This window comes from Pezoporus wallicus, unplaced genomic scaffold (genome assembly GCF_028554395.1).
Source record: "Pezoporus wallicus isolate ANWC-B61680 ecotype Strahan unplaced genomic scaffold, APGP_CSIRO_Pwel_v1 contig_3952, whole genome shotgun sequence".
Taxonomy (NCBI): domain Eukaryota; kingdom Metazoa; phylum Chordata; class Aves; order Psittaciformes; family Psittacidae; genus Pezoporus; species Pezoporus wallicus.
This window is the reverse complement of record NW_026635034.1, coordinates 3,887,299-4,158,792: the sequence shown is the minus strand read 5'-3', so window position 1 is coordinate 4,158,792 and position 271,494 is coordinate 3,887,299. Positions and strand designations below refer to the sequence as shown.

Here is a 271,494-nt window from a genome sequence, read left to right as displayed (position 1 = left end):
CACCTAAAACACAAATTCCTGCTCTCAGCCTGCATAGGAACAGGCCCTTTTTGAAAAGCCCTTGGCCATTTGCAGCAATCAATCCTAGATCTTGCACCTCAGGTGCTTTTGCTCAGTTCTGTGTGGCCTGCTCCCTCCTCTTTAGCCTGAGAGGGAGAGGGTGGTTTGTAGTTGAGTTTGTATTGATGGTTTGTACTGGGCTGATTATTTTCCTTTGAGAACTTGGTGGCTGCAGGCCAAACCTATACCCATACTCCTTGCAGAAGTCTCATCAGGCAGGCTGGTGGGTTATATTTTGCTGGTAACTGCTGGAAGGGTAGCACCTAGTGTTTTCTTCCCCTGAGTCTGCATGTTGAGGGGGACCTGGAGAGCAGTCAGACTGGGGTGAAGTTTCTGCTCCTCAAAGACTTTCAGCACAGGATACTTCTGTTCAAGTGGGTAATACACAAAAGCCAGATCCTTTTTCCCCTCCAGGGGAGAAGGAGGCATATCAAGATGACCTTTCCCTGATGTGATGCAGTCCAGCAGCTATTCCTAAAAGCCTCCAGGAGCAGAAACAAATTGAAGGTGCAGTTGCAGTGTAAGACACCAGCATCTAAGCCATTGCGTTAAGCCACCATGTTAGAAAAGGGAGATGAAGGTTTTCTTTGTGACAAATTGATGCTAGCACAACCCTCCAGTGAAGGAGAGAAAACAAGTCCTGACAAAACCACTTTCCAGCTTCACTGATACAGCTTTCCTCTACTTGCCCTACAAAATACATTCCCTAGCTGATATCCCTCCCTGTCTGGGAGGGTTGGCAATTGGTGCTCCCTAAGCAGAGCCCTGCTAATGTGTTTTGTGATACACTGTGAACTGCTCAGAACTGCATGCTTTCTCACGTGATAGGAAGCTGCTGTTTGCTGCTCCTCCTGGCTGGCTCCAAACAGCCAAAGGCTTTAACGTTGGGAAGATAAATATATGCAGAGCCAGGAGAGGCCATTGGAGCCACGGGCTATGCTGCTTCCTGCTCTCTGGAAACTGGGAGGAGGAAAGATGCTGTTGTTCCCAAACACAGCCCTGAGCTTTTTAGAGCAGAGAGCTCTCTTCTGGTGCAGGGAGCACCCAGGGAGGGAAGGAGTTCTGCTGCCTGTGGGCTCACTCCCTGTCCTGGAGGATAAGGTGTCTCCAGCAGCATCAGTCACTTTGCTTTTGTTCTGTTCACATTCCCATGCTTGTGTTGGAAGAGATCTGGCTCTTTGGAGGAAGTTTTTCAGGCAGTGACTGGGGTTTCTTGCAAGTGCTGCCTGTTCCTGCTGCTCTCAGCTGCTTGCAGGGGATGCAGCATGGGGAGCATTGCCCATGGCAGCCCAGAGACCCACAGCAAATGGTGTGGTTGAGGTCACCAGTGATAGGAGTGGGTTAAGCCTCTTCCTTTTGTTTTGAGGACATCTTTTTCCTCCCTTTTGTGAAAATGCCCCTGTGTTTTGACATGACCAGCGCGTTGGAAGGACACAGGACAGGCAGAAAGGAGCACTTGAGTGAATCTCTGCAAAGGTAAGATGGATATAAAAGAGGGGGTGCTACTGTGAAACTTGAATTCAGGGTAAAACTGCTCCAGAAGCTTTGCTGATCATACCTGATCCTTAACTCCAAGCCCACAAAAAGCAAAGCCAGGAATTTGTGAGAGCAGTACAAAGTGCTGACAGCAGGAAACCGCTTCAGGTAGTTCTAACTACTGGTTTGCTGTTGAGGCTACTTTTCACAAACAGATCTTTTGGGAGGTATAAAATCCTTTGGCAGAACTTCATAGGCAATGCTGGGAGACCCAGGGGCATTCCTCAATTGAAATGTGAAGGATTATTCAGAAACATTAAAATGAATCTTCTTGAAAACATAGGCAATGCAATAAAAATAAAGCCTTTATGCAGTGTACACAGGGCTTTAAGACTTGCCATCACAGCCTCCTCCAGAAACAGGACAGTGTGCTAGCAGGAGCTGGCCTGTTCCCTGGCTACCATGAACATTCCATCTCATAATGGACTGAGGCAAAAGTTTTGGGAAAGGTTTTACAGCTATCAATGTGCAGCTTAAACTGATCTGTGCTGGAGATGGAGGTGAGAGCTGATGTCTGAGGCAGATCATCTTGTGTCTAAGGGCTGCTGTCCCTCTCAAGCATCAGGGCAGAGGGAAGCTGGGGATGTTGGAGCAAGGCATAGGCCAGTGCTGCTGTTAAGAAGAGGGATGGCAGGGGTGAACGTGTGCTGCTGGTCTGCTCCCACCACGTGCTGCCTGCCTGCTTTGTGCTCTCTTTCAATTATCGAAGTAATTATGCCCATTACATCTCTCCTTTCAGGTTTTACCCTCCCAAATGTTATTCCACAGCATTAAACCTGTGGGGGAAGCAAATTACTGGGGAAAGTAACTAGATATAATCCAGTTTTAATGGGCACATAGAGAAAGCACATGGGGTTGGGAGCATGGCTCAGCCAGCGTCCTCCTTCTGCAGGCAAATAGAAAGTTATCTTGATGTATGTATATATCTAGCTCCGTGATCTGTGAGCTCTTAATAATTGGTTTGGTGACCTGCCGGCAGTGCTCCCTCTCTGTAGAGGTTTCCTCAGTCCCCAGTTAATATAATGGGTCACAAATCCCATTTGCTTTTGAATTCTGAGTTATCCTTTTGTTAATGTCGCCTATTGCTTTTCTGGAAGCACTGGAGGAAGTCAGAGCCATGTGCTAATCGGTAAATCTGGTTGTGTGTTTTTGTAAGCTCCTGCTCTGCTCTGCCTGCCTTTACCAACTGACCAGGGCAGCCCGTTTGTGTCAGACCCAGCACACCCCTCTGCAACACAGCAACTGTTTCCCAAGCAGTGGTACTAGTGAACAGCACAGGATGGATGAGCTTGAGGAAGGCAGTCAAGGGATAAGGGGTTTGTAGAGGGAGGCTGGGTATCGGGGTGTCTGATCCTACCGGTGCCATGTGTGAGGTGCAGTGATCGCTGGAGGTAGCACCCATAGGGACCCAGTTTTCTGCTATGGCTCCTTCAGTGCTCACAGCTAATGTCCAGCCTTGTCCTCTGTGCAGAGGTAGGGGATGTGGTGCAGGATGGATGTTGCCTGTCCCAGACCCTTCTGGATGTCATATCCCTTGATTTTTCTCTGTCTGGAAAACAGGACTGGGGTGAGCTGTAGCTGTCTTGCCTGTTCTCTCCTGCCTTTGTGGATATCAGAGCCCTTTCAGAGGGGCAAGAAGCTGCCAGATGACCAGCTCCTAAGGCAAGCACAGGTATACATACCCCTATTGAAGGGAGGGAGAGCACCAGCCCCCCCAAATTGCCTGAAGACCTGTAAACTGCTCCACATCACCTGCTGTTGGTGCTAACCCAAAGGCTACAAGTGGCTTGCAGGGACCGTGTTCCTGCTGCAATGGTTGCCCATAGGTTGAACTGGGTGGGAAACTCCAGTAGTGTTTCTAAGTGCCAGAATATGAGTCATGAAGCCAGTGTTTCTAGCTTATTTTTATTTCCTGATTATCTGCAGGGTTTCAGGCTCCTGCACAGCTGACAGCCTTACCTTTCGCTCCTTTTCCTCGTGCTTCTATTTGTCTCCCTATTTTTAGCCTGTCTGTGGCATTCTTCACACAATGCCTGTGTGTGCTGCTTTGATCAGAGCTGCTGACAATGATGGCAACACGACCTTGAAGGTAACAGCACGCAGTGAAGCAAGATCTGTTGTATTTTGTCTGTATAGTTTGCTGTGGCTGGGCATCGTGTTTGCAACCCAGGCAGGCACACAGCATCACCTCCCCTCTCTCCTTGGATACTTTCCTTGACAGGTCCCACCAGGATTTGGGCTATTTGACACCAAACCCCTCTCCTTGGCCCACAGTAAGGAGCACCGCGGGGAACTTTCCATCTCTGGGAGCCTGATATGCAGATGTCTCTGGCTCTACGTTAAGAGCTAAATTCCCCTAAGGATGTAAGTGGATGTCACTTGCTGCCCGTGAAACAGCTCGATGCTAGGCACTAGATGGCAGGCAGTGACTGAGAAATCCCATTCATGCAGCTTTCTTTCCCTTTCCCTTTAAAGTCACCTCCTGCTCCATCTCTGGCTTGCTCCAGTGTGGGAGCCTGCAGCATGGAGTCAGGATCACTGATTTTTAACTGCTGTGCCCAAGCTTGGTGCCTTGTGTGTTGAAGGATCCCAGAGGTTGGCAGAGGGTCATCCTTGGTCCATGGAGGCTTGGCAAGTAACAGGAGCCTCAAAGGAGTCTCTAGGACAGAGAAAAGAGGCAGGGGGGCAGGGAGCAGGCAGGCACCATCTGAGGATCGAGGGTGGGTGGTGGAATGATGAGGGATGCTCAGGGTGCTGTGCAGGGTGATGGGGGTGCAGAAGGGGTGCTTTGGGGGGTTATCCCTAAAAAGGGGTCATAACAGTGGATTTACCTAGAAAAGGGTATCTCCCCCCTTATCTCAGTGATGCAGCATGGGCTCCCATGCACTGTTATGGGATAGGAGTGACAAAATTCCTCCTTTATCCTCCCTTATTGACCAGGGGTCTAAAGTTCAAGGTGTCCTTGGGCCCTGCTACGTGTTGCTCCCACCACTATGAAGCTCAGGGCAAGACAGCCCCTGTGGTGCTGGGTACCTGGTTGTCTTCTTCTCAAGCACTAGTGCAGAGCCACAGCCTCTTTGCCACACTCTGGGTGTTGTAGGTCCCCTGTAAGCACCTTTCCAACAAAAAGGGGATTATCTATAGCTTGTTAGAGTCCTTGCAGGGAGGGAGAATAAGGCTCTTTGCTCTGAAACGTTCTCTTCCCTGGGATTACAAGATAATGCATATGAAATGACATTAGCTCAGCCAGGTTTATGGATTATTTGAAAATCAAATTCTTTTAATCTCATCCACCATCTGGCACCAACGTAACAGCCGGCAGCCAGCTCACTGCTGCTTCTACCCCGACTGCGCTGGAGCAACTGAAGCATCAGAGACGATGAGAGGACACCGGCGTCCCTGGCTACCGCTGCGCATCCTGGCACCAGCACTTTATGATTCCCAAGACAGCAAGGAGGTAACATGTCTGAGAGTGTCTCCCTGGTGTGCACTGGGAATGGACAGGCAGGCTGGGAGCATCTCACTGCCTATGCCTGTGTGACCATGAGTCGCAAATCCATCAGCCAGAGGGGTCCCCAGGTCTTGGATAAAGGTGAAGATCCAGGCAGGGGACTTGCCAATCTCACCAGCATGACTTGCAGTGATCTCCTGGCTGGACAGGGAGGGACAAAGGCACAGGAGCTCCTTGCAGGATGCTGATGCAGAGCATTTTCCAAGGAGGTTGTGTTTTCCTTTGAACATTGCCAGGTGTGCATCTGGGCTCTATGATGAGTAGTACCAGGGAGCCAGTGACAAGTCATGTTGTTTGCAGGTGCTGATGTGAGCAGGTACAGTGTCTCCGAGGGGCAGGGCAGAAGAGCATGTCAGGGACACAGCATATGGAGCCTGTGAGCAGGATCACCGTCAGCAGCACCACAGAGGGAAGCCTGGCTCACAGGTCAGGGAGCAGAGAGGGACCACTGTAGGAAGCTGGAGCCACCAGCACTAGGGACATGTGAGTGTGAAAGAAGTATGTGCTGAGCACTGTTGTCCCCGCTCTGTAGGTGCAGTTAGCACCCCCCCTGGGGAAGGGACAAGGTCGAGTGGCATCCCATCCTTCTCCCAAGGAAAAGCCAACCCCTCAGCTGATCTTTCAGGTGTGAAGCCAGCTGTGCTACAGAGCTGCTTGGTTCTTGTGGTTTTGGATTCTTTACTGAGCCTCGCTAGGATCATCCATCACCTGTCTCCTCCAGAACGCTTCTGCACCTACTACCAAGGAGCACTATAATCTCAGTGCCCTTATGACTAAAAAGCCTTATGGGATAATAGGTCATGGTTATACAATTTAATTCAAATAGAGAAAGGCCTTTATAGCTATGAATACATGAATACTTAAAATATATATATAACATTGGTTAACATCAGGACTTATAAGCATAATATGTATATAACGCTGGGTTAACAGCCTGTTCCATGCCTCCCTGTACAGAAGGCTGTAGCTGTTCTGCCTGTCAGCTCTATCCCAGTGGCTCTTCTTGGCTGGAGTCACAAATTGCACCATTTTTGCTGAGCTCTAGGTATGGAGAGCAGCTGTTCCAGGCAGGGGGATGCTGAGGAGGGAGGACTGGGTTTGTTCCTTGGAGCAGATTGGGATGCTAGAGGTGAGGATGTGGCACATCTGCCCGCAGGTAAGGAATTGCAGATGGAGCAAGGTGGGGAGCTGATGCTCCATGATTTGATGTACCTGAAGACAGTCACATGCAAGAGGAAAAGAAAACAAGAAGAGAGATGAATAGCTTTAAAGCAAAGAAAGTGTCATTTTTGAGGTAATTAGTTACTAATTATACACACACAGAATTGTCTGTCATTAACATTACTTGGGATTTCAATATGTTGTGGTTTTAATTAAACAAATCCTTAGATATTTTTTCTCCTTCTTTGTAGAAAAAATTCATTTTCTTTTATTGGTGCCAAAGAATAAATTGTGGAATTAGTGACTATTACTTTGTCGCTTATGGAAAGGTTATTTCCAGGTTTTTTGTATGCAGTGGCTAGAGAATGGTTATGAAAGAACCAGTAATGATTGTGAAAGAACCATTTGAAGGCACTGACACAGGGTGCCCAGAGAAGCTGTGGCTGCCCCAATCCCTTGCAGTGTTCAAGGCCAGGCTGGACACAGGGGCTTGGAGCAACCTGCTCTAGTGGAAGGGGTCCCTGCCTGGGGCAGGGGCTGGAGCTGGATGAGCTTTAAGGCCCCTTCCAACCCAAACCATTCTGTGATTCTGTGAAATGTCTTTTGATGCCAAGAGTCCCTGGAAGTTGCTGTCTGTGGCTGGGTCTGCTGGTTGAGGTGGGAATTTGGCAGTGCTGGGACACAACTAGCAAGAAGGAGGCAAAAAAACTCTGCCAGGGCTGTCTGGAGGAGGCTGTCAAACACCACTGGGTATCCTCTTGCTGACTTGCATGCCTGTGAGTGTAAATGTGCTTCATTTTGATGCAGAAATGCCCGGCAGAAGGCAACTTTTGACCTTCCAGAAAGGAAGCAGTAGCAAAGCTGTGGCTGCTTCCATGTGCTCCCCCTGGCACACGTGAGGGAGAAGCCCCAGGATGGTATTTTCAAGCATGCACCATCACAGTCATCATTACAGGGGCCTAAGGGCTGGCAGGGATGACATATCTCCCCTTGCGCCATCATGTGTAGGGTACCCAGCTGATTCCAGGCAGGAAGAAAGGAATTCATATGCATCTAGTGATAGGGTCTTAATAGAGCTGCACTTATTATTTGGAAAAGAAAGAATCAGGATTACAGGCTTATGAGGGATTAGCAAGCATGAATGCATATTTCTGCATGTACTGCTCCTTTTGTAAACCCATTGTGCCATTAGGCCGATATGGAGTTATACCATTACTAGCATGACATCAGTGTATCAGATAGTCTTGATTATAAACCCCAGCAGCTGTACTAAAGAAAACAGTGCTTTCCCACTGGCCTGCTGATCCTCCCTTGTTTGTAGCTTGCTTGGCTGAGAAACCACCTTGATTTTCAGACAGCATCAATACCACCAGTAGGACAGACACCTTGTGAGCATTGCCCCACCTCCTGGGGCCTGTCAGTGACCAAACTGAGGCTTTAAATGCTTCAGCTGCCTTCTCCTGTGGGGTTTTAAGCATCAGAAGGAAAGCAGATGCATGAGGATGCTCAGGTGTGTGTGCACTCAGTTATAGTGGTGGAGAGAGATCTTTGACTGCTCAGAGGAGCTCGGGTCACTCGTGGATATATGTATAGAGGCATTTCGGTGTGTTTGCATTTCTGGGTTTATCTAAAGTATGAAAAGATCCTCATAATGGTGGGGTATCTGTTGGCTTCAAGTACTGCATGTCCTCAAGGGCAGCATCTGTGAGCTACCTGGAAGTGTTGAATCTATACAAATGTAGGCAGCTTAAAGAGCCTGCTTGCATTTCAAGTCTTGACCCCGTGTGGCTCTCTCCATGGCCAACATGGGTAACCTCAGCAATCCAAAGCCCATGGCTGTAGGCTAAGTGGGAAACTAGGATGGAGGAATTGAGTGCTTGTGAAGCATCAAAGCCTCTGGGTGTGAGTGCAAGTTTTGATTTTTACTAAATATTTTTCACTTTAATTTAAACCACTGTTTGTTTTGTTGGGTTTTGTCTTTTTTTTTTTTCCTAGGGAAATGCAATAAGAAGAGCCCATGTGTTTCTAACTAAATGGCAGCCTGTGCTTCGTAAACAACCCGGGTCCAGTTTGGATGGGATCCCTGCATTGATGTTTCTGGAAATCAAATAACAGTCAAGCTAAAGGCAACTTGTTCCTGGAGGTGCCCAGAGCTCTTTCCTGCCAGAGTCAATGGGAACAAGAGCCCTTGGAGCATGTGGATCTGCAGGCAGGCTGTGTGACAGTTCCTGTGCCGACTCCTTTCCCTGCTCTCTGTCAGTTGACTGTCACTGTATAGGACAGCGTTCCAGGAAGGATCCCAGCTCCACCTTTGGGCTCCCTTTAGCACTGCTGCTCTCCTGCCTCTTCATTTCCCTTTGGGGTGATATCAGGAAGGAAATGTGGCTTTCCCTGTCTCTGTGATCCACAAATGCATTCACCAGGCACATCCCACCTGCACACAGGGATGCAGAGCGTTCCTTCTGTGGCAGGTAGAATGGGCAAACTGTTGCTGTTCTGGTCCCTTGGGCAGCTTCTGTTTTGCCCCCTCTTCTTGCTGCAGGTTCCTTCCCCTCTCATTCTCTGATCTCCTCCAACACCACTTACATTGCTGACACTGGATGCTTTGGACTTGAACTGGACCAGTTCTCTATTTATCCTGGCCTGGTGCTTTTAATGCTTAATCCCTTTTGAGCAAGAGATTGGAATATTTGAAAATGGTGGCTACTTTTTCCCCCCCCCCCCCATCGAAGTGGGTTTTTTCTTTTTCTAACTGATTTTTTTTTTTTTTATCCATGTTTAAGATTTTTGGGCCATAATTTCTTTTTGTGCTGTAAGTGTTCTGACAAACCTGACCCTCTGTTGCAAAGCTGTTCTGCACCAATGAACCAGGCAGGTCAAGCAATCTTCCTCTCTGCTTCCTTCCCCTGAAGTAAAAAAATGACTCTACAACCACAAACCTGGTGCATAAAACCTGATGCACGCAAGAGACCCTACAATAACATACCCAACCTGCACATATCCTGCTGCCGACGAACATTGACATGGTTTCAAATGTACTGATGCTCCTGTGGATGTGTCCTTTCGGAGGGCATCAGCGTCAGCAGTCCTTTAGCTGTGAAACCAGGAGGATGACTCATGAACCACACAGACGCAAGCGGTGTCAGTGCCTCGATGGTCCATCAGGTTTCTGACCTGCGTCAGCAAAACTGGGGGTGAAGAAGGAAATGGGAATGACAACCCAACCTGGGTGTGTGTGGGGGGGAGAGGGCTGTGATATGGAAAATAAAGCTCCCTCTGAGCCTGTGCCCCCACAATTTACCACATGTAGAGGGGAGACCCAGCTCCATGCACCTTCAGGCATGGACTGTTACTGTCATTTACAGGTATTGGAGATGCTGGCTCTTGATGTGCTCTCCAGTGCTCTCCAACTTTCTCCTCTGCCAATAGCCTGAGAGCATCTTCCCTGCCTCTTCCTGCAGAGGCTTTTGGGGGACTGATTCTTGTGGGTTGGCACCTCTGTCCTCCTGAGTTTGCCATGAATGTTGCTTCTGTTGGTGCGAGAAACCCTCCTTAGGTCAAAGCCAGAAGTGCATTAACAGTCCTGAAGCAGAGAAAGCCATTCTCACTATGGGGGGCTGCCCCATGTGTGCTGTGACACCTCTGTGAGCTGCCCGTAGCTGCAGGGACAGGAGATACTGAGATGCCAAGAGGCAACCTCAGCTACCAGCTCTACCAGTGCCCTGCAGGCACCTCTGCTTCCAGTCCAGCCCAGCCCAGCCCACCCTACCCTCTTTGGCAAGCAAAGCAGTCAGCATCAGCAGCCTCAGCTCCCACCTTGGTACCTGCATCCTTCAAGCCTCCCTCCATCCCTTACTCCATCACCCCCCAAAGCAGTGGGAAGCAGCCTGAAAGCCTGTGGGCTGTATCCCCCCTAAACGCTCAGAGATCAACAGTGCTGCCCCAAGAGCAAATCCAATACCACAAGCAAGACCTGTCCCAGCAGGCAAGCAAGTAATGAACTAGAGCTGGGCTGTAATGATCTTTATAAGGATGGTTTTTAAGGCTGGCTATGGAGGCCCCAGCTAGATGATAAAAAGGGTTTCATTGTTCCTAGGGCATGAATACAAGAGAGCACTCTGCATCTATTTACTGTGCAGAAGGGTCAGAAATGGCTCTTCTCCCCCCTGGGTCCCTGCAGCTCCTCTGGCAGAATTAAAAGACACACGTGGAGGGTGAAGAAGAGAGGGAACAGAAGAGAAGAGCCCTTCGTTTCATCCCACCTGCTCTGTGATGGTGACTTGCCCTGAAGAGTCTCAGGAAAATCCTGTGTAAATGGAACATAAATGTTTTATGAATTCAGCCCTGGTGGAGTAAATTAAAGGGTCATTAATGGCCTCATTAAAGAGATTTGCACTTTGTTCTGAATTATGAAAGCTATCATGCAATGTTAAACTAAATAGAGTTTTCGGCGAGGTTTTAAACCTCTCTAACTAGTTCCCTTTCCCCCTTCTGTCTCCATTATTTTCTCCCCTTATTTTTTCCTCTGGTCTCTGAGAAACTGGCTTTCGAGGGAACTGCCTGTAGTGCTGCAAACTCGATTTCAGTTATAAATCTTCTTCTGCTCCACTAATTGCTCGGAGTTTTTCTCGAGAGCTGCCTGAGGTTAATGCTGGGGAAGGAAGAGCCCTTTTGTCTTATCCTGAAATGGTGTCTCCATCCCCCCCATCCCTGATGGGACATCAAGCAGGGAATTACCTATTAACACCCAAATAGGACAAGGAGAGCTGTGCTATGGGAAGAAGGGTGAGTTTGTGGTGTGTTTGCCTTGGCTTGCTGGGGTGAAGCCTTTGGCTCCTCTGGCATCTCCTGGTGTGGACCTCAGCAGCATTCCCTGGCTCTGGGCCCAGCACTGACCCTTTCCTCGCTGGGAAATCAGCCAGTGCTCAATGGGATCAAGGAGGCTTACCTGGGAAGCCCAGCTACCATGGGCTTGGTAAAGCCATGCATTGAATTGATCAGATCTATGTGATGTGATCCAGAGTCCTCAACAAGGCTGCACTGTGGTGCCTTGTGGGGAAGAGGGATGGAGGAGGAGGTGATGAGCTCCTGGTGCAGTCTGCATTCAGCTTTTCCCACCAGACCTTTGTGTTCTAACAGGCTGAAACAGCCTGTGCCAAAAGCTAGATCAGGTCCCTGTCTGTCTCCTCCACCCTGCTCATCTCTAAGAGCTCACCCTTAACAAGGCCCAGCAGAAACCAGGGTTGTAAGGATGTTTATGAGAGCTGTTAACCATTACTGAGCATCCTGGCTGCCATCGCATGTTCTTGTTCCCTGCCCCAGTCTTAGGGATAAGGAGTGCTGGTCTCTTCTGCAGCGTGACTCCACATAAAGACCCATTTTATGCCTTTTAAATGTTGCTATGGATAAACACTCATTTCCAGCTTGTTTTGGATCAGGCAGAAGCTTGCTGACAGAGCTTTGCTGACCAAAGCGACTGGGTGTTGAGGGATCAGGTCCTGCTGTGACAGCCAGGACAGGGGTGCAGAAGATCTGGGTATACAGGCTCAGTGCACTTGGACATAAAGACTTTGAAACCCATAATCAGGAGCAGCATCTTCATACATTGAGTGTATGGGAATAAAAGCTGCGCTGTGGTCACCTCCCTGCCTTATCCCAGTGCTGGGAGGATACTGGGAGCTGCACATCTACAGAAAAGGGGAATTGCCATATCTGGGGCCAGCAGCATCTTCCTGCCCTGTTAAAGTGGGCAAAAATTGTTCATCACAACAAAAAACACTGATTTACCCCATCATTTTACCACCAAGAGAAGCTCCTTAGGCCTGACTAGAAATCCTTATTGAGGCTGGTCTCCCTGTGGGACATGGCCAGTCACGGTGGGGCACCTTCCCCTCGCCAGCCTACCTCTAAGGCTCATTGCTTTGACTTATTGACTTAGCTCGCCCTCTGCAAGTTCTTCACACAGCTCTACAACAAATTAAACCCCTTATTAACTAATTAAGCTATTTCTCCAACCAGGCAGCCAAAGGAGAAGAGGTTGTTGTTATTTCTATTTTTAAACACCCATGAGAGGCAGACGTGCTTGGACAGAGCCTGAGGCACCAGTGGTGGACAGGGCCAGCCAAGAGCCCCACTGCAGCCTGGCAGCTTTAGCAACAAAACCCCCAAGGGGCTGGAACGTGCTGCTTTTAGCTGTTGAGTTTTCCACATCTGGGACTGATTTTGGGCATGAAGATGCCAGCCTCCGGGTGACGCAGGCAGCGATGGGGTTGTGTGGGTTACCCGAGGGAGGGATGCTGAGCACAGTGTGCAGCTCCAGTGGGGAGGACACAGCAGCCCATGGGATCCCACAACCTCCAACAGCGAGTGCAAACAGAGCAGTGGGGTTTACCCCCCCCCGTGTGTGCATCTCAAGGCTGCTGTCCCACACATCCCCCTTAGGCTGTGACTGGAGCCAGATTTCCCCAGTGCACAGCTCCCCTGAGCCAGCATCATTCTCATTGTCTGCAGGGACAACTCCCACAGTTTTTGGGGGGGACACCAAAAGTCACCCCGTTGGAGCCATCAGTGGGGCCGGTCCAGCCCTGGGGCACCCCACAGTGACTCTACTGGCCATCAGCCTCCCTATAGGAACCGCAGCCAAGGGCTTCTCTGCTGCACAGGGCTCCAGCAGCAGATCCAGGTTATTGAGGCTTGCCGGATGCTCTTTAGGAGCATCCCAGCTGGCTCCTGGCAGCCTGTGCTGCAGCACTTCACTGCTGAGAGACTCTGTCTGCCTCGCGGCTCCTTCCCTCTGAGGTGGGAAGGGAACACTGCGGATGCTCCTGCTGCGCATCGTGCGGGAAGGGATGGGGATTCTGCAAGAGCTCTGCTCAGAAACGCTGCTGCTTTCTGGCAGGCTCTGGCCTCCTTCCCTGCACCAAGGCATCAGGCACTGGGACGGGGAGATGGCCAGGGGCTGGGGCCAGATGGTTTCTGCAGGTGAAACTGCTGATGTGAGGGCTTTATGGGTCTGGAGAGACCACAACTGCTTCATATCCAGCTTGATGTGGGCTTGTTAAGTGGGGTGTTTGCCCTGGTGGGTGGGAAACTGGCCATGTCCTGGGTATAAAAGGGTCTGGGGTGGGTGGTTTGGGCTGTGTTTGCTCTGTTTCTTTCTTCTTGGTTGAGCTGTGTAGCTTTTTTTTCCTCTTAGGGCTCTGCTTTTTCTTCTGTTTTTCCTCTTTTCCTAGGTTACTCCTTGCAGGATGTGCTCCAGGGCTGACCTGCTCTCTGTCTGCTGCGGAGGCCTCCTTGCTGGAGGCTGCTCTTGGTGCCTTCAGCAAACCCCATCCCAGCCAGGTAGCTCTTTGCAAGCTTTTCTTTAGCACTGTTTGCTGTTGAGGGGGCTCTCCCAGCACCTCTAACCTCAGCAGGGGGTCAGGTCAGGGGCTTGGTGCTGAAGCAAGGGATGGAGGCTGCTGAACAGGGTCATTTGGGAAGGCTGGTCTACAGCAGTGGCAGTGCTATAAACTGTCTTCATGCTGATATGATTAGTAGAGCCACTGCTGTACTGGAGCATTGGAAGGGGCAAAGTCCCATGGGAGTAGCCAAACCCTGCTGTAGGCAGTGGTTTATAAGCAGAGGATGCAGAGAGGAGATAAAACTGCAGGGCCAGGTAGGAGGATGATGCTAAGGGGTCTATTTAATGCCTTTGCCTTCCTGCTGGCTTCTGTGGATATGGCCTTTGTGTGGCACCAGACCCCTCTGCAGCCCATTGCCTCCATCCCATGGGGTGGCCAGGGCTTGGTGCTGTGCTGCTTGGGATGAGCAGGAGCAGGGTTTGGGGTCGGTGCTGCGGTGTGAGCGCCTGCAGAGTGTGCTGTGGTTTCAGGGATGCTGCAAGGACCCGCAGCCCCTGTCAAGTGCTGGGGACAGGAGGATTTAATGAGTTTTCCATGAGAACTCCCCACATGATGCCATGGGGGAGGGATGCTGGGGAGCCACAGCTGGGCTCTGCTGCCTGCACTGTGCCTGGGGGTTTGGGGGCTCTGCTTTGGGGAAAACTTGGGGTGCTAAACCCTGGTTGAAGTGGTAATGCTGGGATGGGAAGCATAGAAATGTCAGGGCTGGTGGGCAGATCCATGTGTTAATGCTGCATGTGCTGCCATAGTCCCTGTGTGCTGGTGACAGTGCAGCACAACCCTGCTGTGAATAGGGAAGGATGCGGCTGGGATGCAGAGAACACAATGTACCTCTCCTGGCCTGCTCAAAGGGAAGGGTAAAGGCAGTTTGACAGCTCCTTAGGCAGGGAGATGGCTGCAGGAACAGCTGAGGAGCCCCATAAATGCTTTGCACTGATTCCACCACAGTGAGTGATGGGGACTGAGGGAGGGGGAAGGACATGGGAGCAGATTTAGCAAATGATTTCACCACTGGTTAAGTTTCCTTTGCTCTAAAACAGTGCAGAATTTGGGGGAAGAAGCACAAGTCTGACACGGAGCAAATCCCACACCCAGCTGTGGCTGGGCACTGGGGGGAAGGAGCTTGCAAAGTCATTGGTGATGCAAAGCTGTGCCAGGAAAACATGGGACAGGGCATGGTAAATCCCACCTCATACGCCTGAAAGAGAAATCTCTTCCCCCTGTATAATCCATTACCACATGCTTATTCCTATAACAAATAACTGAGTCAGCAGGAGAAAACCAAATTCAATTTATATCTCAATCCAAGCAAATATGAAAAGGCTGCCAAATCTGACAATAAAACTGCAATGATCTCAGATGTTTCCCTCCTATATATTAAGAGAAAGGGGATCAGAGAAGCTTTTGGCCGTGTAGTTGTAGGTGGGGATGCAGGGGGATTATGCTTTGGAGCTGTGTCCTTAGGTGGCAAGCACAGATTTGCTCCAAGTAGTACCAGCCAGATGTGCTGGTACAGATGTGACTTTAGAGCTATAGACTGTGGGCACAGGGGTTGTTCTCTAAAGTTTGTCAAGTTTCAATGAGAGCAGAGCTGTGCAGCACAGAGCCCTGTGTTGGGGATGCTCTTTCCCAGCCGGGGTGGCGGGCAGCACATTGCTCTGTGCCTTGGGGGGGCCCATTTCTGCATTGCCCAATGTGTGATAAATGGGTGCAGCCAGCTCAAAAGTTGTTCTTGCCTCCTGCAGAGACAATGCATTGTCTGTCCCCACGCCAGCACTGCTCAAAGCGGCTGGGATTCCTTTGGAGTGAGGCAAGCCTTTATTCCCATCTGAGCTGTCCCATGGATGCTCGAAGCCCTGTCTGCCCTGCCAGTGGGGTGTTCAGCTCAGCTAACCCGGCTTGGCTGTTCTAGCTCCCTGCTGTGCCCAGCCTGGCTGTAGGCATGTGATGGCACTGAAGGGATGTCCATAAACCCCTGGTGTCAGGGCTCCTTGCTAAGCCAAGGTGACATCCCCAAACGGAGCTGTGCACCGCTGCCCACTGGGGCCCCATCACACTCAGGTGGTGCTAGGCTTCCGCAGCTTCAGTGGGAATGGATGGGTAAGAGAGATTAAACCAAGAGTCAAAATAGACAGTTCGATGAACTATTTTCCTAGAAGAAGGCATTTAGCAAGCTCAGCTGAGCTATAAATATCCCATAATGTTCCTCTAATATGTGAGGGGAATGGGGGGGTGGGTGTCTTCGTGTAAATGCATGCGGAACAAATAGTGGCACAAGGAACAAAAGGTACTAATTAATTTAAGCCAAACACCCCCGTTTGGCTCAAGGATGCAGTGTTTCTTGGGGAACATGTAACCACATCCAGGCAATTCCTTAGTCCCTCTGGAACCTAAACTTGGGGCTTTTTGTTCCCAGATGTTGGGGGTTTGAGGTTTGCCATTGATCTTCCTTTTTTGAAAGGCGTAAAACCTCCAAGTTAAGCAATGTGAGAACAAAATGAGATGTTTCGTGTTGGGCTGGAATGAGGGGTTTTGGTGCTTAGCTTGAGAAGTTCCCACTTTACGGAGTAGAGTACGTGAATAAGGGCTGGATTCAGCCTACAGAGGATGGATGATGGGGAGTCCATGCGGGGAGCAAGTGGGGACACAAATGCCTGGGGAAAGCTCTTTGTCAGGCCTGTACTTTGCTCAGGAGAAGCCTGTGTGTTCCCCGCACTGATTTGCTTTTTACCCACTCAAACCACAGAACAGGAGAAGGGAGGGGAAGGAAATGCTGTTCCTGGGCGATGCTGGGAACAGTTTGCTCTCATTAAAATCTGCTTTCACCTGCTACTAATTTTCCTCTTGTTACAAAGGCCGGGAATGGTTTGTTTGTTTGTTTGCCTGCATGAAGAGGGGGGAAAAGAGCTGTTAGATGCTGTTGACTGCGAGGAGATGACAGCGCGGCTGGTGGGAGCACATGGGGTGATGAGCCAGCAGTGGGGACGGGGAGAGAACTGCAGAGATGAAATCCTTCCTGTGCTGTCACAGCAGCATGAGAGGAGATGGCGAGGTGAGTGCTGCTTTGGTGGTGCAGGCAGCAATGGGGGCAGTGGGTGCTCCATGGGGCATCCATCCCCGGCAGTGTTCAAGGCCAGGTTGGGCAGAGCCTTGGGTGATGTGGTCTAGGGTGAGGCGGCCCTGTTCATGGCCGGGGGTTGGAACGCTGCTTCCATCCCTGCAGCTGGGATAGGGTCCCACTGGCAGTGCAACCTGGGTAAGAGGGGCCTCTTATGAGGTGTTGGTGCTGTTGCTTTGGGGAGCTGTGATGGGGAAATGGGAAACATCAGATGAGTGGGGAAGTAACCTCAAATGCTGGGGCTGACGGGTGGGAATGCACAATGACAAGTCTCCATCTTCCCTACAGACTTGTGCATCCCACTGTCTCTCTGGCTGGCTGTGCCTCCCCTGGCAAGGCCATGGAGCACAGCACACGAGAGCTGTCTCTTGTTATTGTGACAAGTAATTAGGGTGATGCAAGATGCTAAGAAACTACTTTATTAGGCAAAGGCAGCCTATAAACCCCCTGGAACAAACCCAGGCTTTTAAAACAACTCTGAACTGTGTGCTGCTGCTCTTGCCCTGCTCATCCAGACCAAAGGAAGAACTGGGACCCAGAGCCACTCATCCCTTCTTTGTCCGGTGAGAAACAGGAAACTCAAATCGCAGCAGCCACCAGGGATAGGTTCAGCCTCTGTTTCCCCCAATACCCCTTTGTCTGACATCATCCCATCCCTAGACTCTCTTCAAGACTTCCCCTTGGGGCAGATGGAGCATTCCTATGGCATGGATATGGCCAGCAAAGCACCCACTTGTTCCTGCTGCTAGCTCTGGCCAGCAGCAGTCTGGGGATGGGATGAATGTTAATAAATCCGCAGTGCTGGTGCTGCTTTAGTGTTCCTCTAATTGGAGCTGTAAAGTTTAATTCAGCCACTTAGGGTTCTGCTGGGAGCTGGGGCTTCCATTTGCAGGTTCCCCTCTTCCTGCTAAAGGGCACCATGCTGGCTAATAGGTGTTAAATTGGAGCATCACTTTTTAATAAGCCTCTTAATGGCATCGTGTGGATCCTCAGCAGCTTTGGGATGACTCCTGCATTAGGATGCCCATGCATGGGAAAGGTGGTGCTGGGAAATGGAGGGCAGGGATGAGGAACGCATGAGGGGGTCCTGGGTCCAGTTGTGCTGCAGAGATCCAGGTCATTGAAGCAAATCAAGAAGGTGGCTTGGTTGGAAAGCTGGGACACAGGGACAGGCCAGGACATGGCACTGCCCGCAGCCAGTGGTATATCACAGGGTGGTGTGACTGGTTCTACAGGGGTGTTTTGGGGTGACTTGGACGAAGTGACAGTCCTCCCATGAGTGATTTGCCCCTTTGGTCAATGGCACAGCCACCAGCTGTGTTTCTCTCATCAGAACCATCTCCTTTGCGATAATGCGGTGTTGCTGAGGTGTCACCTCCAGGGCGATGGCTTCTCGTGATCTCTGCAGGGCAAGGGATGATGACTGCTGTTTTGGGGCTGCCACAGCAATGTCCCTGCAGCATTTCTCATCTACTGAGAGGGTTTAATAACCACCAAAACCCCCAAGCTCCTCCTTCCCCATGCCCAAGTCAAAGGGGTTTCTCTCCTCCCACTGCTTTGTGTGGTCACCCACTTGCAGTGATGACATGGATGCAGTCGTGAACTGTCCTGCAAAATACGAGCAGTGAAGTGATCCAGGCTGCTTTCACTTGGGTAACGCTCAGAGAAAGGACTGAGCTCCCAAGAAACAAGCGCACTATTTTTATCTAATCCCTTTGCTTTAATAACTGAGAGTTGGAGGGCTTTCATTATTCATAATTCAGATGAGGGTGTTTTGAAAAGTCCCTGGTGGCTTTTGTATTCTGCCTCCAGCTCTGCTCACGCCTGGGTCTCCTCCTGCCAGGTAGGACCGTAAGGAAGCTGTTTGCTGAGCCCATGATCACATCCTAACAGCTCCACGTTGCCCAAGAGCTTATCTATAACCTCACACTTGATCTCTGCATACGGTGAGGTTTAACTAAGAAACACCCATCAACAGAAGGCACTTTGTCAGACTCTGCTCCCCACAGCATCATCCACCTGTGACAGGATGGGATGGGCTCGCTGTGCTCCAGGGAGGGAGATGGGGTGGGATTTATCACCTCCAGAGCAGGCAAGTTTGAGGCCAAAGCAGTGGAAAGGAGTGAATGTGATTTTTGTCAGCTCCATCCGTGCCGGCAAATGCAGATCATGAATTACACACCCGCCAGATGACAGGCTGACATTTTAGCTCCAAACATTCTCCTATAATTAGAGAATCTAATGCAATACAGGGAATGGCTCCATTTTACACACACATTATCGTAATGCCTTTAAATAAGATAATTGATTATGCCTCTGCATAAGAAAGTAAAATATTCGGTGTAATTAAAACCGACATTCAGATTTTGGCATGCTGACAGGTGAGGCCATGTGTCATTTTATAAATCCTTAAAGTGATATTCCCACCCACATCCAAGTTCCTGAAGTTTGGGGAGAAGAAAAGAAGAAACCCTTGTTGCAGAGTTGCTTTTTTATCCCGTGTTCAGATGTGGTTTGAGGAGGGATTTATCTTCTTTTTTCTGCACTCATTTATCTTCATCTCAGCCTCATATCTTCAGCTGACAAAAAGAACGTGCAGCCATAGTGCTGTGAGCAGGGCTATGGGTAGATCCCATCTGATAAGCAGGATTTGACCAGCTTTCTGCTTGCAGCAGGCCCTGCGAGGTGTTCATACACAGCACTGCTGAATTGGCAGGCAGCATCTTCCAGCCAGCATCTACCCAGACGCCGAAGCCGCTGTCGGGTGTTTATGGGCTCTCCTGGAATGGAGATGCTCACGTAGAAGCTGGGAAAATGCTTTGTGATGCAGCAGCTGCCAAAAGCCTTCCGGATGAGGGCTGACTGGGAAATACATCCTCAGTGTGATGGATGGATGCTGTGGGGCAGCTGAGGATGGGATGTACCGAGGGGACAGGTCCTGGTGAGCTTGGTGGTGTGAGGATCTGCGCTGGAGGACTCTAGGGACATAGGGATGTGGGGTTGGAACTGATGATCTTCAGGTCCTTTCCAACCCTACCTATTCTATGACTTGCTGATGCTCTGTCCCTGCCACTTGGGCTGAAAATGTTCTTCTTTTTCCTTTATAGGTGCCAAGAAATGCTCAGGACCCATCATGAAACCTCCTGGGTGGGGCCCCATCCTGCTGCTTATGCACAAGGTTTATCCAACAAATCACTGCCACTGCTAGGAAATGAAACCTGCCTCCGATGGTTGCAGGGTCAGTGATGAGGTTTGATGTCTGGAGGCTTTTGAGGGGATTACGTCTTGAGAAATTCTCTAGGTCAATACTGATGCTGACCTGCTGCATTGACATTTGCTGTCTGTTGTGCCTTGAAACTTTGCAAACAGAGGCTTGAACACCTTCAGCATCCCTAAACATGTCTTATGTCCCATAGCACATCTCTTGTGAGATGTGGGCAGGACCCGGGGGAAGGATCTCCATCTCTGCCCTCTGTGTTCTGGATCCATTTCCTTCCAAGACAAAGCTCTATACAGTGCAGAGCTAATGAAAACCCTCAGTTTATTAGGTGGCTCCCAGTATCCTTGCTGCAGGTCGTATCCTGCTACCCTCCTTGCTGCTCCAGTGCATTGTGTTCCTTAGCATGGCTTGGATGGTGCCAGCAGGGCAAGGGCAGAGGAGCGAGCAGCCACATTGAAACAACTCCCATGGGATGCAAGGGTGGGAGGAGAGGCTTCCCTGGCCCGATCCTGCCTCCCCATCTGGCCCCATCAGGGGATGGGATCTCCTTGAGGGATGGAGAAAACCGGACTCCCCCTGTGAGCAAGGAGGAGGAGACCATGGGCAGTGCTGTCTGCTCTGCTCACATTATCCGGCTGCTCCAGCTTTCTCCGCTGCTCTTTAGCCCATTACCCAGGCTCGCAGGGCTGCGGTTGGCAGCGCGGGCGCCGGAGCCCTCGGGGACACCAGCAGCCGGCAGCTTGCCCCTTCCTCTGCTCTTAAGTGGGCTTGTAAAACGCAAACCACGTGCCTGGGAAGCACAGGCATGGTTAACGGCCTTGTTTAAGTGTGCTGCATGGCCTCTCATGGGATACCCAAAGAGGTGCATCTGGGGTGGCAAGAGGGGATGAGGACAAAGGGTCCCACTCCTGGCTGTCGCAGTGGGTAGCAGGCATGTGGTGGGGTGGTCAAAGGTGGGTGGATGTGCCATGAGCCCCTAATAGCAGTTCGTAGCTGTAATGATGTGATGTAATGGCCTGAGGAGACAGCAGGCTCTGTAGGTGGGATTTTACCATACCTGGTGGACAGGATGCTGGGATTTATCCTGCAGTCAAAGCCTGAGATCACAGCAGCATCCCAGCCATGAGGACTGTGTGTATCCTCTTACAAAGCAAAGGCAGCCCTTCCTGGAGTTCTGCAGCCTTTAGGAGCAATATCCAAGGCATCCATGAGTGCACACGTGCCCAGATAAATTGCAGGTGAACACCCAAGGCTGACCAGGGCACAGCAGGCAAGAAGACCTCAATGCAGTGCGCTTTTACATGATAGGGTTAAGAATTTGCATGAACCTGGCTCCTTGGGGATGCTATCCTGCATCCCTCAGGAGCCACCAAGCGGTGCCCTGTGCACTGGAGGCTAAATGAAGGCTTGTGGGACTGCTGAGAGAGGGAAGGGTCTCTTCAGTGTCTGACCCAGAGCAGCTCCTTTTCTTGAGGCTCTGACACCCCACAGGTGGTGAAGCAGCCCATGAAAGGGACACTGGGCAGTGCGGGGCCGCTCTGTTGTCTCCCAGTTCCCGCACATCCACCTTCATGGTCACTGCTGATGGCTCGGTGCATCATGAGCTGTGTTGTATCAAGTCCTGGAGCTGCATCACCAGTGTGAGAATGGCAGCCTGGGGGGCTGCTGAGAAAGAATGGCTGTGACAATAGTGTTGCCCAGGGGAAACTGAGGCAGGGCTTTGGGGTCTCAGCCATTCTGCCTGGCCTCCTGCTCTGTTTCTCATGTAAGAGAAACCAGTCTTCCCAGTGTACCCGGTGCTGCTTCAAGTCCATTCCCTTGCTCACTCTGGGTTATCAGGACCCTCTGAGCAATGTCCCACCAGCAAGTGCTACATGGATGTCCCTTCGCATCCCCAGCTCTTGCTGCCCTCCTGGTCCCCAGGCTGTCCCCCCCCTCTCACCATCACACGCGGGCTCCCGCAGCCCGTCTCACACTCTCACCAGCTCCCCCTCCGTGTGCTCGCTCTCACCCTCGCACACCCACGTGTGCTGGATGATGCACGACGAGAGGAGCCTGTGCCATCAGCATTAGTCACCAGAGCCTGTAGGAGGAAGGTTGTGAGCAGAGGAGGAGGAGCGGAGCCACCGGCTCGGGCACGGTGTTCCTGCTGACCGTCCCTGCGGTTGGAGCAGGGAGGGACTGTGTTGGGGTCAGGCAGCCTCCTGAGCAGGGTGTTGGGGGGCACCAATGTCAACATGAATCCTATGGAGGAGAAAAACCACCCTGGAAGCATTGCAAATTCCCAGGAAGGAAGGGCTGGGCTGATGTGGGGAAATGTGGCTGGGGTTGGGTCGAGAGAGGGGCAGAGCCATGGGAGCATTTCCCTGTGATGAGCCAAAGCATTTATGAGCATCCCCTTCTGGGGAGGAGGAGCTGGGTGTGAAGGAATGTGAGGGCAGGAGGATAGAGGAGATGGACTGGAGAGGGGAAAGAAAAGCATCCCGGGAGGTTTGTCTTACTGATGTGGGTGATAAACCAGGGCAGGGGCAGAGAAAGGCAGCTGTGGGGGTGCTGAGATCATTTTGCAGCGCTCCAAGGGGAGCAGAGCAAGATTGAGCAAAGAGACATTCCCTTTCAAGCAGTTTGCAAGGGGGTGCAGTGAGAAGACAGCCTGGCTAGCTGTGCCGAAGAGGGGTCCCAACATCATCAGCCTTGGCCACAAAGTGTGGAGCAGCCACCGAGCTGGGAAAGGAGGCCTGCAGCTTCCAAGTCCTGTGGAGTAGCAAATCAGAGGACAGAGCAACCACAATCTCTTACTTGCACTCTCTCCTTCCCTGAGGATTAACCTCAGCCCTGCTGGTAAGTGGAAGCAGGCTGCCTTTGAAATGCAGAGCAGGCAGCTGCCCTCATTTGAGGGCAAACCAGCAGCACATTGCTCTGGGCATGGGGTGCTGGTGATTTCTGCAGTGGTGCTGCAACAAGAGGTGAGAGGAGTCAGAAGTGGCAGTGGCAATAGCATGGTTGTCCTTGGCTGGGCAGGTACAAGCACTCTGGGCTCTGCGGTCCCTCTCTGGTGATGAGTAGGTGACTGAATGGGTGCTGCAAGCTGTCCTGGGCTCCTGGGACCTTCCACAGACCCTCCACATGGCTTTATCTAAAGGTCTCCTTGGCCTTGGGTGTTTGATCCAGCCTCTCTTTTGCACCCTATTTGTCTCTCCTCCCTTCTGTCATACATATACTCCAGCCACTGTCTTCCACCTCTGGCCCCACAGATGTGCTGCTGTGAAATGCCATCCTCCACATCTTCTCCAACCCCAGGGGGGCTTGAAGAAGGTTGGTCCTGCTCAAGTGGGATCTTCTGCCAGCAAGTGTGCTAAGGGTGTACAGTGCAGGGATGCACTCTGCCCAGGGCTGGTCCTGGGACCTTCTGAGCATCCCTCCCCTGTGAGCTGCTGTTTTACAGCTGCCCATGTGCCACATGCCTGGAGTTCCTCTGAAAGCTTATCTCCATATGTGTGTGATGCATGTCTGTGTGTCTGCATCTGAGGCACTTACCTCCTTGCCCAGTATTCACTGGAGTACTGCTTATGTCCTGCTGCATGCCTGGATGTATTTTACCTTGTACATGTGCTGCATTCAGACGACTCCTCCGTTTTGAGGTGTGCTTCTCTTTCAACCTATACGTCATCAGGGCATTGGGATTGCTTTCCCCACAGTGGGGTGGATCATGATGGGATTAAAAAGATCACGTAGAGCTGGGAAAAGCAACTGTGTTTTGAGCATTAGCTCTTGCACTAAGGAGGTCTCTTCCTTCCTGTGCATCTCTACCTTGCCAGCAGAAGATGAGCACAGGGGAGCACCAGCTGCTGATTTACCTGTGGGCCCTGGGACACCAGTGCATCAATAGACAGCTAAAGAATCACAACATCACTTATGCATTAACTTCTTTGAAATGCAAAGCTCTCCCTTGATAGTTCAGTGTTTTCCACCTAGTCCAAAGCACAACCCAAGAGGCAGAGAAAAGACAAGAGGGAAGCTAAGCAAGGTAACGTTTCCACCTTGTGTCTGTTACAACGATTGCACCAGCCTTAATTACAGTGGGACTTTCTGCCCTTTAAAGCAGTTCGGCACACGTCGTATTCTCAGCTTCCCTGCCTCCGGCAGGCTCTGGCTCTGAAACTGCTTCCTTCATGCATTCAGAGCAGTTTGTAATTAACAATCACATTGTTTTCCTTTGAATATCGACAGAGATACAGAAAACAGAGAGATTGGGAGCTCCATGCCGATACAACTGAGTATTATTTTTCTTCCATGAAATTAGTTTTATCACTTTACAGCAAATTTTGCATTGATGAAAGCTTCGGGGCAGTGAAGAGACTTTGCTCACTGCTTGGTCACGAAGCTTGCGAACCTGAAAAATGCTCTCCCATATCTATGGGGAAGAAGGAAATTTTGGCCCTGCTGCCCTGTTATCTTTGGCCCAGGTTTTGACCCCAATGGGTGTTCATGCAGAAGACATCCCTGAAACCACTGTTGCATTCATAAAATAGCCCTCAATGGGAAACCAGCAGAAAAGAGACTAAGTAAAACCAGGAGGATCTCATCTCTCTGCCACGGGCTCCTGAGCTACCCAGTGATTCAGACCAGAGGGGGCTTAATTTGAAGCCTGGGCTCTGTAAACAAGAACCAGATTACAAACTTCTTCAGTTCTGGTGCAGAGCTTGGATGGGAGTATTGTTCTCTCCATCTGTTCTTCTCATTGACAATCTGCCTTCGAAAGCCATGGCTGCATAAATCTGGAGGAAGCATAAATACAGGAGCACCTGAATATTGTTCAACAGATGGGGACACAAATTTTCAAGCAGAGATTTCCCTTACGTTGCCCTATCTATTTTAGAGGGTGTTTTTCAGGACCATCCCTTCAATGCCATGGCTGCCTGGGAATAGGACAGCATCCCGGTCTGAGATGTGTGGCTAGCCAAGTTGATTTCCAGCAGCGAACTTTACTGCATGAATGCTTTTTGGCATCTCTGGTTTGCTTTCTCCCCTTTCAGTGCTAGTTCCCCTCCAACCAAACTCTCACTTCTCATCCAAGCCTTTCAGGAAGACCATTAGCTGTGAGCACTCGATGTCACCCTCAGAACAAAGTGGCTCAAGGAGTTCATCCACGCACCTCACTTGAAAATCATTCCATCATAAACAAACAAAAGCATGCAGGAATAAGCACAAAGTGGGGGCTTGAACCCTGGCTATCCTTCTCCTCCTTCCCCGACAGGCAGTCTGGCAGCTGCCTTCCTATTGACAAGAGCGCACTCTTGCTCTTCCACCTTTCATCCTGCAGGATCTTTACTGCATTTAGCACAGAGGCTTTCAGCTTCATCAACTTAAGGGCCACTACAAATTCTCCAGCAGTAGCACAGCCGTGGACTGTTGAATGGCAGGAAGGAAATTGCTTTTCTTTACAACCTTTTCATGACTCCATGCAAGTAGTGGCTGGACCCCAAGGCCTCAAGGACTGCAGATTGAAAGCCAATGACATGTCAAGCTGCATATGCAGATCACTTCATGTAGTGTCTATAGGTGGGGATGGGTTAGCCATCAAATTTAACATGCGGATACAGGAGGGAATAAGAAGCTACTGAAGTTGCAATGGGAGTGTGGCTATTCCTGATGGAGATGAGGAGTTTTCCCTGCCGCAGTGTCCCTGCCTTGTGGTGAGCAGAGCGCTGGCTGTGGAGCCACAGAGATGTGCCTGAGGAGAGGAGCCTGGCTCCTTCGCCTCCACTCCAGCACAGAGGCACAGCAGATGCCAGACCGCTGACCCCAGACGCTCAGAGTTCACCAGTCTGGTCTCCAAATTCAAACAAAGATATTAAATGTTGTTTTCTCTCCAGTTGCCTTCTGGCTCTGGAACCAGTGGGTTGCACTCAAATGGCACTCACAGCTTTTATTTATTTTGCACCCAGCCACAAGAACAGAACTTTTCCTTTTTTTTTTTCCCCTCTTTTTTCTTTTTTTTTTTTTTTCTTTCAGTCTTGCTGAATCATTTGTCTCCAGGAACTGAGGCTTTAAGGGAAATATCGCATGTTAGGAGCAGAGATAGTGACAGGGGAGACCAGGCTCGCTGCCTGCCTGTCATCACCATTTACGCAGCATCCCACAGCATTGCCTATCATGAGCCACAGGACACAGTCCCAGAGTTCTGCCCTTTGACCAAGGTTGCCTTCACCCCTGAACACAATCTTCATGTTATCCTTCAGAGGTGCAGAGGATGGACCCCAGCTCTCTCCATGTTCATATCGCTTACTTTTCCCCCTTCTTCTCCATTCTTCAGTCATCATATTCTTTCTGGGAGAAAGTGGCTGCTGGAAAACTGAGAGAGAAGACGACAAACACTGCTGTGGAATTATTTAACGAGCCAGAATGAATTGCATTTGAAATCATTTAAATGGGATCTGGGAGTATTTAACTGCAGCACAGGAACTTAACAAGAGTGGGAAAGGATTTTGTGCTAATTGCTGGCAATGATATACCTAAGGAGAGAGAACATGCAGCAATTAGTAAGCAAGGCTGTAATTTCAGCCTAAGGTCCCTGCCTGCCCTAGAATATGGCATGGATTATATGCTGGAAAGGAGTCTGGGGCTTTGATCCATAGGTGACCAGAGAAGGGAGCAGATGAGCTTCTCATCAAGAAGTCATTAACCAAGTCTTTCAAACAGTGGGATGCAGGAGGTGGGTTTAGTTGGACCCAACTGTCCCTTTGCATCACAGAATCATAGAATTCTGTGGGCATCAGCCCATGTCTGACTCCTGACTGCCCATTCCTTGACCTGGTATGACTCAGATTGGTAAAATCCAAATGAAACACAAGACTCCATCCCAACCTGCACACTGGGTTGTTTTACTCCATCCTTGCCAGCCCAGACGTGGCAGGGACTGATCCTGCAGCCAGCCTCTGCTCTATACCTGTGTGGTGGACTAAAGCGCCCGGGTTGGAGGGCCTGGGGACCAGTTTGATCATTTCTTACCGACAACTCAGCAGCTTCAAGGCACCCTCAATGCTGCTGGATTTGGGGAACCAGCAGGACAAAACCAAGGCAGGATATAACCTTGTTCATAGCCTGCATGAGGGCAGAGCCTGGGGTGAAGATCTTCGGGATGGAGCCACACAGTGACAATGGGACACTTCTGCAGGTGCAATGACAAACAGACAGGAGTCTCCATCCATCAGCGAGCTTGCACAGATGGCTCTGAGCTTGAGAACAGGATCTCCCTTCGTACAGCAGTGCCCACAAAGGCCAGACCCTGTGGTCCCACTCTTCTGAGCCTGCAAAGCTGGGGTACAAACGATTCTCAGCACCGTGTCTCAAGCCCAAACAGAGATGATCGGTGATGGCTCTAGATGGGACAATCCCTGCTAGCAGCAGCCCTGGGAGGGGAAAGCAGAAAGCCACCAGCTCCAGCTGTGCCACTGATGCTGGGCAGCTGCAGGCAGCCTCTGCTCATTGTTCCCTGGTCCTGCCGCTCCCCATCTCCATTCTCTCCCTGTGATGCCTCTGTCTTTGTTTCTTTTGTCTTTCAGTCAGTCTTCATCTCAGTAATTCCCATTCAATGGTTAGTCCCTGATCTTTCTAATTGAGATCAGAGCCTCATATAATGGGGAGGGGGGAAGGAGACTATTTTTAATTTGCTACATTCTCATTAATAACAAGTTCTAATTAAAAAACCTCCATCTTCCATCCTCCCAAGTTCAGAGGAAAACTCTCTGTGACTTCTGTTGGAATCTTCTCCTGATAAATTGGTACCACAGCCTCCTAGAACAGCTGGTCCTCTTTAGCAGGCATAGTAATTAATGGGAATAATAAATGCATTCAAAGCAGGTTCGTAACCCTCCTTTCTATGCACTCAGACATCTCTTTGCATTGCAAGAGGCACACATCAACATTTCCAGTTACAAAACAGATCCAAAAGAGCTGCTTCTAACAAGCCTTTGTTTCATTAGCATTCTCCATCCCGTAATACACTTTGTGGTACAAAGGGGGACGGGTAGGTTCCCCCTTGGCTGGGGTTAAGGCGGATGCACAGAGCAGGAAACATGCGCTGGAGCATCCCTGTGGCTGTTGAGGACGCAATCCCGAGTTTCATATCACAGCTCCCTTGCCTTTGTGGGGACGAAAACCGTGTTCTGCCCTTTCCCCTTCTCTCCAGCTCCTGTTCTTCTCTGCTGTGTCTATCTTTCTGCCTAGCATGTATTATTGCTGCCTTGAAACATCCACTCAGTGAGACTGAGAGACAGAGGAAGGTGGAATAATGCAAAGCAAGGCTCAGGTCACACCATGAGAAAGGAATGAGGTCCATCTGTCCTGATTCTCCTTCCTGGGCACACACGACCAGCACATGGGGACAACCCTGCCCAAACAATGAGGTAGCAGGGGCTATATCCAGCCTGGGTCAGCAGATACGCGAAGCAAAAGAGTAAGGTCCCACAAGCTGCACACCCTCTCCTCCCTTTGCACAGGTCTCCATTTACAGCTGGTTTAGGCTTCCTTAGATGTGCAGATGAACTCTGCTGGGGATGAGCGACCCCTCCTCGTCCCGATCACTTGCTTTTGTTCACCACTGCTGACTTAATGGGCTCGTCTCAGGAGTGGCCAAACCGGGAGCCATCAGTGCAGATACCCCCGAGCTGAGCAATCTGTCCCGAGCAGTGATTTCAATTAAAGGGTCATTAGCGTGAAATCTTATCCAGCCCAGCTCCCATTTGCCAGCGGGAGGTCCTTCTCCTCCCCATCCCAAGCCCTGCTCTGCGGTTAGAGCACGCTGCTCCTACCGGAGCCTTCCAGTTTTGCTGAAACGCAGCAGCTGCTGCTAATAAACAAACATATTGATCATAGAGATATGGGCTGTCAGGGACTTAATTCACGAATGAAATGTGCTTAAGAGAGCCCGGTAGGCAACGGCTCTGCTTAAAGAGCTCGCAGCCAAGATGGTGCGTGGAGCTGGGAACCAAAGAAACCTGGTGGCTGCTCAGCGCTTGGATGTCAAAGGCTGGGACTGGTGTAAGGCTCTGGGGAAGATATTCACCTGTGGGACAGAAAGCAAAGCGAATTTCGCCTTTATCAGCATAGGCCATCGCTGCTAACAGGGATGTGGTGCAATGAAGGGCTCTGTGCCTCCCTACTACTGTGGCATTTAGCAAGGGGATCCCAGTTCTGCTCCATCATGCGGGGACCATTTGGGCAACCCAAAAATTCAGGGCTGATTTAACTAGAATACTATCAAATACCCCCAAAACCCAGTCCCTCAATTCTTTCAGGTATCTGAGGCTTGCAGAGAAGCTGGAGCAGCACCCGTGACTGCTGGCTGGAGTCTGTGATAACCATTGCAGGGGTCAGGGATGAGCTGGTGTAGCATCGCTCAGAAACTACACCGGCACCACAGAGGGGAGAGCATCACAGCTCTAAGTCTGCATCATTTCTATTCTTCTGACAGCAAGCAGGTTTTCCTGGGTTTGGATCAAATTTTCCCTCCTGGACAGACAGTAAAACTCTCCCTGCATGTAAGACCAAGGCTGCTTATATTGCTGTGATACTAATACCTGCTATTGTTTCTAAATTGTTGTCATTGTGTGGAGTCATGTCTAAACAAGGTACAATCGGTTCACAAATAGATCCTGCACAGTCAGGGACTGTAATTACAATAGAGGTATATTTGAATATAGCTTTTATAGGTGCAATAAATTACACCATGATATGCAAGGATATAGGCTGATCTGTAACAGGTTTCTATACTTTTAGTATTGGCCACGCTGAAAGCAGTTGTTAAAATAGGTCTTAGTATTTATGGTCCTGGGAAGTGAAGGCCTTGCTGAGAGTTTGATGAATGAACTTTCAAGGACAGGAATAGTTGTCAGTCTGAAATATTTATCAGTCTGAAATCTCCCTGTGATTCACGACACACTTTTGATACCTCCATTTCTGCTCCCCATCTTCTGGGTTTGCAGATGAGGTTCCCAGGGCAGAAAGAGGGTCTCTGCTGTGGGGCTGCAGTGGGCAAGGCTTCATCTCTGCCTCCTCTCCCCCTGCCTTGTCTCATCTAGCAAGGCTGGGATGATCCCAGAGAGATCAGCTCCCTGCAGCTTGAGGATCGGATCAGTCCTTGGGGAGGTTGAGCAGCCTGGGGAGGGCAGAGAAGGGAGAGCTGCCTGCTTGCAGTGCTACCAGAGCAGAAAAACACCCCAGGCTTCCTGCCTTTGTGTGAAACACCTCTGTTTTGCACAAAGGAAGATGCTTTGCGGGTCCTTCATCTAAAATCACTGATATTTGCAGAGGAAAAGAAAGATGGTGCAAGTGTTTTGGGGCACTCAGCAGCTGTAGCAGCCCCCTGGCAGGAGGCTGCAGGGGCCATGAGGGCAGCATTTGACCTCTGTTCACTGCCTGGCAGGCAGCGAGCCCTGCCTAAGTGATGTTGTCTCTTCTCCCCATGTCAGCAGTGACTGCTGTTTGAACCTCCGTGGTACCCTGCACTAGCCAGCCCACTGCTTCTGCTGCCCTCTGCCCCAGGGGCCACGTTTTAGGGCTTGCCAAAGAGATTCCTGCCCTGCACACAGCAGGAGATGGAGGCCCATGTCTGGATGGACTGCATGCCTCTCCCAGCGTGTGTCCGGATGCTGCTCCTGTAATACCTTTGCTGTGTGCCTCTTGCATCCCTCTGGACAAGGAGAGGCTAAAGGAACTCAAGGGCAGATAGGTAAGATGCTTTCTCCATCATTTTGAATCTCATTTCATCCTGATCAACAGCACAACCCCCTTGGCTGCCCTGTCTCCATTCCCTTTCTCAGGTCCTGGCATCAGCAGCATACTGACCAGCCCTTTCCAGTGAGGAAGGCAGCCTGGACACTTGGCTTCTCATTGCTATGGGAGAGGAGGGGCTGTATGGATTTATGTCAGCACAGATGAACTTTCCTCTTTCGCAAACACAAACCCAAACCCAGTGGAATGTGTTTAATTTCTGGCCCATCTTCCCATGCTGCTTTTATGAGTCTGTTGTGTTTTGTGACTAAAGTGTGGTTTGAAGACCACAAGCAGTGCATGAGGCCCCTGCAGAACCACGTCCCACTGTAGCCACATTAGCAGGTCCAAGCATGAGGGCAAGAGGGTGAGCTGAGCATGAGAAGCACTGGGTTTCTTAGGGATCCACTGCTTGACAAAAGGCTGAGGGCATCATTTCAGAGCCTGGTCTCACTAGCTGGGAGTTTCTAGACTCCTCAGGTCTCATAGACACCCAGAGCCTCCAAGTTAATAAAAGTCTAGACATTATCTCCTGAGAGGGGGTGAAAACTCCCAATGATTCACCTGCAGCAAATGCAAGCAAAGCACATTTTCTTGAGGGTTCTTGAAGCTACCACAGAAAGGTCAGGTCTCTTAGTGAGACAAAAAGCTCTCTTCTCCCTTCTAGCTGTTCCATCAATACTTGTTTTTCCTCTCCATTTACTTTAACCCTCCGGTTCAGAAAAAAACATATGTAAAGAGGGGAAAAAATGCTGCTTACCATGACAGCAGCTAAGCATCTTCTACTGCCAGAGCTCAGGCCAAAGATCTCAGTACACCCTGGGGGCAATAGCAGTGACCAGGAGTCCCCAGTGATGACCAAGGCAGTGCAAAGACATGTGTGATGTTGAGATGCAAGGGGAACGCCTACTCTTCTCCAGCCATAAGCAAGGCACAGTGTTTGCTCTCCATGTGCTCCCTTCAGCCTGGCTGGCTCCAAGGTCCTTTCCAATACCAAGGACAGGAAGAAAGGCAGATGCTGGGCACAGGGAGAAGGGAAGGTGCGAACAATGGGGAGCCTATGTGAATCTTGCCAACTATAGTTGTATGACAGCCATTGCTTTAGGCCTTGTGGATAGGCAGCAGGTGGGAACAGAGATCCAGTTTCACCCTTGCAAAGATTTCCCTGAAAACAGTGACCACTGTTGTAGCCTCTACCACCTCCTTGGATATACCTTTTGAGGGGATGCTTGTAGCCTCACTGGGAGGAAAGCAAATAGCTCTCCACTCCTTTGGACATCTGCCCTCTGGGTTGGATGGCTTCTTCTTCCAGCTACCCACCCAAAGGGTTTGGGCACAGGCAATTGGTGCTTTTCAAGCCAGGGAAGAGGTCCTCACCATCTGGCATTGGAGCAGAGGACTGGACTCCTTTCTCTTGCTCACCTAGTTAATGGCTCTTCGCTGAGTTAATCACGCAATGCCATTTGGGGATAGTATTCATTAACTCACCGCTGGGCCCTTTGGTGGTGATTGCTCCAGCTGCAGCCCAAATCTCCTCCACTTGCCCCTCCTGTCCCTCCCATCTCCTCGTCTCTGCCTTGTTCTCTCTCTCTTGATCATTATGGCCTTTATCCAACAAAGCACTTAACCAGGTGTTCCACCAAACCAGTAACCTGGCCCTCTCCATGCGGCGAATCTGAAAGCCCAATGCAGGAGGCATGTGGCCACCTTTGCCCTCTGGACCCCCGGGGCTTTCGTGGCATGGAGGAGATCTCTAGTTGTGTGTAGAGGAGCTGGGAACCCCCTGGGATGTCCCTCCTGACCCGCTGGCTGTGATCTGCACTTCTGACATCTGCTGGTGTGCGAGAAGGAAAACGAACCACTGAGGATTTCCAGCCTGGGCTTGGGGAGCAGGAGCAGCGCTGTCCCCAGCTATTGCTGTGCAACAGGCAGAGAAAGGCTGAGCTTTCCAGAGCTATGCATTGGAGATGAGGTGGTGTGGTGGGGGCTGCCCAGCTGGACAGCCCTCAGAAGGAGTCCAGGCAATGGACCCAACAGCATCTTCTCTGCTTTTTTAGCTATTGCGTGTGCTTTTTGTAGGTCCCTTTGTTATTCCGCATGGACTTTCCCACCCAGAATGCACAGCTGCTGCATAACATCCAACTAGGACAAGTGTCCAAGCCCATCATATCAGGAAAGGTAGGATCATATTTTTGCTGCCACGGGAATAAGCATTGTCTCTGGTTGGCTGAGGAGTCTACCAAAGAGGTAAAAATCTTTCCTCTGTGACCAGGACCAGACCCTCTGCCTTTCACCCCAAAAGAGTGAACTCCAAGGTTAGCTTCTCACGCTGATGCGACGTCTCTGCTGCTCAGCGCTGTAACAAGCCATGGATAAGACAGTGGGGCTTACATTTCAGGACTTAAATATTCAATTAATCAATGGAATATTCCATTAGTGTAATAATCACTTGGCATCGCCTGATCTATAGGTACATCTCAGCTGGGCCTCGCAAATTGATTTCTGATGAAGTTCTAATTGACTGCGCAGGGAGAAGAGGACCTGCCTGAGCATGTTGAAGCAGGGCCGGTGAAGGCTCTGGCAGCACCACCTCCCCCCAGGGAAGGGGAAGGAGCAGGGGGAGGTGTGATTTATGCCCCATTTATCACGACAGCCTCTACCCTATCCTGTTTTATTGGTCCCAAGCGAGGCATGAGAGCTTACAGCTTTAATGCGGAAATCTGCAGGCAGCCAGAGACCCCCGTAAGCTGCTGACAGCTGCTTGTCACTTATGCAGTAGGTGCCAAGGGTACCCTAAACCCTGACCCTCCTGCATCCTGGGATGTGGCCATGGTGCAAGTCGCATGGGAAGGGTTCTGGTTTCCTATGGCATGTGTGGATTCACTGGTTGGGCTCTGCCACCCCTATCTGTAGAGCCAGACCAGCAAAGCCATGGGGGTTTCTTCTCTGCTGGTGTAGCTCAGAGCATGTGGGGATGGATGCATGCGGAGGGAGGCAGTAGGTGACCCCTGTGTGCCCTTGCTTGGCCATCCTTCAGCCCTGTATCCTGAGTGTTGTCCCAGCTGGTGGGCCCTGAAGAAGGATGGAACTGTGCAAAAGGGTTGGGCTTTGATATGCAAGGAGCATCTAAGGCTGCCATGCCAAAGGCCTCCAAAGGCTCTAACATGGCCCTGCCATAAGGATTTAGGCAAACCTTGCCAATGTTAGGAGCCTGGCTGCAAACTTACCTTGCTGGACTGGTTGTAGTGGGAGAGTTGGTGCTCTTGGCAAGCCCTAGGAGAAGTGTGTGATGTGTCTGACACAGAGATACTAATCTCTTGTTGGGATGGGATTGCCTGCCTGGTGGCATGTGTTGCACCAGGGGATGGTTTGTCACCCTGAGGCCAATCCTAGCTGCTGCAGTCATGCCCAGGGATGTGCAGAGACTGCACATAAGACACAAACTGCTATGATGGTGAGGACCAAGGGCTTGGGGTGTTACACCAGCCTTTCCCCTTCTAACAGCCCCTCATTTGTTGCTCAGACCCTTGCTTGGGATCTGCTGGCTCCTCTGCATTCTCCTGAAGGGGCTGCTAAAAGAGAAGGTTTAGGGGTTTCCTGCTCTGAGCATCAGTGGTGGGACAGGGACATGTTGCTGGTCCCCAAAGAGAGGGCTGATGTTGCTTCCCTTCTCCTGCTTGTGTAGGGATTTGGGTGGCTGAGCTGGGCAAGGGGAAGGTGAAGAATAGTGATTCCAGGAAAACTGAAAGCAACAACATCAATGGAACCAATCAAAGTGTGTGTGGATGGCTGCTGAATTTTAAGAGAAATAGCTGCATTTTTTAAACGCCCAGAAGTGACTGTAACTTCCTCTTCATCCTCTACCTGCATTAACTTAAGGGACAGCCAGGTACTTAAAGGTTACTTTGCAGGCAATGACTGTTCTGTAAGGGACTGTTCATCTCTAACAGAGATAGGTTTTCTTTTATTGAACATCAGGCAGAATGGCTGAAACCTGATAAAAAATACACAGTGATAGCTTTTTTCCCCCTTTTCCAATGAGAAATAATAACCAGCAAAATAAAAAGGTAATTGTCTTGCAGTATGCACTGCTTTAAGCAATGCCTTCGTGCAGCAGGGAATGCAGCTTAGGTAAATGCCTAATTAGAAAGATTTTGTAGGAAGACCTTTGAATCACCACGTCCCAATCTCTCTCCCCATCACTACCATTTCCATCACAGTTATTTCTTGCCTATTTATGGCATATGAAGGAGATTTAAGAGGGTGAGATCCCCTATGTAGCGTTTAGGTGGCAAAATTCTCCCTGGGACCAATAAGGCTGGGTGGACAATGGCAGAGTGATTTGGAGGGGTGGCCTTCCTGCTGACCCTGGGAGTCACCTAAGGTTGTGTTTCCTTCCTCACAGCAAGGAAAGGTGCTCTGGGATTTATGCAGCTCTCCCCAGGAGAGGTTGTAATAGCAGCCTCTTCTACATAGGGAAGGTGATTTTCCATCGCAGCAAACCTAGGCTGATGGGCAGGGAATCAAAGCCTTTCCGTGGCTGTAGCTGCTGGTTTCTTCAGTGCAGTCTTGACTGATGAGGTTTGACTGATTTCTAGCTTGTTTGGTTTTGCTCTTGTTCAAACGAGTGTTTTTAATTACTCAGTGAGCAGAGCCAGGAATCCAACCCATGCTGGAAACCCAGCCAAAAGGAGCGAAGCTGTAAATGGGCAAGAACTCAGAGAAGTGAAGCCCATGTCTCCAACATGAAGGGGTCCTTGCAGCAGCTTCACCCCACATCATTTCCACCTGAAATCTTCTCAGGAGACCCCTTCCTCACTCAGCTTCAGCACATGGCAGAGACATCCCCTCCCAGGAACCTCTTCTTGGGAGACGTTGAGGCCTTCCATCCGTATAGAAAATCCTTTGGGGCTGTCTGTGGACTCCCTTCCCCTCTGCATGATCCTAAACACAGGACGTTATCTGGTGGTTGTTCAGCCTGTGAATGGGCTCATTGGACTCACAAGGTCTGTTAAGGCTGTCTCTTCAGGGGTGTACTTTGGTTTCCCTCACAATTACATTTGTACACACATGGAGCAAACCACAGGTATGGCTTTGTTTGGGCCAAAGCACAGCCCTTGAGAAGTAAGCATCCTCGGGGAACCCTGGCCTGTTCCTGATACTCACAGTGGCTGAGAAATGAGGTTGCAATGCACGCTAAGAGATATCCTCTCAGCCCCTGCAGGGCAGGATTTGGCCATAGCCATGCATGGTGCTTGTATCTACTGTAGAATGAGAAGACCCCGATCTTCAGAGCTGTCAGCCCTGTTTTTATCAGCAACATGAAATTCAATTAAAATCTGCAGTCTTTTTTCCCCAGTGTGCCATTTGTTTGTCCCTCTCCTCTTTTTGCAAGCTGCACAGCATATGGGGCAACCACACTGCATGTGCTGAGAAAGCATGTCCAGTCCTCTGTGTGTCACAGCTTTCCACACAAATATGGTGACTATTAAGCAGAAGTTATTGTCATTATTAATACACTGGAATGTGATGGGTGGGATTTAATTTGATGCCAGAGCCTTGCATGTAGTCCCATCGTGGTGGGGTGGAAGGGGAAAGGGAAAAAGAAGAGAAGAAAAGCTGCTTCAGATAAACCTCTAAACATCTGATTCAGAGAGAAATAAGCAATTGAAACAACTGGTTTGTGTAAGTGCTATAGATCATTTAATCCTTCCCCAGGGCAGGTTTGTCCCTTTCCTGTTGTCACTTGCTGGCTAAGCTGTGCTGAAGGGCTTTCATTCCTCCAGTACCAGAAGCGCTCTGACCCGAGTCCTGCCCTCACCCTGATTCCTGCCTCATTGGGATGCTCTCCCTGCCAGGTCCCAACCCACCTTTGCCCATGGCTGAGGACCAGATCTGGTGATAACGCTTCCAATCAGCCTGATTTTGGCTTTCCTTCCCCTGCGGCTCCCCCAGTGCCTCCAGCAGGCCCAGTTTGCTCCCCAGCCTGGCTGTAAGGCAAGAGCAGGGATGAACTCAGACTGCCCACCTGCAGTGTTCCTCTGCATCCACACAGGGCATCTCTTTCCCTTCCTCCATCCTTCCCTCCTTCCCAGGGGCAGCGTTTCAACCTTTCTAAGAAAAACACTCTTCCAATCCATGTTCTTCACTGTTTTCTGTGCAATTTAATACAGTTTCTCTCCTAAATGAAGCTACAGGCAGTTTATTAGCCTGGCTAATTAACCCATAATCAGCATTTCATTCTCCTCTAATCACAGGCTGCTCACGCCCTCAGTTCACAGAGTGCAGCCGTGCTATAGCACATGTATTTATAAAGAGGGAAAATTCCCCAAACCAAGTGTGCCACATACCATGATCTTTATTTGCAGGGATAACGTCAGTACATTCAGGCATGTGGTGTGATCTACCCAGGGCCAGGGTCTGGAGGGTTTAAGTGACTCCAGGCAGTGACAGTGAGCACTGGAGCCCATCATTTTCAAGGCACAGGTCCGGTGGCAGCTTGGGTCACTGATGGCTGGCTGTCGCTGCTGGTCAGCAGTGATTTAGGAAGCAGGGATGTTGGAGGAGAAGCAGACCCAGTAGGTCTTGTAATCTACATCTCTGCCTAAGCAGAACTATGCCCTGGGGGGTCATTTTTTCCCTAATGTTTCCAGTTGAGTTTTCCTGTCCTTTCCATGAATCCACACCAGACCTGCTGAAAACAAGCTATTACGGATAAATCACTGTGCTTCTCCATGTAGTAATTTCCCCTCTACTTCTACACCAGGTACCACCGTCCCCAGCGCCCGCCTTTTGGCCTTTCCACGTCTTTGTGGGTGGAAGCTCAGTTTTCTGCTCTAGCCAAGCAAAATGGATTCAGCTTTCTTAATGTTTCCTTGCAAACCAGATCTCTGATTATTGCCGCTGCCCTCTGAACTCCCTCCAATCCGTCACTCTATTCCCATTGCTGCGGTACGCCGACCATGAAGAGACAATGTTTGAAAATATCCTCATCCTGGGTGGCGATCTAATGAGACAGCATATAAAAATATCGTTACGTGGCGAGCTGAAGGCATTGTGCAGCTCTGTAATCATTTTCAAGATGGTAAAATCATTCCGCAAGGACAGCCTGTCTCCACTCTGATAAAATCAGGGCCAGGAAGGCAGCCCAGCTTGGAGGAACAAATTGCAGAAGGTTTTTTTCTTCCCTTTTCTTCCCCCCTCCCCCCAAGGATTTCTTTTTAAATAAGGGAGTTTTCATAAAGGGGGCCAGGTGCTGAGATCAGGTACAAGTGAAAGCAAAGTGCCGGTGCTTTTACCAAGTGGAAAGTGGTTAGTCCCCTGCTCTCCAAAGCCCTGCGGCTCGCTGTCCCGCGCTGTCCCCACAGTGCCCCGTTGCACCATGTCCTATTGTCCCCAGTCATTCCAGGCTGGCAGCTCTCCCTCTGAGCCTTTTCAGACCCACAGCTGAAGCCGCCCTCTGCCTCGTCTCCCAGAGCAGCTGGTCTTGGTCCTTCCCACGTCTCTTTTGCTTTGCTGTGAAGCTGCTCTTGTGTTTCTAGTTTGCTCTCCCTTATCTGTGAGACCTGCTATGTGTGGAGGGAGAGGAAGAACATGAATCAGGCCAAGAAGATGCCAAAAGAGCCAGGTGAGAAGGCTATGTTTGTGCTGAAGATGGGTCTGTGTTGATGTTCACCAGTTTGCCCATCTCTAGGGCACCTGGCTGTTAAAGACTCCCCAGAACAACCCCAGTATCCTTCCACCTTCCAACCCTATGAGCACCATGGGCTTTCCTTCTCTTTTGCCCCTGTATCTCCCTTCTCTTTTTAATTGCTATCTCACATGCTGGGGAAAGGTGAATTTAATTGCAGGCTAATGAAATGCATAATGCATTTCTTGAAAACCTGCAATCTGAGTTAAGAGAGGGTACTTCTGTTTACAGAGCCACTTGTTGGGACTGCTTTTTTCTCTCTTTTTCCTTTGTCTGGTAAACATATATTGCATAAGTCCTCAGCGTGTTCATGGGATGCTCAGAACATTGTCCTCACTTGCCATTGTTCGGGTTAATTTATGCTGGGCTAGACCTCACCCTTTGGAAAAGATCCAGAGTCCTGGTGGTGTAAATCCTCCTGATTTATGTATCCCCTCTAAAAAAACCACCAAAATAATTAAATGTAGGGAGTCCCAAAGAGAGGAGAATTCAGGGCAATGAGCACCCATCGCTTGCTCCTGGCAGGGAAGGCTGGGATGATTTGGGGTTGGTGAGCACAGACCTTTCATCTGTTTGTAGAAAGAAGGAAAATTAAATCTTATAGCCTGTTTGTGAGAGGAAATTGCCCAGAATAGCTCTGACAGAATAAGCTATTCCACAATAGCTCCCCATGCGGACACTCGAGCCACTTTGTTCCAGGCTAATTTGTGTGCTTCCAAGCGGAGTAATTATTCTGGAAGGGAAATCTCTCTTCTCCCACAAAGAGTGTCTACATGGAGCTAGCTATTTGGGAATGGCACAAGCGGGCCATCTGAAACCATTGCTGCTTCACCGACCGCTGTCCCCTTGGTGATGCATCCTGGGCTTGGAGAAGTCCCACCATTTGTGGGTGGGATACTCTGAGGGGGTATTTGGAGGAAGGATGGGGAACAGGATAGCAGCGTGGATGTATCTGCCTGGCTACCCAGGTGAGGTGGGCTGGGGTGAACTCCTCCATTACATGCTTATGGTCCCCAGAAGAGGTGGTGATTCAGAAGCTAGAGAAGATTGCACCAGTCCTGTTACTTCATGTCCTTTTCTCATTGCCCTGCTTTATGACCATGCTATTAAAAGTCTGCTCAAAGGGCTTTTTCCCTTCTTTCAGAACATCACTTTTTTTTTTCTTTCTTAAAAGCTCTTTTTTATTTCTCACCCACTTTGCCACTGACTCACTGGGGAGCCCAGGTTTAGTCTAAACGTTTCTCAGGAGACTGCCTCATGTCTCACGTGGCTCATTCCCCCTAATTCACAACGAAGTTGTTTTATGAAAGATGATGGCTTCTGTGAGGAGGGAGCTATAGACAAAGAGGTGACTGTTTAGTTCAAAGCTAAAGCACTGGATTGCCTTTATGTTCCTGAACATGGCTATGTCCTTGCACTAGGCTCTTTGGAGGTTGACTCAGTTTATACCAGGGAACCGGGGGTCAAGTCTCCCAGTAGCAACCAGTGCAAGGACCTGCATATCCTCCACCATGTCTCATGAGACCTCATAGCAGCCTTCCAGTATCTGAAGGGGGCCTATAAGGATGCCCGGGAGGGACTCTTTATTAGGGGCTGTAGTGATAGGACAAGGGGTAATGGGTTAAAACATAAACAAGGGAAGTTTAGATTGGATATAAGGAAGAAGTTCTTTATTGTAAGGGTGGTGAGGCAGTGGAATGGGTTGCCCAAGGCAGTTGTAAATGCTCCATCCCTGGTGGTGTTCAAGGCCAGGTTGGACAGAGCCTTGGGTGACATGGTTTAATGGGAGGTGCCCCTGCTCCTGGCAGGGGGGTTGGAACTAAATGATCTTAAGGTCCTTTCCAACCCTATGATTCTATGGTTCTACGAAGCAAACACGTACTTGCACTTCCCTCATTGCTCTTTGTGTTGGTCCTGGCAAAATATGGGTGATGAGGAGTTAGGATAAATACCAGGAGACCCTACAGTCCATCTCCATCCAATCCATGATCCTGAAGATGTTTTATAATCCTTTTATATTCAGGGCTTGATAGCACAGCCCAGCCCAAAGCAACCTCTCAGCTGCAGTGTTCTCTTAGAGCTGTCAAGAGTCTCAGCCAAATCTCTTGTTCTTTTCACAGTGTTTTGGAGAAGGGAGGCAAAGTTCTGCACTGCTTTTCTGGCATTTATAGCTCTTTACTGCTTGGTTACTCTTCCCTCAAGGCTTAGCCCTGAGCGTGCCATGATTTAGTATTTGGAGGGGCAGGAAGAGGGGATGGGAGGGCTGGATGACCCAGGCTGGATCCCTGCCTTCTGGAAGCAGTTCAAAACAACTGTGTCAGTCAGACAGATTCTCCACGGCCATAAACCCTGGCATGGTCTATAATTACACACGATCTGCCCACTCTGGAAAATTGATACTTACATGGTCTGCTGGGCCCTGTGTCCCTGTCAAAATGCAGATCAGCTGCTCTCTGCAGGACACAGCACCGAAAGAACATGGATGTCATTAATGATGGCTTCTGTCTCCTTGAACTCAGACTCCAGGGGTCCTGGAGTGACCCTGGGGGCATGTGGTGGGAAATAAAGTGGGTTCCTTGAGTGTGTGGCTGGGATGTGCCTCTGTTTGAAAGCCTTTGGGGTGGACTCACAAGCCACTGAGGAGCTCAGATGTACAGGGGGCTCTAAGCCTCTGTGGTGCTGAGTCCTGCAGTTCTGCAGGGTGAAGAAGGCATTGGAAGGGTGATGGAGACAATGTGGATAGACAATGGGAATCACCAGCCCTTGAGATACAAGAAATTATTGCTGCAGAGAACTACTTGCATCCTTACTAAATCTGCTCTTTCTTCTCACTCCTGCAGGCCATCCTGCACCCATCCTGCAGTCACTTCTCCATCTTGTCCCTGCCTCTCTTCAGCCAGAAAAGGAGATAAAACTGGGAAAAGCACTGAAGGTTTTGTGCCTGAATGAATTAAAAGAGGAGGCTAAGGATTAGGGGCTGATTCAGCTCATCAACAGCAGAGGTTCGTGACCCACAAGATCCCTTCCAGGGCCATGTCTCTACAGGAGCTGGGCAGTCAGGGAGCGTGCAGAAGGAAACATGTCCCATGGAAAGCAAGGATAGGGAGCGTGTCCCATGGAAAAGCAGCCCAGCTTTGGCAGGAGGTAGCAAGGGATGCTGGGGAGCACCTCTTGTTCCCATCTGTCACGCTGGCCTCATAGAGGCAGAAGAGGCTGTTAGGGGCAGGGGCTGGCAGCAGTGGAGGAGCCTCAGTTTCCCTCCAGTGAAGGGGAGAGGAAAAGCAATTACCGTCACTGAAGAGCAGGCTGACACCTAGTCAGTGCCTGCAGTGACTGATTATCTCCTTCTTCTGAGAGATTACCTATCTGAAAATGCACCAGGAGCTATGAGATTTTGTCTCTGCAGAGGTGTTCTTTGCCTTCCAGCAACACGTTTGAATGGGAACCCGTCGGTGGGAGACTGGGGGACCCCTTCATGGTGCTCCAACCTCTCCATCATCAGCCTGGTGCTTTCTGTAGGCACCAAACCCAGCCAGACCCTGAAAGCTGTCCCCAGAGGGAACAGCGTGGTCAGGGCAAGGCAGTGGTGACAGCTAAGGGGCAGAAATGCGGGTTAGAGGGGCTTGGCAGCTTTGCAGCCCCTTAAGATGCACCTTCTTATGGTTACATCAGGGTTTATAAGCTCCTCTGTGGCAGGATTGGGGCACCCCATAACTGCATCTCCATCTCCCATCAGAGCCTTGCTGAAACACCAGCTTCTCAGGAAGCCCACATCTAGCAATTAATCTACCAGACGTCTTCCATGTCTCCTTACCTTCCTCCTGAGCTGACCCCTTGCTCCAGCTAAGATTTTGCTGCTCCTGAATTACATTTCCTCGGTCGGATCTGGAGAGATGAGATGTGTGGAAGTTTTGCAGATCCACCCGATTTCTGCTGCTTTATCCCAGCTTCAAAGGATGCAAATGCTAATATTGACAGGTTCAACAGTGACCCATCTAGCAGGTAAATAGCTAAACAGCCTCTCTAATGGGGGCTGCAGGGAAGGTGTTTGAAGAGCAAGTCAGCATTTTTTACCACTTTCTACATGTTGGTCTCTTGTGTAGACTCTAATTAGTCCTGAAATACAGGCATATGGGATTGTTACCCTACCTCAGCCCTTCCCAGCAGCGGATCCCACCCCATGCAGGGAAGGTGGCTTTCTCCTGGATGTTGAAAAGCCAAAAATCCCCTGTGTTTATTGAGCTTGGCACTTTCCATGGAGCCCCAGCAAAGTGATAACATCCCAGGTCACTCAATGTCCCTAGCACTTGGCTACGGCCGTGCCTGCAGCCCCTCCCTGCTCCCTGGTACCCAAGATCCTAATTCAGCCCTTCCTTAATGACATTTGCAAAGATCTCTGCTGTTGGAGCAGGATGCTGGCCGCTGTCTTCACTGCGTTCCAAGCCCGTGGATGCGCTCCCCTCATCCCGGATCGATCTCCGTGTTGGAACTGATGCTGTTTGATCTGCTCATTGTGATGCAGTGGAGGGGAGCTAGTCCAGGGAACAGGCCTCCTTGGAATTAAACCGCCTCTAATGCAATTACAAAAGGCTGTTACCCCTCGTATCAACATGAAGGAATGCTGTCTAGGGGTGGTGGTGGGGAACGAGACATGAAAGTCCCTCTTTACTCTGTGCTAAATGAAAACGAGGGGTGCTCTGGTACTGGGAGTAATTAGGCTTCCCCAGCTCCCTCACAGGGGCTTAGAAGAGTTGTTTTATGTTTGTAAAGTGCTTTTAGAAAGGGAAACATCCTGGAAATGCTGCAGGTTCCAGCACCATTGCTCCCAGTGCTGCTGTCACTCGGGTGAGAGGATCACAGCTATGGAACATCTTCTACCTGAGGATTTCACAGCATGTCACCTCCGTTAGCATGTGCAGAAGGTGCAGATATTATTATCATGCCATTTTAGCAAATGGAGAAACAGGGATACAGAACACAGGGAGCCTTTGAATACCTCTCACAGGGCTGGGATTTGGAGTGAAAAGTCCAATCCTGCATGCTGTTGTGATCCTCACCTAGGGGATATCTGGACTTGGAGACATTGGTGTTTAGGAATCACATATTGACTGACAATGTTGCTGTAGAGGCACAATCAAGGGTTTTCAAAACCATCCATTTGCAGGAGCAGGGCAGCTAAAATATTGTCTGGACCCTTCCCTTTTCAGGCTGAAGGAACTAGGAGAGATCCAAGTGCTCAGCTCTGGCGATGTGTCTCTGCTCCAAATCAGGCCAAGCCTCAAGTTCATCCACTTCCTCCTGCAGCATCCTCCTAATTCATAGGAGGCACTGGAGATATGCTGGGTAACAGGGCTGTTTCACCCTAACTGTGCCCCTGATCTGGAACAGAGGACCCTGGAGCTACAGCCTTGTTAAAGCCACCATCTCTACTCCATGGAGCTACTTGGTGCGAGGAGGGGTGGCTGCATGGATGCCAAGCTTAAGGTTACACAGCAGACTCTTATGAAAACCTTCCCATTTTGTCTTCACAGCAGAAACATCAAGCAGGCTGTGCAGAAAAGGAAGCTGTACCAGAACAAGCTTGGCTTGGTTCCCACCATCAGTTTAGCTCCTTCCGTCAACAATCAACCAGGACAGAAGGGCTCGTAGGCATCATCTGTGCACCCCAACAGAGCAGCCACGAGTCTTTCCCCCCTAAACTGTTATCAGTACATCACATTAATTTCTTAACCCTTGCAAAACCCCGCTGCATCCTTGGCATGGTCAGAGGCAGAGGCAGCCACTGCCTCATGAGTGGGAATACATGTGATGCCCAGGGAGGTCTCCAAGGAGGATGAGCATTGGAAGGCCCCTGCCTGAGATGGGCCAGGGAGGGCAGGGACAGCAGAGGCACAGGATGTTCTTGGAGCACAGACAGTAACAGCCTTGTCCGTGCTTTTCCTTTCTTCCCCCTGACAGCTTGACAACCTAACAGGAAAAATGAAGTCAGTGAAGGGAGAAATGCTATCAGGAGCCCCGTGCTAAGAGGGCAGACAGGCCAGATTGGAGGAAAATGAGAAGCTGTCTGGACTAATGCAATCATTTATCACATAATCTTCCTCAGCACTTGGGTAGGGAGCCTGGCAGTGCCTGGCACTCGAAGGAGACTCTCTTGGCCCCCAGCACCCTGTTCCAGTTGGTGAGGGCTGTTTCTCCTGGCTTCTCCAGGGCTTGAGGTTTCCCTTTCACCATCATGCTTGTCGTACCTGCCTCATCTTGCTCTTGCTGTTGCCTCCTGCATACTTCCCTCCTCCCCAGAACCAGACTGGGTCTTACATGGCTTTGCTGTGGACCCTTTGTCAGAAAAGATGGCACGTTATCAGTTCATTGCTTGTGCTAAGACATTTCATCACCAGGTCATTTTAGCTGTGTTAGCCACTTGCCTGGAACGTGAATTTACTGCTTCCTCATCCCTGGCCATAAAAAGAGGCATTGCAGAAACAGCACTGCAGAAAGGGGTTGGTATGGAAGTGCTACCAAAAGGAAGCAGCAAGGGAATTTCACTCCCTGCTCATGTTGCATCTTAGGGTTTGCTCTGTGTTTGGACCATATGTGACCCACACCCCAGGGGAATGGCCGGACATCAAAGGGGGACTTGTGGCGAGGATGAGCTCATTTGTCCCTCTACTCGACCCTTCCTGCGAGGCAGGGGGGTGGGAGCTTAGTGACCACCCAACAGCTCCTCCCCAGCCATGGCTGTGAGCATATGGGGTAGGAACCCCACCGGCTGCATCTGCACTGCCTCCATCAGGATCCGCTCTTCCTCCTCTTAAGCTCTTCCTTCTCTGTAAATTGGAGAAGACTTATGCTTCTCTTTAGCCCATGAATCCCCTGTGCTTCCCCCATGGCACTCAGCACCATTCATGGAATCATCTCACACTGGGGATGGGTTACCGGTGAAGTTCACATGCAGAGTTCCAGTGCCACGCTGTGGGACCTGGATGCCCACCGAGCCACTGCTCCTGCACCTTCCCTCTGTGTGGGCTTTAGCATTAACGTCATCTTCTGGATCTCCAGGGAAGTGGTGATGTGCCAAACCATGTAACTAATTCCTACAGGCCTGTCACAGATGGGCACTTAGCTGTGTCATTACCAGAGCTGGCCACAGGATGAGAAAGCGACTTTGTCACTGCTCTCAGGCTTTGTTGTTTGTTTCTTTCCCAAGGAAAACCAAACCTTCAAGCTCTGGAGATGAGGGCTGGTGTGCCAGGCACTGGCTCAGGGATGGGAAGCACAGATTCACATCCTCTATCTACTTGAATTATTTTCCCTCCTGGACACTTCAGTGTCCCATATCCCTAATGCTCCATCTGCAGACCCATTCCCTGGTGTCCTCTCACCTTTCCTGGCTGTGGAAACCAGGAACCATTTCAGCTGGGACAAAGCTTTCAGCAATGTTTCAGCCAGGTCCAGCAGTTATTCATCCTTCAGACAGGAAGGACCCCTTTATGTGTTCAGCTCTATCACCATGTCCTCAACATCCCTTTTCAAAGCAGCTTCAGCTTATCCTTTTGATGGGGAGCTGCTCTTCTCTGAAATATCTCTGTGCCCTTTCATCCCCTCAGCACAGCCCAAATCCAGCTGGAATAGGTGCCACAGCCCTCCTGTACATGATGAGATCCACCTCAGTCCGAGCTTAGCCACCTCCAGCCCTTGCACTTCCCATCCACAGAGCCATTTGTCACCCAAACAGCTCCAGACCCTCCTTCCCTCTCTTCCAGAAGAGCCATCAGGAGGAGGATCGACAGTTTCAGGAGAAATATGGATATGAGTGGCACCAATGGAGCATCCCAGGGCTTTCCAGTATTAGTTCAGGTCTGAGGTAAGGAGGAGGTCTTGCCAACAAGCACCCCTTGCTGAGGACCCACTTGGCACATAGCAACAACATCCACTTGTTTCCTGGCTTAGCAATGGAGAAGCAAATTTCTTGGACTGCTGCTTCCTCCAGGAATATGGAATGTTAATTATTATTAATGACTCCCCATGACTTTTATTATTAGCCATTCTAATTAATTGGATTATTACTATTTCCTCTCTTCTAGATGCCTTGGGGCAGCATGTAGAAGTAGCAGACATGGCTTTCAATACAGAAAAGGGACAAGAGTGAACTCGTGATGTTATTTGGATACTACAGAGGTAAGCAGAGATCTGGGAGACTTGTCTTAAAGGGGATGAGATTGGCAATGCCAGCACCAAACCCTCCATAGGCTGGATGCTTCACTTCAATGCAACTTTTCTGCTATTTTCCAGCTGTAAATATATAAGACTAAAACTAGTCCTTAGTCCCAAGACTCCTTAGCTCCATGTATCTGAACCAATGGTGAGTCCTTATAGGTAGCTGACCAAAAAGTGCTCCCAAGGCTAAATCCAAGAGAAAACTGGCAGCAGATAGTCTCTGTGCATGGAGTGAGCGTGCCCTTGTCCCCAAATCTTTGTCCCATCGCTCAATCAGCCATTCCATGGAGCTTCCCAGTCTACCTACCACTCACACCGGTTCCTCCTTGCCCTGAGCTTGGTGAAACCTGTCATTAAATGCATGGCACAGCACTGATTCACCAAAGGCAGCCCTGAAGAAAGGAGAGGCGTGCGTGCAGGCACGTGCTCGCCCGTGTGTCTGTGTCCACCAACCCATTTGCTGTTTAGGTGTCAGAAATAAATTTTACCACTGGAGTCTGCAGCATCTGATTAGTGAATTATTCAGTTTGGAGATTGCCTTCGCCGTGACCTCATTAGTAACCCCGAGGTGAGCGGGACGCATTAGACTAACCACCAGGCTGTCACTGAGGAGCAGAACTGGGGCATTAAAATGGATTAAAGTGCTTTACCAAGAACTGCAGCACAACTCATGGAGGAAGAAAAAAAACGACAAAAGGGAAAAGAGGAATAGAAGGGGGGAGAGAAGAAAGAAAGAGCAATAAAATAAACAAATAAGCCATCCTGTTAAGCTGGCAGCCTGAGCATAAACAAGCAAGCAGGCAGAGAGGTGCAGGGGCCCCAGTGTGCTGGCAAAGCATGAGCCTTCATTCCGAAGCCAGGGCAGGGCTGCGGTTGGGAAGAGGCATCTGCAGGGTGTTCACTCTCTGCTTTGCCAAGGAAGCCCAGTATCTGCTCAGTTAAACCACCCTTAGGATGCCAGCCAAATCCCCCCTGGCAGCCCAGGACAGCCTCCTCTTTTTGACACCCATTAGGCTGACACCCAGCCTCGGACCTCCTCTTCGATGCTGGGCGGAAGGAAGGTCCTTACATGGGTCTGACCTTTTAGTGGCGGGGCTCATGGGGGATCCATGCTGCTGGCTGCAAGCAGGAGTCTGGTGAGGGTATGCATACATCTCCCAAACCTTCCCATGTGTCGGACCTACTCAGCTGACATGGGGAGGAAGATGTTGCCCACAGTGACCATTCAAGGACCCTGGTGAACCCCTCAAAGGGGATGTGATAGAGAGAGGAGCAAGTGAGATACCCCATTTTGTCTCTTCCTGATGAGCCTACAGAAGGGAAAGGGGGATGGGTTTGTACCATGCTCCCTCAGGGTCAGCTATTCTTTCCTGGGGGGAGGCATCGGCTGTTGTGAGCAGCTTTCATCTGGGGATGGGCCTGGTGACTGATGTGGTCACATTTGTTTGCTCAGCAGCAGTTGCAAATAATGGATGCTAAAAGGCTTTGTGGTTCATTGATGGCCATGCTCATAACCACACACTCTTCATCCAGTTCTGGGGAAGAAATGCAGTGCTTTACACCTAACTTCTCAGGTCCTAAGCCCTGCCTTCAACATGATGTGGCCTTGGTCCTTTCACTGCGTGCACAAGAAACGCTGTTGGTGTGAGATACTTACTCCAAAGTGGTAGCTGGACCCTGTGACAAGGTTATCCAAAGGTCTTCCTTCTTCTCACCACTGTGGCTGCCATAAGCCTGGACATGCCCATGTGGCATGGGACCCAGCCCTGTATGGAGTCCCTTTGTGGTAGTGCCTGTTGAGTACATTTGCCTCTCCCACTTCTTTAGTGACAGTACTGGGAGCACTTTATTATCAACTCACATCAGGGCCAGTCTCCAAGGGGACACTATGGGATTCCTCTATGTCAACTGGTCCTCAGGGGCATGGTGAGCTCCCAGGTTTCTTCAGTGGAGCCTAATATTTGCTTTCTATCTAGCTTCATCTGTTCAGCTTGGCCCCATCTGTAACTGGGGAGACCCCTATTTAATACTTTCCCCATGCTTCCTATTATTAGTCCTCCACCTATCCCAAACCATCCATCCCAGACCACCCATGCACCTGGACTGATCTCTGGGCCAGTGTAGAATTAGGACCTTGTTTTCTATCTCTTCTTCTCCACAGGGTGTTGGACATCTGGGACTATCCAGAGCAGGGCTGTGTTAGCTGACCCCACACCCTGCTCATTTTAACCCATCAGGCATGCCCTGGCCTCTCATGGGAAGCTGTAAGGGGACCAAGGCACAGGCAGGGTAGGACACAACTACCTGAGGTTTGTTAGGTTTTATTGTCCTTATTTTATTACACCTGAATGCTTAAAGAATTTTAATTGAATCGATTTCAAACACCTGGGGCAAACAAGCCACTCAATATGAGACAAGCTGAGAAAGGAGCAAACCAGGCTGTTGGTTCCCAGGTCTTTCCTGCATCCTCCCACCAGGCAAGTACGGGAAACTTGTTCCTTTATTGCTGCTTAATAATATATACTTATGCACTGTGTATCCCAAGCTATTTGCATTCTCAAGTCATGTGCATTGACGTGGAAGCTTTGCCTTCCCTTGTGTTGCTGCCGGTGTCATCTTCAAGCATTTGCCTAACAATGACTTGATGAAGCAAAGGGAGAGAGCAAAAATGGATGGAGGAACCCAACCAGGGCTCCCTGTCACCAACCTGGGAATTGCTGGGTTATGTTAACTGAGCATCTAGCAGGGAAATGCCTTCCGCCTTCAATTAAAGTAGCCAGATTGGATTTGTTCTAAAGGCCAACCAAATTCCACTCCACTGATTTCTAGGGCACTTCTCCTAGTGGCATTCTCATCTCCCACTGCCTCAGCTTATCCCCCTACAAAAATTAATCAACTTAAACCAGAAGAAGATGCCATACCAAATAAACAGGACACTCCTTGCGCTTCATCTCCCTTTTTTGCAGCCAGCTGGGCTGCCATGGACACACAGGGATACACAGGACCTTTCCCAAGATTGTCACCATTGTCACAACACCTATCTGTCAGGTTTGTGCCTCTTGACATCTGAATTTGGAGGCCGGGCTTGTAGGGTGAGTTTGAAGAACAGGCTTGCTCCCTTCTCTTATGCATGAGTTAGCTGCTTCTATCTTGTGTTTCCTGTGGGAGCTGTTTGCAACCCACATTTTCAGTGATGAGCAGAGATGCATGTTGTATCTCCTCTCAAGGCTTCTCCCAGCCCTCAATGCTTGCTTAATTACCTGGATAAACCCTTCCGGCTCTCTGGGCAGGGACACCTCTAGTGAATCTCCTCGGCACTGAATTATCCATAAGTAACTTTTCTCATCAGCACAGATGGATTATTCACTGGACTAAAGCTGGGCCTTCTTCACCCACTCAATAGAGATGAGCGCTCTGCAAAGGACCAGTCTGAAAACCACTGCAGGACAAGAGCCTCACCACACGTTACCTACGCCCCAGGCCAGCAGGCATCAGCACTTCCCACAGCTAATGTCCCCTTAGCCTGTGATCTGCACTGCTGGCCCCGGAGCATCCTCTTAGGGTGGCATCAATCCCTGTGTGTTTTGCAGAGCAAGGCTGGAGTTTTCTCTTGGCCATTTGTTAAACAGCTGGAGTGCTCCCTGTATCCAAGGAAACCTGCCTTAACCTGCTGCTTACAGAGAGGCTTCAGCAAGTTTCTCTCGGCTTTCCTTGGTGCTCCTGGGAAGTCCATAAGGGGTGATGTACCTGCCTTGCTCTTGCACTCCCAGTCTCCCACACTCCCCGAGCTTTGGGAATTGAGCCTGCATAGAGCAGAATGGGAAAAGCCCTGATCTCCCCAGTTTTGTTGCCACTTGGTTGCAGTTTCACACAGAGGCAGAGCCCAGAGGCTGGTTTTCTGCTTCTATTTTTTTTTTCCTTTCTTCTTCTTCCCTACTCCCAACATTTCCAGTAGGCGAGGTGCAGTGTAACCACCCACCATGGAGATGCTCTGTGCTGTGTCTTTCACTAGGGTCATGTGTGGGAGCTGAGCACTGCCAGGAGAGATGTGGATGAGGCCTTGGGAGGAGGTGGAAAGGATCAAAATCCAGCTGGGAGAAACCTGTGGATTACGCAGTGCCTGTGCCTGCAGCTGGGACCTTCCTCCTCTCCCCCAAAGCGGGAAAGACTGCAAGCATCAGGGACAGCAGAGAGCAGGCAATGCTCTCAGGTTTCTCTAGACACTTTCTCTTCCACTGGCTCACGTTTACTCTCTGGATGTGCCTGTCAGCAGCTCCTTGCCCTGCCAAGCTGCGGCTGCAGCTTTGACCCTTCCCAGATGCTGTATGTCTCCAGAGGGAGAGCAGCTCTCTATTCTGCTCTGCAGCACCTGAATCCACCCCATCGCATCCCATCCCATCCCATCCCATCGCATCCCATCCCATCCCATCGCATCCCATCCCATCCCATCCCATCCCATCCCATCCCATCACATGTGATGCCATCAGCATTCCCCATCCTGCATCCGTTCCCCCTGCTTTCTGCCTGCTGTCCCATCCCATCCCATCCCATCCCATCCCATCCCATCCCATCCCATGTGATGCCGTCAGCATTCCCCATCCTGCATCCGTTCCCCCTGCTTTGTGCCTGCTGTCCCATCCCATCCCATCCCATCCCATCCCATCCCATCCCATCCCATGTGATGCCGTCAGCATTCCCCATCCTGCATCCGTTCCCCCTGCTTTGTGCCTGCTGTCCCATCCCATCCCATCCCATCCCATCCCATCCCATCCCATCCCATCCCATCCCATGTGATGCCGTCAGCATTCCCCATCCTGCATCCGTTCCCCCTGCTTTGTGCCTGCTGTCCCTTCTCTTCAGCACTCCTCCAGAAAGCTCACAGTTCAAAAAATTCCCCTTTCCTTCCCCAGTTCTGCTGCTTGGGAGCTGGGTGCAAGGCAGGAGGGTAGGAAAAAGCCATAACCCTGTGGAGTGGAACTGGCCACCCTGAGCTCATGCTAGGGATGCAGGGGTGGGAAAAGGGAACAAATCTAGTGAAGCAATTTGGGCAGAGAAGGGCTGGGGGCCATGGCAAGGTTTCCCCAGGCCCAGGAGCAGCATGCCGAGGTGAGCAAGGAGAAAAGAGCCCTCCCTGTCCCCATCCAGCTTGGCCACTGCATCCCCAGCCCACTGGGTTCATCCCTGCTGCTGGGTAGCATCTGGCACTGCCATGCTGCTTGGTTTGGCTCTGGCACTGTTTCTCTCTCTCTGCCAGCGCATCCCCCAGCATCTCCGGGAGGTTAAACAGTGCTCTGGGAGCCAGAGGCTGCTCCTCTCCCTCCAGCAAACCCATCACGCATGGCGCTGTAATGGCTGAGCTCTGCTAAAAGCCTCTGCCTGCCCAAGCTGGAGCAGGGCTGGGCGCTTTCCCAGGGCCGGGTTAATGCTGCGGCAGCTGCAGAGGGCAGCTGTAAGTGGGGTTAGCACTCCCCGAGCTCCCCACGCTGCCGGGGAGGTTAAACTCCTGCCTTGGCCTTGCAGGAGCTGGTCTTCAACTCAAGGCGAGAGTGACATCGCTTGCCGCTCTCAGGTTAAGCATTTCTGTTGCTTTCCCTAAGGTGGCAGTGCGAAACCCGTCACTGCAGCATCCTCCGGCAACCCAGTGTTTAAGCTCTGCATCTTCCCAGGTGTCCCTCTCCTCCCAAAGCACCCAGCACTGTGTTTTGTGGCTCCCTCCCCATCCATGCTGTCCAGCCTGGCCACAGTCAGTGCTGGGGAACCCAGAGCACCGCAACACCAACCACCACCAGTGGCAATAGTGGTACCCAAACAAGCCGGGGCAGGACGATGTGCTAGGGGTTGGCAGTGAGAAGCAGCTTGCAGGCAGAGCTGGGAGGGCTGACAAGCTACCAGGGTCTGGTCAACAGGAGAAGAGATGATGGGGAGGTAGAGAAAGCTCTGGAAAAAAGAAAGAAAAATCTCGATTTTCCACTAATAGAGAGAAATAAAAGTGTTATTGCTTTGTGTTGGTGTGGGGAAGCTTTAAAGGGTGATAAGAGGGTGTCAGAAAGCCTCGGAGGCAAGGAAAGCACACTTTACATGCCAGCCTAGTGTTTTCACTCCTAATTTGCAGGATCTCTCCCCAGCTTTGCCTGTGTAGTGCAGTTTGGCCCGTGGCTATCCAAGGGACTAGTGTCCTGCAAGGGCAGGTCTCTGCGCCCACGGAGCCCCACTGCCACCCTGTACCCCTGATGCTTCTGGATGCCCCAAAGTGTCTCTTCTACCTGCAGAAAGACCCGAACTCTTCGAGAAGAGCTGGAGTGGGTTGCTGACCATGGATCCTCTGGACTTCTAGGGCACACTGACCAAAGGAGGTTAAAAATGATCTGGTTGGCAAGAATACCCTGTAATTTCCTCTCTGTCTGATCACAAAGTACCCCCTTAGGAATGCCAGACAGCCCCGGGCAGCAGTCACAGATTTGGATTTACTTCTGTTGTTCAGACCAAACAGCTGCTAAGGGCGTCAGTTATACAGACGTGATGATGTTGTCACTTTATGTATCATTTTTATTTCATTGCTCTCCAACGTTTGTAATACCCCGGAGCTCAGAAGCTTAAATAACAGCTCTCCCCATATTGATTTTATCCTTTGCCATTTGGCGCTCGTTCTTTCCTTTCCCTTCAAGTTCCTATTTTCCAGGATTTTATCAGAGCAACATCCCTCTCTGTGCTTGGACATGGATGTGGCCAGTGGGAGATAGCAGGGGAGCAGACAGCACCAGGACAGCAGTTCTCTTGTGGTCCTCCAGAGATGGGGCTGGTGCACACATGATATTGCAGTGCCTCTTGGACTCCTCCTTACCAAAGAGAAATGAAATTAGCACCGAGACTATAGCCCAGTTGCCATAACTCTGAAGGAAGTTGTGTTTAGGATCAGGGTGACCCTCTCTGGCAAGCATTGGGATGGAGCGAGCAACCAGATGGTGCCGAGGGAGTTGTTTCATAACAAAATGTGTTTCTTTCTCTCTGGCACCTTTGAAGCGACCACTCAGTCTTCACATGGATCCCCCACAGTAGGTGTGCTGCTGCTCAGCCCAGGGCTCCCATGTCTGGGCCACGGGACTTGGATGTTGGACTGTACGATCCTTTTTGCTCTGCCTCAGCACTGCACCTGCAGCTCCTGCAGCCTGGCTACTCCAGTTGGTATGTGATGGTGTGTTTCATGTGCTCTCCCTGCAGGATCAGAGTCTAAATCTGGGTCCAGAGACGCCAGAGCTGCCAGACCCCCGGAATAGCCTGCTCCATCCTTTCCAACAGATCTTATGAATCACAGAATGGTTAAGGTCGGAAAGGACCTTAAGATCATTCAGTTCCAACCCCCTGCAATGGGCAGGGACACCTCCCACTAGACCATGTCACCCAAGGCTCTGTCCAACCTGGCCTTGAACACTGCCAGGGATGGAGCATTTATCACTTCTTTGGGCAACCCATTGCAGTGCCTCACCACCCTCACAGGAAAGAACTTCTTCCTTATCTCACCCACCAAAACGACAGCAACACTTTGTGTTGTAGGTGGGGAGACAAATAGCACCTCCAGGGGACCTCCAGGAGGACACGGGGAGAAGTGCCCCAAGAGGAATGAACGGGGATGTGATGCTGGAGGCACTGAAATGGTGTGGGCTTGTGTCAGAAGCAGGAGCTCCCCTCCAGCCAGTGTTAATAGGCAGTAGGAGGGAATATTTATCTCAGCTTCGTTAGATGGTTCTAGCATCTAACGAGGGAGCAAGGGGAGCCCTGTAGCATGATGAAGCAACTGCTGCTGAATCTGCGTGCTCAGTGCAGCAGTGTCTGTGCACGCAGACAGGTCAGACTGGCACAGCGTGGTCTGGAGGCTCAGCTTATCTGTCTTGGTTGTACAAGCTTCCTTTGGATAATCTGTCCATAAGCAGCCGATGATGATGGCCGACGGACCCACCTCTGTCTTCCTGAGAAACTGAACTTTGTGCCCAGACGCTCCTCATTGCAGCACAAGGAAGAGCCTGGTGTCATTTTAGCTCTCCTTGGTCATTTCAGCTGTAGGGGCCATCTCCACACTTCAGCTGTGTGCAGTGTTCTGTGCATTTGCAAAAATAAAGCGGTCCTTTAATATTTAATCACCTATTAGTCACTTTTATTTATTTTACTCAGCTGAACTGCATCACAAGTGTTTCAGTGATCGCTCTTCACACTGGAAGCTCTTTGCTGGAGGAAAACTCCCCAGTGTTTGAGATTTTGGACCAACTCAGGCTCCCCTGGAAGCACTGCAGTGGTCTGTCTCCATCCCGCCCCAGGCTATCCCAGGAGGAGCAGGGCTGGCAGGGCTCTGGTTAGTGCTGCTGCACCGTCAGCGGTTGCTGTGTTTGGCTATCACAAACCCCAGCCTTGCCTGGCAGGGAGAGCGGGTGTGGAGCCAGAAGAGGGGGGAACGGGAAGATGGGCCCTGGGGACCCCGTCCCGCTGAGAAGGTGGGTTATGTTTCACATTAGCTGATGCTCCTGTGTGGTTTCCAGCACTAGCCCAAATGCAGAGGCTTGTGGCAAGCCAGCTCGGATATGCAGTAGGCATAAATCACATCATCCAGATCTTTCTCTGTAAGGATGAGGAAAGCTTCTTATCAGACGGTGTGGGGAGACGGGGGGGATTGCTCAGTGCTGAGAAATGCCAAGCAATGTGCTAAAAATGTGGGAAACTGACCTCTTTTAGTAAAACAAAGATTTTTCTGCATTGCAAGATGGCTCTTGGGCTTTGGCTTCTCTCTCTTGGTATTAGAGCAGGGATGATACGAGTGCCAGTGCAGAGGACAAGATGGCACTGCTGCCCGGACATCTTCAGGGCTTGCTGGTGTCCTTCTCTGCCTTCCAACCCTGGCAGTGTGTCCCAGAGCTTGACTTGCTGGTGCCTGTCACAAGCCAAAATGACCGGAGGGATCACTTCCCGCTGTAGGATGCTCTGTTGTATCTGGAATTGGCTGGGCAGAAGTTTGGCAAGTTATTTGGCATCTTGAGCTTACACAGGTGAGCGTGAGATAGGTAAGGCTGCTTTGGGGAAGGAAAAGGACATGGTTGAAAAAGGAGCCAGGCAGGAGTAGGCAAGCAAAACTGCTGCATGTTCAAGGAGACTTTGTGCCCATCACACTGCAGGCATGCTCATGCACATCACCTCCAGCCCCTGTCTGCATCCCTCTTTTCCTTAGCCCCCCAGGTGCCTGCTTCCCACATACATCCCTAATCCTGCAATTTGCCTGCCTGTTAAATCACACTCTCCTCCTCCTGATCCTCCATTTTCATCCCTAACCTGCACCTCATCCTCCTGTAGCCCCTCATCCCTTTGCAGCCCCCTCTTTGCTCACCCCACACGCTTTCCCTGGAAGGGCTAAAATAAGCTCTACCTGGAGTGTGTTCAAAGGCTAATGTACATCCTGCCTTAATTATTGATTTGCTTATTGCAGACACTTTGGCAGGACAGTCGCCACAGCTCACACACCAGGCTCCTGCCTTCCCTTCGCCTTGCAGCTCACAGGGGCTGAGAACAGTGTTACAGCGGTGACCTGAGGACCACATGCCCAGCTTGAGGGCAGCATCCCTCCATCACCACCAGCACACCCAGGGTCTCTCAGGTTAACGCCTGTCAAGCCCAGCCCTGTGGGAATGGTGAAAGGATGTTCCAAATCCAGAGCCCCCCATCCAAACCTTCTCCTTCCCCAGGTAAGCAGAGCTCGTGGAAGCTGTTTCCCATAGCAAGACCCCCTCCTGTAAGGTGGTATCAACCTCCAGCGTGTGTCTAGGAAGTCTGGCACAAGGGATCAAAACACGATTATGCCATTGAGCCCCAGCTGCTGTCATTCCCGGGTGGGAGCGATTGGATGCTGTGCATTAGTGGGATTGTTAACGGCTCTGCAAAGCCCTTGTTGAGAAACAAGCATGGCAGCACCCGGAGAGAAGGGCTCAGAGGCACGGTCCTGCTACTGGGGCTGCAGTCACTTGTCACCCTGTGCTCCAGGAGCTCTGGCTTTAGGTGATGCTGGAGAGGCATCAAAGCAAGAAAACACGGCTGCCACCAGGAGCATCCTGCTTTTCTCCAGAGCGGGCTGGGGTGCCTGGGACACAGCATTTTGGGGTCCTGTTTGCTCAGCCCAGGGCTCCTGGCTAAGCCAGGCTTTGTGGGTCATGGTCCCTTTGGGTTCAGCATGGCCACTTCTTCCTGCATGGTGGGTTGAGGGTGGGACCAGCTGGCTCGCACCCATCATGGGATGGGGACATGTCTTGAGTAATTTGGGATTTCGTGATTCCCTTGGTGGAGCAAGAAACTATTTCAAGCAGCTGTTGACTCCACTCATCCTTGGGATTTATTTGGGAGAGCAGCACCCTGCAAAACGATTTTGGTGAATCAACAAAGAGTTGGTTGTATCAGTTCTTCCCTGCTTAATCCTATGCAGCAACTATCCCCAAAGTCAACAGAGTCTCCCAGGAATGAAGATCTGTGAAATATCTGGAGGCATAAACAGGCCAGGGAGCTTTCTCTAAAGTGATTCCATTTCCTCACAAGAATGGATGGGGTTTGCAGACCACGTGTGTAGAGAAGAGATGAGGGTGAGGAGGAATTGATTCTCCAGTGAGCTGTGATTCAACCTGGAGGCTTGGTAGGGGCCCAAGACGAGCATTGTTACCTCTCTGATGAGGCGTGTGTCATGGCCACTCTTCCCTTCACACTGTTTCCCCCCCAACATCCCAGCAGCAGCCTGAGTTTCTGTGAAGCACAGAGCAGTGAGGAGGGATGCTGCTGCGGGTACCTGCCCAGAGGGCATGGACATGCGGATGGTGCGCTGCAACGCAAGAGAACAGGGTTTGGCATGGATGCAGCTCTTCCTTTTGTTCTTAAAAGCATAGAATCATAGGATCATGCTTGACAATAAGCTAGAGGGTTGGAGGTTTTATTTTTTTTAATTAATTTTGATTGGTTTTTAAATCTAAAGCAATATTTCTTACACTGATGTCCTGCGTTACAGGATGTTCCAGGCGCTCTCTCACCCCCCTGCAGTCCCACATACTCCACTTGCACATTCAAAGACTGAATTAGGAACAAGGGGTTTTTGAAAACACAGGGCTGGTTTGGGGGAAATCATAGGGGAAAACATGAAGGAGACCTCTGTTCCTTTGTCCTGGCAAGGGCTGTGCCTGTGACTGCACAGCCTGACCGCTCACATCATACATTTTCTGACTGGTGCCCACAGCCGAGTGTCTCTGTCAAACACCCCGGGAGACGTGCAGATGGCAGGGCATCAGAGGAACAATGCCGGGACTATAATTCCCCTTATCTGCCTGCAGCATGGCCATCTCGGGTGCCTCCCGGGACCCCTTTGCAGCCCCCTCCCCAGCTCCTTACCCAGCACTGCCCTCAGGCTTTGCAGCCTCAGTCCTCATAGAGCTTCCCCACCCCATTATGAGAACTGCTTCTCTTTGCTCTCCATAAGGATGGACCAGCTCTGCGCAGAGCATCGCTGGCAGATCAAAGCCCTGCCTTGATGGTGGCTATAATCTGCTCCCCCTCCTGTTCGTTGGGCTTTCCAAGACCTTCATTTCAGTCTCTTTTTTTTTCTGACCACTGCAGACACCCTCCCTGGGCCATCTCTTGAACATTACAGCCATGACCAGACCTTTTTCCTGGCTAGACACATTAATTCAGGAGCTGCCGAGGTGGGAGATCAGTTCAGGTCCTAGCAACGAATGCAAGCACAACAACATTTGCTACCTTTGTGACGGCTATTTCTAGACCTCACTTCAATGTTTTCTCCTCAATCTTTTGTTCCTGTTTACCTGAGCTAAGGGCTCCTGGTTAGATGCTTTTCCCCTTTAATGGCCTCAGAGAGTTTACAGACAGGACATCTGCTGGAATGGCTTCAGTCCTGACCTTGTTCCCACATTCCCATAGCATGGGCAAGGACAAGCCAAGGTTGGAGTTTCTTATCACCAGCTGCTCTCCATCCACCACCCCAGCTGAGACCTTCACCTTTCATCACACAGCTGTCGCTGCCCAAATATGATTGCACCATATCTCCTGCCTCTTTCCATGCAGGTTCCCTGGGGCCAGGCTGTGCCATGTGCAGGATGTGACCTTCTGCATCTGAGAAGTGATATGGGCATCAAATCAAAAGCTGCTTCCAAGCTCTTCCCAGGGCAGTGGGCATGAAAAGCTTTGCTTTGGGAGCAACACTTTTGATGCTCATGCGCCTGCATGGCCCAAACAAGAGGTAAATGCCCCTTGGCCCTGCTGGGGCTGATGTTTTCCTCCTGCAGCCCACACCAGTGATGCCATAGGGGATGCTGTGCCCCAAACCAGCCCTGATGCCCTCCCTGAGAGCTGACAGCAGCTCCTGGGTATTTACCCTGCAAACTGGACCCTCTCCAAAACTGCACTTCTTGGGGTGTCTCTGCCAAGGGGCACATGAACCTGCAGCCAGATCCCCAATGCAGGGGATGAAACCCTTCTCCCTGCCTTTCCCATCAGAGCTCACATCCTTTGTGTGATGCCAAGCAGCAGCTCTGCCTGCCCAGGGGCTGGCTGCCTTTCAGAGGTGTACAAAGTGGTCCTGCTATAGACAGATCCTTCTGGATGAGAGGGGGGCTGGAGAAATGTCAGCTCATCACTTTCAGTGCTCAGCAAGTGCTGTTCTGGTAACAGGGAGCGGGCGGTGCAAGCCTCAGTGCAGGCCTGCGGATCGATACAGAGATCAGAGGCAGGAGCGGACGTTGGAGCTTATGATGACTGAGCAGATATTGGACCACGGATCTCTTTCTGGTCATGCCCCAAAGGGCTGTTTTACTGGGCCTGAGGGGAAAAGTGATGTACTTGGGAGCCTTTCCTTGGGAAGTGGGGTGACAGGAATAAAGACTGTCCCCAGGGGATGGCCAGCACTAGAGTGTGATGCTAAAAGCAGCTGTGTAGGTGGGAAGAGCAGAAATGCAAACAAAGCAGCTGCCTTCACCTCTGTCCGTGGCCAGGAGTGCCCTGGGCACTTCACAGCCCTGCTCCTTCTTCTGGGCTGGCGTTTTGGTAGCAACTTGTGTCACCATGCAAAGAGGAGATGGGGACCTCTAAGCAGAAGAACTGGTGTTCAGTCTCAGCCAAGTGCATCCCATGGAATTTCTGGAGGGTCTCGAAGGCCAGAGGGAACTCAGCCCCAAGCCCCTGTGGGGCAGAGTTCTCACAGGAGGCACTGATTTCATCCTTCATGGAGATGCTTCTTGAAAGAGCAATTTGCCAGCATCCCTCAGAGCAATAACAGCAAGGCCTTTGCTTGAGATACTATCTCTGCGCTCTGACAGCCCCATCACTCATGCCCTGCTCCTGCCTCCCTCTTCCACAGGAACAAGAGTGAGGGATGGAGGCAGGGATGGCATATTCCTGCCACCAACAGGTCCCAAATACTCCAGTCCCCTTTTGGGTGTGGAAGAGGCAGCACTGCCCTCACTGAGCATCATCTTCTGTCTGTCCATGGACCAGTGAGGGTTCAAGCAGGGGAAGCAGGACCACGGGCCACCCAGCCCTGGTGCTGGGTGAAGGCTGGTGGCCCCTCTGCTCTCTGTGGCAGGGACTTTGCTGTCTCTGCAGTCTCTTCTGCCAAAGAGCTCTCTATCCCCCCTGACAGGCTGCAATGGGGAGGATGAACAGCCCCCTGGTTTCTTCCTTTCCTTGCCTACCTTCCGCCTGCCCTCCCAGCGCCCAGCTGGATGCTCCGGCTCCTCCCATTCCCCTGCTTTGCCCGGCCACGTTTCCTCTGCAAGCAGTGGCTTTATCTATTAGCGGCAGAGGAAGCTGTGGCTTGGCACTAAACCTCCTCCTCATCTGCTGAAGTGGGGCTGCCTGGCACCGGGTGGCAGAGTGGGGTGTGCATGTCATGGGGATGAGTGGGTTCCTGCATCTCCTCACCCAGGACAGCCCACATGGGACCTCCCCAGCTTGCTGTGGGTTAAACCTCATCTTTGCAAGGAGAATTCAACCCCCAGACCTCTCTGGGTGAATCTGTGCTTTGTTAATTGTGCTCTGCTCCACACCAGGGAAGGACCCCACATCCTGGGGGATGGAAGGACATAGGGTAGGCTGCCACTGAGTGGGCACCAAGCAATGCCACCCTAGCACCAACAGATTCTGGCACTGATCTGCTGACAGGAGAGCCCTGCTGTACCGTGGGACTGAAGTGGGTCCTTGCAGTGGATGTGTGCCCCCAAACATGTCCCCACACTGTAGCCATGTGGTGATATACCAGGGTAGGCTGATGGCCTCACACTCATATCACACGTGTTTGATGTCAAGTGCCATGAGGAGGCTGTGACCTTGCACCAGCTCCAGTGTAAAGGAAGCTCTGGTCTTGCCCCAGGCGCTGGTTCTGTGGGTAGTGTGACATCCCTGTCCCCTGTACTACTGAGGGATGAACCCACATGCTGGCTGAGCTTTTTGGGGTGCCCAGCGTTCAGCAGGGACATATGACGTAGTGTCTTCATCAGTGTCTTCTCCAGTCTGGTTGCAGCGCTTAGCCACAAGAATGGCATCTGATGTATGTGGGGAAACTGAGGCAGGGAATAAAAATACACCTGGGTGTTTTCCTTTGGTGCCTTCCCAGCCACAGTCTCCATACAGATGCCTGATAATGGGAGCTGCTTCTTGTGGGATTCAGGACCCACCAACTCCTCTGTGCTCCACTTCAGTGACCTCTTTGGATCCAGGTGTTTTGTTTCTGTCATTTACAAGCAGGTGGTGCTCAGCAAGAAACCAATCCTCGCACCTTGGTATATATCCTTTAATTGAATGCACTAACTTCCTTTGGGGATTCCTGGCAGGAGAAGCTGTGATGAAGCTACCTGACACCCTGCAAGCTCCTGTGGGAGCAGGACTGATGCCCAGGTATGCACAGTCTCTTGCACATTGTGGGCTGGCAGCAATAGGGGAGGTGTTCCCCCAGCATAAACCCTGTTGGGATGGGCCCCCATGAAGAGGGATGGGCACATAAAGTGTGGTTGCAAATCCTCCCTGTGGCTGCTTTTAAATTTTCCCTCCTTTTATCCCCCCCAAATCCCATTGCCCCTCCTAGATTAGGATGACTTGAGGTGCTTTTCAGAGCCTGGATGTGCTGCTTCACTCTCTGCCTCTCCTTCCTGTGCAAAGCCCAGTGTGCTTGGTAGAAACAGACCCTTGAAATACTTGAAGTCCTACACCTGTAATTCCTCCCTTCACCCATGCTGTGCCTGCAGCACCATCCCTTTATCGCTGTGGCTCTGTGCGGAGGAGCAGAGACATGGAACTATTGGTGTTGGGGGGCTAAGGCATGCAGAAAAGCGCTGGAGAAAAGCAGAGCAAATTAAGCAGAGCTCTGATCTGCTTGGGTTTGTGCTTGCCAAAAATGCACCATGCATCTTAATTCGCTCTGCTGTTCAGCTCGCACTCACTGCTCTCCTGATGCCATTTCGGTGCTCTGAGCTCAGCCTTTTCAACACTTCAGTCTTCCTCTTTCAGGGCTCTGGTGGTTTTTTTTTGCATGTCTGATTGCAGAATCTGCTGCAGGAGGGAAGGGGGAAGCTAAGGAGGGGAAGGGAGAACAGGAGCGCCGGCCCTGGGTGCTCCTGCCTGCGCTTCCCGGCAGCCGGCGGAGCCCCCGTTGCATTTTGGAAGGGGGGGATTTGCTTGTGTCTTTTCTAGAAAGTCCCTCCTGGGTGCTCTCCAGCTGCTTTTTTTTTTTCCCACCCAGCCTCTCGCTGGGATCCGCTAAAGAACAGAATACACGCTGTAATCCACACTGGGGTTTATTCTCTTCCAGCTCAGTTTAATCCTTCTTTCCCCTCCACCCTTGTGTCCGGATTGCGGAGGGGGATGAGTGTGTGTGTGAAACCCACCCAACAGCCCCACGAAACGCAGCATCGTCCTTCTCCAAATCGCCGAAAGAGCCTGAGGAAGCCGGAGCCGAGCCAGAGCCCCTCCGCTCTGCCCCCAGCGCAAATTTAACCCCCGATGCAACTTTTCCTGTGCCGGAGGGGCTCCAGCAGCGCTGGGGTGCGTTATTCCCCTTTCTCCCCTCCCTCCCCTCCATTGATTTTAGCGGAGGGGGGTGGGGAATCCTTTTTATCGCAGAGCCCGGCTCGCTTTGCAAGCCTTCCTCCTCCTCCTTCTCTTCCTCCTCCTCCTCCTCTCTTGCTTTTTGTGCCCGCCGCAGCAGGGCTGGCCAGCCCGGGGGAGGGAAGCGATGGGAAGGGGAGGTCACCCCCTCCTCTTTCGCTCTGTGTGTTTTTTTTGCAGGTGTGTCAATTTTAATTCTGCCCAGTAGGTGGGACTTGGTGACTTTCGCACCGGTTTTGTTATTTATTTATTTCTTTATTCCCCCCCCTTCCCCCCCCCCCCCCCTTTCCCCATTCGCCTCCCGTTGCAATCCTCCGGAGCGGCTGGCGGGGAGCGGCGGCCGGGCCAGCATGCATCCCCGCCCGCGGCCGCTGCCCTAGCCGGGATTACAGCCGCTCCGAGCCAGCTGCCAGCATGATTTCATCTGCTGGAGGATTTTTGCATCTGATCGCTTGAGGTTTTGTTGTTTTTCTTCTTTTTCTTTTTTTTTTCCTCCCCCCTGTCTTTGTTTCCTTCCCCCTTTTCCCCCCCTTCCCCTCCCTCCATCCCCCCTTTCCTCCTCCTCCTCTTTTTTAGAAGCAGCAATCGGAGATGGATGTCTCTCTTTGCCCTACCAAGTGCACTTTCTGGAGGGTATTTTTGCTCTGGAGCATTTGGGGAGACTATCTGCTTTCGGTGCTGGCTTGCCCTGCTAATTGTCTTTGCAGCAAGACAGACATCAATTGCAAGAAGCCGGATGATGGGAACCTTTTCCCTCTCTTGGAAGGGCAGGATTCAGGCAGCAGCAATGGCAACACGAGCATCAATATCACGGACATCTCAAGGAACATCACTTCCATGTAAGTGGGGGTCCCCCCGGGCTCTCCCGGGGCTCAGGTACCCGCGGCATCGCTCGCTGCCCCCCGAGCTTCCCGGCTTCCCGGGCGGAGGAATCCGGCTTCCCTCTTCCCCCCGCTCCCCCTTTTCCCCCAAAATAAAAAGCCCAGCAACAGTTTGGCCAAGGCTTAAGAGGAATAAAGTAAATGAGATCCGATTCCTTAGCAGGGGAGAGAGCAGCAGGCAAAGATGCTAAAGCTGCTGCTGCCTTTAACTGTTTGCTCCTGCAAGGGGAGGGGGGGACGCCACAGCCGCACACATATTTACCCAAATTGGGAAAGAAAAGCAAGTTCTGAGCTGCTTGTTCTTTTTCGAGACTTTGGATCCGGTTAGAATGTCTTGTCTTTTTATACCCGCACAATAGAAAATGCTCCTTCCCTGCCCTGGCTGAGCGGATCTGGGGTTCTGCGGTTTCCCCTTCGGAATGGAAGGGAAGGGAGTGGGGTGTGAAAAGGAAAATAGGACAGTGCGATGTCCCTTAAGTAGCTTATTTAACTCGTATTGTTACGATTGTGCAGCTCGCCGGTGGTGCTGCGACCGGGTTCGTAGCGGGGTGGTGGCGGTGGGGAGAGAGGCATCGGAGCAGGGGGATATTTTTAGTTGAGCACTTTGCGTTTGTTTGCATGCTTGTTTATCTGGAAAATCAACTCCAAGTTGCGTTATCCTTGTTTGGAGAGGCAGTTAGCAAAGCCCATGGTAATCTCATCAGCGTGGAGTCGAGAAAGGAATATATTTTTCTCCTGAATCCATCATAGTGTGTGTGTGCAGGAGGCGGGGGGGGGGAAGAAAAGATCCTCATAGCTTCCAATCTCTGCTCTTTATTTTTCCAGTACATTTTTGGGTGTGATGAACTCTGAGCCATTTCATTATTCTAATGCTAATTGAAATGTGAGCATTTAGGGATATGTAGCCCCCAGAGCAAGTTGCCAGTGGGAGTTGAGCTGAGAAGAGGGTGGAATCCTTTATATTCTGGCAGTTAAATGCAGCAGGGTTTGAAATGAATAATGGAGGGTTATTTCTCCCCCCCCCCCATCGATGGCACAGTTGTATGGAGGGAGAGGGCTGTGCTGGGGCTCTTCCGGAGGCTGTTTCATTTGGTCACAGTGCAGTTGCAGCAGAGCCATAGAGTAATTGCAGTGCCTCTTTCGCAGCTCTGCTTGTCACCTTTGCTGGCTAAAGATGAAGGGAGCTGCTTTCCCCACTTGCTTACAGGTTCGTGTGATGCCCAAGCAGGTTTTCAGCAGGTACCTGACCCTAAGCCCCCAGCCCTACCTTCACCTTGCCACCAAACCTCTGCAAACCTAGCAGGAATGGGCAAAGTAAACGGGAAAACTCGTACAAGGCTCCCCTTCCAATAGCCCCATATTTATCCTGCATCGCGGTGCTGGAGTGTGCTCTCTCTGCGATGCTGGAGGGATGTGGGTGATGCTGGGGAAGTCAGAAACTCGTGTTGTTTTTATCTCTGCTCCCCCCCCCCCCCCCTTGTGTTTGCTGTTTGTTGTGGTTTGGTTTTAACCCTTTGAGGGCTAGGGAGCCGCAGGAAGAAAGGGTTTGGAAAGCACCAGCGTGAGCGAGTGTGCGTTGTCAGATGCATGCATACATCTGAACTGTTGCGGGAGGTAGCATTACATGTGTCCTTTGTGCCCAAAAAATGTCTTTACTGCTTTGAAATTGAAATATGCTGATAAGAGGACTGTAAAAAGGAAGGGAGGGGGAACCCAGTGGACAACTCCAGAAAGGGAGGTGCTGGGTGATTTTGGGAGAGGAGCTGCTCTAAGTTGTGGAAGGAGGAGAAGGTGCCAGTTTTTGCTGGAATTTGTATGCATCTCTGCTCCACACTGAGCAAAGCACGTTCCCTCACCCCCTGCATCACTGCTGGCCCTAAGCTTCCTTCCTCAGGCACTGGGGGGCTGAGGAACAGGACTGGGGCGAATCCCAAAATGCCACAAGGGTCTGAGACTGAGCATGAGTAGAAACTTTCCCCAGGGGTCTGTGCTTACTGGGAAGACAGCAGTGGTTCCTGGGGGATGTTTATGGGAACAGAGGGATGGTTTGGATAGGGGAGCAGCTTCCTAGTGAAAGAGTCACTGCTGGGAGCTGGGGTTCATGCTCTTCTGTGGGAGACATCAGGTCCTACACCCTTCCAGGTTGATGTCAGGCCTCTCTCCTTGCCAGCCCCCATATCATGTGTTCTGGGTGAGGGGTGCAACAGACCCAGTCTGGTCATCACTGAATCACCCCCAGCATGTGGGTCTGATTTGGCTGGGCACTGAATGGTGCTTCCCCCAATTGCCAGGCTCACTGGGGCTTGGCTTCAGTAGGCAGCTTGCTCCATTTCTGGGCAGCAAGCAGGCAAAAGCACCTTCTCCCACTGGGCTGGGGGGCAAATAGGGATGGCTCAGCCCTGTCCCTGTGGCCAGGGGATGTGGTGCTCCAGCGGGATCCTTCCCTCAGGCCCTGGGGAAGGTGATGTTCCCTACTCCATCCCGCTGCTGGTGAAAAAGCAGATGGAATGTGGGGTGGTGAAACCACCCTGGGGCCCAACAGGGCTTTATTCGTGTGTGAAAAGACGAGCTCAGCTCAGCTTTGCTGTTAGAGGTTGGGTAGAACTGATGAAGGGCTGCCAGGGCCCATTTCAAGGGCTGGAGAAAGAAGGCAGTGTGAGCTGGCTTGGAGGACTTGTCCATCTTACCCTCTTGAGCCAGGGCAGAGACCCCTCCATGCTAGCCCACCCCACCCATACACGTCCCCCCAGCACTGGGGCCCAAGCCATCAGGATCTTTGTGTTGTTTCACATCTTGGTGGCTGATGAGACCCCTGAGGCAAGGATGATGGAAGGACAGGAGACACTCAGCCTATAGCAGTTCCCATAGCAGGGCAGGTCAGACCTATGTGTGCCTGTAGTGTGGTGCCCATCATTGAGCCTTCTGTTGCACTCCTTAAATGAATGGGTTTTGCTCCAATTGCTGCTGCTTATGGTTTCCCATCCTCTGAGTGGAGCAGCCGTGGTCAGGTCTGTGTAGCTCCTGCCCTGGCTGAGCTATGGGAGATGGTGGCACACAACCCTCATGCAAATCCAGGCAGTGCCAGGTTAATGGTGAAGCAGGGGAAGGGCAGGAGGTTCCTGCCCTGAGATGGAGAAGTTTGTGTTGGCTGATGTCCCTCTGCCCTTTCTTAGCCTACCCGAAACATGTCCAATTTTGGATCGCATCCCTGGGGATGTGGCTCTGTACACAGAGATCCCTGAGAGCTGCCAAGGGTCCTGTCTTAGCTGTGGGGCCAGCTGGACTTCCCCCATCCTGATTTAGGTGGAGGATGATCATGGGGCTGTATATATTCATGCCATTGCTTCTGTGCAGCTGTGTGGCCTTTGCTGTGTCCCTAGCCAGGTGTGACTGCTAGGGTAGCTCCCCTAGGTAGCTCCAGCTCCCCCTAACCAGTCCTCACTCTATGGGGCTCCATCCATTGCAAGACCTCCCTAAAAAGACCGCATGCACAGGGAGAACTTTGGTCCTGGATACCCCATGGCACAAACCCTCTTCTGCACATACCCACGTGTACCGAGCAATACCCAGAGGCCGTTCACCACTGGATCCCCAACCATGGCACCATGGGGTGCCCGGGCTTGCCTTGTGCTGCCGTGTGTCGGGGTGCCACGTGCCGGGGGCAGGACGGGAGTTACCCTTCTGGCAGCGTGGGCAGTGCCTGCGTGCGCCGGCACGGCGCGTGGGGAAGGACAGACGGAGGAGTTTGCCATCTGGGCCTCCCTACTTCTCAGCTGTTGCTATGGCACTGCAGAGATGCTGCCAGGCAGGCGGCAGCGGCCTGTGTTTGTCACCCCTGGGGTCCTCCAAGATAGGAAGATATCCCCGGTGTGAAAAGCCTTGGTTCTTTACCCAGCCTTACCAGGGGAGAATGGGATTTCTTATGGTAAAACACCCTTGACGGGTGAATTTGCAAGGGTTTATCTGTGCAGCTTGTAGCTGCCTTCGACGAGATGAGATGAATTCAGAGCAACCCAAGAGGAGGGTCGTCACGGAGCACTGTGGGATGCAGGATTTCATGGTCTTGCTTGTGCAGCCTAGGGGGGAAGCATCTTGTTCCCTCCATAGACAAGGAGAGCAGCCCTATCCGCTCCTGCTTTGTCCCAGCAGCTGACGGCAGCATCCGCTCCACCGTGGGCCCAGCTGGGGGTGGGAGAGCCACGTCAGAGCCGGGTGCTGTGGGTGAGCACAGTGCAGCCCCCACTCGCTGCGGGAGCTGGGAGCATGTGGTGTGGGGGAGAGGGGGGGGGGGTGGCAGTGGCAGCACCCCTTCAGTGCTGGTGCTGGGAAACTGAGGCACCAGTGATGCCCATGTCTGGGAAGGAGGGGAGAAAGGGCTGGTGTCTTCCTGAGTGCAGCAGAACTTGCTTTGGCGGTCCATAAACAGCCAGGAAAGGGGCTGCTGTGATGTTCGAGTTGGTGATCGCTTCAGACAACAGGGAACAAACTTTTCCTCTCTCTGTGAGCCAGCCAGAGTGTGCCTTGTGTGCTGCTGCTCTCCAGAGATGAAGGGCTTTGTAATCCCAAAGCCTCCCATTCCATTTCCCTGTCCCAGAGCCTTTGCTGGGGCAGGAAAATGATCCGCAGGGATCATTCAAAAGGCCCTTAATTCAGCCCACCTTTATTTTGCAGGGCTGTTGAAGAGGGTGGCTGTCCTGAAGGATGTTAGGATGAGGAAGGTGGGTGCGGCATGAGGCTGTGGGGGCAGAAGAGGATGCTGAGATGTTTGGGACAAGGAGGTGGGCTGAGACATGGTCTTGATACTCTAGAGGTGCTGTAAGCCAGGAGCACTGATCCTGACTGTCCCACATCATTCCCCTTGCATCAGGAATTGGGTCTATGGTGTGTGCTGCCCTGTGCACCAAAGCAGCTAAATTGCACTGTCACAGCCCAAGGCTGGGGGCATCCTCTGGGCTGGCTGATGGCTCCTTGTCCTGTTCTTATGTCCTTTTTCAGTGCTGACCAGCTCTGGTAGAGGCAGTTCCCTGGTACAGGTGATGTCTTGGACTTCCAGTAGTTTAATGACCACCCAGGCTATGTGCAGGGGCAGAGCAGAAGGGTCTGGGGTAGATGGGCTGTAAAAGGTGGAGAGAGCTGGCTGTTAGGGCCAGGTCTCAGCCTGGCTTCCCAGCAGTGGCCAAGCTAATGGTGAGCAGAGGACATCAGGCACCCACCCAGCCCTGCTCTGGGACACAGGATTGAGTCACCTGCCTTTGAGTCTGTTGGTGTCTGCCCTCCTTGTCCCTGATCCCACCTGGTCCCCATGTACTCCCCAGCCACATCTGCATGGTTTGGCTCTGCTGAGGGACCACACCAGATATTTTCCAGGGAGGAGACAATTTTAGTGTCTGCCAGGACTTGCCAGGCTCTTTCTGAGCCCAGCAAGGGGCCTGAGCTGGCGATCTTCAGGGTGCATGTAGCATCTCCCCAGCCCGCATCTCCTGCAGGGTCTGGGAGATCTAAGTCAGCTCTGCCTGTTGGCTTGTCTCCCTGGGCTTGGAGAGGTGAGGTGGGGATGCTTTGAGTCTAGGGCATGTGTTTCATGGGGGGAAGAAGCAGAGATGGAGGGGAATAGACTGAGGAAGGTCTTGCCTTTCTGCCCTTGGAAGCTTGGAGATGTGCTGCCTCTGGCCTAAGAGCTTTTGCAGAGCTCTGTTATGGGAAAGCTTTCTGGTTCAGCTCTACCCCATCAGTTCACCCCTGTAGGGGTGACACCTTCATGGGCTTTGGCGTGAGGCTGCTTGCAATATCCCAGAGGCCTGTGACCACCCATTCACCCAGAGATGCTGGGCTCTTTCAGTTAACCCCCAAACAGGCCATGGGATGTCCCATGGGATCACCTTTGAGGAGCCCTCCAGGTAGGTTGTGCTCAGCACTGCTACCCTGGCACACTGGCTTGTCCTGCTTAATGCAGTGCTCTTGATAGGTGTTTCCCATGAGTTTATGGTTGGATTTGGTGCATCCCATTCGAGGTGGGTCTATAGCCAAGGAGGGAGTGAACCAACCCCTCATCCTGCCATGCGGGGCTTCCAAAAGTGAGGGTAGCAATGCTTGTAACTCGCTGTGTTACTTACCAGGCACTGTGCAATAGTAATAACATTGAGCTGTGGGTTTCCTGCAGTGGGGATTTCAGCAAGGTGTGCAGGTGCTTTCTAAGCAGGTATGTTTGACATACCATGGCTCTGGTCTCCCCCAAATCCTCTTGCTCTCCCTTCCACACCAAGGGGTTCATGGTAAAACTGTTGTCAAGGTGGTGCTGTGGGATTTCTTGCTCAGGGGCTGCAGTTTGTGTCCGGTGGTCGGATATCTCAGCCCTTTGTGCCCTGTGTGAAGAGATGAGAACCAGCAGCCCCACTCACCTCATGTGATGCTCCACGTCTGAGAGCCACGCACACAGCACCAGCACCGCGGTGTTCTGCAGCCCCGATCCCATTGTCCATGTCCCAGCGTGGCGAAGCTGCTCCGCACACCGCAGCCCGCAGCCCAGCCTCTGCCCCGTGAGCCCCGGGGCTGCTGCTGCTGCTGCTCAGCCCCGGCTCATCCTTTCCTCTTCTCTCCTCTCACCCATCGTTTGCAGGCGGCTGTGCCGCTAGAGGGCAAGCGGCAGCGGCAGACAAGCGGGCTCCTGGCTGCGCCGGCACCGGCGGGGGGACCCGCACGGTGACATCGGGAGCGGTACCGGGACGGGAGGTCCGGTCGCCGCTGTCGCCCTGATGGATGTTGCGTGGGCAAAGAGCCTTTGGGGTACCCGTGGGGTTGTAATCCTTTTGGGCTCCCTTTTGCTTCCTGTCTCAGCATCCCGATTCCCGGGTGCGCATCAGCCGGTCCTATGGGACGTCGATTTCGCCTACTCGCTGTTGCGGGATGATGTGGTCTGCACACCCCCATGTACTGATAGCTCTTAGACCAGTGCTGCAGGGGATACAGCCCCAGCCTGTCTGTGAATAGAGGTAGTTTGCAGGTTTGTGGAAGGTGGTGACCCACAACAGAGTGGGTGCTTGGGGAGGTGTTTCTGGGCTGTTGGAAGTGTTTGGCGGTGGTGCTGCCATCTGTGACCGGTTTCTGGCTGTGCATGATCTCTAAGGAAGACTGTAACAGCTCTGCCCATGTTGCTGATGGGGAAACTGAGGCACGTAGCAGTGATGCAACTGACCTGCAAGCAGCAGAGTAGGGATGGAGGTCCCTTGGCCTGACCTTAGTTGGGGTTTGGGGAGAGGTCAAGCATGGATGGGGGATAAACAAGGCTGTTAGATCAGTCCTGTTGTATCCAGCATGATGTGTCCCCAGAGCAGTCCTAGAGGTAGAGGCAAGAGTGTGCAGGCTGAAAGCTGTCTCCAGTCCTCCAGAGTAGGTGCAGTGCTCTTTGATCCTCTGACTAAACCTCTGCTACATGGGTTGGATGGAGACTGGGGGGCTTAAGAGGCCACATGGCCTTCCTCAAGGTGGGAAGGCTGGGAAGACACTGGTGTGAGATAGGGCAAGGGTGAGTGGTGGTAGGAAGCTGCCCCTGACCCTATAGCATCCTCCATGTGCAGCTCCTGGGTGTACCTCATCCTTCCTGGCAGCTGGGACAAAGATGGCCTGGTTTTCCATGTGTTGCCAGCGTGATGGAAGGGCTGTGACACCCAGTGGTCCTGCAACGCAACAGCAAATGGGTCCCCAGCATCATGGCAGTGTGAGGTTTTGGTGGATGTGTGTTGAGGTGTGCATGATGGACGTGGGTTAGAGCTCTGACATTGCCCAGTGCCTGGCCTTCATTTGAAGAAAGGGAGTTAAAGCCCCTGTGGACCTTCCTTAGACGGCTGCACTGGAGTCATCGAGGCTCTTTCAGTAGCCCTTCTGCACCTCCATCCTCCGTGTACCACCTTGTTTCCAGACCCCATGGGGCTGTGGGTCCTGCCCTGTCCCCTCTGTCTGAGACCTGGCCCCTGCTTGCCTGGAAGACAAGGCACCAGGAAAACACATGCTGTCTTTTCATGTGACACAGCAGTTGGGGAGCTGGAGGAGAAGCCAGAAACAAGTGTGCTGCCAGCTTTCCTCCAGCACTCCTGGTGTAGGACATAACGGAGCTTGCTAATGACCATCCCCATCCTGTACCCCCTCCAGCCTGTGTCATCATCCCCCCCTTCCCCTCCTCCCAGCTTTGGTCTGCCTAAACAGAAAGGAAAACCGCCTTTTTAAGTCCCAGGAGTGGAGCAGGGAGGTCAGGAAGGATTCCCAAGGGAGTGTCATTGTGTGATAGCACAGATGGGTGGCTTGGGGTGCTTTTCCTTGACCTCAGTGCTTGCAGCAGTGACAACAAAATGGCCTTGGGATCCTGGGGCTCCATGGAAGGAGGCAGGGCGATGCTGAGCCCAGGGGCTATCCCTTATGCCATCCCTTCCCTGCAGCCTTCCTTTGGCTCCATGCTGGGTAGGGCGCATGGCACTGGTGCCTTTGCTGGCTGTCCCTTGGGGACTGAGAAGTGAGTAGGAACAGATGGGAGCTTGGTGAAGTCCCATCCTCCTGGGTTCTGCAAGGCTGTCCCTCAACCAGCTCTCCTCAGGCAGTTCCCCCTAGGAAATGCTACTGTGGAAATGCTCAAGCAGATGCTGGGAATACTGAGGACCCTGCGGGCTCACGGTTTTGCCAGGATAAATTAGGAGCATGAATGCTCAGCTGAGCTGCAGCAATGCCAGGCTCTAACTCCTGACCCTGCTGGGGCATGCAGCCACATGGGGGAGAGCTGGGGTGCCTGCAGCTGCTGACCTTCCCTCTGCTCCTGGAGCAGCTCTGGCCTCATCCCATGCTCTCTGTGGCAATGCTGTGCAGTGACTTGGGCTGGGAACCAGGAATCCTGGCTCTCCAGTCTGATCCAGCTGTGAAAATGCTCCCTTGGGCTGCCTGCCCTTGTCCTGGACCACTGCCCTCCTCAAGCCTGCTTCTAACCCAGCTTGGGCATCCCTTGTGTCCATCCCAGTACAGATGGGATTTTCTCTGGGGACCTCTGTGACTTACATGACTAAAAAGATTTCTCTTGTCCCCCAAATCTCTTGCCTTCAGGATGTAGCTGGATGCTCCTGGTGCAATAATGATGTGGGTACTGGTTTGGACTCTAATGCCTTGCCTGTGCTCTCCCCACAACAATATATCCTAGGAAAACTGTGCTGAAAGCCACTGAGCCCTTGGTGGCTGCTTCTACACAGCCTGAAGAGCAAGCAAAGTTCAGTGGGACACAGTGTTAAGGATCCTGTATGTTCCCAGCTCCCCGGCATGCCAAGAGCATCCCTGTCCTCCTGGGGCTCTCCCTGTGCCAGTTCAGAGTGTTAGTGAGGACTCTTTCTGAGTTTGAGCCTCACATGCGTTCTGGACACATCAGTACTGCCATCCATCTCATGGGCCTTCCCAGGCTCTGCATTTGGAGAGCAGAGCAGCAGCCTGGTGCTCCTTTGAGTGCTGTGCCCCTTATTTCAGGGGTGGAAAGATGCTGGAGGTTGTCCTTTGGGAGCATCAGAGCAAAGCCTGAGCTCGAGGAGTTGCATGCAGGGTGCCAATGCAGTGCAGGGATGCTGGTTGGGCAGGAGGAGGCCTCTACAACAGGAGCTCTGCAGAGCCTGGCACCCTGGGGGTTAATGGCAAGGTGCAGGGCACAGCTGGAGAGCATCTGGGAGAGGCAGAGCCTGATGAGGCTGAAGAGCCATCAGGTGGTCTGTGAGGGATGCAGGCAGTTGCAGTGCTCCTCACAAGATGCTGCAGCGGTGGTTTTGGGAGGGGGCTCTGGAGTGGGAATGCTCTCAGGTACGAAGCTGTGTGTGTTGCCTGCCCTGGCTCTGGGCGGTGGGAGGGATGTGGGTGGCGGTAGCTGGTCACTGGAGCAGTGCTGCCTGCTTGGTGGTGGGCTGTGTGATGTGCATTGGTGCCTGTCTCTGTGTCCCTCAGCACTTTATGGGTTCACCCTCTGGCACTTGGGAGCACAAGCTCTTGGCTCTTTGGTTGTAGCCAAGATCCCACTTTGGGGCTAAAAGGTACCACTTTGGGTAACCCTGCCTGGAAATCCTCCTCTCTGTGCCTTGCCTGTGCTCTCCTCCAGGTCTTCATGGCTGAAGTCCCTGATACCCTCAGCTTGATGTGTGCCTGGTTGCAGATAAACTCTTCTTTCCGGGAGGGATGGTGGTGGCATCCTCAGGCTTTGCCCCATGCTTGTCCTCAGCCCTGGGCAGGCTGCCTAGCACCCGTTGTGCTCTGGGCTGCCCTGGCCCCAGGGGAGGGATCCCTGCCTTCCAAAACGCACAGAGATTTATTTATTCAGAAACTTAATTAACATCTTTAAATATTTAATAGTAGTAAACAAACCACATCCAGTGGGATCAACATTTACAATCAGGGCTTTCTTAATTCATTTTCTTCCCTCTCTCTGGGACAGGCACTTGTGTTTTAGGTGTCTAGGGAGGACTTGGCTGCGTGTGGGCTCTGGGTAAGGGATGGACCCACAGCACTGCTGGTGAAGGAAAGGAAAAGATGGGGATAAAGGGGCATGAACAGGCAGAAGGGTTTAAAACAAAGCAGAGGAGTGTGCTTGGAGCATGGGTGTTGGGGAATTGCAAAGCCAAGTGCTGGATTTCAGTGGATGCAGGTAGAAGGGGACAGGCAGGAGATGGAGGTTCCTGCCATGGCACAGTTGCAGTCAAAAGGTGGTGGTCCCTGCAAGGGGAGGTGGCTTGCAGCTGATTTGCATCCTGTTATCTCTGCAAATGAAGACCTGCCTGGTAGTGGATTACACTGGGGGTTATTTATTGGCAAAGCACTGTACAGTTTTAATTTTTCCTTTTTGCTTATTCAGGCTTTAGCTCCAGAGGAAAATAGCCTGGGGTGGCTTTGAAATGGATTCTCTCTGCCCCATTAACTTATTCAGTGAGTTTAATGGCCCTTTTTTTTTTGTCTCCAAGCCTTGAAGCCATCATTAAAAGGCAGAGATATATAAAGGCAAAGATACTCCTGAGCTTTAGTCAAACTTTGGGGTAGTGGCATGGGGCGTGGGGGGCAGTGGTGTGCTGCTGCCTGTGGTTTGGGTGAAGACGTGCAGGTTTTTGCTCAGTGATGTTCTGAGGTTTGGATGCTGCTCAATGCCTCTGGAAGTTTTTGCATGGAGAAGAGATCCATGTTGCTTGGGATGCTGCACTGGTGATGCTTGTGCTTCTCTGCTGGGGAGGTGTCCCTGAGGAGCTGTGGGATCAGCTGGGCTGTGGTGGGAATAAGGTCCCCTGGGTGATGGGATGTTATGTGGACTCTTCCTTGGGATATTGCCTGGTGTGACTCCTAACCTGTCTGCGCTGCAAAGCTGCCATCTCTTCAGGCTGAAAGATAGAAACTTCTTCCCTTGCTTTGTGTAAGCTGCTCACAACTTTATTTTCAACCTGTTTATGCCAGGCTGGGCAGTGCTTGGTGCTTTCATGGGTGTCTGTGGTCAGTGCTTGGAACCTGTCTGTTAGTGGTACCTGGTCCTACTGCAGCTCTGTGCTGAGCAGCCCAACAGTGAGAAATTGGGTGTCCCTGCAGGGGTTGCACTTGTTAAACTTGTGATCTCCTGGTGTCTGGTACAAAATAGGGTATTTGGGGAGTGTCTGGAGGATGAGATGGAGACAAAACGTCACAGCCAGCTCCTTCCTCCTTTGTCTCTTTTAGGACCAACCTCTTCACCTTTTGTATTGTAAATCAGACCTATTGTCTTTTTGAGGCAATAAAAGTAGGAACATGCAAGACATGGGTTGGCATCTCATCTTTGGACACCTTTCTGCTGGCATGATCAAGTTTCTGGTCCCCAGGCCCTGATGTGTTTGTTGCAAACATCATTTCTGCATAGGCAGCCCTGTACCACTGTTGGGGAGCAGGGGCAGCGAAGGGCTGAGGGCACCGGGATTTCCTAACTTGCTCCTTAACTTGAGCTGGCACCACCTGAGGTGGCAGAGGCCAGTGTGGTGCCTGTTGCACTTCCCCTAGTGCCCCGTACAGCGTGCTCCAGGGGGTGGATGTTGCAATGTGATGGAACAGCAACAAAAGTCTTGGTGCTGGGACAGTTTTTCCCTTGTATTTCTTTACTTTTCCTACTCTTTGCGCAACCCTTTGAGTTTAACCCTTGCAGTGTGAACAGGCCAAGTGTAACCCATGTGTCTGTGTGCCCAGGCTGGTATTTGCCAGCTCAAGGATGCTGCTAGGATGTACTCGGGATGGGAGGTTTGTGGTAGGGGAAGACCCGCATGTGCTGCCACCCCTTGTGTTTGTACCCCTGTGCCAGTCCTACTGCAGTGCAGGAGTGGGAAGATGTGCTGGGAGAGGGAAAGGACTTGCTTACCCACACTCAGGGGTTGCATGTGGGAAGCTGACCCCAGACTCCGGCTCCTACTGAGTGCCAGAAGCAGTGGGAAATGGGACAGGAGCCTGCGTGATGTGACTTGTGCATCTGTGCTGGTGGCCTGTTGCAGGATGGAGGGATGGCGGACCATGACCCCTGCCTGCCTGCTGCCAGCCTGGCAGCCCCATCCTGGAGGCATCGAGGAGCCTTGGCAGTGGGAGAAATGCTGCCTCATTGCCAGCAGATGGGCTGGATCAGACCCTGTCAGGGAGCGACCTTGTGGTGTGCCAGGAGGAAGGACCTTCAGTTCCAGCAGATGTCCCAGGCTTTGCTGTTTGTAGGCACTGATCACGGAGCCTGGTCTTGGAATGTTGCACTGGGACAGTGGCAGGGTAGGGACAGGCTGAAATGCCCCTGAGGGTGCCATGGACAAGCAGAGTGAGCTGCAGTGTGCACCTATGCTGGAACAGGGAGGGTACCTGGAGCCGGCCTGTCTGTGACCTCCAGAGCAAGGGGGAGGCTCCTCACAAATCCATCTGCTCCTGCTCCCCTCCCCAGGTCGCAGAGGTCAGGGGAAGGAGACGTTAATTTCCCAGTAAACACCCATTAAAAGTACTTCTCCCCTTGTAAATCCTTGCCTGCTCCGTGCTACCTGCTGTGTTGAGTTGCTGCTGACCCTGTAAATCACCCTCTGCTCAGCTCTGCCTCCCCTGAAACCAGTCCTTCCCTGTAAATCCTCTGTCCCCATCAGTTTTCTGCTGCCAAACCACTGTAAATCCTGAGCCCTGCTGAGGCTGGGGGGATGTAGGAGGGTGCAGTGATGGGGTGATGCAGGACAACTGCCTTGGGATGGGTTAATCCCTCCAGACAGGTACCCAGGGGCTTGCTTTCCAGCAGGAGCTGTTGGAGGATGTTCTGTCTGGCTGCATGTGGGGAAGGTCATCCTTGTGCTGGAAGCAGGACAAGATTGGAGTCATGCTGTAGCCTGGCTTGGCTGGGCCCCTATGATGGGTCCCTTAAGCAAGCACTGAGCAAGCTGTGGGCAGCAGGGGTCCCTTGTGGTAATAAAGAAGCATCACCTGCTGGATGCTGGTGTCCCATTTCTGAGTGCCGAGTTGCTGCTATGGCCATGCTGTGATTTTTCCCTTATGATGATGTTGGAACAGCATTTAGGAGCTGAGGCAAGGGGTCTGGTGGAGATTTCACCCAAGGGAGGTGTAGGAAGCCAAGCATGGGGGCATCATCTCAGTGTAGTGAGCTGTGCTGTCCATAACCCCAGCCATGCTGTCCTGTGCCAGGGTTTGCAGAGAGGTGTTTGTGTCAGGAAAGGCTGTGGCTAGAGCTGGTGGCTTGGCTGATGCACATAACTCATCCTTGATCCAGGCTGATACTGATGCTGCTTTGTTGTGGCTGGATGGGGTGTCCTGAGGGTGCACAAGCACCTGGCTCCCAGGCAGGGTTTTATTTGGTGTGCAAAGCCCTGAGCCTTTGTGTCCAAGGACTTAGTGGGCAGAGGCCAACTGTGTTCCAACACAGCTGCTTTTCCCTTCTAATGAGCAGAAGTGAGCAGCTCTGCCCCGCTCCCATGGAGGTCAGTGGAGCAGGCTGCAGAAGATGCACAGTCAGGGCCAGGATGGAGTCATTGGAGTGCTTTGGGATGGTGTCTGCAAGCACATAAGGTTTAGAGGCTTCTGGTGGCTCGCTGTAGAGGGAAACGCTGCTGGGGATCCAAGTGCTTTGTGTTGCAGCTTTCCAGGTGCCCCAGATCCACAAGGTAGGGGTGGGAGGCTGGTGCCATCCTAGGGCAGGGAAGCGCAGCCCTTTCTGACCCCTTTCTGCAAACCTCAAGCCTGGAAGAGCTCCTCAACCACTCAAGTGGTTCAGGGTTTGGTTTCTACACTTGCTGGCCTTGTTGCACCAAGGACTGTGCATGTCCTTTGGGAAGGCACTGACTGGTGTCATCTATAGCTCAACTCTGCCTGATCACCCAGAGGGCAGCTGCCAGAAGACGTGATAGGAATGAAGTGATGCTCTAGGATGGCTGATTCAGGCATCAATATCATCCGCTCACACTGCTGGCAGTGCTCTGTGATGGATCTGGGTTTGACCCGGCTGGGTGTTTCCTTTAGACCTTTCTCCTGCTGCCAAACATCCTTTTTTTGGGTTTGGATTAGTTTTTCTCCTGTATCTCGTGTCTGAGGCCAGTTGTGTGTTAACACTGGGCTTATGCTACTGCTGCGCTCTGGCTTCGGGAGGAGGAGATGTGTAGAGTGGCAGTGCAGGGATGCTGACAGCAGTGGGGAAGGCAGGGGGCAGCGGAGGAGAGCAGAGGCAGATCTTCCAAATCCATATAAACAGCAAAAATACATTTCCAGCAAACACTTTCAGTCCTGCAGTGTTAAGAAAGTGAAGCACTAGAGGATAAGGAAAGCATGAGCAATAACAGCAGGGATTTAGGAAGAATAAATCTTGCCAGACAAACCTGATTGCTTTTTCTTTTTGATGGAATCGCAAAATTAGTGGCTGAGCAGAACGTGGAAATCCTAATATATTTGGATTTAGCAAAGCATTTGATATAGTGTCTCGCCAAATCTTACTCTTAAAATTAGTTCAGTTTGCCTTGGATATGATGCTGCCAAATGGACTGAAAACTGGCTTAGGGCCCTTAAGCAAATAATGGTGGGCTGTGTTTGGGGAGAGGGGGAGCTGTGGGAGCAGAGCTATGGACTGGCTTTTCTTATTAACCCCCCCCAAATCAACAGGAACCCCCCCCCCCAAATAATCATAAGAAACTCCTCCAGGAACGTGGCCTCAGTTCTAAGAACCTTATTGCAGGAATACTGACAAACTGGAGAGAGTTCAGAAGCAAACAAGGGGAAAAGAAATCCATTGGAGGGGTCAGATTACCCTCAGAGGCTGGGGGCTGAGCAAGTCCCAGGGCTTGGAGGCATTCTGGGGAGGAGCAGGTGGTGGTCCATGGGGCCAGGATGAATATTTGGGCTGCTGTTGAGACCTGGCAGCAAGCACCTCAGTGCTTTCACCCCAGCTAAGCTGCCCATTTCATGGCCCTTTACAGATATTATCCAGTAAGAGGGGTAGAATATTCACCGTGACTGTCAGAGAGAACATCCCTGACCAGGCAGCCGGGCACGTTTCCTCAGGGAAAGTCTTGGAGCAAGCACAAGGAAATGGCCTGGAGTGATTTGAGTCAGCAGATGGATATTTTCTGGGTTGTGGGCTTGGGTGGGAAGCTGAGAGGTGGTTGTAGCTGCCTTGAGGTGCTGCCTCCTGTGACATCTGCACCCCACAGGCTTTTATTTATCATCAAGGAAACTGCTGGAGTGCAGTTTCCCCAAGGGAGGATGGCTGAGTCCTTGTTTAAAGGCCTATGGAAGGGTGGTCCCTGGTCACCTTGCAGAGGTAGGACAGTGTAGCTTGATGGCCCTCACAGGGTTTTATATGAAGGGTTGAGCCCTGCCCATACAAGTCAGAAAGGATGAGATCTTCCAGCAAGTTCCCCTGTGAAGGGTGAACTGTCTGGTATCTGGCACGCTGAGCTCTTTGGGTCCTTCAGCACTTGTCTGAGGACTGAAAGAGCTGGTGAGCGTGTGGAGGTTCTTGGCATAACTGTAGTGTTCTCACGAGGTGAGAAAACCCATTTCCTTAAGTCATGGCTATTTCCATCAACTGGATGCTACCAGGGCCATTGCCCCCCACTGCCAGTGGGATGGCTTTGGTGAGTCAGGCTTTTCCATCTCCCTTTTAAAGCCTTTTGACACAAATGCAAAGAAACTTTCTGTATGGAAAAGGCAGCTTGCTCTAGGGAACGTTGCTATCTTTGGGGGTCATAACTAGATTATCTTGAGGTCCTTTCCAATCCTAACCATTTTATGATTCTATAATACATCTTGTGCTGGCAAGCCAGTGCAGCAGGGCAGGAATTTGCCGGGCTGAGCCAGAGTTAGGGAGAAAGCTATGGAGCAGAGCTGAGAAGAGTTCCTCAAAGACAGGGTAGCCTTGTGCTGGTATCTCAGTCTCCTTGAGGGAGTACATGGTTTCTTCACCCTATGATGGTCCCCCTCTTTGCACTAATCCCTGCCCAAGGCTGAGCCTGCTGGGTGGTGATGGTGGTGGTGGGATGGGGCTGAACCAGGCAAGATTTGGGAGGTATTTTTAACTGTTCTAATTGTGGCAGATAAATGCCATTCTTACTTGTTGGGCTTGAGCTACGGCTAAATCACAACCAGTTCTAATGATGATAATTACCGGATTTCAATATTTATAGAAACGGGTGCTTCCTTCGCATTGGCGGGTGCCGCTGTGCTCTCACCTTCACAGATCGAAACCTTGGCTCATTATCGCTGCAGCTATTTATTTACTTGCACATTTTTAACCCACAGATGGCAACGTATGAGAGATCTGAAATGATAGGGGCCCACTGGAGGTGTTGTAGTCTTTGGGCAGAAGATGCAGGATGAATAAGGAAGCATCTCCTAAGGACCTCCGGGTTGAATTCCTGCTTGTTGGGAACTGTTGAGAGATGTTCTCAGGTCCTCAAGCCCTGCATTTGCCAGGGCATAGCCCCCAAAGGGTGGAGGTGACTGTGCATATATTTGCATGCGTTAGCACTGTGTATCGCTGCTTCTGATTGCTGTGTGCACCAGAACACATGCTGTAACTAAGGCAGAGCTCAAAGCTTAGGCAACACAAACAGCCTGAGTCCTGTAAGACTGGACTTGGGTGAGCTTGTGGAAAGGGGTCTGGGAAGTTCCGGCCTGCAGCAGCAGCCTCTGTGTATGTTAATGGGGCAGCATCCTTGTGCTGCAGAAGGGAAGGCATGTGCCCATGCACAAGCCTGGAATGGGGATGCAGAACCCCTGGGCTGTATCCAACCAGCCTCCTCAGCTTGATCCCAGCCTGCATCCAGGCCTATGCACCCATTGGGTCTCAGCCTCCTTTCTCGTGCAAGGTGTAGAAAAGATTCACTTATTCAATTTGCTATCTCTCCAGTGCCACATAAGCTGTATTGATAAATTAATCTTATATTGTTGTGACTAAACAGCCCTGCAATTTTTTACACTGTGCAGTCTAATCTGTCTTGACAGCTGTATCATTAGTTTATATTTGTTGTAATCTTATTCGCTGTGTTGGCTGTAGGGAGTTTTGATTTGAGGCTCTGTGCTGCTATTCAAGCAATGGGTGCAGCCGGCAGCTTTCCACTGGGAATCTTGGGATGCTGAGGGGTGCATCCAGGCAACCACCTGCTTCTGAGGCTTGGATGGGGGCCCCTGGGTTGGGGTAAAGATGGTGAAAGGGTGAATGCTGGGAGATGTGCACCTTTAAGTGTCCTAAAAGGTTTGCTGTGCGATGAGGGATAAGCTGTTTTCTTGGTCTGTGTTTTCTGTGGAATGGGATGGTCCCTCCTCTGTTGCTTTTTGGTCACAGGGGATAAAGGGACTGTGGGAGCTCGAACTGCACTGTCTTCAGGCCTTTAGAGATGCTGCATGAGGGATGGTGATGTGTGCTGGCATAGCATGAAATGGAGGTGGCAATGTCATGCGGTGGCTGGCTGCTCCCCCTTCTCCAGCCTGGGTTTGCTGTTCCTGGTCCAAGCAGGGGTGATCTGGGCTTCTCCATTTGCTGTTGTAGAGAGTTCTTTTGCTTTGCAGGCATCTTCTTCCAATAACAGCTCCCCAAAACTGTGGAGCAAGATGTTTTGGGCTGGTGCAATGATATTTCTGCCAGCAGGGAGCAAAAGAGACTGTGTGTTCCCCAGGCATGGGACAGAACGTTGGGGGTGGAAGCATTTTGGCTGCTAATTTATGCTTCAGGTCTTGAACTTGTTAAATCTGGATGGGAAAGGATAATTGATGGTGCACAGGCTCCTGTTTGTAGCTTCTCTGACCAAGCCTGGGTGCTTTAGTAACTGCTCAAACCTGTGTTATTCGCTTGAATGCATCTTTTTGGGAAAGCATTCAGGATCTGGCAAGACTGAAGATATGAATGGCTCCCGAGGTAGGTGTGCCCCTTGCAGTTTGATGGTGCAAATTGTTATTTAGAGCTTTGATTAGGGTTGTACATCTGTAAGGACTGTCAGGGACCAGCAATGCCCTGTGCTGCACTCAGATCCACCCTGGCAACAATAATGTGTCAGCCCAATGGGCATGCCACAGCACCTCATATGCTTACATGCTTCCCCCTTTGCAGGCAGGACTGAGAGCAGAGAGCGCGATGCGCTGTGTGACAGCCCCAGTGGCTTCACGTAGGGCTGGTGGGGGAGGATGGTGAGATCTGCATGGTGGTATCAGCACTGAACGTAGGAAAATCCTCACTCCAGGAGACAAATGCATGAGGAAACATCTGTAGCCTGCTTACTGCCAAGCATGTAATGATGCTGTGAAAGGCATTTTATGTGTGGTGGTCCACAGTGAGTACTGGCAAGGGTTTGGTGACGTGTCTGTCCACCATGCAGCTCAGAAGGTCGTTGCTGTGGCATCAGGTTGCATCATGGTTGAAGTGCCATCCGTGAAATGATCCTGGGTTGGGGATGGTGTGTGAGAGCCCTAGGTAGTGCCATAGACCTTGTTTCAAGCTGTAGTGTTAAAGGATGATCCTTCACCTGCAAAGCCCCTGCCAGTGTTTTCAGCAAGGAATCGGCTCACTATGTAAAACCTGAATGGTCTGTGGCCATGGCTGTAGGATGGGAGGGAGTGACTCTGAGGGAAGCACTGGGACATGTAGCAGTTGCCAACGTGCTCATCTCTTTGCTGGATGGGAAAGATTCTTGCTTCGCTTTCTTAACCTGCTCACAGCACTTGATGGTTGCTGTTCACACCCTGTTTGCTTACCAGCTTGACATCAGAGGTGTGAGTACAGAGAGGGGTGCACTGAACACAGAGCAGGGCTCAGCTCTGCTCCTCCTACCCTTGTTTGTGGTCACCTCCTCCCCATGGCCAGGGTACCAATGGGGCAGATGGCAGCTTTTTGCTGTTTATAACCCTCTTATCCCTTAGCGAGTGTGGAGATGCCCTGATAATCTCTCTTCCTGGTTTATCCCTGAGTGAATTTCAGGTCCCTGCTGCTGATTCCCTGGTGCGTCTTGCTCCCAAAGTGCTGCTTTCAGCTCAGAGTATCCACTGTGCAGCTTGGGATAACATCCACTGCTGCCAATTCCTAAGCACTGGTGTGAACTGGGAACCACAGGGAGTTTTGGCTGGTACTGCTACGCTCCACCCATACTGATGAGACCATTTCCATAGCAACTACAGGATTCTTTAGAGGGGAGATAGGGGAAAGATGTGAAAAACCAAAAACAACCCAGCTGAAAGCAGTCACGGGCAGAAGCCATTGGTCAGTGTGGGGGGTGGGTTTCAGGAGGTGGTGTGCTGCCTCTTGCCCAGGAGAAGTTCCCTGGCTTGGTGTGCTGGTGTGGGACCCCATGGCCAGGGAGCCCTGATGCTCTCACTGCTTAAAATATGGAAACCAGAGCTGGTGCTTGCATTGTGATGCTGGGATGCCCCTGTGGGGCTGGGAAAGGGGCAGGAGCCTGCAGGGCTGTGTTGCATGGAGGTGGTGTGTGCTGTGGCTCTTGGGGGAGCCGTGGAGATGCTGCAGCTGCCAATGCACAGGGTGATTTCCCAAGCTGGTGGCATTGCTGTGCTAGTTGCTGGCAAGGTGATTCCAGCAGTGCTGGGGGCCATGGGAGTCAGGAATGCCTTTCACCTGCCCCTGCTTTCCTGTAGGGCCTGGGGGAGGGAGCTGCAGCTTTTGGCCTTGGAGCATCCCAGTGCCACTTTGGTTTTGCACTCTGCCTTCCCTTCCATCCACACCCTGCTCTATTCTCCTCTGCCTCCTGCCCTGCTGAGAGTCACAGCTAGAAGGGCTATAAGTGATGCTTTTGGGGCTGAAAACTATGGGGTTGGAACTAGGTGATCTCTAAGGTTCCTTCCAACCCAAACCATTCTGTGTTTCTATGAATGCAGTGAAGTGCACAAGCCTGGCACAGTGTCACTGTGTCCTATCCCAGAGGTTGAATCTAAGCCTTGGCATTGCGGCAGAAGAGATCAAAGAGCCTTGACCCAGTGCTGTTGGGGCTTATCTGTGGTTTGGTGGTGGCTTAGGTTTGGAAAGGCTTTTGGGCAGGTCTGCTGGCTTCCTGGTGAGCTCAAAAGTGGCTGAGGGGCTGGTGGGCATCCCACAAGGCTAGGGCAGGGAGGCTATATGTGAGGACATATTGGTGGGTCGCTCTCAGCCACATAGGTTGGTGATGCCTGGTCCCAGCTCTCCTGCTGCAGAGGATGAGGGAAGCCATTCTCCATCCCACTGCGATATCCATCGAGGGAGAAGGAGCCGGTGTGCAGGAGGGCTGTCCCCACCACCTGCCATCCCCAGTAAGCCCCAGCCTGGCACATGGTGCAGGCTCTTGGGCTCCAGCTGCTGTGGGCTGCGAGTGAGCCAGGCTACTCCTTGGAGAGCTGCGTGGCTGGTGGCAGACAATGTCTGTATTCTTTGTGCAGAACCAGCTTCCCTTTGCTGACAGCTCTCTGGGCTCATGTGGTTTGCTCTGAGGTTGGGCTGGGGCTCGGACCCTCCTGGCTCTGCAGCTGCCCAGGAGCAGGAACCAAGTTTAAGGGGAGGAAAATCCAACAGCAACAACAAAATGTCCCTGGAAGGTCTTCATCCGATGATCTGCTTTCTCTGAAATTGCTCCGTGACCCGAAACAGTGCCAAAAAGCCATGTGTGCAGTTAAATACATCTCCAACCCATGCAGTGAAAGGGCAGGCACCGTCAGGAGGTGCAGCCTGGCTTGCAGCCTCTCCACTAAACTGAGCAGGACCTGTGGATGCCTCAAATGCTCCTGTGAGATCTCATTGCTGTCAGTTTAATGCAGCCTCCTGGGAATGCTGCAGAAATAGGAGGCTCATTTTCAGGATCACCAAGCTATTGGGCTTATCATGTCTATACTTGGGTCTTGTACAGGGGGATGTGGCCTTGTGCTATGGAGAGGAGCATGGCCTCTCTAGGACAGTATGTTATTGCTTCTCACTGTTGTGGTCTTAAACCTCCATGCAAATCCTGGTGATGAGCAACATCTTCCAGCCTGCTAGCAAAGGGTGGCAATGTCAGTGCTGGGTTAATGAGTTGCCAAGTGTTGGTCAAGCTGCAGTCGCTCAGGTTGTGTGCTCCTGCCTTGCTCCTGGTGTAAAGGAAAGCATAGTTGCTTAACAGCCAGTGCAGCTCAACAGCAGCGTGTTTGGATAGTGTGAGCTCAAGGCTTCACCTTCCCTTTGGCCCTGGTGAAGAAGGTGCCCATAGGGAGAGAAGGGCAGATGTTTGGTCAGGGAAGCTGGTTTTGGAGTGCTGGGTGAGCAGAGGCTTCTCCATAATTCAGTTATGTCTTTATCTAGAGGAGGGGCAGACCGAGCTGTGACATGAGATGGAAATGGTCCCCAGATTTGCTGTTTCAAATCAGCTCAAACACAACAACCCGGTTAGCAGTGTCTCTGGCTGTCACAGTGTTGTCTTTAGCGTTTCTTCAAGGTGCTTTTTTTCATGTTTATATAAACAAAGTAGAGCACTGGGAGAGGAGCTTTTAAAGTGTCTGTTCCCTCCCTGCTCTCCTTTCTTCCCTTCTCCTGCCTGTGTCATGTTTATAGGTTTGCTGCTGAGCTTTTCCTTTTCAGACCCAGCTGATTTCCCACAAAATGTATGTTATCCCGGGAAGTGTAGAGCTCTTGAGTCACCGTATCTTAATCTGTACATCCCTCTGCTCCTGAGTGATGGTTCTGCTCTTACATGTCCACAATAAGAGAGAGCTGGTGTGTGTCCCTCTTGTAGGAAGAGCTTGGGGGGCTGGAAAGAGGGGAGGTGTTTTTTTCTGGCTGGGAAGTGGACCAAAGCCTCCATCGCTGGGGAGGGATGGGCAGAGCTGCCTGTGATTTATTTGCAATGCAGATACAAGCCTGGGGTGTGGGGGGGCGTGGTATCGTGGTAGCTGGCTCAACATAAACTCTATGGAGGGTCTTCCCAGTCCTTTGGCTTTATGGAGAACCACTGGTGTGCTGGGCAGGCAGATCTTCCATGCCATGGAGGTAACAGGGACCCTGGAAAATCTCCTTGCCGATTGGAGCTGTTCTGCCCATGGCTGCCCTGAGCGGAGCGGCTGGGAGCCTGGCCTGCGGCCAGCCCAGCTGGGCATTGCTGCCCGCTAGCTAGAGCTTCATAAACACCCGAGGAGCCAAAACGCTGGAGGATCAAAGTTCAGGCTCCCTGGGGGCCGTTTGGGAAAACAAACGCTTCATGGGAGCAGGATCCGAGCCCAAGGAACATTGGCTCTCCTCTCCTCTCCTCTCTCCTCGCTTGGGCAGCGGCTTTCCTGGTGTTCGGGTGTGTGGGAAAGCTGGAAATGGGATGAGCCGTGCTATGGGGGTGGTGGAGTTGCGGGGGAGAGGAGGAGGATAAAGTGGGAGGGGGGACTGAAGGAGAGTGCTGGATTTAGCTGCTAAATAGCCATAACCGTGCAGAAGCAGAGGGACCCTTTGGCAGCTCCAAGCTCTCTGTTCTGTGCTGCTTTTGGGAGCAGTGGGAAGGATCTGCCCAGAAATGCGCAGCTACATTGAAACAGACTTGAGATGAAGCTGATGTGGATGTAAAAGGCTCCCAAATAGAGATGCTGTGGAAAAAGGCCTGGGAAGGGCGGTGGGTCCGGATTAAGGACCACAGCCTCCTCTCACTGCAGTGCTTGTGCAGCCCCATCTCTGGCTCTTGTGTCTGCTCTAGCTGGACTCTCCCTTCTGCCTCCTCATTCCCAGCACCATATATCACTGTAACAGCCAGTTTGTAGGAGAATTCTTCTCCTTTTTCTCCTCCACCCATTTTCTGTCTTTAGCACACCATGAAGTGCAATGCATGCATGTGGCTGGCGACGCTCCCCTTTGGGTCCTAGCTAAGCTTATATGTTCTATCAGGACATGGGCTTGACCATCGCAAAGGTCCTGTGTCTTTTTGGGAAGCTTCTTTCCATCACATGCTCTTTGGCACTGCTCTGTGCTGAGAGTTATTCCTGCCAAGCTGAACTCCAGTGATCCTGTACCTTTAGTAGCTCTCCTTGTCTTGCTAATGTGCATAAGCACTGTGCTCTTCAGGAGAGGAACATCTGCATTTGGAGCGGAGCTTGGCAGCTCTGCCTGTATCAATTTATATGTATATATATATTTTAATTTCTGAAAAGCCCCAGACCTGTTTGGAGATGGGAACATGGGGGGATCTGACTTCAGTTTGAAGATGTAGTGAGGGTTTCATAAAGCAGAATGTAATTACTGAAGTTGGTTTGGACCAGGGTGCTGCTTCCTCTGTCAAATGCTCTTTTGATCTCTAAAGACCACAAAATGCTGCACGCTGTTGGCTCTCACTGCATATGAAATCCTATGGATGAAAGCATCTTTCCTTTGGTGTGGCAGGTGCCTGGGGAGCTGCCTAAAAATGGGAGCTCTTTTGGTCTCCTGTGCTGTGTAAAGCAAAGATGCTGCCTCACCTTGGTGTAAAACTCCTATGGGAATTGTTTTTCTCTGCCCTTGGATTGCCCTCTCCATCCCAGCTGGCTGTACAGCTATTCTGGAGATGCAGTGTGATCACACACATGCAGGTCCTAAACAGGAGCCTCTGCTTCATGTACCCCAGATCCATGTGTAACAATGGGAAGCACGTATCTGGGCACAGAGGACCAGCTCTGCAGGCTTTCCTGCTGCAGAGTAACAAAAGAAATGCCCTTTTGGGGAAATATCATGACTTTTTTAGTCTGCCACCTAAAGGAAAAGGGGAGTGAGCTACAGCTGATGCTGCAGGCAGGGGGTGAGCTCTTGCTGTTGCATCACCTCAAGGTGCTTGAATCATGTATTTATGTCCATGTCTGCAAGACTGAAGTGCTCATCCCATCTCCTGCCCTTACTTCAGGTGATGTCTGAGAGCGTGCAGGGGTCAGAGAGTGACAGGCAATGAACAAGAGGAGGTGACGAGGTGGTGGGCAGGCAGCTGGGGCTGAGCCAGGAGCCCAGCCTATACACACAGTGATTCAGGGACAGTGTTCCCCAGCCCCGTTCCCTGTGCAGGAGATGATGGGAGCTTCCTCCTGAAGCTTTTGCACTGTTGCTCATCTCTGATAAATGAGGTTGCTTCAACACTTGGATGATTTTGGATGCTTCAGTTCTTGTTCAGGACTCTAGGGGTGTTTTTTTCCCAATACTAACCAAGTAATAGGGATGGGTTATTAAGGAGGGTATTTGTTGTGATGGCAGTTGCACTGCTGCCCACAGCGCTTCAGTTCTGCTGTCCCACTTACACCTCTTTCTTCCTTTCTGAAAGAGAGTGACTAGGCATAACTTCATGCACTGAAGAATTCTGGACATAGGATGCAGTAATGGAACATCCTCCTTCCCATGTGCCACAGCAATATGTCCCTGCTGGGTCCAGGCAACCTCCTGTCCTCTATTAATACTGGTACATTGTCCCTGGACGGGATGTTCTCTGTTCCATAAGTCACAAGCTGGAGCTAATGCAGGATTTGGAGGTTCTCCTGGGGTGAGCTGAAGGCTTTGGAGGATCTTAGGAGGAAAATGGGTGAATGTACAAACATGGGGCATAGAGCACCCTGTGCCTGAGGGGGTCTCATGTCCTCGAGGACAAAAGCAAAGGGTGAGGTCCTAGTCATGTTGGCACTGTTTTGTGTTTGTTTTTAAACACATGCACTTTCCCTCTCTCCTTTAAGTACATCTCCTATGTGCCTTTACAGGTGCCAGGCAGCATGTCTTAATAGTAGTGCCTGGAAAAAATGTGTTCGGCCAAGCTTAAAGCTGTTTCTCATATCTTCCACAGTAGGGTGCTTTTATATGGCAGTCTTGTTAGATAGTGTGGCTGTAGCAGCTCTTCTGCACTTAGGGGTTGCTCCTGCTGGCCTGGAGCCAGGCAAATGCAGTTGGGGTGAGCATGAAGCTTGCCAGGGCTCATCTGAATGGAGTCCTGAAAGCAAGCCCTCTCCTCTGAATACCTTGTGTTCTGTGAGTTGCTGGTGAGTAGCAGTTGGGTTTTTCTCCAGGAAGACTGTTAAGGCACCACATTGTGGTGGCTTGTGCATGGCTGTATCATTCCCATGCCCTCCCCAGTGGCACAGACTGGGAGCTTTTTCCTTTACCCAGCCTTTCTGGAAGGGCAGGGCCTGATTTAGGTCGTAGGGTTCCATGGGGAATGGGTGCATCCCCCTGGCATCCTCTGAAGCACCAGGGTACACTATATGGCCTTAGCAAGAGGAGCAGATCTGTTGGTGCAGAGGGAGCTGTGTCACAGTGGTGTGTTTTATGACTGTTACCTTGACAAATCGCAATTACACTGTGGGATTATGCTCCTAATTGTTTCTACAAAGCTGGATTTGATTTCTCCCCCTTCTTCCACCCCCTTTCCACTGACCTCAAATTATCCTTAATGATGCAAACTTATCCATTGCTAGGTGACTTTTCCATGTGGTTTTGGGAATGCGAAGCCCACCCTTTAAATGGCGAAAATATTGCCCTCGTAAGTCTTTATTCAGCAGCACTTGCCTTTAATGCTCAGTTACCAATTCACTTTTATATCTTCCATATTGAGGGAATCAAGTCTTCATGCGTCTGGTTATTAAATGTGTGCTATAAGTGCCTTATAATGCTGTGGAAGATTGCTGATTCCTTTATGGCTTCCTTAGCCCTGCATGGGAGATGTGAGGGATGGGTAAAAGGAGCTGGCAGTCCCCACTGTGGCTGTGCTTTGCCCCGGGGTGTGGGAACTGCATCAGTGCCATGGGTTTCCCAGCTTCCAGGTCTTCCCACCAACATCTTGCACACCTCTGCTTGGAGGAGGCAGGTCTTGCTAGTCAAGGGTTTTAAGAGATGTCATCACTCTGTTCCCCCTCTGCAATCAAATTCATATTTGCATGATCTGGAGCTCGCGTGCCAGGAGCTTTGTTTATGATGCTAAACATATTGGGTAATTGAAAGCCAATGCTTCTGTCTGGATTGTGAGGTATCGTGTGCCTGGACGATGAATCAATTTTCCAGTTGCTCTACAAGAGATAGGACTCAAAACTCTGCTTACCTTTCTTATATATACCTATAATGTATATATATCTATAATTTATAGAAATACATATGTAAAACCTGTATGTTGGGAAGCTTCCTGCTTGCTGGTGTCCAACTTATTCACTGCCTGGTACCCAAACACAAGCAGTGGCACTTAGCACAGCGTGGCTCTAACAGGGATGTGTCATCTCCTCTGGCAGTCATTGGAGTTGATGGCATCCTGAGGAAAAGTTGCTCCCTCTGGTCTGGGTTAGATATAGATTTGGTAGCACATGTGTACACAGGCTATATAATACTTGGTGCTTATCAAGAGCAGTTTTTAGCTATTGACTGCAGAGCTTGAGAAGCTGATAGAGATTAGATAAATATTATCCTTGTCTCATGAGGAGGGTGAAGGGAGGCCAGACACATTAAGTGGCCTCAAGCTACTTGGTAAACTGGCAGAAGCTGTTTTCCATCTCTGCCTCATGCACAGGAGCATGTAAGCCTGGCTGTATTTAAATCCCAGGGGATATTCTACTCCCCCTTGCCACGTGGGCATGTAGAAGGGGGGCATGTGGAGCTGTGCAGGTCTGCTGTGTGGTCTCAAGGTGACACCAGCCTGTGTTGTCAAACACCTCATGGCACGGTGTCCTGGGAACAAAAGGACCCACTGCTGCCCTGGGGTTGGTGATAAATGGGGCAAGGTACAGGCATTTCTGGAGACTACCTGAAACCTAAACTGTGTGGCTTGGTGACTGTATGGTCGCCAGGATTGCTAATCTCTCTCTGTGTCTGTGTGATGGGGGGCAAAGGAACCTGCGACCTTCCTGGCCTCACATGGTGCCTTGTGATCTGGGTGAGATGTGATCCTCGTGAGATGTGGAGCTGGCAAAGAGGGCTTCATGCTTCACAAGCTTGCTGTTGACTGGGATGCAGCACACAAGCTGTGGATAGACCATTGTTCTGACTGCAGTGGTCTGCAAGGCCTTAAACAAGTTGTAAAGTCATGGCAGGTAGGTACCTTGAGGCTGAGATACGATGCTGTGTTGGGCTCCTAAAGTTAGCTTTTGTCAGGCTATCCAATATCTTTGGAAAGCTAACTGATTTCCTCAGCAAAGAGACGGCTTCATGGTGAGAGGTTAGTGTTGCATTACGTAAGTGGCTTGTTTTTTTGGAGGAGACAGAGTGCAGCCCAGCTGTTGTAGGTGCAGAGCTGGATAACAGAGAAGTGATGGTGGGAGGTGTTGAAAGAGGAGAAAACCGCTGAGGTTCCTTGGAGATGATGTTGGATCCTGCTTTTATTGAGGACAGTGGCATGAAAGGCAACAGTGTGCTCATGGGCTTCTCTGCTGGCACATTGCTGGAACTGTGGGAGCACAATGTGGGGGGAAGAAGGCAAGGGAAAGAGCTCCAGCAGCAAAGCCAACAGAGAATCTGATGCAAATTGGGATGAATACAAATGTGGGTGCAATGGGGCTTTTGTTGCCAGCCAGGAAATCATGTCAGTTGGAAAGAAATGGTGGCTAGGAATGCTTGGTGCAATGCTCAATTATGGGATGAAAACAAGCCCTTCAGGCTGATGAGGTGGTAAAGGCCAGTGTGATCTCAGGCTGCATGTCATGGTGTTTCCAGTGTAACTGCAGGGTTGTTGTTGCTGTTAACACAAGCGAGACCTCCTGGAGATTGCTCTGTGTTTTCAGTTGCTCTTGTTCAAGAAAAAGGAACTTAAATAGGCTGATGAATGAAATAGCCATTTTCTAACACAGTGTTTATCACAGTGGTCCTTCTTGTATAGGTCACCAAGTGTGAGTGTCAGTTGTGCTGGGTCTGAAGCCAGAAGAAAAATAACCTTGCTATCAGGACTCTGCCTGAGCAATATATCTGCATCACTTCTGGGACTTGTGTTAGGATCTCTTCAAGGCAATTGAGACAATTTGCCTTGCACTTCACTGCTTGGTACAGACGCACTGTCTTAGAAGAGCTGGGCGCATGTAACTTATAAATTATAGCTGGGTGGGTCTGGCTCTTGCTTTTAAAGGAGGAAGGAAGAAATGCCAGGAAGGGAAGACAGCTGCTTAAGCAAAACCAGTTTTGACAAAAGAGAAGATGGATGTAAAATGCTCGTGAGTACATTTGGGTAAGAAATGGAGAGAGCAGAAGAGCTCTGGTGCAGTGTTTCAGTATGAGTTGGAAGGGTAGAGCCGTAGCTACTCCTAAGGTGGACTTCGAGCTGTCTGTAGAAGACATGGTATGATGGCAGCTCTGTTGAGCAAGGAGACCTGGCCCAGCAGGACCCTCCGAATAGATGTGAAGTAAGCAAGTATTTAAAGAAACAACCCCTAGCCTCCATCCCCACCAAGTAAAATGAGCAATCACATCTGTGTTAGTGATGCATCTCATATGGTCTCCATTAGAAGTTGGAAACAAGTTTAGGTGGATATGTACGCAGTGAGCAGTTTGGGATTTGTCAAGTATGGTATTGAAGCTATTGCGTCTTGCAGAAGAGCAGCTTACCTCAGTAATAACTGAGGAATGCCATGGGAATATCTATTTAGAGATGTTTGCAGGGAGGAGGGAGTAACCCACTGACTGCAATTCATACCTCAGTGCCTGATTGCAGAGATCAGCGTAGGGCTGGGAGTTGTCACATCTTTACTTGGCATGAACCCAGCACCCGTGTTCCTGCCAGGTTAATGAACCGAGGCAGAGGACAAGGGAAGGTTGCAGTCTTCAGCAGCAATTGGGAGGATGTAAGATTTCTAGGGCAAGCACAACCCTGGAAAGAAAAGAGGGGGGGAGCTAACTGAGAGAATGAAGGACATGAAGGGGGACTTGCGTTAGGGGTGGAGTTTCTTGGTTGGTTTGTTTTCCTTTGCAGTCACTGCCAATTTTGCAATCACAGCTTGAATCCTTGAGCTTTCAGAATAAGACGTGTTCCTGTTTTGTCTTTAAAGTGGATTCAGGTGAACCCAGCCAGTGCAAAGTGATGTTGTTCTTTCCAAAGCAATAGGGAACCAAAGAAAATGGTTTTTCTGTTCTACCTTTGAGGTGCCTGTGAACCAAGACTAATATGCCGCTTAGGAGCAAGGGTGCAATTCCTGCCAAGTTGAAAAATCAGATAAAAAAGGGGAAGAGCCATTTCTGAAAGTCCCTGCAAAGGGAAGTGTCTGTGTAGCTTAAAGGACTCAGTCCCTTGCTGACCTGTGTACCTAATTCAAGGTGATGCTATTTTCCTGTATTGCACTCTCATGTAAGGCAGCTGCTATTATTCTATATATATGTGTGTGTGTGTATGTATTTATTTCCACTGTTGCTTCTCTTGTCTCTCACTTTATGGGTGTTGTGTATCTGTCAAACTGGCAAAGCATAGATTTAGATTAGATATTCTATATTATGAGGGTGGTTAGGTGCTGGTACAGGTTGCCCAGAGAAGCTGTGGGTGCCTCATCCTTGGCAGTGTTCAAGGCCAGATTGGATAGGGCTTGGAACAACCTTGTCTAGTGGAAAGTGTCTCTGCCTGTGGAAGGGGGATTGGAGCTGGATGAGCTTTAAGGTCCCTTCCAACCCGAACCATTCTGTGATTCTATGTTTAATAACATGCCAAAGCTCAGGAAACTCATGGGTTTTGTTTGGAGGCTGTAACAGAGGTTCTGGAGTTGTATTTACAGACTAGTGTGGTCACTTCTGGAGGGTTTGGCCATGCGGGGGCCCCCTAAGACCCTCATACCGAGTGCTGAGTCATCAGAAAGTCACACCTCTGCGTGTCACTGGGAACAAGCTCAGTTCTCTTTCTGCCACTTCTAGGTTGCTGCCCACATGGTCTGAGTGTCAGGTCAAAAATAACCTTGACTTTTTTTAGCAAACACAATCAATAAAACAAGAGCCAATCTGGCCGCCGCCTCCTCCCCAGCTGTGCTTGTTCCATAGTTCCTGGCTCAGGGCTGCTCCATCCCTCCCCGAAGGTCACTGCTTGGATGCTGTAGATTCAGCATGACTGAGTGGTAAACCCACAGCATCTCATGCCTGCTTCTTCCCATGTTCTTTCTCTCGGAGGACCCTCTCTTTTAATATGTAGGTGTTGGAATGAGAAATGACTTCAACTTGTGTTTCTAGCCTTGCTCAGTCCTGTGGCCCAGGATCTGAACTCGCAGTCCTGCCCTGTCTCAGAAGGGTTTCAATGAGCCTTTGGATCTCTTGACTGGCTCTTTTCAGTGTGTGTTTTGTTCTGCAAGTGTTTGCAGGGGCCTTAGCCCTTGGCAGGGAATGCACAATGGCTGTAATAATGTCCTGCTTCTCATTCTGACTGTGACACAGACGATCCAAGCCAATGAGCAGGTCATTGAGGATGAACCGTAACTTCAGCTGTCATGCAGCAGACAGTTGGGAGCTTACTCTGTGTCCTTACAGTAACCCCTCTGGGTATGCAGGCAATTATGGAACATGTGGAAAGCAGAGGTGGCTCTTGTGGGTCTCTGCTTTTCTTGGAATTGCATTGTGAGAGAAGAGAAACATGTTTAGATTTAGTCCAGGCTAATTTTAGCTGAGTTTTTCTTTCTTGGGCTGGATGGTGTTTGGGATATGGCTCAAACAGGTCCATGTACTTCTGTCACGCTAATTCATCTGGCCTTGTGCAAGCGCAAGGCACCACAAGTGCTGGAGGAAGAATGTGTGGCCCTTGTGACTGCTCTGGAAGTGCTCAAGAAGTCCCTCTTCTGCTTACTCTGGACCACTATGTGAGGTGCTGCAACCTTACTGAATCACAGAATCATGGGATGATTCTCAGTTTTGGCTTATCACTCCAGCCCTACATCACTTTGACATATTTCCTCTTTTCAAGGCCAAAGCTAACTATTGCATCAAGGCAGATGTGAGCTTGGATGAACGTGTTCATGTTCAAAGTTGGGCTTGCTCACGTACTGTCTAAGGGGACCAGCCAGATGTTTTTCCTTCTTTGAGAGAGGTCCACCTCCACCTGCTCCCCAGCAAAGACCTTCTTGAAAATGTTTGTACTTTCTGGTGGGAGGGTGCTCAATTTTAACCTGAGAGAAAGCCTGAACTGGCCAAGCACTGCCTAGGGGAGGAGGACCGAGCTCCTTCCCCATCACAGAGCGTTGCAGCTTGATAGTGGCCGCAGCCAGCCACAGTGCTGCCAGCATCGCTCCTGTGCAGCTGATAACAGGGGACCCCATTCTCAAGGGCTGTTGGTCTGTCACCTTCCCCTGGCTCCAGTATTTCCTGAGTAATCAATCCCATGGTGACAGGTCTATTTCTGGTTTTGTTCTCTATTACATACCTGCCAGAGTGCCCCGGGCAACTGAGCAGTTCATAATAAAGGCACAGTTTCCAAGCTAAGTTGGCTGCTCTCCTGCCAGCAGCACTTCCAGAGAGCAAAGACTAGGACCCTGTTTGTCCACACCTGGAGAGACTGGTTAACATATATATATGTTTTTTTTCCATTTAGGCACTGAGTTGTTGTTGAGAGGTTTTAGCTGCTTTTACTCATTTTGTGTGAGCTCTCAGTTGTGTCTTTGTTTCACTGATGTGTGCAGAGATGGCACTGACTTGTACAGTGGTGTTCAGTGGCTTGATTGCACATTCCAACACTTTAAACTGTGGGTAAATCCATTTAATGTGGCTTTTCCAAAATGTTGGGAGAGCAGAATGGGGTTGGGTTGTAGGGAACACCGTGGTCCCTGTTTGTGTCATCCCCTGCATGTGTAGAACAAGCATATGGCTGTGCCACAGCTGAGCCTTTCCTTCTTCCCCACAGACACATAGAGAACTGGAAGAACTTGCAGACGCTGAACGCTGTTGACATGGAGCTGTATACTGGACTCCAGAGGCTGTGAGTATGTCCTGTGTGTGTTGGGGGGAACAGCACTGGGCAGCCTCTTCCTTCCAGCAAAGAGCTGTGGCTTCCCTCCATCAGCTGTGGTGCTCAGAGCATGTTTAAGCTACCGGCTGTGATGTATTTTGCTATGAGACTGTGGATGGAGATGAAGTGATTTTTAGTCCTTACTGGGTCTGTTGGAAGGGAGATTGCTAGCTCCTGACAGCTCTGTCAGCACACATCAGCCCTGACCTCTCTCCTCCCCTGCTGTTCTGGCTCTGGGCTCGTGCGTTGTTCTGACTCATTTCGGCCCCACAATGCAAAATTCCAGCTGCCTCCACCGATCCTTCACTGCTGGGCTGTTGGTTCTCATTTAGTGCAGTTGCCATCACAGTGCTGCTGCATGATAAGGGAATCGCATCTCCCTGTACAGCGCTCTGAGCACCAGGACAGGTCAACTGTGTGCGTCACGGAGGGGAAGCTCAGGTCCGTGAGGCTGAAGGGACTTGCCAGGTGCTTGAGAAGCCTGGCCAAGTGAGGATACTGCCCAATCTCTTAATTCCTTCTCCTGCATCCTCCTGGAGCCGGGAGTGACCTGGGTGCTGCTTGTGTTACCCAAGGTTAATCAGAGACTCTGCTAGTGTTTTTAACTGGGAGCTTTCCAACAGGCACAGCTTGTGTGTGAGCTGGAGGAGAGGTGCATGTTGCTGAGCACTCAGTAACCCAACCCCAGCAAGCTGAACTTTTAACACACATATACCTTGTAAGCAGGCTGGCTCCTGTTCTTGTCTCGCCTAAGAAAGCAGTAACGGAGTCCAGCATACATTTGTTTGCAGCAGATATTGATAAATCCTGTTCATAGTCCTGAGAGAGCTTCTCCAAAACAGGATGGGAAGAGGATTCCCCCTTCAGCATCCATAGTTCCCTACACAAAATACTTCAACCTCTTTATCAGCGCTGCAAGCAGGAGGGGTTTCTCTTAGGTTTGAGGGAGGGGAGATGGTGGTGTTGGGGTTAGGCTTGCTGCAGGAGCAGGCATTGCTGCTTGTGGACATGGAGGGAGAGGAGCAGGGGATGCTCTGTGCCACCCCAGCAAGACTCTGTGGGTGTGGGGGGACAGTCTCACCCAGCAGCCACTCTGCGCTGAGCCTCTGCTGTCATCATATCAGATGAAGCTGAAAAGCCCAATTTCCTCTTAGCTTGTAACTCAGAGAGGCTGTCTGGGAAGAGATGTGCCTCCCCAGGGGGGTGAAATCGCCGGCTCCCAGTGCAGCTCGAGTGCCTAGTGCAGGGTTTTAGAGCACTTGTCCACCCTGACTCCACTGCTGCCCTTCTGCATCTCTTTGCAGGACAATCAGGAACTCAGGACTACGAAACATCCAGCCACGCGCCTTTGCCAAGAACCCTCACCTACACTACATGTGAGTGCCAGCAGCTTCTGCCCTCTTTTCCTTCTGCTCCCTTTGGGAAGGCAATCCCCAAAGTGCTTGTCGAGATCAGTGGGAGGGAAGGGGTTGTTAGTGGGGAGAGGAAAAGCGAATGTGCAGGAAAAGGCAATAGGCTATGATGCAGGATGAGATGAGGTCCTGCTGGGCAGTTGATGGGTTTAGGTTTCTAATAACTGCCCTGGCTTTGATGGCTGCTCTAAGAAGCTCAGCCTCACAGTGACCAAGTGCACATTTCCCTTTCTGCACTGTTTGGGAGGGAGGCACATGCCCCAGCAGACAGCCACATCCTGCCCTGCTCATCAGCTTTTGTGCTTTCCTTGGGCACAGGGCTGCCAGCTCTGCTCCTAATTACTGACTGCTTAAACTGGTCTAGGGTGGGGGTGTTTTGTGCCAGAGAGGCTGGAGTCCTGTTATCATGGGACATGGCACAGGGGTCCAGCTGCTGGCTCATTGTTAGACAACAACTACAGTGACCCTGCGGATTCCCACATCCATGAGGCCAAGGGCACTGATTTCTTTTCTTAGATGGGTATTTACTTTTTTCAAGGTGATAAAGGGAAGCCTGAATTTCAGGCCGGTGTGCAAGCTGCTCCATGGCATACCTTGTCAAAGCGACTGTGTCCAAACCCCTCTCAGCTCTGGTGTAGATAGAAAAGGTGAAAAGTGTGAGAGGCTCCAGCCTGAGGCACGGGGTGGATGGAGAGTATGTGAATTCCTGCTTCTTGGAAATCGTTGTTAGTGGCTTCTTTGAAATCGGTGCTAGTGGCTTCTTCCATGAAAAATGGTCGTAGCGTGCATCCGTTTAAGCCCATGGATGCATGTGGCCATCAATATGGGCATGTTCCTCAGGCAGGGAGATGGATGCGACCTGCAGAGCAGGATAGATTTGTCTTTTGATGTTTGCTCAGAGATGATGTGAACTGAAAAACCCCAAAAGCTTCCTTTTTGGAAAACCTGCTACAGTTGCTAAGTGACAGTAAAGTACTTGCTAAACAGGAGATCTGCAGTACCAAGGGGCAGGAATAGTTAAGGGCTTTGTGAACAAGCACGGGGTCTTTCAGAGTTTAAAGAAGTGCATATTTTGTCATAATCAACTCTCATTAATGCTGACTGCTGGGACTTTCCTCATTTCTGTGCTCTGTTATTTTGATTTGTAGCATTTGGTTTGTGTTTTCTGTAGTTGTTTGTTATTGGGAACCTTCTCTCTGAATTCCTTTTCCTCTGATGCTTTTTTCGGGGGGATTGTTTGTCAATTGTACAGTTGCTGTTTCTGTATCTAGCAGATAAAATGGATACTATTTGATTACTGACAAAATTACTTTGAATGTTGTAGTTTAAAGGGCCATGTATGCTCATTTTGAGGCTGAATGTGGTGTTAATGTGCACATATGCAGGTGTTGCTGTTTTTTCCAAAACTATTTGGTTTTGTCTTTTGATATTACTTTTGAGACTGGGGGGGGGGGAACCTCTTACATCCATCTTGTGTCAAGAGTTAAGGTTGGTATGTGGTGATGAAATATGTGTTTGTTTACTGCTTGGGCTATATAAGATTGATCATGTTCTTAATGTCTTTCTTTCTTTGTTTTGTGAAGCTTGAGGCAAGTAAGTATATTATTTGGTTAGTGTTGCCAGTGCGTTTTGATGCTCTTCCTGGGACCTTGCAGCATAGATTTTTGCAAGGTGGATATCACCCATGGTGGATGCCAGGCACCTGGTGATGGAGACCCGGTGTTTGCAGGGATGGTGACTCCTTCCTGCTCATGAGAGGCTTTTGGGCCACAGTGCTATTGCTTCCTTGCAGCCAGGCTGCTGCTTCTGGGGTGCCTCCCAAGGCTTTGAACATCCTGGCAGGAAGCCGGTGCCACCCGGGCTTCTCTTCATGGCCACGGCATCATGCAAACACATCGGGTGCCTCCTTGGCTGCTCTGCAGCTGCTGCCTCCTGGGGAGCTCAGCTCACCAAAGGCCTGACATTTTCTGCAGCTGCTGCAGGTAGGAGCCAGGGATAAAAGGATTAATGAAATGTCACCCTGCTGTAAGTTTTAGGCTGCTGTAACCAGGTACAGTAGCTGGCAGGAGCATGGGATCCTGTCCCAGCCCATTGTGGCGGGGCTGGCTGCACCTGGATGGGTGCGAGGTGGGGACTGTGGGATGGTGTACTTAAAGCTTGTTGAGTTATGGCTATGTGTTACTGCTGCTGCTCTGGTTTTCCTTCTTTGCTCACTGTTCGCATGGTCACAGGTGGAGTTGAGTCAGTAAGATAGCAAATGAGCCTAATAAATGACAGAGAGGTTTCACTGCCAGGGAGTGTTACCACAGGGTGGCGGAACCTTGGGCTGCACCTTTCCAGGGTGTTACAGCAGGGTCTGAGAAGCAGCAGGCTTTTTTCCACATGAAGCTTAAGTATGAATTGTGAGGGTTCAAAAGCTGTGTTCTTTCCCCTCTCCCTCCCCATAGAATCCACTAGGTTGGAAAAAAACCATCCTGGTTTAAATCCCAGCTTCCTGCTCATGTGAGCTTTCTCTCAGTGCCTTCCATCAAGGTTTTCCCCTCTCAGATGGGACAGATAACACTGCCTTCTCCCAACAGCTTCTATTTCTGTCCTTTCCTCTGTGCATGCGTTTGTCTTCAGCCCCCAGCTGTGCAATCACAAGCAGATCTTGTAGCCAAGATTTGTGGAAGTTCATGTTAGCAGGTGATGCAGGTGAATGTCGGAAATGTTTGGTGTTGACAGAAAACCTCAGTCTTTGGCTTGAGGCTGTACAAGAAGACTTTAGGATGATATGGTTTCTAAGTTTCAGACACATAAACAATCTGAATACATATTTATTGTGTTGCTGTGTTTAGCACAGCTCACTGAGGAAAAAGTCTTGCATGCTTTCACTCTGTCCTTCTTCTAATAGCACTGAAATGCCTGAGCCAATCTATTTGAATCTGATAAAGGGTTACAAGTTATGACAATATCAAGTTCCTACATGAATCATTACAATAGAGAGACAAATAGTAAAGAGAAGTTGTAGTGCCTTGTGGGGAAGAATGCAGCATTACTGCTTTCCTCTTAAGCACTGGAAAGTCCACAGGAAACTTCAGGTTCACAGCACATCAGGAATCAGTGCACAGGAGGGGATAGGACCTGTTTGCTGCTGGCCAAAGAGTCCACCCTTTGCTGGCTTTGGGACAGTAGAACTGCACATGTAGGAGAGTAGGCTCCCAGCTGCAAGCATGTAGGTGATACTTAGAACCAGACAAGTTGACATTTGCCATGCCTGAGTCCCCCTTTGCTGGGAAGCAGGTACTTAAGAGACTGTGATTCCCTCTAAATGCTTTCCTGGGCAGCTGCCTACTCAGTCAGGAGTCACTGCCTTGTGTTTGCAGAGGGTAATTGTGCACACATTATTTATTGTGTAGTTAAAGAAAACAAATTAAGGTTGTGTAATTATAGAGACAGGCACACTTTTAAATAAGGCTTAAGTAGTCAGATTTCTATTTAGAAAATTAATAATCGCCATTTCTGTCTGCGTTCAGAGGCTCTTCTGAAAGTGTCTTCTGGAGGTTTATACACGTTCTGAATTGGTTTGTGGGCTGGCCAAGACACAGCTCCCATCAAAGAGTGCTTTCAGGGCTGCTTCTCAGAGTAATGATGGGGTTGAGGATCAGGCTTCCTCTTCCAGTCTTCACCCAAGGGTCTTGAAGATGGAGACCCTGGAGTGCTTTGTGCTGAGTGTAACTTTGAGTATGGCATGGTCACATCACCTGCTCCACAGGCAATTTTATCTGTGTGAGCCTGTCAGTCTTTTTCTACCAAAAATGAGGATTGAGGAGGACCTAGATGGTTCTGGCAGGGATGGATGGGAACCTGCTTTGCCTGGTGGAAGACTGAGCTGGCTGATCTGTGGGCTTGTTTACAGAGGTAAACCTGAGTTGTGACTAAACTGCAGCCTCCCAGAAGCTCTCCTGTAGGTTGTGCTGTCTTCTGAGGATAGGGTTAGCTTTGTGTCCTGATTGGGTTCAGGGCAGTTGTGCTGTATTATATGAACCCAGTGCCCTGCTACTGAAGGTAGTATGTAGCTTTGAGATGGGAATTCCCATAGATGCACTATGGTTGTAGGCTGTGGTAGGAAAGAAAGTGGGCTGCATCCCCTGAAAATTGAGGTGACTGGGGCAGCACAAGGTTGGAGAGTTGCTCTCTGCCCTCTACAGTGTTGTTTTAGGACAGTACTTGATGCCCCTCAACAACTGAGGCCTATGAGCTTTTGAAGGGCTGCAGACAACTGTCTTGCAAGGCTGGCAAAGTTCACCTTCTTTGGTCTGTGTGTTTGGGAGCTTGAGATCTCACACTAAATAAAGAAATAAACAAAATATCAGATGTTGAATTATTGGAGGTAAAGCAGTGTTCCCTCTTGGTCACAGCTTGAGGGTCATTTTCCCCTGCTTCATGGTCAATGATCTATTGCCTTGTTCTGAAAGAGCCATTTTTACGTATGAAGCAGGGCTAAACTGTTTTGCTCTCTTCTGTAACCAGCTCCAGGCCCTGTGACTGCCTGCAACTCTGTGCTTGATTCCAGATATCCTATTACCCTTCCTCCCCCTTCCTGGTGTTTTCTCTCTGCTTTGTCCTTTCATCACTGCACTGCTGTCATCCCTATCCTGGCAGTCTCCTAACCCAAACTGGCATGTGTTAATTGCTGTTGATTTCCCATCCACACTCTGGAGTCACTGCAGCCTAACAAGTCTGTGTGTATCAGCCAGGGCACAGTATATGACTATATGTAAGCTCTTAGCTCACTGAAGGGTGAAGTAAAATGCCTTACCCAAACCACATCCTTAATAGTCTAATGCATTTTATTTTGCATTTGGGAAGGACTAAATAAGAACTGGGTTTCGCCACGAATATAGGCAAAATAAGAAGTATGAGATTTAAAGAGCTTTTAATTTCCATTAGGTGAATGTTCCTTTACTATCCCTAATGAGGCAGGCAGCTTGGGTACCCTTTGATTCCCATTTGTACTCTAAGGATATTCCTGCTCCAGCTCCTTCTAGAAGCAAAACTCTGTGCTACAGTTTATACAGGGAGTCATTTCCCCCCTCATGTCTTCAGTTGTTCTATAAAATGCTGGGCATGCTTGTAGTGCAGTCACTAAAATAAACAGTGGGAACATCTCCTTTGCTTCCATAAGCTTTCCTGTTCTACCCCCATCTGCATTGTCCCTTGGATGCCAGTGTCCTTGCTGATATGCTAATCAGCAGCACTGGTTTGGTGTCATGTTTATTCCCAATTGTTACCACAGGTAACAATTAACTGGAATAAGCAGTTAACTGCAGCCATTCTTTTTCTGCAGAAGCAGAGGTAGAACCCATGTTTTACCAGCCATTGTACATGAGGCCAGAGGAGAAAACAGTTCCCTGCAGGACTATGGTTTTCCTTCAGGCTGGGTTGAAATCGTTTGACCTGCATTCAGAGGGCTGGTAACTAATTCCTGGCTGCAGGCTGCTTCACTTGGCCATGGAGAAGGGTTTATTGTATTGTAATAGGAGGTGGAATGATAAATTTGTGACTGATGTACTCTAGTGGGACCCAAGAAAGAAAGTTTCCAACTCAAGCACTGTGCACCTTGAGGCAAGGCTTGTCCTGTCGTGGTTCCTCATCTGAAAGCCTGGAATAATAACCTCTGTTTTCTCTTATTTTATCTGATATATTTGCACTGTAACACCTTGTATGGTTTCTAGTTGAATTGTGGGATGCTGTTGCAATGTAAGATGAGTTATAATAACACTATCACAAATGCCTTCCTTCCTTTGAAATGTCAGTATGTTCTTTCCAGCTGCATATGTGCCTATGAGACTTATTTCCCTTTCTGAAGTTTGATCAGTTGTCTCAACAGACATGTGAAATGGGCAGCTGTGGCTATGCAAAGGTCCTGGGTTTTTCTATCCCCTCTTAAAAAAAGTCTGCAGATGGGATGTTTTGAATGATGCTGTCATGCATGGGTGTGTGTCTTTTTACAAGCCTTGTTTACTTTAGACTAGTGTACTTTAGACTAGTTGGGGTGTTTTGGTGGGCTCACTCTCTATGACATAGTCCTTGTTGTGTGACAACAGCCTGATGGATGTTTGATTGTGAGCTTCCCTTCAAAGAGAGACCTTCCTCTTGAATGTGATCCTGAAGATGATGGGTACTTGTGTCTTGGTTAACCCTTACCACATCTGTGATCACCAGCAGCACAGAATGAGCTTATTTCTGGAGATTCGGGCATGATAAGGACCAGATCTGGTTCCTAGGCTTCTGTGGTCACTTACAGCATCCTCTGGCTGTCCCTTTTGCTTGCTCCCCAAACCCTGTGGCTCAGTTGATTAGATGTTGGTACAAGAGCATGTTTTAACTGCCTGTGCCAGTGTAAGAGGTGCTGTACAGGGAGGAAGGCCCTCTCCAAGAGGGACATGAGGACATGAAAACCAGTTTGAAAGCTTCTGGGGAAAAAAGTGAACAATCACGGCAGAATGAGTGAAAGTTCAGTGACCACACAGGTTACCTCACTTGGGATTTTAATTTCCATGATACTGTTTAACTAACAGTGTGATTGCATGGCTGATTCTCCCTTTTTGATATACAGGCAATAAGCACCAGAGCAGAAAAATAGAAACATTAACATCATATGTTATTTGAGCAATAAGATAGGACAGGGCGTGAATGATGGGACATTAATTCACGATGGTATGTGACTAGGCAAGAATTTAAATGTCATGAGTTAGGCAGTGGTGTGTTTTATTGGAATTATAAAATCTTACTAGAAAACTGGCAGAGGGGGGTGGAGTTTCCCACCACCCCGCTCCCTCATTTGTGAAGGGATGAGCTGCGAATTACGTTGGATGCAAGAGCCTGTGGGATATTTACAAGGCTACCAGTCAGAGACAGAGGTCTCTCGGCCCCTGGAGCGGTGGGTAGCCGTCTCTGAGGTCGTGGTGACCAGCAGCTCTGCAGGAGCCCACGGGTGTCCTGTGGGGTGAGACCCTGCCAGACACCGTGCTCCCCACGGGGCCGCGCTTCAGCACCACGGACAGGGGCGGCAGCCTCCGGTCCTCCCTGCCCGCACCACCAGCCTCCTGCCTTCCAACAGAGATGCTGGGCTTCCCTGCTTGGAATCATAGAATCCACTAGGTTGGAAACGACCTTTAAGATCATCAAGTCCATCCGTTACCACGGCACTGCCAAGTCTGCCCCTAAACCATGTCACTAATGGCCTTATCTGTATGATCTTTGAACACTTCCAGAGACAGTGATTCCACCGCTGCCCTGGGAAGCCTGTTCTTGCTTTCCAGCCTTCAACCCAGGCCTGGCCTTCCTGCTTTTGACTGGGTCTCTCTGCCTTCCACTCTGCAGATTTACAGCCTCTCTGCCTCTAACCCTGCTCTCCACCCTCCTGTCTTCTTTGTCTGAAGCTGGTCTTCCCTGCTGCCAGATCAACTCTGACCTCTTGGTCTGCAGCCTAGAAGCAGCCCCAGCCACCCTGCCTGCAGCATGGGCCCTGGCCTCTAGCCTCATCCAGGCCTCTTGGCCCTCCCTGCCTCTTTGCTTGCAGTCTGGCCTCTGACCCAGCCTCCCTTCCATACCCCTTGTGCAGCCCCAGCCTGCAGCTTGGCCTCCCTGCATGCAGCCCCTTTGTCCTTCTCTTGGAACAAACTCATACCCCTTCCAGCCCCAGCCAAGCACCTCAGGGCAGTGAGTGGAGCAGTAGCTGTGCACAGCTGGCTGCAGCTGTAAGCTGGATCAAGACATTAGATGTGAGCCCACCAGAGGGGTGGCCAGCTTGATTTCACTGCCAGCAGTGCCTTTATTCTTCCATTTCTCCTCCTATGCAGCCAGTCTGCCAAGGTGCCTGTTTGACAGATGCAGCACAAACTTTCTGAACTGCAGTGGCTCCTGGCACTGACTTTGTTCTGCAGCATGAATGGAGTCGTCCTGCAGCACTGCTACCTGGCTGCTGGCTGTGGGTGTCTCACATGAGTAGTTCTGTGGGAGATCTGCCATCCAGCCTCCCTGCAACTGCAACCCGTGGGCTTTGGTTAAATGTTTGTTGTATCCAGTTGTGCGTGTTGATAATTGTGAGTAATTTGCTGTCTCAGAATAAGAAAAGAATGCCTGCTGCAGTCTGAAGTACTCAGTGCTTCATGATGATCAGGCTTTTCAGTTGAAAATATTCTTCACAGTGGCCGATGTTTGAAGATAAATTGTGGGTGAAAGATACTTCTCCTTTTTAAGTACATCATGTGTTGAGAAGAACAGGAAAAATGTAACTACTGTGTCCAGAAATTCTTGTGTTTTCTTCGACAGAGCTAATTGTCAAAACCAAAATATGCTTCTGCTTTTGGGGTGGTAATAAGCAAGGAGTGCAGCAAGCAGGCTCTGCTGGACTCTGCCTATATTAAGCCAACAGTTCTCTGTCTCCCTAAGCCAAGTGTATCTGGGCTGTAATGAGGCACATGTTACCACTGCTCAGGTACAGATGCAGGCAGGTCTCTATTCAGAGCATTATATGTGTGCTCAGTTGCAATCAAGAGCATTTCTGCCCAAAATGCCATGCCCATGCTCAGGTGTGCTCCAGATGCCTGCTGCCTCCCTGCTCTGCATCCCCACCAGCCCCTGGAGGGAAGCAGCAGCCTGGTATAAGGCAGATCCCTGCTTGGTGCTGTCTGTCTCCTACGCTGAGTGTTTCTCTTGCCGTTTGATGAGGCATAGCTGGAGCACATCAGTCTCACCTCCCACTGTGGCCAGGAGCCTCCACACAGCATGGGACATGGCAGCTGCTATCTCTGCTGGCTGACAGTGTCCCTTTGGTCCCCACATGTGCACATCCCCATTCCAGCACACTGCCTCTGTGTGCTCCCTGGCTCTGGTCCCTTGTGGTGTCCATCTGCTTCTCCCTGAAGGGTACAAGTAGCTCTGCTCCCTGCTGAGGTGGGGTGAGTGCTGTGGGCTGATGGCAGGCTTTCTTTTCATTAGCTGGTGTAAACACAGCTCTTTGGCAGAAGCCTGCTTTTCTGAGCCCAGGAAGAGCATTTTTCCTTTTATCTATAATTTAATGAAGTGTCAAGCCACTGAAGTTTTAACGGTAATAAGCAGCAGAGGAAATTTATTTATTCACTGCAAAGGTGGGTTTCATTCCAGGGCTGTGGGGGTTTTTTATGGTTCTCTCACAAGAAACGTTGGCTGCTCATGCAACCTCCCTTCCAGCATGTTCAAGAGACCTTCCCTGTGAAGCTCACCACTGCAGTTCCTGCCTGGCTCGGTGGCTTTCCAGCCCCTCTCCCACACAGCACCTGTGGGCCAAGTGAACTGGGAAAGGAGAAACAAGGAAAATAGAGTGAGGTGGGAGTATTCCCGTGCTTGGTGAGGTGTAATGGGAGAAAAGGAAGTCACGAGTTCGCCGTTTTTCACTTTTTCCTGTTGCTGTGCATCGCTTACATCTGCTTCCCAGACCAGCCTCTATGATGGATTTGACTGCTGAGGAAAACCAGGGAAGGGCTTTTTTTTGGGATTGCGTGTAGCGCTTGCCTTCTGTCAGCCTATGAAGCTGCCAGTGGTGAGTGGGGGCAAAAAGTAGATCCATGTCATATGGAAAGACCGGGACTAAGGTGCAGGAGAGCAGAGAGAGGAGATTGGGGATGGTGAAAGATGAGCAGGTGCGATGATGTGGCTGTGGAGGGACAGAGACCGGTCTGGAGACAGAGGGCTGAAAAAAAGGATTAGAACAAGGAGTCATTGGGAAAGGCGGTTGAGATGGAGCAGAAGGGGAATGGGGCATAGAAAACCTGATGGGGAAAACTGAACTGGAGAGGAGACGGGGAGGTTAACTGGGATAGAGAAGAAGCATGTGTGTGGGGAAGCTCTGCAGGAGGAATCAAATATAAGGGGGAAATAGGTTTACTCGCAAATACTTGGGAACCATGCCTCTGAATTAACCAGAACCTTCCTCTCCTCCTTTGATGTGGCTGTGGAGGCAATATTAGAACCTCCTAATTATTTTTCTTGGACGAGTTTTGCTATGCTGATGATATTAATTATTCTTAAAGGTCAACAGCACTCACTTGAATCCCCTTCTGTTCTATCATGTAATCAGTTAATTAATTGGAAACCATTTAGCAGTGTCTGCCGAGAGCTTAGCCTGCCTTATGCCCTGTTGTTTTGCTATTGCTAGGAGATATATATACATATATATATGTGTGTGTGTGTGTGTGTATTCATATTTGTACTCCTCCTTTCTTCAGAGGCTCTGCAGAGTGCTTAGCACCATCCCAGCCATCACAGCCTGTGGCACCCCTCAGGCAAATTCGGGCTCAGGCCTAGCTGCTACTTTTCTCTTCCCTAACCTCCAGGAAGAGCAGTGGGTTGAGATTATTCAGGGCTTATTGATTTCTGGGCATCTAAGTAGGGGAGTTTATTTCAGTTTAAATTTGATGCAGGAGCCCTCTAACAGCTGAGAGCACAGCCAAAGTTCAAGAGAGAAGAAGGACCAGACCCTATCCCAAACCATCTGTGCTCCATGTGTTGAAGTTGAGGCTCTGCTGTGGACCTTGTCCAGCTCTCCCAGTGTCTGCCTGTGCATTGGGGGTGGGCCTCTTGAGTACCTGTCCTTGCTGCTTCAGTCTATTCAAAGAGGGGAGGTGGTGGGAAACACTCAGAGCCTGGGAGGGCACGTGTGTGGGGTCTAGTTTCAGCACGTACTTGGAGATGCTGGGTAATGTCTCTTAGGTACAGCTCTCCTTCCCACAGAAGCACAGAGCTCTCACACAGCATGATTGGGTTTGCTCTGGGTCCATAGGAAACCTGTGAGTAGGAGGCATTCCCCTGTCATCCTCTCTTCCTAGCTTGAAGAAACATGCAATTTGAAGCAAACAGGCAGGATAAACGCAACCCCTCGCTGGAGCTGGCAGCTGGCAGCCCTTGTTCTCAATCAGCACATATCTCCAGTGCTATTTCTGCGTGCTGAAGCAGGAGAAAAGCCGAGTGCACAGTTCCATTTCAGGACTAATGGATCTAAAATTACTACGTTTTGGGAGAGAAGAGATGGGGTGGGGGCTGAGCAGCCCTGAGGACATCTCAGCTGCAGGAGGGCAGCGGGTAGGAAGGGCTCTTGCCCGCTGCAGGTTGAAGTTTCTTTTCCTTGAGAAGAAGACTGCGTGTTCCATGGATGCGACTGGACTCTGCCCTGCAGGGGAGCTGGCAGGCAAAGGGAAAGCAACTGCAGGGCTGACCCAGCTTTTAACCTTTCCTTGAGTCCTCTGAGAGCCCAGATGTCTTTGGGAAGAGCAGTGGAAACTGCACACAACAAGGGAGAGATGAGTGCAGTCCAGAGGGCCAGATCCCTGTGTCTGATCCGCCTCAAAGCATAGGGGACAACATTACCCACACCTGGTGACTGCCTCCCATCTGTAGTGTGTGCTGAACCAAAACTGTGAGCAGCAATAAGCTCTGAGGCATCATTTGTCTCCAAACAAGGCTTTGTGCAGCTGGGAGCTGTTTCAGAAGAGATGACTTGGAGGGTGTGGAAGCGTCATGGGGTTGGAGATGGCCTTTAAAGTGTTTTGGGATGGGCTGGGATGAAGGCAGCAGCAGGACTGGCTGTCTGCATTGGCAAAGGCAGTGGGAGGAGAGGTGTGGGGTGGATGTGTCACTGGCACCAGCCGTAGGAGCCCTGTGATGGAGGCGTGGTGCCTTTCGTCTTCCTGCTTGCTCTGCAACTTCTGTTTTGTAACGCTGTTGTTTAAAGGACAATGCAGGAGACCAGCCCCTTCCACCTCCTTCAGCCCTGTTTCAGTGACAGTTGGGATATTACACATTGAGGTTGTGCAGCTGGGAAATAGAGGGGTTCGTGGTTCTTCCCCCAGTGTCGCACTTTCAGGGCTAGCTGGTCTAGGCCTTGTGGGTCACTGACGATGATCTCTTGTTCTCCTGTGATGTGGGATGCTTTGAGTTTGGGAAGTTATTGGAAATTCTTACTCTATCAATAGAACAAGGAAAAAATTGAGGGTAATGAGATGATAACGTGATGGGATACACTGTGTGACAACACACAGGGCAGTACCTGTGGGTTTGAGAAAAGAATTACTTACGTTATCCAAACTCAAAAAGGAAGATTGGACCTTGGAGGCTTTCTGATTCTGCTGTATTTGGGATCAGTAAAGACCTCGGTGTTGCTAAGGGGTTGCTTGAAGAGCAGAACTGTAGGTAATGCCAGAACATGGCTGGAGAACCAGTAAGGTGGTATAAACTATCTTACTCATCCATAGCACCAGCACAAATGTCCTGGTGCTGAGTCCTGACGAAGCACAAATGGGAGAGCTGCTGGTAGCTGTGAAACCTCAGGCTGACCAATTCAACACCATGTCCCATTCTATCGCTGCATTCTGGGCACATGAGGCTTGTCTGTGCCTGGCATCACCCAAGGCTTTTGCAGGCTCCATCTCAAGCACGTTGTGCTGGGGCTTTGTGCTGAGCTATCGGAGGTTTCAGTTGAGTCTAACATTTGCAGAGCCTGATTTGGGGAGGGGGGGCTGTAATGCCACAGCTGGGGTAATTTTAGCACATTCATTAAGGGAGGACAGTACATTTTTCCCCTTAATGAGCAAAGCTGCTTACTAAACAGGAAAAGCAGGGAGGGGGAAGGAGAGGGCAGGGCAGGCAATGGGGAGTGTAATATTGCTTTTGGAGGTCACTGGAGTTATCTGGCAGGGACGAGCAAGCCCCAGAGTGACTTTCCAGTGTATCTCTGGTTCAAATCCAAAGCTTTAGCAGCTTTGCTGCAGAAATGAAACCAGGATGGAGCTACCCCTCCAGCAGCATGTGAAGCTGTTGACATTTTCCCCTCCCATGGCCATGAGCGCCCAGCCAGTGTTACAGCGAACTGTTAGGTGATGGGAAGCACCCGTTGTGCCCAGAGCACAGGGAATATCAATGGAGTCCCACATGATACTAGTGGCATATCCAGCACTGGGGACTGCACTTGAAGTTATGCATCTCTCCTTTCTGCCAGGCAGTCTCTTGTGCTCCATCAGCCCCAGCTGCTCTGTGCAGTTAATCCCCCCTAGTCAGGGTTTTCAGTGGCACCGTGTTATTAAAACGTGTGAAAAACTTCTCCCATGCAGAAGTAGACATGTCAAAGTGGAAACATCTACTGGAGTGGAGGATGGTGATGGGTGGAGGAGGGACAGGCACGGAGGATTCCTCCCCAGCAGCCGTGTTTCTGCCATTGCGTTGAGCTGAGCTGCGTAATATAGCTTACAGTTTAATTACAGGGGCTCCTTGTTGGTGTCATTAATGAGGCAACTGGCTTAATTTAGCAGAATAAAAATGGCTTTTGTAGTGGAAACACTTTTGGCTGCTGGGTAATTGAGGGAAAAGAGAATGTGCCATCTTCTCTTGCACTGAAGTCCACTTGTTCTGGGCTGCACTCAAAGTCCTCTTTGTCTTCCACACCTACCTGTCCCTTTTTAAACACAGGAGCTTGTTCAGCAGATGAGCCTCCATGGCCCCATCTACTGCTCATGGACTGGGACAAAATGGCAATGGTCACTTCACCAGCAAGGTCTCCCCAGTGCCTACAGGAGCAGAAGGAGAGTGTGCAGGATGCAGCATGTGCCCTCCTGAAATGGAGGAGGATGGGTAGAGGGAAAGAGGAAGAACTGTGACTTTGCTGTCAGTGATAATGTCCTGACTGAGGCATGTGTGGGGTTGCTGGTGGACAAGGCTGGTGGGGATATGTTGTGATGATGAGGAGCATGGCTGCTGCTGCAGGGGGAGAGTGGAGTGGCGTGGAGTCTGAGTCATGAGTGGGTTGAGAGTCAGCTGCCCTAGACTTGGTCCAGATGAGCTCCATCCAACACCCTTTCCCTACCCAACTCCTTTGAAACCTGTTCCAGAATGGCTTTTCCCATGTGGGTCCCTGGCAACTATTTCTAAAGACTGTCTCCATACAAAACAGCACCTTGTGAGTGATGGGCAAACTGTCCCAGGGCAAGAAGCAATATAAATATGTTCAACAAGCACTGATGGCAGGTCTGTCCTGAGAGAGTCAGGCTCCTGTTTGTTTGCTGCTAAGAAATACACAGGGAAGGCATTTTGCTTCCCTCCCTCTGTGTTTCTTCCATGTGTGATGTGCTATATTTATTACAGGTGGAGCTGATGCATAGGCTGCTATAAAGGTTCTCTGGCATGCTCCACCACAGGGCTGCTTCCAGTTTCCTATAACTCTGCCAGGTTTTCATTGCTCAGGCTGAAGTTTTCTGTGTTGGGTGTCTGCTCCTGGCTGAATTATTTTTCTTTTTCTTATTTCTTTCCAGTCTCTAATAAAAACCTGCTGAAATGTTTGAGGTGGTGGCAGAGTGGGGGGCACCAATCTGTTGTGTTCAAGCTAGAAAACGCTGGTGATGCTCCTGTTATAGAGCCACCTGCACCCTCCTTTTGTGGAGGGTAAGAAACTTTGTCAAAGGATAGATTTTCTTGGAAGACTTGATTTTTGCTCTGGGATGTCTCCTTATGTGGGCAGAATGGCTCTGGATCCAGTTGAAGGGAAGAAGTTTGGCAGAGGATGTTTGGAAGTGAATAAGGTTGATGAGGAGCCGCAGCTCTTGCTGGGAAGCTGGGGATGGGATGTAAAAGTGGGGAAGATCATAGGAAATTTTGGCATGGGTAAGGAAACTGGGGCTGAGAAGTATTTGGGAGTGGCTGGGGAGCAATGGGCAGTGCAGTTCAGCCTGCTGGAGAGAAGTGGATGGGTGGGGAGAAATTAAAGGAGTCAGACACTGCAGGGGGCAGAGATTTGGAGGTGACAACAGGTTTTCAGCCTTTGAAATAGTGATGGGATGGCAGAACAGGCAGTTGGAGCTGGGAGGGGCTTGATTTTCCCCAGTCCCCCCCTGTTCATGCTCTATAGTGGGAAACTCAGTGTATGGAGTAAAGGTTTGAGCACAGGGGGAAGCTCACAAGCACCATCAGGGATTTACAAGGTGCTGAAGCTCAGAGCTTCAACCATGGAGCTATAATTTGATCTCCTCGTGTGCATGTACTGTGATAGCGTCTCTAATTACACAATCACAAGCTATCTTCCCCAGGAAACCTGCCCCATCTAGTGTGTAGGATGGATCTATTCTGGAGAGAAATCAGTGCTGTGCCCTGAGGCTTCTCCATAGCAGCTCTTTATCTTTTGTGACAGAAAAGATAGCCTTTGCACGTGGAAGCCCAATCCTGGCACCTCTGACCTTTGGGGTTTCTGTGACTGAAATGGTGTATTTTCAACGTGTGTTTTCATGCACAATCTCTTTCTGTCTCTGTGCTGACATCAGGGACCTTTGCAATGGTCTGTTGCAAGGACCTTTCTCATTTTAAAGCATTCGAGGTGTCTGTTTCTAATGACAAACACCTTCCTCCCAGTGTGTATGTCCTGGCTGATCAGAAATAGAGCTATTGGTAAGTGTCCCCTGAGCAGAAGTTGATGGTCAGGTCAGATCGGACACTGGCTTTGCCCTTTGAGAGCAGAGTTTCGTGCCAGTTATGTGCAAGGGAAGACCCATCTCCCCTTTGCCTAATATTTGCTGTGGTTTGTTGTTTGAGGGAGGGAGAAGGTGGTAGGAGTTAGTTTCCAGGGATTTCAGACACTGAGCACATCTGCCTGGCAAAGCTCCTTGCATTAGGGAGGCAGTTTCTTTCCTCCACCTCTCTGTGTCCTAAATTGTAATAACACGATCATGCTATTTTTGATTCCCTTATTTGTGTGGAAAGCCTGTTGTTTTTTTTTCTCTTCTCTTTCAGAATCCAATTTTCTCTTGACATTTCTGCCTAATGTAGCAAAACATGACCTTTGAGAAAGGACATTCCAGCAAGATTCACTCCCTCCTCTGCATCTCTGCCTCTCTCCCACATCTTGCTGTCTCTCATGCATCCTCCTTTACGCTTCCTTCTTCTCTCTGGGTTGGGGGAGGGAACTTACTGCCTTGCTTTTCAGTAGCAGTGAGCTGCTCCTTCCCCTCCTACTTTTCATCTGTCTTTTTGCAGAGTTTCCAGGTGCTCAGTGCTCTGGGGTGGATAAAGGGAGTTTTACAGTATATCCCCCCCCCCCCCCCATACACACTCAATTTCACCTGCTATTTTTACCATCTTTCTAAACTTTATTGGAGGCTGGAAGCAGTTTGTCTACAGCCATAGGAATGGTGGGATCTCAGTCATGTGAACCTGTGGTTTGCCATGGTCTCCACAGCAGGGTAGTCTGGTGTGAAGCAGAGCCAGAATTTAATGATGCAGCACTGTGTCATCATGGTGTTTGGGCTCATTCTTCTGCCAGGCTTGTGAGAGCCTTTGGAATGATGGTTTGCTGTGTGGATGCAGACCTAGTTGCATTGTTTTGGGCTTTGCAGCATCACTTAGTGGCCAGTGGGACGGGACCAGAGTGGCTTTTCCCATGTGAGTGCCTGGGCTCTTGCATTTGCCCAACGCATGTCTGGCCTTGCTGCAGCCTTGTCTGTAGCAACAAATGAATCTCCTAGCACAAATCCTTGTGCTTTAGACCTGCATCAGCAGGAGCTGTTCCAGGATTTGCTTTCTTGGTTTTAGCATGTTTCTGCAAACCAAACAGGGATTGTGTGCTGAGCCTGGCACGGCTGGACTGCCACTGTCACCTCTGTGCCACCTTGCTCCATACCTGCTCTCTGGCCAGCTGAGAGTGTAATGAACCTGCAGGTAGTTCATAGCTCTGGTCCTTCATCTCTCTTTCCATCTGCAGTCTCACATCAAGCCGCCCTGGCTGCCTGCAGTCCACCAGGGCAGCTTGTGATGGGGAAGGAGATGGCAGGGACATGGATGGATTCAGCAAAGGATGGGAGGCAGCACCTCCTGTTTCTTCTGGAGGCCAGCATGGATATGGGAGGACTCTAGGTTTCTTCCAGAGCTTGTGACCACGCATCTCTCTGCTCACCCCATGGGCTGGTCCCTCGGTTGGTGACTCTCAGGCTGGCCAGGAGTCCCCAGGAAGGCTGCCAACTACAGAAAGTGTTTCATTACCTTCTTACATCATTAGGAATGCAGGGCTTTTCTCTGCACTACTCTGCCCCAAACACATTCCTTACTCTAGTTTAGTACTTTGGTTGGTTTTATGCTCTTGCATCCTCTGTGGCTTTCAGCTGAAGAGGTAATGTGTGCTGGGTTGCAGAGCTCTCCCAGGTAGATGAGATTGATGTTTTTGCAAGTTTGGGCAGATGGAGAGAGGGATGGGGAACTGTTAGCTGCTGTAGCAGCAGTACCCCTGGGTGCAAACAGCACACAACCGTGTACCGGGATGCTTTGAGAACACGGCTACTGCAGATCATACAGTAACACCTTGGGTAATCATTGTGCTGTCATTTGAACCCGTCTATTGCTATTTTTAGCATGAGGTTTGTTCATAATGTTTTTTGTTCGGGTTGAGATTAGACTTGTTCTTTCTACTTATGGTTGGTTGAGCTCCAGACTCACGGGCAAGAATCGGATATCTCTTAGTCTGTTTGGGTTGGTTTTTAACATTGCTGCCATTTCCCCCTTGGAAAAATAAATAAAATAAGAAACTTCCATTTAGGTTCATCCTCATTAAAATCTCTCATTATGAAAGCTAAACTTGGGTCCTAAGCTGCTTGACAAGCTCCTCGTTGAGGGGGACGATGAGCTCCGTGGAGGCGGTAGGGCCACGTGCAGGAGGAATTACTTACTATGACTTTGTTTTGTTGTTAATTTTCAGAGACCTCTCCGGGAACCGGCTCACCACTCTGTCATGGCAACTCTTCCAGACCCTGCGACTCTTTGAATTGTAAGTCCCACCCTGGAATCATCTCCTGGGAGAAGAGGGGAGGCTGAGAGGAGGAACAGTTTCCAAATAGAGCTATTCTGAAGCCTGTGAATAATAACCTAGAACTCCAGTGGGCAGCACTATCCCTGGGAGGGTTATCTGACTACAGGAGCACCAGAGCAGAACTGCTTCTCTTTCAACTTCACAGCAGCTGGCTAATTAACGTCCGGATGATGAACAAGTCATGCTTGGGGTAGTAAATGGTTGACTAACTCTGGGAACACACTGGAAATACTTACTAGGCCAGATTTTGAGTGAATCTTCTCAAACACTTGATCCTCATCTGTTGCGGGGTAGGGCTAACTGGTTTCTTCCTGCTGATGGACATGCTTTATCTGACACCCCTGGTTTTTAGGCAAATGTCTCCCTTGCTCTGTAGTAATTGAGGCTCCAGTGTGGGAGATGAGATAGTATCTCTCCTGGGGCACTGGTGGCCTTCAGCCGGCTGAATTATTGATGGAGCATTCAGTGCTGCGCTTGAAGAATAAGTGGACATGAAATCAATGGAGCGTTGCCCTGATGACCTATTTTGTTGAATTTTAGAAATAGTTGTTTGTTAGGTATAAAAATATATATATATGTAGGATTTGTCCCAGAGGATCCTGGGAAGCTCCATTCATCCTCACTGATGATCAATAGAGCTGTAAGCTAGAAGTGACTTAAGAAAGAATAAAGACAGTCTTTCAAGTGGGAGTAAGTGTGTTATCACCGGTGTTACTGCAGCGTATTTTATTTCTGTCAAATTGCTAAATGAAAAATACTAATGGTGATATTAGAAAATAGAGAAACGCCCTTCTGATGGGGAGATCTGGCTTGCAGAGTTGAAATGCTGAATTTGGAATTCATCGCCTTACTCATTACAGTTCTAAATATTTTTTCTAGCCTGGCTCAGGTTTCAAGTTTAATAGCATGAGTCATTTGTATTCTTAGACCTTTACTTATTGTCATTGCACTGTCTGGCAAAACTCAGATTGATGGTTGTTACCCAAGAGACACCCAAGAGTGGGAGAGCAAATGGGGCTGCAGTCCTGAGCTAGAGGCACTGGCAGGGCCCGGAGTAATGGCGAGCCTGCAGATTAATGGCAATACTTCCAACAGGGCTTGTTTTTATGTGGCTTTGTTTCATTTGGTCATATTTTGTTTCTTCAGGCGTGTCCCAGGTCTGCCAGCCCAAGTCAGGCTCAAAAGACCAATACCGAGCATAAAAGGAATTGAGATGCTGCTGTTTGGGCAGTAAAGTGTGCTAGTCCCCACCTGATGAAGTATAGATCTGTGTTGTCCCGCTATGGTGATCCTGACAAGGAAGCTGCTGTACTTGGAGCAGCTTTGGTTGGTGTCAGCAGACTCACTTAGGGTGAGTGCTCTGCCGCCTGGCAAATGGGAAGGAACTGTGCTCAAGAGCTGTTTTCTCAGAGATAACAAGCCTTGACTGATGAAAGAAATAATGCAGATAGAAACATGAGAGATCACACGGCTGGTTGGTAGAAATAGGTGATGGGGTGGGAAAGCGGCGTTGATGCGATTTGTGGTGTCCATGGTGTCCTGCGGGGAGGTTTGGCATCACACAGGGCTGGAGCATTGGCCCAACCTCTCCTGCCACCAGGCTGTGAAAGGGACCTTGGCAAACCACCCCCTGGTACCAGCTCCAGTGACAAACTTAGACCTACAAGTGTGAGTGCCTGCAGGGTCTGGGCTGCTGTTGACTGGGCTAGAGTAAGAGCATGGTCAGCGGTGCTCCTTGTCACTAAGGACCCTCCATACGTGTGAGTGCAAGGGGGATGATCCATACCAGAATCAGATGATGGTGCTTTCCCTAAAGTGTGCTGAGAGAGGGATATTTTAGCTGATGGACACTGGGACATAGATGTTAATGGGGCAGGGGGATGGGCCTGCTGTGTCCTCCCTGGGGATGTGAAACTGTCATGCTGAACTTTGGATTTATTTGGGATAAGGCAGCATGGATGTGTAGCTTAAGCTCTGAGTAATCATTCACGTAAAGATGATGGGAATCAAGCTAAAGGCATATGTTATCTACCGTGGGCTAGAAGGATGGGACCTGCTGATGAGGAAAATCAAATACATAAGATGGAGTGAAATTAGTCGTAGATATGCAAAAGTGGGAAATACTGTATTTATTTTTTTAGAAATGCAGAGGATGGGTGAGTAAAAGACAGTTTTTTTGGCACACTGAGCTCCAAGGAGGCTTCCAGAACCTGGGAGGGAGATAGAATACATGGCCCACATAAAGTGAGTGTGAAGCACTGGTGAAAGCTAGAAAGGGAGTTGCAGACTGACATCAGCCAAGGGCTTGAATTCGAGCCAAAACACTCTGGAAAGGAAGAAGGTGGTGAGCAGTAGAGACTGATGCAGAGGCAGCAAGCCATAGGGACGCAGGCTGAGCAGCAGCACTTGTGCACGGCTGTGCAGAGGAAAGAAGAGCCCAGAGACACATAGAAGCTGGAAAGAGTCTGCTCTTCTTGAGAGGGTTAGGTCTACAGGGAGGGTTGGTGGGACAAGTGGATGCAGGTCTGCAGGGGTTCACCAGAGGCACTTTACGTTAAGTATCAGTGCTACCAGGTAACTGTGGATGCAGAGGAGGGATAGTCACTGAAAGCAAAACTGACTTGCAATGAGGCAGCTTGGAGCAGCAGGGAACACAGGAAGGGAAGCAATGGGAGGATCATCCTCCAGGAGAGTGCTGGGAGAAGATTAACTACAAATGATGCAAAGAGGAGATTGCCAGGGAGCACAGGACCTGACAAAGCCACTCACGGTGAACATGGAGGAGGAAAGAGCAGAAGACTAATGGGAAGATCATGCCACACTATGAGAGCAGTCAGGTGGATGGGAATTTGGGACTTGAAACAGCTGCCTGGCTGCATTCGAGGCATATCAAGTGCAGGAAAATGGTATTGCTTTAAAGCGCAGTTTCTTTTATTGTTCAACAGAGCTGAGATTTTTTTCCCCTGCTGACTCAGTGAAGAAAGGATGGCAAAACTGAGGCACACTTCCAAAGAATATTATCTCTTTTTCCTTCTGGCCAGAAGCAAGGCTTGGAATGGTTTCCAGTGACTCCAGCCCTAATTCCCACAGCACCGGCTGACCTTGACCGCAGGGGTTTGGGCTAATGTTGTGCACAGCCCTCCGAAGTCTGAAGCTGAGTGTGCACAGGGAAGCATCTGACACATGCAACAGCTCATAAACATTGACTTAGAGCCTTTCTTATCCAGAAGTCACAGCTGGTTTCCTCTGTCATGTCCTTGGCTTCCTTTGTCATGTCCTCGGAGAGCTTAGGGCTGACATTTCAAGAAATTCCATTCCGAAAAGACCTAAAACTCTGGATCCAATTACATCTTTGGTTGTATAAGACCTTGTAGTCCTGAACATCTCACTGCTCTGCCTGGCCCATGAGCATTTCTAATACCAGCAGTCTCTGCTAGCTTGCTCTGCAGTATGTTTCTGTGATGCTACAGCAAGAGGCTTTAGTAGGGATGGGGCACAGCAGTGTCTCTGTTAATGTTCTGAGTCCAACTTATCATCTGTGCCTTTAGCTTCTAAACTTGTTGCCGCCAACAGTCACACTAATAGAGTTGTAGGTAGACAGTGGGTACTTGCCTGCTCTCTGCGTTAGCTAATCCAGCCATCGTGCATCACTCCCTGTCTGAGTTCTTCCTTTTCTATCCCATTCCCTTTTGGCAGGGGTTTGGAAATAACAGTTCTGGCTGGACTGCCAAGAGAAGTCCTGGTTTTGGGAAATAAATAGAAATGAAAAACAAAAATAGATTTTGTTCTCTCTCTGCCGTGCGCTCTTTGGTTCTCGAGCTTAGGGAAGCGATCTCAGTCCTGAGGTAGGAGAGCGTTATAATTGCAAGTGTATGAAACCTTGGCAGCAATTTTATGTGAATTGAAACAGACAGGAAAAGTGTGGCAAGGATCTCCACTGCCCTCTGAGAGGTTTTAGCTGCAGACAGCTTTGCTTTAGCTGCTGAGTGGGGAGGTGTGGAACAGGGCATGTGAATCATTTAGCTGCCTAGCCTGAAAAAAACCTGCTTTATATGTGTGTGAAGTTCTGTCTGTCCCGGTACATACTGGGATGCTGATGGCATCCCTTCCCGCCCTGGTCCACCCTGATGTAGGCTGCCCAGGAAGTTTTGGGTTGTAGCAGGTACAGCTTTCTGTGGGGAGCAAAGCTGGGGTCAGCAGCATCACTGTCTCTGAAGTGCTGACTTGGTTGCCCACATGCCTTTAGGGTTTCTGCTCTGTCATTGTCCCCTCAACTAACAGGGTAGGACATGGTTGCCACAGTTTTGCTCTGTCCCAAACACAAGCCCTGCCACTGTGCTTCCTTCCCTGCTGCTTTTACCAGGGGCTGGCGCATGGCTCTGGCACATGTGCATGTCTGGTCCTTTTTTGGGCCAGCTCCTTGGTGCAGAACCAGCTTTGCTTGTGCGGAGGGACCCCAGCTCACTCCTAGCTGTGATACTTGCTATTTCTCACAGTAATTTTCAGTTTTAATGGGGCCTGCAGAAGGTGTGGGAGTGTGTGCAGCTCCTGAGCGCCTGTAACCAAATGATGCTTTGGCAGCGTTTCCAGGCTAAGGCTACGTGCAAAAATGCCCTTTGGGTTTACTTGTCCTCTCTGGGAGTTAGCTGTGCCGGATACAGCTCATGAGAAGGAGCCCCTTGCCTTAATTATCACTGTGGTGCTCCTGCGCTCATTAAGCACACAACAGCAATGAAGACCTTTGTCCTTCACACTGTGATGGGAGACATGTCCACAGCACATGGTGATGCCTTCTGGCCTGACAGTGGGTTTTGGCCAAAGGGAGCCTTGTGATGCCTAAGGCACTGCTTCTTGCAGAGAAGGGAAGGTGCATTTATCTTGGCAAGCAGAGGGTTGTTAGTAGTGGAGATGTACAGAAGTTGTGGGAGGAAGAGTTGGAAGGAGCTGCAGCTCATAATGATCCCTGCAAGGGATGAGGAGAGAATTGTAAATAGCTTGGGTTGGAAGTGACCTTCAAATGTCATCTAGGCCAATGCCCTGCAATGAGTAGGGACGTCTTCAGCTGGATCAGGTTGAAATGGAGGTCTAGATTTCTGGGCAATGTGAGTGTGGAAATCCCTATGCACTTCTCTGGAGAGCTGGCTGGCATGGCAGGCAGGCTCCAGACAAGGAGAGATGACATCTCCCATATGTCAAGAGTGCTTTTGCAATGCATGTTAGTGAAAATGGGTGCACACATCTGTGCCCTTTCTACCCATGGTGCCATGCCAGCTGCTGGTGGCACATCCAGCTGGTGATGGGAGTTAATTTGTGCAAAAGCCCCTGTGGGGGTCTCGATTAGAGCTAGTTACATCACTGATGGTGGAGCAGGTCGTGGGTAGGTTCTGTCTTGAAGCCCATTGCTCCTGTATTATTCATGGGCCTTCATAAATTAGCAATGGGCTGGGAAGGCTGCTGTCTATTACTTACAGAGTTGCCTTTAAGTGCTAGGACAGCAGATCTCCCCTGCAGCCTCATTTTGTGAGGATATTTGCAGCAGAACAGAATTTCTCCCCTGTTGTCTGTGAGCTCCCCCAGCTCCCTGTTGGGTCCCAGGGTACAACTCGTGTTACCTGATCTGCTGTTAGCTGCGTCCATGGCTCTTAACAAGTGCCATCCTATGTCCTGCTCGTAGCCCTGACCTTGGGAGAATCCCAGTGAGAAGATGGGATTCATGGCCACACTGAAGAGATTGCAAAGCCTGTGTGAAACACTGTCAGTACCTGTCATAGCATGCAGCTAATGCCTTGTCATTTGAATCCCACCAAATCACTGCGCTAATCTGCTCTGGTCTGTTCAATTTAGTGCTTTGGCCTTTGAGTTGCTTGTCTGAGCTTTGTATCTGCATTGAAAAGGTTTACGTGCTTTTGACAGGAAAGGAATGAACTAATGAAAAACCTCAGAGTGAAGATTAACTGAGTGTTTGCTCTTGGGGGAAAAAAAACCCAAGTCAGATGGCATCTTCTTCTATGAGAAGATTTAAAGTGGCATCGTTAAGGTTCAGGTTGAACACCTGTGGGTGCTACCAGAAGATCCTTTCTCCTCTTCCTCCTTTTGCAGTACTGTATTGACGTAACAGGAGCTGCACATGTTTGGAAGGTTGTTTCCAAATCCTGTTAGTTGGTGGAATTAATTTTGTAAGAGCAAGCATGAATTTTGCAGTAACACATGGGACAGACCAGAAAAACAGCTTCCTCCTATAGGACAGGGGAATCTAGATCCTGCTTGAAGCAATGGCTTGACCTTTGGAGATGCCTGTCTGCTTAGGGTGACAGAACTCATCTTTTGCAGCGCTGGCTCCTGTGCTCCCTATTTTCTTTTTCCCCACAGTTACATGGGGCGATACTTCGGTCAGGCTGTATCTCCTATTTTGCTCAAGTTTACAACCTGTGCTGGTAACTCAGTCTATCCTGGCTGAGCACTGGGCTTTCCTCCCTGCTGTGACTTGCCCTCCTTGCATCTCCACAGAGAGCTGCAGGGCTTTAAAAATGTAAATGAAATGGTTAATAGGTTGGAAAATCAATTATAATAAACATTCCTGGTACATAAACTATGTGTAAGTGTGGTTTAAATGAAGTACATTAAAGGCAGTGCTTTTCTTCATTTCTCCTGGCCAGGTCAGCAGGGTCTCAGTGCAGTGCTGTTTGATTTGATTAAAATGCATGATATCCTGCGCATTAGCTCGTGTCCTGGGTCACCAGGAGGCTGTGTTCGTGCAAGGTACTTGGGAGGATTGCTGCCAGCTTCACTGAGTGCTTGTGGGGACTGGAGGTGTGTTTTGCCCAGCAGGGTTTTGGACCCTACTGAAGTGGGATTTGAAGATGTCAATCTATATTATAGGGTACTGAGGAGCTGCCTGCTCCTTTGCTGATGGATGAATGCTTTGGGTGTCTAGATGGCTGTGGGATCGAGCTGCAGATGTGCAGGTCTTGCAGTGAAAGATGTGTTTATCTATGTGCTGCCCTGGGAGATGTAAAACCTTGTGTGCATGCATGAAGGAGACTGAACACATGGACGTATAACCTCTGTCACTGTGGAGATGGAAAAGAGGTGAATAACAAGTGCCACAAGACCCTGGGCAAATAACACAGAGGAGATTCTCCCTTAGCTCTAAAGGGTCCCCTGCACCTGCATGGTGGCTGTTCTGCTGGGGGAGCCTGAAGCCAGGCGATGGCCCTACTCATCCTTCCCCATTCCACCATCCTTTCTCACATTCTTTCTGCCCATAGGAGACTAGAGAGGAACCTTTTTAACTGCAGTTGCGACATCCGCTGGATCCAGCTCTGGCAGGAGAAGGGTGAGGCGAACCTGCAGTACCAGGACCTCTCCTGCATGAACATGGATGCAGCCATCATCCCTTTGCATGAGATGAACATCACGCAGTGTGGTAAGCACTCCTAGGGCCCGGCACAAGGGAAGCCAAGATGGTGCTGGGGGCGGGGGGAACCCTGTCCTATCTGGCATCTCTGGTTTGACCATTTCCTTGGGTAACCTGGTGCAGGAGAATCCCACCATGTGGTCAAGAACGAGACAATTGAAGCTGATGGGGGGTAGTTTGTGTATTAAAAATAGAGTATTCTGGTTAAATGTGGGGCTGCTGTTTCTTTGTGTGTGGAGGTATTGGGTGATCTGGGGCATTTTCTTCACTGTAATGCTGTTGCTTGACAGAGTGTCTGTGATGAGTCTGTGATGTCTTGAAAAGGCAGTGTGTGTTTCATGTTGCTCTTTAGCTGTCTAACAAATCCTAGAAGCAGCATATCATTCAAAGACACTGCCACTGTATCTTTCATAATTAGTCTTAGGAAATACATGTCTCTATTCATTTTCTTTTGTTTTGTTTTTTCAATTGAAAGCCCGTATCTGTAGGGAAGAGGCAGGAATTACTTTTACATATCTTTTTGTTGCCTGCTGATGTTTAAAAGACTCTAGTGGCCCCAGGAGCATCATGAGGCATGTTCAATAGTTACCGCTTTCTCCTTCACCTTGTTCACACATCAGTTGCCTGTTCGGTGTCAGGTTTTGCTCTGCTGTTGCCATTACTGGAAAGCATCCTTTGCAGAGTGAAGAGAAGGAGGTGTACCTTCAGTACAACAATTAACATGTCTATATGCAAGCAGCTGTCAAACTCAAGGGCTGGAAAAAAGGAGGAAACCCGGAGGTTTTCTTTCCTTTTCTAGGAATTTGGGTTGGCTTCTTGCAGCAGTAGAGGACAGACAACGTGCACGTTCGGATTTGCATGACTTTTAAATTATTTTCAAGTTCATGATGTCCCTTTATTAAGCTCTGGAAATTGGCCAAAGTGTGCTCGCATGTGGATGAACTAATAAGATTTAAGAGAGTGCTGTAATTTCCTCCCTGCATGGGAAGAATAATCTGCAAGGATTAGAGGGGAAAAAAAATCCTTAGGGATCAGGGGCAGGAGGAGAGGTGGCTCCACCGACAGTGGTGTTAAACTCTAGGGGACAGCAGGGTGCTGATTTGGGAACACGAATGTGCTGGTACTCAGGGTAAGAACATTCTGACCTTGTAGTCTTGTGGAAGGACAGGGAGCTGCACTGGTCTGCTTTCCTCTAAAGAGAGTCTGCCTGTTCAAGCACTAGGAGAGCTCAAGGGTTGTTGTCTTTGTCCTTCAGTGCTGAGGGGTGGCGTGTCTTTGTGTGGCCATGTTTGATACCAGCTCAACCTGGAGGGAACATACGTTGTCCTTCCCATCTCACTCTTCACTGATTCCTGACGCCTCTGCAGCTTTGCTAGGCCACTGCCTCCTTTCTTCTGGCATGCCCCCAAATCAGTACAATGTTTTTTCCTTCTTGGTGTCGTTGTTGGATGGCAATGAAAGGATGTGTATCTCCCTCCATGGCTTTGGGATAGTGTGATGGATGCTGCTGCTCTATAATGGGAGGGGATCCTTGGTCAATAACCCAGTTTGCTTCTACGACAGCAAGAAAGCTGTCTGCCTTTCTTGAAACCAGTGGTGTTTTGTTTCATGTTGCAAAGATATTTGGTGCCTGTGGGAGGAAGAATGGAAGTGATGTAAATCAGAGCTACCATAAATCAGTGAATGCTTCTGCCACCACTGGGGAAGAACAAGGGCACCTTTTATTAGGAGAGTTGCAGTTAATATGAGGATACATCCTTGGTCATCTCTTGATTGTTATAAATTAGAGGGACACTTTACTGTGCTGGGTGCTCTGTGCCTTGTCTCTGGAGGTGGGAACGATTTGAATCCTGTCCCAGCACATGCAGCTTTCCCATACGCCCTTGAGAGCAGCTCTTGTGGGAGTTGAGATTGGGATGGGTGTTGAGTGAAGGGAAGGGGCAGCTGGAACTGGACACCAGCATTCAGATTCAAATTTAATGGAAGAATCTGTTCATCTGCACATCTCCTCATTTCCAGTGTCTACATTTTCCCTATCTCCAAGACCCTCAACTTCTCTCAGTAGGGCAAGGCCATGCTGTTGCCTCCCTACTGTTTATCTCAGGATGCTGGAGGCTGATCTGGGGAATAGCTTGGTGAGATATGGATCCACATGTGTCCTGTGGTTAGTGGTAGCAAACACTGCTCCAGACCTGAGTACTTTGTTTTCTGGCTCTTCTAGACCTCCCTGAGATCAGTGTGAGCCATGTGAACCTGACGGTGAGGGAAGGGGAGAATGCTGTCATCACCTGCAATGGCTCAGGCTCGCCGCTGCCCGACGTTGACTGGACAGTGGCTGATCTCCACTCCATCAACACACACCAGGTAGGGGCTGCAGGATCTCAGTGCTGCCTGTGCTTGATGTGGCAAAGGCAAGGTGGCTGCTATGGATTCCCCAGGTCTGTGCATGCAGGGCAGAGGGTCATGTAGATGGTAGAGGCTGCTATGAGAAACATGAAATGGTCATATCCAAAGGCAAATTGAGGTTGTACCCTATCCACATGAGAACCTGGGAGCTACCTGAAGGCAGCAAACCCTTCCCTCTGTATGGCTGGAAAGTGAAGATGAGATAGTTTCATATTTCAGTGCTCCCTAATGGAATTAACTCATGTCTCCTCTAATGAAATTGTTTATGGGGGTGTCTGCTGCAGCTGAAATAAGCTTTTCTAGAGGCAAGCTATGTTTATCAGTGCTACAGCCCTATGGCTCTTCCCCTCCTAGTAGTTCCTCTTATAAGATGTGGGGTATTTAATTAGGCGAGGAAATATCTCACTTCAACCAGTTCCCAGTTGTCCTTGGATTTTGGAGACCTCTTATCTTATGTGGAAATTGATCCTCGTTTCCCAGTGGCAGTAACAGGAAGGAGAGCAGCCACCAAGCACTGATTTCTGTCTGTATTTCTCCGGGATTTTTAGACCAACCTCAACTGGACCAATGTTCATGCCATCAATTTGACCTTGGTGAATGTCACCAGCGAGGACAATGGATTCCTGCTTACCTGCATCGCCGAGAACGTGGTGGGGATGAGCAATGCCAGTGTACTGCTCACAGTCTACTGTAAGTAGCAGTGGAGAGACCTTGATCTTGTAGAGGCTGGAGGGTTGCTCTGGGAACCATTTGAATGCGTGGCTGCTTTCTACCTGTGACATGCTGGTTTTGTGGATGTTTAGGAGCTGAGCACAGTGAGGAGGAGGTGGATCCTCACACAGCTCTTTAAGTGTCAGTATGTTTGCTTTCCTGCTGCCTCTATTAATGCAGAAATGAGCACTACAGCAGGGGAGGAACAGCAGTACCACACTGATGGTAGACATCTCTCCACCCATCTGTTGGAATATCCAGCAGAGTAAGGAAAAGCTGTAGAGGGACTAACACTGTTTACAAACACAGAGTTGCTTGCCCTGATGCTATATGAGAGGTTAAAGGTCACCCTTACTAAAGCCAGTGCAAATCTTGCCTCTTATTTCAGGGATGCTAGTGCTTCCTCTCAGATCTGTTCCTACAAAGTTAAACTGCAAACGCTGTGTAAACATGCACATGTCAAATTTCAACTGTTCACTTTTTAGCTGCAAGTAGCTAAACTTTCTTTGTGCTTTCTAATATAACTTAACACAAACCTGACCTTAAGAGGAAGTTTACACAGCTTTGTGTTCTCAAGCAGCTGAGATTTACTATATGTTGCTGAGTCTGTAATATTTGCCTTTACTCTGTAGTTTGAAAAAAAACCCCAACCTTGACAGGTAGAGCAGAGACCCATGTGGGATTGTGGCTAGTCTGGGTGAACCCATGGGTGTTGTGTGTCCAGTGCAGTGTAGGAGACATAGGGTCCTGTAGACAAGGCAGTCATAAAGGATAGGAAGAAGAGGAGATGCTTTACTGCTTTCATCTTCCTCCCAGTAAGTACTACTGATGGATTGAAGAATGGAGGTGATTAAAGTTCACATCAGCTCAGAGGTGATTGGTCAGCAAGTGTGTGTGTTTTGCATTGTGTTTTAGCATTTTTTCCTCCACACCTTAAACTGCACCATCTCAATGCCTATAGTCACCCGTTTAATCCTCTAAGCTGTAACGGTTTCTGCTCCCCCTGCTCTTGCTGCCCAGACCTATTGCTCAAGCTGTAATTTCATGATGAAAAGATCTGGGATTGTGCATGTTTTGAATCCTCCTTGCCAGGAAGATGTGAACAAGCCACATGCAGATCTAGGCTTGCGAGTGAAAAAGAGGTGGCTGGGATGCAGCTCTGTGGTTTGGGGTAGTTGGGTGCTGGTGGGATAATTTTGCACAGCTCCAATCATCTCATCACCTTCTTCTCTTTTTACACTTTCACTGCTAAAAATGTCTCTGCTTTTTTTCCAAAAGATGGCTGAAGTTGGTACACTGTTTTTATTCATTGTAGATGCCCCATGGATTGTCTTTGCAACTGGATGGTACCAGGAAAAAGGAGAGGTTTAGGGAAGACCTAAATTTTAGTCACATGGTTTAGTGGTGGACTTGACAGTCTTGGGCTAATGGTTGGACTATATAATCTTGGTCTTTTCCAACCTAGTTAATTCTATGGTTCTATCTTGTATCCTCTGTCTTTGCTCAATACTCTGTTATAGTTCAGACCTTGTCAGCCTTGTGGTTTGGGGACTTACATGTAGGCGTTGTAAACGGGGTTTCAAAAGCAATGGCAGAATAACATTTGAATTCTTGGGGTGTCCCAAGGGGAAGACAATGCATATGCAATAAACTGCAGGTGGAGTCTCTGTTTTGCCTTTCCCTCTCCCACTCTAGTCCCTTTAATTAAAATACGCCTGGAGGGTTTTCGGCTGGTGAGAACTCCTTTGGGATATTCAGGCAGTCAAAACCCCTAAGGACAGGCAGTCGCTAAGGGATGTTTGCTTCCACAGCTGTGCAATCCAAAACTGCTTAGTGTGACTGGAGAGCTCCCATGGGCACCTTGCACATGTGTACTGCAACAGCGCTGTGTCACCGTGTTCTCCGTAATGGGGACATGCGACTTCCCCATCATCCCTTGAGGGAAAGAGAGCAGCAGTAGGGCAACTCCAACCTTAAATTCTTTTGGGCTAGTGAAAGGACCATCCCTGTTGTTAATCTGGACTCCTGTTCAGAAGCCAGAGAGATATGGCTGTGGTTCAGATCCTTCTTCTGGGGAGCGTGGAGTGGTTCTTATGATTTAGTGCTGCTTCTTTGCAGACATCCATGGGAGGAGTAGAGAGAACAAGGGATTTCAGAAGCATTTTCAATAATCTTAATCTCCATGGTGCACAGAGGCATGATGTGAGTGGAGATGTGCTGTGAGTCTGCCCTGTTTCTCTCTGTTAGATCCCCCTCGCATCCTAACTCTGGAGGAGCCTGTGCTACACTTGGAGCACTGCATTGCATTTGCAGTGCATGGGAACCCAGCTCCCACCCTTCACTGGCTGCACAACGGCCAGGTCCTGCGGGAGACAGAGATCATCCACATGGAGTTTTACCAACAGGGGGAAGTGTCTGAAGGTTGCCTGCTCTTCAACAAACCCACTCACTACAACAATGGCAACTACACGATTGTGGCTACCAACCAGCTGGGCTCAGCCAACCAAACCATCAAAGGACACTTCCTTGAAAAGCCCTTTCCAGGTAGGATGCTCAGTTTGTCTCATCAGGGCTGCTTGCAAGCCAGCTCTTTTACTATGGTCCCACCAGTAATCCTTGCACCTAGATAAGGCCTTGACAACCCACCTTGGTCTTTGAGCAGCAGGTTGTAAGAGGTGACTCCGAAGGCCTGGTCACCTCCAGGATGTTTCTCCTACTCTTGGTGTCATAACTCTTTAAGTGCAGAGAGAGACATACACTGGTTTAGATATCTTTGTGGTGTAACATATTCTGCAGTGTATTGTTGGGGTTTTTTTTTTCAACATCTTTAGGCATTTCAGCGGGAATAGGATGTAAGCTTGGTCAATTATTTTGGATCTCTTCTGGGGTACCCCAAAGAGGATGCCCAGCTTTTTGGAGAGAAAGTATTCTTCCGTGTGGTTGCTAGTTGTAAGCTAAAGAAATCCCTTTGAAGTGATGCAGCTTTTCCCTTTTTTTTCCTTCTAGCTTGCAGTTGTGAAATGATTAAAGCTGGATGCAGCAGTGTCAGGATTGTTTTCTTTCTGAATATGACATGTGCAATGCCAGGATGACAGGTCTACAAAAGATGTGATGGCTCAGTTAGCTGCTTTGCAGCAGTTTGCTGGGAATTCTTAACTGATTGCTTGGAATTCCCTGTTGTACTCCCTAGTGATTCAGAACTTAACTGCAAAATAACCCCACAACATTTGAGAACATGAAGAACCAGCTCTGGAGAGAGCAATAGGGACTTTTGTGGTGACATGTCCACTCTATAGGAGCATAGAGGGTCTTGGCCTGCCCTCTGGCATTGCAACACCGGCATTTTGCTGGCCATTATGGAGTTAATCTGTGCATGCTGCTGCCTTTAGGAATGATGCCATGAGAAAGTGGCAGCTCTAAATTGGCCCCTGCAGCCCAAGAAAACCCAGCAAAATAGGGCGTTTGCTAAATATAGAAAAATACCGACAGTACTCTCATTTATTATTTATATCACGCCATATATGTACATAGAGTTTTCCCACAGGTCAAATATCATAAATGCAAACCCAAATCTCTGCCTTGAAGATCTGACAATTGAACAAATGAGCTGATATGGATGGGAGTGGAAAATTTGTATTCTGGCTTCCAGGATGATGCCCTGTTTGGCTATCTGACTTATTTATGTTTCCTTCTGTCAGGGCAGAAGAGCAGCTTATCAAATGTAGGTGGGTGAGGAGAGGTGCGCAGGTCTGCAATCTCAGCTCTGTCAGGTCCCACCTTTATGATTCCATTTCCCCATCTGTCAAATGGGGGCAGCTCTTAAGTAGGTGCTGGACCTCCAGAAAAGGGGGCAAATCTCCTGTTCCAGAGAGCTGACTGTGGAAATGGATCTGAGCCGTGCTGTGAAGTGGGAAGGGACATTGATTCTTGAAGAACCTTTTGTGTCGAAGGCTCTGGGAGAATGGGATTGTGTGAACCACATGTAAAACACTGCCCTTGTGAGTGTACCCTCACCCATACCTTGTGTAGGGTGTTGGTATGGAGAACTTACTGACCCTGAACCATCTCTCAGTAGGAACTGACCCATTTATTTGTTCTGATCCAAAGTCCTGACCCATTCCTCACCCTGGCAGATCCTGGCAGCCCAATGCAGGGTGTAATTTACTTTTCCTTGAAGTTGGTTGCTCCTTCCACTGCCACAGCTGACATTAACACTCAGTGCAGCCAATGTTCATAATTTCCCATTTGAAGGTATATTACTCCAGAAAATGCCACAGCTTGAATGAACCACACTGGGGAACCTTAAAGAAGCTTATTGCCTATAGCTATTCACATGTGCTAGGATTTTGCTGTCATGACCCAGGATAAGATTATAGACTTAATTGATGAAAGTGGAATGCCTGGAAGACCTCCTGATAACATAGAAAAGGACCTGTGACCATGGTTTTTAGAACCCCCTGGTCTGCAATCTCTTGGTACTGTACCAGCTTGTACTTCCCAAGTTGAGAAAAGAAATGTGCTGTTAGAAGCTGGGTGGGAGGTGGGAGATATGTCCCATGCCATACCCTGATTCTTTGTGATGACGTGGCTCTAGGAACCAGGGCAGTGGCTCCCAGGATAGATTTGTGTCATACCCTGGGTAAAAATCTCATTGCATGTTGTCACTGGCATCTCTACCACAGGCTACCATCTCCTTGTTTAATACACGAAGGTTAAAGTACCTGCTACGTCCTGTGTGCTAAGTGTTCAGTTATTTGGGAACTCAAGTTGCCAGAGATTTCTTGGCTAAGTTTTATACTTCAAAAAACCAGGATTTAGTGGGAAAAACTTTTTGTGGGTTTCTGTTGAATTTGTTTACTCCAGCAGAGAATAATGGAAAGGGAAAATGTAGAAGCAGTGAGAATTTTACAACTAGACTTTGTCTGCCTTAATAAGGAAAAAAAAAGAGAAAAGTCTCCGAGTGAAATATTTCTTCCTCTTTTTTCTTTTTTCCTTATTTTTTCCCCTTGCTAGAAAAGTCAAGGAAAGTTCTTCTGCGTGACTTGAAACAAAAATATTTTTCCAAGTTTTTCCTCCCCATTTGGAACTCAGTGTTTGTCACCTGGGGGTTGTTTTACACTTCCCTTCCAAACCTCACCCATACCTTAGTGTGAACATTTCAGCGTCCTTCCAGGAGCTCCCTGCCAGCAAAGCTGTGTAAACTCCAGTTAATATTGTGCTCAATTTCTTACATGGGCGAGTGAATTGAAAGCTGACGTTATCCTCATGCTATGTAAACTGAGTGTCACTGAGAGCTTTAGACCTCATTGTCTGGGGCCTCGGCCACCTTCAGAGCTGAAGGAGCTTTATGGAATAGACTCAAGCAGTCAAGATGCTGACAGCAGGGACTGACGTGGCTGTCTCTGGCAAGAGGCCACAGCTTCCATATCCAGTTCAGATGCTAGTAGCTTTTCTGAATGGCTCATGATAAGAGACCTCCCCTAATCCCCTGTCCCAGGTTGGGCTTTCCTCCCTGGGGGTTGGTCCTTATCCTTGTAGGACTTTGTCCTTGGGTGAACACTGCCATGCAAGGCAACATCTCCTTCTCTCCCTTGCAGTTTCCCTTGTGCTTTCCAGCATATCCTGCTGGCACATGCGCTGTAATTTCCAGTTACAGTTTTACAAAGGACAAAACATGAGAAGTTGGTTTCCTGGGCTCTTTGGGGTGATGGAGTGTGTCTGAGGTGCGTTGCAAGTGTGACTCCCTTTGCTGTGCTGCTAACTGTGTTGCTTCTCTCTTTGTCCTTTCCACAGAGAGTACGGACAACTTTGTTTCAAGTAAGTGTCTCCTTGCCCTTTGCATACTGTGGGTGTTTTGGTTTTGTGACTTAAATGCTCCTGGAGTCAAAATAAGGAAGCTGAAAGCAAGTTGGTGGAGGTTGCACAAAGCTCTGGCTTCTCCATGCATAAGCCAAGATAGCTGGGGAGCTTTCAATCAGCTGGGTAATCTCTAGAGCCCTGAAGATGTTAACTTCCCTCTAGTGATGTCCTGAAGAAGGTCCTATAGCGGAAATGACGTTTGTTTGAGGTATAGTGGAAGGGGTCTTGACTAGATGCAGGCTGGCCAGTCTCCAAAGCAGTTCTGCGTCTTGGCCCATTTACAACATGCTTCCTCTATAGGCTCTTCTTCCATCCCACTATACCAGTCAAGCAATTGTTTTTTTTCAGATCAGGAGTCAGTCTTGGGCTTAACCCTACTTAGCCCATTTCTGAGAGCTCTGAGAGATGGCTCAGGGGTGGAGATCACCCACCCAAGGATATCAGGCACCCAAATGTTTCTCATTTGTAAGGTTGGAGTGACATCAGTGTTGTCCTGGCCTGTGTTTTCTCTGCTGCTATGCATAAGGAACTATCTGATGGTTGATTTTGGTGCCTTCTGAAATAGAAAGTTGCAGCCTCTGTTAGGGGTGAACTGGATCTTGTTAGGTCAGGCACTGCCACTGGGGATGTGCTGGTGTTGGAGTTCCATGAGCGTCATGTTAAACCTTCTGCCTTTGGTGTTTTGGTTTCAGTCGGTGACTATGAAGTGAGTCCCACCCCACCCATCACTGTGACCCACAAACCGGAGGAGGACACTTTTGGGGTGAGTCCTGTCCTCCTCTGCCGAACTGTTTGCATGCATTTCTTGTTGTCAATGACTCAGTATTTAGATTCCTGTGTTGTTTTGAGGTATTTGCAAAGAAAATCTCTTCCTTTATGACTCAAGACAACAATCAGAAGGATTTTATGGCTTGTGTCAGGCAAGAAAATACTGACACAAACCGTCTGATCCTCTTGGTCTGCAGTGTGGAACCAGGGAGCTCTTTGAAAATCAGGCATCCTGTGAAGTCGCTGCTGGCAGGGTCAGAAATTCTCACTCTAAAAAAATAGCACCCAGAGAACAAATAAACAGGCAATTGTGTGTTTCAGCCTATTATTGATCTGTTAAGTTTAGCCCTGTGAGGGACTCAGATTTAGCTTGGTTCAATTCTGTCAGTGCCGGTTTGCCCTCTCTCCTGCTCTGCAGGGCATGCCAGGAATGAAAAAGGAAAGAAAGCCTATGGCTTGTCAGATCTCAACATTGTCTTTCTTCTGTCAAATCCAGGTAGATAAAGACAAAACCAGGGCATACAAGTGTTATACAGGGGGGAATTAGCACATTACACAATTGCTCTAATTATGTGTGTGTTCAGATCTTGAAACCCACCATGCGTTAACAGAATAAACAAAACTCAATCCACCTTTGTTTCGGTTCTTGCCCAACTGAAAATCTCCTATAACTGAAGTGAAAGCTTTGAAGAGTGGGACTGGAGTAATAATGTGCACTGATTATTAAATATAAAGCACAGCAAACAAGCTGGGGGATCAAAATAGAGCGTGGTAAAATAAAACACTTTAAAATATTGTAACTAATGTACCAGGGGCAGGGAAAGGGGCTGCAAAATGAAATTACTTTTTCTTGGTTAAATGATGTATTTTCTATTACAGCAGAATACAGCTTTATAAAAGGAAGTGAAGCCTAAATGCATCACAAGACCTAGTACAGGAGAACAATTGGACAGATGCCAAAGAAATTGTTGTTTACATCAATGTAATAAAAGTATCTCGAGCAAAGACTTGAAGGAATAAATATTCATAAATATTAAAATAAGCCTGGGATTGTAAACCCTTTAGGGCAAGGAGATTTTCTTTTCTCTGCTTGTACACTGCCATAGTGGAACCACGGTTCCAGTGAAAGACTTTGGACATTGTTGCATTATAAATATTTACTGCTAAAATGATAATAAATAGGGAACTATTATGGTTTTTTTGAAAACCAAATGTTTTAAGGGGTGAAAAAAAAAGTTCTGCCTAATTTCTTCTAATCTCTTTTTGTGTGTGGTATTTTCTCTCATTCTTCGTCCTGAGGGATGCTTGGATGAAGACTGAATTGCTCTTTCTAATGAATTTTCTGCTGCTCCTGTGTGTTCCCAGCTCAGGTTAATATAGCTTTAGTGTTGCGACATCATGGCACAGTGAGGATGTTGGAAATAGATGCTTATGATGTGTTCAATAAAGGGAGAGCCCCAGGCATTGAAGCAGAGGTCCTCCTTCCCCACAGGTATATGGAATGAGGGAATGGTGCCAGAACAGCATCACAGATAGGGACACCCCAGAGCTCCCTGTCCTGCAAACAGCTTGTGATTCTTCCAAGCTGTGCCAGAGCCCTTTGCTTTAGCTTGTGTTTTCTTCCACAGCTGATATCCACAGGACTGCAGCAGATGGTATGAGCCTGCAGAAAGGTTAACTTGGCAAGGAGGTGCTGTGTTTGCAATCTAGACTCCTAAATTCCTCTGTCTTGATTCTAAGGCTTTTTCCCTTTCAGGTTTCCATAGCGGTTGGGCTGGCAGCTTTTGCTTGTGTCCTCTTGGTCGTCCTCTTTATTATGATCAACAAGTATGGCCGGCGGTCCAAGTTCGGGATGAAAGGTAGGTGCAGTCGCTTTACTTTAGCAGGAGGCACCTTCCAGGATTGCCCGGCTCTTATAGCACACGTGGAAAGGTGTTGTGGTTTTATTCCTACATTGTCAGTATTGGTGCAAAGCCTTCTAAAGAGAATGTTGTCCAACACTCTTCTGTTTGTTGAGAGAGTAATGGAGATATATAGGCTGGTGGTTCTCACGTCTTGTGCTTCTGCTGGGCAAAAGTATGCATGTGTTTTGCTTGTCAGTACATAACTGCATGTACAGGTTGCCCAGAAGAGCTCTGAGTCTGCTCCCTCCAGCCATTTCTAGACGGAGTTGTATTCAGGAGAGCGTGTTCTTGGGTGAAATATTTTTTGTGGACTTGATGATGCATCCTTTCCCAGAAGGACGTGAAATTGGTTTAGGTTCTGTTGGAAAGGCAGGTGGACCCATCCTGTGCCTGTCTGTGAATGGGGACTGAGATGCTGCTGTAAGTTTCTAAGGTCCATGCTGGGAAAGCAATTGCTGACTTGTCTTTCAGTGATGTGGAAAGTCTGTTTCGCTGCCTCTTTGCAGGAAGGTTTTCTCTTCTGTGTGATGAATAACCACCTTAGAAGCTATTTCAGAGACCCTTGGTGTAGCAATTGGAAAATGAGAAGGCATCTGATGTTTTCCAGGCAGAACTGGGGTCTCTGTCCTGCCAACACCAGTGCTGTGATGTGATGTGATAGAGCTAATGCCAGAAGAAAGTAAATGCCTGCATACCATCTGCTTTTTGTGACTGCTGGTATCTCTAGTTGGGCAGGGTTGGTGGTGCCCAGTGAAGGCTGGAGGAAGAGCCTTCAAATGACAAAGCAGTTACCAGCCTAACTGGCATCTCATGCATACACTGTTTGAAGCCAGGCTTTGACAAACATGAACTTTTTCCAAGGCTTCTGAGTTGCAGCCTATTCCCTGGCTTTGCGGGGGTCTGTGTTGCAGGGCAGGTAGATAGATTTGGGAACGTTTGTGCTTGCCTAGGGCTTTGTTTCCTTTAGGGGGACGTTTCCTGAGTGGGTCCAGATGGAGTTCTGGCTGGAGTTTCCCCTGTGCATCCTATGGAGATGGAAGACAGGACACTTAATCAAATAGTGAATCTTCTACACCATCTTAGCAATATTTAGTCCATATGTCCAATGATAAGAACCATCTGGTAGGGTGTGTTGACTGGTGGGTGGAGTAGAGGAATGGAAGACACGGTTCCTGGGATCAATTCCCAGCTCTTCTACTGACTCACTTAATGTCCACAGGCAATTAGCTGTTTTAACCTCTGTCTCTGCTTTAATTTCCCCATCTGTACAATTGTGATGATGTTATGTGCCTTCTGGAGGGATTTGTCAGAACGCTATGGAAGTGCTTGGGCATTTGCCACTGATGGCGCTTAGAGATACAAATGTAAAAAGGAAAAGTAACTTCTGACCCTAGTGGAGGAATCAAAGAGGAATGAGCCTTACGTGAGTAACCAGCCTTGGTGAACAGATGTGTGTATGTGCTCAGAGGTGTTTGGATAAGTGTGTTAGTGGATATTTTTCATTCCCAGAAACCAGAGGAGTGCTGTGATGGGCCTTTGTGTGTGCGGTTTTTTGGGAGGCTAAAGTGCTTAGGCAGAAAAGGCTGCTTTCCTCCTCACCATGCTGTGTTTCTTCCAATTCTGATATGAAACAATAATCCTGCAAAGTTTCTGGAAGCTTTAATGATGACACTGCTTGGAGTGGTGGAGTTGACAGAAGTGAAACACATCTTTAAAACCAGGGAGATTGATGGTTTGGCCTCATGAGCGAAGATTTGGGAAGGGCTTTAACCACACTTACTACAAGCATGATGACCAAAGGGCACGTGGGATATGCAAATCTGGTTGGAAAAGAGGGTGCTTAGGCAATCAGGAAGTGTCCGACCACGACTGTCATCTCCTGAGCAATCTCGAGCGACCCATGCGCTGGTCCGCCCACATGCAAGGTTGGATCTGCAGCTTCCCATGCACCTTGTCGCCTGCCGTTTCGACCCTCGCCTGTCCATACAGACTGAACGCCTCTAAGGCAGAATCCCTCCTAGACGCTTGATGTAGTGTTGTTGCATCATCGGTTACTCGAGATTGACCCAGGAGATGACAGTCTTGTTCAGAATGTGTGGGTTAAAGCCCTTCCTGAATCTTCATTAGTGAAGACAGGCCTTCCTCATAGGAGAAGGAAAACTCCTATCTTCAAACCCGGGCAGATGGAGCTCATCTAGCCTTGTAAACCAGGGAGATAGCTCTTTAATGAGCCACAAGTGTCACAGGCACAACCAGGAGCAGCCTACTCGTAGTGCCTAAGCTCTGCTCCCTGTTGGAGGCTGCAGATCCTTCTGCCCTTTGGACAGGATGGTCCCAGTCTGGCTATGGTACTTTGACGCTTGTGTTTCTACTGTGTGTGCTGGATGTCTTTTCCTCCTCTTTCACTCCACCAGTGGGATACTGTTCCTTTCCTTCTCCCTGAAGACTTCCTATTCATGGGGTGATGTCTTTGTCCAAATCATCAAATCACTTCAGTGAGTGGTCCTGAGCTGCTTTTCCAGGGGCTCACATATAGGTTCTGCCTTATTCTGACACCCTGTCTGGGACAGTGCAGATGGCAACCACCTCCAAATCGCCTTTAGCCAGCATTTCCCTCTGGGTCCCCCATTATCAGCTAATTCTTGGGCAGGAGCCATCCTGTATGGCACAGTGTGTTATCATTTACTAAGAAAAAAACCCCAAGCCCCCTGTGTCTTTTGGGGAAGTGTGTGATTCCCTGAATCAGGAGCTATTTGTCGCCAGTTGATATGTTGCCACTTGTTGTTGAAATCCCATCTTGGCAGGCCTGCAGGAGCAGGTTTTTCCCGTTGTTTTTGTCATGGACACAGAGCATTATGTGCTCATTTTGGACACATTACCCACAGCACCTCATGAGTCTCTGAGCACATCTTTTTCCTTCTGTGTTTCCTAGCTTTAAGCAGATCGTTGATCTCAGAGAGAGAGGTGAACTTGGACTGAGAAAGTTGGATATCACATTGGGCTGAAATGTCCCCCTTGGCCACCGTGCTGGGTTGCCCGCCAGGCTTAAAAGTGGGCTACCAAGTGTCCAGCATCCCAGCTGCCTTTGCTGGGAAGAAAGTCACTGTGTCTTGGGGCACATGTATGCTGGGGGATATGAGACTATGAGTCTATGAGATATGGGACTATGAGAGGATGATGTGTCCACATTTGTCCTCCTCTGGCTGGTAGCACACACACCCTTGGAGCATTGCACGAGTCCTGGCAGAACCACTGCTCTGGTTATGACCCAGCTACTGATACAGCCAACAGCCAAGTGGTGGAAAAGTCTGTGCTGCCAAGTGTGCTGTCAATGGGCTGGAGCGGTGGCATCAACAAAAGCTTCTTGTGAAGGGGGTTGTGACACGCTGTGCTCCTGGCTCCTTGATGTCCTGTGGCTGAGCTCACTGAGGCTGGCTCTCTGCCATCCCTCTTGCCTTTTCCTGCTCCTTCCGAAGAGGAAATTCATTAGCATGGGATGGCAGAGGTCAGATCCCTTTTCTGGCTGCCTGGTGATTTTGACTCCAGTAGCTGGGGGGAATAGAGATGGACTGAAGCATCTGGGGGGTCACTGGAGCTGGGGTGGTGGCTGCAGTAGGGAAATGGCAAACAAAGCGCCTTTTTGTGGTGTTACATGGGCAACATGAAGAGAGTGGAGGGAAACCACAGAGAAAAGTGAATGTAAAAACTGAGACACGTTGAAGCTGCAAATATAGGCTGCAACCACTTGCTGAAGGTTGATGTATCCAGAGGGGAGGCTGAGATGCTTTTTAAAGCCTTGTATTCATGTGGGAAGATGAATAGGATCTTACAGTGCAAAAAACTGGGAGTAAGGGCCCTTGGGTTTACTGCCATGTCCCAGGGGAGCGGGTGGGATAAATCACATGGGAGTAAGGAGGCTGGCATCCTGTGCTCAGTCATTGCCTGCTCTGGGTGCAGTGTCCTGCGTTCCCTGACCATGTGCTAGAGATGGAGGGTTTTACACCTCGCCTTCTGGGCTGTCTTTTGATCAAAGTTTAATCCCAGCAGATGACAGGAAATCAGATTTCATAATGTAATAAAAAAAAAGCCACACACAAGTCCCAGGATTAACAAAATGAAATTTCATAGAAGAATAACAGCACAGAAAAGTCCCGGGACTTACAAAACTTTCACATGGCGCAGTGATGGATGCCATATAAATGCTTAAGTTGATGGACTGAAATAGATGCTCCTTTTGGTTGTTTTCTCTTATATCTGCAAGTGCCTAGGGATAAGGAACGTGTGCTCATGCATATTTGTGTGATGTATTCCTGGTGCTGCACAACTTTAAAAACAAAATACAAACAAATTGAGTTTGCTGGGATATTAGGAGAAAGGTGCTAGAGAAAATGCAGAGACAAAAGCACTTCTTGTTTTGCTGAGATGAACTATTTTCCAAGCTCTGAGATTAAAAACTACTTGAGTTCTCCAAATGAGGTTTTCTTCCTCGGATGGAGGCAGTGCCAGCTAATGGTTCAGACCTGGTTACAGTTGGTGAAGAGTCGATTGCTTTTTAATCTGATTTCCTAAAGAAATAAGGTGTGTGATCGCGCTGCCTCTCTGTGCACATGTGAGTGTGTGTGCACAGCTCTACCTGCCTGGTTCTTCCCTTTCTCTGCTGCAGCTTTTGGACCTGCTAGCCCATTCCACCCAGAGGAGATGGGGAAAAGGCTTAGAGATGCCCTTATAGTCATCATGGAAGTAGTGGGGCTAAATAGAGGATGACAACTCGGGTGGTGCCCCACTGATGGAAATACCTCTCTAGGCATCAGAAAATCCATATGGAAGCTCAGCCTAGGACAGAAACACAAAATACAGGGGCCAGGCTTTTGGGGGTCTGCTGTGGTGGGTGGTGTGTACATCTGCGCACACGCACGTTCATGCTTTCTCTCTGAATAGGCAGAAACAACAAGGAGGTGGGGGAGAAATGAAAGAACAGTAAATAAATACTGCCCACGCTTTGTGTAATGTGTGAGGAATCGCATCGCTCTCAGTGCACTTGCTATTTGTTCTAATAGCCCTGATCAAAGCGCTGGCACCGATGATGCGCATGTGGATGTCAGAAGTACTTGCAGAGCTCTTCCATTGTAATTTAGCATTAGTTAATAGGTACTTAAAGTGGTTGCCTATTTGATTATGATTGGGAGTTATTAACATTCTTTTCCATAAACAGATGGTAACTGTCCGCTGAGTCAGTTGCAGAACAATTCTAGGATTCTGATTCAAGAGGACCAGCTCCTGCAAGGATATCTTGGGTGCCTGGCTCTTTGCTTTTGTTGATTTGGGTTTTTTTTTTGTTTCTCTTTTATTTTTTCTTTCCTTCTTCAATATGCAATTATTGCTGCAGCTTTAAAGGGGAGATAAAAATAATATACAAGATCCATGACCTACCTTTCAGATGAGGCTTAATTCTGACACGTGTTTGGCCTTGGCTAAGCCTGACTATAATCATGGATTGGTTGTTTTTCCTTGATTATTTGTTTGTAGTTGTATAGGCATGAACAAACACTCTGCAGCTTGGAGAGCCTGCACCTTAAGGGTTAGCTGCTGAGGAGAAATCTGTGATCAGGGCCCTTTCATTTCATCCTCTTGGGAGCCTGCCATGTAACAGGAGCAGGAAGAAAGAGTGAGTGAAGTGATATCAGCCAGCCTGGCATGGCTACGGGAGAGAAGCAGCCATACATTAAAAGCCACAGCTAACCACGGGGTCTGAGGGATGCACAGTGAGCAATACTAATGAACTGGAAGTAGGAACAGATTGCTGTTGCTTTCATTGAGCTCGGGTGTGTGATGCATAGAGCCCAGTGGTGCTGAGGGGTTGAGCCCCAGAAACGGTTCTGGGGCTGTTGGAAGCTGGGGCTTTTCCTTGTTGGTATCCTTGTGTTTGCCTGAAAAGCCCCTCGATGTACTGCTTGTGCTCAGTATTACTTGATTTTTTTTTTTGCCTGTGAAGTGCATTGAAAGGACATGCGGTTTCACTGGGGCTTCTTTCTATAAATGCCTGTTTATACTCTGCTCAAGTGCGAGCTGTGCTATATATTTATTTATTTAGTGCCTTCAAGGTGACAAAGCATAAAGCTCTTAGAACTGCCGCTAAGTGCCTTACCCTCTGCTAAGCCATCAGTCCATAACTATAATGGTGGCCGCAATGGAAAGCTGCTACACAGCCCTTGGGCTCCTTGGCAAACCTTTGAGAGATCCCACCTCCCCACTGTGTAGTTGACATATATAAGTATATAGAGAGGTGCTGTGACAAGGCACTTGCTTCTGCCTCCTCTCTCTGTGAAGGCAGATCTGTGCTCACTGCAGCAGTTAATGCTCACACCCCTTGGTCTTTGGTCCCAGATAGTGTTAGTCCAGTGAAGGCTTTGAAAGATGGGGTGCTGCTGTCTCTTGTTGCTGCCTGAAGGAGCAAGGAGCTGCCTTTGGCTGGAGACATGCATCAAATGACCCTGCAGGAGAAACGGTTAGCACAGAAGGTCAGGATTTATTTAGACTTGGAAATAAAGTATTTTCCCTCACTGAGATGTATGAAGAGATTATTTATAAAGGAAATGTAAAGTGCACTGACCAGCCATTATCTATTCCAGCTGCTTTTACAAAACCAAGGTGTCTATTTTAGGCAGCTACTAAAAGCATTTAAAAAAAGTCAGGTCAGTAGCTTTCAGGTGACCAGGAAGCCCCAAGGCTCCTTCACATCACGTTCTGCAGGATCTTCCATCCCATGGTGACCTCCCTTGCTCACAAGGGCACAAAGCCGTTCTGATCATCAATGGATGCTGGACCCCAGATGCAGCACTCACCCCAAAGGAGCCCCATGGCACGACTGGCATTTGCCCAGAGCAGTTCTGCACTAGCAGGAGTCTCACCCCTGACTTTCCCAAGTGGTTGTCACATTGCAGTGTTTGAAGCTGTGCGAGTGACCCTTACCTTACCTGTGATTCAGCACGATGTGAGCACAAAGTGAGGTGGAGGAAAGTTGTTGAAATTTGTTTTTTTTTTTAAGTGATTTTATTGAAGCCATCCTTGTTTCAGGCTCATCTTGCTTCTGCTTTTGTGTATGTGGTGGGCGCAACCTTGAGGAGGGAGAAGATGAGAATGAGCCATGGCTGCTTCCCTTGCACAGCAGGGTCAGGAAGATGCCCTCCATCCACTCACCATTCAGGAGAAACTGAGTTTCCCCAATTCCCCGTCCAACTGCTTGCACACATCTTTTCCACAGCTATGAAATCACCAAGGCTCAGTCACCCCAAGGACCATGCAGAAGGTGCTAATCCTCAGGGGACTCCTTTCTGTGGCAATGATGCTCCTGCTTGCCCGCTCCTTGTCTCCTGTGTTTGCTGCTTGGCCTGATGTTGTCTGTTCTTCTGTCTTCATGTGGCTTTGCTTTAGTGAAAGACGCAGGAATGACAGCACAGAGACAGAGTAATTCTGTTTATCTCCAGAACAGGTATCTACAGCAGCAGGATAAGCTATTTTTTCAACCACTATAACTAACCTGATGAAGAGACATTATCTCCACAAACGTTGTGTCCTCTGCGCTGTCTTGTGTCTCTGAAAGCAGCTAACAACCAGACAACTATGTGTCAACTTTGATGTGGCTTTACTAAGGTGCAGGGCAGTGTGGAAAGTAGAAAAGGGCTTTAATTAGTAATTTAATTGTAGTTTGTCTGTACTGCAGTTGTCCAATTATTCTCTGAAAAAGGTTTTTGCTATTGTTAATGCTGATAAATGGTCCTTTGGGATGATGTCCCTGGTGAGTTTATCACCTCTTCCTCTTGGCTTGCTGTAGAATTGTTACTCATTTATGCTGTGTTTAGCAAGGGATGAGATCTGGCACTCTGTCTTTAAGCCCTGGAGCAGCAGAGCTTTGCTCTTGGTCAGGGGACAGGTGACTGTGATATGAATGGCAGTATTGGCAAGGGAAGGGTTTGGGAGCTGTGAAGGCAAATGTAAAGAAGAAAGAGAACTGTGCTGCTTTGTTTTGGGCTGAATGTGCTTGAAGGAGTGCCTAGAAATTTGGAAGCAGCAGAATAGACTCTCAAGGGAATTGATAGGAGCTGTCACTTGGGCTGTTCAAGCCTCGACTGTCAAAAGCACTGAGGAAGTAAATTGTAGGGAGTACTGGAGCATCTGATGATCCGATGGGCTTGTTCCATCTCCAGCTTCTATTTCTTATAGTGCTATAACAAACCTGCCTGTGTCCTGGGCAGCCCTGAGAAACTGTCATCAGCACCAGTGTATGGTGTGTGTTGATGAAGGTGGGAGCAGTGCAGAACCCTGTTTGACTCTCAGGCATCTCATTTCAATCTACAACTATGCTATTAAAAATCAATGGACCAGAAGATATGCCTGTACACAAAGGCGGCTGGGTAGTATTTTGTGCACAGGAGGAGTAAATCACATTTGGATTTTCTTATTTTGTGCCTGATAGGCAGGGTTATAATGCAGTTTCTGTTTGGGACAGTGGTCTTCAGTTGGTATAATTCCTCAGCCCAGCATCTGCAGGAGTTACCAGTCTTTTCTGGAAGGGGCTGTTTCATTAGGACCCTTACGCTGCAGCCCAGCATCATACACACCCTGGTGTTGGGTTGGGGTGGTTTTGCGGCTCCACTGGCTGCTCTCTGATGTTGCTGAAAGGCCCCATTCTGTGACCAGAGAGGGGTTTTCCCTGCAGAAAAGGAAAAAGCCTTTTTTGATCTGAGCCCCATTGAGAAGCACAGCCTCTGGTGAGGTGGTTCTGCCACATCTGCCTTTGATGCCACTCGAGCCAAAGCAGCACAGCAGCTTCAAATACTGCAGAGGATGAAAACCCATACGGTTACAGCAATGAAAAGGGATGGGTCTGCTTAGATTTCAGATAAAAAAAAAACTTCTTTGGCTTGCTTCTCATTCCACCTGAACCAGCTATAGGAGGAGCTGGTGCCAGTGAACCTGCATTTCCATGTTCTCTCTGTCCCAGGGTGTGCTTCATCCTCCCCAGCAAATAGCAGTTTCTTCCAGCTTAATGCAGTAAAGATTCAGACAAAAGGCTGTGAATTGGTGTTAGAGGAAAAACTTTGTTTTCCTTCATAGAGAGCTTCACACGGCATGGGCTGAGATGCTTGATGCTGTTCTGGGATGGGCAGTGTGATGGCATTGGTGTCCTGATGCAATGCTGGCTGCAGAAGCCTGTGGTGCAGACACAGCTCCTGGGGTTGGGGCAGGGGAGAATTGGCCCTTTTTTTTTGCTGACAAAACAATTCCGTGTTGATGCTCGAAAAGCTCTTGTAACATCCAAGATTTTCCAGATGGATAATGAAAGCCGGTGAGCAGAGGTGTCTCGGCGGCTTTCGAAGCACTTGCCTGTGGAGCTGCATCCATTGGTTTCATATCTGCTGACAGGGCTTAATAATCATTATGCTAAGTGGAGCTGGCACTTGGGGAGGCAGGTAAAGTCGCTGCTGCCCTTGGGCTGAGGTGTGTTGCTCACCGTGCAGTGCAGAGATTTAGATCCCCATCCTGGGGGCTGATTTCTGCCTCTTCTTCTCCCAGGCTACAGAGCTCTGTGGGAGCTGCTGCCTGGGTCTGCTTTCTTGGCACACGGGGATGCTCTTGGGTCAGGCCTGGGGGGGCTGCGGTGCTTCTATTGGGTTCCAGCTTCAGTCCTGCTTTGGGAAGAGGGAAAGAGAGCTGGGGTTTCCCACAGTCAGCAGGTGCATGGCCTGTGTGAATAAGCAAAGCATGTCCTTATCCAAAGTGCTTGTAGCAATGTGTGTTCTTTTTCTGATTGATGCTGGGGTAATAATTAGCATTGTCCTACTTACTAAGCAATGATAAAATCTTTATGAAGGAGAGATGTCTGATATTATAAAAAGTAAAGAAAAACTCCATAATTTTGAGGTAACAATGGTCCAGGATCTATTTTGTGCCTTTGGTGCCACTTAACAAGGTGACTGGTCTTTTCCTAAGTAACAACTGATGGGACAAGAAGAGAAAATGGCCTCAAGTTGCACCAGGGGAGGTTTATACTGGATATTAGGAAAAAAAATCTTCACTGAAAGGGTTGTCAGGTATTGGAACAGGCTGCCCAGGGCACTGCTGGAATCCCTGGAAGTGTTCAGGAGCAGTGTAAGTGATGCCCTTAGTGACACAGTTTAGTGGTGGACTTGGCAGTGCCGTGGTAAAGGTTGGACTTGTTCTTAAAGCTTTTTTTCAACCTGTGATTCTGAGAAGATTGGATGTTAGATAAACCCAGCCTTAACATGGTGAGCCCAGGTTAAAGCTTTGCCAGGCTTGTGCCACCCAGACCAGCACTAACAGGGAAGAGCCACATAAATCAAAGTTACTGTTATTATCAATACTGTTGTATGGCAGTGCTCATATCCAAGTCAGTTTGAATTAATTCTTCAAGGAAGTTTTTTCTGAGACACTATCAAATATTTTACTAAGCCCAAATATATTACAGTTGTCATTGACTAATTTTGTAATTCAATCCGGGGAAAATAAGGCATTGAAGGTAGTTCAGTGTGATTTGTTTTCATAGACCAACTGCTTTATCCTCTCATTTAGGCTCTTAAATAATTTGTTTCTTAGTATTTCTTTGTTTTTTTTTTTTACTATAAATTTAAAGTTAGGCTTATTAATTTCTTCTGCACATCAACCAGGATAACAAATACAAGATGTGTGCATATATGTGTGTAACAGGAAATATCTTGACAGACTTACAGAGCATTTACCGCCTTGACAAGTTTCTCAGCCTGGAATTAAATTGGTAGCAACATCTGGTAATGAAACTTCATGCCTTTTGGGCTGCTGAGTGCTGCTATAGACTGCTGCAGGTCTGTCCCCTTGGTGCATGGGACGAAGAGAGGAAATATTGCTGAATTTTCCAGTAAGACTTAGTTTAGCTGTTTTGACCATTATTTCATTTTCTTTCTCTCTTTTTATTATGATTATTTTCTTTAATTTAAAGATGATTATTTCTTCTATCTCCTGTTTGCTCTCAATCTCCCTTGATGTAAAGTGTTGTGATAGAAATTGAAATTAGATACAGCCTGATTTCACCTCTTGGTGTTTGCAGAAATCCCCTTCCACTCTGATGCTGCAGGGCAGCTGGATTTTAGGTTTTTCTCCCCCATTTTTTATATTGTAATTTAGTTCTTAATAACAAAATATATGATCTTCACTACATTTCTGTCTAAGTTTATTTTACTGCTGGTGTATTTAGGACTGATTTGGGCTTATTCTTGCTGCTTAAAGATTTCAAGTAATGCTTCTTGGCTGTGACTGTCTATTAACATCATACCGGAGTTAATGGGATGTCAGCATGTGCCAAACCCCCTCATCAGCAAAGCACATGTATTCCACCCTGGCATATTAAAACTGAAGTTGCAAGGGTAAAGCAGGGCACCTTCCTACCTCCTGATCTGTATAGGTAAAGGCATTGATTTAAGTGCTGCTGAACGTGCTGTGTTCAGGTCACACCCAAAAAAGTTGCTTCTTCTTGAGCGCATCCCAACAGAGAAGCTAAAATCTGCACTGGGTTTAGGGACGCTTCTGCAAAGGGCATAGTGCTTGGTTTGGTTTTGTTCCTGCCAGAGCTTTGGCAGGGTTTGAGCCAGTGGTTTTGAGACCACCTGTATGGGCAGGCTTTTTATTAATCTGCCAAAAAAGAATGAGGTTCTGCTTTTTTTTGTTAAGAGAGGGGAAATGAAATTCAGTTGATTGAGTCTTTTACTAAATCGAAATATTTTACTAAAAATCCGCACGTTTTCCCTCGATCAGGCTTTGCCCTTAGACTTTATTTTTTCACCCATATGTGGTTCTTGAAGCCATCAAGCTTTTCTGCAAATTACAGGTCCTTTAACATCTTCCATTCTTAGCAGAGAACCTTCAAACCTGAACCCAGCACTTGAGAGCTTTTCCCAGGAGACATTTCCAAGTGTTTTGCTTTCAGATGTCAGTGCTAAGCTGCCAAGTACATACAAAGCTCCGCTTGCTTCAGGACCTCTGAGCTATCTTCCGTGGCATATGAGCCTCCTGAAAACTTGATGGCCCTTGCACTATCACTGTCTACAGCATGCTTTGGATAGCATGGTGCTTTATGACATGCAAAGGCGTTGTGCAGTTTGCTGTTGGAAGATAAGGAATGAGGATGAGGAAGGATGACGGAGAGGCGATGCTGCAGCCAGGTGTTTATTTGACAGCCTAATGCTTCATGTCACCATTACCAAAGCAGGTAGGGAAGGAGGAAACTCCACTCAGTGCTTTGTGCACACAGGAGCATGGGCGTATGTGGAGGTATCTCAGGGAGATAAAGGTAGGGAGATGCTTTATGAAGTTGTTAGTAGCTGGTGGTATGTGCCTGTTTATCTGCACTGAGCTGCAGAGCCTAGGAGGGAGATTTGTCTGTTGGGCAGACTTTATGGATAAATTATCTTGGCTGGAATTTGCACTGACGATTTCCTAAGTGCTGGTGTGCCTTGAGCAGTGGCGAAGGAGGGGAGGCAGTGCTTGCGTCTTTTCTAGGGTGTGAATGGGGAAGGCAGGAGGAGGCTGGAGGGATGAAGGAGCAGCATTTCCCATTTTGGTTAGCGGTGTGGGAGATGGAAAGTTGGTGGTTGAATTGTGATTTCTTTTATTGGCCTAGTGAGCACAGTAGCTATGGGAGATGCGTTACCCATGGATGTGGCTCTGCTGTACGTGTTGCAGTGCTTGAGACTTTCTGCTGAAGGATGTTGTCACAATAAAGAGGTTTGGTTGATACTGAATCCAGCACGGCTCTCTCAGTTTAAATTGTTGAGAAGGTACATACAAGTGTCTTGATCAAGCAATAAAACTAAAGCAGAATGCACAAACCCATCTCTTTGGAGCCAAAGGCTGTCCTATGCTAGTGTAGAACAGGTTAAACTGTGGCAGCCTGCCATTATTGACCTCATGTCTCCATCACGCTCAGATCAGGTTCAACAAAATCATCTTGGTACTTTCCTGATTTACGTACTACAGGACTGAAGATTTGAGTTTAAAATCATCAGTCCAGAGCCTGGAAATAGGTGTGTACCCTCCTGCATGTGTTTTGGGTGAGGAGGAGCACTGTGGGCAGCATTGCATGCTGAGGCTCAGAGGGTCAAACGCTTTGTGGTACCAAAGAAAGCCTTCAGGATATCAAGATGTAATCTCCTAGAAATTGTAGGCTGAGGGAAATGTTCCTAGTAAATTTTGGCTCCTAGGGGATAAATAAATGAGCTTGCTTGAGGCAGTTTATCCCTGTTCCTGGGGTGTATCACAAATGCACAGATCAGGCTTTTGCTGTGGTTGTGCCTTTTCTTCTTCTGCAGACACAGGAAATGTGGGCTGGGAGGCAGGGAGGCACAGTGTGTGCACTTCAGGAGGAGTGAGGACCTGGTGGTCCGCCTCTGCTCCAGCCTTTATCAGTTGTGACAGCAGCTCCAAGGCCTACCAGTGGTGTTTTCTTTAGGGGAAGGTCTTCTCTTACCAGATCAGCTGAGCTTTGCTGGAAAAGCAGCTGGTGGATAACTCTGTTGGTGGCTACCAGTTGAGGACAACTGTGCCAGTGTTTTTCTAAGCATAGCAGTTTAGAAAGTAGCAAGGGGAATTAATAGACAAATCCTGATGAAATTTTCTCTCATGTTTCACCAATCCTGGGTTTAAAGTCTAATGAGTGCTGAGGTATGTATGATGGGAGCAGAGGATGGTACTTAATAAAATGTTTCATTAGAGAGCTTTGCTCACCATGACTCAGAGAGAGTAAGTTTGTATGGTCCTGATGAGCAGACTGGGACAGAGACAGGCTTGGGCATTGAGAAGAGTTGCTCCCTGCTGTGACCAGCAGCCAAATGAGGCATCAGGAACATGCAAGGGTTAAGGGCCATCCAAGCAGAAATGACGCCTTGCAGACTGTTAAAATACCAAGCCTGGATTTTCATTTATCCTCTGCTAACAAGTCTGCCTTGGATAGTTCATCAGTTTGATGCTGGAGTAGCTTTCTCAGAGGCTTAATGAGACTAATCACTGCAGACTCCCTCCACAGCTGTCCAGGAGGGGTAGGCTCCTCATTAGGCAGATGCAGAAGCCTTTGGAACTGTATCTCTCACCACTGACTGCAGAGTGAGCATATGGGACATCCATCAGACCCGGTTAAAGGCTGTGAGACCCAAAGATGAAACATGCTGAGGAGAAAACCATCCTGAAATGCTGTCCTGAGCATCATCGCATCATCTTGAAGACTGGGAGTGCTTGTTGACCACCTTTGTGGCCTTCTTACAGCATGGGCTTGCCGCAAAGTGGTTTTGGGAGAAGTCTAAGTGTATGCTCAGAGTCTTTTGCGATGCATATTCCTGGCAGATCTCTCTGGCATCTGCCAATGAGAAGTGCTTCCCACGCTCTTTCACTGTGCTTTTTGTTGGAGATTGTTACTAAACTTTTTTGTTATAGTGTCAGCTAGAGAAGAGATGAGGTGTGAAGGAGGTTACATTATCGCTGCCTTCTGCAGGGAGTGAAAGGGAAAAAAGGGAGTTTGGAGATGTTTCAGGAGGTGAATTGACAAGTAGCAATGGCCTGAACTTCAGGAAGATTTGTGGAGGGGGCAGAAGAGCTTTGGGAAAATAGAGAAAGCTGATGTACAGCATGGGGGTGGATTTAGGGCTTGGACAGGAGAAGTGGAGCCAGATTTCTAGGACATATTACATGCTCCAGCACTGAGGGCCCAACTGTCTCAAGATTTCTCTGCTCCAAAGGACAAACAACCTGTGTGGACCAGGACTGCTGGCCATAGGGCAGAGTGGCCATGGTGGTCCCTGCCCGCGTTATTCTCCATCCTCCCTCTCGGGAGCTTTCCTTGCTGGCTGCTTCACCCTCCCTGCCTGCTCCCTCCCCAGTATTAACCACTGTCCATCTTTCCTCCTATTGACCCCGTGTCTCACCTGGAGCATGAGCAAATACCCTTTAGCACAAAGCATTAAGCTGCCTCCCCAGTTCCGGTGAGGCTTGTGCGGGGCGTTGTTGGCAGCTGAATTAGGTGCTGCCAATGTGGATGTTTTTCTCTCGACAAGAGCAGCATGTCTGGATTTTCTGCTTCCCACCCCGTGCGCTCCGGTTGTTCCCTGAGCACGAGTTAGTTCCGGCAGCTTTCAGCACGCCCTGCGTCGACCATCGAGCTGGTGGACGTGTGTATTTCACGCAGGGAAAGCTGCTTTTTCCTTTCCTGGCGAAGGAGTGAATTAAGCCATGTGTTTACTACCACTTGAGCAAAGCAGTCCCAGGCCGGGCCATGAAATACGCGGCTGGTGTTTGAAATTAAGAGCGAAAACATCAACATAGAAACTAAGAGAGGGAGAAGGAGTCTGCGTAATGGGATTACATTACTTCCACGCTAATATGACCTTTGAGATGGTCTACTGCTCTGCAGGGATTTGGGTAGTAATGCATTTGATAGCATCATTTGAGGGGGTGTGCGTTTATCTGCTCATATTTATATCCATGCTTATGTATTTTTGTATATGTGCAGTGTTTATTCTTTCGGTTTACCCTAGAGTGTTTTACCAGTACATCTCCCACTCTGTGTGACCCGGGGACGCTGTGGGGGTCCTCCTGCAGTGATTTCAGATGCTGTGCAAGGGGTTAATTCCTTTTCCTTTGAACTGCCACCTGAAAAGCAAGAGTAGAATGCACTGCACCCCTAAAAGTCAGTACACAGCGGCAACCGCCCCAGGGACTAGATCTTCATACCTTAGTCTCTGTTGGAGGTGGGAGGGGAAGGGGATATCAAAAGAAGGAGCTGCTGTCTGTTGAAGTGCCCTCTTTGTGGCATTATTATTATCTATGTGGAGAAGAGCAGCAGCACCTCTTTTATCTCTGCTCTTGGGGTACCAAACCGAGACTCATCGATTGCTGAGGTATCTGAGTCCCTGGCTCTGAATGGAGAGATTTCCAGATCAGAACCAGCATTTTGGATACCTGTTGGTGGTCAGAGCACTGTGGTGCTGGGCAGGCTATAAATTATTAAAATCAATTTTTTATAATCACCAGTCACAGGAGAAGGGAGTTCTAATGAAATGGATCCTGCAGTTTACAGACAGGCAGCATAGGCGGCTGGGAGAAGAGCGTGGTTTTCCCTGTACAAAAACATCCACGAGGAGCTGCTTCTCTGGGTCAGGATATCCATAAATACGTATTTTTCTGGAGGAGCTCTCCGTTCTCTCTGGATCCTGCAGAGTTTAGCTTTTGTTTAGGCAATAACAGCAGTTTTTTGCCTTTTCCCCCTTCTGTTTCAAGGTTACTTTTCTTTCTAGAGGATGTGTGCAAATAACCTTTATGTATCAAAAGGAAAAAGAGACAAGGTAATGGTGATGTGGGGGCCTTGGGTGATCTGGGAGCTTTCTGTGCTGTTCCCCTAATCACCATGGCAGGTACCTGAGGATGCTGGGGGAAGACACTGTTGTTTCCCGAGATAACACGATCTGCCTGAGCTGTGCTGTCTTGGGTTTGAGCTGTGCTGTGAGGTTTGAGCTCACCTTACAGAAGGCAGCAGCCCCTATAAGCACCTTGGTGATCACTGAGTGACCATGAGAAGGGATGGGTACAGTTGGCCTCTGAGGAAGGGGCTTTGAAGGCTCTGATTTGGGGCTGCTGGATAACCCCTTGCACCCTGGGCTTGGCTTCCAACTGGCTGCACCTCTCTGGAGGCAGGTTGTAGGCAGCACATAGAGATGAACCTTTGCTTACGGTCTGTAAAACACACAATAGAAGCTGCTCTCTGCATCGAGGCAATTAAAATGTCTATGCATAAAAAGACTCTAATAATAATAATAATAATGGTGAACTTAATGAGATTTTGGATGTCTTTGCAAACTGGACCAGGTTTGTATGTTCAAAGATGCATTGTGTTACAGTCCCTGTGAACTGGGGAGTTGTCTTTCTCTGAGTGCTTCAGGATGTGATGAAGGCTGAGCATCCCCAATCAGGTAGCCTGTGCAAGGTATGTCTCATCCCAAGGGAAACAGGCATTAGTCAAAATGCAATCTGGAAGGGACAAGAGCAAAGCGTTTTGCCTGATGCCTTTTGGAAGAAATTCAGAGAAGAGCCACTAAAATGATTAAGGTTCTGCAGGGAACGTGATATAAGAAAAGATTAAGAAAAAGAAAAGCTAAATATATAAAATACAGCTAGGCCAGAGTGAAGGGGCAGTGATCCCCAGTGGTGCATATTCAGAACAGTTGAACAGTGGAGAAATAAAAAGACTATTTAGGATGCTGGAAGGAGAATGTGGGGTGTATAGAATCGATTAAGCAATCAAAAAAACTGTGGGTTGCGTATCTAGATCCCATTTCCAAAGGAAAGACATGAGAGAAGCATGGAAGAGTCTCTGAAATGGATACCTCAGCCTCTGGAAGCTTTTGAGTTGGGCTGAGGGGGGCAGATGACAAGTGCTCATCCCATAGGGTGGAGATATCCTCAGTGAAGTCCCTGCATGGTGGGATGGGGTATGGAAACCTCCTGGCCTTATTGGGCTTCCACTGTTTCCTTAGAAAGTGTGGAGGGGTGGCTGGGCATCCCTGGACTGCCTTCTCATGCCTGGACTGCCTTTTCCCTTCCCTGCTGCCGTGCCAGTGCATGAAATAGCAAGCTGGAAGGTGTGATAGGGACGACTGGCTGCAGTCTCCCTGCCTTGGCTGATTAATTAACTCTTCAGATTAATTTCCTTTCTGATTACCGCTTGATTAATTCCTCCTAACTCTGTGAGACCTCCTCACCACTTAATCCTCTTTATAAGCCCTCAGAGTGTGATGCTTGAAGTAAACATCAGGCAAAAAAAACCAAGGCAAACACTCTGAGATGCAAACACAACATCACCACCTGTGGGACCCCCTCCTGTGCCAGGGCCTGGCACTTGTGGGGCTGCCCCACAGCACCCTGCCCCAAAGGCTCCTCCACTCTCCACAAGCCTCCTTGCACCAAGCGCTGCTTTCCGCATTGGTTCTCCAGGTGTCTGTAGCAAATTGCACCATTTCACTTGTTGAGCCTGATAATTAGTGACAATAGCCCGGTAATTTGCCAAGGGGGCAGGAGGAGGGAGCTGTGTTCAGCTGCGTTCAGCAGCATGAGAGGATTTTCCTCACTGTTTCGTACTGCTTCGATACTGCCAGGCATCGTGGCTTATCCTATCTCACTGCTCAGGCTGATGCCGTGGGGCAGGTCTGAGAGGTATGGGGATAACAGAACTTCCCTATTTCAAAGGAGAGTGGTATTGGGTGAGTTGGGTACACCAATCTGGGGGATGGCAGTGGCGTCAGAGTGAGTGGGGGTGATCAGGCTGAGCCTTGTCTTGATTCTAGACAAAATACACATGCAGAAGGCAGCAATCCTGATCCTGCTGCTGGTGTTTTTTAATTTCATTTTAATATCATTTTTTTTTTTTATTCCTGGGCATCCATTCCCAAAGGCCTCTGGGTGTTTTAATAAAATATAAGTGAAAACAAAACTTATGATGAGAAAAGAAATGCAGCCAGATGAATCCCCAAACAGGAACAAAATCTTTCCCTTTTCTTCCCTACACTCAATAACCCAGTGCGTGCCCGTGAGAAATGTAACGTTTAAAGAACAACAGCGCTTCCTTGGCCCTTGTTTTTGAGGAATGTTTTGTGGTTGGAAACAAAGCTGTAGTATCCACCAGCTAGGTCCTAGTGAATTTGTTTTTCTTGTGACCTCAGCTGCAATGGAAACAGCAAGAATATTTTGCACCCAAAGTATTGTTTTGTGGCTGTACAGCATGTGTCATCCATAAATGTGACCTAAACTAATGAATTTGGCTGAGTTTGAACTAACAAGTGGAAGAAAGTAAGAAAGATGGTGTGTGGAGAGAGGCACAGGCAGTGATTTATTTCTGTGGTGACAGGCAACACAAGCAGTTCTTGGAGGTTTTTGGAGCTGATGCTGTTCCCTGGCTGCAGCCTTTGCTGTGATAGCCTCGTGCATCCCTGCCCTGTGTTCCCCTCATGTACGCTATGGCCGTGATGTTTGAATTGGTCTTCAGATCTGTTGGAACCAAATGACTCTGCTAAAGGAGATTGAGCTGCACTCAGGGAATATGCTGTTCTCCTATACACGACATTAAGCACAGTCCTCAAAGATTACCAAGGTGCAGCGCACAGGCTGGGGCAGGCTGCAGCCAGTAATCTTTGCCCATGAAGTCACTTGGGCCTGAGCTTGTTTTCTGCTATCTCACTACCTCTAAAAAACATTCATTTTGGCTGCGCATGCTGTGTTCTTGGTGGCATATGACAAATTACAGCTGTGCTCTGCTGCGTTAGTTTGGACACGCAATCAAGTCTGCAAACCAGCCACGAGTTCCCTTTGGTCCAATATCCCAGCTCCTGAATTGTAGGAACAGATTAACAGTCCATTTTGGCTGTTTCTTGAACTTGTGTGATGAAATTCCTGCCCTGCTGGGGTGGGGTGGGGAAGGGATGGAGCCTTCCTGGTAGCCCACATCCATGGGAGTCCATGGCTGAGGTTTCTGTCCAAGCAAATGCAGGCAGTGGGGGATTAGGGGGAAAAAAGGGAAAAGAAATCAGATACTCTGACTACATCCTCAAAATTTAGCCAGAAACAGCCGGAATAGGGCTTGGTAGAGCAGTGCTGGCATACTTTGTAGTTTCCTACGCAGTTTGGAAACCGGAGTAAGAGAGAGAATTGAAAGGCAGATTTGCGAGGAAGGTGGTAAGTCTGGGGGAGAGAGGGGAAATAACAGAGTGAAAAGGATGGCTGGATTTCCAGCTCCTGCAGAGGATCCAGATATGCACATAAATTATCTCAGAGGGATGAAACTGTAGTTTTAAAAAGACATTGCTGCCAAAATCCCCAGAAAAGGTGTTTTGGTGCCCAAGGAAATTTCTCATTTTGTAAGGTGGCCAGAGGGTAAATGCGCAATCCTTTCTGTACCATGTTGTATCGGAGCCTTCTGCACACCTCCTCCCTCCATCCCTCACCCTCAGGCGACTTCAGCTCTGTAAAGATGACTTAGCACATGAAGGATGTGATAGGATTGGATCTTAATCAGATCATTACTGCGGCAGTGAAGGAATATGATTTCCCATCCATGAATCGCCACCTCTTTCAGCATCTTACTTATTTCTAAATAATTATTTTTTTTTTTCTGCTGTGTGGTCAAAAATGAAACCACTCTGTGTAAAAGGCAGAGGGAGAAGTAAGCCAGGTTTAGACAGCATGGAAAATGCTCTTTTCTTCACAATTAAACCCAAGCAATAACCCAGATGGTTTGAAATCCAGTGCTGATAGACACGTGCACAAATGCTTTCACTGCCAACCAAATAATATTCCCCTATTCCTAATATATATATATATATATATGAAAAATATATATACCTTAATCCAGGTATTGGACTTGTTTGTCTGTTTAGCACAGTGGGCTCTTGTGGCCAAAGGTTACGGAACAGAAGGGATGGGAACAAATGAATGTATCCAAAAAACTCCAAAGCATATCAAAACCCACTGCTGTTGCTGCTGTAACCAGCACCAACTGGTGCTGACTGAAGACACAAGTAATAGCTTTGTGCATTGCTCATTTAGCATCTAGCCTAGTGCTGGGTTTCAGCCAGTGGTCTGCTGTGCTCTGAAGTCAGCAAGGTACTTAAGAGGGACTTGGGAAAGGCAATGGTTTATGAGCAGAAGGTGCAACAGGATCCTTGAGCTCTTGTGGGGCTCCTTTAGTTATGTCAGAGAGTAAAGCATTTGGTAGGTGTGTTGTTCTTCATCTCCTTTAAATCATTGCTTCCAGACAAGGGTAACTTTCTGAAGTCTGCCATGATAGAGAGATGCTGGCACTGGAGCACCTCAGTGCCCAGATACCAGCTCTTTGAGGGATTTGGGGTGGTTTGTTTTGCTTTCTCCTGCCACTGACCTAGCAGGTTATCACTGGACGGTTTCATTAGCTACCCTGGAAGGCATTTTAGCTACAATATTGTGCTAATTCCATAAGCAGAAGCTAAAAGCTGTGTGTATGGCTGAAGAACACTGTATGGTGTCATTTGTAGTCTTGATGGAACAGTTGAACTGTGACATGTGCAGCCTTTTAGTAGATGGTGGGGTGCTGTTATCACTCATTTTTGGGGAAAGACTATAATTTCTCACATAGAAAACAGAGTTTGCATGTATTGCTGAAGAAACTCCAGAGCTGTGAACACTTGGCAGAACATTTTCTTAAGGAGTCTACAGGTGGAAAAGATCTTTAAATTATCTGCTAGTACGCAGCTAAGCATGAAGGGGAAGACTGCGGTTGTGTGAACCATCATCAGCAAGTTGTTGATGTAGACTGATTCAACAGACCTGCTCTTGACAGCCTCTCTTAGCTTGTGCTGCAGCTTTTGGGATGGAACTTGTAGTCTTTTATGCAGAAGTCTTGCTCTGCTGCAGGTAAGCTGCCAGGTTGTGAGTCATTCCTGGACTATCACACCGCAGGATCTTCTCTGTGGAATCCTGTGTGCATGGAGCTGCATTCATGTGTGTGTACTATCAGGTAACTCTGTTGGAAGGGGACTGTCCTGCTAATGGAAATACAGGTTTCTGTGTTTTAAAGCAGCTGCTAGAAAAGAGTATGGTTTTGCTTGTGTCTTCAAAGGGCAAAAGGAAGAGGCTGGAGTGGGGAGATACCACTGGTGGCTCAGGTGCTCTGCCTCCATACAGCTGTCTCAGCAGCATCACCGTTCCCCGCTTGAAATGCTAAATTATTCTTCTCCTCTGTTGTGTGATTGTTTTATGTGTTTTTCTCAGCAAAATCAATCAAGAATGGATAATTCATAAACTCTTGTTCGCATTTTCACTCTTCAAGGGGAAAAAAAAAGGAAGGATAAAGCAGAAGACAATGCCATAAGTAAAGCAGCATGGGGAATGTGGAGCTGAGCATGACCTCTGCTGTCTGTGGGGTCTGAGGATGCTCATTGTTTGTGCTGGTGAAAGGGTCAGTCTATGCTGCTGCTTAAGGGTTTGCCTTTATGTCCACTTAAGGAGTGATGATACGTGGTGCTTTAATGCCTGTAATTAAAACAGGGTCTCAACCTTGAGAGGTACCAGGCATGGCCATCCCCAGCAAAGTTATCTGAGAGTGAGTAAAAGCAGAGCATTGCCAGGTTTGCGCATTCCTGCGTGCAAAGTGCCATGGAAAGAGGGAGATTCAACTAGGCAGGTAGAAGGAGAAAGCTGGGTCAGCTGCCAACCTGCCTTACACTGAAAAAGAAATACCCTGTGGCAGCATATTCTCCACTTTTAAGCTTGAACCCTGCCTGCATGCCTGCTGTCACATGCATCCCTACACATGCAGGGATGCATCCTTCTGCCTGCCTGCCCACCTTCCCCCAGCCATTGTGGGCACACATTCTATCTGCATCCCGTTTCACTGCCTCCATGCCATCCTCCCTGAATTGCAATGAAGAAATGGTAGGAAGGAGCCATATCCCCTGGGAACTGCCCTACTTTGGGAATTTTGAGGAAAACAGAAGGACCATTGTCTTAAAATAGAGACAAATGTTGTTAACTTTATTTATAAAATGAGACACTGCTTAGATACATAAGTGGATAAATATTTGGATACTGCAAATACTTCTGTTGGCACATGGGTGCATAAATAGTCCATAGACATGGATGATGTCAGGATGCTTTTGTAGAATAGGAAAGATGCACAGTACTTATATTGCTCTGATCCTGCTCTGGCCTGTTTGTCCCTTTCACTGATGCTCCTGTTAGTGCAGTGATTTGCACAGTAAGCTGCTGCTTTTTCTCAGGGAGGCTTGATTTCTGCTCTCCATACTCTGCAGCTTTCTAAGTGTTGCATCCCTGATTTGGAAGGCAGCCTTGGAGAGAGAGCTAAATAAAGTCAGGCAAATCCATCATTGAAAACAGCCTGACTCGGACCTACCTCCAGTTTTGCTCCTGTGGGTTCCTGATCCAGCAGGATGAGTAGGGCAGAGCTGTGGGGAAACCAGTCTCAATGGCCACTTGCACCCCTCCAGTGCTCAGGTACCCGTGGGTAGTGATGGCATCTGTTGTGCTCCCTCCTCTGCATAGTGGGGTTTCATCCTTCAACAGATGGTCTAGAAGCACAAAACAATATCTCTGAGTGGACTGTTGACATCCTTCCTTTGTAGGCTTGATTCGAGTAGTCTATATTTGTCCTGGGTGTTTCAAACCGTGCTTTGGAGGATTTGGCTGGGAAGGTTTGGGGAACTGGCTGCCTCCCAAAGCTTTCCCATTACAGATACTCCTGCCTCAGGTTTCAGCTCTTACGCTTCTGCTCATGACCTGAATCAGAAGCACAGTATTTGCTTAAAGGGAGGACTGTGAAATTCTTGTGGTTTCCTAGAAAGATTTGGGTGTTCAGCTTGGCTCTAGAAATGGCAAAAGTTGGTGTAGGTGATGCTTCTTCAGAGCAGTTCTGTCTTCTCCTTTCTGGTGGATGACTTTTTACTTTATCTGCCCTGGCTTCCTGCTCTAACCAACACTGGTCTATCCCACTTGACTCAATCGCTTGGAAAATAGGTGTTACTAGACGGGTCAATAGCTGATATATGGTTCAAAGTGTAGCCCACAGTGGCTTGAGTGATTCTGAAAGCTTCTCTTTATTTTTCTGGTTGCAATTTAGCCGGGGATACAGCTCAGCAAATGAATTCATTATGTACCAATCTCCTTACAAGAAACTTTCAATTCTCACCCACTGATGCCCACTTTAAAGGAAAGCCAGCAAGATTTTGTTACCGCTTTACCAACCACCTGCTTGTCACAGAAGGGCCAAGATGATGACCATGCTACTGAGAACAGGCTCTAGTCCCACCTTAAATTGTGACCGATTGAGAGTAAAGGGTAAAAAATACTCCAGATTCCCCTTTTCCAAGCCTTCCTATGACAGGCTACTGGCAAAGACATGTTGGTTCATAGCACTGCCAGAGACTGTACTGAGAGCTCTGTTAAATATAGCAGAAGTGTGCAACACCCCCATGCGCCGGACGTTCAGTCTGTTCCTCACTGAATGCTGAGTGATGTGTGTGGTGAAACAGCCTGTTCTTGCCGCTGTTTGGTGGAAGATGCTCTCTATCTTTGTCATTATGAGAAGTACATTGGGGCTGGATGGCATCCGTGCATCCCCTGGTGAAGATTCCTCTCGGGTACAGAACAAAACAGTGGGCTGGTTCATAGGGGAATTATCAGAAGATGGATTATCTCCATAGCGCTCTCAAAAGTCCCTCTGGATCCACCTCTTGGTTTATGTTGTTTTTTAGCCATTCTCATTAGAAAATATGCTTTTGAAGAACTCACTGTTTCCAGCAATATGTCCTAGGGATCTTCTGGTCCCATCTTGCCATGGCTTCTCCCCCACATCCCACCTTTCATTGTGTCACGGCTGCAAACAGAACAAGCAGCTCCCTGCACTGTGCCGCTAATGGGGCTGCAGATTGATAGCTCCTGGTTGCAGAAACACTTGTCAGGGGCTTGATAGGCTGCTCAAGGTTGGCCAGTGCTGGAGTGGAGCTGGAGGGAGGGAGCCACTGAGCTGTATGCTTGCGTTTTATGGCCCTCCTGGTGGGACTGGTAGGCAGCCTGGCATAGCAACCGCTCAGGGCATTTACCAAGAGATTTATGAATTTGTAATTTTCAGAGGCCCTGAAGCAAAAGTGTCTTTAATTAAATTTTTATTCTCTCCCCCCCCCATCCCCTGCCTTCCTCCTCCCCATTTTCCTCCCTGCCTGTGGTTTGTTTACTGAGACCCAGCAAAGATTTTGGAGAACAGGTAGGAGTCTTTGAGCGTAGCCAGGAGGAGCAGAGGATGGCAAAGCAAACAAGCAGATGGCAGATATGCTAAAGCAGCCCCCAGCTGGCTCTGCCAAGCCCAGAAAAGGCTCTGCGAGGCAGTTCAAGGGTCCCACAGTAAGAGCTTCCTGCATCCCTCTGCTCCGGGCACAGATCTGGCACAGTGTCCAAGGGGCTGATGGCCAAGCTGTGTTCTTGTGCTCTCATTTGCTCAGTGCTCAGATCCTAGCATTGCTTAAGAATTGCTTAGGGTTACCTGGAGAGCGGGGGTGTTGGGGATGAGATGCCTTATGTCACTCTGCATTGCCCTGCTGTGGCTGACATGCATGTGCAGCCATCCTTCTCTGAGTGGTGGTCCCCTCTAGAGAGCGAGCACAAAACCAGAGGAAAGCAGGCAGCCCCCATCTATTATTATTTGGTTTAAAAGGATGTTTAGAAGAATAAGATGAAAAATTGGCCTGATCTTTGTTTTATACCGTCAAGGGAGTAGAGGAGGGCCCTCCAGGAGGGGGCATTGTCTAATATGTCCCCCATCACCAGTCTTGTTTTGTGATCCTTCCCCAGCCTTAGACTCAGTGGCAGTGTCCCTACCCAGCCAAGCGATGTCAGCTCTGTGAATAGATTTCTATCAACCCACTCAGCCCTAAAGAGCTGCAGTTAAAAGGCTCTGGAGACATAATTGTGTCTGCAGAACAGCAGCGATGATTTCCTTGAGAGGTAGGATGAAAAGTGGCTCCATTCCACTACTTCTGCAAAGACTTGATAGCTACTTTCTGGAAAGGGGCTTGGTTGTGGTCCAACTGCCTCCACCACTGCAGCTCTCCCTGCCGCATGCCGCTTTCCTGTTGCATGCTTGTGCTGCCTGCACACTTGATCTGTGAGCTGTAGGGTGCTACCAGCCTGATGGGTGCCTCCAGGTGAATTTGGGAGTGGGTTTGGCAGGGTCTGCTGCAAGATGCGTTGGCAGCCTGAAGTGGGCTTTGTGCACAGGGCACTTGGTGTGATGCTCAGCAGACAAATGCTACTCCCAGCCAGAAAGCCACCAGCCTTGTGCGAGCTCACTTTTCCTTTTTTCCTTTCCCTCTCATCACCATGGGGGTGAGGATGATGCTTATCCCACTCACTCCCTCCTGCTCCCTCCATGGTGCAGATGGAGAAGTTGCTTGAGCTCCACGTGTCTTCAGGTCTGGCTTCCCAGCATGGATGTGTTATGGTGTCACTTGTCATGAGCTACAAAGCCACCAAGCAAGGAATGTGTTTTGGGGGCATGGGGTGTGGAGCAGGGGATAGCACTTAGTCATGGAGGTAAATGCCAAACTCCTCATGTTTCTCTGCCCTCGTGGATCACAGGCTAGCATGAGGCAGCTTTCCTCCCACCTGCCTTCGGGATGCTGAAGAAGTAGCTTGGGGGTAGGAAGTGGAATATGTGTAGAGAAACAGGGATTAGGCTGGTGATGGCACTTACACTTTCATGCTTTGAAAACTGGTGTCTGAAGCTGCAAGAATCAGCAGAAATCAAAAAGAGACTCTGAAGGTCCACCTTAATGTCCCTTCATATTGTGGAGTAATCAGGCGATTGTTTGTGTCATCTGAGCCTGGAGTGACTCTTTTGATGCCCAATTCTCTTGCATCATTTCAGGAGTCCTTTTTAGTAGAGTTTTCCCTTTCTTTGTACCTCTCTCCTGGCTGTTGGAAGATGTTTGCTTTGATCCTGCTGCCTCCAGGGCTGGCATCATGTTCAGGTACCTCTAGTCTCACGTGGAGCTTCACATGCCTTGTCCCTATTCCCCAACCTCCCACTGCAGCGTGTCCATCTGGTTATCTGCCACCTTTCATTTCTTTTCTGCAACTGCTCTGTTTCACTGATGCCTTAGAGCCAAAGGCCAGTGTCCTGGTTAACTCCTGACGTTGTAAAGGGCAGAGGTGGATCTGGAGTGGTTCCCCTTGGGACAGTCGGCAGATGAGACGTGCTCTGCCCCAACCTCCACACTCGTGTTGGGCACCAGCTGCTTGTTTCTCAACAGGAATTGGTAGATGCTGCATCTGTGCAGACCGGCCTGTTCTCTTTAATTGATGATTTACCCTCTTGCTGCATAAAACCTCTTGTTTTGAATAGCATTTGTGTTGCGAGGTGTGAAACAAGCTCCTTGCAAGGGCTGTGGCACAGCCCTCATCCTGGGACTGCCAATCCATCAATGCAGTGACGAGCAATGCATATACTAGCACCTGTATTGAAATGCAAGCAGTGTTCCTCACTGACCTCTGATGGGAGCCACGTCCATGCCTGCAGCTCATGGGTGAGGAGGGTAGTGTGCTATGCTGTTTAGAAAAGGAAATTTCCCCAGGCCTTGGAGGAATTAATCATTTTATATGCTGGACTGCTGCCTTCTGACTGATCTATCTGAATTACAGATTAACTGGCAGCGTGGGGACAGAGGAAGCCATTTCAATGAATAGCTCTCTAATTTATTAAAGGAGTTGTTTGGGCTGGTGGATCAGCAATGCAGCAAGTTCTCCAAGTGGGGAGTTGGTTTCTGTCGCCCTCTGCATCTCCCAAACTCTTATCTCCTGCTTGCTTTATCTCTGCTCACAGGACCCCTCTCAAAGTCGATGAGGGTTCCAGCAAGGCGGGTGGAAACCCCAGACCATCAATTCTCTTTGAAAATGATCTGTAAGCTCTGAGAAAACTGTAATTTTGGAGCCTTTCTCTGGGGGCCACTTCTATGACTTTTAAGCAAAACCATCACCTTTATGACAAGGACTATAAATTTTGGAGTAAGGCATGACATCCTGGAAAACACCAGTGTATTGATGCTGCAATTGGTATTAGTAGAGTCAGAAAGCATTAATCCCTTTCCAATTAGTTCTGCCTGGAAACCGTCAAGAGCTTTCCCCTACCCTGTAAGTGTACAAAGGTTTCTTGGAAACCTGCAAAACCTCATTTCTGTGTGATTTTCACTTCAGCAAATGTTGGTCCTGGGACTTGCAGCAAATCTCAACACCCTCAGCGCTGTTATCGATGTGGCCATCATGGGATGGGGAGCACCAAGGATGCTCAAGCCCTGGGCTTGTATCCTCTCCCAATTGCTCAGCATAAAGGAATACAGATTTGTTTGTTTGTTTGTGGATCTTTGTAACATCAACTTCATATTCCAGAAGAGTCTCATAATATTGCAGGAGCCGATTCAGGATTTAAACCATTATACAAGTTAAATACATTTTGGTTCTGCAAGCAACACATTATTTATCTTGGGATAGAATAAATCTGAGAGACTGATACTGCTGCTGGAGATCATCTGAAGGAGGGCTGTGGAGGGGAAAAAGAAGTTTTATATTTTCATTGCCCTCATGCATGAACCCAGCCAAACTATGCCTGCAAGGACTGATTATATTTGACCATGTAAGGCTTTATCTTTTGGCCTGAAAGTAAACATCACTGATTCTAAGTTTAGGTCTACAGCTTTGCACCCCGAGTGAATGCAGTCACTTCCTTGCTGGCAGGGACTGGGCACAAGGGTATCTGCTGGAAGTGAACCCAGTCCATTGACATCTGCAGCCTCAATAGTAGTGCTTGATGGTTTCATAAAAATTCCATTTAAAAACAGAAAGGTCAAAAGTTGGCCCCCAAAAAGCAACAACTGGAAACTGTTTTTCTTGAAAAATTACAAGCACTATTAGTTACTGCATAAGAAGCAGATTGTGGTACTGACTAGTTCAGTTTCATGATCCAAGCAGGATCTTGAAAGAAAACCAAGAAGAAAAACACAGAGCAAAGGCAAGCCTTGTGCTGTGCCAGGTACTTTACATTTTGAGAGCTCCTTCAGTTTGAAACCTCTGAGCAATGCAGGCGTTTATTTTTTTTTGCATGTGATTATTTTTTATCTTGACAGACTATTCAATGAAAATTAATGTCCTGTAATGACAGCACAATCCCTCATTGTCCTGGGAGTCTCCTAAACTGGATATTTGGAGAGGGGATGCACAGCCGGTTACTGCTGAGGAAAATAAACCTTCTTTGCAGAGGGGCAGCTGAGCCCTGGGGAGAAGGTGCTGGTGTCAGCATGAAGTGATGCGGCTGGAAGATAGCCTCGTCAGGCTAATTGATCCGGAGCCTTTGCCTTTCCTGCCAGGGCTGCCTGTCTCCTTACCCATAATCCCCACTCCTTTGATAGTTCGTCAGGAATATGGGACTTGGCCCAGTTTTATGTCTATCCAATAACATTATGAAATTGATAGTGACACTTCCATTGGCACTAGTTTCAATAAGAGATTGGAGCCAGAGGACAAGCGATTTGATTTCATGGTGGCTAAGCTTTCCAAGTAGATCAGGACGACCCAAGACTGATTTTGTGGTGGTAAAAGTATGGGAAGGGGAGCGATGGAAGGGGGACAGAAGTGACTGGGCAATGAGCTAATGAGAAACATGCCCAGCGCTTGCCCTCAGCATATGCTGGTCCTGGCTAGTGGGAAGTATGTGCTGCTGCTCCGGTTTGTGCTGCAGAGTTGCTGCTGGCAGGGATTTCTCCCCATTGATGGTGTTTATTAAGCAGTGCTGGGCACCAGTCTCGGTAAAGGTCAGGAAAACTCTTGGGCAGAAAGGCAGCAGTGGTCCTACCTGTTGCCTCTGAGACCTTCAGTGGTTCTTGCTGTTTTCCTTTGTCACGGTCTCACTCTGCAGTGACTGGGGATCAGGAGAGAGGGTAAAAGCCATGGGCTATGATAAATTGGAAACATAGGAAGGAAACGCATGAGGAGCAGGCAGCTCTGCTCCAGGCTTGAGCTTTGTATAAGGTTACTTAGCCTCTGGGTGCTGCATGCTCAGGAGGAGGTGAAATGCCATCAGAGCCATGGGTGAGCCCATAGGTGAAGGGCAGCCATGGGGTCCTAAGGGCGTGCAGAAAGCAGATGCTGCTGCTGCCCTGCCCATATATCTATATTAGTGTGACTGTTCCCTCGATGTGCTTGGCAGCAGATCTGAGCATGCCTGGATGTCCATCAACCTGAGCAAGCTGTCATCCACTTGGGAAGGGGTTGAGGGAACAAGTGCATCCCTTCTAGCAAGGGCTAACGTAACCCAGGGCTTGACAAGCATATGTTAGTGCTGCTCTTATGCGATGAGGTATGTTGCTTTGGGAGACCTCTTGGCACCTCCCACATGGAACAGGGAAGAGCTGTGGTTTGGATCTGCAGATCCTGAAGCTTTTCACTGGAGGGAGAGCAAAGACATGTCTGTGCATGGACAATCGGGGGGTGCTGAGGTGCAGGGACCTCCTGTAGACAAGCTGTAGGAAACACTGCAGTATATAAAGTGCATCTTGAGAACAGAAGAGATTAGAAGGCTGATGTGATGTTATTCTGATTGATTTTGCTGTTGTATTTATACCTGCAGGTAAAGAGCAGACATACTGGAAATCAATTGGCCCCATGCTCTTCCCCACTCCCTCTACAGCGCTGTTTGAATGAAATGCTTATATCATTTTTATGGTGTGTAAGATGAGTAAGACAAGAGATTAATAGGTGCTGCTGAGGCCTTTACCCAGCTCTTGCCTCGTAAAACTTGTGCCACTCCAGAGTTCAAGGTGCCCCTGAGTTGACTTTATTTGGAAAACAACAAGAGGTAAACCTCTAGTCAAGAGGAATAAAGGGGGGAAAAAAGTAAATGGCATCAAGCAAAGGATTAGGGGCAGGCAGGATGGTGCGCAGCTCTGGAGCTGAGGGCTGTGTGCAGTGGGATGATGGAGACCTCATGGAAGAAGGTTTTGGCTTCAAATGGAGCCAGTCCTGTAAAGAGGGATGGAAATCACCACCCTGTGAATAGGAGATAAAGCAGCAGGGACCACTTTTTGGTGTCCTCTTGCGATCTGGTACCCAACAGCCACCTATGTTGCCCCATAATCCCTTTCTGAGTCTTAACCTTGGGGCTGGGGCAGGAAGGCTGCAGTGGGGCCATGCAGAGAGTTGGGCTGTGCACAGATGCCACATCCCTTGGGTGCTTCTGCTCACTCCTGCCTCACTCTGGTATGTGTTTCTTTGCTCTGGGAGCTGCTGGTGCTGGCTCTGCCGTGCCAAGATGCTATCTTGGGAGGTTTCTCTGCGAAGATGGATGTGTTGGACCCCAGCTGGTTTCTCACTTTGCACAGGGAGCATGCATGCCCAGCAATGGGAAAAATTAGCTTGTGGCCAGCAAGTGGTGGAAGGTGACTGGGGTTGGTCTGAATGCCAGCACCAGCATCACTAGACAAAATACTGTCTTACTCCCTGCAGTTATAATCGAATAAAACACACTTTTCTTCCCCTCCTGTTGCCTGCACCATTAGCTAGTTTCACCTGACCTCAGCAGTCAAAACCTTTTCCTGTTGGCAAATGAAGCAGCTTCACAGTGTCTTATCTGCTAGCACATGGAGGAAGGTTTTGGCTTGTCAATACTGAAAGTCAGCAGCTACTTGCAGTGCAGGATCTGAAGTATCCTCCTGGTTACCCCCATGCCCTGTTTGCAGTCCCTTTCCTGGTTATATGCTTTCTGAGTTGGTTTGGTACCTGCTGGGCCTGGTGCTTTAAGCCTAGATGTGAAAATTCCTGCTTTGTCTTCCTGCAGGTGCTGGCTTTGCTGTCAGGCATGGCCCTGGCTTGTCATATCCCTCCCTTTTTAATTATCAGATTGTCTCATCTGTAAACGTTTTCTGTGGCTTGTTCTGCTGGTTTTATGCATTTCTGCTGTCACATGCGTTGACTTTATTTTTTATATGATTTGATCTTAATGCTTCCATTCCTGAGATTGAGTGCTTATAGGATTTGTGTCTAAGAAAGGTGGAGAAAGGACATGAGAGGAGTGAATGAGGTTTGGGGATCCTTTACCCTTGATGGATTTTGAGTGATGCTCCATACTGCCAGGGTGAGTGGAGGCTGGAATGGGCAAAGGGAAGATGTTCAGGGTGCCACAACCCCTCTGCCCTAATGCATTCCCTTTTGCAGCAAAAGCTGCCTTTTCACCTTGCAAACACCTGAAACAATAAGAGAGAGAAGGAAATGTCAATATGTAAAGAGGGAAAGGGGCTTCTGTAAACAGCAGTATTTTTGCAGGCTGTTTCATCAGGAAAAAAAGTGCTTTTAGGGTCACTTTTTAGGGATCTCCCACTGACAACAGATCCAATAGCCTTTCTCTATGCAATAGTGCACCTGCGATTATAAGAGGGTGGAAGGTGTCAGCAGGTTAGGGGAAGAGCCACGTGTCCATCCAAGCAGTGGGGAGGTGCAGGCCCCCTGGGTCTGTCCTTTGCTCCCTTTCACCTTAACATTCAATGGGATCTTCACATCCTAGAGATCGTTGAGATAATTTCATTCAGGAGAGGGGAAAATGGATTGTTGCTTGACCATTTGCCTTTGTTACTAGAAGCTAAGCATTTCAAGTAGACCCCTTTGAGAGCTCAAATTGGTGTTCTTGGAGTCTGCAAAGCTCAATGACTTTGTGTACATGATGTTTCCTTAGAGAGCTGGTGGCAGAGTCTGTGCCCCATGGGCAATGGCAGAGGAGGGGTTGGCACCTTTGCAGGCTCTGCAGCAGGCCACAATGTGGTTCAAGCAAGAGCCATGCTATATGGGCCAGTCTCTGCAGTGATGCCTTCAGCTCCTGTGATGTTTGTAGGGGTTATGCGGGGATAACCCAGGGAGAGTCTGGGGCATGAGACAGAACTGAGCTGCATGATTGTGGGAAAAGCTGCTTGGAGCTGGTAAACATGATGGCAAGTGCACAGAGCTGGAATTAGGGGGTTCTCTGGTTAAAGCCCAGTGTTTTATACAAACAAGGGGTCTGCTGCAGCTCAGGGAAAGTGGCACCACATGATGAACCATCCTGTGGTTGGGATCAGAGACCCCAAGGGTGAAGAGAAGAGGCTGCTTCCCATTGCAGGAGGGCAGGGGACAGGCTGGAGCCCACGGCAGTCTGGCTCCAGGCATGTCCTGCATAGGCACCAAGAACTGACTTGGCCCCGAGCCCACATCTGCCAATAAAAATTAAGAAATTGATTTCCTTTTGTTTGCCTGACAGCACGAGGCTCTCTTTATGAGACAGTAAATGTAATCTTGCTCTGAGCACGGCTGGGGTTTTAATTGTATTTGTTGTGCGTTCGCTTATTGTTTCATGAGTTTCAGTTCCCTCCCTCACTGGTGCAGAGATCAGCCCTGGGGGGTGGTTTGATTCCAGCTCCAGCAAAAGGCTGGAATATTTTTAAACCTGTTTTTGCTTTCAATTTGTTTGTTTTCCTGGTAGTTTGGGGGTTCGTTTTCTACCTGCTCTAAAAATAAATGTGTATGGGCATATGTAGAGCTCTGAGTTGTAAAGCTGAGACATCCAGCCTTGGAATAATCTGCTCGCCAGTTGGTGGTACAGCCTTTTGAAGAACAGCATTTAAGATTAAGATCAGGGAAATATGGAAGTGCCAACAGAGATCTGAAGTCAAAGGAGGAGGGGATTTGATATATGCTATACACTGGAGTTTAATGAGGTCTGTTTTCAGCGCTTGCTATACAATTCGTGGTGACCCACTTTACTAGGAAAGCTTTTTCTTTTCTGGTTATGGGTCAGATACAGTTCCTAATTAAGTAGGTTAATTATATGTCTCCTTTATACTACACAGGCAGATGCGGATGGCACAATTAGCTTTTGCAGCGACCGTTCTGATCAAAAAATGATGTTCTGAGCAGCAGCTCCTGGAGGCATGGGGACTGAATGGGGGATTGCCCTGCAACCTGGAGCACTCATTGCTGTCTGCTTCAGCAAACTCAGTTTCTATCCTGAACATGCGGCCTGGGATGTGGCTGGGGTTGTTCTTTCTGAAACCATATTGGAGACACTATTGCCCCATCCCGATCCGGTCCTGCACCCCTGATGCCTCAGTGCTGCAGCACTGGCTAGGTCCCTCCTTGGGGTTTCTGTGGAAGCATCAAAAAGGGATGAGTATTCCTTGCAGAGGAGAAAAGTGCTGCAGCCTGGGAGCACTAAACTGTCCTTGAAGAAAGTTTCTTTAACCTTTCCCTTCCCAGTGGCTGAGCCCCTGCAGCATTCCTGGGTTATCTGTTCCAGTGCTCAGCCATCTGTACTGCTGGGCATTGGAGAAAACATTCAAGCCCTAATCTCCCTCAGTGCAATTTAAACCTATTATTTCTTCTTTTATCCCCAGTGGACATGGAGAACAGCTATTATATTTCTCTTTGCTGCAACCTTTTACATATTTGAAGGCTGTTATCATGTGTCCCTGCAGTCTTCTCCTCTCAACACAAAGCATAATTATTTCAGTTTTCTTTTGAAGGTCATGGTTTCTGCACCTTCAGTCACTTTTGTTGCTCTGGAGAGGTTACTGTGATAGGAAGCTGGAGTTTTTGTTGTTTCTTCACCTGTCTGCCTCGGAGTATTCGTTATGTTATGGATGTCTGTAATGACCGTTATCCTCTCCAATCTGTGGTTATTTATAAAGTACCCTATATTCCTGAGCCTATGTTTTATCAGAAAGTACAGCATTTAGCCTTGATAAATAATTTATCATTATGATATGATCGTGCAAACAGGAGCTCCCTAAGCTATTTATTACTATTTGCTTTATTTTTCTTAAGTAACAAGTTGTCTGCGTAACACCGTGAACAAACCAGGCAATTCACAGACATGGACTAAAATGTATATCCTATTTCTTAGAGCTTCCAGATGAACAAGGAGATGAGGACAAACATCAAGTCAAACTCCAGTTTAGTTACAGGGAAGAGTGCTGAATAGAGAGGGATAGGAGAGTTTATGAAAAGCAGAGATTTTGGGGTAATCTGGAGAAGTATTTGCAAAGTATTTGGGGAGGTGATGATATCAGGGTGGATGCAAAGCAAGAAAAACTGGAACACTGCTGGGACGGATTGATGGCTGGATAGGTGGATGGATGGATGGATGGTTGGGCAGGCTGACCAGGAGGCTGGGGAGAAAAGAGGGTGGAGATGAGGTTGGGAATGGTGGTATTTGTATGAGGTGTCTTACTTGGGAAAGAGGAGCTGGCTATAGAGGAGATGTAGGAGGGAGAACATCATTGCTCCTTGTGATGTTTTCAAAAGCAACGTTTTCAAGCTACTTCACTGCTTTTTGGTTAACATCAGATTCACTTCGATCCAGATTTTCTGCTCCTTGTGGTTGACTCTCCCACTGGTGTTGCAAAGGGGCAGGTTGGCAGTGGCTGTAATGGAGCAGGGGCTGACCATCTCTTCACCCAGGCATAGTCCTAGGCAGCCCTAATGTCTTCTCCCCAGCCTTTCCCTGTGGCTCCATTGCTGCTGCTGACATTGCTTCCCTGGCAGGAAAACTGCATGGGGTTAGCATGGAGAACAGTTAAACTCTGTCCTGGCAGACAGTGTGGATGCTGCTGGCTGGTGAGGGCCCTGCTTGGATAAGAGAGCCATCGAAAGCCTGTCAGAGTATAAATGTTCAATGCTCAGCATATAGAATGGCTTCTTAAGGTATTAACATGCAGACTTTTTATGATTAGCATCCACAATATGTTTGTCCATAACACAGGCTGAGTTATTCACAAAAACAGCTACTGCATCTCTGTTTAGATTTTAAGTTTCAGAGGAGTTTCAAAATACAAAATACTGTGTTTTAAGATCATAGGATGTCAATTGGAGTTACCCCAGGCTACCTTGAAGACTATTCTACATTTTTATAGTACAAAACTCTGCCCATTTCTCTGTCTAGTGGGAGGTAAACCTAAGTCTTAAAATCTGCACTTCTTTTCTTTTTAATCCATTTTTTGTTTAACCTTATCTGGAAAATGCGTTGCTGAAGCTGGTGAGAATTCTTCCAAATAAAGCCATTCATCAACATTATGCATCGGAAAACTCAACCTCTTTACCTACTTAACAGCAAAAATACATGCCATTCCCAAGGTAGATTAAAAAAGTCAAAGTTTAGATAGCTGCTTTATATCATGGCAGTATATGTTTTGAGTGTCAGAGCAATAATCAAACCTATACAAGTGTTCATTGACTGCTTGATATCAGTGATGTTTTAGTAGTCTGTCTCAGTCTTGCACAGTGAGCCCAACACTTGCCTGAGTCTAAGAGGGACAACAAAGTGGCCATAGGCTTAGATGGAATTGGAACTCAACTGTGACAAGCCAGAAGAGATAGGAAGGAAAGAATAAAGAGCCATGACTGTGTTGCTGCAGTTAATGTTGTCCAGATATCTACCCCTTCCCCCCATCCCAAAAATTAATAGGAGAAACTTGGAGAAGCCCTCAACTGTAAATTATGCCTTCAATACAGTTATATCCTGTAAAGGGTATTGGGGTTAATAGGCTGGATGTTTTGTTACAGTCCATGCCAGCTCAGTGCCTGTCATCAGAAACGTTTCTGAAAACTGGAAAGCTAGGGTGTTGTGTCCATCTGGTGTGTTCCATAGGACGCTTAAGACTGGGATTGATTTTGGGTGTTTCTGAAGACCTGGAAAAGCAGTCAGAGGCAGTAAACTGTCATTTGATTTTTGCGAGGGTAGGATATACTTTATGTGATGTCCTATCCCTCTGGTGTCAGGACTGCAACTGCCTTGGCCATTCTTGGCATTTCCTACTTTTGCACAAGTGTAAAGGGGTTGAGATGATGATGGAACATCCAAGTTCAGCTCTGACACTTTTGAGAATTGGTAGATGTAAATGGCCAATCTTGGCAGCATCAACTTGAGATGGATGACTAAGAAGCTGAGTTCATTCACAGGACCCAGTGTTTGCTGGTTGACTTAGACAAGGTTCCCTTTTACTCCATAGATTTTAGAAAGGTTTGGGGCATGAAACTAGGGATGACACATGTAGAAAGCCCTCAAAGAAGTGAACTGCAGGAAAAAAATCTATGGAGTGTAGTTAAAATTAGACTCCAGATCTGCTTATTGGCAAGGAAAGTGTCATCAGAACATTGGACAAGCTGGCTGTGCTTAGTTTCACAAGTACCCGACCTCCTTGATCATGCCCTGCTCTTTTAGATGTAGCCATGTCCTTCTAACCTTCTTGTGCCATAGGGACACTGCCATGATCTATGCTCCTTAAAAAAGAGGATGAGCTGTGCAAGGGTTAAGTGTTGGCAGGGCATTTTAACCCCAAACATTCCCAGCAGGGTCTGTGCCAACCTGGCTTGGTTGGTTCTGAAACCAACCATCCCCCTCCAGTACTAATTCTGTAGGAAGTGTCCTCTACTCCTTGGCACCTAGGTGTGATTTCTGCTCTCAAAGCACAGGACAATGAAGACTTGCTTCACTTCATTCACTAGACAAGCCTTTCGCATCTCACTGCCTCATATTAGGCACCTTCCTTTGAAGCAACATCTTGGCTGCTTAGGGAGAGTAATAAGCCCTCAATAGCCTCTCGCACTGCTCCGCTGCAAGGGAGATCCTATGCTCTGTCCTCAAATTATTTACAACAGCCTATACCGGTTCTGATTTGGCTTATGAACTGCACCTTGGAATCCAGAGGTCTCCCCTTCCCACCACAGCCAGCCAAAGGAACACGTGCACCATGGAAAACCAATCCTTCTGGTTTGCATGCACAGAATTGACTTGCAGAAGAACAGAAGTCATTCAAACCGAAATTGCCTGTTTGCTTTCTGTATTTGGAGACATACAGTGTGTGAAGTCCCAACAGAGGCATCTTGCGGCAGGAGCCGAGTTTTGCCTTTGCCTCTCAAAAGCTGGAAGGCACATGGGCTCAGGGAGCAGCATCAAAAAAGGCCAGAACCTGCCAGAAGGAATTCACAATAAAGGGAGAGGTTTTTTTCCTTGTGACTAAAGCACCTGTTATGGCTGCCAGGACTCTGCTGATTACACAATAACTTTATTATATCCCACTTGGAAGAACAAACAATACTTGAAGCTCCAGAAATGAGCAGCCTTTAGACTAGATTAATGCAGCAGAATGACTGCATGGAGCCAGTGTCCGCCCCATCGAGCCAGAAGCTCCAGAGAGCAAAATGCCTTGAAGATTCCCCTCTTTGTTGCTACTGATACATAATAAAGTAATTGTGTAATTAGAAGTAGATTACTGATGGGAGAGAGGCATTTTGTATGCAGTGTAGGTAAAAGACTGGCCTCTCTGAATAGGTTTGAAGGGCTTGTTTTGGCTTAGTATCTGGTAGCCTCCAGACAGGAGAATATGAGCATCTCTACTTGAGTGTGTTTTTTCTCCCTCTGTGAATATACAAGGGAGGTCCTCAAGGAGGATTGCAGTGCAGTCCCCAGGTTCCTGTGCTTATGCAGCGTGAATGGCTGCAGCACGGCTTAGAAGGTTTCACCTCATGATGGAGGTGTGTGTGATGTTGGCGTGCAGGTCGGATCGCAGGGCAGGTGAGAATAGATGAAAGTGGGAAATACCGTATTAAGGCCTGATGTCCCCTGAGGTTTCCAACCTTGACAGCTCATAGTAAAGGCTGATGTTAGGTCTAAAAATAAAATAGAGCATAAGCCAAAAATGAGGGTATTGTGAAATAGCTCTGTGTCTGGATGAAACTGGAGGAGGGAAAACAAGATGGGCAACACATTGTGCAAGAGAAATGGTGTGAATACGGGTTTGGGTTGAAATACATCTTCTTTTGGGGGTGATGTTTCTTCCGTTTAAGCTCAGTTATGTATTCTGCCGAGCTTATGATGACAAGGTGAACAGGCACTACAGTGACTGATGTATCTTGGGGCAGCTAGGAGAGGACTTTGTGCAGGACTCGCCTCTAATGTGGTGTCACCTGCAGCTACTTTATCTCCTGTAGGATTGTTGTTAGCCTGGTACCCTGAAACCAGGAAAGGAAACTTGAGATGCCTTCCCTGTCCTGAGAGCTGCCTGGAGAAACTAGCACTGGGGAGTGGGACAACAGCCAGGCGTGCTAGGAAGCAGAATCCTGTCCAGGGGATAGTGGTGATGTGGGCATCAGGTCTTGTGGGTCCCTTTCCCCTTTCCCCTGTTGTGCCTGACGAATGTGCGTGGTCCTTGCAGGTCCTGTGGCAGTGATCAGCGGAGAGGAGGATTCAGCCAGTCCCCTCCACCACATCAACCATGGCATCACGACGCCCTCGTCCCTGGATGCTGGCCCGGACACGGTGGTGATCGGCATGACCCGCATTCCCGTCATCGAGAACCCCCAGTACTTCCGACAAGGTCACAACTGCCACAAGCCAGACACGTGTGAGTGCCCGATCCGGCCAGAGCCCTCTGTGAGGGTCAGGGGATGGGTTGGGGGAGCAGGGGAAGGAAGGCAAGGAGGAAGAGGTTAAGGGGATGAGGAAAGAAGAGAAGGAGGTTTTTGAGGAGAGCGGGTCTTGGTATGGTCCAGAAACCAAAGTGAATCTCAGGTCTCAGAAATCACAACATACATGTAGGGTCTTCCAGAGAAGACTTTCCACTCTCACCTTCACCTCCCTTCACCTTCCCTCCGCCACCCACCAGTCACCTTCCCCCTTGCCTTAAAATGCCATTCAAAGCCAGGCTTTGCCTCACTGGGTCTGCGTGTGAGGTCCCAGGTATGAGCAAGAGCTGCCTGGGAGTGCGGGGATGGACATGACTCCTACCTGCTGGTTAAAGGACCTGCCTCCCCTTCCTCCTCCAGCAAAAGTTTCCCAGCTATGGGGCTGCTTCCTTGGCTCCCCACTGAGCCAGGGAGAAGCTCAGGACACAAGGCAATAGGTGGGGCAGATGTATGGAGATAAAAGCCAGGAGGCTTAGATGCTGGATGTCTTGTTATCGCGGGCTTCTGTAAAGCTTTTGCATCTTTCCTGTATAAATCTGGGTTGTTAACTGGGTTCATTAGACTAGCAGGTGGTGGCCAAGTGGTCCTCTCTGTTTTGTATTCCTAAATTTGGAGCATAAAAGTGCTGGATAAAAGGATGTTTTTTGTGAGAGTCCCACACTGCTTGCTATGCAAGTGGTGAGATGCAGCAATCCCCAACATGCAGTTCGCAGCCAGTATTTGAGTTCTCCCAGGCCTCTTATCAGGTCTGAGATGCAAGCTGAGTAATGCAGGAGGTTTGGTGATGTTCCTCTCCTGCTATTGCTTATTCTTTTGGCGTGTCTTGGCTCCAGGTAGAACTGGAAAAGTAAAAGGCTGGCAAAAAATGTGTTAAAAACCTAACCTGTGCTATCACTGTGGCCCAGCCAGAGGCAGGGAGTACTGCATCACCTCTGCTCTCCCCTTGGCTGCTAGTTCATGAGAGAAGGAGATGTAACTCAGCTCCTGGAGACAGGGAGGAGGGAGGCTGATCTCTGCTCCTGTGGACCCTGCCGTGCACCCTCCTGGGTCCTGTGAGCTGGCACCCAAGCTGTTATCACCACTCTTCACTTGGCAGAGGGATGGGGAGTACCCAATGAATGTGCCCAGATCTCCCTTTGATTTTCGTATTAACATGCTAAATCTGGTCTGTTTGTAGAGAGGGGAGGAGGAAGGCAGCAGTGATTAGACAGGAGCGGAGAAGCTAGATATAGTGTGTTTTTTCTATGCTGTTAATTATGTATTTTACATTTCTTATAGCACCTCATCTCAGAATGATTTACAAACTCTGATGGCTTGGGAGGGAGCTTCTCCCTCTTTATTTTTTGCCTTTCCCTCCTGTGCTTTCTTGAATCTCTTTAATCTATGCGCCGACCAATGCAAGAGGAGGTGCCGCTGCAGTAGCAGAGCTTAAACCTCAAAGGACTAAGTTTTGCTCTGTGTTTGCCCTGTGGGGCTTGTCAATGGTGGGTGGGTTGGAGAAGTTACTTGCAGCAGGATTTGGCCTCAGAGTTTCGTGCTATTTGATTAGGATCCGAAGAGTTCACAGGAATGCTTGGGGATGGCAGCTGGAGCCGCTTCTCCCATGGAAGGCACCACAGTGGGGGGAAATATTGCACTCGTGACAACTGTGCACACTTGGAAATCCACAGCAAATCACCACCTCTGAGCCCCAGCTTTACTGGAGCTGAAACCAAACCCCACATATAGGCATTCCCTCTGGGTGCTTAACTAAAGGCAAACCACAGCTGGATGCTGGCAGGCTGAAAGCCCTTCTATTGTTTAGACTTGTCATGCATGGGGGGCAAAACCCAGTCTTTGACACCTCAGGCAGGGTTGGATTTGGTGTGTGTTTTGTAGTTTAGTCCCCAAGACTTCACTTGAAGAAAACTTCTGACTTCAATGGTGGCTTTGCTTGAGGCTGGAAAGTTTCAAAGTTCACCTTTTAAATTAAGCATGCTTTGGGGAGCTTTTGCTCTAAGGGGTTTGTTTGATCTGATGTGCCCTGCTCAACTTAAACCTGAGCTGGACAATATTTGTGGCTCACATTCTCCCCATGGTTTTTATGCCAGAGGGTTTTTCTTTCCCCCTGTGCAGAGCCTGAGCACAAACACTTCTTCATTTGCTGTCAGTTGTGGAGAGAACTCCTCTGGGCTGGGGAGTGCTTTGATTCCCAGCTAAGCTTGTACTGATGCAAGCTGTCATCTCTTCTGCCACCCACCTCCTTTTGCTGTCCAGCTGGGAGCAAAGGTGCTCCAAAGCACCCAGCATCTCCCCTATGCACTGAGGTGTTGCTAAAGCAACATCTTCAGCAAGCAATTTCTCTCTATCATGAAGCTTTCCTCCTTCCTTCCTCCTGCAAGCATGCCTGTGCTCTCAGATGTTGTCTGGATTGAGGACATGCTGATGCCGATTGCTGCACTGCAATGAGGAGAGCAAACTCTATATGCTTAATGCAGTATTAATAGTACATTGATGTGATATAGATTTCTGTCACCCTCTATACTAGCAAACATCGCTTATCACGCAGGGATGACAGGTGTTTATTCCCAGCCACTTAGCTCTGCATAATGGAATTGCAGCTGAAATATGGAGAGCAGCTCCCTGCCCATGGAGCTGCACCCCTCTCACTCCCTCTGTGCAGTGCTGTCCTATGGGCAATTCTTGTTAATGTGTCCTCAAGGAGATAAAGACATGTTCCTCACTGGAGATGTGCTGTCCTCACTTCCGTGGGATGAAGGGCACAGGAGCCAGCTCTCACCTCTTGCGTTCTGGGATTCTTGCAGTTGTCTCTTACCTCTTTGCTGCTGCTGCCCAATATGGAGGAGCAGGAGGGACCCTGGCTCAGGGTTCTTTCCCTTCCTGGCTGAGGGCTTCTCAAAAAGCGGTGGGAGAAACTGCACCACTGTGTTTTCTTGTGATGAAGTCTTAGAAAAGGTGCTCCCACCGTCTTTACATTGTAACTCAATGGCACGCTGGGCAGTGATAGGGTTTGCAACCAGTCTTTCTTTCAGACATCCTCAGCCCTACCTGGAGGGTTAAGCAAAGAGCTTAGCAATGGGGACAGTCCAACCAGAAATCAATTTCAGAAGAATAAGTGAAAACAGTCTTTTTCTCCTGATCTTTGCACGTGGAAGAGAAACCAAGTGGCATATCTGCATGGCAGATGTCACCAGGAGGAGGGGTAGGTTGTGATGAGTTTGCACCTCTCTATATTTGGAAGTAAAACAGATGAGAGAAGAAAAACAGGACTTGTTGTGGTAAGCACCGTGGACAGAATATGTGATGAGAAGATAGGGTGTAGAAGCACACGGCTTCAACCTATGGTCATAAGTTTTGCTAATGTAAAGCATGATCCAGCCTATCCTCATCTGTGTCCGGAAGATGGCTATTAATTCTTCTGGACAGGATTAGCAGTAACTGCAACTTCTTACCTTAGCTCCATCTCCTGATGTTAAAGATTTGCATTTGCAAAATACAAGCTTTGTACTTATCAGTAGCTGGACATTTCTGCAGTGAAAGATTGCTAATGTTTCAGAAGAAACCTTTTGGAAGATTGTTTTACTTTAATAATAGTAATTAAGTAGTAATTAACTATAAGCACAATGCATCAGATGCAGATTAGTTCTTGGATGTGATCTCCCCAGCTTTACTCAAATGCCACAACATGGTTTTGGAATTGTTCTGTCCCTTCATATATTTCATCCCAAAAAATAGAGAAGAAAACCCAAACCTTAATGCAGAAAATGAATCCTTTGCAGATCCCTGTCTGCTTCCCATCAGCAGATGCTCAGATCTCACGAGCACTGTGAAGCTGAATTTTTTGGGAGCAAGTGGTTTGATTTTGGTGGAGGGTTTTGCCAGACATGGCCGGAGCTGGCTGTGTTTTCTTCTTCCAGGACTGGCACAGCCTGGGGACTGGGATGCATTCTCCACACGGGTGGAGCAGCCATCCTTCCGTAGAGTCCTAATGAGGGCTTTTTTTCAACCTCATTTATTACAGGCTGCCCTGACATAATTGCATATTCAAAGTTAGTAATTACATGTATTCATGCTAATTAAGTAATTAGATATAATTACACTAACTGTAAATACATGGTAATTGGCTAAAAAGAAGTACTCCAGAAAAAAAAAACAAGGCAAATCACACAATAAAAGCGCCATCAGCACTCTTTCACTCCGTACTCTGTCTTTATCTTGTATTTCAGTGCTGTTTAAAGGGAGCATTGTGGTCATTTCAAAAGTCATATTTTTAAACAAATAGATTCCCTCACCTCTGCTTCTGACGGGTCTCGAAAACAAAATGAGAAGGATGTTTACCTTTACCACTGTAAATTCTTTTTGTTTGCCTAGTGTGTTTTGTTCATCTTGGGCATGAGAAGCTAAAAAGTATGCAGTGTGACTTATTTCTGGTCAGTTCGTGTTCTTGTTTTTGCCAAAACCAACAGGAACATAAGAATAAAGCCATAAATGCTTGCAGTTTTATTTGGCTCAAAAAGAAAACTGAACCTGTTGGTAATGGAATAGAGAGAAACTTTTTCTCCCCCATTTCCCCCAGGAGTATAAGAGGATTTGTCAAATGTTATTTTCATGCAACATAATCATGGATCCCAGTGTTCAGTGACAGCAGCACTCTGCTGCCCAGTGCCCAGCCTGGGGCCAGGCTGTGCAGGTCTCAATGCCTCCCACAGGTCTTTGTTGTTTCTCCAAACTTCTTTCCTCTAACATGAAAGCCCCAGGCTCTTCTCCATCAGGACCCAATGCCCATTAGTTCTCTGAACTCTGCAGTTGTGGGTTGACTCATCTGCACTGGTGTTCCTCATTGTCATATGGTCTTCTCCTTCTCCGTCAATCCTTCTCAATGAGAAACTTTGAGGGGATTTAATGAGGACCTATGAGTAGCTGTGTATTCATTTATGTGCTTTTTGCTACTCTATTCTTTCTCTCCTCATTTGTCATAGCAAAGCCTGGGTTCATGGCTTGGGCCTATGGAAAAGCTCTAACCTCAACACTCAGCTGTGAGCAACTGGAAGGCATTGGAGGTCCCTGCAGTGATCTTCTGCCTCCAAATTCCCTTTCCTTCTGGTTGGTGGTTGCCTCTCACTGGAAGTACTCTGAGCTCCAAATGCTGATGTGAACATCCTGCAAAGACCTGGATGTGGAAGAAACCCCACAGGTTCCAGCTGGCTGCTTCCAGAGCTGATGCTGCGGGTATCTGAAGAAAAACGTGAGCAACCAAAATGACTGCTTCTGTCCCCTGGTGGAGCAGAACTAAACTTCCTTTGTGCCCAGCACTGCCTTCTAGTCCCCTTGCAAAGGCTGCAGCATCTGCCTAGTGGAGATCCTATGGCCAGTGGGATGTGGTGCAAACTGCTCAGCTCTTACCAGCCCTCTCAGATGTTTTTTCTTACCTGTGGTGATTTTATGCTCTGCGTCATTCCATCCAGCTCTGAAAGAGCAAGTAGAAGAAATATCCACATTTTCCAGAACCCAGAAGTCCAACCTGCATTTGCAGAGGGCAGAGTGCTCAACCCAGCTATTGCACTTGGAGCTGCAAACTCATGCTCAGTGAGTCAAACTTCCTGCCAAGATAGTGCTGCAGAAATAAGAGCTTTTCTTGGAAAAGCTGGCAAAATCCATTGTGTGCAGCTTGCCCTCACCCAGTTCTGTAAATGGTGTCTGTGTGGTTGTACCAAGAGAAGCAAAAGCAGCATGAGAGGGTGGGAAACGTGGCTCTGCCTGGCCCGTCTGCTATAGCCCTACCTTGCTCCAGATGTGATGTGCACTTGACTTGGTTTGCACACAAGCCGATTACCTCCTGTTTGGGTTTTAAATCCTATCTCTATTACTTTAATATGTATTTACTGAAGATATCTGTAGCAACACCCGAGATCAAAGGGGGATGAGCAGGCTCCAGCCCCGCATGTGGAAGTGACGCTGGCAGCATAGCTGTGGTGCATGATGGATGACACGTTGATGTTCCTGGTGACGAGGATCCAATAGGAAGCAGAACATGGCTTTGGGGAGATAATGTTGACCTGCCTCCAGAGAGGCTGCCTTGGTGATGGAAATACTCCTGGATACAGACGTTAAGGAGCAGACAGGGGAGCATTTTCTCATACAAAACTCAGCCTGCTCCTTTGGACCGTTTAATCCCAGTGTCTGTGGGGCCAGCAAACAGGGTTGGTTCACCTGGGGTGATCTTGGAAAGGAAGCCCATGATGTGTGAATTGTCGAGCACTTAACAAGCCAGATGAGAGGAGTCTCTGACCTGGTTTCCTCACGGATTTAGAGTGGCTCTAGCACAGTGGCTGCTCTCACTGCCTGACAGCCTTGTCTTTGTATCAAATGGGTTGGAATGGATTGCCCAAGACATGCACCATCTCATGGAGGATTTGTACACGCACTCCTGATACTCTGTCTTCCATCCAGCCCCCAGCTCATCTCATACAGGGGCTCACACACCCTCCCACTGCTCTTGCAGCATCCCATGGCCTCCATGAACACACCATGGACCCTGTGTACATGGACATGTGCTCCTCACCTGTGCACAATGCAATGGGCATGGTATAAACACTTGATAAATCAGCTCTTCTTTATTCCCCATGGCTCAGTGACACCTGTGCATGGATAACCTCCACCTCACAACTGATGCTGCTGAACACTGCTAAGTGCCCTCATGGCTCTGCCTTTCCTTGTCAAAGCCAGAGACATCAAGATGCTCCTGACGAGGCAGTTCCCCTGCCAGGGATTGCCTGAGGCCACCAAAGATGGTTGCATCTCCAGTTTCTAGTGGGTATTCAGAGCTTGGCAGCACAGGAATGTTTTTCACCTGTGGTCTGGCATGAGTCAAGACTCATCATAGCAGGGTGAGAGGAGTGGCATGAAATGGGGATAAAGCAGGCTTGCATTCCCTACGTTACTGGCTGCGTGTTCAGGTATTGGTTCTTCTCCCTATCCAGTTGCACTTACAGTGCTCTTGACCCCATGGTATCCATGTAAAGGAGGGCTCTGTTCATCAGCCAGAACTCCTCATGCCCATGGCTTTGTCTCTGGAAGACAAGAGGTAGTGACACAGCGTATGACCAGAGGCTATTGCAAACTCAGGCAGCTCTGGTGTCAGGGGTAATGAAGGGGGTTCAAGAGTATTCTCCTAATGGTTCACTGAGTGTGTGGATTCTGCTGTGGATGGCTTTAAAAATAGCTGGTGTGTCTACGTGTGTGTGGGTAGAGTTGTGGTACTGATATCTTTTGGCCATCAGTTAAACATTTGTCTTGCTTTTTAATGAGTTGACTGTGGCTTTTAATGCTTGGCTGTTCAGGAAGTATCTGGAGGCTGGGATACGTCTATGTGCTGGGACAGGGGATGTGCCCATGGTACCTGCTGTGGGGTACCCCTGAAGTCTCAAGGAGCTCCCATGGTTTGCAAGGACATTGTGTTGTGAGTTCTTATCTAAGCAGGCTGGTTTTCAGATTTAAAATTTAGCTCTTTGAAGCACGTGGGGGGCATCATAGTCAGACAGGAGCTGTCTTTCTGGTGAGAAGATTGCAGGCTCTCATTGTTTGTTCATTGCCTGGTTAAATTGCAATTCCTATTTAAAAACAGTTTCTATTGTGTAGGAGTTGGAGCGGTTTTTCATGACCGCACACACAGCAGGAACATTATTAGTAGTGCTGCCCCGTGGGACAAGTACAGTCCAGGATCTAGCAAAGAAGCTGTATGTCAGTAGAGGTTGCAAAAAGAAAAACCTATCTCGTGGGCTACTTTTGAGTAGAGCTAGACAGCTCAAAAGACCCCATTTGGTCATGAAAGCTGGGGAAAGACCCATGTAAAAAGATATTCTGCCTAAAGAATGTCTGTTTCCCAGCCTGGTGTGGTGCCTGGATCTGCGGTGTCGACAGGCAGTGATGGCTTTTGCCTCCTCGCATCATGGGGCAGAATGAACAGCACTGCTCTCTGTAGAGCAGAACTTGATTGCTTCATGTATATATTCATGTATAATATTATATATTATAATATACCAAAAATGCAGAAATTGCCACTATTGGTTGCTGAACATTTCCAGTCTGCCTCAGCATCCTTTTGTCAGTCATGGGTGAGGACAGGGAGTGGGTTCCCTGCCAGTGGGGTCGATGGGATGGAGGAAGATGGTGCTGCTATTAGAAGCACCACTTTTGCTCGTGTGCTGTTGAAGCAGCTTTCTTGCACCGTGGTTCAGTGTAAAGCACTTGTTGAACTCAAGAGTGATTTATTGCAGTGAATAGACCTGGCTGAGAACTCAGCAAAGCCATTTCCGTGTGTAGCTGATGCAAGATTTGTATGCAGGTGTCTTGAGGTTGAAAGTATGTCGAATTCACAGCATGTAAGGATTGCTCTTGATGCTCGGGCTTGTCTCCTGTTAAGGCAAGGTATATTGCATAATCCATTTTTAGGTTCCTGCATGCTCATTCCTAACAGACTGCAAGTTATCTAATGCTGGATCCTGCTGGATTATAGTGTTTGGGCCCCCTCTCCCTGCCCCTACCTGGATAAATCCAGGAACAGCCTGAGACTTAGTGAAAGCATGAAAATTTCTGTGTGTATGATATCAGTGATCAGGCTGTCCCGCTGTTTGCATGGTCAATATGGGATGCAGTACTCTAAGCGTTGACTTACAGCTGTAGATACAGCTTTTCCTGACGTTAATTCCAAGTTCCTATTTGTTGCTGATATTACATCAGTTTCCTGTGGTTCTGTCAGATTTGTGGGCCTGCAAATATGTCACACCTTTCTTTCAGCCCTACTAACCTATTTTTCCTTAACGAATTGGAGCATTGAGTCTGAAGGTTACTATACCTAACTATTCACATATATATATCTCATATATATATATATATATTTGATCTATTTAAAATGTACTGTCATAACGTTTGGGCACCTCTTCTTATCTTACTAATACATTTTAACAGGTTTTACATTATCCTTCCCTGTCCCAACACTATACCTCTGTTATTTCTCTTTGCAAGGGAAAAGGGATCTATTTATTTTTATTTTCTTTTCCCTATAAGCATTTCTTAAATTCAGAACAAGCATTTTCTCTAGATCCCATAAATGTGGCTATGGGACAAGTCCCCTAAATATATATAGCAAATTTGCAATTAAAGGGAAACACTGGAACAAAATGACTTCAGCCTTTGTCTCCTTTCCCCCAGCCCTTCCCACCCCTCCACCTCCCTCTTGCAGGATTAATCTAAGCTAATCCTCAGATGAACAAGATCTTTGGGAAAGCAAACAAGCAAAGTAAAACCAAGGGAGGAGAAAGAAAAATCCTTCACACTCAACACTAATAAGGAAATTACAGGCGTCCTACATTATAAATTGGATGAATTTTTAATGGTTAGAAATGCAGTTGATTTATAATGCATCCATCCTGGACTGCAGGGCCTGTCGCTAGCTAATAAATAAATGACAGGCCCTTTGTATTAAAACTATCAGTCATTTTACATCTCTGCACTGTAATTGATGTGGAGCATTGAGCAAGGGGAGATGATAGCCACCAGGTGTATACCAAAGCAAAGGACCTCGTGCTTCAAGACACACCTGTGGTCTTGATATACTATGAAGTCACAATCCAGTCTTCAAGTCTTGTCTTATACAGGCTGCAGTTCTTGCTCTATCCCATTGCTCTCAATCCAAAACAAAAAAGAAATAGAGCTTGGCAAAGGGCTCCGTGATTTTGAAAGATCATTTTGAAAGATCATTTTAAGCCTAGCTTAGTGCCCTGTTTGTTGTGTCTTACTCTCTATAACAAGTTAGTTACCCCTGGACAGCAGGACAAACTCTATCCAAGGTGGCTGCCCAAAGCTTCCTTCCTACATGTGGAAGGAGATAAGATGGTTTTGGTCTGCCCTGTGTTAGACACCTTGTTCAGGTGGGGAAGATTGTGTCGTCTGTTCTCTTGGAGGTCCTGGCTCTTGGCACAGCCCAGGAACCAGCATGAATTCATATGAATCCCACCACGAATGTTTGCCCTGAGGGCTCTGTTAAAAATACATTCTGGGCAAATTCCAGAGATGGGGTGGGACTCCCCTGTTCTCATGCCAGATCCCAGCAGAGCCCAAACGTCAGGGGAACCTTACTGAAAGCACAGCAGGCAGCTGAGTATTTGAGGGGTTGGAGTATATTTTATCCTAATCTCAATGAGGAGAAGTAACCTGGCACCTTGCACCTCTGCTGTTTCCTGGAAAGAGGCATTTTTCCTTCCAGCCCATCAAAGGGCTGCAAAACATCTTCATTTCCACTTTATGGATGAGGAGACGGAGCTAGAAAGACATCAATTTCCTCAAGGTCACACCAGGTTCCTGACAGCTACCTGACTGGCCCATGCTCAGCCCGCTGGACCGTGTTGCGTTGTTTATGAGTTGCCACCTGAAATCCTTTCACAGCCAGTCCTTTGGAGTCAGGAATTTAGGTGGACAAATGAGTTCTTGGAGCTGTCAGGTGTACATTGTGATCTCACAAAACAACAATTCTGAGCTTTTCCTGCTCTTTTCCAGATAAGTTAGGTCCAATTCTCTCCCTTTCCACTTTCATGGGAACCATGCTACAGTCTGACACGTTTCTGATTTGTGCTCTCAACAGACCTTTCCTTGCTGACCTCCTACAAGCTCTGCTGCTCCCATTCCACCTAGGATTGCCTCCTGGCCTGCTCAGTTGAAGTTGGTTGGAGCCTGAGTGCTGGGCTTGGAGGAAGGGCAGTTATATTTTACCTTGGCTTTAGTTCCTGGCTGAAGGAATTGAGTGGGAAGCCTGGGATATGGGCTTTGCCACCCAAGCAAAGCACTGCTCTCCAAGATGCAGACTTTCATCTTGACCTGCAGGAAAGAAGCACTTATTACCCTATTTATTAAATTTCCCCACAGCAGTGTAAATGCTATATCCATGATAGATACAGATCTTATGAATAATATAGAGATTTGAATTAAGTAATTGTGGTGCTTTTTTAATACAAGAGACCCTCCGTGTCAAGGAGTATTAATGATGTATCTTGGCACTGTCTCTGCAGAGGGCAATTGCAAACCCCAGTTCCGTGAGAATTTGAGAGACTGGGGGGAGAAATCCTATGTGCTCTTCCTCCCCTCTGTTCCCTTTGGGACACTCCAGAAAGAGTATCCTGTCTGCTGATTTTTTCCCAGCTTTCCCTAGACCCTCTGAGAATGGGAAGGCTAAGTGAGTTTTGGGAAAACAAATCCCTTTTGTAGGCAGGCTGGGCCGGGTTGTTGGAGGAGGCAACTTTGGGAGGAAATGGAATACAAAGATCCTAGCAGCTCCCTGTGGTCACTAACAGTTCTCCAGACATTTCTGGAGAAGCAAGATGATTAGTTACAGTGAAATAGCTAAATTCAGGTTTAGGTAACGATATTTAATGTCTCTGCCTATCTGAGCCTTGTCTTTAATATGAAGCTCTCTTTTCCACTTGCTCTCCGAAACCCTTGTGCAGCCTTGCTATTAAACAGGTGGTACATTATTATGAGAAATTCTCTATAAAGCCCACTCTTAAACGCCTTAGAATCTTTGGGGATGAATTTAAGATATTAGTATTAAAATTTAACACCAAATGCAGTGACATCACTGTGGGGGAAGGGATAAGGGGACAGTAATTGCAGGATGCGCTGTGAGTCATTTTGTGCCTTGCATCACTGGTTGCAGAGAGCTGGTAGCCCGGCTGCCTGGTCCTTCTTGCTCGCTGTTTTAGGTGTGCTAAGTGCCAGTGTTACAGCTACAGAGCTCTAAGGCCTCTTTAAATGAATGGAGCTGCCTGAGAAGGTTATGAATGCCTTTTCAATTTATTTCTTTCCACCAAACACAGCATCTCAAGCCTTGAATCAGGCTGTTAACCTTTTTCATTCTTAAAGAGAGGAATGTTCCTCTTTAAGGTTATTTCTTTGGCTTCTTTCACCATCGCCCTTTTAAAAGGAAGAAGGCAGGGGAGACCTGTGGACTCCATAGCCTGTGTTCTCATTTTGTCAGTCCTGGAGAAGCAGGTCTTGCCAACATGTGAGCTGTGTGGAGTGGGGAACGTGGGCTCAGGTGTTCCTTTGCTACAGGAATGGTAGCTCATTAACACATTGTGCCCTGCAGATAACTTCTATTGATCATCAGCTGCTTAATCAAAAACTCTATCACAGTTTGCTTCGATTATTCTTTTCCATCTCTTCATCTCTGGAGAATCAGCTCGGCTAAAGTTAATGTACTCATTATGCAGTTGGGAAGCCACTGCCAGACTGCTATGTAAATCATAGGTTTTAGGGAGGTTTGTGTCCTCCTTCCTGCATATAGCAGGATGAGTATATTGGATGCATATTCCTGTGCTTGATGGGGTGAAACAGACGCTGTGAGAATTGTGCTGAGCTGGTTTGGATCTGCCTGGGGTGGCAGTATTCGCCTCCCAGGTCACGCAGAGCCCAGGCTCCACATCCGCATCCTCGCAGTCCCAGTAGAGTGATGAACATCAATTACTGCTGCTGCCCCTAGTGCTAACCCACCCTCACCTTTCCAGAGGCTCATGGTAGCCTCCACATTGCCATAAATACCTACCACCATGTGCACCAGCACTACTGGAGACTTCCCTCCCATCTCAGAGAGGGATGCTTGGGTAGAAGCAGCTTTGTGGAGCTGTCTCTGCTGGTGATTGCTTAGCAGTTTGTTGATGAGGGTTTTCCTATGGGAGACCAAGTGCTCTGTGTATGAGAACTGGCATATATGGAGGGAGGGGACCTATGTAGGGCATGGAGGGGGCACGTTTGAGAGATGTGAGCTGGGGGGGAGCTGGGAGAGCTGTGTGCCAAACTATGATGGAGAAAGTGCACAGTTGGACCAAGTGCTTGGTTTTTGTTTTCTGATGACCTGTGTACAGTGTATATATAGACACAGAAGTGGTGACTGAGGGGAAAAGTAGGATGTTGAGTCCCCTGTTTAAGCAGATCTCAGCAATCCTGAAATCAACACCTTGACCATGTTGCTGTTGGGCATTTTGCTGACGCAGTGAGGGCCACAGCTGGAAACCTGCTCTGTAAATAGTGGCTTTACTGTTCTGGTAACCATCAGAGCTCTGGGGAGGGGAGACACAGAAGCTGTGCAGAAAGTGGCAAAGATATTTCCCAGTACTTGCCATATTTTTAATGGCCAGCACTGAGAAGTGGCAGGCCAGTTTGAATGGGGACACAGGAATGGCTTGGGGGGAAGGCCTGTGACAGGAGTGCTGCTTGTTCCTCACACTCTGGTTATGCTTGATGTCCTGATATGATTAATTTTCTTTTTTGTCTTTTAATGTTTGCTGCATAAAATCATTCTCCTTGATCCTATACGCTATCAGGGTTACATATTCCGTGCTGGTTATGCTGTTGCAATGCCCTAATTTGATTGCGGAGGGTCATGTCCTGTATAATGTTGTCTCATTTTCTCAGTAGTCGATGCAAACTCAATTTTGTTTCCTTTGAAAAGAAAGGAAGTGGAGGCAGGAACCCAGCACCCATGTCCAAGCTTATACCTGCAGCTCTTACCTTGTTGCCTGGCTGTGAGGCTGTTATGGCACACGTAGTTCAGCCTGAATGGGACCTGCAGGCTCCTTTTGTTGCCTTTTTCCTGCCACTACTGGAGGGGAGAAAGGATGGAAGCTACAGCAGAGAAAGGCCTTCATTTGTAGCTGCTGGCACCTCTCGTTTGCCTCGAGTCATTATTCCAACAGGCTGGATGCCCTCTTGATACAGCTTGTCTCCGGAGGGGAGGGTTAGCTGTGTCTCCCCATGGGACCTGGGTGAGTGTTTAGCTCTCTGCTTTTGTCTCCAATTAGGCTCGTTGTACCTCTGTGTTTCACCTGCCTCAAAGACCCTTCACCTTACGCCTCTGTTATTTATGAGTAGCTCAGGGGGGAAAAGGAGGGTCTGGTCTCAATTTGTGTGGCTGTTTTGCATGTGAAATAAGCATGTTGTGTCAGAAGCGGTGCCAGCAGCCCAGCTCTCCTGGCCCCCGCCGGTCTCATTCAGGGCAGCTTCAACAACCCCAAGGCTGTGCCGTGGTGAGCGGTGGCAGGGCTTGCTTGTAACTGGAAGTGTCACTGTGGTTTTGCAGAGCTGGTCCAGAAGATGGTGGTTTATTTCAGCAGCTCGTAAAGGAGGTGTCAGCCCAGCTTTTGGTCTGTGGGAAAAAGAGCCTGCCATAGCAAACTGGAGATTACAGCAAGTGTTTAGCTTTGGCTCCTGGGCCATCTCTGTGACTGGGGATTGTTGCTCTGCCAAATTATTCAGCTGATGGTTTCATTGCTATAGGTCTGGGCCTTTCTGCCTTTGTTCTCAAGGTATTCTTTATTCTCAGCCTTCTCCTGTCCCATTGGGCATTCAGTGGGCTCTTGATTAAAAATGGATTTGTTGTGGTGACGGAGCAGGAGTCAGAGAGACAGAGAGACATTGGCAGGTAGAATGGACCATGATTTTGCAGCTTTAGCTGCATGTAGAAGCTGAAGGAATGAGTCAACAGATCAGTGTTCCTGGTGTCCCACCAAGCAGGCTCCCTTGGCTTGGGTCAAGGATTTAGTGGTGGGAGGCCAAGGCAGCAGAGCAGCAGGGATTTGCGTAGCCGGGCAAGGACCAAGGGAATGGGATCATGAGCCCTGAGGGCAGGAGGAAAAGCAGGTTGGATGCTGCAACTCATGTGATCCTCCTTGGCAGGGTACCAGGTCTTCATGGGCCAAGCGCCTGGTCCAGCCAACGTCCCCGATTCGTTCTCGGTCTCGAAATATTTAATCAGAGAATCAAATATGAAGTCTCTTTAAGACGAGACTGGCACACAGCAGCTGGCTGAGTGTCACAATCAATGTATCCGCTCTGGAATATTTCCGGCAGAAATATTACATCCTCTCTCATTTACTTGATGATCTTTAGGATGAATCAATCAAAAGATGCTGCACACAAATAGTTCAGCCCATGATCCTGTGGGTGTCCATTAGAGAGGCATTTGCTCCGTGTTAATGGACCTGTTGATTAACAAACAAACCATTGCTTTTTAAGTAGAAAGCTGTTACTTGATGGCAATTGTTAGCATTTGCTTTTCTACTGCCCCACCTCCCCTATGTACAGCTCTCACTGAGCCAACACAGGCAACTGTTGCAACAAAACCCAGGTCTGCACTGCTGGACAGAAAAGCATTCACATCTTATTTAAGCAGTTATCTGAGGTGAACCTTCTCCTGGAGGCTGGAAAGGACAGAGAGAGACTTCTTTGTACTGAGCATGCCATTTCACCACTGTGTGTCTTGCTCTCTTAATCGTGTTTTCTGCACCCGTCTGCCTTGGCATGTGATGCCCTGTTGGATTCCAGCAATGTCTGAGGAAGATCTTCCCCTGACATCCCCAGCAGGTCAAGGCTCAGCAGCTCCTCAAGGAGTCTGTTTTGGGTTTTTCAGCTGGCTGAGTGAATGGGAGCTTTTATTTGGGTCTGTAAAGCTTCTAGTCTGTTGGAGCAATATTGTGTTCATTTCCTTTCCCTACAATGTGAACATTTTCCTAGTTTCCACTTCTGAGTGAAAATCTCCCCATGTTGCAATGTTAGTTCTTCCTTTTTAATGCTGTCATGATATGATCCCCTGCTGGCTCTTTAAACAGTAGGAGATGGTGCCCACTGCATAGAAAATGTCCTTACCTTTGAAAGCCACTGCACCAACCTGAGTGGATCCAACCCATCGATGACCAAAGCTGTGTAGACAAGGACAGCAGCATGTTCAGTGCTGCCAGGGCTTTGGTATGAAATGGGAAACATGCTCCCTGGACACAGACCACTGTGCTGAGCCATGTAACACAGCTAATTGCAGAAGCAGCAGCTGACCAGCTTAAAAGGACCAGTGTTGTGACTGTGATTTGTGTTTAGCTTCATAGTGTAGCTGCCAGTAGTTGTTCTCCTTTCTGGGAAGTGTGTTTGGACCCTTGCTGCTCAGCCAGAGGCTACGGGAGCATTTGGTCTCCAACCTCCCTGGCTGCTGGTGCCAAGCAGCCACTGTTAAGCATCACTTTAGCCCACTGCAGAGGGAACCAACCCCTGTGCCACTTGTTTAGCTCCATCCTTTATTGCTACAAACCAACTCACCCGGAGCTGTCCTTCCTACAGCTAGTGGGAGTCGGTGACGAGGCAGTTAGTGGATTAGGGCAGCAGAGTGAAAACCATTTGGCGTTTCTCTCCTGATTCTTCTGGGTGCCTTTAATTAGCATGATTGCTCAGCACGCGATTTTGCCATGTTCTTTAGCTCCCCTGGTTAGAATAATTATTCCCCCAGCTCCTTTTGTTCCAATTCCTAATCGCTTACAAAGTCTCTTGTTAAAAGCCATTAAATCTGTAATGTAAAGTGAGAGTAAATGCTCAGCAGTGTTATGCTCCCATCCCCACACGTGAGTGCTCGTGCTCCCCGGCCCCTCTCCGCACTCCTCTGCTCCCTGCCACGTGCTCTGTGCCGCAGCATCGCTCTCTGCTTTGCTCTCACACGCTTGCCCACTGGCCATCCCACGTGTCCCACATGCAGCAGGTTTTGAATGCACGCTCTCCCTGCTTTGTGCTGGCACTTTTGGCTTTGTTCAGCTCTGTTTCCTCTCTGCATAGGCTGGTTTTGACACTGAGATTGAATTTAGGGCTGTGGACCGTAATCTCTTATATTTAGTTGCATCTGCAGATATGAAAGTGTCATTAGAAGTGTATGTTTTTTGCCCTGGTATGGCCAGCTCTTGCTTTGGGGAGTGACATACATAAAGGACATGTCCTGGCTGTGGTGGGAGGCAGGACTTCTAATGATAGATGAAGAGGAAAGAACTTATTAAGTAAAACTGCTTCCTCTTTTCTCAAGTATGAAAGCCTCTGGCAGAAGGAAAATGGATTTTGGATAGTCATGTTCCCAGGAGTTTCCATGTTCAAGTGCCTCCCCATTCAGAGGGCTGGGACCTCAGCCCTTTCCCTGCGCCTCATCTCTAGGGATATTTGATCAACACATGCCAATGGCACATGTGGGCCTGACACAACAGGCTTGCACAGAATTACGTGGTGTGAAATAAGATTGAGCTGCAGTGCTTTAAGTGCCTTGTGTGTTTAGGTGACGGGGAGAACGGAGAGAGGGAGACTTACTTTCAGACCATAATGAAACTGGGTCAGAGAATGGTCTGGCAGTCATGTAGTTCATTAAGCTTGGAGCTGACTGCTGGAGCAACAATTCACAGCTAGACCACCTGCTGGGAAAAGCTTGGAGGAAAGGAGCCCTGGTCCTTCCTCTTGCATTTGAATGAAGACTCCTAATTGACAGAAGGCATGTGTTTTGGGCTTAGGTCTTCATTTGCTGCTCTGCTGTTATTTGCCAGACCTTCCGTGCTCTGCAAAGCTCACCCTCTGCTGTGGGCTGGAGTGCACTGCCTGGGGGGTCCCCTCTCACCACATCTCTGCTTTGTTGGCTTCAAAGCTCTTTCCAGGCCTTTCTGTTGCAAAACCATGCTGTATATCATGTGAGTTTTGTGGGAGCAAATCCCTTTCTCCCCTCCTGCAGAATGAAGGCTACCACAAATCCCTGCCACTCATTTGGCTGGCACTACCCAAGTAGTGATCAGCATGATCTCAGTGCAAATCTATATTCCCCTGCTTGCTGTACCCTCTTCCCTTGGGGAAAACACAGCCCTCCCTCTGTCCTGGGGTGTGTGTTTTAGGGCTTGCCACATACTGGCAAGTACCAAGCCATGGTCTTGAAACAGTTTCTGGAATGGGGAGCTCTCCCCTGAGAAGAATAATGTCACTTTTCTGGTCTATTTTGGTGCAGAAGGCAACTTAATTTGAGAACCATCTAGTGGGACAAGTATCAAGAGAAGAAGAGCTGCACTGGCAGCCTTCATTTCTGAAGTGATCAGCAGAGTAGGAGCACCGGAGAGACACAGACAAAGGACAAGACTTCTACAGCATCCAAACAGCCTCCAAAATCAACAGAACCTTGTTCCTGGAGGCTCCCTACTGCTGTCACTGTGGCTTTGCCCTCAGCCTCTTCCTGTTCTCATTTACAGCTTCTCTGTAGTGCTCAGTGCCTCCTTTCCTGCCAGCATCTCCTGCGCTCCTCGGTTCCCATCCTCATCTTGTAAACTCCACAAAATCATGTTTCCCCCCAGGATGCTCCACTCAACACTGCAGGCTCTCAGGCTTGTACCGCTCCTGGGCTTCCTGGAGGGCAGCTCTGGCCTTTCCAGATGACATGAGGTATTGCTGGAGCAGATGGCAGAGTAAACAGACTTGATCAAGCAAGGATATATGTTGGGCCTTGATCAGTTCCTCCACAATGCCTTCTGAAGAGCAGGAGAACGTCACTGCCTTCACTGCCTGGGCAGGGAAGGTCCCAGCTGCAAACTACAGCCGTTGTGTGCTTCCACATCTGCTGTGTGTGTCTCCTTTTGGTGTCTGCTCTCATATCCCAGCCATCTAGCTTTACCAAGCCCTTTATGCGCCCTTCTAGAACCCAGAGCTCCTGTTCCCCAGAGCACAGGAGTCTGGGAGCTGGGGCTGTTCCTTGTTAAGTGCCCGTGACTGAGGGCAGCTCCTTCAGGGACTTCGAAGAAACCATGGTCCGGCTCCACGCCACTGTTTTGCCATCTGTATCATGCATATAACAGCTCCTGCCTCCCCAGGGAATGAGCAAGGCGTAACAAATTAATGTTTATGAAGCTCTCTCTGCCTGTAAAGAAGTTTGCAACAGGACTGTTGCTGTTCTAACTCAGGGGCTTCTTTTGCTGGTTGGCTCTTTGATGTGGTGATCTGTGGTACTGGTGGATCAGCTGTACCATAATTGGAATTAATCAGCAATTAGGGAACATGAGCCCAACTAGATTCTTCCCCAGTGCATAATCATTTCTGGGCAGATCAGTCACTGGTTTCAGTAACTGTGAAATGCTCAGGGTAACTATTGCTGTCTGAAGCAGCTGGGGAACAGAGGAGTTGTTGGAGGGACACGGATACCTGTCAGGCAAAATGGAAATGAAAAGCTGTGTCATGTTAAGCACAGTGCTTAAATGGGTTTCACTCTGAGGGCTGACTTAAAAACATGATTGACGAACGAGTATATTTGAAAACCAAAGTGATGAAAATGATGTTTGGGATTGTTGGGATGGGATCTCTCAAGCTGGGTCCCCTGGGCTTTGTGGAGTGCAGAGAGAGTGCACAGTAGTGAGAAATGGGGACTTGTGGAGGCAGGGAGCTGTGGTGGTTCCTCCAATGGTGAGAATTGCAGAGGAGAAGGCTCCTGGATGCAGCAGTGTGAGCACACAGAGGGACAGAGGCAGCTCGAGGATGCCTAGGATGTCAGTTACTACTGAACCTTAAGGTGTTCTGCAAGCCCCTTCCTGCAGCTTGTTCTCCCAGCTGACCTATAAACCTCAAGAGTTTTGCCACACACTCTTGCATATTGATGGATATTGCGAGGGACAAACCAGCCATCCTTTTTGCTCAGGTACCTTTGTGACCCAGTATGATTTAAACAAGGCAGAGACTAAGCTCTGCATGTTGTGGGTGAAACTGCTGAGTGCCCAGTCCTTCCCCCTTCCCTAGTCCTCTTTACAAGTCATTTCACATACTCTGGCTTCAATCTAACAAAAACAAACTGATGAGGCCCAACTGATCTGGCTGCCTTCCATCATGCAGTGGGCCTCCGAGTGGCTTCAAATAGCTGCACCTCAGTGCAGGCTGGAGAAAAGCATTGGCTGTGCCTCTAGACATGGAGGGTAGCTTTGTCTCAAATCGCAGGGTATCTCAGACCTGAAAATAGCCTTTTTATTTTGCCCTTGGTCTTAAATAGATATTTCTTTTTCCTTGTTATATTTTTCATTTTATACCCTGGTAAGTGCTTTCCTACTTTAGGGCTTTTCCTAAGGGGGATCGGTGGGGAATCTTGGAGCTCTGCCTCCTGAGCTATCAGGCTACATCATTTAGTATTTTGGAACTACTCCATCCATGCAAGAGTTCCAGAGAAAACAAACTTGGGCTAACATGGACATGGCCCACGTTAACGGTGGCAACAGTAGAAATGCAACGGATACTGGAATTCCTCCGACCAAAGGTTTAATGGATCTTACATAGTCTTAAAGAGCCCACTGCATGGAAAGCTGAGAACACTGCCCTTTTCTCATGGAGCATTGTTTGGCTGTTGAGTGCCTGCGGTATTCTCCTACCCCTTCCTCTGCTCTAATAAGCCTGAGAGAAGCTTGTGTGGAAATGGGATCTTCTGGACCCATTTGCTTCTGCTGCTTCTCTTGCTCTCAGCCCATCTCTTCCCTTTCCTGCCCTCAAAAGCATATGCAGTGCTGCGACCCCCTGCTTGTGATTTTGAGTTGTGGAGAAGATGAAGATGCCACAAACTAGCTAGAGCTCCATCTAGCACATTCTCAAGAGGTTTCCAGTGATGACAAGTCTCATTGTGTAAAGTGGGAGACTCTTATGCCTGAGGTTATACCCTGGAAAATGAACGAAGATACAAGGTGAGCTGCTGTGCTGTGGAAGGGAACAATAAGGACCCTGTTTCCATGAAAATGAATAATCATAAACATTTCTGTAGCTCTCAGAGGTTTCCTTTGAATCTTAAGAGAGCTGTTATCTACTTGAAGGTCTACTTGAGGTCTGTGTGTCAGTGTGAAATTCATCTGTGGACTGAATTTTCTTGCAGTTCTCCATTGTGGTCAACAGGGTCAGACTGGTGTAAATGAGAGGTGGTCTAGGCTCTTTGACTTTGCTTTGGATGCTGGAGGAGATGACGTGGTTATATGCATCTGAGAGCATCAGGGAGAACCTCGTAGTGTGCTTTTGCTGACCTTCTGTGACCTGTTTTGTTGTGGCAAGCAAGGCCTCGGGCTGGGTTGCATCTCATTCTGTTATATTATATGTTGGGGGAGGAATGAGGGAAAAAGAGAGAGTTTTGTGTCACAGGCCTGCAGATGAACCCATCCATGACAGAGAACCTGAACCACTGTGTTGCTCTCCCCTCTGATACAGACATATCAGTCCTGGCTTTGACTAGACGGATGGCTGTTTCTTTTGCTCTGGATGCAGGCCAGGCTTGATGGTTTTCATGCCTTCTTTGATGCTATTCATACTTCATATCTGTGCATAGAGAAAGATAAAATGTACTCTGTTGTTGAAGTCCCCTATTGCTTTTCCTTTATATCGTAAATTCTGCTGTAACACAGAAGAGAGATCAAAGCTCTGTTGCCTAATGTGGGCTGTGTGGATAGCAGTGTTATGTTTGGCCAGCTTATTGCACCTAATTTGCTATTTTGTTTAACCCATTTTTGCCAGGCTTCGCATGGCATCCCCTTGCTTTTCCCATCTGTTCCCACAGCAATTTTTGCTCCTGTTTTAGAAGCAGTTTCCATCCTTGGGTTTCACAACTGGGCTGCACCACTCCTGCTATGGTGGATGGGGCTGCCATGAGGAGTTCTGCATCGTTTTCTGTGTGGTTCCCTCTCTTCCCCATGCCATGTTCCCTGCTGTTCTTCTCCAGTGACCTGGAGCAGCCTCAGATCTTAAAAGCCCTAGAAGCATGGTATATTTTAGTGGTTGCAATTTTACCAGAAGGCAGACAGTGAAGACGAGTTGAAATGACCTGGTTTGTCACCACCAGTCAGTGGAGGAAAGGTGTTCCTTGCAGGAACTGTCTGTAGGTTGCATTGGATATGTGCATGGGGAACTAGCCAGAGTGGTGGGAAGTGCAGGACAGCTCTGGAGGACTAAGTGGATGGCCAGGGTTGAGGACAAAAACTGATTGCATGGTTCGGTTGCCTTCAATTTTCTTGTCCTTCCATTGCCACATCCTTTCAGCCTGCTAAGAGAAAATACTCCATTTTCCCCCTCCATCTCAAGCTGTTAGAGCTGCACAGCAAATCTGAGCTCATTCCTCCTTCCCTGTTCTTCAACACTTTCCATACATTTATTCCACCACCATACCATGGCTATTAGTAGAGACAGTATCATGTTTTAGTTTAAAAAGTGGTCTCACTAGAAGGAGAAGCACAAAGTTCAACCTGTCAGACCCTTCCTGATTTTGTAGCTCTTGAGATGCTTTTGATTTGAATCTACAAGGTGGGGTTTTTACCTCCTTACTATTTTCAGGCTTGTATATCGGAGTTTCCCTCCACATCTACAATCAATGTGTCAAATACGGTATTTTTCCTCTCATTTTCCAGCTAGCACTGACAAATATCAAACAAAAGAGATTGTTTTTAAAATTTCCCCAAGTCATTCTAAGAAAATGAACACTTTGTTTCTCTTTTTTTTTTTTTGGGGGGGGGGGAGAAGGGAGAAAGAAGTAAAATAAACACCCCAGATTCTCTAAGACATTTCCAAACTAATTTTTTAGGAGCTAATAGCTTTGATGGGAGAAAGGTGACATTTGTCATAGTAGCATCCAAATTCTGAACCTGTTGAGATTCACCCATTTAACTCTGGACATCTCAGTGAGCATCATCCTTCTCACATTCGACAGTGAAGACATAAACCTAGCAAGAGCCTTGTTGGTTTCTGCTCCATACAAGAGAATGGGGTTGAAGGTAGCAGTGCAATACGGGAGACAGCAGTGAGGAAAGAGAGAAAACCAGTCTGGAGATAAGCATGGGGTTTTTCAGATTCTTTGGGGACTTTGATAAATCAGAAGGAGAGGATGCCAAAATGACTGTTGCTGCATTGCTTTCCCAAGCCAGTGGTGTGTGTATTCAGCCTCTGAGCTTCAGACACATAGGCTGTCTGCCACTTTTGCAATCATCCTCAATAGCAACTGCATGTTGGTTATGGAGTAACCCCTGCTGGAGTCCCATCCCGCAAAGATCCTGCTGTCACTGGAGATCCATGCAGCTGGGATTCACAGCATAGCACTGATGACAAAGAGCAGAGCCCTCAGCATCCCGAGCCTTAAGCCTTGCTGATCTTTCACATGTCCCTTTGCTGAGGCTGTGTGTCCCCAGTGGGTTTTTAGGTCTGTTGGATGTGGTCCGGCAGAAGTGGAATTGCCTTAATTTAGCAGAGCTAAGAAATGCAAAGAAAATAAAAGCAGACAGGAGTGCTCCTTGGAGATACTTGGTGTTGTTGAGCATAGACTTTCCCAGCTATCCTTTGGTAGCCATAAAACATATTTATATTACAAAAAACAAAACACGATAAATAGCGATGCTCAGGGATGCCATGTTTATTTGTCTCCCAGTAACTCTGATAAGAAATAGACTTAGTTTGCATGGACATTTCCAAGCATCAGCACTTTAAACTCTGAGAGTTGAGCTAGTCTCTTTCTCACCACTAATGATATTTCAACGCTTGGAATTTGCCTATGAATTTTGTTTATGACACATTGAACTGAAGCCGAGCCTGGCTTACCCTCCCCATGTGGATCAGCCCTTCAGGGCCACTGGGAATAACAGATAGTTTCTCCCAAACAAGTTTAAACAGTTCCAAACCAAACAAACAACTTTCGTCTTCATCCTCAGGTTCACCAAAAGAGGCATGCATTTGACGAGCAGATGGAATAAGATAGTGCAGGGAAGAAATATAAATAGATATAAAAGAAAAGAGCAGAAGGAAGAAATGGGATGGGGGAGGAATATTCTGGCTGGTGTAGATTTGGTGTGAGAAACTTTCTGTTCCTAGCCTAGTGGAAAACACTTTTCCTATTGAGATCAATTCACAACGATATCCAAACTGCTCCATGCTGCTCTAGTGATGCCAGACTTGGGCTAAGTTATCTGCTTTGTTGAGGATCCTGTTACTGTATGAGGAATGGGAGCACTTTGCAGGTGTTAGAGCCCTTGTGTAGCCAAAACGTCCCAGTAATTTCCATGGAAAAACCCTTTGGGCCCTTGAGAGCTGGGACAGAATACAGCAATCCCCAGAATCTTGCTATTCATGTCTTGGTCCTGGCAATTCAGTGGATCTGTACTGGGGATTTTGCTAAACTGGCATAGAAGCCTCTTATGTCCACATGCTTGGTCTGAGCTAAGAGCAACTCCACTGCAGTCTTAGCAGCTACCTTCAATGACCTATGCCTATGTCTCTTTCCAGCTCATTAGCCTCAGTTAGGAGAAGTATCATTACAAATGGGTGTCTGGGAAAGTAATGTAAAAAATGATGAGCTGACACCTGAAGACAAATGAGTGAGTCTTTTCTGCAAGAGCACACAGGACTCAGCACAAAAAATGATAGCAAACAGGGAATGTAGGCTAAACATCAGGATGTGTCCTAACAGTGAACCAGATTGTGCCCTCCTTCAGTCAGACCTTGGGGAAAGGGTTGTGGATGTCTCAGCAGAAGGATTCCTTCCTGGAGCTCGCATCCAAAGCTGCATAACAGGCTTGCTTCTTCCAGTCTAGAGAACCATTCTCTGACAAGTCCTGAATATTTGTATTTATTTAGCTTTAGAGAAAAGTGTTCATCTTTACCATAGAAACAATTAGATGTTAATTATTATTAAAAACATGCTAGTAATGGGTTTCCCTGGCTGGGGCATCCCAAGGCAGGAGCATTTATGAAGAGATGGTTAATACAACCCTTGGAAATGTATTTGCCCAGTAAGTTTGTAAGGAAGGAGCATGCCTGTGTTCTCTGCTCCTCTTATTTTTCCTTTTCATCTGGCCAGTACTTCTGGCAAATCCTAAACCTTCAAATTACTTTTAAAGAGGTGGGGCCATGTAAGGAGAAGATGCCTCCAGTGTGCAAGTTTCGGTGTAGATGGGACAGCCAGGGCTAAGGAAATCTGTGGGTCTCCCCAGCCATGCAATGGTACTCTTCAGCCTCAGAAATGTTAAGCCAGACTAAATAAATAGTGAGAGACATAGGAAGAATTCTCCATTTTCCCTACTCCCTGCTGGGGGGGGTGGGGGGGAAGATGGACTAGGCAGGAATCAGGACCTTTTAACTTCCAGTGAGTGGGAACCTTTAGAAAAGAGTAGTTCCCAGTTCTCTGTCCAGACTGGTTGCATGCCCCTTGTCCTCAGAGCACTTGTGTCTGCACGTACCACATGCAATAATTGCCTGTTCCTCATGGAAAGACGGAGTGAGGTAGCCCTACCCAGAGAGGGCATTTTGGCTTTAATTTAATGGCAGCCGTTTGCTGGTTATTCATTTGGTTCTTTTTAATAATTACATGTGTGTCGATATCTCTCTCTTTTTTTCTAGTTTTGCTCTTTTTTGTTTTTTCGTTTACTTTATTTTGCTTTTTTCTTTTTTCTGTTTTTTTTTCCCCTTTAGGTTTCAGAGAAATTATGTTGAATCCAATAAGCCTCCCTGGACATTCCAAACCTCTTAACCAAGGCATTTATGTTGAGGATGTCAGTGTTTATTTCAGCAAAGGACGTCATGGCTTTTAAAAACTCCTTAAAAGTCCCTGTTCTGATGTCAAGTTTATAGGCTGTGCCCTCAAAATGGTGGGAAGCAGTAAGCGTGGTCTGTATGGATTGAGGTCTCCTCCTAATAGGACTCTACAGCCCTGCCTGTACACACGTTAAAGCCAACTGAAACTGGTTTTCTGTCACCAGATAACAGGGTTGTTCTTTTCCTCCAATGGTCGCTGTGTTCGTTAAATATTCCTGCAAGGCACAACAGCAGCAATGAGAGCAAATAAAGAGAATTTAAAACCCAGTTGAAAGGAGTCATCCTAATAACACAGTAAATAATTGTACTTTTGCTTTAAAATAAAAACACAAAACAAAACCAACCAAGCCAACCAAACTGACATCTTTAGTCATGTCCTCTCTGCTTGGAGTTTTCCTTGTAAGCTTGTGTCTTCGCAACACCCAGTGAATGCTGCCATCACCTCTTATGTGGCACCGCCATGGGAGGTCTCCCAGAGCGAGCCGAGGCGGGGAGCCTGGAAGAACCTAAAGCAGAATGAAGACTTTTGGTAAGAACACAGGCAGCCCCGCTCCCAGTTCTTGCACAGAAAATAATGTTGGAAGGAATAATAATGGAAAGAGAGAAAGAAACAAAGAATGAAAGAAAGAAGTCTTCTCTGACAGGAAGAGAATGTTGTTATCTTTGAAGTGCACATATTGTAGGAGGCTTTTTTTGTCTGTCTGTCTGTGTGTGTTAGAGCGGCTCATTGGATCTGACTATATCGTTGTCGTACTCTGGTCTCTCCCTGCTGCTTGAATGATGAGCTTTATCTGAGGAGTTGCCTGGACTTCCCATATGGATGGAGAATCCATAGTGCAGGAGGGTTTGTGTCCTTGCCAGGACTAGGGCAGTAAGCAAAGTGGAAGGGCGTATCAGATGCACGTAGGTCCCGGTTGCCGGGTCTTTTCCAGCCCCCTTTAGCTCTCCCCTGTATTCCCACCCAACTAGAGATTGATTGTAACCAAGTCACGTACCCAGGACCATCAGCTCGAGGCTGGCTGACTGAAGGAGAGGAAAAATAAGTATTCTGTTGGTTCTTCTCTGGCATAAACAGGAATATCGATCCTGTTCTCTGGCCAATATTTGTATTCTCTCCCCCCTCTCCCATCCCACTTTTGTCTTACTTCATCCAAAGCCTCTCAGATGGAAAAGTAAACCCTTTGATCCTGTCCTTAAGAGAAGCCAGCTGCCCTTGTGGCAACTTGCAGGGCTTTCCTTGGACTCTCTGGATGTCACGTGTACGGGAAATACAGATTTGCTCACACGTGTCAGTGATAATCTATAAGCAAGGCAGATTTTCTCTAGAGCCTTCCAGAAGCTTCAGGTGTGGCCAGATCCTTTTCTGAGAGGAGTATTGAACCAGGAGCTTGCTCACCAGCCACTCAGCTTTGCTTGCCTTCTTGGTGGCCCGAGATGACCTTATCACATCAGGGGTATCTCAAATCCTCAGCCCTGAAGGGTCACAGCCGCTGGAAAGAGTCACGGTCCCCCTCTGCCAGAACTGGGCAGAAGCCTCAGAATGGGATGTTCTGCTTCATCCTGCCTTTATAAGTGACCCGCATGAACCACCTTGGAGATTGCCAGGAGTTTTTACTATCAGATTTCCCACAGGGGTGTCCCTGGGAATATTCCATTCTCTTGCTTCTTCTCGTGGTTCATTTGCATAAAGAGGTAAAGTGCAATAGAAGAGTACAGGAGAAACGGTAGCAGATTGCTTTAAGTTAACAGACATGCCTTAGGGGGGCACCTGCATTAGGACGAGGAGGCCTGGCTCAGGTTGGATGGCTTCAGAAACCATGACCAAAACTCCCAGCAATGTTTCCTGCCCGCATCGGAGCTGGAAATGCAAGAGGTGCACCGCCAGAGAGGACCTGCGGCCGTGTGCTATTGACACCTCAACCTGCAGATTCACAGAGAGAGGAGGAGCTTCGCCAAGCGTGTGAATCACTGACTGGGTGCTTGTCTGAACTGAATTTCCCCATCTCCTGGAAGTCTCCCACCTGACCTGGGGATGTCTTGTCCATCCAAACTGTCTCCTCTCCCTAGCACTGTTCAGGGGACTCTGCTCTCAACTGCCTGTATCAGTCGTAGAGATACATCCGTGAGCCTGGACCAGAAGCCTATATCCAAACACCTTAGCAGAGGAAGGGTTGAATTTTGCAGCTCAGGTCCATCTCTGCTTAGAAGAAATTCTCCGGACCGAACAGCATAATTTAAAGCAGTTCTCCCCACTGTGATCAATGTCTCAATTTGTTTAACACCAATTAAAGTCTCTGGTTCCTCACTGCTGAAAAACAAAAGCCAGTCATGGCCGTTTGCGATCGGTGGCTTTAAGTAGCAAGCCTAAGGATGTTTTCTTTCTTTTGTTAAATTTTATTTTATTTTTAATTATTGTAAATCATTACCTCATTTTCTGTCAATGAGACTCCTCCATCTTTGAGCATTCTTATCTTGCCATAACTATCATCCTGTGCTAATGGGAAATGGACGGTCCCTTTTCACAGAGACTATAGGGGTGTTCAATGTCTAGTTTCTTAATAAACACTTTATTTTCTAACGAAACAGCTGCATCAGGCCTCTTCTTTGAAGACAAAATAAATAAAACGTTCAGAATGACACATCCCATAGTCTACTTCTTCATGAGATGGTCCATGTGTGGGGAGTACAGTTTGTTCTCTTCTGTGGGGGGCGTGGAGGGTGGGATTTACACTTGTGATATGAACATTGCTCATGTGTAGCTCTTGCTTCTGTCAGTCTCATCAGGCACAAAGATGTTTTCTTGCCTGAGAGCTTAGCTGCCGATCATCTCAGTTGACAACCTGTTGTTTTTTGTAGCTCAAAATGGTCATATTCTCAGGGACAAGGCAGTACTGCTGGGAGATTGTGTGAGGATTTGCCAAGACAAGTTTCTACACCTAGTGCAAGGAGTTTTATTAGGAGACTTATCTCTCAGGGAGCTTGACACTAAATGATTGTTCTGGCTGCAGTGGTTTTTTGTTTCAGGACATGCTCTTGCTGCAGGTCTCCCTGCTTGGCTGTGCAAATTGCTCTCCTGTTGGGTGCTAACTGTTGTCTCTTAATCAGGGACAATTAGCTTACTAAGCTAGCAAGGAGGTGTTTGACGTAGTGGGGTAAAGGTGCGTGCTGCTTTTGGGTTCCTCATCAGGAGTTCATGTAAGGATGGCTGCTCCAGAAGGAGAGAGGAGCAAGTCTGCAACATGCAGGGTCTGGCATGAGGATGTGTCTTAGTGGCTGTGTCTTGGTATCATTAGTATCGTTGATGATCATTTATATGATGATATTTACATGTCACTTACATGACTTCAAGTTGCTGTGCCAACCTGCAGATGATTGTAGGCATGAGGCTGGAGTGTGTTTGAGCTGATATTGGTAGATGTTGCTGGAACCTTCTTAGATAACCTGGTGGGAGTTTTGATAGAAATATGTTTTCCAGCATCCTTCTGTTCCTTTAACTTCCTGACATGACTTTCAAGCAATGTCTCAAAATGATGCCATGAGTGAATTTCTGCATGCTGTTCCCTTCTAATGAGTGTGCCTCTAGAAGCGACTGTGTGCTGTGGTTCACAGGATTAGGTGATGGCTGAGACCTGTACCTTTCCAGGAATGCCTGTGGTGCCTGAGACAAATGGTTGTCTCCTCACGTATAACCTTACACACAGGATGGGCGGCTGATCTGCACTGGATTTTATCCCTACTTCTCTTTCATTTCTGAGGTGTGGGGAACAAATATGGGTCTTGGTATCTCTGTCTTTTCCTTCCTTCTACTCGGGTCTGCTCATGTTTCACACCCAGAAACACTGCAAACAGAGGGCTGATTAGCCAGTTACTCAGGCTGCTGGTACAGTCAGCCTTAGTGCACTTTGCTTTGTATTTCAGGCCAACTGATCCTTACTTATGAGTTCCCACAATGTTTTTGATGCCGCCAGTTCCCACGGAGCTAGCCTAACATGCCCACAGGCTCTGACATGCACTGCAGAGGGGTTGGGTACTTGTTTATCCTTGTGTTTGCTTCTTGGTCACCTTTGTTGCCTCATGTACCCATGTGAAGGCTCCGTGCCTGCAGTGAGTGTGATGGGCAAGGTATGATGGTGGCACAATACCTCTCTGCATTATGGAAGCAGTGTGTGGCCCAGTGGGACCTTGGGCTTTGACTTGCTTGGACAAGTGTTTGATGTGTGTGATGCTGTAGGTATATTGAGTCTCAATAGCTGCTTATGCAAAGTTGCACCGGCTGAGTCTTGATGTCCTTTGCTGCTCTTTTGTTTTTTAGATGTGCTTTTAAGAGCCAGCCCTGCTTTTGAAGGTGGTGGTTTTCTCTACCGCCAGGTCTTTAGCCTTTCCAGCATGTGTCTGTGCCCTGCTGTCCAGGGAGGCAGAGGCAGAAGTCCCAGGAGCTGTGGGCAGTCAGAGGATGGTGCTTCTGCTGTTTCAGCAAACTGCAGTGGTGCATCACCACTCTGTTCTGATTTGTACCCAGAACATACTGCAGATCCTCGAGGTTAAGCTTTGGCATTAGCAGAGGATAAAGAGGCCTAGATACAGTAGTAAAGCTAAAAACCACAGGTCTGGAGCAGCAGGAGGAAGAGAGCATGCAAGAAATCAATGCCGGGTGACTTCATTTTTACTTAACGTTTTGAAGGGTTTCTGGTGCGGTTTACGCAATAAGTCAAAGAATCTTTATTAACTGTGTATTTACCAGCACCTGCAGCCCCTGATCAGTTGGTGGAGAACTTTAACAAGCTGCAGGGAAATCCATACGGCCCTTTGAAGGGGAAAGAGTGTAAAGGAGAGTGGCACACACTCAGCTAGAAAAGGTGCTTTACCTGGTGAAGCAATGGCATATCTTTTGTGATTTCTCCAATGTTCCCCCTTTTCCCCTCTCCTTATGACAGGCAGGCTCCTTGGTGGTGCCAGCATGTGGTCTGATGCCACAGAGCATCAACTGCCAGCCCCACATCTCTGGTGGCCTGAGCTTGTTGTGCCACAGGGGTGCACTGCAGGCTGTAGGGCATCCTACGCTGTGTCTCCACCGTGGGAGATCACACACGTACTGTTTTGCCTTGAGCCCTAAAAAATTATGTAGGAAACTCAATGGTAAAAATAAGTTAATTCACCCAATGTGGCTTCCTTTGCAGTTCTTGTAAAGTGATGTGAGGAAGACAGAAAGAGCAGAGGGCAGATATGACACCTTTCTGCTTCTGCTGGGAGCTCTTTTTGGTTGTGTCAGTTCCTTATGTTCTTCAGCTCTGAATTTCACCTCCTTGGATGCACCGTTGCAGTTTTGGGGGTTGTTTGTCCGTCTTCCTTACTGGGATTTGGTAATTGGTTTCCAGAAAAGTGGTAAGTGCCTGTTCTTACTGAAATCAGCACAGGAATTCAGGAGTGTTAACTGAGCTTTTGTCAGACAGCGCTTTGAGGTGAAGTTCAGGCTTTGAGTTTGTCAAGTTAAGAGGTAGAATAAATCCCAACCCATGCTCCCAGTCCCAGTAAATAAACACAGTGTGATTCCTCCTCCAAGGAGAGGTGATGGTCTCTCCAGCAGTAAAGCAGAGTGTGAGTACAAGAGAACTACATGTGAAACTTGATATTCATTTTGAACTTGTGAGTGTAACTGCTGACAAATCAGCAGGAATAAATTTTGGCTGTTCTCTACAAAGTGGAGGGATTTGTTCCAAGCGCTGGTTAAATGATTTGCTCTGCTGTTAGTGAGTCATTTGTGACCTGTGCCCGGTTCCTGCAGATGAGTTGACTTTTTGCGAGGATTTGCCTATGATTTCAGATTATTTGGGCTTTTTTCTCCAAGGGTTTGCTTCAAATATTCCTGTTGTGTGGCTGGCTGACTGGGGCTGCTTTTGTTCTCAGGTTGGGTGAGTGAATGTTTCAGATAGGCAGGAGGAAATGTCATATGCAGAGATGCTCCTCAGTAATCTGCTATATGGGATTGTCCATAACCCCATGTTTCTGTTTTATATCTTGGTGCTGGTACCAGCCCACCAGGTCTGTCTGTAAACTGCTGCTGTTCCCCAAGCCTTTGGAGTAGGCAAAAGCTTGTTTTCACAGCAAGTAACCTCCATTGCTCCAGCCTGGATTTTGGGAGCAGCCTATGTCTGACCTGTGTGTGGGTTTCCGTCCATTAATGGCAGCTCAGCTGCTGCTGAAGATCAGCCTCTTTCATGAGAAGCCAGAAAGAGTCAGACTGGAGTCACATGAGGCTCGGTAAAGTGCCAGGATGTCTGAATAAGCTAATCATGGCCAGGTCATCATTATCTTAAGTGAGACAGAGCTGTGTCCAGGCTGTTTATTAAGATAATTGGGAGAGGGAGGGATGTTTGCAGTCTGTGGACTAGACTGGTGAGGTGATGGAGTGTATTGCAACATAGAATACAAGGGAGAAGGAGGTCTTGCACGTTGATGCTCTGCGTGTATCCAGGGCCTGGTCCTGCCAGGATGCAGTCCCTGGTGCCAATAACAGGGATGTAAAGCGACATCATGATAATGCAGTATGCATATTTCAAACACCACCAATGTGAACTTGCCTTGCCAGTCTAAAGAGTTGTACATCTGCTCAGATTTCCTTATGAAGCCTTGTTACCTGGTACTTTTAGAGATATACTGGATCAACAGAGCATTTTGGTTTTGCTGCATCAGTGCCAAGCAGTATTTGGGGACTGTAGGAGCAGCTGTGCATGGTCACTTCTTCCTTGGTGGTACCTGGTCCAGTCTCCCATAAATGCTGAAGGTGGCTGCAGGTTTGCTGTTTCCTGAGACATATTTGTTCATCAAATGGTGCCAGAGGGAGTTATAAGTTTAAGAGCGTTTAAGCTCCAGTCATACACTCAGCACTGCTAGAACAACTCCAGAAGCACATGTCCCCCAAAGCTATCTCATCTGACAGTGCACAGACATTGCAGGTGACTGAGAAGGGACTCACTTAAAGACAGGTAAGTGCCATTTTTCTCCTTCTAGGGAGCTATTGTGTGTAATATGCTGAATTCAGACCTGTAGCAGGACTTCTTTTGATGGATCTGCTCTAAATGCATAAGGGACTGCATTAGATGTATCAGTAAGGAGCTGCCAGTCCCTGCTCAGGAACTAGCAGGGGCTCTTCTGGCTGGAAACGCTGCAGATGTGCCACTGTGTGAGAGCAGAAGGCCAGAAGAGCCAAGTGCTGCTGGAGTCTGGGGTTAACCTCCTATTTGGGGTTGCTTCTATTTGCCCACCCAGGGCTGGCAGCTGGAAGATGCAAGGCTGTGGGAGGTGTTTGCTGGCTGCTCTCTCCTTTAGAAAGCTCAGGAGCACAGAACTGCAAGGGTGGCTACTTGATGATGGTGCCAGTCTCTTGTTTTCATCAACAATAAGCAAAAAAGGCTCTGATGTTCTTTAACCCTTCTGCCTGGTGCCAACAAAGCATTACAGATGGATCGCCTCTTTTGCTGCCATATGAAACGCTTGCCACTCAATCCCAGCAGAAGATCTGTATAGCCATGGCTTCAGAAGAAAGCAGCAAAGTCCCTGACAGTGCATCTTGGATGAAAATACTGTCCTGTGACTAAAATGAAAGTTCCATTTAATCCTGTTAACTGCAGAGGGACTCCTGGGAGTTGGGCACTGTTCTGTGTAGGTCCTTAAGCTCCTCTGCATGACTGTAATGCGTGAAGCATCTAATCTTGTGCCAAATTTCCTTCCTTGGATTCAGTGGTGCTGGCCAGAGCCTCAGAGAAAATGGGCAGATCGATATCAATAGCAGTCTTACAAGGGAAGAATATCTCTTACCAAAAAAACCCAGAATCACCGTTAGGAAATAAAAAAGACTACAGAGCATCAAAGATATTGTCAAGTACACCCAAGCAAGTAAGGTTTGACTGTGTCTCTTTTAAGGAGGAAGAGCTCCAAGACTCTAAGGAGAAAGGAAACGTGGTGATCATGAGCTGTAGATACAGCATAGACTGAAACCTGGCTCTCTGATCCTGAAAAGACTGCTGAAAACAAATGGGCTGCATGGGAATATATTGGGTAATCCTTTGAAGGGATGGTTCAACCTTTGGGGCATGTCTGTGCCAGTAGTTTATAGCACTGTGAAGCTCAGGTTTGACAGCTACCTGGGCTGTTCGCCTGCCAGCAGAGGGAGGGAAGCATCCATAGCTTGCTGGACACAACCCACTGAAGACTTTGTTGCCAAGCCTGCCCAGTCTGAGACCTCTCCATCTCTTGCCTGTATTCCCTTCAGAGTAAGGACAGATCCTCATGGGCTTTCATCAGATTTTACCCAGGCCCATGCTTAGGTTCCCCAACAAATCAGAGGATGGCCATCTCTTCTGTTACTTTGACATAACACCCTTGGAATTGCCTGAAGTGATGTTCTTCTTTGGAAAAGTAAGTAGATGTTCTCTGATCATGGTTCAGGGACGTGTGTGTGTTTGTGTTTGTATGCATAGTAGGAATCAAATATCGATGGTGAAAAGGTGATGTTGGATTTCCAAGGAAAGAGACACAATCACTAAATGTGATCTGCTGGCCAAGGCAGAGAACTGGAAGTCGGGATGGTAAAGGCTGTGACATGGAGGTAAGTTTTTATTGCAGCTTCCTCATCTGTAGTCCTGCATAAATGATTTAAGTCCCCCACAGTGCGCTGGTGGTATCTGTACACTCTGCCTGCCAGGGATGGATGAGAAGAGCCTGGCTTTGAGATGGTTCTGGGCATGATTCAAGAAAGCAATTCCTGAGACTCTCAGTAGCTAGAACATCCCTGTGCTGTAGAGACTGAGCTGGAGTCTCCCACAGACCTCAGCTTCAAGCTCAGAACAGCCTCTGGATTTGGAAAGAAGCGGGGAGCCACAAGGGTCCTTTCCCAAGGGACATTCCAGCCCAAGTACAGGCATTGCACATGCTGCTCCCTGCTTCTCACAACCCCCTGAATAAAGACTCTTTGTTCTAGGAGATATAGATTATATATATTTTAAGGCTCCATGAATAATTTATGGCCAAAGATAAAACCGAGCATCAGAGCTAAGAAAAGGCTGAGGATGTGAGGCGAGGAACCTTCCATTATTTACAGGCGAGGAACCTTCCATTATTTATTGTACTAAATCTTGACCTGGCAGCACCTTCTCCTTGCAATCCTGCCTTTACTTTGGGAAGCTCTCTTTTCTCCTAAAAATATGACGTATTCTCCTACTTTTGGTAGATAATTGTAGCAAGGTCGTAATCAGCCTTGTGCAGCTTGATGGCTGACCTTTAAAGGAGTAAAGGCTATGTCCTAGTGACCATGTGAGAGCCCAGTGGGGCTGCTGGGAGAAGCATGGGCACATTGGCTTAGATGGAGAATGAAGGAGTCCCAGGTATACTCTGGGATCAAACAAGGTTGAAGGGTGGTCATTTAGTGGTCATCATGAAATGAGTTTGTGGGTGTCAGCCTTGTTCTTGGCAGCCAGATGTCCATAGCACAGAAAATATCTATGGTTTCTTGGACTGAAGCAAATGCTGATGGCTAAATGAAGAGCGTGGTTATACGGTGCTGGTTTGTGGTGTCCTGACCTGTTGGCAAAAATAAGTAGTCAACACAACCTGACTGAATAGCACCAGAACCCTTAGCCAAAAAAAGTGAAAAAGGTGGTAGGTTGCTTGCTTTTTCTTTGTGATGTTTTCTTCTTTTGTTTGATTTTGTAATCTAAGAGAAGGGCTGGGAGTTGAGCTTTCATTTTTTAAGATCACAGTCTCATACTTTTCTTTCTTATTTCAGTTGTATTGCAGTAAAACTTCAAGTTCTGCTTATCCTGTTTAAATGGCAAAATGTCATACCACAACAGCAGAAAGCTGTCAAGTTGGTTTGTTACTGCCTTTTTAATTACTATGACCAATTCATTGGCAAGAGTAATATTATTATTGCTAAGGGCTGGAGACACCTTCCTTTTCTGTTGCTATACAGCCCCAGGGCTTGTAAAATGCAGCTTTGGCAGGGAGGTGAGATAAAGAGAACTTCATTTATTTGCTGCTCTTCATTTGTGCCAGCACAAGAGCTTATGAGGCCACACTCTAACCTGGATGTCTGGTATGATCCAAATTAAAAATAACCCCACTGCCACCCCTTCTCCCTCGAAGGTTTTTTTTCACCCAGCACAGTTCAGGGCTCTGCTTTGCCACACAGCAGTGACAGCACAAAGGAGGGGGAGGCCAGTTGTAGGATGGGGATGGCAGGCATCCACAGGAATGGGAGGAGGCCAAGCACCCAAGCAGGTTTCACTATCAGAGCTGGCAGCTGATAGCTTACAGCAAGCAAGTGCTGTGACACCCAGGGAGGCTGCTGTAAAAACTGGGCTAGAAATGATGTGGAAATGTGTGTTTTTTTTCTGAAGATTTTTATTTTTTAATAGAGAAACCTTTCAGACCCCTTTTAAATTCATAATAAAGAGCAGCTTGAAAAGAAGCAGAGGGCAAATGAAGACCGTGAGGCTTGCTAACTTCCTTTAAAGTTGGAAGGTCACCTTTAAAAATGGATGAATGCAGCAGTTTGGAGGAAGCTCCAAGGCAGCAGGCCTGAGGTTCTGCACTAGAACAGGAGGCAGAACAAAGATGAAAAGAAGAATCCAGTTGGGATCTAGGAATAGCTGCAGTGCTGCACGTGCCCTAGGTGGGCTTACATGGAGGCGGTGTTTAACGGTGATGCTTTGCCCATTCTCTGAAAGCTGCTGCTGTGCGTGGTGATGTGCTGGATAGCCAGCTGGATGGTGCAGGAGCATGTGGAGCGGTGGTTTCAGTGTGGGTGTAAGCTGGAATTTGGGATAAAATTAAAGCACTGCCTGCCCGTTCAGCATTCAGGGGTGCTGAGTAGCTCTAGAGATGTCTTGTTTGCTCTGGTTGTATTCGTGATGACTTTCCTCCTTTCCTGGGACCTCTCAGGGAGTGGGAAAAGGGTGATCACAGCACGAGTCCTAGTGGCGACTCGCTGGACAGAAAGGTTTGTGCTGTGTTTTAGATGGTATCCTGACTCTCACTACTTTGGTCCACTTTGTGAGCTGGTGGAAGTAGTGGTAGCACCATTGTCATATGGAGTTCATACATATGGAGATCAACATACTGGATGCTAAGATACATCTATATGCTTCACACTCCTTAGTTACCTGGTTCAGAAATCAGATGTTTCCTTCCCAGAATACCCAAAAGATGAGATGTCACAAGGAAAGAAGCTCAGCATTTGAAAAGGTAACCCACTTCGTGTCCAACACGGTGCTTTCACCCCCATCCTCCCAGTGCCAGCCCTTCCCACCTTTCCTTGGAAACCACCCAATGCAGCCCGGGAGCTGCCTGGTTGTGGAGCGAGAACATGACAGCTCTTTAACAAAATCAGTCATATTCTCAGGGAGCTTCAAACAGCCTCTAGTCCAATGGGCTCCGAGTTTGGTCCCCAAATAAAGGGCCTGGGAAAGCACAGGGAAATGCATTTCTCCCCACGTCCTTTCAGTCAAGGCTGAAGGGTGAGATTGCTCCTGTGAAATCATTGTGTAGTGGCTTGATAGGACAGGCAAAGGAGAAAGAATTCCTATGAATCATAGAATAGTTTGGGTTGGAAGGACCTTAAAGCTCATCCAGTTCCAACCCCCTACCATGGGCAGGGACACCTTCCACTAGATAGGTTGCTCAAAGCCTGTCTAACCTGGCCTAGAACACAATTAGTTTGTAAAGCTTTGGTATCTACTGAGAAATGCTGTCTGCATGGTGTTTTGTCCTGCTGTGTTGCTTCTCTTTTTCTGTCTGTCCTATCTGAAGGTTTTTAGAGCACTTTTGCAATCAATATTCAATAAGACTTGCTAAAAGTATAGCTTGGAGGCCATTTACAGGAGGGGAAACTGAAGCAAGTGGGTTGCTTTCTGCAGGCTACTGCAGTCCATATGGAAGCATGTGGAAGCGCATGGCCAGACAGGGAATAGGACACATAGGGAATAATGTGACCCTGACACTGGTCTCAGCTGTGTGTGCCCCAGGCAGAAGTTCCCTATGACAGAGAATGAAATGATATTTCTCAAGGGTTTGCCTAGGAACTGAACTCATTTCATATGTAAGCACTTGCCTGTCTTTCCCACTGAGCCAAGGCGCAGGGGCATCAGACACATGCTATCTATTGCTTATTAAGTGGTTTAACAAGCCCAGCTAATTACAATGTACTCAAGGATTTTGTAGCTTATGAAAGCAGTCCCTGTTTGTTTGTGTCAGTGCTTTAATACATTAATACACCAATTAAACCTCGGGGTGTGTGCGTGCTCACACAACTTAACATACAGGAAGGCACGTTGATGTTTTGCATGTCAGCTGGGGCTTCTCTGGCTGTTTCAGATCCAGCTCTGAAGGGATGCTTGTGGTTTTATGCTCAACCTTGTCACCAAAGGGACGCGCATCCTCTACATAAAAACACAGTTCTACCTCCCAGATATGCATTGTTTTACAAGACTCTGGCAGACATGGACACTCTGTTGTTAGGGTTTCCTTCTCTTAGATAGGCCTGTGAGAGTGTCTGAGTCTTTATTTCCATCTCGGTGGTGATGATACAGGCAATTTGTACATGAAAGTGTTGTTTTCTCTCCCTCAATTAGTCCCGAGGGGTTACCAGTGGGAGCGTGCTGTCTGCAACATTTGCACTTGCTTGCAAAGGGCCCGGCACATTCGTTAAGCCACACGGGTAATGAGCTCTAATCAGTGCACAGGGCACCCAGTGTGAGTCAGTGCAGGGGTGCGGCTTGGAGCAGGCAGTGAGGGTCAGAGGTAAAAGCCTCCTTCAGTGCACTTATAGTTCAGTGAATAGGAGGCAATCGTAGAGGGAGGAGGAGGAGAAATGGCAGATTAAAGGAAATTGAGCAGCTGTAATAAATACACTTGAAGTAGAAGAGCATCTAGGATGCAGTGATTATATTCCCTGCAGAGCTGAAGTGCTGAGGAGGGTCTGCAGAAAGGGCTGCCATACAAAACCACTGGCCTTTCGATGAGCAGGCTTACAGGGAATGCAAAATGAGTTGGAGAAAGCTGGCTGAGCTTTAATGCAGGTCTTTATGATACAGTTGGGAAGGCTGCCTTAAACATTCAGTCTAGTGAAAATAAAGACAAAGGCAGAATGAGAGGACTGATGTATGCCAGGCTGGCTAAGGAAGAGAGAGACCATGATGGGGCACTGTTGAAGTATTACAGTGAAAGGAGAGGGGAGGATGAAGAAAGCAAGAGAAGACAAAGGGATGGAAAGCATCAGCCATACTGGATGCTAAGGATGTGTTTCAGACAGCAAGGTACTTTTTCACATAAGTATCTCTGACAAACAACAAAAGTGGCCCCAGAACAAGGAGGGGTTTGGATTTTCGAGGAGAACAGCGAGCTGGTACAGAGGATATGGAGGAGAAAGTGCTTATCTTGAGAGCCATATATGGAGAACTTTGATGACAGAGAACAAAAGGCAGCTTATATCAGTGATAAGAGAAGGATTATTAAATATTTTTCATCTGCCAAAATTGCATCCAACTTTATAGAGTTGGATGAAGAAGCTGTCCCCATATCAGTAGCCAGCTGTTCAAGGGCATGGGACAAGGTGAGCATCTTCTACAGATGGAGATCCTGTAATGTACACACCTTTGGGCATGCACATGACTCGCCAAGCTTTTCACGGACAATTTAAATTGCCTGTCTAAAATGGGGCAGATGGATGAGAGTTGAAAGGTGGTAAACACAATGGGGACAAGAGTCAGACCGGTAAGTTTAACGTTTGCTCTGGGAAGTTCTTGGAAATCTCCTTAAACTTGAAGGGATGCTGTGGGAAAACACCTGGAAAAGCAACGCTCTGTGAAGGCCAAACTTATGTGGCTTGAAGTGTTGGGAGGTCACACTCAACTAATCTGCTGGCATTCCCTGAGGAGCCAGCTGCCACTATATATAAGGGAAATTCAGTGGATACAGTGCACTGAGACTTTCAGCAAGTATTTGACAAGGATCAGCATCAGAGATTAATGACTGGGGGTAGGAGCATTGGTGTAGGATTTAAAATGAGAGCCTGCATAGAAATCTGCCTTAGAGCAAAAGACAGGAAGGACCTATTGCTGAAAGTGTTTCCAATTGGAAAGTGGTTGAAAGCGATGGGTCCTGGAGGCCAGTCTTAATCACCTGTGTTTTTCATAATGTCTGCTAATGATCTGCAAGGAAACCTTGAAAGCAGGACTCATGCTTGCTGTGCCAACATGGATGGGAGGGATTCTATACCAGAACTGACTGTGCCTGAGGTCCCAAACGTGCCCAGTGCCTTTCTGGACTGGGATGTGTGTGAGAGGAATGCCGAGCAAAAGAGAAGTACATATTGAGAGAGCATGTACTCTGACCCTCCTGCAATACTGTGAGCAGCACTGGGAATATATCTACATTGGAGGAGATGTGGCATGAGGAGACTGCAATTTATGCAATGGAGACACAGCTCTATCCAGGAAGAAAGGATAAATGAAGCAAGCTGGACAGCATAGGAATCTTTTCCTTTATCGAACTCCTCCCAGAAATGAAGATGTGATTTTGAACAGCTTGGTAATTATGTTTTTCCTTCATTACTTTTTTCATTATTTTTTCTTCACTATTTTTTCACTGCTTTCTCTACAATGCCAGTTTCTGGAGACCTCAGATAACTTGGTGTGAGCTCTGTTTGCAGGTGAATTGCAGCCCAGCTGTGTAAATGCAGAAGTCTGGATGAAGTTTTGAACTTTGACTGCTCACCTGCACCCAGATATTGATCTGTGTAGGTTTGCCCATTGCCTGCTTGAAAAATCCCTGCCCTGGGAAAAGGTTAAAGGACTTGATTTAAACTCTGATTGATAAAGAAAAGACATCAAGGTGACCTTTATAATACAAGCTGAATTTAGGGTCACTTCCCAAACTCAGATTGCAGTAATGAAACAGGATTTGCAGGCAGACTGATGGATTAGATTAGTGGCAATTGGCCTTTGTTTTTTCCATCCCAGTACCTGATGCTGGCCTTCCAATTAAGACAATTCAAGAAAGCAACATATGTACTCTTGTTCAAGACATTTTCCGATGAAATGAGACTTCTCCTAGACTAGTGAGGAGAAACAGCTAATGACGTAGAGAACTTTCCACTGTTATACTCCACTCCATGCTCTGCTGCACCACCCACATATACTCATCTACACATTGCTCCTGCCAGCTTTGAGAGGTCCTTTTTTATGCCTCTGCATCCTCAGCTCACTGCAAAACATTAGTTCTCTTTCCTTCCTTTCTCAGCAGTCTTGCTCATTTTGGTCCTTTCCACTAGCAGCATGTTCCTGCTGTAAAACTTCAGTATACACATTTAGATTTAAGCTGTTAAGCCATGTATAATATATATATATAAAAGTATATATATAATCTTGGTTTTGTAGCTGAAGATCCTAGTAGCTTGCCTTCCCCATGTGTCTTGAATACCAACTTAGCAATCATCTAGTCTTCACACATAGTTTGGTTAAAGCTGAACATGCACCTTTTCACCATCTGCAATCAATCATTGTCTTCTGAGGCTACCAGCACTGCAGAAGGTTTTCTTGAGTCTCACCATGACCCTTAAGAAGAAGTAACTGGGTATTTTTCCCCTGGTGCAGACACTGATGTTTTGCCACAAGAGAAAACTGCAGGATTTTTATTTTCTCCCCTTTCTTATACATGGTGAAGTCTGTGATATTTCTCTGAAAATCCAACCATCTGGACCATAATGGTATAAGACATCACTGAAAGGTGACAGACAAGTGGACTAACATACAGTGTCCATGTTCTCCCCATGGGAGAGAGCCAGAGACAATAAACCAAGGTGGATTCTCATTTATGATCATAATAAAGGCAGGACACAGCCGGGATATGATAAAACCAGTACCATCAGGGAGGGAAAGGCAGTGTCCTAACAAGACCATGTGGTTCCTTAAATAGTCCTGAGCTCCTGGTGATGAGAGATTTCCAAAGCCTTGTCCAAGGAAAACTTTTTCTGGTTCAGTTCTGTGCTCCCCAAAGAGCTCTGTTTCTGCCAAGGAGAAGAAGGTAGTGTTGGCATGACAGTGCTTCTGCTCAGCCAGTATCTGTGAAACTAGTTGGATCCCACCATGGAACAGCTCTGGAGTCAATGAATGGCCAAGCCACTGGCTTTCAGAGGTCCTCTTCTGCAGGATGGGTCCAGGGTTACTGGTGGGCTCCTTTCTCCTGTCTAGATCCACCCTGTTGTTACCCTGCTCAGGGAAAGGTGGATTTCTCCTTGTGTGAAGCATCAGGACCACAAGTCCAATATTCATTGCATCCTACTTGTGACTCAGACATAGACCAAAGGAATACAGGAAGCCCCAACTACGCACAGACCTGGAGAGCTAAATGAGACCAGCTGCTATCCCCATCAGATTAGCTCATCCCTTTGTACAATTCGTCCTTCTCTTTACTTCTTTCTACGTAATTTGCTGCCTCATAACAATTGCTACAATTGCCCAAACCACAGTAATTTTAGAGCCCAGCAGGCAGAGCTGTCTCACATTACTTCTCCTTCAGGGGTTTCCTTCTGCAGGAGAAGTTGGAAAGATCTAAAAAGGGATGGGGCTGTGCAGACAGAACAAGTAGAAAGAAAGCCAAGGAAACCTCAGGCATAAAGAAAGATGGAACAAAGTCCATTTCGGGTGTTAGGAAAACATGAGTCTGAGGGAACACCTCATCAAGCCATAGACATAAATGCACCCCCTGTTTTGGTCCTGCGAGAAAGGGAGTAAGAGGAGGTGGGAAGGAAGAGGAAAGATGGAAACTGGGCAAATTGGAGAGAGACTTTCTAATGAAATCATAACTTGAACCTGAGATCTGTCTTTCAACACCTCATGTTTTTACTCCATATGGCCTTATTTCTGGAATTTTCTTGTTCCATGAGTTTGGCTGGATTAGCCACTTGTTTAATGACCACAAAGCAGGAGAACGTTGTTGGCAGAAGAATGACTGGGCATGGGACAAGAAAGAGCATAGGTACCCAGGGATCACAGAAGGAAAAAAGAAGACAAAAATAAAGAAGCAGAAGATGCTGTTTTGTCCCAGATTGTCCTTTTCCTTTGGGATGATGACGAGGGTGGCAACAGCCAGAAGCATTTCCAACCTGCCTGGAGCACTAGCTGGAAAATGCAGAAGACCGGGACCTCTCACCAAATTTCCTACTTTGAGATGGTCCAGAAATTCTGCCACAACAAATTTTTCTGAAGCTCTTTCCATAATTCTGCATCTGGAGGGAACTGCACTTCTTCTAAAAATACTTCTTCATTTTGCACCCAGCTTTAGGGCCAGCTCTTTCTCTGTTCAGCATGGGTTCTGCACTGCGGACTGCAGCTGTAGTTCAGCATTTGAACCATTTCCAAACCATACCTCCTTCTTTAATGCCACCCTCCTAATAGTTTCCATAATATATCTAATATATCTGGAATTTTTTATCATTTCCGGTGGGTGAATATTATGTGTTGTAGGTAGTACTAGGTGCTAACAGCAGTGATGCGCTGCACACTTTGATGTCTGCCTGTCACTCCAGGTGGGAACTGTAGTCTAATCAAGGCTATTGCAAAGATGAAGGAGTTTTCTGGTGCTACTCCCAGATTGAGGAGTGTGAGGAATACCCAGTTCAGGGATGAGGGTTGGGAGAAAAGCTCATGTCATGGCATGAGCCAATTAACCCATCCCTGACTGACAATGTCCTGCTGGGATGTTACAGTGCTGCCAAAACCCAGAGGACAGCAAAGGCAAAAGCTCAGGCTGAGTTTACTGACAGCAAACTCCTTCTTCCAATGGATCCAGCAGCTCTTTTCTGGCCTTGCAACAGCTCAACATGATTCACACGCAACCGAGGAGGAGCTGCTGCCTGTGACAGGTACTGAAGTCGGTCCCCAGCTCTCTGCAGTGGAGCTTTGCCTGGGGTATAGGAGGTTGGATGCTGTCTGAAAGCAGGCACTGCCAAGCTTGTGGCCCTGCTGGAGCTGACAGAGCCATGGCGATGAATCTGCAGGCTGGGGCAGCCGGTAGCCAAGAGCCCCTGAGACCTCATGGGCAGAAGGTAAGCCTCTGTGTTCCTGATGGGAGATGCTCTCAAAGCTGTGATGCTGTTGCTGAGCCCTGGTCGCTTCCAGCTTTCTTGCGATTATCCATCTCGGCAATAGGATGCTGTTAAGTGTCTGATTACTGCTCTGTTAAAGCCCTAAGCCTTGAAATTTGACTATTGTGTGGTCCCTTGAGGGACAGCCAATCCTCCTCCGTCCCTCCACCAGTAATCCCTCCCTTTCCTCAGAAAAATAATAAAAAAGGAAGACAAGTGATATCTGTCTGCAGCAGCGCTTTCCAATCAAGTGAAAAGTACCTGGAAAATCAAATCAGCCGGTAAGTTCCTGCAAAACACAACTCTATCTCTTTAAAATCTTCCCTTTTGAAGGGGTGAACTGAACAGCAATAGCTGCTGATGTAAAACAAACCATTATTCCTCCTATCTCCTCTCCAAGCCCCCTCCCTGCAGACACACGAGTCTGAGGGAGGCAGATGCTCTCTGAAGATTATTTTCCTCTGTTAAATAAATTCACTTTCAAATAATGTGTAATTAAATGTGTGGTATTGAATTAATGTTTTATTCTGAGTGCTTTGGCAGCAGGGGACCTAGGGGCCTGGCTGGTGGAAAGAAAACACATTCACCAGAAAGACTTCTTTCTCCTCTCTTTTTCCCTTTTCCTCCTACCCTGCCAAGAATCCCAATCCTTGTTTCCAAGAGCTGCTCCTGTGTACCAGTGAGTCGTTGAGGATGACACTTTGTGTTAGGTTCTTTTTATGATACGCTGGGGCTCTTGGCCGTTTCATCCAAGGCAAAGACCTCTGCAGCCCACTCTGGTCCCTCCTCTACCTGTCTCCTGATGGGCTTAGTCTTCCTCCTCAGAAGAACCCAGTTGTGTAGTTAGCTCTTGTAGACAAAAGGCAGAGCCTCAGGATGTGAAGATGGTGCTGGATGTCTAACAAGACAGACTGCTAAAGCTGGAAAGGCAGTTTTGCTTTGCAGTCTAGTGTCAGACAGAAATCATTTGAGAAGGTGCAGGAGATAACGGGAATACTGGTCAGCTTTTAAGTCTTTTGTTTGGAATGTCACTAAGGTTTGGTTCCACCAGCAGTGTTTTGTGTTCCCCTGGGAACCAGCTGAGGTTGGTACATAGAGGCATGGATGGGCATGGTGTGAACCTGCACCCAGGCTCTGTAGAGGTGACAGCAGCAAGGGGGGCCAGGGTGTTTGTCCTGACCTGAGGGAATCTTGACATGTGCCTTGAGCAGAGGGAGGGACTGGTTTGGGCCACAGCTGGGAACTACTTACAGCTGTGTGCCTTCTCCCTTCCCCTGACCCCAGCTGCTGCAGGGAGTCTTGCTTGCTTTAGATTCCTTTAGGGAAGTCTTCCCGGTCTCCATGATGTTAAAATGGCTGGTTTAACCATTGACAACAGCATCCCATAAGTGAAGGGATTTACCTTGTCAGATTAAGGAGAGGTCCTGCTACTATGAGCTCTTGTTTGTGTAATTCCAGTAAGCTGCAAATCTGCAGAACGAGAAGGTGGATGCTGTCCTAAAGGCAAGAGCCCACTGCTGGGCAGATCCGATGTGCTGGGGGTTTCCTTTCTTTATTGCTGTAATCATTGTCAAACAGTTGCTGGGAGTGATGCACAGGAGCCTTTCTCTTGCTGTAGCTCCTTTGCTTTGGGATCTCTCCAGGATGGCTGCTCATTGTGCAGGACTATGCGCTGTTGTGCATCCCAGCTGAGACCGATCAGCACCCAGTTCCATGGGACGCTTTATATTTCTCTCTTCATAAGATAATTACTAAGATGTTAGTACTCAGATTTAGGGACTGCAATGGATGAGAAGAGCTTGAAATCATGTTTTGTTTCTGTAGGAGTGTCAGATGGTTTAAACTGGAACAGAAGTTTTTGCTTGTAGAGTTTGTGGGGTGGTGCCAGGCACATGCTAACATTGCTGTTTTTCAGATTGTTTTTTTCTGAAAAAGAGGAGAGTTTGCTTTGGTTTGGGTTTAAAACCTTGCAGGAATATTACACCAGAAGTCACCTGCTTCCAAATGGTTTTCAGTGTTATGTGATGAGGGAGCCTGACTGGCTCTGGGCTTGCATCTGATGGGCTGTTGGTTTAAGGGGTGATTGTGCTTTGCCTTTTTGCCAGCTCCTTTACACACAGACGCTCCCTTTACACTCACCTTCAGCTCTGAGGGCATTGCGCATGTCAGCTGTCATTGCCAATGGTTGCTGTGTGGCTGATATTGGAGCTGGTGCTACAGCAGAGACGCAGCAGCTCAAGTTGTGTCAGCACAGTGGGTGCTAATCCAGTCGCTCCATGCTGCTAATCAAATCACTCTGTGGAGCTTGAGGTCTGTTTGCAGCCTTGAATCGAGGCTGACTGGGGTTAGCTGAGAACTGAAAGGCAGCCTTTTGTGTTAGGGCTTCCTCTCTACCTGCTATTGCAACAGGAAAAGCCAGAGGAGCTGACGGTGTCCTTGTTGCTAGAGATATGCTTGGAAGTGGTGGATGTAAGGTATTTTCAAAGCATCAGAAGTCTGGCTTGCAGAGCCTGCTCTTCTGTTCTCTTTTCTAGGGCTTTATTACACTGAATGTCAGCTCCTGGCACAGACTGGTATTACTGGATAAGTTTTTGTAGCCCAGATTGTCCAGCCAAATGCGTCATGGCCTGCTATTTTTTACTGAGGTCCATTTAGCAGCACATAGTGCATTAGCTCCAGGTCTGCAGGGTCAGCTGGGCAATAATGCCTCCTTCACTTCTGGGATCTGCACTCCTGACTTGTGGCTGCTCCCAGGGAAAGAAAGGGATGGTAGGAAAATGCAAAGAACTGTAGAAAAATGAAGTAGTTGTCTTTTAAGGTCTTTATGAAGGTCTTCAGGTACGATCATGACTAATAACATAATATATAGTCAGGCACCAGGGGCTGCCTGGAAGCAAGTTTCCAGCATCTTAGTAAGGTACAAGGGATGAGAAACAGTGTGAAGAGAGTCTGTGAAGTCAATGACTTATACTGGTTTTGCTTGAGAAGCCTGAGCAGGGACGCAAAGAGAGGGATAACACAGTAAAAGGGAGAGCACCCTTTGCACGTCAGGTTGGTTCCATCAAAGCCAAAGGCGACATGGCAGATCTCTCATGGAAGTCTCTCCCTCTGTTTTTGTGGTGTGGACACACACAAATCGCTATCAGAACTGTCATGCAGAATTAGTAATGTTGAAATAATGATTCCAAAGTGAAGAGAAAGGTCTGAGTGAGGTGGTCTTGTCCACAGGGATACAAAGAAGGGAGTGGGAAGGACCTTGGTGCACCCACATGTTGGAGCCCAACATGTGACTCAACCAAGGACTGTGTGCACTCCACAAGTTCCCAGAGATTCAGATCAGCTTTCCGTAAAGCTCCATGATTTGGGGTCTTTTTGAAAGGGCTGTCAGAACTGCTTGGTTCTTATAATCACAGCTCTTTTGAATCTGAGTCCTTGAAGGGTGCCTTAACAGGGAACTTGGCAAAGAACCAGCATCTGGGCACAGAGCCAAGCTCATGAAGCATGTATCCAGGCCTTTTCCCAGAGGTGGCTCATGTCAGAGCTGGGAGAAAAGTCACCAGAAGTGGAAGGCTGCCTTGGAGTCCATCTAGAGAAACAGCCTGTATATGTCTCCATTTTTTGAAACGATGTGGGACTGATTCTGCCGTTGTTTCCGTGTAATTCACAGCAGTCCACAATTGAAATCAATATCCTTCATTGACTTTGATGGATTTGCACCAGGCCAGGAGGGAGACTCAGACTCTGTGCAGCTGGCCTATGCATTATCTTCTCACTGTGAGACAGGCCTGTGAGAGAATGACTTATCAGTTCTCCACTGGCAAGGCTTTTTGATCTGGTCCTATCCAATCTGCACACTTTGCTCTGATCAGGTACATTGAGTAACTCATCAACACGTCTGATTGACATCTAGGTTGCAATTGACTGCTTGACATGGAAGGCACTTTGGTAGTTACCTGTCTTAATGGCAAGATTGCCAGTGTAAATTGTAAGCTTTATTTATTTGATTTTAATTGTCACAGAGCAGGGAGGCTATGCAGGGTTTATTCATAAGAATTATTTTAGCAGTGAGTCAAGAAAGAAGTGAATGAATCATATTGACTAACTGGGAACTTTGCTACCTTTCTATGGACACTTTATGTATAAAGAAAAGAGACAATTCTTTGGCATAAATTAGCTGTTACAGCCAATGACTCAGCCGCTACTGAAAAATGTCACTGTTGTTATCATTTATAAAGTGCTGTTGATGCAAACGAGGCTTTAGAAGCTTACAAAAATCAAGGCTGTTACCACAAAGAGTCCAGTCCAGACTCACATCAGGGTACCCTTGAAAAACATCTAAAAGAAGACAGGTTTAAAACAGGGATTGAACAACAAGAGGGTCAAGAAATAGAGAAGAAATAAGATGACATGACAAAGCTAAGGGAGATGGGGAGGAGCCAGTGATGGAGAGGTGCAGGAAAGGACCTGCCTCTTGGGGAAACAGGGCCACATGTGGAGGAAAAGAAACTGATAGAAAATTGACTGCGGCCTTTTCTAAGCTGGAAAAGAAAGCTGCTGGTAAAGAAGGTGGCAAAAGTAAAAGGAGAAATTTCTATTATTTTTCTCTGTTTCCCCAGTGAGCTACGTGTTGTCTGTGAATTACCATGGCAAAGGCAGGAAACCCACTAGAAATGCAGCAACCAGACAGGTTGCTGTTCAGGAGTCTGAAAGAAAGTGGTGTGAGGAATTAATTTCAGACCTGGTGTAAATTATTCAGCTTAAGTAGGTTTGCATTTTGCTGTAACTTAAACACTGGCACTGCTCGTGGTTTATTCTGTTTGGAGTTTGATTTGTCCATTTACCTCCCACTGTAGTCCTCTGTGTCCAAACACAGTCACGTGTATCCAAGAGCATTATCAAACCATGGTTTCAAGGATGCTGGCTGTGATGGGAATCTGAAATGCAGAATTTGCAGTGTCACCGAACCCATCTCTTCTTCTTCTGACCCCAGGATTGATTCAGAAATAAGACAATAATTGGAAAATTAGATTCATGAAATGCACCCATGCAACTTCCCAATTTCTCCTCATGTGATTGAAATGTGGTTGTTATTAGAAAAAAAGGTGTTTTCATTGCACACAATCTGTTACCAGCTCTATATGCTTTAACTGGGATTTGCAGGTTGAGTAGGGATCTTTTTGCCTTGATCTTGCCAAAAGCAAGAGATTCTGCAATATGAGTGTAAAAGTTGTGTGAAGAGTCATTGAATCAGCGATATAAGCAAAAATGTTCTGGCTTTTCAAGGCTCTGTCCCAGGGGCCAGTGTAGAAATGACCCATCAGGACACAGTAGATTGATGTATAAGAAAAGCAGAATTAATCTCGTTCCCTCTTCTCTCCTTGTATCCCATGGCTGTGCTGGGTTCAGAAGGTTAGCAAACTAGAATATGCTTGTGTCAAGGAGAGTAGCAGACATGATTAGGGCATACATGGGAGTGAATATGAGGAGGAAGAAGTTGCTGTTTTTAGAGAACCACTTTTCTGACTAAGTGCACTTTAAGCACAGCTCAAATCAGCTGTCTTGCAAAAGGTTCAGAGGAGGTTAGGTAAGATCCCATTGCAGATCCAAAGCTGCAACCCTTCTTCTATGGCTCCTCCAGAGAAAAGGAGAGCTTTCTGCACTGGAGGCAATTTGTCAAGGTGACTGCAGTGTCCTAGAGTTACCCCCTTGTTAATGCTCCAGCTCACCATCACTGAACTGAAGTCATGGGGCATTCCCAGCCAGCTGCAGGTCGGGTGTTTTCTGATGTGGTTCATGTGTTATTCAGAACATCAGCGAAGACAAGAGCTTGAAACACATTCTTGTGTGCTAAGATTTGATGTACAAGACAGAAGGTGGAGGACCTGCACAACTCTCCTTCTGTGTCATGCAGCAACATAGTAATCTCAAAACAAGGACTGCAAGATGTTTCATTTAAAACTGGAATTACATCAGTGTAGTGCGCTCACATCCTTTCCTGTAGATACAGCGTTGCCTTGAATGAGTTCCCATCCTGCTGTCAAGTCTGGTTATTTTCCTGTCAGGTCTCGCTGTGGCTCCTGCATAGGTTGTTCTTTTGAATTGTCTTGTTGGCTTGTTTTTATAAGTTAATGGTACAGGGAGAGAAGGAACAAAAAAAGAGTGGTACTTATGGGAAGCCAGTTTGCATACACCTTGTCATCAGGGCTGACTGCAACGCAGCCGAGACAGATTAGCACGCCGCTGCCTGCCTAAGACAAATAAACACCAGCTGTTTATCAGACAGGGCTCAGCTTCCTCCAGGAGGAGGTAAACAGATTTATGCAGATGAACCTCCCAAGTGCCCTTGCAGCACAGCATCTTTCATGGCTACTCGGCCTTCCTTGTGAGTTACAGGCAGGATGGACAAGCCGAGATGCAAGGTTAACGTAATAACACAGCCACTCACATAGTGCCAGGGCAGTTTGTCATTGCTTTATGTTTAAAGTCCATATTTAATAGTAATGTGGAATTAATCATAGTGCTGATCTCACTGTGAATGGAAGAATTTGATGTAAACTTCAGTACTTTAGGCCTATTGCCTGAGAAAAAGCAATTTATTGTAACTCAGTTATTATTCAATTTCTGCCTAAAGTACTATGAAGCAAAACTTATGGCCATTCAAGGTTGAGAAAAAATTGGAATCGGTGAAAGTACTTTTCTGACTCTACATTAAGATTGGCCAGTTGCTGTCAAACTGCTTGACTTCATGAACCTTTTGTTTTTATAACCATCCAAGCTTACTTTAAACCCCTCAGTGCTGTGAGTCTGCTACCTCAAAAGGATCGCTCCTTCCTCAGTTTAACTCTGTCTGCCACAATATCTCCTTTAATTCTTCATATAAATTTCCCTGAATCTTTTCAGATGACCCCAAAAACTTGCTGTGAAACCTGGTCTTGAAAGCAGATGGGATGTTATTTTAATAATGGAGACATAATTGCACAGTCTGGATGCCGGCTCCCAGAAACATCTGATCAGTTTATTAAGATGTTATTGGGAGGAAGAATTTGGAGCTGCAAATTTTGGGGAACACCCTGGGGAATGCAGAAAGAGAGGTTTGCTTCAGTTCTCCTGGTGTTACACTTACTCAAATAGTAAATCATCTCGAATAGTATTGCTGGTTATTCTGAGAGAGTTTCCTTTTTATCTCGCATCAAATGGGGCAATTGGATTGCAATTGCTAAATTTCTGTTGGGATTCTGAGTTTGTTAAAGTGTTCTTGGGCTCCTTTTAATACAAGATCATTTCCCTGCAGCTTTCTTGACTGCTGCTATGCAGAAGACCAAGGATGCAAATATATGGTTTGTCAATACAGTAAATCCTAGGTACTGTAGCGCTGAGTGCTATAGAAATGCTTGCCAAGAGTTAAAAAACCCTTTTCCTCTACTCTGTGAAGTAAATTGGTGCCATTTGAGCTTTTTTTAGATTAGGACTTTCCTCACCCAAGTGCGTCACGCAGCATTTCAACACATAATATTTCAGATTTCTCAAGGTACTCCTTAAACACTCAACTAAACCAGGTGGAGAAGGCAAACTCCACATGTGATTTGTTCTCCCTGGCTGTCACTGCAGATTTAAAACCAAAGTCATTTTGGATGTGCCTACCATCCTGTGCCTTAATGTTACTAATATTATTAATATTGGTAACAGTTTTCAGTCTATTGAACAATTAATGAAAAGGTCAACAGGAATTCCCTATGGAAGCATCATTCATTACAAGGCCTGCTGGTTATCCAATCTCAAGGCATCCATCTTCCTAAGCAAGCAAAAGGGCCAGAAATGGCAGCTCCGTAAACCTGCCTGTGAGCTCCTAATTAAAAAGCTTAATTGTACGAAAGCCATTAGGATGTTAATCTTCCAATCCATTAGCTTTTTAATACATTAAGTGGTACCTGTGTTGTTGTGGGGCATATGGTCCCTTGGGTTGATATGGGTGCCTATGTGGGAGCCTGGGTGGTAGGAGTTGGTGGCAGATTGTCATCACTGTTAATGATGCTTCCCTGCAGCCAGTTTGAAACACAGTGTTCATCACCTCGACCTCCTGCGTCTGCAGTATCCCATGGGAAATGCATTTGTGCGAAGGGGTGCATACCTGTATGTGCACATGGATGAAGTGGTAGAAAAGACTCAAAAGCAGTCCAGTTTGTGAGCAAACAGAGGGAGGGCCAAGTTATAAATGCCCCAAGGTAGGAGTGGAAAGAGAGCACTGTCCCATCTAATACCTCTGCTTGAGGAGAGCTTTTGCTCACCAAGCACTGGAGAAGAGTGTGTAGTTCTCTCTGCACTGCCATGACCATCAGGCTGAAGCTAGGGGTAGTCTTTGCTACCATAGTTATCAAGGGAGGCAGTAAGCTCCAGCAAAGGGCAGTTTAGAGAGAAGTTTTGGGTACTGTGTCTCCAGAAATTGCTATGGTGGCTGTGCACATCTACTCGTTTCCACAGTTCATTCCAGGCATTAAGAAAAAGCCTCTTTGTATTGCCAGAGGATTGGTGTGAGTGTTCTGGTGCCAGAAAGGTATGTAGAGGTTTGGCAACAAGCAGCTGTGCCTTACTGTTGTCCCCATAAAAGAGAGTATGGAGACCTCCAGGCTCTCCCAGCAACCAGTGGCATTTAATCATGATGCAGCATTTGTGGATATCCTGCTAGATGCTTATGTACTAGGTGCCTAGTAGCTGTGTGGATCTAGCCCTTATGAATGACCCTGCTATCTGAGCAAACCAATCTTCATAGGCCTCTGTATCTTTGTTAAATTAGTAGCTATTGCTCTTTTTATTCTTCCTGAAACCTTGGTTGCTATTCTCTGTCAGTCCTCGCTGTCCTAAATGTCAGTGGAAAGGATCATTGAAACTAATGGGTTCACTTTGTCTGTTGTGCCAGTGACTTTATCCTGGGATGACCTTGTTTCTGGGGCAACAGTGGCGTAGGAGATGGCTGCTTGGTCAGGGTCTTGCTGTGGGGCAACACTTGGCACTCCCAACCGGCTCCTGCTCGTGCCTTAAGGTGCATGTGGGTCAGTGGTTCTCCTCCCCACGGGAATGCTTTGATTTACTGAGGTTCAGCCTCAGAAATCTGCTCGAGTTTGGGGTTAAACTGGTTGCAACTGAAATGCAAAATTCAGCAGGACCTTCGAATCTCGCCTGGCCTGGCATCGGAAGTATGTGACCTTTGCTACACCTCACAGGAGATGAATTATTTCCAGGTTAATTCCAAAGAGATTCAGGTCTTTGTAGCAGATTTTTCCCCAGAGGTTCCTCTCTCTGAGGACAAGTTTGTTGTGAGCTTGCAGAGAGAACACGATAAACCTCAAGTACTTTCCTTGCAGATGTTTCGCATGAGGCGAGCTCCATCCTAGAGATGGCTGTGTTCTGTGGGTGGGTAAGAAGATCCTTCTGGATACTCTTGCAAAGCAATTTCAGTTCCTTTGCGACTTGCTAGAAAATTGAATTCGTTGTTTTCCATTCCCTGAATTAATCCTGATTCATTCTTCCCTCAACCCTCTTCCTCCCCTCCCTCCAACAGATGTCCAGCATATTAAGAGGAGAGACATCGTTTTGAAGAGGGAGCTGGGAGAAGGTGCCTTTGGGAAGGTGTTCTTGGCCGAGTGTTACAACCTCAGCCCCACCAACGACAAAATGCTGGTGGCAGTGAAGGTAAATCCCAAGGATGAATGGCAGAGAATAGGGCAGGGGCTGGCCCGTGGAGAGAGGCTGGATGAGCCTGCGTGGGAAAGGGAAACAGGGGAGGGCTGGGGGCCAGGGGCAGAGATTTATCTGATGCCGGAAGCTGTGGTAAATCCACTCAGTCACGCACAGTTTCAGTGTTTCGTCTCAAGGTTGTCTGTTCTCAGCAATGCCAAAGCCTCTCTTCCTGCTGATGCAGTCAGGAGACAGGCAAAGAGGAGAAGCTGGTCTGGAAGCTGTAAGCTCCCATGCAGCTGCAGCAGCACAGTATGGAGTCCACATCCCCTCCGCAAGGGACTGGGGCCCTTCTCTGTCTGGATTTTATCTCTTTGTGGAACACGCAGAAACTGAAACAAAAAAAGGGCCTTGGCAAAAAAATGAGCACTGAAGAGCTAAGCACAACTAACAGATTTGCTGCAACGTGGGCAAAGCCACTCTGCTCGGCTTCACTCAGCTCCTGCTCGCCCAGCCACAGATTGCTCCTGTTTTGGTGACTTTGAGCCAACACAAGTTCAGCTTGGCTTGTGTGGTGCTGTTTGCATCCTTGTGAAGGTCCTTACGTGAGCTGTGCCCCATCATGTGGCTCTGAGTAGAGGGCATCACTCGGTGCAGAAACACCCTATCCTTTCAAGTGGCACCAGTTAGCAGATGCACATAGTTTAATCCTCGGGAGTTAATTGATGTCTCCTAACTCCTTGGAAGAAGATCTGCATTTGAACTGATGCTCTACAGGGAGAAAGGTTCCAGCACTCTCTCCAGGAAGCTGGAGGCATCCAGTTACTTGAGAGCTGTTTTAATCATTGGCAGTTTAAGCTTTTTTGTTTTTTTTAGTTCATTTGTTCCCTTATGCTCTGGCTGTAAACTGCAAGATAGCACCTTTCACCTTTGAGACTGGCTAAAGCTGAGGTAGCACAGCTACCCGTGTGATTAATTGCTTGAGTATATATCTGGTACCTGCCTACCAGTGTCAGCCATCCCTTATGCAATCCTGTTTTTTCAAGTGTCTTCTGAGTTTCATTTGCATGTAGGCAGAAACAGCATCTGAACTTGTTTCTGTTAATTGCTACTATGAGCTTACATCTCCAGAGTGCCTTTCATCCTGCAGGATCATACAGATCCCACTTTGGAGCAGAGCCTTCAAATCTTGATTCCTGCCAGCTCTGGAGAGGCAGGCAGGGAAAGAATCTTTCCCTTTACTTTAGGCCACATTCTAAGTCTTAGGGGAAGGGAAAAAAAAAAAGAAGGAAAGAAAAAAAGGAGAAAGTAAAAAAAAGGGAAAGAATAAAGGCTTTTCATACTGAGATTTGGCTGCATTTCCTGAAGATCTCATGTTCCTGACAGAGGCTGAGAGCTACCTCCCCAGTCCCTGTAGCTTAGGGCAGCAGCCGGACACGCTGGTTAGGGCAGCTGAGTCCACAGCCCAGAGCCTGCCCCTGCTCTGCTCTCAGGGGCTCCCTCCAGGGCCAAAGAAAGTGGTTGTGTTACTCGCTTGGTTAATGGACTTAGATTTTCAGTGGATCTAAAGGTTGCAGCCTTGCAGACAAGCTGAGTTTTGATGTGATGGCATAGACAAGCCTCGTGTTTTATTCAGCTTGCTTCTAAAAGCATCCTAAGAAATGCACAAAGCTTTGAGGTTATAAAGTCAAGTACTAGAAATGCTGGAGGGGCTGGTATTCAGGGCATGTCCTCCGAACACATGTTTTTCATTTCTCTATGGGATGCTTGACTGTGATGATCACTCCTTTATCTGAGAGGTCTCTAGATGTGAGTACACTCATTTTCATAGCCTCCCAGCCCGGTGCTGGGGTTGTATCGTCCCCATTTTGCTGAGGACAGATGGAGAAGCAGGGAGACTGAGATGAAAGATCCACTTGGGTGGAGGATGGAGTTACTGACCTGCCTTTCAAGCCCATCAACAGCAGGTACCAAGCTTGTGTTGAGCCCTGCTGCAGCAATAAACGCAAGGCACTTGTTCAGACCTGGCCCTGATACCCCGTGAGAGGAGATTTCCCAGGAACATTGGAACAACTGACACTTCATGACAAGGGCTGCAATCTGAAGATGCTGAGTGAGTTGCCAGATGTCACACACGAATCATGTGATGATGACACAAATACAATTCACCCCAAACCTTCCTAGGAGAGACATTCCAGTGGTTTTGCTGAGATATCCCTTCTCTTCCTTTGGTCCTGGTTTACTTTCCCTGTTCTACCACTTTCAGCTCCTCTTTCCTTCATTTCTAAATGCTTGGCTGTGCAATCTTAGTAATATGGGGCTTTTAATATCTCTTTTTTTGTTGTTGTGTTATTTACAAACTTATAGTCCTAACACCTTGTAGGAATGATTGTGTGTGAAGGAAAGGAAAACTAAACTCACTGCAGCTTGAAATATTATATTCAACTACAGAAAAAGGGGAAGAAAAGAGTGATGGGGGAGGGAACTCTTTTCCTGGGGGAAAATTAAGGTAGCACCAACATTATGAAGATAGGAAATGACTAAAAGTAATTGGGTGCCTGAGATAAGGGTGGATGCTTTGCCATCTGCACCGTGTAACTAACATCCATCTAAATATTCCTAGTCAAGCTATCCCAGAAGACATAGAATTAATATAAAATCATGCCGTGTGACTAAAAGTTTAGGTACAGAAGAAGGAGATGAGACCATGTCCTAAGCCTCACAGCAGATCTGTTCCAAGGAGAAAACCACCTACTCTGGAGGACTCATTACTTCTGTGCAGGCATCACACCCAGCAGTGCCATGGACCAGCTGGAGGTGCATTAGCAGTGTGCTGGCCCTTCCTCTATGCACTGCTTTCTGATGCTTAGCATCCCTTTTTGCATGTAAGTCAGAGCCTGCACCTCCTGGTGCCACCTCTCCCATTGACATGGGGAGAAGGGGGCAGGTATGTTTGTGTGCAGCTAAAGGGAGAGCTACCCAGTGCCCCCACCATTGAGGAGGAACCAGTGCACAACAGATTGAATCTGGGGGTAACCGGAACATGTTATCTTGAATCCTTTTTAATAGCTGGTACTAAATAGTGCTGGTATGTGAAGGATTAGCAGGATATAATTGAGACCCAGCAACTCAAAATCAGGTTTTCCTTTTCATTTCTTTTAATGTTTGCAAAGACTGTACTGATTCTCATGGCCATCCCATCTTGTCAAATGTTCTGGACTTCAAGTTTTTCACTAAGTGCCATCCCTTGGTACACTGGAATCATAGAATCACAGAATAGCTAGGGTTGGAAAGCACCTTAAGATCATCTAGTTCCAACCCCCCTGCCATGGGCAGGGACACCTCACACTAAACCATGTCACCCAAGGCTCTGTCCAACCTGGTCTTGAACACTGCCAGGGATGGAGCATTCACAACCTCCCTGGGCAACCCATTCCAGTGCCTCACCACCCTAACAGGAAAGAATTTCCTCCTTATATCCAATCTAAACTTCCCCTGTTTAAGTTTGAACCCGTTACCCCTTGTCCTATCACTTCAGTCCCTAATGAAGAATCCCTCTCTAGCATCCCTGTAACCTCCCTTCAGATACTGGAAGGCTGCTATGAGGTCTCCACGCAGCCTTCTCTTCTCCAGACTGAACAGCCCCAACTTTCTCCTCCTGTCTTCATACGGGAGGTGCTCCAGCCCCCTGATCATCCTCGTGGCCCTTCTCTGGACTTGTTCCAACAGTTCCATGTCTTTTTTATGTTGAGGACACCAGAACTGCACACAATGCTCCAGGTGAGGTCTCACAAGAGCAGAGTAGAGGGGCAGGATCACCTCCTTTGACCTGCTGGTCACACTCCTTTTGATGCAGCCCAGGATGCAGTTGGCTTTCTGGGCTGCAAGCGCACACTGAAGCTGGCTCATGTTCATTTTCTCATCCACCAACACCCCCAAGTCCCTCTCCGCAGGGCTGCTCTGAATCTCTTCTCTGCCCAACCTGTAGCTGTGCCTGGGATTGCTCCGACCCAGGTGTAGGACCTTGCACTTGGCATGGTTAAACTTCCTGAAGTTGGCATCAGCCCACCTCACAAGTGTGTCAAGGTCCCTCTGGATGGCATTCCTTCCCTCCAGGGTATCAACCGAACCACACAGCTTGGTGTCATCGGCAAACTTGCTGAGGGCGCACTCAATCCCACTGTCCATGTCAGCGACAAAGATGTTGAACAAGACCGGTCCCAACACCGATCCGTGAGGGACACCACTCATTACTGGTCTCCAGCTGGACATTGAGCCATTGACCACAACTCTTTGTGTGCGGCCATCCAGCCAGTTCTTTATCCACCGAGTGGTCCATCCATCAAATTGATGTCTCTCCAATTTAGAGACAAGGATGTCGTGTGGGACAGTGTCGAACGCTTTACACAAGTGCAGGTAGATGACATCAACTGCTCTACCCCTGTCCATCAGTTCTGTAGCCCCATCATAGAAGGCCGCCACATTGGTCAGGCAGGATTTCCCCTCAGTGAAGCCCTGCTGGCTGTCACCAAGCACCTTGTTGATTTTCATGTGCTTTAGCATGCCTTCCAGGAGAATCTGCTCCAAGATTTTGCCAGGCACAGAGGTGAGACTGACTGCTCTGTAATTCCCTGGGTCATCCATTTTCCTCTTCTTGAAAATGGGGGTTATAGTTCCCTTTTTCCAGTCGTTGGGAACTTCACCTGACTGCCATGATTTCTCAAATATGATGGCCAGCGGCTTAGCAACTCCATTTGCTAGCTCCTTCAGGACCCACGGATGGATCTCATCAGGACCCATGGACTTGTGCACATTCAGATTTTTAAGATGGTCTCGAACCAGTTCGTCTCCTACAGTGGGCCCAAGGTCTTCATTCTCACAGTCCCTGCATCTGCCTTCCAAGACTTGGGTGCTGTGGTCAGAGCATTTGCCAGTGAAGACCAAGGCAAAGAAGTCATTCAGAACCTCAGCCTTCTCCAAATCCTTCATAGCCAGTTCTCCCTAGAGCTTCCTGAGGTGGCCTACATTCTTCCTAGTCTATTTTTTATTTGCTATGTACCTGTAGAATCCCTTCCTGTTATCTTTAATACCTCTAGCTAAGTTTAATTCTAACTGGGCCTTATCTTTCCTAACCTGGTCCCTAGCCTCCTGGACAACATCCCTGTACTCTTCCCATGCCACCTGTCCTTGCTTCCACTTATTATAAGCCTCTTTTTTCAATTGAATTTTCCTCAGGAGCTCCTTACCCATCCAAGGAGGTCTCCTGGCCCTCCTGCTGCACTTCTTTCTGGTTGGGATGCAACACTCCTGAGCTTGCAGCAGGTGATCCTTGAATATCAACCAACAGTCTTGGGTTGGTATCCCATGGAACCTTCCGAAGCAGGTTCCTGAAGAGGCCAAAGTCTGCTCTCTTGAAGTCCAGGGCAGGGAGCTTGCTGCATGCTCTTCTTACTGTCCTGAGGATCTCAAATTCGAGCATCTCACGATCGCTGCATCCAAGGCTGCCCTGGAGAGTCACATTTCCAGCGAGCCCTTCCCTGTTGGTGAGCACGAGGTCAAGCATGGCACCTCTCCTTGTCGGCTCCTCTATTACTTGCAGAAGGAAGTTGTCTTCTACACAATCGAGGAACCTCCTGGATTGCTTGTGCCAGGCCGTACCGTCCTTCCAACAGATGTCAGGGTGGTTGAAGTCACCCATGAGAGCAAGGGCCTGTGAGTGTGAGGCTTTTCCTATCTGTCTGTGGAGTGCTTCATCCACAGGTTCTCCTTGATCAGGCAACACACTGCTTTCAAACTAGCTCTCCGATGCAACTGGCCAATAATGCATGGACAAGCCAGACAACACTGGGAAACCCTTCCACAACAACATCTTCATAGCAGCATTGGTCTCATCCACTCAGCCTGGAGCCTGTGAGATACCTGGCAATAGCAAAGTGGTGTGCTCAGGTGTGGAAGATGAGATATTCTCAATAAGGGCACTGATTTCAGCATCACTCTGCCAGGGGAGCTGTTATAAACAGCAGGGAATAAAACCATGATTTTAAAAATTATGAGAAAAGACTTGGCAGTGTCCTTCTTCAGAGGCAGTTTGAAAAATCCACACAATAACTGCACAGCCAGGCAAATCCATCTTCTGAATAAAGGCAGTGAAGTCAGCTCTTTCAAAATAAAAGACAGATAGCAAGGACTGGCTGGTTCAGGAATTTAATAATAATGAGATATGAAGCCATTCACTCCTAGGTCACCAGTACAAATCCTGCCCAAGCTGGGAATAATTGGAAGCTATTACCCTCTGAGGCATGTTTGCTCCTGCCTGGGAAATGAGTTGGGGAACCTGATGGGTCTGTAGCTACACGAACGAAACACTGAGATGGTGCCACCGGCACCTACCAGCAACCAACCAATGCAACTGGGCTGGTGGCAGCTCTTCCTCTCCCTGCCCTTCCTCATCAGCTCCCCTGTGATGCTGCTTCTCATTTGATCTGGTTTTACCCCTACCTGAGCCCACCCTGTGTGTATCCGTGTCCCTTTTCCAGGCGCTGAAAGATCCCACGTTGGCAGCCCGCAAGGATTTCCAGAGGGAGGCAGAGCTGCTCACCAACCTGCAGCACGAGCACATCGTCAAGTTTTATGGGGTGTGTGGTGATGGCGACCCGCTCATCATGGTCTTTGAGTACATGAAGCATGGTGACCTGAACAAGTTCCTGAGGTATGTGTGAAGGAGGGCTCAGGGGATGATGTACAGCCTCTCCGCAGTCTCACTGTGGCTTATTATAGATCTGTAGTGCACCAGTGACACATTACCTATTGGATGCTGGTGGGAATTGTTATGAGAGCCGGTTGTTCCAAGGACAGCTTGTAGGAGATGATGGTGCTTTATTTGCCCTGCCCCAACATTTCCTCTTAGGTTTCCTCTTAGGTAGTCTCAGGGATGATCCCTGTGAGCTATGGAAAACAGACTTCTGCCACCCCAGAAGGTTTGAAGCTGCATGAAGTGCGGCTGCAATCCCTGTAGAGGTAGAAGGACACAAAGCCATGGCTGTCAGCAGCTTGAAGTCCCATACATCCAGCAAAGCCATGCCCTGCTGAATCAGGAAGGCCACTAGCCATCACCCCCCATGTCACCCAACTCCTTGTTCAATAGCACAAAACCCAAAATATTCCTTTGAGAAATTTGCTGGAGTTCTTAGTCTGATTAAATGAGAACTGATCTCTAGTTCTTGTCCCTATAGTCAGAAAAGAACTGGGAAATGTTGGAGGTGGTGCTGTGGAGCCCATCTCTGGTCTTTGTTCCCTAAGCCTTATCAACAGAGATCCTGACTGAGATGCAAAATACCCTAACCTGTGGCACCACACTACTCCAGAAGCTAGACAAGGCCTGACAAAGTGCTCTAATTGCCTTCCTCGCCTCTGGAGAGATGCAAATTGCTGGAGCCCCCTTCCCCAAGTCATCATTCAACCATTTCATCAGCATGAGGCAGAGCATTTGTGTGCCCTGAATCTGCCAGCATTGGGGGACAGGGAGCACCTGTGGGAGGATGTTTGTGGTGCTGTTCTCCTGTGATACAGAAATTACACTGTGAAACCTGTGCTCAAGTGGAGTGGTACTTACCTCTTGAAATAATTAGTAGGTTTATTTCCCAGTATTTAGAAAATTGGACCCTTGATATTTTCCTGTTTTGACTGCTAAGTGTGAACGTGATTGCAGCAGGAGCAAGAAGCTCAAGCGCAGCAGGTTGAGATGTGGGGTTGGGATACACTTGGTGCTTATTTTTCCACCATCACAGCCAGTTTCTGACCAGGAGACACAGGTCCTTCCCTGAGGTTTTAATTTCTGAGCAATCACCTACACCAGAATTGCTATAGGGAAGGACCTCAAAGGTTTCTTCTTTCCTCTGCCAAGCAGTGCCAGCCTGTCTGCAGCTCCCATGGGGCTTTTGTAGGGCAGTGGCTGAGCTGGCAATATCCTTGCATTGATTTCCCTCCTCATTTTGTCATAGTAGTGGGTAGATTGAATATGATGTTTATAGCTCTTTCCCTGTCTCAGCCTCTGCATAGATGACATCCTTGGAGAGGCAGGATGAGTGAAGGCTGATGCTACACTAGCTTTGCAGAGCTCTCCAGAGCCATGTTCAAGGGGGAGCAGGCTTGGTTACTCTAGGACCCTGTCTTGTGGTACCCTGTCTTGCAGGGGGTTAGCAACCGCCCAGCAGCAGCAGCACATTGAACTGTGCCTACCAGCATGGAACCATGTGTTGGGCTGAAATGGTGTTTTAGTGAAGATTGGAGCTGCAGTGTTAAGGACAGTGCCTCAGCCTCATGGCTGGAGGAAGGCAGTCTGAAAAACAGCACAAGAGCCCATGTTCTTGAAGTACTTCCCAGGGAAGAGAAGGAAATTGACCCATCTTTTTTCCTGGCAGAACAATCAACCTTATTCTCCTTAGAGAAAGAAGACATTACAGCTGAGGCATAGCCTCCTTCACTGCTCTAGATGACCTCACAAACAGTATAGTCCATAACAGTCTCTCTTGCTGTCTCAAAGAGATGTCTTGTGCCCACTGCCAATGCCTCATGGAATTGCTTCACTCTACTGTATGCTCCTAAGGCTGAAACCATGCTGGAGCCTCAGACCCCCTCACCTCCATGTCCCAGCCCTGCTCTGGGACATGTCTGAGAAACACTCCTGCCCTGGGAGGCCAGGGCTTGCCCCAGTGTCACTGGAGAAGAAAGCTTCTTGTATTATCTTTGGCCTTTATGAAGGAAAATAGACTTTCCAGATGTGTGGTCCCTGACACTGCAGTCTCTCATCTTCCAGCTGCATGTAGCTGCCAGCTTTTCCTTCTCATGCAGCTACAGAGCAAGCAGCTACAAGCTCCCTTCCCTGCATGTAAGTGTGTGATAGCCAGTGAAATCCCTTTGTGTCCCAAAGTAAGCTGGCTTTTGGGACAATGAAGCTTAAACCCAGCAACATGGGAACTCAGAAAGCCTAAGGGGACATATGGAAAGAGAGTCTTGGCCTTTGTCATGTGAGCTACCTGCTGGTGGGAAGCTCTGGAGGATGGGGACTATAAGGGGGTCAGAGACAGTTGGTGCTGCAGGAGTGCCTGGCATTATGACATGATTCACTCAGCCCACAGCAGGAGATGGTTGCTCCCAGGCACTGGAGGCCAGAGATGCTGGGAGTCTGTATGAGACACTCAGATGGACTCTTCCAGTTTAACTGCAGAAATTGGAAAAGCAGTAAAATGGAAAAAAACTCACTTTAGTGAGTTTCCTAGAGAAAAGCACGATAAATTCCCCTAAGTGTTGTTAGACTTTTGTGTGCTTCTGAGAGAAGAGTGAATTTTACTGGTCAGTAAAATCAACTGGTGTGGCAAGAGGAAGCACTAGGATCAACACCTACCATTGCTGGTGGTGCAACAACTGATCCTGCTGTTTGCACAGGGGTAGAATGCAGTATCCTGGCTAACAGAAAAGGGACAGTGAAAATATCCTGCCATGGAGAAAAGGAGGCATTGCTCTCCAGGGAAAATGGCATTCCAAGGGCTGGTGCATGCAGGGGCTGGAAACTGCTCCCTGGCACACAGACTTGCTGCTGGGAGATCTGCAGCAACCACCTTCCCCCTGGACTCACTGTATATGCCCATCACTTCCTCCCTGTCCTTCTGTCACTGGTTTTCTGGCTTTCATTTTCTGTCCGTGACAGCAGCAAATCTGAAGTAGGGATATTTGCATTTTGCCTCTACAGACCCTACATGCGGTCTACAGCAAGTCATGGCCTTTTGCTGTTAACTCAGACAGGCAATAGATTTTGTTAGAAAAGTTTCAAATTCTGATGGGTTTGTGTCCACCCTTCCAGTGCAGCAGCCCCATATTTGAATTGTCTTGGGACAAAACAAGGGATTTCAGCAGAGGAAGCTAGAAGGGTGATTTTCTTCCCTATGTTGACAAAACCCTCCATCATTCCATAATGGAAAAGAACCCCAAGAGTTCTTTAACAGGGGATCCACACAATTTTATGGCCTCTTGGCAGAGCTGAATTAAACCCTTTTCCCCAGGAAAAGATGGGCAGACCCTTCCCATATGCCCTGTAGGTTTCTCAACACAACTAAATATATTAATGTCTCACAAATGTTTTGATACTTCTTTCTTCTGGACTAGAACCATGTGGGATGGAGAAAGGGAAGGACAAAAGTGTATTATACAGGACATACGGAGATATGTCCTATATAATAGCATGTAAAAAATCCAGTGAAACAAAAATGTTGGCTGACCATTTTTAAACATTACCTGTTCCTTTCATATGTTTTTTTTGGGGCCATTATTGTATCTGAAAAAGGTGGCAGTAAGGAGACAGTAATATATCCTTCACTTCTCACCTAGGAATGTTTACCTTTGATGACAACAGGTATCAGCTGCAGCTAAATATGGTGTAACTGCAAGGCAGGACTGGTACAAACCTGTCCAGCGCAGTTTTAGAAGCTATTGTCTGCTCTGCTTCGCTGTTTTTAGCTAACCTTCTCAGTCCTGGCTCAGCTTCACCTACTGTTGACATCTGTTGTCACCATCAAGTAATGTCCTGGGGCAAACCCATCTGTGGGCTGTGTAAGTAAGACATCAAGAAGCCATTTCACACACTCTTCTGCAGGTCCCCCTTGCCCTCAGCAGTCCTTCCAGTGTGCTGCTGCTCCCACCATCCCCACAAGCCTTTGAGGTGCCTCCAGCAGCCCCAGTCTTGCTGCCTGCAGTACTTCTCCCAGCCAGCTCATCCCATATTCACTACAGCATCTTCCACTCGTGGCTCCCAAAAAAGCACTCCTGGCTTCTCAGCACTCGTTTCTGGAGTTCGTCTTCTCTCACAGCAGTCCTTTCTAACAGGAGGGGACCTTCAGAGCCATGTTCTGAGTGGTAGGGCAGCAGGATATAGCTGCAGAAGGGGGCTTTGAAATACTATATCTGTTGAACCCAAACGCTAAAGGGATGCTAATCCCCTTTGGTGCACCCTCAAGGCCAACAGAGTAATTAGGGAACAGAGACAAAGGAGAGAACAATTTGGATCTTGTTGTGTGTTGCTCAGTCCCATGTCAAGAAGGAGGGAAAGCTCTGTGTGTGTAGTTTCAATTTGTTATCCCTCTGGGGGGTTACTGCTAATGACGGGTGAAATGCCAAGAATCGTTTCAAAGAGAACAGTGTGAAAGCCTCAGAGGAAATGCTGTACTGTATCTTAGTCACAGCAAAATCCCTAAATATGAGGGCTTTTGTTATTCCACCTTCACACAGGCTACCACAGGGTGAGCTCTACCAAGGGAAGAGACATCACAGAGGGGGCACGGCAAAGACAGGCTTGGTACACAGTGAGGAAGGGGACTGAAAATGGGACAGGACAGGAGTGAGACTGAACTCAAGTCCTGCATTTACAATGCATTTGGTTCAGCAGAATATTCCCTTTTGTTGCCCAAGATATTCTCTGCATCTGCTGACATCCAGGTCTAACCTTTGGACTTGTGCTCATGCATTCATAGTTTGCAGTGCCTGTGTTACCTATGGGATAGCTTAGGGTATAAAAGGGGATTTTCTAGGGATGAAGCTGCTGGTGTTCCTCTGAAACCTTTCCCATGATCTCTGGCTGTATTGATATGGATCAGGGGTGGTTGTTTGGTGCTGTGGTGTTTGGAGGAAATCAAGGAGGCTGTTTGGGATTAATAAAGAGATGAGGTAGCAAGAATATGATGGCTGTGGAAAAAAAAGAAAGGGTGATACCTCTACTTCTGGGAAGGTTTCTGAAGTGTAAGAATTAACTGGAGCAAACATGTAAATACTCGTTAGTTTTGTATAGATCTTGCCAGAGAAGAATGTCCATGTTGCATCAAGCCAAAAGTCCCTCTGTCCTGGCAGTCTGTCTCTATCTGTGGCCATAAGAGGTTGCTTGCAGTAAAGTAAGGGTAGAATAAAGTTGTACGGCACTCAGCAAACGTTCCTACAACCTCCTGTTCTCTTAAGCTTTTCTTTTTTCTTTCCATTGGATCTGTGTGAGCATCCTCACAGTGCTGAGTTAGGGGTGAGCCCCTACCCCAGCAGGAACAGCGACCGTGCGGGGTTCCCATCTCCTGGTCACTTTTGAGACCCAACTCAATGCTTTTTGCTTCTTCCTCCCTATAGGGCACATGGCCCAGATGCTATGATCCTCGTGGATGGGCAGCCTCGACAAGCCAAAGGGGAGCTAGGGTTATCCCAGATGCTCCACATCGCTAGCCAGATCGCCTCTGGAATGGTGTACCTTGCCTCCCAGCACTTTGTCCATAGAGACCTGGCCACGAGGAACTGCTTGGTTGGAGCCAACCTGCTGGTGAAGATTGGAGACTTTGGGATGTCAAGAGATGTCTACAGCACTGATTACTACAGGGTAAGCCAGATCCAGCAGCATTCTGATGCTCAGAGCAAAGGGAGACTAGGAAATGTTATAGTAAATAAGCTTTTGGAGCTCTTAAACTCACTTGCTTGTTACTCCCTCATTAAAACATGTGCACAAATGTCAATCAGACATGCCTGAACCACTGTCCTTACTCCTTTTCAGGCCTGGGCATGCTTGTAGTTCAGAAATCCATGCAGATGCCTACACACAGAGCTCTCTGTGATACCCAGCACACAATCACATGCTTTGGTATGGCTTTAAAGTCATCCCATTCTTACTTCCTTCCTATTTTTCTCCTTCTTTTTAAAGGCATTGATAAATTAAAAGTAATCCAAAGAGATTACAAAGACTACAGGCTATGACCTCAAGAGTTAGATTAAAGAAACTTAATACAGCGACCTAGAGAGAAGGCAACTAAAAGACTGACTGATAAGCGCATAAAATATGGAAGAGGAAAAAACAGGCAATTTAGGTTCAACCTCAAAACACTTTTTTCCATCAGGGTCATCCTTTAGACAATGGAATAATTTGCCAGAGGTAGGTTGCCGAATGCCTGCCATTAAAGAAGTTCAGGAAGCGGCTAGATAAAAATGCCTGTGTTTAGTGCAGAGGTTAATCCTGCACTTGTCTCTGGGGATGGAGTCAGAAATGCCTTTCCAGCCTTTTCTTCTGTGATTCGTGCTCATAATGTCCCCCTGTCTTGCACACTCCCTTTGTACCTGTCTGCACTGCCCTGTCTGTCTGGATGGCAGCCTCCCTGGGGTGACAGCATGTTTCTCACTATTCCTCAGCTACAGGAGAGGCTGTGATGTGCAAAGCGTTTGAAGCACACTGGAGTAGACACTTGTTGCTGGGCCATCCACCAGCAGGGAAGGGCTTTTCAGGCTAAAGGAGCAGTGGTTTCTATCCTGATGTTTGTACTAAAGCTAGTTTATTTCTGGTTACAACATGGATGTTTGGCTTTGAGGGTGACTTTTATCATCTACCTGGGAAAAGGTTCACCTATGGTCTTGATCTGGTTCAGAAGTTTTTTCTTTAAGTGATAGGCAGTTGCCAAGTGGAGTTACTGTGTTGGGGAAGAGGAAAAAATGCAATCAGATTTCTGCTGAGACATATCACCTCTCCCAGCCCAGGATGTTGGCTTATCACTAAGTTTAACTACCAGTGAGGGAACCAGTGTTCACTGTGCAGCACAGAAGTCCATGTTAGGTCCATGTTGGGAAGAGGTCTCGGTGCAATTACTGGGCAGTGATGAGGGAAGAGATGTGGCTATGGTCCCATCACTGCCGAAACTTCAGGAAAGAGTGAATGGAAAGAAAGAGCCCAAGGGAGGATGAGAAGCAGCCCACGCGATTACCCATATTCTTGACTACTTCTTTGCACTCAGCCATGTTAGACCTACCCCTACCACAACCACTGTCACACCGCTTGAGATGATCCCAGCTGAGCTTGTGTGCCTGCAGCACCAAGCACTCTCTGTGAAATGGGAGAATTTGCTGCTATTGACAAATGAAGGCTGGGAGGGCCCCCCAAAAGCAAGAATTGTGATGGTCTCTGCAGGCCAGTTTGTTGTTGTGGGTTTTTTTTGTCTTCTCTGTGGTGGTGGTGTCCTGTAGACCTCATCCTGTCTGTGCAAACGCTTTGCTGAGGACTGCTCTGTGCTACCTTGTGCAGTGTCTTAAGATGTTTTGGTGGACTTTTTTCTGCTAACACAAATTGCAGTGTGTGAAAAGTAGTATCTAGTTATCACCTGTTTACCAGCGCAGGAGCTGAGCTTCAGACTAACAGAGCCTTTTGTTCTTAGTTGATTTTCTCTGTTTTCACTGACTTTTGGTACTTTAAAACTCCTGATCAGCAAGTCCATGCTCTGCATGCATGGAGACCTTTTCTCTGTTACAGCTCGAAGAAGGGTCCTAGCACAATCAGGACTGCATTGCACATATTTGCATTGGTGGCGTGAGGGGCAAAGGGTTTATGTGATTTGCCCATCCAGTCAAAGCAGGATTTGGTGGCAGAGCTGGGAAACCCGTCCATATTCCCCTCAGCAGAAGTCCAGGGACCATGAAGGACCTGGACCTTCATCCCTCCTCCAGCCACAGCCCAACCACACTCCTCCCAGCATACGTAAAGAACCAAGATAGGTTCATTTCTCAGTCTCCTTCTCTAATCACTGCCTTGTGGGATGTGTTTAGCAGGAGCTCATCTCACTATTCACCCTTCGCTTGCACGCAGTTATGTGGCAGACTGTCCTTCCCCATCCACCACTATCTCGTACCTCTCCTCTACCTTGCCTTTGCACAGCACCACATGTTCATTCTTGCAAGAACTGGCAAGAACTTCACTGTCTCTGGATTGGGAAATCTATTTGGTTCTATATCATAACCTGCACTTACAAGTTCCCTGCAAACAAGAGTAGTCAACATTTTGAACAGAAACATACTTGTGACTATAATGAAGCCACATGGGGCTCATGTGGATTGGTTGCGTTAGACTTAACTCTGGTACAAAGCAGCAGTCACTTTCTTCTCCAAACAAAGCAGTACGGCTTCACAACAGTTGTGCATTTGTGCTCTGTTTCTGTACTGTAATTTGTCATTTTCTGGGAACACAAGGAAGGATTCTACCTCAAAGCTGACACAAAGTGACAGGTCTGGAGCAGGCTCGCATCAGTCTGCTGGATCCCCATGTTTGCTCGTGCCCAGGTCCCATGAGCACAGATAACTGGGCATGTGGATATGTGAGTGTGTTCCAGGCTGAAGATTAGCTCACAGCCATTTCCTTTCTTTCCCATTTTTAATCTTCTAAAACAAAGCAAGAACACCATCTGGCTCCTGCATTTGTGGGATGCAAAAGTGCTTTAATAAAGGTGAACTGCTTAATTTCCTGTTATGCATTTGGATACAGAAAGCAAACATCAGTGCAACAAAAGCAGCAGAGAGGCTTGTTTCTCCTCTCCACAAGGCTTTCCATGTTCTGCCTGAAGACAGATGCGTCCTTTTCCTTGTGCATCGCAGAAGGATCCCATCAGCTATTGCCTTCAAACCTTCTTTTAACAAGACAGGATGGAGAGATGGTTGTGGAGGTGTAGGTGGTGGGGAGAGGTGAAACAGCATCTGATTACAAAGTGGAGAAATGTGGAAGGACTGGGGAGATGGGGAGAAGTAACCCATCTTCTGTGTGAAGTGTAAAGGCAGGGATGCTGAAGAAGCTTTTCTGTGATGTGTTGTGTAACGTGCTGTGCAATCTTTGGTGTGGGTCTCTGTGGGAAGGCGGGATGGAATATATCCATATCGGAGAGAAAAGATTTGGGCGGATTTCATTTTCCTTGTTGTTTTCTTTAAAAAGAACCTGTGTGAGTAGGGGATTTTTTTTAGGTCTGACTCAGTGACAGCAGGTGGTGGGATGCTGCAGGTCGGGGTCACTGCGCCTCAGCCACGTGTGGCATGGAGACTGCAGCAAGTCAGGCTCATGGTACCTGCACAGTGCTCTCCATTGAGCTGGAGGCTGTCACAGTGGCTGGAGGGGTTGTCCAGTGCTGGGGGTATCACCAACACTGGTCTTACCACCTTCAACTGCTCTTCCACCCAGCAGAATGCGGTTTGGTTGCTACAGAGCCCTTCTGTGGCTCTGGATTCACCTGAGCTCCAGTAAAATCCAGATCATTTTCCTTTTGTCTGCCAGAACATGTATTTCAACTCCAAAACAAAATCATGTGGCAGCTGCCCAAGGAAAGGATGATATTTCTTCATCTTTAGAATAGAACACTGTATTAAATCATAGTCAACAGCCCTTAATAACTTCCAAGATAATGTCCTGACATGGGAGGGACATCAGCAGTGAAAACACATGTTGAGTGGAGGAAGGATTTATGTACGCATTAAACCTCATTAAGACATCCCTCTGTCCAGATCTCCTATGTCCTACCCTTCTGGCATCGTGCCCCAGTCCTGGGCTGGGCTCGAAACCTCTTGGGGATTTAGCTCCATCCTTTCCCAGAGTTCTGACCTGCGTGTTCTCCTGGTCACAGTTCATCAAGCAGAGGACACCTGCTTGGCAAAAAAAGAAGAGGCACGCAGGGTCTGCAAAGGGTTCTAAAAATATTTTTCTATTTCCATCAGCACAGAGCTAAACATAATAACAAAAATGTTCCCTGTTTCTCTGTCCTCACTATTATGGAGCATTGTTTGGATTTGGGAGAGACAAGGTTTGCAGGAGGAAGTAATATCTTTTAATAGAACATGTGATATTGTTGGGGGGGGGAGAATGAATTTTAGGCTCACAAGCCCTCTCTCAGCTCTTCTTTTGTTGTTTGTTTTTCCCAGTAGTATCAGTTGGTTTAATAAAAGATAAATATCTCTTCCTATGAACCTTGGCTCTCACATCCTTAGACCATCAGAACCAAAACAACATTTCTGCTATGACTTTGGCCTCAGGTCAGTGTTCTTTAAAAAGCCTAGGACCCTTCTTCCTCTGAAGCATGAGGGCTCACTGTGTAAACATTTTCTTTCTTCTTTATCTATAAAATGGCCAGCAAAACCCCCAGGTTGTTTATAATTTTTGGTACCCATTGTCAGGTTGCTTTCTGATGCCCATCTTTCTTCTAGTCCATCTCTTACTTTAGTTCTTCTCCAGAGTTCAAGATTGTTTTCTTTCTCCTGGCTTCAGTCAGTTATTTATCCAGTGAAGTTTCCATGCAAGTAACAGATCGCTGTGGTTTAGCAGCTGCCTGGGTCGTGCTCCTTTGGACGCTCATTCAGCATGGTAGATATGACTAATAGACAAGCCTTACATTGAAAGCAGATTTAGTCTGACCCACAGTCTCCTAGAGAAAAGGTCCCTAAATGATCACAGCATCGTTGAATGGTGCTCTGTTCCCACCAGCTTTGATCTCTCTGCAGAGATTTAGCTCTTCTCTCCCACCAGCTTTGTTTGTGCACCCTTGCCAAGGCCCCTTAATGCCCATGTGTATCCTTCAACTTGCAACACTCACTTCAGTGTTTTGATGCTCTCTTTGTTGCTGTGCTGTCCATCTCATGCAGCATGTTTACAGTATGGGAGATGGATCCTAGCGCAGGGCAGCTGCTGCCCAGCGCTGTTAACACCAGGAAGAAGCACTGTGATGAGAGTGCTAGGGCTCTGCACCATCCCCTATGAAGGGGAATGCCAACAGGAATGTCTACCTGGGATGTGGTACCAACTCACTTTGCAGGGAGAAAACCACGCTGGTTTTACAATAGAGCTGATGTATGCTGGCTGAAGTAGCCAGCTCCACCCAGAGATCCAGGCTCCATGCACCCAGACAGTGTGTTCAGGCTCTGCTTTAGTGCTGATGGGTAGAGGAAGGCAAACTCATTCCCTGCCTATGCTGACTGTTGTGTGGGATGTTGTGTACATGGTACAATGTGTGTGCTACATTCAGCTTCCAACATCAGTACCGTTCCCATCACCTAAGAGCCATGCAGATGCTAAGCAGCTGAGCATCACCTTTTGTCTCTTCTACCCCTTCTCTGAGGTGAAATGTATGACGTGCTACCCTCTTTTCAGCTTGGTGCTGGGAAGGTGTCATATCTGTAAATGTATGTGCAACTGAGGAAAGGACTTGGAAGTAAAAAGTAATTTCATTTTCTCCTGTACTAAGTAGCAACCTGGAAAACATGTCTTGCTTTGTGATACCTGCATAAGTAAGGACAAAAAAGTGTCATCGTGACCTGGAGACCTCTAGTACTGATAGAGATGGGCTAGGCAGGCAGAGCCGTAGTCTTGCTATGTGCAGGAGCTCACATCTGTGGTTGAAATCATCAGTTCACCCGATGTCTCCCATCACCTCAACCCCTGATTTGTTATTTCTTTCCTTGTTTTCATTGCCATCATTCCTCTGAGATGACATCTCTATGCACCATGAGGTGTAGAAGGCTCATACCATGGTGGCTCTTGACTTTCCTGGCTGGTGTCTGGGGCAAAAGAGCCCATTTCTCCTAATTTGCAGTAGGGCTGTAACAGGGGAGGTGATGGAATCACTCAATGTGGGTGCGTGGGTTAAGTGTCTCTGTGCCTGTCCTGGTGTGTTCTGTGTGCAGGAAAAGTCAGTGTGATATTGAACGTGTTGGTCTTTGATATCTCTGTGGCTTCTATAAAAACCTCTGCAAATTGAATTCGTGGCACAGTTCCTTATCTCCTGAAAGGAAGATGTAACAGCATCATCTTGTGTTTTAGTCAGACATGTTTGCCTCAACACTTCCCCATTTCTACACTGAGGGAAAAACAAATGTTGAGGGTTTGTTTTTTTCTCTTCCTTCCTCGTGTTTGGAGCATTGAGAGCCCTTCACACAAAACAGCTCAAGTGCAGAAGAATTAATCGGGCCAATTAGGTTGTGTTGTATTTCTGGCATTTTCTCAGAAATGGTAATTGCCCTAATTCTCCACCCTGCCAAGACCTCCGCTCACACCCTCTTTCCCCCCTCCTCTTTTCCTCACTGTCTACCTTTCTCCTGCTTGAGTTGCTGTTTTCATGCTGTTGCCATTTATTTCATTCCATTAATGAGAGGGATGTGGCAGGTGAAGAGCTCTCACAGTCTGGTGGCATCTTCTTTGAAACACAGACACAAAAGAGCTGTTTGTTCGGGGGGAAATGAAACCTGCCTGCTATGATACTTCACCTCCAGCCTCATCTCTTCTCCAGCTCAGGATATGTTGCTGCTGCATTGCAAGTCATTTGGCTCTGATTTTTTGCTTAATGTAGTCTAAATATTCACCCAAACACTAACCTCCATGCTTAACCTTGTGTTCCCCCCAGACCCTCACACACTTACCCAGAGCTAATCAAACTTATGATCTTTCAATCAAAGCTTAGTCCCATTCCCAGTCATTTTAACTGAGGCTTTTGCTTTCTCCCCAACAATCAGGCTGAGCTCCAGAGAGCTGTGAGCTCAAAGCCTTTCAGTTTAGCTTCCTGGTGGTTTTCAGCTCCTGACCTTCCATTAGTGGAGGTCATAGATGTAGCCAAATAGGGAGGAATTGTTTGTTGTTCAGTGTTTCCTGACCTAAAGCACCTGGTGATGTATATGACAGGTTTGGATCCGATGGAGATGCTACAGTGGGTAGTGAAGTGGTGGGAGTCAGGAGATGGTAGGTGCTAGCAGCTGAAATAATAGCTTGAAAAAGTGACTGAACAGAACTGTAAAAGCAAAGTAATCTATCAGGGGCTATCAGACACTAAATACCCTCCCCACTTCAGGAAATCTCTATGCCACTGGTTTTTGAGGTGGGGAGAGTGCTATGAGTAGCCAGTCAAATGCTGGAGCCAAGTGAGGGGTAGTGATGCTATCCCCAGGAGATCAGAGATTCTGTTCAGAAAGCTGGGATTGTTTCCCAGTGTAGCCAAACTACCCAAGCCTGTGCTGTGAAAACTAGAGACAGCAAGTTTCCTGCAGAGATTTCAGGAGCCCTTTCCTTCAAAGCAATTCCCTTCCCATAAAACTTAACTAGGAAGAGCAGGACTCTCCCATTTTCAGTGTTCCCTGGCTCCAGCCAGCACATCCAGAAAGGCAAGAGAAGCTACTTGTGATCCCCATCCACCCTTGAGTAGTGTCCATTGTTCCCTCTTCACTGTGAAACTGTATTGTCCCCCTGTTCTAATTTGTATTGTCCAAGCGTGGTTCCCAGCCGCCTACTAGAGACTGCCTGCATGCAATGTGCTCCCTTCCTCCTGCTGTTCCCACTCTGAACATCCCATTAGCCTGAAAGCTGTGAGATACATGGGAAAGAGCACAGTGCCTAGTTTTGAGCCAGAAAGACTCTCCCATGGTGGAGATCCATCCAACACATGCTCCTCCTAGTGTCACCAAAACCAAGGAAGGATTTTGTACAGAGCAGGCCAGAGAAGCTGATGGTTCCTGGGTTTTACCAAGGTGGCCTGATTTAAACTGTAGCTAGGGCAGATGAGGATGGAGAGCCATGTGCCAGCGAGCTTCATTGTATCAGCCCCAGGTGGACCAGAAACCGTGTGCATGCTCCTGAGCATATGGAAATGAATGTTTCATGCTTTGGAAGAAGCACTGCCACTTACAATCAAAGGAGATTTGGATGTGTAAACCCCTCCTCTCTCACCTTATCTAGGTTGTTGGACCCATTTCCCCACTGCATCCCAGCTGCCAGTGGCTTCTTCCTGCCTTTCCACTTGCAGAACCATGATCTCAGCTCTGCTTTACCATGGGGACAAACATGAGATCACACATCAGTCAGGAAAGGTGGGGAGCATCCCCAAACCTCAGTATGATCGTCAAAGAACAGGAGGCAGAGAAGGTATAAGCCAGTTTAGTGGGAGCATGGATGAATTTTGTCTTGCTTCAAGACAAATTTAAGACATCCCTAGAAAAATTAAGATGCAAATATCTTCATCATAGTCATTAATGAAGATATTTGCATGGAAAGAATCCATTGCCTTTCTTTTTTCCTCTTGATTCCTGCATGGTAGGAGTTTCTGCAGGCTTTCCCTTCCTGATCCCCCCCTGTTTCATAGTCCTGCCTCCCTCACAGCCACAGTGAGCTCCTTCTCCATGCCAGCTGGATGGAGAAAGCCCCTCTTTCAAAGCAGCTGTCTTTAATACACAGGCTGTTTAGGGCTAGGCTGTCAAAGAGAGCATGTTCAATGTACAATCAAGGGGCAACGATGCACAAAATTGCACACACACACAAAATAGGAATCTATTCTCAGTGTGTGTTGAGCTTTGAATGCTTAAGTGATTCCAGCTCTCTCTTCCCCATCCATTATGGGGGCAACACATGATAAGATTGCTAAAGGAATTAGTGAGGGAAATCTTTACACTGCCTAATCAATATTGTTCTGCTCAGTACAAGGCATCTCCCCCTGTCTGGCCTCAGTCATGTTCTCATCTGCCCTCTGAAAACACAAGTTTGCCTTCTCACTATTTGGGCTGTGGTGACCAAGAGCAAAACCAGCAGCAGGTCTGCTGAAAATAGTTAACTTGCAGAGTTTGTTTCTTGTATTAAAAATCAAAAAAGAGATATAATACAACCCTGCCAAAACCACATTTTAGTTATTTTAGGTTTTTAAAGAGACTTGCTGTCTTTCAGCTCTATGGCCTTACAGACATGGCCAGCAACCTTACAAGCAAAGACACTGGATGATAATTTCTCTGAGCATCACTAAGGCAAGATGCCAGATTTTATGGGCCACTAGACTGATCCAATATAGCAAATCCTGTGTTCCACTGTGGATTCTGAGACCAAATTATCAATTAATGTGAAGCATTAAAAAAATCCAAATCCCTTTTAGTTCCCTGCAGTCATTAGTGACAAGATACAATATCTATAGCTCAAATGCTTTGCCAGCATCCCCTGGCAGGAAGGCAGAAACTCCACTCCCATTTTTTTCCAATACATACAAGGAAAACATATGAGATCAGTGGGTTTTACAGTCAGATTCGGCTGCCTCTTCATATTTACTTAGATAGAGGAATAAATCAGGTTTGGGTTACTTTCTGGGTTAGTTATTTGTTATTGGAATAAATGCATGGTAATAGATCTGACAGGAAGATGTTTCAGCTCTGTGTTTGAGGTAGAATTTGCTTTGTTCTGCACTATATTGATGTGTTTTTTTTTCCCACTGCTGGATGACTTCATTTGCTCTGCTCTTTCCAACGTCCATACCTCTGCCACAGCTGGCTTTGTTCGAGAGGTCTCTCTTTTCATTTCCCCTAACATTGCAATGCAGAGGCAATTTAAACAACCATCATGAAATAATTTTCTGAGCCTTTCCCCCACCCATTTCCTACCTCAACTTTTGGGGAAGGGAGGTGAGTCAGTCATTCACGGGACAATTCCCCAAGCAGAATGAGCTGTCAGCTACATTTAGCAGCTCAATTTTCACCCCTGGTGCGGGGTGATGACTAGCTGGACACACCCTGAGGTTGTATTTTTGGTGCTCCCCTGGTAGCTGTCAGCCTGAGCTGCTCAGTAGTACAGCCAGAAGTCTCCCCCCAGACCACCATTGCTCACCAACTGCCCTTTCATTCTGGGACTCTGCCTCCTTTTTATGTCCCAGTGGGAACAAGAACACCTTACTAGAAAGTCAGCAGACCTTACTCTGTTATCATTTCCCCTTGATTTGTACACTGAGATCCCTACTCCTTCTCCTCCCTTCCATTCCCCAAACCTTTCCTGCTTTGATGAATGGGAAAATGTAGTGCTGTATTTTCTGCTCCATCGTTTTGCTTCCCTTGTCCCCTCCTAAGGTTCAGTTTTGTGAGCACTGGCAGGTTTATGGGTAACCAGAAACTGTGGGACGAGGGTTTTTCTTCCTCCCCCAGCCTGCGACAGTACTGATGGCACAAAGACTTTAGGGTGATGTTCAAGGTGACATTTAGCCAATGATGCCCTTAACTCTATCTAGCCCAAGTAAAGACATCAGGCCTGGGTCTTGTTCTGCTGGCAGAGGCAGACTAGCCCTGCACCCTGCCTGGGAGGATGCTCAAGTACCAGACACAGAGGAACTGCCTGAGCCTCCTAAAACTCCTCCTGTCTAGAGAGAGTATCTGGGTCCAAGGGATGTGGCTTCACAGTCCAAGGAGAAGTTTCAGGAGGCTGAACCCCCACTGGCTCTCAACCTCCCTCTGCACTGGTGCAGGTGATGGTGTGGGGTGCACGGTGGTGGTGACCCGGTGCCCTGTGCCCTTACAGCAAAGGGTTGCGCAGCGTTGGGATGTTGCAGCCAGTGAAAGACATACGGTTCGGTTAAAGACATACCCTTTCCCTTCTTGTCCCCTTGCTTCATCTCCCCCATCCCTCCCTCCCTCTCTTACCCTTCCCTTCTCTTTTGTTTGTCTCCTTCCCTTGTTTTCACCCATTCACTGTCAGGAAGGGCCGCGTCCGAAGGGCCAGTTCAGCACAGCGTGGCAGCGACAGAGACTGGCACCGCCGGCAGCTGCAACAGTGAGTGGATCTCGACCCCTGGGGCAGCTGGAAGCGGGGGACTGGTGCTGCTTGAGCATGAAACGACACATGGGGTTGAGCGGCTTTGGGACTAGGTCGGGTCTAGTGCGTTTGGCAGCAAAGGGGCTCTTGTGTGTGATGGGAACTGCACATGTTTCTGTTGTAGCAACTCTCTGGGGCCTGTCTGTATGGTGAGATTAATATGGGATGAATGTAAAAGTCCTCAGTGCAATCTTCGTCCATGGGTGTTCAGGCTGTGTCCACACTAGTGGACAGTATGGGCCGTTCTCTGGCTCGGGTGGCAGTGAGTACAGCACAGTTTGTGCAGCTAAACCACTCCGTGCATCCAAGCAGGGTGGCATTTGCATTGCTCACCAGGGACCGTCCCTGACTTGTGCTGTCCTCTCAACAGTTGTTTGGATGCTGTCAAATTAGCATGGACTAAAACCAGACCATTTGAACAGTTGGACTGTCACATGCCAGCCCTGACGCCTTTTGTCTGCTAGTCTAGACACAGCTTTGATGTCTGACTGGTTGGGTGCTTGCAGCTGTGATTGAGATGTCAACCATCACTGCACCACTGCTGCTTCCATCCCTTGCCTGCAGGTTCAGTGGTGAGGGACTGGTGCGAGTTTGGTGCTCTAACAGTGCAGAGGAGTTTAGGTTTGCCAAGGCGGTGGCTGATGTGATGCCATGTGAGCCAGCTGAGGACTGGGAATGCCTCTGTTCACCCATCGTGTTGTGCTTGCTGCATGTTGGAGCCTCTGTGCAGGGATGCTCAGCTTGGTGGGTCCCCAGCTGTCACAGCATTGCAGCAGCCACCACCAGCAAGCTACAGGACTGCTGGAGGTGAGCTGCAGAAGCTTGTGAAAGGGGCAACATTGAAGTTGATTGTCCTCTGGGGTTTTGCTGCTGGCATACAAAGAAGTGCTCTCATGATCCAGAAAGTTGTCAGCCTTTGCTTGAGTCCATTTTGGAAGTGGATTGAGCTAATCCCCCCAAAAACCACTGTCTGTGCAGAGCAGTTATGAGCCCTCATAAACTAAGGCAGGAAAGTGATGACTTCCACACTTTATTTCTCCGTATTCCCTGTGCCAGCAAGCCCAGAGATGGGCATAAATATTTGCAAAGGAGCTGTGATTGGGAAAGATTAGCAGGGTCCAACTGCCCAAACACCCCTGTTATACTGCTAGGGGAGGTGTGCGCTCCTGGCCAAGTGATGAGGATTGCTGTCCCACCACCCAGCCTCCTGCCCGTGCCACCTCTGCTCCTCCTGCCCCAGCAGCAATGGGGATTAAGCAAATGCCTACTTGTGTTAAGCAGTGGATCTCACAAAGCCCTCCTGGGATCCTGGGTGAAGCAGGGCTCTGGCAGTTCCTGGCTGTTACCAGAATCACACTGGAGTGTGAGCTTAGCTTCTGCTGATTTACAGGGGCTATGTCAGCGGATAAGATGATGTGCCATGGAAAGGTGATTTTGTTACTCTGATGCCTTTCTGAGCCAAAATTAAATTGCGGGGTGTGGATGGGAATTCAGTTCTAAGCTCTGATGTAATTTTGTATCCTCAGCCCTGAAGGCAGTTCTTGAAAAATTATTTCCCCCTGTGCCCTGACATTATTTTTTTGCCTTTCAATCATGTCCTTATGACAGAACAAATACTGGGGTTGACCTTTGCAATGTGACATAATAATATGTGACTTCTTTATAGCTTTTTTCATCCGAAATGCTTGCCACGCTATGAATCTGATCCTGCAACCACTTACCACTGGGCTTAGCACTCCCTGCTCTGAGCAATCCCTGGGGAAGCTAGAGGAGCACTCATACACAGAAGTGCTATACCAGGTATTATTTGCAGGATCAGGCCCTGGATAAATGTAGCACATGTCTGTAAATAGCCAGAAGAAGGGGAAAGCTTTGCTTTCTGATTCATGGGGTTTATTTGCTATCAGAGTGCCATGCCCAGCACTAATGTGGTAGGTTCCCCTTGGCTAACGTGTCATGGCAGGTAATGCTTGGGTCATGTTTATAGCTACCATCTGCAACCCTGTTGTTACTTACTATTTTCTCCCCGGCCCTGAAAGCATGCTAATTAATAAACTCCCTCAGCTTATCCCGCACCATTTGCTCCTGCAGAAATCACAGCATTTTATCTTAATAGCAAGTAGGAATTAGAGAATTAAAACTACTTAAGGAGAAAAAGGAGCATAACCACTTTCCCTGTGCATCCCCTTCTGAAGCAACCTCAGAAACCTCCATCTCAGCCTCCTTGGCTTGACAGAGGATGGGAATCCCAGACCAGTGAATGCTTGGGCTGGAGAATACTTTGGGCTCTGCTATTCCCGTTGTGAAAGGGAGACCCCTGTTAGGTGCAGGGAGAAGAGGAGTGAGATCCCAGCCTTGGGTTGGGCTGCAGGACCCTTCCATGTTACCAATGTCCTCTGCCACCACAGGAAATTCAGTTAGTCCTTCCGTGCCTCAGTTTCCCCGTCTTAAGGGCGATCCTTGCTCATCTTCAGTAAGGAGGTTCACATGCAGAAAAGATTGCAAGGGACACAGTCATGGTGGTGTTGGGAGACAGGTAAGTACCTTTAAAAATCAATAGGGAACCTGTGAGCTGACACATTTGTGGTACTGGTTCAAGGAGAATGAATTTTGCAGGTCCTCAGTAGTTGGAAAATGCAAAGAGGGAAGCGGGTAGGATCCTTGTGCCCACCTCTGCTTGGTATGTTCAGATGGGCAGAACCAGGAGAGATACCTGCTCTACCTTCTTGGTGATGCGAAGTGGTTAAATCGAGGGATGGAGACCCACTAACCACCAGCAACCTTGCTGTTGTTAGCCATCAATAGGGCACTACATCTTCCTCCCTCCCTCTCCCCTTAAAAATAAATTCATTAGGAGTAGAGAGGCCTGGAAGGGATTCCCTGGATCATCAAATCCAATCCCCTGTTGCATCAATCACATCAGATTTATCCTTTTCATAATCAAGCACCACTATTAAATGTTCTCCTAAGGGAAGACAGTCCCCGAATCTCATTGCTTTAACTCATAGATGCTTCTAATTTTCAGTCTATGCTTAGTCATGGCCCATTTGTTAAACAGCAGGTACTTGGCACAGAAGCAAGAAATTTAACACAGTTTTCTTAAAATAACCATCCAGAAATCCTATCCACAAAAAAAAGTGCTGAGGTTGCAAAAGGGAACGTGCAAGGTCAGGTAATGATAATGAGGAGGCCCGAGCTCACGCTTGCCTCTGCTTTGTAGGACAGACTTGACATAATCGCCTGCCGTTAATCTGTATGATCCACTTGAGGTACATAGCAAAAGTATTCACAGAACAAAGGAACTTCTTTGCTATTCTGCTCCATAGTATTAATTGTATAACCCTCTGCCTCTTTTGCCAGGTATAACCAACAGTGAGCTAAACTTCTGGCTCGGTTTCTCTTCCTTGACAGGCTTTTCCATGCCATGTATTGCTTTACTGTATAAACCATTGTACATACATTTACTGTACAAGCGGTCTTATTCACCCCAAACCATGACAGAGGAGAGTGGCTGGTGCAGCACATACATTGAAATGATGGGATACTCTAGACCATGACTTGCTTTACAGTGTTGTCCAGTTATTTAATCAGAGTGCACAAGGAGTGGGCAGGGGTGAGAAATAACTGAGAACAGGCTGAGGTGCAAAAACTCTGTTACCCATCAGTTATGACCCAGCCCACAGAGTGCTAAAGCGCAAGGGAGTGGTACATACTTAGATCAGGTCAGAGTGACCACAGTGACTAAGGAGGAAGCCTCGCTTGCCACAGACAGGCAACCAGGACGCTGCATTCCCATGTTTGCTTATTTAGTTTGGCAGGTATTCAATTGAAGCAGGCACAGAGGGAGGTGTCAGAGCTGATCTCGGTACCAGCGTGTGGGATTTTGACTTTCTATTTCAGTGCTCCTGTTTGGAAAAGAAATGCACTTAGAACCCCCCCTCCTTTTTTTTTTTTTAAGCACTATTTAAATGTCACCAGAATCATACAGTGCCCACCTTAATGTTCCCAACAAATCAGGGTATTTTATTAGTCTATAATCTGAAAATCATTACTGTAGTTACTATAAAAACCTGAAGCTCTCCAGAGAGAACTATGTCAGCGGGTATGCAAATATATTTCATTGCCATAAAGGTACCAGGGGTCAGACAGGCAGCCCCCAGCCCCAGGGAGACAGGCTGTTAGCGTGGGAGGGAGCCAAGTGCATCTCACAGCGGGGTGGGAGAAAGCAGATCTCTGGGCTGGTTTTCATGGAGTTCTGCAGGGTGGATGCCTGGGGCTGTGCGTGGCTGGTTTGGATGGTTTCAGAAGGAAGCGTTGGTGCTGTTCCCACACACCTCCCTTGCGGTGAGGGTAAGGAAGAGCTCCAGACTGCTCACTCCCATCATGGATGGGCTGCTCTGAACCTCCATCCCCGTCCTGCTAATACAGAGTGGGTGCCTGTTCCCCTCAGGCATCCACATTCCCCCTGCGTCCGTCTGGGCATGTTCCTTCCAGTACACAATGCCTATTGCAGGGCAAGAAGGAGACAGTCGCACCTAGGAAGCAGCCCATACCTGCTGTCCCCCAGCAGCTGGAGAGGCTGGTTGACAAAATACCCCACGCTTTGGCAGGGTGACACCAGACATCCCAAAGCAGCGGCTTCTGAGCTGGTCCCTTGCTCTGCACAAAGCCAGTGGGCTTCTGCTAGTTACTTCTCACCGGCTGGGGCAAGTGTCAAATGGTTCAAAGATTAATTGCCATTTAATCAGCTGTTTTTCCATCCCTGCAGAAGGCTGCGGTGGAAAAGGCAGAAGTACTGGGATAATTTACCCTGGTATTACACAGCAGATTACCCTGTACTTATAAGGTCACGAGTAACCATGTAATTAGACCTCCAACGCAGGGAAGTCCTCGATAGGTTTCCAAACCACTCTTCTTCCCGGTGTCAGAGAAGCAGAGGGATGTCAGCAAAGTGCAGGCTGCAACCTCATTAGGTGCATTTAAAGCTGTTAAACAGTTTAAAGTTCAAGCTGGGGGAGGTGCAATGAGAGGGCAGCAAGGCCACCAGTACCTGTCAGTGAGAGGGAGGGAGGAAACCCGGAGCAGTTTGTCTAGGAAATGTAGGAGAGCCAAAACAGAAAGGAGGGATTTGAGGGAGCTACGTGTGCAGGCAGCTGGGAGCTGAATGGCAGCAAAGGCTGCTGCTCTTTAAGCTTCCTCTGGGAGAGCTTTGCTGCTGATGAAGGACTCTGCTGAGCCACAGAGCTGCGTGCCGCTGAGTCCTGACCCATTGGATGGTGTCCATGGGGCCATGTGGGATGCCAAAGCAGGGATGCCCCATGGATCAGGATGAGGGGTGGGCAGCAGGACCACCCCTTCCGTGCTTGCTGCTTCCCTGCCTCTTCCTCCGGGTTACTGCCCTCCATTTTTCACACATATTCAAATAAAATACTTACTTGTGGAGCATTTTGAAGGATTCTATGATAAATGCCTTTGATTATCAAGCACAAATTCCCGTAGCAGCTCATTGCACCTCTCGAGTGGCTTATAAAGCACCAAGATGTTCTGATGAATATACAGCAAAGTGTAAAGTGAGATTGTGCCCTCCCCAGGCCAGGTTGCATTTTCCAGCCAAGCAGTCTCATGCAGGAGGGCAGCTTCCCAGCAAACAGTGTGCCAGTGAAACAAGTGCTCTTCTGAAGCCCTTCGTGTAAAGAATCGAAGTCAAAGAGTAAAGTGTGTGCCTCTACAGCAATCATTGTTTTAAATACTCTGTTATTACACAGGCACATGTCTCTGACTCAGCCCCACAAAGAGTATCCATAAGGTCGACAGCTTCTGGAGAGATGCAGCAGAAACAAAGACAGTGTGAAGCAATCAATTGCTGAGGATAGAAAGAGCTGTATGTAAATAGTTTGTCTAAAGAATGATCAGTGTGGGGAGATGTGCTACCTGATTGCAAATATTTGCAAAGTTGTGAGCTTGAAGGTTAGAAAACATTGAGAGAAGCATATGGAATTTAGCGCAGGGATAAAGCGGTAAGGATGAGGCTGGGGAAAATCAGTGTGGCAAGCAGGAAATTTCCATCATGTAAGCAAGATTTGCTTGTGATTTCCTGAGGGAGGCTGTGGGTTGCCCACTGGGATATATGGATTGGCACCCATCAATACCTTAGCAAATCCTTTAGGTCCATTTCTCACAAAGGAAAAGGGGCAGAATGAAATTTAATCAGGTTTTTGTTCAGCTGCACTCTTTGGGCTGTAGAGCTGTTTCATATGCAGACATGCGTGTCATTGCCTGTGCATGCTGCATACACACACCTAGAGAGGCTCATCCAGAGGCGGTGAAACCAGCCAAGGCTTTAACCCCAGCATTTGTAGTCACGTTTCTCCTTGAAGTAAATGCTCCAGCAATGACATAATTGAGGACTGTCCTGTCTGCTCAGCATATGTCTGCAGGGTCATTCATCCTATCAGACACTGCAGAACATTAGCGGTTTCTTTAGACTCACTTTCTCCTTCCGTCCTTCCTCTTGTGGCTAACCTTAATGGAGAGATGGTGGCTAGAGACTCCGCTAGGAAAACTCACACTATTTATTTGAAGAGCTGACTATCTATCTAATCTAAAGCAGTCCTATCTTACATGCAAAAACAGTCAGATGTGTCCTACCGGGTGCTGGGTTTGTGAAATGGTCCCAGTGGGGCTCACCGGGGTAGAACGTCTGGCTACAGGAAGGGCAGCAGAAGGCATCTAGTGATATCTGTGATGGCCACTTAGTGCTCGAAGGCTCTAATGGCATCTGGGAACCAACCAGGTTCCTGTGTTTGTGGCTTTGCTCATTTATTTACACTCCTGGCTAGATGAAGTAGGGAGGAAGAATTTTAATACAGTGGTTGGAATGGACGGGACTCCAGCCACTCTGTCCTTCTCAAGGGCATTTGGGAAACTTGATAAAGAATAGAGGAAACTTCAACACACAGAGAGTCTCAGGTGGAAAAAGAGTAGAAGAGGATGTAATGCTTGATTCCTTCAAATTTTGCTTGCTCTGCAGCAAAACCCCAGCTTCTCCTGTGTGTGCCACACTGTCAGACAGAGATGCTTCAGATAGGCGTGGGAAGGGCATGTCCTGCGCAACCTGCCCTATTTATGTCTTAGGAAGTTTAGCCATCAACATCACATATTCAACATGTCTCTACAGTGGCCTAACTCATGGAAGCACAGGGGCAGGTTAGGGTTTGCCTCTGCTGTGAAATATAGCTCTCCACTCAGCAGTACCAGAGCTGGCACAGCTTTCCCACCAGCATTGATGAGTTTAATCACATCATTAGTAGGTGTGACACTGCAGCCTCTGATGATGACCTCTTTATTTCAACTCCGCTTGCAATGTGTTTGTGTGAGATGCCATCTGTGCCTGCACTGCCTTCATTAGGAGAGAAAGTGTATGCATCTTCTGAAGTTGTTCTATATTTCTGTGGTGTTTCCCTGCTGAGAAACCTCTGTTCAACTAGAGGGTGAGAACTTGTACCTGAAGGAAAGCACCATCACCCAAAATGCTTAAACAGGCCAAATAAACCATTAGGAACAGCACCACTGGGAACCGTCCTCAATTGGCCTGCAGTAAACTGGCTGGAAGGAACGATCCAGCTACTTTATTGCTGAAAGTTTTTTACCTTGCTAAAGCACTAAGGCCCCATCATCCAGTCCAAAATACTGTAAGTTTCCAGGAAAGCGAGGAATTTCTATTTTAAACAGACTTTTGATTTTTGTACTTCCATACCATGATTGCACATAAGAGTCTCTGGGTTAACTGCCCAGTTTTCAGACACAAAAGATGTTATTATGATTTGTGGGTGCAGACATGAGCAACTAACCTTCCCCTGTAAAAACTCCATACTCAGCTATGTATTCCTTTAGATGCCCCTTGATCAGCCAACAGGCAGCCTGCTCACAGTGTTGCTCTGCTACTTAACAACATTCACAAATGACAAACCAGGCAGGATTCTTTATCACACATAAAGAAAGGGACTGCTGTGCTAGGAGGGATTTAGACTGGATATTAGGAAAAGACATTGGAACGGGCTTCCTGGGGAAGTGGTGGAATCACCATCCCGGGAAGTGTTCAAGAAACCATGTAGATGATGCCCTTAGTGACATGGTTTAGTGGTGTCCATGGCAGTGCTGGGGTAAAGGTTGAGCTTGATGATCTGAAAGGTCTTTTCCAACCTAGTTGATTCTATGATTGTATATGGAGTTCCCATAGGCTGCATTGTTTTAAATTTCTGTCTGTGTGCTGCCAGGCCTATGCTCAGTGAATCTGACATTAACAAGAAGTAGATTTCCAAACAATTTAGGCTAATGAATTTTGAATATTATTATGATTAATGCCAAGGCAATTGAACTGATTATCCAGCATCCAGAAGCTAAGTAATGGAGCCTTATCTAAATCATGTATAGCCGTCAGTCAGAGATGGCTCTGGCTGCAGACAAAGACGGAATGTTAGTGGTTACCCAGAGGGGAGTCACTGTCAGGACATAGAGAGAGGGACGATGGAAGGGGAGATTATGAGATACCAATCTGAAAGCATTTAGCATAGAGTGATCACACGTCCAAGTGCTTTATTGGTCCTATTTCCTAAGCTGCATTTCTCAGGCCATTTTGAGATTTTGCTTTTACATCACTAGGTTAAGATTTATTAGGCAAAGCTCCTTCTGACTTTCTGAAGCCAGCAACTGAGCTGATTTTCATTCTCTGTGTCACCAAAAGAGCAGAATCCTGATAGACACATTTCTTGCATCATGATGGTTTAACTTTGCCTCTATCTGATTAGCTTTTGAGCTATTAAACACTTCTTGTAGTATTACCAGCTCACTGCAAAATGATAATGCAGATCAGTCATGGGCAATTTCTGCTGACACATGCAAGTCTTTGCAGACTACAGATCCCCTTTGAAGTTGGAACCAGCTGACAGCCGTGCTGTTTCATGGATATTGCAGGTTTCTGAGCAGGCCTCTCCTAAAAACCTGTGGTGCAAGGGTCTCCAGCCTGGAGACAACTTGGTAAATCCATACTGTCACTGACAAACCATCTGATGGCTGCAGTTTGAATAGGTTTAAGGGTCTTCCCAGCCTCTGCTGTAATCTGGGCAGTGACTAGGAGAAAGGTGGCTTAGTTTTTGCTTTTGAACAGCCCAGATGTGGTGCCCATGTTGTGGCTGTGGTACGGAAGACCACAGAAGCCGCCATCTGCATGCACAGTTTCTCAGTGCCAACACACAGCCTAGCAGTGGGACTCCTAGGAAGCCACTGGGTCTCCCACCACTGAATCCATCCCCAGTGATACCACTTTACTTTGTTGTCTGAGATCCTAGTTCTAGGTCCTGTTGCTCTGGACCACAAGAAGCTTTCAGTAGGTGGCCCATGGGATCAGGAAGCTAGTCACCCATCTATCTGTGAAGGCTCTATCAGGAACTGTTGGCACAGGGCTTTAGGACCTGCTAAGACCTAGTTAAGCACCCTCTTTACCAGGTGCTTTGCAAACTACAGCTGCTCTGCTCCCACACCTCCCCAGCTGAATGGCTGGGCTTTCTCACAGTTTCTGTCCTGCTGTTGTAAATCATGGATTTTGGAGCATCTTCTTCTATTAAGAAAAGGGAAAATGGCTTTTGTTCCTCTGCACACCGGTTGTGCAGCCCCTTCCTAGCAGTGGGTGCTGCTGCTTTGAGTTCTGGGAAGTAGAGAGGTGATCTGTGGTAAGCAGCACACCAAATACATTATTGGCAAACATAATTAAAAATATATGTGCGATTACTCCTCTGTTTCGCTTTTCTTAAGCATCCTCTGCATTACTTCTGGCATTTCTAGATGGCAGATAATATAACTGAGAGGACTCTTGGGTACAGGCAGCTCTTAGGGCAGCAGTAATTTATCTCAGGCCGGTTTGAGGTAGCAGAATTTACCTCTAGCTGCAGCCACCCCTCCGTGCCTGCCCCCCCTTATTTGCATAAGTAATTGACAGCTTGTTAATGGCTCATTAGGAATGCTGAGAACCGTGGGATTAAAACACACTCAGTGGAGCAGGGAAGAGGGAAAGGGGGAGAAGGGCTCCTGTCCCTGCTTGCGAATTACACGGCCATTCAGGATTATAGGTCATAAAGCAAGTAGGTTGTTAAATGAAGTAAGGAAAAACAATGTCAATGGCAGGCTTTATTTTTAGACTCCTGTTTAAACATGGTGTGGGCATCTGGGGGGAACAAACAGTCCCTTGGCAAACAGCAGGAAGGGTTCACCCCTTTCTCAGTTTCACATTAACCTTGCCTGGTCAGTCTTTCCTGCTCCTGAGCAAATCCATCTGGCTCCTTACATCACCTCATGACAAGGACATTTGGCTCTTTTCCCCATTATCTCTCTGGGTAAGTCCAACCCATTCCCCTCTGGCAGCTGGTGACTGGCATCTCCCCAGCTTTGGGCAAGGCTGCATACCCAGCACAGCTGCATGCAAGTAGGAGAAACAGCTACAGGTTGCTCTGTGCATTTTGTGTATCTATCTCTAAAACCCCTCTATGCTCCCTTGCAAATTGCTGTGAGATGCCTTCAGCCATAGCATGCAGCGGAGCAGGCAGCAAGCCCCATGTTGCAGCACTGCCAGAGCCTGAAATGGAAGAGGTGGTTGGAGTAGAAAGTGAAGTTTAGGAGCGGATCATATCTGCCATTCCCAGAAAGCAGAGCTTATACACATGGAGTGCTTCATGGTGAGGACACAATAACTCAAGTAAGCTGAAACGTTTGGCAGAAGCTTTTTGTGGTTTGATGACTCTTTTTATGCTCATGTTCAGCCCTGGCTTTGACAGCAGCAACAGCAGAGGCAGAAGACCTGAAGGCAGGGACAGGGCTATGCCAAGAGTTTGTGGTGATGGCTTTTGAACCACTTAGAAGAGGATCATCAGCCTGGGGGCTGGTACAGCCATAACGCATGGTACCTTTCAGTTAGAACACCTTGGGGATTTTTTGATGCCAGGTAATCCCAGCAGTAGTGCAATCTCTGATACAGGTAGCACCTTTCTTTCTGGATAAGCTATAAAGAAGTTACAGATAAAGTACTTGGGAATAGCATCCAGTCACAACTTGCAGTTAAATTCAGCTACCTCTGAGGCAAACTACTTGGGTACTTAAGAGCCTAGTAAGGTGACAGCTAAAACTATGAAGTGAGGCTCAGCAAAGCTCAGCCCTGTCTGGCACGTCAGAGCTAATCCCTCTGTTTTGCAAAAGGTGCTCAGGAGTCTGTCAGGACTCACACAGGTGAAATACAGGCACATCTGATAGGGAAAGGTCTCCATGCTGCTGGACCCAGGACTGAAGGTGGGCAAGGGGTGTCTCCTCCTGGATTCCCAGCCATGAGCACGTACTGCCCTTTGCTTTGCCCCTGAGCAGCCACCCTTTCATACCCCAACCTGATCTGTCAAACTTCACCTCACACAGGCTTGATCCGCAGCAGTTTTGTTTGTTGTTTGTTTTTTCTCCAAGATCTCATCTTAGCCAAACAGAGAAGCTTTTCCAGCTTTCTTGCTTGCATTGCTTTTATTCTTGCCCTTGGGTTCTCTTGGACCAGAATGCTGCCCAGAACTGCTGCGTAACTCATCCTGTCTGCAGCAGGAATCAGTGTGTCCTGATGGGGACATACATCTGGCTGCTGGGGAAGGTTCAGAATTAAGTATCTTCCAGGGATCAGCCAGCCCCTAGAGCCGAGGACTAAAGGACATATGTTCTGGTGCAGCACAGCCTGGGATGACAGCCAGGTCTGCAATTAGAGAAGATCCCAAGTTATCCCTACCTACAGCAGCAGGAACAGAGACAGCAATCATACAATGTGTGTCTTATCACTAGGTTGAGTGGACAGAGTGTTAGGTGGATTTTCCTGGAGAGAAACTGCCAAGGTCTCTAATACTGGTACATGATTCCTTACAAACTCAAATGCCTCAGCTTCCTGCACCCAGAAGGAAAGTTCAAATGATGCTATATCATATGAAGACACCTACATTGGTTCTTGTGGTTTTCCTAAGGCAGGAGCAGAGCCTCCCTGAAGTATGCCAGGAACGGGGAGAAAGCTGTCAAATGACCTTGGAAAGCAAATGTCAAATGACCAAGGAAAACAAAAGCACTGATTTGGTTTTTATTTTATTTTGAAATGGGGAAGGAAACTGCACAAAAAGGAAAATAAAACACAGTGTAAGAGTATGACCAAGACCAAATTCTGTTCTTAGCTGAGATCCATAGAGCAACATTCATCTATGAGCACGGAATGGATGGTTTAGCAGCTCCCCTCTGAATACTGGTTTGGGCTGAAGCCCTGGTGCTTGGATATGAGCTGGGAGGGAGAAAACAGGGCTGCCCACCAAGAGTTGCCTTTAACAGGTTACCATCTGAATTCCCAGCAGTCCAAAGTTCTCATGAGGGTTTTTCAGCCCTTCATTTTTGATTCCCATAGTACCTTTGTTAGTGGCCCAAACCTCAGATATATTGCACAGTCTTCACTGAACACTGCTGCTCCACTGCCTGCTGCTGTACTGTGAAACTCACTGGGGATAACATGTCATATTTCCCTTCCTAATCAGCAGGATATCATTCAGAAAGCTGGGACAAGGAGAACTTTTTCCCCAGGCACCAGCTTTCCTTGGTAGCAGGCAAACCTCAAGCCTTATAATACTACTTATACATAGCACTTATATAGCTTTACATCTTCAAAGTGCTGTACTAGCATTAAGTAATTATGTCTCTCCCTAATGGCCATTAATGCTGGCCTTTCACAAACCTCCCCCAGCTCCCCAAGGGTCATAGATAATACAGCAATAAGCTGCTCAAAGGGGATGGCTGGTTATCTTGCAGGTCTACAGCCTTGGATGTGTAATGAGGCTGCAGAGCAGGGACCAGGTACCCGGGAGTATCAGAACCATGCGGCTGTAGACCAGGTCATGCACCTGGGAGTATCCATTAGAAAAGAATACGAATGAGTAGGTGATACTATAGGTGACACTTGAAACAGAGACAGAAGAAACTTTGGCTGCTAAGAGGATATGCACTGATTCCTCTACCTATTACCAGGATAGTACTGCAAACTGAAAGAGCAAAGCAGTGGGAATAACATGTCAATGTGGGCACAGGGATTTGATCTAGGGAGAGGAAGTTAGAGAACTAAAAATGTCAGGCAAAGCTAGACAGCCATGGCAATGGGATAAAGAGGCCAGTCTGCAGGTCTATGAAGCATTAAGATAACAAGGAGAAAAGGTTAGCTTGGCAGCATCATAGGATTTATAGAGAAGAACAGAAGAGGATTTACTTGCCTTATTTGCTTGAAAGCAAATCCCTCTTCCAGGTTGTGGCTGTTGCAATGCCACTGTTTGAGGACATATTACCCTTAGGGGCCTTCAGAAGATGAAGCTGCATGATGGCTAGGCTCCCCTATCCCTGGCTTCCAAGGGAAATGGAGGAAGATGGGGTAGGAAGATGACACGACTGATTTAGAAAAGACTCAGAAGTAGCATGCTCCTGATGAGCATCAGTCTTGCCCAGCTCTGAGCAAAGAGGTTTGACTGAAACAAAACCAATGCTTCTCTCTAAAGACGTGGTAACAATTGTTTCCAAAGCCAAAGATGTGCCATGTAAACTGGCTTTGAAAAAATAAAACACAGAATCCTTTTTTTTTCAGCCTGATTTAATAGCATCATTTTGCTTTTATGCTTCTGGCAAATAGCTGGTCCTGTAAAAGAAGAATGTATCTGTGGGAATCACATGCAAGTCTACAGTGGCATAACACAGCTCATAGCCACTATATGTCGTGCAAAGGATTTCCATCACCCTGCACACACTCTGTTTCCTATGGCATCAGTAGCCCAATCCCTCTGTGCTCAGCTCTAAATCATTTTGCTACATCAGCAAATAACAGTGAATGGCTCACTGCAGACCAGGAAGACTTGACTTAGTGTTCACTCACTGTACAGCTTCAGAGCAGGGCCTTTCCTTGCCTTCCTGCATCTGTTTCCTCATCTGTGAAATGGGAATTTTAATCCTAATCAGTTTGAGAGGGAAGCAGTAAGGGATAATCAAAGGCAATGCTTTAAAATGTAATAGAGAGCCTTATGTGCTAGGCTAGACACTGGAGTGGTACAGTTCAATTGATGCCTGTTTTGCTTACAGGTAGTTGGTAAGTGCAAAACTTGACGTAACATTTGCGCTCAAAAATGTGGTACCCTATTTGAGATGCAAAAAATACCTCTGCAAGGAATAACTATGAGCACAGCTGAGACATATTTTGGGATCCAGACATTTCGGGGAAGCGCTTGGGTTTATTTTTGTGTTTGTATTTTACCCCCCCCGAGTTAATTTGATTATTAGTTATTACCAGATTAACTTTTAGTAGAAGAAATGTCCCACATGGCATACAGGCTTGGGAGAAATGCTTTGGTAGTCCTTGGACTCCACCATATGAGCTAGGCCAGGACTACCATCACATCCCTGGGACAACTGTTGACTCTGTATGTCACTTTACTGGCAGTTCTTCACCAGGATGTGTCTAGAGGAGACTAAAGACCTCAACTTTAACTTATTAGAACTGAGATGGGACTGGTTTCTCAGCTTTGCTTTCAGGGCCACATCCTCAAGTGGTGTAAATCAGGGCTCTCCCATTTAAAGAATGCTGCTGTCATACTGTTTGTATGAGCTGAGGAGACCTGGTTCATAGGGTCCGAACTGCTGTAAGACCTGTTCAAAAGGGAGTTAACTGTGCTCAATACATTGTACCGCCTGTAATTTCAAATGATCCTGCAAGATTCAGGATATTGCAAATGTAGAAATCTTTGCTAGCAATTATTTTAGATTGCTGGAAAACTTAAAGGAGAATAAAATAAGCATTAGAACAAAACAGTTTTTGCAACAATCAGGTTTGATGGATGTCCTGGTCTGTTGAAAACATTTCCTCAGAGCCCTTCACAAGAAGGGAAAACAACTTTTAAAGCTGGGAATGCAAGGAAGAGCTGAAATAACAGCAGGGATTTCAAAGGAACAAACAGAGAAAAGCGTATTTCCATTTTCATTATGGGAGAACATTCTTAGGAGTTCAGAGCAGCAAGCTGAGAGCACACCACCAAGCCATCTTTGAACAGGAGGTGTAGAGCTGCAATGAGCTTTTTATCTTCTTGCATCACAGTTCTGAGCACTCGGGAAACAAAGATGTTCCTGAGATTTTTCAAACTCCTTCTCTTTTTTGAGGGAGGGTATGTTTCAGAGATAGAAAAAGGGCTGTTCTGCAGACCTCCAAGGACAACATTGCAAACCTGGGTCCAAATTCTGTGAAACCCCAGCGAAGTCTGACTCCCACCCACGGTGCAGAAAGCCTGCAAAGCATCATACCCATTTCATGCCCTATTCCAACACACCTCCCCTCTTGCTTCCAAGCCCTGCAGTGTGTCTCTGTACTGACCCTTCCCTACACTAGTTCTGTTTTAATCAGGCAAAGAAACCTGTGGCAGCTTGGGAAAACTGGCAGCTCAGAGGAGAGCTTCTGTTTGTACAAGAAACAGTCTTGTTATTTTCAATAGCTACACATGGTGGAAACCTAAATATCAGATACCTTCTCCCCTCATCCCTCATAGGACCAGAGGGATTTCAGCCTGTTTGATTCCGTTGCGATGCTACAGACTTACTAGCACTTGTTGTTTTGGTGTCCATAATGAGTCCAAGCAGTGCCATAAAAGTGCTTTTTCTCATCACTGCTAAACCCTCAGACACTTTGCCCCCAGCAGAAGCGAGTGCTGGAGACTTGCAGCCATCCTGCTTCCAGCACCGGCTGGTCTTATCAATTAGCTATTTCCCCACAGATGGTGCTTCTTATGTAGAAGGACAGAACAGAGAAAAACTTGTCCTGCTCAGAGACACTTGTTTAGACGTCTCTAATGAACCCAAAGGTAAATCCATCTGCTTTGAAACTTGTCTGCATGTGTCCTGCAAACCTGCTGTATACCTGCTGGATTCATATGCCCTAGGGAAAGGTAGATCTTGCCTAAGAAAGTGGCTTTCCCTAGCTTGGCATATCCAAATGGGACTTTGCCCTCAGGCTTTTCCACTTCCAAACTCTCCAAAGGGGCTGGCTTTCCTTCCTCCATTATATGCTTGGCATATACCTGCCTATAAGAGCCTATTCTTTACAAACAGACCGCCTTTTTGCAGTGTGGTCCTGCAGTCACTTACATATTCAAAGCACTCTTTGAAAGGGCCTGTAGCACAGTTTTATGAGCACAAAATCTTTTACACCATTAGGTGATGTGCAGATGCCTGTGCATGGCTTGTAGAAAACCGTACTAAAAAGAGGAACAAGCCTCAATCTGTGTTTCTGGTGGGTGCTTCAGAGGCCCTGCAATACTCAGTGCAATACTTGTTTCTTGTCTTGCCTCCTGGTGCATCAGACTTTGGGGTTGGAGCAGGCTGTTTGGCATTTTGGCATATGATTTCTTCACACGCCTGTTTTGGGAGGAGAGGACGTCATTTATCTTGATACACTTCCCTCCCTATCCATCATGTTAACCAGGTGGGACTGGTCGGGGGCAGTCGGGGAGGCAGTAGCCAGCCCAGCATCTTTTAACAGCATTTTGTTGATGGAGTTCACAGGGAGGCCCTGAGTTTGTCACCACATCATGTCAGGGCTGACCCCTTCCTCAAGGCTCTCATCACTCAGATTTCCTTGTGCCTTTGCCCTCACCCAGGTTGGAGGACACACCATGCTGCCTATCCGCTGGATGCCTCCAGAGAGCATCATGTACAGGAAGTTCACAACAGAGAGTGACGTCTGGAGCTTCGGGGTGATCCTCTGGGAGATCTTCACGTATGGGAAGCAGCCCTGGTTTCAGCTCTCAAACACAGAGGTACAACAGTGCTGAGATACCTCAGCTGGAAGCTACTTTTTATCATCTCTCCTTTCTAGATTGCTTGTAAAGCAGTTTGTGGTGGTCCCCTCCATGGTGAAGCCATGGCAGAAATGTTTTTATCTCCATTTAAGACATGGGTAAACTGAGGCATGAATGAAAAAGCCCTGCCAAAGCCATATGCTGGCTCATCCTCAGTCTCTCCCTTCTAAGTTCCTGACATACCTCCTCAACAACCACATCTGATAAACTCTTTGGGTGATGTCAGAACTGGGGCTACCCAAATTATTGCTGGGATCTAAGTTATTGTCATGTCCTGAATTCCCTTTACAGCTGATGCTTTCACTACAGTCTCCAGTTTATGAGAGAGTGTTTGAAGCCTCTTATATGTGGCACGTTTCTGTGGGGCTTTTTGCCATGGGGATATCTATTACATTGTCTATTATATGTATCTGTTCCAGCTCACTAAAGGTGGAACCCAAGGACCTGTTTTGTCCCCGTTATTTCTTTGAATAGCAAAAGTCACAGCCCATCAGTATAGGGCTGCACTGTAAAAATGTGGAGGGAAGGCTGGCTGGGATTAGCAGGGTGTCAGAGCAGAGGTTTGAGGCACATCAGCAGAAATGCATTGGAAGATTTTTGCTCGGAATAGCAGGGGGTATTATAGAGAGGAGCAAGCTGCATTACATAGCAGTGTGTGGGAACCTTGCGCATTTTTATCCTACTGTGTATCTAATGGATTTCAGAAATTTCACCTTTTGTAATGAGAAATGTGCATTTTCTGCTTTCTGGCTATAGATCCCTTAATTAAGTGAGTTGCAGAGATGGCAAATCCAAGGTGTTGCTTTACAGCTCTAATACTTGCCCATTCGTGTGCTCAATGGGGCCTGACTGTATATCCCAAAGTAGCACACGCAAACATTTTAGAGACACAAACAATGGAATCGACAGCGACAGAAGTTATTTGTCACGCTATTTAATGAGCCACTCTTGCATTTCCCTGGGAGGGTAAATACAAACACACACAAACAAGCACGTGTAGCTTGTACATGGGTGATAGGTATGCTGGAATATGACAGCTCAGCTACCCCCATGCTTTCTGCCTCAGTTTCCTTTGCAGGGCAATAGGACTGAGAACAGTCACCCTTAACCTTGAGGGATACAGGCTGGTTAAGATCTGCACAGATCCCTGGGAAAAAGTCTTGTTCTTCCTTTTCCTTTTGCTGTTTTCACTTCTTTCTGAGAACTAAGGACTCAGGTTAACTGAGTCTGTGCCAAGCTCCAGGCTGCCAGGACAGGACTGTGAGCAATGACCAGGCTGGTCAAGCATCACTGCTGCTGTGGACATTAGCAAGGCTGAGATGCTGCTCACAGGGCTTTATAGCCCCAAGAACATTTTTAGCAGGTTTATTTTTTAAGGCTGGAAGAGATCCTGCCTGAAGAGAGGAATGAGGCAGGGCATCACCTTATCTGAAAGCCTCAGCCAGTCCCTCAGCTTCTGTCTATGTCATTTCTTTGCCATGGAGAGAAAGGGCCCACCACTGGGCTCCTGTGCATGTTAAGGATGTCCTGTCAGAAACCATAACTCACCTCCTCCTCCAAGTCACTGCTGCCACCAGCTTCATGGCAACGGCTTCTCTGCATGCTGTGTCTTCCTCGCCTGCTTTCAGCAGGTCCTAATCTCTCCCCTCTGTATTTATATTCAAACAGCAATGCGATAAGTATCTGTTGAGCTGTGTGGCAGGCCCATTACTATTCATAAATGATAAATTCCAAACACCTCTTGCTGGGCGACTTCCCTCAACACACTGCTTGGGACCTGTGTTTATCTGCAGAGCATGGCAGGTCACTTTGCACACTGCAATGCTGAGACTCATCAACTCCAACCAAGGAGGCCAGAATGGTAATAGCAGCTCTCTGACAAATCATAGCTCCCTCCCCTTTATGTCCATTCCTCCAGTGAATAAAACATAAACAGACACTTAGGGGAGTCCATTCCAGTGGCATCCCTCCTTAGAGACTTTAGTGCTATCCAAGAGCTCATGTTTCTCTTGTTAGCAGCACCAAGCTGACCCAGAGCATGATTTTAGCACTGCAGATTTATTTTCCTCCATCACAGATGAAATTTGAGATGAAATTTCATTCTTTTAGCTGCTTTCCTATGTTAAAATGAAGCAAAGAGATAGAGGTAGAAAAAGATGCTCTGAACTCTCCATTGTAGAACTCTCCTGGGTTTTGCAATGGAAAAGTCTCTTGATTTTCAGGGAAGAAAAATACCATTTCAGCTGTGCAAAATGTTACTTTAGTTTGGGGATTTTAAAGCTTTTTTTTTTTTTCACTTCTTCACTTAGCACAAAAAACTGATATAATAAATTAAAACTTCATTTCATTTGCTTGTGACCTCCTGTTTGGAGAGTGCATTCAGGTGGGTAGGTGCCAAATGGGGAAGGTTTTGGGGAACTGCAAAACTGCAGCTGGAGACAAACTCACTGTAAAATTAACATGAACAGCTCACAAACAGGTGAGCACTGAGGATCTGCAGACCTCTTGGCTTCTCAGGGGTCCTATTCACTACATGATACCGCATCAGCCAAGAAGTAGCTGGGACAGAATATCTCCCAAAAGCTACCCAAATGGTGTTCAGCATCTCTTTTCTTTCTTTCTTATAGGTCATTGAGTGCATTACCCAAGGTCGAGTTTTGGAAAGGCCTCGAGTCTGCCCCAAGGAGGTTTACGACATCATGTTGGGCTGCTGGCAGAGGGAACCTCAGCAACGGCTCAACATCAAGGAGATCTACAAGATCCTTCATGCTCTGGGCAAGGCCACACCAATCTACCTGGACATCCTTGGCTAGCAGTGGCCACTTGTCAGAAGTCCCTGCTCCTTCCTTCCGTCCTTCCTTCCCTTTCCTCCTCCCCAAATCCTTTGCCCCTCAGCTCCCAAGCAAACATCTTCATATAAACTCAAGTGCCTGCTACACATACAACACTGAAAACAAAACAAAACAGAAAGCAAACCAACAAAAAACCCACAAAACAACAATCTGTAAGGCAGTTTGGCTTATATATATTTATAGATATCTCTATATATATAACTTCCACGCCAATACAGAAAGAAGCTGCTGTTACAGAAAAATGTAAGACTTAAAAAAAAAAAAAAGAAAAAAAAGGAGAAAAAAGTACTTAAAAGGTATATAATTAAAAAAAAAAAAAAACAACAAAAAAAAAGAGAGAAACAAAGGAGAAGGTATCTTTCCCCCGAGCAATGAAGCAGTGGGTTGTAACCCTGCTGTGAGTATGGTTCGGGCTGCTGGGCAGGGCTTTAGACTGGCTACGGCAGCGATGCCATGCAGGGTAGGAGCCCTGGGAGGAAAGCCTCGCCCTGGTTGTATGATATGCACTGAATGTGTGAAATCAGTCCTCCCTTTTCGTCCTTGCCTCCCTCTCTCCCTCCTTCCCAGCCCGCAGGTGATGGGCGCAAAGCCAGGGCAGTGACCCTGGATGAACTCTCTTTTACCAAGCCCTTCCCTCCCTCCCCGTCAGACCCTCCCTCCTTTTCCCATGCCTTCCTGCCTTTTTTCCTCCCTCCCAACATTTCAGGACGATTTTTCTAATTTGCTGATTCTTAAATGTATAGACTCAAGGCTTTTGAACACACAGTCAAAGGATTGTGGCACCTACGGGTAAAACACGCACCGGGAGCCGGCTGCCCTCCAACAGACCACAAGCCGGCCTGACCCCGACCCTCCCGCCCCATGCAGGCTGCTGCCAGGGCTTGGGAGAGCAGCGGGACCAAAGCGGCTGCACCTGGGAGTCGAGAGGGAGGTCCTGGAGACCTGGTCCTGACTCATCCCCAACCTATTTCAGTGTGCGAGACAGGGCGCTCAGTGCAGGAGGAACAACCGCTGTTCCCACCCCTCCGTTTTCTCCTCGCTCTTCTGTTAATGGCCATGAGGTTGTGCCCCCTTCCTCAGCCCTCAGCACCAGTCCCTGGTGTAAATCTTCAGCAGACAGGATGAAATCCCTGCTCCCCTCATGGAGGGGAGGCTGGGAGAGTGCCTGCATCCCGGCTGAGCATGCCTGTGGGGTCAGCACACCCCAGCAGCGCTTTTCCTCCCCATCCTCTTCCCTTCCCCATCCCTGCCCCAATGCCTCAGTCCAAGCCTCAGGCACGAGCCAGTGGGGGACAGGGGAGGGGGACAAGGCTTGTGAGATGGCTGGGAACCTACCAACACCTGCCTGCAGGCCCCTTGCCATTCTCCTCACGTCCCCATCCCCTGAAAGGATTGATGCATCTGCCTTTGAGCTGTTGTGAAATGCAGAGCTTGAAGAATGGCTCCACAGGCAGCCCCGGGAGGGGGGGGAAGGAGGGGAAGGTGCCGTCAGGAGCAGACGGCTCAGCGGATGGCCGCAGCGGCCAGCCTTGCATCTCAATGAGGATAAAGGCCTGACAGGCAGCAACAGGGGGTGGTGGGGACAGGGAGGGAGAGGCAGAAGCATCCTCCCTGCAGCCCATCTCCCTGGAGCAGGAAACAATCCCAAC

General features: G+C 48.2%; 1 protein-coding gene across 5 annotated transcripts; it reads left to right on the top strand.

Moving 5' to 3' along the window:
* The first annotated feature begins 62,430 nt into the window (after positions 1-62,430).
* On the top strand, positions 62,431-269,957 carry NTRK3 (neurotrophic receptor tyrosine kinase 3). Of its 5 annotated transcripts, none has more exons than XM_057422390.1 (19): positions 62,431-62,745; positions 63,385-63,647; positions 95,912-95,986; positions 97,321-97,392; positions 115,175-115,243; positions 122,554-122,711; positions 124,924-125,066; positions 125,657-125,798; positions 128,067-128,363; positions 131,613-131,636; positions 132,371-132,441; positions 134,203-134,305; positions 173,200-173,388; positions 226,546-226,676; positions 233,198-233,370; positions 238,821-239,064; positions 249,949-250,023; positions 266,793-266,951; positions 269,621-269,957. In XM_057422390.1, exons 1-19 carry the CDS (start codon positions 62,704-62,706, stop codon positions 269,804-269,806), a joined length of 2,616 nt encoding a protein of 871 aa, XP_057278373.1. In that variant the 5' UTR covers positions 62,431-62,703; the 3' UTR covers positions 269,807-269,957. The 5 variants fall into 5 exon arrangements, with proteins under 5 accessions (XP_057278373.1, XP_057278538.1, XP_057278292.1 ...); XM_057422309.1 differs by lacking the exon at positions 62,431-62,745 and adding an exon at positions 62,782-62,988; XM_057422472.1 differs by lacking the exon at positions 62,431-62,745 and adding an exon at positions 63,074-63,265.
* The last annotated feature ends 1,537 nt before the right edge of the window (positions 269,958-271,494 follow it).

Coding starts and splice junctions, on each gene's coding strand:
- NTRK3 (XM_057422390.1), top strand. CDS start 62,704: ATGCAACTTTTCCTGTGCCGGAGGGGCTCCAGCAGCGCTGGG. Junction 115,244..122,553: donor ACCCTGCGACTCTTTGAATT/GTAAGTCCCACC, acceptor TTCTGCCCATAG/GAGACTAGAGAGGAACCTTT. Junction 250,024..266,792: donor CACCGCCGGCAGCTGCAACA/GTGAGTGGATCT, acceptor GCCCTCACCCAG/GTTGGAGGACACACCATGCT.